This window comes from Acinonyx jubatus, chromosome F2 (assembly GCF_027475565.1).
Source record: "Acinonyx jubatus isolate Ajub_Pintada_27869175 chromosome F2, VMU_Ajub_asm_v1.0, whole genome shotgun sequence".
In the NCBI taxonomy this organism is placed as follows: Eukaryota; Metazoa; Chordata; class Mammalia; order Carnivora; family Felidae; genus Acinonyx; species Acinonyx jubatus.
In genome coordinates, this window is record NC_069394.1 from 65820773 (window position 1) to 66064565 (window position 243793).

A 243793-nucleotide genomic window follows, 5' to 3' on the forward strand; every position below is an offset into this window, starting at 1 on the left:
TCCTATGTATTGGGCACCTTTGTGTCATTTCTTTTTAAGGCCTTTGCCTCTCCCTCTCTATTCTGGGGGCTCTGCACCCCCTCTCTATTTTGGGGTGCCTTTGTACCTCCCTATTCTCAGGGTGTCTTTGCACCCCCCTATTCTTGGGGTGCCAATCTGGTTTACCCAAACTCGGGTGTGAGCATTTTATTGACTTTGTATTTCTTTGTCCTTGTTAACCCATTGGTGTAAGCCCAGGGGATTCCTAAGCTTATCCCCCACATGACATTAATGTGTTCCTTAAGCATTTTGTAGAACTCAAACCTTGTCGCTTTAGTACCTTTTTATTAGGGTCAGATCTGTGACTGCTTTTTCATTTTGCCCCAAAGTTACCTATCTATGCAGGTTTCTGCTTCCTGAGTTAATTTTGATAATTTGCTTTCCTTAAAAATGACCCATTTCATCTAGGTTTTTACATTTATTTCCACAAAATTTTTTATAGTATTTTCTTATAAATCTAATATTGTTCTATATATCTCTATTTATAATTATTTTCTCTTTCTAATTTTTAATATTTTTATTTATGTCCTTTTTGGTCATCATACTGCTAAAGGTTTATTTCATTGTTGAAAGAACTAATTCTTGATTTAAAAAAAATTTTTTTTAAACATTTATTCATTTTTGAGAGACAGGGAGAGACAGAGTGCAAGGAGGAGTGTGGCAGAGAGAGAGGGAGACACAGAATCTGAAATAGGCTCCAGGCTCTGAGCTGTCAGCACAGAGCCTGATGTGGGGCTTGAACTCACGAACCATGAGATCATGACCTGAGCCGAAGTCAGACACTTAACTAATTGAGCCACCCAGGCAACTCTAGTTCTTGATTTTGTTGATCATTACCACTCTTTTGTATTTTCCATTCTATTAATTTACCTGCATTATACTATTTCTTAATCCTTTCTACTTCTATTGATATAATTTTTATGCAAAATTTTTTGTGTGTTTATTTATTTTTGAGAGAGAGAGAGAGAGAGAGAGAGACCATGAGCTGGAGAGGGACAGAGAGAGAGAGAGAGGGAGACACAGAATCCAAAGCAGGCTGATATGGGTCTTGAACTCTTGAACCCTGAGATCATGACCTGAGCCTAAGTCGGAGGCTTAACTGACTGAGCCACCCAGGAGCCCCTATTGATACATTTTTTAAAATGTTTAATTTATTTTGAGAGAGAGAAAGAGAGAGCAAGCAAGCACAAGTGGGGGAGGGACAGAGAGAGAGAGAGAGAGAGAGAGAGAGAGAGAGAGAATTCCAAGCAGGCTCCTCTCTGTCAGCACAGAGCCTGACACAAGACTCAAACTCACAAACCTTGAGATCATGAACTGAGCCAAAATCAAGAGTTGGTCAGTTAATCAACTGAGCCCCCCAGGTGCCCCCGGTATTTATTTTGTTCTATTTATAGTTTGTGAATTTGATGCTTAGTTGATTTTTTCCCCAATATATAGGAGTTTTAAAAGAATATATATTCCCCTTTGTGGTATATGAAGTGATATTTTATTAGATTTAGCTTGTTATTCCATGATTTCCAGGCTTATTTTTGTCTGTATGACTTGTCAACCTTTTAGAGATAGACTCCTCCCACTATGATTATAATTTTGCTATGTGTTTTTATTTTCTCAAGTATATATATGTAGATATTTTAATGAAGAGTTGGCAGAAATTGTGATAGGACCTTTTAGCCAGGTGCTATTAAAAACTCTGTTTGGCAAGTTATTTCTTAGTGACTCCACAAATATTGTTGTTTTACCTAGAAGTAGTTTCTACTAGATCATACCAATTCTTTAGATTTAAATAAATCCCAATAGTGTCTTTTTGCTTAATAACCTTGTCTCTACCTTGGCATTCCACCCTATCACTATGGATAATTTGTGATTTTTGTTTTTTGCCCTGCCTAGATTGTATGTCCTTAGAGCAGCTTTTAAATGCTTTTAAAAATTAGTTGGGTCTAAAGACCCAGAACACATATATATAAATTATAATTATAAATATAAACATAAACATATATATATATATAGTCTTTTAATTGTTCTCTTTGCTCTCTCTTATAACCAGTTCTTAAAGAGCTGATGAAAAGATGATTTCCTCCATCCTCTCTCCCTTGCTTCTTTCCTTCCTATTATTATTATTATTATTATTATTATTTTGGAAAAAAACCCAGTTTATAGAGGATAATAAAAGATACAGATGAACACCCAGATGAAGAGACACATAGGTGGGGTCTGGGAAGGTCCCAAGCACAAAAGCTTCTGTCCCCACAGAGTTTTGAGTGTTTCCCTCTTGGTATGTGGATGCGTTCACCATTCCAGAAGCTCTCCAAACCCCATTCTATTGCGATTTTATGGAAGCTTCTTTACATAACTACAATCAGTTATTAACTCCATTTGTAGCCTCTTTCCCTTCTCTGAAGCCTGTTTAATTGGGCTGAGAAATCTAAGTTTCTCATCTTGGCTTGGTCTTTCTGGTGGTCAGCCCCATCTAGGAGACATCCAGGAGCTCACCCAGAGTCACCTCATGAGAACAGAAGATGCTCCTAGTATTCTTATCACTTAGGAATTTACAAGAGTTTCAGGAGCCCTGTGTCAGGAACTGGGGTCAAAGACCAAATATAAGAACAAAAGATGCTCTTAGTGCTCTTACCACTTCTGAATTTTGAGGGTTTAAGAACTCTGCCAGGAATAGGGAAAAGACAAAATATATTTATTTCTTATTATAAATCATGCATCACAGGTGTATAATATCATGATAATTTTATTCAACTTATCATTGGCTTGGGTGCTTTATTTTCAGGCTTTGTTTTCATTTTGCTACTTGTTACATTCTATCATCTTCTACATAAGAATTCATAATGCAATCATATTAGCTCAAATAAAATATATGTTCTCATTATTGTTTATATAAGATGGGGAGCTGGAATGTGCCATTGCATTTATTATAAACATTTCCCCAATTAATATTAATGACTATTTTATTGAATTTACTGTGTGACAGACACCCATTTTATAGCAATTCTCACAAAGATTTCCTTGTGTTTCTCAAATTAAGGTAAACTTATATTCCTACGGGCATAAAAAGAATAATCACTATGAAAAAGAAATTTGGATAGGACTTAAACCTGAATTCTTCTCTTGCCTTCCCAAATCACGGTTTTTATCACATTCTCTCTTACTGGAGAATCAGCAATCAGGATAGAACTCAGTTTTTGTTTTGTTTTAAGTTTATTTATTTATTTTGAGAGACAGAGAGAGAGAGAGAGAGAGAGAATAAGTGGGGGAGGAGCAGAGAGAGAGCAGAAGAGAGAATCCCAAGCAAGCTCTGCATTGTCAGTGCAGAGCCTGATGCTGGCTCAAACTTACTAAGGATGAGATCATGACCTGAGCCAAAACCAACAGTTGGAAGCTTGACGGACTGAGCCACCCAGGTGCCCCTAGAACTCAGCTTTGAAAGGCCAAAAGCTTATATAATTTTGTTATTTCTTATTAAAAAAAAGAATACAAAACTAGAAATTCAAAATTAGATACAGAATTATGTATACCAAGAAATCATAGCAAAGTACAGATTTTAAAAGAGCTGATAAAAACAAATGTCACAAAATTAAATGCCTAACACATTGCTATGGAACTTTTCGCCTACATTTTTGGCTGTAAATTCTTTACCATTTCTTCCTATGACAACAATTTTGTAATGTTTTCTATAGCAAGAATGGAAAGACAATTCAGTCTTTTTATCATGGTTGTTAAAATGTGTTGTTATTATTATTATTATTACTGAAAAGTTTCTCTCAGCTTCACAACTTGTTGTCATTATCATGTAAATTTTTAGAACTGTTGACAACTATGAGAAACCTCTGTCAATTTTCTTTCTATGAACTGTCACAGAGGTGCTTGCTCTGTGTAGTATGCTCTGCACCATAGATCAGGGACTTTGTGTATTGTTTTAAGGAAGCTGGGTATACGTGAGCTAGGGGAGCTGTTCCGAGCACAGGGATTGATTCTGACCCTTGAATGCAGTGCCAGCATTCACTGGATGTTCTCAACTTTGGGTTATTAAACTGTTCAGATAAAGATTAGACTACAAAGGGCTTTGAAGCCAGTTTCTTTTTTATTTAAATAAGCTTTTTATTTTGGAATAGTTTGATTTACAGTTTTAAACCACTTTTCACTGTGTTATCTCATGTAATCCTCTTAAAATTGTGAGATGAGTATTTTGAGGTTTAAAGGGATATAAGGATCTTACCTAAAGTGACAACACGTGTCAGTTATGGGCTCCCTGCTAAAGAGACAACGTCTGTGTTAACAGCTTTTATACAACAAACATGATTAAGGGGCAGTAGCAATAGTTAAAAGATCATTATGTGACTAATAAAAGCAATATCTTTTTTTATTTAAAAAAAAAAGACCCTCTTTCTTTTGGTCAATCCATTTTAGTTGGGTCAAGTTCTCTTCATGAATTTCATGAGTTTCCTTGACAATTTATTTCTCTGTCCAGACTTTAAAGTGCTTAATAAAGTCCTCAGAGGATCACATACCCCACTTCTCTTAGAATGACTGTCTTTGGGCCCAGGAGAGCACTGAGAAGCTGATCTGACCTCTTGCAGATTGGCATTATTTAGTGACCACCCAGGAAAAGAAGGTACCTTTGCAGCTGACATTGTGCATCTATGTTTTAATGCAATAACTTTCTCTCAATAGACCTATAATTGGTGAAGGAAAATCAGTTCGAAAGGAGGAAAATATATTATTAGAACAAATCGACATGTACAGGGAATGGTAATTGTCTGTTCTCTGTCACCTAAAATGATATTAATACTAATGGAGTGAAGAGTGAGAGGGAAGAAAAGGATAGAAAAGTTGGCAGAGCTGTTTGTTCCAGCTTTTGAAAAATTTTAGATCATTAAAAAAAAACAAAACATACTCACTGTGCTAAGATGTCTTTGCCTTCAGCAGCATGACAGGAGAATGAGCAAAGGCTTTGGAGTAAGACAGAACTTGATTCAAATTCTGGTTCTGTTGCAACTGACTATATGATACTGGGTAAGGTATTACAACTATTAGAAACCTTAATGTTTTTAGTAGTAGAAGAGAGACAGTTGCAAGCTGGCAGGATTGGTGGGTGTTATCATGGTGAATGTATGCAAAATACCTAGTATACTATCTGGTATATTGCATTCATGTAACAGTATTAACTATATTATCATTCACACTAAGTTGGAGTCTTTTTTTCCTTTAAAAAAAAAATAAATGAAAGGGATCTACCAATTCCTTATTGTGATTGCAGTAGACAAGCAGAACAAAGCAATCATTGGTTTTTCTGGTGGAATAAGCTGTACATGGAGCTAAGAAGACAAGATATAATAAAAATTGTATTGAGGTGGTATTCACCTGTAACATAGTGTGATATTTAATTTTGTCTATCAACTTGGCCAGGCCATAGTAGCCAGGTATTTGACCAAACACCCATTGGACTGTGTCTGTGAAAGTATTTTTTAGATGAGATTAACATTCAAATAGACATTTAAGTAGACTTTGAGTAAAGCAGATTGCCTCTATAAGGTGGGTGGGCTTCATCCCGTCAGTTTGAGGAGAAAAAGACTGAGTTATTCCCAGAGGAAGAGGGATTTCTGCCTCCAGACTGTCTTTGGACTCAGGCTGTAGTATCAGCTCTGCTCTGGGTCTCTGGTCTGCCAGCATTCCCTGCAGATTTTGGACTTGCCAGCCTCCACAATTGTGTGAGCCACTTCCTTAAATCAATCTCCTGCCCTTCCCCCGTCATTCCCATTGGTTCTGTTTGCCTATAGAATGCTGACTTATACACATAGATTAAATATTGATTTGTGGTGACATTGCAATAAATTTGGTTGGGGCCCTGCCTCTCTGGCTTATTTTTCTTTTCCTTTTTACCCTTATTTTGATTTTCAGGTTTTTAGAGGATAGAAACCTATACACTTTTGTTTGGTATTTGTTCTCTGTTAGGCATCCATGTTGTGGATGATCAAGAAAAGTCAGAAAAAGCAAATGTTGGGTAATTTGTAACCATTTAGAAGGTATGTTCATACACATTATTTAATATTTACACCAATGCTGTGGGATAATTAAAATTATCCCTGTTTTAGATACAGAAGGATAACAATAAAAACAATATTGAGCATTTATTGAGTTCTTCTGCGCTAAGCATGTCCCAGGAATAATCTCATGTAAGAATCACAGTTTACTACTCCTAATTTACAGATGAGCACACTGGTTAGAACTTGAACTCTAATTTACTGATTCCAAAGGAGCCTATGCTTTTTTTCTCATATGGAGAGGTGTCTTTTTAGATCCCCTCCCCCAAAGTGGATAGGACACATCTCAGAGCCCTTTTGTGGCATGGGTCTCTGAACTACTATCATTTCTGGAACTCAGCTAAAACTCTGGTATTCAATTAGGACAGAGATGGAATGACTCTAGGCTGCAAATGCAGAGCCTTGCCACTCCTGAGTTAAAGATTCTCATTAATGGCTATTAATATTGAAAGGGATGAGGTATATCTTTGTATCAGTCATCAATTTTCCTCTGCCTTTACAGTGGAACTGTAGGACAATTCTGGGGACAATTCAAGGCAACTGAGGAAGTAAGAGGAAATAGAATTAGAGGACTTAGGGGCTATAGGGCTTTTAGCTTCTTATCCTTCTCCCTCCTTTGAGAGACAAGGACACTGAGGCAGAGGAGCTGAGTCACCTGCTCAGGTACATTAGACTGGTACATTTAAGGTGCACATGAAATCACCTGGAATCTTTGTAAAGTGTAGATTCTGGGGCCTGGGAGTCTGCATTTTCTAACAAGCTCCCAGGTGAAGCTGATACTTCTGGTCAAGGGGCTATGCTATTGTGAGTAGGAAGGAAGACTGGGCATTATGTTAGGATAGAAGTGGAAGGAGGGAATGAGGTCTTAATAGGTACCGTAATAGGTGATAATTGGATAGGCTGGTCTCTACAGTGTTAACTCAAAACACTAATACTCTTTCAAAAACACTAATTTATAAGTGATCACATGATTTCAAATGCTACCATGAGGTTAAGAACTTTAACAGGCTGGAGCAATAGACTGATTTTTAATATGTTTAAAGTTAAACAGAATGAATATGATTTTAAAAAAAGCCACAACTCTTACCAATACAGAATACGTGAAATACAATTTAATAATGTGATAAAGACCTAGGGATTTAAGTTCTTGTAAGTTTATTGAGTCAGTAGCATGATGTGGTTGCATTAACGGAAGTATATAGTGTGTGGGGAGTAGGAGGTGATGGTTTTCTTCCACAATGTACAAGTCATAAGATGCCTGGAAGATGTGTTTACTTTAGGGTGTGCCACATTAAGAGGGATATTAGAAGTGTGTCTGGGTGAGCATGTTTGGGGACATCTGGGGATTGTGCATTTGAGGAATTGCTGAAGAAAGTGGATGTTTAATCTGGATGTTAAAATGTCATAGAATAATGTAAGACCTTATGCAAATATTTGAAGAGACATCATGTGTGTAGTAATATTAGGATTATTCTGTGTTAACTAGAATCTGTAAAAGTGGACACTAGAGACTGATTCCAACATAATCTAAGGCATTTGGGAGAAGACTAAGGAATAGAACTGGGCTTGGAGTTGAATTCCAGCTGTATGGCAGTGAGCACATCAATGGCCACTCTATCTCAGACTCCCCATTTTTAAAATGGGAAAAAAATCTTCCTCCCTGGTCATTATAAGGAGTCAATGAAATCATTTGTGAAAAACATGGCCAAGTATGGCAAAGAGTACTGACTCAATCACTTTTTAAAACATCGTAGTGTTAGAGTAGTCTAGCCACAAAATGACTACCTCAGAAAGCAGTGAGTTCCTTGTCACTGGAGGTGTGCAAGCCAAGGATGATTAATCTCTTGGGAATTTGGGGTGAGAACCTTGCACAGAGGTTTGCTACCAGGCAGGAGGTTGATGTACAATGGATATGATTTATAGGGTTCCTTCCAGTTTTAAGAGTCTGCGCAGGCTGGCCCACCAGTCTCTTTCCTTAGCTATTAAAAATGCGGGTGGAAAAATGGCTTCATTCAATTGTAATACTACTCACTTTTCAGCCTAAGATAGGCAGAAATGGGCTTTATTTTGAGCAGTTCTTTCCCTTTCCCAAACCATTTTTTGAATTATAAAATAGTACTATTTCCATTTTATGGGAATATCAAGGGCATATGTGTCATATAGAATAGCTTCCTATATAGTATGATTTGAGGAGAGTAAAGAAGACTCAATTGCACCAAATTATTTTTTCCATTGGTCCTGTTATACATCTTAAAATTACTGTTGTCACATCTTTGTATAGAACTATCAAAATGTGAATGTTATTTAGAGTGACTAATGCCTCAAGCCATTATCAGTCATTAACATCTTGGCCAGACTTAGTTTGGTCATTAGTGCATTGTTTGGTGCTCATGAAAATGCACTGCTCAGATCTCCTGCTGTCGGGAGCATTGTTAACTGGCAGACCCAGCTGCTAGCTTGCTGGAACTTCTGCTATGTTTATACCATGTCATGTTTCCTGTGGGCCACTGGCAACGAATGACTGACCACAGCAAGGGTAGTAATGCAGGACTGTTCCTGAGAGATGTGGGTCTCGAGCAACTTTTACTGGAAGACTCCCTTCAGCCCAACTGAACCCTTCTAAGAACTGTGCTGTAGTCCTAGGCTCTTCCTACCCAGAGCCCTCCCATTCCCTTTCCTTCACAGGTGTCAGACCCGCATTGTGGTTTAAGGCCTTCCCTGCCTTCTCCTGCTCCCTCACCTTTATCCTTCATAGGCACTTCCCTTAACAAACCTCTTGCACATATAACCCTTGAAGGATTCAAACTAACACAAGTGGTGCCAAGAGTGGTCTGAGGAAGCAGGTGGTAAGATGGATTTGCGAAACAGGCTTCCTCATAGCTCAGCAGGCAAAGAGGGTACCATCCTGAGTGATATAGTGCATGGTAATCCTTGGCACAGGGTGGAGGCCCAGACGCTCAACTTTTAACCTGTGGTGACCTGAGAAAATGCTCTTTTAGTAAGGTGAACTGAAAATCGTGGGGAGAGAGGGAGATGTCTGCAAAAGTTGGTTACTACTTAATTGCACTGATGCCCTGGAGAGAATGAGATGGGGGCCTTTCTATGAGAAAGTGAGGGCCTTTGACAAGAAGTTAAAGGCTAACTGTGAGAGCCAGAAGCTGTCTTTGATAACTCACAAAGAGACCCAGCTGAGCAGTATCTTTAGACAGAATTGCAGCGCTCAGAGACATTCAGAAGTTCAGCTGAGGCAGATCTGTCATATTAAGATCAGGGCCCTGGTTGAGAAAACCTGGGATCTGGATGGATGTTTCTTCAGACTTCCCCAAATCGTCAGAGTTCCCCCTTATACATGGTAGCACTTGCCCTGCACTATGAGATGCTGTGGAGGCCTCACCTCCACAACACAAGAGGAGCTGTTCTCACTTCCTCACCTGGCTGCCTGGTGGATAACAGGTTAAATCCCAGCATAACCTGACTGAGGACATGCTGAGCCTGAGGAAGAAGGAAAGAGACTGAGCACAAAAGGAGCTTCAAGAATTAGCTAGAATGTACCTGCCATCAAGGAAATACCTCTTGAACTAGATTTGAGGACACTTGATCAAGGGGGCTGGAATGTTTGGCTAGATTAACAAGAATTCATTTTCTTGGGATGTGGGATTTAACACCTGGGAAGGACCAGGTGGTATAGACTGAATATTACCCCCTCCCCCAAATTCATATGTTGAAACTTGAATCCCCAATGTGATGATATTTGGAGAAGAGGGCTTTGGGAGGTAATTAAGGTTAGAAAAAGTCATGAAGGTGTGTTCCTTAGGATGAGATTAATGCCCTTATAAGAAGGAGAGACATGCACATACCCAGGAAGACCGTGCACAGGAAGGCCAGAACCTGGAAGAAGGCCTTCACCAAGAACTCGATGCTGGCCCCTGACCTTGGAATTCCAGCCTCCATTACTTTGAGAAACAAATGTTTTTTGTTTTAGCCACTCAGTCTATGGTATTCTGTTATAGCAGCCCAAGCTAAGACACCGGAGAGTGAGGCAAACTCATTGCTAAGGTGGCTCATAGCAATCTGGAAAAAGCTATGGCAAGTGAAAATGCATGTGTTTCTTTAGCAGACAGTAGAGGAAGTAATAAAAAGGCATAGACAGGTGGGCATGTTGGAGTGGATATATTATGTGATACAACCAGAGGATTATATTCCATGGGAGTTCCTGAGGACACAGCATTCATCAAGGCCATCAGGGAAGAGAGAGAGGCAGCAGCATCAGTAAGATGTTCACTGGTGGCCCTCCTCTACAAGCCTAGGTCATAGTAGAAGAGATAATCCCCAAACTAGCTTTGGTAACATCATGAAGACGCGGCCCCAAAGTAACGGAGGGTGGGTGGCAGTGCTTCCTGTAATGATTGGCCAAGCCAGGGGGGCAGCCAAGGGCTGGTTCCCCAGGGAGTATGGGATGGTTAATAGAACATGGCCATCCTCAAAGTGCAGCAGCTGGGTAGCCTACCAGGGTGCTAATTAATCTACAAACAGGGAAAGGCAAGAATTGAGGAACAGGAGGCTGAAGGCAGTATCCTAATAAAAAGTCAGAGTCCTTTGCTCAGTTTTCAGACCTAAGCTCATTACAGATCTAGAACCCTATTGACTGAAGTTTGAAATTGTCAGTGATGGTAAAAGATCCAGTATGGAGCTTATGGCAAGTCCCAGTGGGAGAATCACAATGCAGGTTCCTAAGAATCTAAGATTTGGCTGTAGACAATTGAAATGCCTTTTTTAAAAGGCTATATTGAGGTGTAATTTCTATTTGAAAATTATTTTGATAGGTTTTTTTTTGATAGGTTTGGACATATGCATATACCCATAAAACTGTCACCACAATTAAATTAATAAACATATCTTATCACCTCTAAAAGTTACCTCTTATTTTACCCCCCCCCCCTTTTTATGGTGCTAGGAACAGTTACTATGAGGTCTACCTTCTTAATTTTTTAAGTGTGCTATACAGTATTGTTAATATCTTTTGAGAAGCAGTTCCTGGTTTGTTACTGGGCCCTGGTAAAGATGGATTGCTTGGCCATATGGCACCAAATGATTATGCATCTGGAGCTACTCATTAGGAGCTGGGGTCTGTGCCCTCCCAAGTCATAAAGTAGATGGGCCCACTAGCATTTCTTTGAGAGATGCAAATCGTGCATCTGGAGTCAAGAGCAAGCAGCACTTGAGGGCCCAAGTGAGCTCCATAAGTAGGTCGCCCAGATCTCTGTGTAGCCCAGAACTATTGCCCTGGCACCTTTTTCCCTGCTTGAATCAGTGACCCTGTAGGGTGTCCTGTAGGAGGACCAGCTGAAGGAGGAGGAAAAGGGACTATCTTGGTTTAGAATGGGTCAACTTGGTATGTTGGTACAGCTGAAGTTGACAGTGGCTGCGTTACAGCTACATTCAAGGATGGCTCTAAAGGACATGAAGAGAAAAAGGTCTTCTTGATGGTGAAGCTGCAGGCAGTGTCCCTGGTCATCTGTTCTCTGTAGAAGAAGTGGCTCAAGTTGAGAATATATATAGGTTTCTGAGCAATGGCCAATGACCAAGACATTTGGCCAGGGATTTGAAGAAAAAGGATGGGATGGTTGGAGACAAGATCTGGACTAAGAGGCCTGTGAATGGAAGTATAGAAGTGGGCTGAAGTGGGAAGGCTTTTATATCACACATTAACACTCACCAGAAGACATCCGCCACAGAAGAGGCACTAAATAACCAAGGAGACGAAATGGTTTGGCCAGTTAAGATTAGCAGCCTTCTCATCAGTCACCAGACTGGCACAATGGGCATATGAATGTAAGGGCCAAGGTGGCAGGGATGAAAACTTAGTTTGGGCCTAATAGCATGGACTCCCACTTACCATGCATGAGAGTTATTGCTGCCTCCCAGTGTCCAACCTTTCAGCAACAGAGATCAACCTGAGCCCTCATACATGGGTCTAGAAACCAGAGGTAGAAGCAGGAATGGTTCCACTTTCCATCACTCCAAATGATCCACTAGGGGATTTTGTGCTTCCTGTTCTCAAGATTGAAAGTGTTGGTCCCCAGTGGGTATATGCTCTTGCCAGAGTGCACAACAAAATTTCCATTGAACTATAAGATTCCATTGAACTAAGATTGCCACCAAGGCTCTTTGGACTCATCTCCAAGGACCAGCAGCAAGCAAGGGTCATTGTCCTGGTAGGGGTAATTGCCACTGATTGGCAGGAGGGGGTAGGGCTGCTGTTACACACAGGGGCAGGTAGGACCACAGGCAGAGCCCAGGCAATCCACTTGGATATCTACTGATAACACTTCTGCCCCGTTTTGACTGTGAATGATCACATGCCAGCATCCTATCCTAAGGAGGATGTTGTTGCCAAGGCCTCAAACCCCTTGGGAATGAAGATTTGCATGAAACTTCCAGGCAAGCCACCAAGCCCTTTGAATGCATAGTGGGGGGAGATTGCGTAGGAGAACCAGACATGATCCCAAGACCAGCTGCAGAATGGGTACTGTTGTTCATACACCTACCTCTTTTGTCCACATTTCCCCTCAGGAAGAGAGGCCTCTGGGATGCATGGAGGAGCTGCTTCTACTTCCCATGTAGAGAAGTAGATCAGGCCATGAAGTGGGGTGACTGTGGTAGCCATGAAAATTCATAACTCAAATCTCCTCCCGTGGGAATGTGATGATCTGACAGCACCAGCTGCTGCTTCTCTAGATTCGCCCTCACATTCACACTGAGGCCAACTTCCCCAGGCTGCTCCCAGCCAGTGGCTGAACATGATGCAGCACTGGCACAGGTCCTCTCCTGAGGGATGCAGGACTCCTCCAGCTGGTGACTTTGACGCCAGACTCCCTATCAGAGCTGCAGTCCGAGGCTCTTCCTACCCAGTTCCCTCCCTCCCCCTCTTCCTCACGGGAGTCAGACCTGTCTCTCCATCGGAAGGCCCTCTTGTCTGCTCCTTTCCTTAAGAATGTTCCTCCAACACACTCTTACATGTTTAATCTTGTCACCATGTCTGCTTCTCAGAGGATCCAGACTAGCACATATACACTAGAAAATGATGGCTTTTGACTCAGACCTGGATTAGAATCTTATTTTGCTACCTATTAACAATATGACTGTCCTTCAGTCTTTCCTTATTTTCCTCACCAATAAAAGTATCTTATGCCTAAAATTCTAGTGAGTATTAAATGGCTTATCATTTGAGGAGTACTTGTGATGTGCCTCCTCTGTTGAGTACATGATTGATTCCTTTCTCATCTCTGATTTAGCAAGACAGTGGGGAAGTGGGATGTTGCGCTCCCAGCCTATCCAGCTTTTGAGTTCTCAGGAGCATGAAGATACTGGGTGCCTAGGGAGGGAGGAGGGGACACAGATTAGAGACTGAAATTGATCACTTTATTTTAAAGCCTGTCCCCAGTTCTATGTAAATTCTCATATAAAGTTTTTCAGAAGAACATTAAAAGCAACCATGAAGAAAAGTGACTCTTCCTGGCTGTGCAGTGCTCTCTATGCCTGACCCCCTCCCCACCCCCCCTGCTGGGAACACATGCCTTCCTCTTAGGACCCTTCAGAGCCTCATACAAAGGGCCACACATAGGATTTATGCTCTGATGAGAGCAAGTTCATGGAGCAGAACAATGTGACTGTTGTGTGACTGATGGCAGTGGAACTTTCTGAAAAGCCCTGAAAATTTAATTATCATCAACAATTTAGCCCATTTCAAATGAGGTTTTCGCAAGCCCACATACTTCAGAATTTGTTTGATAACATGAAATAAAGTTTTCTATGGCGTTTGTAATGTGTCAGGGACCCCACTTAAGCTGGGCCTCCCTGTGAGCACTGTCTGGGCTCACTTACAGAGGATACCCTCTGTGAATTTTGTCCCTGAGGTGTAGTTGGGAACAAGGGGGAGGGAAGGAATTGAAATAGGGAGAAGATGTCAGGACTTTAATTATTCTCTATTATAGGTGGCCTTTAAAGCTAAGTCAAAATGAGATTTTAAGCCCCTGCTCTCACTGGCCTGATGTGAGGATTAGATTGAATGTGAGAACACCTTTAAAGCACATAGAAAGTGTTTGACATCTAAGTGTTCAGTAAATACCCATTGATAATAACAGCACCATCATCTTTTTCGTGTTGCCCTTCCTCCTCCCCATAGTACACTCCCTTCTTCTTCTCACCTGCCTAATCTTACCTGTCCTCCCGCTGCCTCCTTGAAGTCTTCCTGCTATGGTCCAGATGACATTAATAAGTTTTTTGCTTAATGCCATTATAACTTCTATCTCTACCCTCATTGGGCACAGACAACATTTGCTTGTATTCTGCTCTAGGGATGTATCTTCTCTTGCTTGAGGAGAAAAGTAAGGCAGTGTAGGTAGTGATTAGACCATGGGATGAGGAGCCGGAATAACTGAGATTCCATGATTTATTACTTATATGAACAAGTGACTTAGCCTTTCTGAGCCCTGGCTTCCTTATTTTTAAAATGGAATCTATAACTTACCTTATGCATTTGTCATGAGGATTTGGAGATAAATATGCAAAACTCATGATACAGAGAAAGGAAATTATTTATTTATTTGTTTGTTTGTTTGCTTATTATTTTGCCCTTCTATCTGCCAGAGAATCTATCAGGAAGGACTCAGCATTCACTTCATAAATATTAGAAATAACATTGAACTCTTTTTGCCGTCACTTTTTTAGATAAAGGTTTTTGTGAAACTGGTGCTTCCCATACCTTCCTGAGCCTATGAATCCCTTGGAAAATCTGATTTGATAGATCTAGAAGAGGGTATTTTAACATGCATCTCAGGACATTCTGATGTTCACGCCACTTGGGAAAACTGCTATAAAGTAAACTCAGAGCATGCTTTAAACCCTCAATGATTATGTAAGGTTATCTGTTTCATTAAAAGAATGGAGTTATACCAGCCTCTTAATAATTGACTCACATTGCTGCCCAACTGATTTGGGCAAAGTGACCACCATGAAGAGGTGGGTATGTGTGGATAAGTAGCATTGCCATTGAGCTACCATTAGGTCAGAGCCATTAGCTGCTATGGTGGATGCTGTGTCTCTAAGTGGGATCTAAATGTATTTTCTTAATTGAATGAAATCCAAAATTTCATTTCATTTCAAAGCTGCATAATGTGTAATTAGAAACCTAGTTACATCTAATGCCCTGAATGGAGATCCCAGGGTTGTCTCACAACAGTTAAGAGGCTTGAGCAGATAATTACAAGCACTTCACTGTGATAATTGCCAACCTCAGAGAGCTCTAAGAAGAGAATGCCTGTGAAAGCAATGGCTTTGAAAAGGTGAAGCACTGTTCCAGTGTCAGGTATTGTTATCAATAAAGAGATTTTGTCTTTTATGAAGCTGGGATTGTTAGGAAAGAGGTTCTTTTACATGTCATTGGTTTCCTTACCATTCATCAGTCCACAGTGAAATGGTTTTAATGAGGCATGGATTGGGCTGAGACCAAGATGAAAGCAGAACCAGGGCCAACAGGGAAGAAAAAAAGAATATTCAGCCCAGGAGCATCTTCCTTTGTGCAAGGAGATTTCCTAGTGGAAGCACATGAGATTTAAATAGCAGACTTGAAAGTTAAGCCCTTTCTATTTCCAGGCATCAGAGGAAATATCTTTAGAGATACCCAACTTATCTTAATATTCAGATAGATTTAAAATGAATTTCATAGGGTATAACTCAAGCACCCTCAAGCAAGTAGTACTCAATCTGCTCAAACCTCAAAGCCCAGAAGTACAGAGGCTGGCTTGAATTCTTGGACTAAAAACTGAAAGACCAGCCCACAAAGCAAAGATATATACATATTTGAGTTACATGTACTACCTCATAGCATACAGTACTTGACATCACTCCTTATCAAAAATATCCCTTCGTTTCTAAGTCTTAAAGTGAATGGTGTTATCTTCAATAAAAACTATATTGAATTAACTGAAAAAATTGAAGTTCTCCTCCAACCCATTAAACAAATGCCGAAGACCAGAAAACCCCATATTTGATCCCTGTCTTACTTTATAGAAAGTATTTAGGAATATTGATGATATCAATGTCACATTCCTCAGCTGGTTGTACATATGAGATTTGGTTGTTACTGAGGGAGTCTTTTTTGATAAGAGAAGTCATATAGTGTGAGTGGAGGTAGCCTGGAAGTTGAGATATTACATCACAGGGACTCAAGTTGGGAGCAAATTCCGTGTGTCATATTTCTAGACTAGTATGTGAGATCAAGACCTTCAGGTAGTGAGTTCACCTAGCTGACTGCCCAGACCTCTGCATCTTTTGTGGCATTCATAAAATAAAAGAATTAGAATTTTTTGTGGTTTTTAGAAAAAGATTTGAAAGAAAGGTAGCCCAGTGTTGCTTATAGAAGTAAAGAGAAAGTTGTGGTCGAAGACAGTTATAGTTTAAGAAAACAGAAGTTTTGGGTAAATCAGGCAGTGGAATGTGAAATTTAACAGTGACCCTGTTCTATGAATATAAGTAATTCACCATATATTCTCCACAGAAAGAAGAAAAAAGTACTTTGTGAAACTATTTCAGCTGGTGTCTCAGCTAGTATAAAAATTGCTCATCAAGTGAGAGATAAAATTTTAGTGGAAATTGAAAAGACAATTTGTGGTATAATGATGTGCACGGAAAGCCTATGTCTGTACAGAAAACTGATTTGGGTGAAATCCAGAATTTACATAATTAAGATCTTGGGGATTTGTGAAAAACTAGATACTTGTCTTTCAAATGCATTAGGTATACAAAGAAATTTATATCTGTCTATCTATCCATCCATCCATCCAGTCATTCTTGTTTGTAAAGCTGAGTATTCTGTGTGCCAGTCATTGTGTTAGGAGGAAGGATACTGAGTTTAAGGGACAGTGACTCCTAAAGAGGTCTAAGGCATATTGTCATGGAATACCACTTATTATGGAAAAAGGACCAATCTTGATATAGGATTGGAGAGAAGGTAGCCCTTATGGTTTACTTATTATCCATTTTCTACTCACTCTACTTTTCTGCATTAAGCAATTTCACAGCTAGGCAAATCCACTCAACCTTATCTACCCTTGATTTTTTCCCCCCGAATGTTTTTCAAATAATCCTTGATTATTTGGCCCTACAAATTATACATCACAGGGAAGCTTGTCAACAGGTTATAACAAAGCATATACAGTAATAAAAGCAGGAGATCTCACTTTGGTTTTATGTGACTTCCTTTGGGTTTCTGGTGACTTGAGAGCAAGCATTAAGGGCCCTTTCTTCTTGCTGAATGTGCTTTCCACACAGATGGGAGGACCAGCATGGATGCTGAAGTTTAAAGTGGTTTCAGAAGGAGGATCCAGAATCTGGGACTAGCTTTCTATCTTTCAGGGTCTTGGTTGTCCCATCTTATTCCGCTCTTTTGCTCCCTTTCCCACACTAATAACAAACAATAAAAACACATTATGGCACAGTTATTATACGGCCTTTTTTAAATATTAGCTCATTTATTGACTTCAACTATATTAGAAGATAGATGTTCTTATTGTCCCCATTTTACAGATGAGGGAAATGGGCGCAGAGAGATTGTTTGAAATTGCATGGCTAGTAAACTGCAGAGCATGGATTCAAACCCACCAGGTTTGGTCCAGACTATAAATATACTGCCTCTCACACTAAAGTTAACCTGATGACAGAAATGTCTCTCATTCATCATATGTTCAGTCACTATTGTGTGTGACAGGAGACTCAAAGAGGCCTTCCTCCCATTGGACCTTCTACTGACCGTTCATGTCCATCTCATTTGATTAACTCATATGGAGAAAGGGCAAACATTAAGAGCTATAGAGCATATTTCAGTTGGCTGGGAGAATTTTGAGACCATTTCCAAATATGCTCTGGTTGTGATGCTATCTCCACATCCATTGGACATAATAAAGACAGTTGAGTTAATAAAAGGTTCGCAATAGCAGACACTGTGTTCTACTGGTTGCAGAGCTGGTTGAGTTGCTGTTTGATGAGCAAAAACAAGGAATATTGTTTGGCTTTTAGGGGTTTCAGTCTCTCCCATTCCTCACAGATGACTAGTAGGTGCTGCATATGATAGACAGTCTGAGGAAGTCCCAGACCAAACTCCTTCCCTAACTGAACATTCCCAAATGCCTTTCACTCTCTCCTTTTATTTTTTTTTAAAGTTTATTTATTTATTTTTGAGAGAGAGAGACAGAGCAAACGGGAGGGGAAGAGAGGGAGAGAGGGAGAGAGAGAGAATCCCAGGCAGGGTCTGTGCCTTTAGGGTGGAGCCCAATGTGGGGCTTGAACCCATGAACCATAACATCATGACCTGAGTTGAAACCAAGAGTTGGCTACTTAACTGACTGAGCCACCCAGGTACCCCTCACTCTCTCCTATTAAAGCAATAATAAAATTTATCAGGAATAAAAATCAAAGTATTCATCTTAGCTCACAAAATGGTTAAGCCAGATCCATGTAACTTTCACCTTTTCTCTTTCCTGTGAGACATTTTTGGAAACTATTTTAAGTTGTTGAAGGAACATTCCACTTGAAGAAAAGGTTAAAGTAGTCGTGACTGGGCTGAAGGGACAAAAAGCCAGGAGAATGAGCTAAAGTTCCAGGAGCTTCGTTGACCTATTTCTGCCAGTTTTGCAAAACAGTACAACACCCTCACCCTTCACGTGGTTGGATGACAGTCAGGGCCGTCCATCACAGACACAGACAGAATTGTTTCTCTGCTCATCTGCCCAGGTGACCACTCTGAGGGACCATTGTGGCCAGGCTGTTCTGAACATTGGACAGCAGGAAAATGCCTTCCTCCACCAAACATATTCTCTCTGCCTTTTACTCCTTTTCCTTTCCTTTGAGTCCTGGAAGGGTATATTTTAACTGAAGGGAAAATGAGTCCAGAAAGTGAACTCATCTAGATGTGATCATGGGTGTTTTTGTCCCAGCTGTGCTAGATTTGATCTCATGGGATGCCTTGGGCCACTGAGAGAATGTGGAGCAATTGCTTGGATTCATAGGACCCAATCACAGCTAAATTTCACATGTCACTGCTTGATTTACCGTAAACTTGTTTTCTAGGTTAGAACTTTAACTATCATTGACCTCAACTTTCTCTCTGCTTCTACCAGCAAGGAAACCCTATTGTCCCTTTTTCCTTGTTTTCTTTATTTTCTCTCATTTTCCTAATCAAGACACTTTCTTTTGAATAATTCAACTTTGGACTGAACTAAAAGATGTTTGTTTACATGTCTGAATCTTTAAGGCCATAAGACTGAGCCTTCCCAAAGTGACACAGTAACACAGAGTAGAATTCAAGAAATGTCCATTAAGTAAGCAAATAAACATTTTGGTCACTGGTGCACTGGACCAGTGCACCAGCAAATAAACATTTGGTGCACTGGAAACCAGCTGCAACATATCCATTCTTCCCAATGACTGTAGTAAACTCCTTGATTCTTGGTGCCATTTCCTTAAGTGTGAAGCCTATGCTTTACTACTATGAACTGTGTGATTCAGGGCAGGTTTCTTAACCTCTTAGTTTATATTTATAAAAGTGACCCCAAAATAGGACCTACTTCCTTGGGCTAAGGATTCCATGAGATAGTCTACATGAAATCCTTTACGGCATTGCCTGACTTATTGTACCAGTTATTCCAGGTTTGATGCCCATGCTTCCTGCAAAATACCCAATTGAGTTACTCTTTTCTGTGGATGGACACTCTGCTGCTGAGCACATTTTCAGAGCAGAGATGACTGGTCTGTCTTTTGTGTAGTATAGACTGAGGTCCCTGGTCTCAAGCTGCTGTGCCTGAAACTCCAATGGCTCCTGCTCCACTTACTATTAGGATGCGACAAAATACTGCAAACTTAGAAGCATAAAATAACTCCAGCTTCACACATTCTGTGGGGCAGGAATTCAGAAATGGTGCAGTGGGGATGGCTTGTTTGTTCTACAGCGTCTGGGTCCTCAGCTGAGAAGACTCGATTGGCGAGGGGCCGGCATCACTGAGGGCTTTGTCACATGGGTGTTTGGCACCTGGGCTGGTGTGTTAGTTTCCTAGGGATGCTGCAAGACAATACTACAAACTGGGTTGCTTAAAACAACAAAAATGTATTCTCTGACAGTTCTGGAGTCTAGCAGTCTAAAATCAAGGTGTTGTCAGGGCCATGTTCACTCCAAAAGCTCTAAGGGAGGATCCTTCCTTGTGTATCCCAGCTTCTGGCAGCCCCAGGTGTTCTTTGGCATGAGGCAGCATAATTTCACTCTTTACCTCCATCTTCACATGGCCATCTTTCCTGTGTGTCTATCTTCACATGGTGTTCTCCTCTCTCTGATAAGGACGTGTTAAGGGCCTTCACTACTCCAGATGCTCTCATCTTAACTAATTACATTTCCAATGGCTATATTTCCACATGAAGTCACATTCTGAGGTACTTAGAGTTAGACTTCAGCATATCTTTTGGGGCAGGGGGACACAATTCAATCCCATAACAGCTGGGATTCAAAGGCTCGGGCTGAGCTGGCATTATTGACCAAAACACCTACATGTGGCCTCTCCAGGTGGCTGAGGTACCTCACAGCATGTATCTAGATTCTGAGAGGGAACATCCTGAAAGTGATCATTCCAAGAGAATCAGATGGGAGCCACATGGCCATTTATGACCCAGCCATGAAGTCACACGTATCACTTCTGCTGTAGTCAGTTGGTCAAACCAGTAACAGTCTACCCAGATTCTACCTGTTTAGGGGAGGGGACATCAAAGAATTTGGGGACCATGTTTTAATTTTTTTTTAACATTTATTTATTTTTGAGACAGAGACAGAGCATGAATGGAGGAGGGTCAGAGAGAGAGGGAGACACAGAATCCGAAACAGGCTCCAGGCTCTGAGCTGTCAGCACAGAGCCCGATGCAGGGCTTGAACCCACAGACCTTGAGATCATGATCTGAGCTGAAGTTGGATGCTTAACCAACTGAGCCACCCAGGCGCCCCTGGGGACCATGTTTTAATCACCCACTTTCTGCCCCTACCACACACACAACCTGGGAATAGTTTTTCTGAATTTTCTCATTTAGTTTCCATATTAAAATACAGAACACAGGATCTTCTCTAAGACAATAGAAAGGTTATTCTCTTGCACATTCCTATAAAATATTTTTCATTGTCATTTTGAAGATAGGATACTAGACTGAACTGGTTTATCTTTATATTTTAATTTAAAAATCAAAGAATTTTAAGGAAGAAAATTTAGACTTGAAACAAAGTATTTTTGAAAAAAAAATTTTATATGAGCTGAAAATAGACGACGTAACTGGGGTGATTACGAGCCGTTGCCAGGAGGAGGGAAGGGTCTGTCAAGTGAGAATGCTGTGATCCTACAGCAGTAGGAATTAAGGCTGCAGCTTAGTGGTTGTTGCTTGATTTTAGAGAATAAACTGCCAAAATATTGTGGAGAGCTGATGTGAATGTCTAATCACCTTATTTTTTTCTAATAGATTTCTAAATACACCCAGCATTACTCTCTTACCGAGCTTTTTTAAATGTGGTCTGGAAGAATAGATAAATACATGATCATCTACTGCAGGGCCACACATTATAAGAAAATATGGCTCACTATGTATGTTTATCAAAAACAGGTATCAAGATGTTCATAGCAGCACTATTTGATAGGCCTCAACCGGAAGTACCAAAGTACCCATCACAGCAGAGTGGATACGGTATGGTATGTTTATAGTGGGATACCATAGTCCACAGCGATGAGAATAATCTACAGCTATACCCAACAGTAGGGATTAATCTCACTAATAATGGTGAGAGAAATAACACAGATACAAAAGAGAATATGGTGTATGATTTCAGTTTTCTAAAGTACAAACCCAGCAAAAACTCATTTATCCTGTTGTAAGGCTGGATAATAGTTGCTCTTCAGGGGAAGAGTAGCTGAAAGTGGTGAGGGAAAGAGCTTCTGGTGGTTTTTGGTTTCTTGATCTGGGTGCTGTTTGCAGGGTTGTGTTCAGTTTGTAAAGCTATGCACTTCTAATATGTGCACTTTTCTGGATGTATATTTTGCCAGAATAAAAAAAAAAGTACTTACACTCAGATAACTACCAAGCTATGACAGAGGAATGAACATTATTAAAGAACACAGAACAATGCATGTTGAGACTTTCAGTGCTCATGTCCAAATGACTGACTTTCTTGGCTTTTCTGGTGATACATTTTAATTCTGCAAGATATTTTCATTTTAATTACAGTGAAATGGGTAATGTCACCTAAATCTCCAAAAAGTTAATTTCTGGCCCTTGCTTAAAGGGAGAATCAAGGAATATAGAGGCCTTTGGAAACAGAAAATTACTCACTTGTCCCTTTGAAAGTATCCAGGACTGCAGAACAGAATCATTGGCTCCATCAGCTGAAGAGGAGAGGGACTAAGGAAGATAACGAAAATGCCCACAGAAAATATGGGCTTTGCTAGATTTCCAGTATACTTCCATTGCCTTCAGATCCAGGGCTCTCTCTTACCAGGATCTTGCAGAATGCCAGTTTTCACTCCACCATCCCTCCCTCACTTCCATTACCCATGTCCTACTTCCCAGGATATTCACATGGAGTTCCATGAAAACTTTTTCTTCTTTGAGTATCCTCCTTGTTTTATTTCCTCCACTGGGACTAACGGCCACCTGTCTTAGAGGTCTTGTTGTTTTGTGACAAACCACCCTCAGCAGGTTTCCTTGAGGCTCATTTGCTCAAGGGCCATAGAGTCTTTTGGGGGTGCAGACCAAGCTTCCAGACTCCCTTGCTCTGCAATAAACTAGTCACACTTTAGGGTGCAGATGGTACACAACGTGTTTCCTATGCTTGGCAGGAAGAGAATGGGGTTTATTGGTTATTTTGTCAAGCTGGCAGTTCCTGTAGAGAAGACTGTGTCACTTGTGCTGATTCAAAAGAGTACCTTGATGTAGGGAAGCAGTCATGGGCCAAGGCATGAGCTGAGCAATTCCTTGAACGCAGCCATAGAGAATGTTTTCCCTGGCACCACATACACATCACTAGTTTGAACAGCACTCTGCTTTCCCTGTCTTGGTGAGGTGAACAGCACATTTAATTTCAACTCCTGTGGCCTTCTGCAAACTATCCCAGCTCTACTTGATTCCTCAGCTGTGTTTGCTCCTCTGTTCTTGGAGAACAGCATTTTCACTTGGTATAAACTGTGAGGCACCGTCTGAACAAGCAGATTGGTTACTAATAAGGAAACTGGCACTGACAGCTTTTTAGGCTCTGATGAGAGAAAAGAGATATCTTTACCTCAGAATGGTTTAACTCTCAATGTAGCATACCCACTAGTTGAAATTTAGAGAAAGAGAGAGAAATTTAATTGTCAGGCTGTGGTGCATAGTGTCAAAGTTACTTAGATTATGAGAAATAGGACTTTTCAGTAGCTTTAAGGCCACAGCTCATCTTTTTTTCTGGTGTGGGCAGCTCAGACAGGGTCCAGAGGCCCCACCCTATAACTCATAGTTCTGTCAGGCACTCAACAGAAAAAAACAAGAAGTATTTGACTGTAGTGTTAGCTATGGAATGTTCACTGCTAGTCATACAATTCTTTATCTCAGTTCATACCTGTCAGATTAATAGATATATCAGAAATATTTAGAATTAGAAGGGTCCAGAGAGATAATCTGCTCCCATATTCTATTAAAATTTTTTTATTAAAAAAAAAAACAAACCTAAGTTCAGAGAGTTTAAGTAGCTTGAAATATTCTATAAGTGACAGAGCTGGGACTAGAGTTCAGTCTTTTGCAGCTCCTGGCCTACTAAGGACCCTATTCACTGTACCATTGTGATGAACCAGTTTTTATAGAAGTTTTGAAAGTCAGAATGATTTCTTGCTTGAGAGGTACATGTCTCTAGGATAGGACCATTTGAGGGTAACCAGGAAAGCTATTAAGATGAGTTACCCCATGCCCTCCTTTCTTCATGAATCCAAAATGTCAAGGCATTTGCAGCATCCATTTGGGGCTGGGACTGAATACCAAGGATTTCTAGGAAGACTGATCTAATCTGAAATGACTCCACAGGAGTTGGCTGTACCCTTTATATCTTCCTGGTATATAGGGCCCTACTGGACATTCTGTAGAAACATCTGCGGGCGGGGGGGGGGGGGCTGCTCTTATTTAAGCCCAGGCATTCAGTTCTTTGTGGGGTCCCCAATGCCATCTCAAGTCTGAGCCATGATTCTCAAATACCCAAGAGAGTAAAAATGTCCACCTTTCTCTCTGAAGTCTTTCTGATGTTGGAAGACCTAGGACAAAGGCAAACTTTTCAAAGGCTTTTCTGCTGGGGTTTAACTTTATGTTTAGCAAACTTTGGACATCAGAGGATGGTAGTATTTACCCAGATAAATTTTCTTTCCCACGGCATTGTTTATCCTTGGAAGACATCCCTGGTGAGTTCAAGAGAAGATTCTGCTATCTTCTGCACTCAGATAAAACCTAATGCTGAGATTTGCTGGGCATGGTTTACAGCCAATAATGGCAGAGGTAAAGCAAGTCACAGGTAGTACTGTACCACACACATTGCAGATCTCAGCACAGCTATATAGGCTGACAATTAATTCCAAGTTTCTGGCCTATCTCCATGACTAGTACAGCTGTTGGAATTAGAGGGACCATCCCTGGGAATCTTGGGGATGCTTTCAAAAGATAAAACATTTCAGGCACCCAACCTCTTCTGTTTGCTTGAACATATCCTCCAATGTACCTCCTATTCCCTAATTTATTCAACAAGCATTTATTCAACCCTTGCTAGAGTCTCTTGGAACAAACTGGTAAATGAGCTTTTATTAAGCTCCTACTCTGTGCCGAGCACTTACACATACATTGTCTCAGTTGTGCTCAAAATACTGTTGTGCACTAGGTTCTCTTTCTTACAGATCATGAAACTGTGGTTCAGAGAAATTAGATGAATTGTTCAAAATACAGAAATGCAGAGCTGTGGTCTTCAGGATCTTCTGGTTTGGGGTTCTGGGTAGTTTCTACTACATCTACCTCTTCTAATATTGTACCATTGAAATTGTTGACAGGAAAACTGTGGTTATTTTTAACAAAAATCACGCACCAAATCCAGTATCTTTGGCTTGGTTAACATGCTAATTTAACTATACTCAATATGTAAGCAATAGTGATTTGGGTGATAAATGGATCCATCTACCTAGAAATTATTAGCATGTCTTCTTGACAACAGATTTGCCTTCACTCTTTGACCCAAACTAATTTTAAAATTATTTTTGTTTCCTGGGCTCATATTAATTTAGAAGAAAAGTAATCTGAATAGCCAGCAGAAGTCAGCCCGAGACCACTGGTGTGGTCTAACCCTAAAGACCCAAATGGAGGCAACAGCAAACAAGTACAACAGTATTAATGATTAAAAACTACAAGTGAATATTGTTGAAAGTACTGGTATAAACATTGGGGTAGATATGTTTTCACTCTTATATGGATCCTGAGAAACTTAACAGAAGACCATGGGGGAGGGGAATGGGAAAAAAAAGTTACAGAGAGGGAAGGAGGCAAACCATAAGAGACTCTTAAAAACTGAGAATAAACTGAGGATTGATGGGGGTGGGGGAGGGGAAAGCAGGTGATGGGCATTGAGGAGGGCACCTGTTGGGATGAGCACTGGGCGTTGTATGGAAACCAATTTGAAAATAAATTTCATATTAAAAAAAAACTACAAGTGAAAAAAAGCAGAAAGCACACACCAGACATCCTGCAAAACAATTAAGTTCTTTAAGGGTCTTACAGTCCTAAATCTGGAACCATCACAGCTAAGAGGATAAGCTTTGGATTCTGAGAAAGCTGATTCAAAACTAGGCTCTGCCAGTCATGTACAAGCTACAAGAAGTCAGGAAGAGAGTTTAACCTTCACTGAACCTCAATTTCTTCTCTGCAAAATGTTGGGGATGGTGGGAGAAGTGGACTCTGATAATACTTCCCTCATAGGATTGTGGGGCATCATAAATGCCCCATAGCACAGGGTGGGGCACATGAAAAGTGTATCCTAAGTAGCAGATATTGTTAGTATTATTAAATAGGATATATAAGGATATGCAAAATAATAACTAGCATTATGCATTTTTACTCAATAAATTAAATTTATATCAGGCAAGCTAAGGAGTTTCCTAGATTAAACATCTGATGAAAGCTCAGACTCAGAAAAGATTGACCTTTACATTCATTTCAACCCTGAGAGTCTTGATTTTACAAGCCCTTGTAGGGATTGAGTGCTAATTCTAAACAAGGTCCTGGTGTCATGTTATTTTCAAGTAAATAAAATGTTAATGAATACGTAAATAAAAAATGCTGAGAAAAAAAATCACAGATTGAACACATGCATTTATCTCCACTCCTGTGCAAAATCTCACAGTAAAGGAATTTAATATGCATGAACCTGTAAGAACAAGAGAAAGGAGAGATGGTGAGAGGGAAAAACTCAATTTTGAAAGCGAGAAAACAAACAGAAAGGCAGTAACATGCTTAGTAGACTAGGGACAATTGAAAGCTGCATGTCTGCAGGGGAAAGAAGCCAACAAGAAGGAATGAGACCAAGCCAATTCTGAGGTAGAACCTTGGAAAGGCTTAGAGTAGGAAACATATGGAATCGTTGAAGGCAAGGATGTTGAGCAGGGCTGAAAGCAGGAGGCTTTGTTGAGTTTGTAAAAGGAATACTTAGGACCCCAGATCTCTCCCTTGCTACTCAGCCAGGTGGCTACCCTCGCCCCACCCCTCTTCCAGCATTTCCACCATCACTTCTGGCCATCTCGTAAGAATTTTTCTGATGGTGTCACAGCCTTCTTTAGTTCACTCTACTTCAAAGCATGGATATAGAAGCTTCTTTTTATTCACCAGTACTTAGTAAAAGACAACAATATGAGGTAATGATGTTCAACAAACCTTACTACTGAAAAAAGGAGAACCTAAATCAGATACCATATATCACTATTCTCAGATTCCATTGTCATGTCCCTATGAAGACAGTCTTCTACTGGTTCTTTCTCTCCTCTGTAGGCCTCAGCCTCCTGCCACTGAAACAAGGGCCCATTCTTGTCCATGCTTAGAAGTCTCCTTTATCTTATCCTCTCCAGACATACAAAGTATGGGAAAGCTTGTTGACAATGTAACAGGCAGTATATTAGTTGACAGCATATTGATGTATCTTGCCCAGTCTGAAGATAGAATTTATCATTGGTTAGACTAATGAGCCCTCTCCATGTGAAGCCTTTACAGTTGGACCCTCCTTCATTCAGGGTTCTGCAAGGCCAATGAGTAGGTACTTCAATCTATGCATAACTAAAAAAGACACCAAAATGAACTCCCAAGAATAAATGGGGGAGGACTTACCCTCATAGATATATTCCAAATTCGATCCATAAAGCAGATGCTTCTGACAACACTCTAGAACCAGTTTTTTGTTTTTGTTTTTGTTTTTGTTTTTGTTTTCAAATTCAGATATATCAAGATTGGGACAGAATCTCTGAGCAATAAGAGATTGTTGGGATCTATCTCTAATATATCATTTGGTTTCCCACTTCCTTTCTGATTTCCCTCGACAGTATTTGTTGCTCCCTTACTGGTGTTTTCATTCTTGTATGTTTATGCAAACAATAATAAAATTATAGCTCTTATCATAGCATATTATTGTTCTTTGTTAGTGGGACGCCTACGCTGATAAGTTGTGAGCTATTTGAGGAGTATTTTATTCATCTTTATATCCCTGGCACATAGTAGGCACTCGGTAATGCTTGTGCTGAATTGAATTGGCTGTGCGAAAAGAACAAAATGCTTCTCCTCAGTCAGCATTTGTTTTCCAGGATCCATTCCAACATACTTCCAACTCAAAAATGTGATTTAAGAGATAGGCAGAGAGGGAATTGAGCTGAATGTTTTGCAAAAACACCTTGTCTTTAAAGGTGGGGGAAAAAAATCAGCTACTTTCCCAAGATAGCTATTCTGTCCTGCATCTTGAAGCAATGAAATGATGAGTGTTGTGATCAGAGAGGACCCTCAGAAAATAAATAAAACCCAACCCTAGTAATGCAACCATTAGCTAGGAGGGAAATGATGAAAGATATCATTATCATCCTGATATTTTTAGAAGTTCTTTGGTGACAGGTCAGATTTTGAGAATCAGAAAATGATAAAAATAATCTTGTTATTCCACAAAGGAGGCTCTATATATATCAGGACGATTTTGAGCACTGCTTGAGAAATGTGGAGAAAATATTTTTAAGTGTTAGTGAAATGATAGGCTTTGGGGGCAGACCCAGCCTTGTTTTATAAAAGATTTCTCTTGTAGGGGGAGGAGGTGTTGAGAGGTTCTGAGATGTTGGTGTCATAAAAAATCAGCAGTTGATGCAGGTTTTTATTTCTGAAATTTTCGAGAGAAGGGTCCATGTGGTAGAATTTCATGCAGTATATAGAAAATTGAAAATTGCTTTTGAAGTTATTAGAGGTGCCTGGGGAGTCCTCTGGTCCCCACCAGATGACCATGCTATCCAGATCCTAAGCCTCTTTGTTTTTCTTTATTTTCAAACTACAGGATTCTATAGGATTCCTTTTGCAGCCTCCTTTTGTAGCTATTGGTGAGTGGCCCTATAGCCATATATCTAAAGGGGCTTGGGGCTCCGGGATTAATAGAAATGGCCCTCTATTTATTTGGGATGCTTGCTTCTTTAAATACTCAGCCATCTGACTCTCTAATGGTTTAGGATTAGTCATAAGTTAAGTAGAACAGAGAAAGTGTTATAAATAGTTTATTGCATATCCATTCACGAAATTTAGGCTAAATTTGTATATCCTAGCCATTAAAAGAGAGCCTATATGTTTATTTAAAACATTGTGTGGCTCCTGTTTCATTTAGAATATGAAACATGATTCTATAAGATTTATATGTAAGTTGCTCTTTTCCTCATATTTATTTCACTACCTTTTTATGTCTTGTTTTTCTTAGGTCTGAATTTGAGCCTTTGAATGTATTCCTTTTATGTCTTTTTGTATTTTTAAAAACATGAATTAAAAATATAAGTCCCTATATCAAGGAAACTATCAACTTATTTCTTTGGAATGTGAAAATAATCACTATCAATACTCTGAGTTTATTTTACTAAATAGTGTAATTTTGGTAAATTGGGTCTTACTGTGGCCAGAGACCTGACTATGAAACTGAAATAATATTAAATGTAATATTAAGAAATACGTAGAGGCCAAGGAACAATATCTGTAAAATACCATTGACAATGGGACTTTTAAATGGCCCATGTCATTCATAGTGTGCTCCAGGATGGCTCTGGCACACTGTATCAGTGACATCAGGTGTTGGCTCTTTGAGGTGATTTGAGGAGTTCTGAGTTATTTGCCTCAAAATAGCCACTACATCAGTAGACCTGCCAGAGCCCACATGTTCCTCTATCTGTCAAGCACTTAGACTTAGGCACTGAAGGCCTCTTGTGAATGCAAACGTGTTACTGGGAGGGACAGTACATCAATGTATAGCATACAGTGTCATTAGTTATCAAGTTAACTGGCCTGTCTCCTAAATGTGGCCCAGAGACAAGAGGGAAGGAAGAGGAAATCTGGAGAGGCAGTGTTGTTCTGGCCCAAATGGTGGGTGCACTGTGGAGTTCCATCTCTGGAAAGCCAGTGTTGGGGGAGGGGAAAGGAGAACACTTAGAAAAGGAAGGAGAAGGAATCAGGTGGGGACCAGGGGACCACAATGACTTCACAAAATTGCTGCGAGGCTGCAGTTTGCAATTTGGCAGAGCCACTGGAATAAAAAATATTTTCAGGGGAAATTTATATAAGCTCTCTCCTGCAGGTCAGGGACTCTATTATTATAGTAACATGAAACACACCCTCTTCAGAAACTCCGTAGCCCTGTGGCACCAAGCAGGAGTCTGATGCAGATAATTTGAGTGGTCTAGTGCTCCCTGGGAAGACAGGTTTGGGGAAGTTCTCTCTGGCAGGCATGAGCTGCATCTCACCCAGAATCTTCCTGGAGTGCCCCCACTCCTGACCACTTGTCCTGGAAGCATCCTCCAGATTGCAGCATGACAAAGAAATGTAGGAGTATATCACCATGACTTGGGATTTGCAAAAATCAAAGTGGGTCAAACATAAGGAAAAGTGCTGCAGTTGGGGAGCCCAAGTGGTCATAGCTAGTGCCCTCTGGATGTTCAACACTACAATGGTGCCAATCACTTAGGTGGGCTTTTCCAGGTCGGTCTTTTGGTAAGTTCTTGAAGCTTTGGTGAAGTGTGCTGACAGATTGCCAATGTTCATGAGCCCAAGTAGAGAAGGAGGCTCTAGTTTACCAGACTTCTCCATTGGATTCCCAAAGGAGCTAACCTGTAATCACAGGGCAGTGCATTCATGTAAACATCTTGCTGAGCTACTGGCTCTTGGGCAGAAAATTATTCTTATTTTTCTCTTTCTGCCCAACAAGAGGCATAATATCATGGGAAAGAAAAGGACTTAGAGTGATGAGGAAACCATGCATTCAACTGCATTCTAGCAATTTAAAGCTCACGTCACTCAGGAAAATTTAGTCTCATTGAATCACATCTCTAAAACCCAGATGATTATAATAATTGCTTCATAGAACTACTGAGAAGATAAAATAAGGTCACGAGTGGAAATTTGACATATATCAAAATAATGTTTGTGAGATTCCCAATGGCATGGACTAGCTTCTCTTCAGAAGATAGATAGACTTTCTGAAGAGAAAAATTCCAGGGTTCCTTCTGAGAGGACTAAGATTTGGAAGCACTTCCCTTGGATTTTAGATGTTAAAGAATCTTAAAAATCATCTTGTCCAGCCATCATACTTTAGTTTATTTTATATTTAAAATTTATTATTTTTAATTTTATTTTTTATTTTTTAAGATTTACATCCAAATTAGTTAGCATATAGTGCAACAATGATTTCAGGAGTAGATTCCTTAATGCCCCTTACCCATTTAGCCCATCCCCCCTCCCACAACCCCTCCAGTAACCCTCAGTTTGTTCTCCATATTTATGAGTCTCTTCTGTTTTGTCCCCCTCCCTGTTTTTATATTATTTTTGTTTCCCTTCCCTTATGTTCATCTTTTTTGTCTCTTAAAGTCCTCATATGAGTGAAATCATATGATTTTTGTCTTTCTCTGACTAATTTCACTTAGCATAATACCCTCTAGTTCCATCCACGTAGTTGCAAATGGCAAGATTTCATTCTTTTTGATTGCCAAGTAATACTCCATTGTGTGTGTGTGTGTGTGTGTGTGTGTATATATATATATATATATATATATATATACACACCACTTTTTCTTTATCCATTCATCTACTGATGGACATTTGGGCTCTTTCAGTACTTTGGCTATTGTTGATAGTGCTGCTATAAACATGGGGGTGCACGTGTCCCCTTTGAAACAGCATACCTGTATCCCTTGGATAAATGCCTAGTACTGCAATTGCTGGGTCATAGGGTTGTTCTATTTTTAGTTTTTTGAGGAACCTCCATACTGTTTTCCAGAGGGGCTGCACCAGCTTGCATTCCCACTAACAATGCAAAAGAGATCCTCTTTCTCCGCATCCTCGCCAACATCTGTTGTTGCCTGAGTTGTTAATGTTAGCCATTCTGACAGGTGTAAGGTGGTATCTCATTGTGGTTTTGATTTGTATTTCCCTGAGGATAAGTGATGTTGAGCATTTTTTCATGTGTCGGTAGGCCATCTGGATGTCTTCCTTGGAGAAGTGTCTATTCATGTCTTTTGCCCATTTCTTCACTGGATTATTTGTTTTTTGGGTGTTGAGTTTGATAAATTCTTTATAGATTTTGGATACCAACCCTTTATCTGATATGTCATTTGCAAATATCTTTTCCCATTCTGTCGGTTGCCTTTTAGTTTTGCTGATTGTTTCCTTCGCTGTGCATAAAATTTATTTTTTATCAAAGAAATGCTTCATATAGTTTTAAAATAAAATATTTGTAGTGAAAAATAAGTTTCTTACCTCCACTCCATCTCGGATCCCACTCTGTAGAAGATAATATCTTGCTGCATTCAATTTTAGACATTATCTTGTATCTAGTGCTCTAATATATGAAAATTTAGTTCATTATACCTACCACATTCCTATCCAGCCCCCCAATATAGTCTTATCACTTTTGTTAGTTTCTTCATGGGGTAACTTTGTGACTGCAGAAAGTATACCATTTTATTTCTAAATTTATCATGGGGCTGTAATCTGTAATCCTTGACTTCACACTTTAAAAGATGAAGCCAGGGGCACCTGGGTGACTCAGTTGGTTGGGCAACTGACTCTTGATTTCAGTTCAGGTAATGATCTCATGGGTTCATGGGATTGAGCCCTGTGTCAGGCTCTGTGCTGGCAGCATGGAGTCTGCTTGGGATTCTCTCTCTCCCTCTCTCTCTGCTCTTCCCATGCTGTCTCTCTGTCTCTCAAAATAAATAAATAAACTTCAAAAAAGTAAACAAATAAAAATAAAAGATGAAGCCATTGGCACACCACCTTTTCCTTTACCCCTCTTCCCACTTCTCAGTTTCTGTCATTTGAAATTTTATGTCTGTGTTGCTAAAGTTGATGACATTTACATTCTGTTTTATGATCATAATTAAGTGTCTCATGTCTTGTTTATAAGATATTTATAAAAGGTTACAAGCAAGTGTGGTTAAGAAAATGTGGTTTACTGTAGAGCCCAGTAGAAGACAATGATTAGATTGCCTCTCACCAGCATTTTGTTCTTCCACAAGTTTCTAATTGACTTTTTTTTTTAATCAAAATTTTGCTTTTGTTATTTTCTCATTTCAAAATTTTAGAATTGAATTAGCTATTTTTCAAGTGTTCTTTTTTCCTCCCAGAAACACTCCATTCTCTTCAGATCTATACTAACTGATTTCCAAATTTGTGTTCATATTTGTTATTTTGAGATTTCTCTTTTCTTTTCTGGGTTAAATCTCCTATGTCCTGGATCCAAGACTTCAGGTTTTTTGTTTACATTTTTCAAATTTACTTGATGGTCTAATGCAGATCCTAAAAAGAATTTCATAAATATAGGGCTGTGCCTAGGTATATGAGGCCGCAGACAAATAATTTTTGAGGCCTCTTTCTGCATAAATAATTGTATTAAAAAGTATTATAAAATCCATAGGCACATGTCAAATGTAGTGTTTTATTGGATCTAATTTAGAATACTGGATAGAGCCTTATATATTTAATATTCAATCAGTATATGTGAAGATTCTTCTTTATTCTCCATGTTCTTTATTGTCAAGTGCATTATTTCTATCTCCTACCATGAGAAAAAAATAGCAATACTCTTATTACTCATGGTACTCAAAATACTATACATTGAAGCAATATAGATCTGTATTTCTGCAATTCTGTAATACCATTATTGAATGCTGGTTGTTGTTACTTATGATGCTGTGTCATCCATCAAGGCACTTGTGAATATTGGCTTCTAATGACTCCCTCAGAGGCTTTTGCTGCATTTCATTGATGATGACCACAAATGCATTTCTTATCCAGAGTATGCAGGAAAATGTGAACAATAATTGTGTTCTGGTTGTGTTGAATTTACCACTTGGAATTTTATAACATAAATATAGAACAATATATCTTTCAACTCTCTCTTCTCTTGAATTCTTTATGCAGCAACCACTATATTCCTAGAAAGTGATTATGTTAATGTTAAGTGCACCCTACCTTCCATTCATTGCCACAGGCAGAGAGGACTGGAGAAGGAATGACAAAAGAGGTCTTATTTGCACAAGGAATGTCTGTCTCTCAGCAGGCATGGCTTTAGCGACCTGGAAAAGCATGATGTCCTCACACCAATGGAAGCAGGAGAGGACATCAACCAGGGTCACCTAGAATAAAGGATACCTGCTGCCACCCTGGGTTGCCCTTGGGTGCTAATGATCAGACATAGCACCATAAAACAAAGCCAGACAAGAACTGACACATGGGTTCACACATGCAGCTTAAGTCAAGGGTCTGTTGGTGATGAACAAACGTTGTCCTATGTCCAGTGTTTGAAAGTCACTAAAAATCATCACATCACTGCCATTCTGACAACCCAATCTACATGATTCTATGAAAGGATTTTTGAACCTTGTAGCATGAGCATTCCACTTGTTAGGATGTCCTCCTGGAACCAGGGTAAATCAGGACCTCAGGAAACCTTTTGGCATATGGGGAGGGTAAGATGTTGGAAGAGCACCAGGAATGGGATGAAAGAGGACTAGGACCCATGTGGATCCTGGTCTGGGCTAGGGTGCCTCCCAGGAGGGTTCTGCTGAACCTGGCTGGTCCCAGGCACTGGAGGAGGCCTTAGGAAGTTTCAAAGAAGACACTTCTGGAGACCAGATCCCATGCAAAACCAGATCTGAGCTCGGTTCTCTCCATCTGGCACGATTAACTCCCAGACACCAGGAGGGGACTTAGAACTTCAAGGAACTGCATTCCTGTAGGGCAGGGATCTCAGGGTCGTATTGCTGACAAGTGTGAAATGTGGTATTTTTCAGTTTATGCATTTGTGGAAATGCCTCTTTTCACCCTAATCCTTGATTGTTGGGTTGAGTATGGAATTCAAGTTTGACAGTCATTTTAACTCAGAACTTTGAAGGCCTTTGGTCCATTCTCTTCGCAGATCTAGTGTAGCTGATAAGATGTCTGATGCTGGTCAGAGTTTTAATTTTTTATAAGTATATTTTAAATTTCTCTTTTTCCTACTGAAGCTTCTTAGTATCTTCTCTTTATTACTGAAATGCCTGGCACTGGGTGTTGCTGAGATGTCCAGGGCGGGCAACAGACTGCCTAGGAACCACTGAAGTATCACCTGCATGGAATGATTTATTGTGCCTTTTTACAAGAGCTATTTTTTAAAAAGGAAACTCAGTACAAAAGGCCAGGAGGGACCACACCATTAAGCATGATGCTGTGTATAGCACAACCACTACTTGTAACCAGGTGTGGGAGGGATGTTACTTCCAAGAGCTGGGCTTTCCAGCCTTAGAGAAATGAGCTGCCACTGTCGCACAGAGCAAGCAGGAGAGAGAAGAAAGAGAAACCAAACCACAGAACATCTGTCCAATTCTGCACAGTGTATTATAATAACCCTCAAAAATGTAGGCAATTCTTTTCAGATATAATTCAAATACCCACTTTGCTGCAAAAGATTTTGAGAAGACTTCTTTTGATGGACAGCTTCAACACTGGAATTTAGAATTAGTATTTCATCAATTAATAAATGTCAAATCTCAAAAAAAACTTCTATAATACTGAGTCTAGAGTGTATGTATGCACGTGTACATGCATTATGCGACTTAGGTAGCTTATTGCCTTGGGCACTTGATTGGCATCTGAATTTATACACTCATGTCCTTTGACTTTTGGAAAACCATTTTGATGTTTCCTTGATGATTACTTCCTCTTTGTTTTCTCTCTCTGTCACTCCATTGATTTGGCATGAGGCTTCTTAGACTGATTCTCTATATATCTTAGATTTTCTCTTAGTTTTTCACATCTCTTTGTTCTACTTCGTGGTGATTTTATTAGATTGTATCCATAATTTATTTGAATTTCAGAGTCATATTTTCATTTTACAATAGTTCCTCCTCATTAGCTATTTATATTTTGCTGATGCAATAATTTTTTTTACTCCTTTTTAAAAATATTTTTTCAATGTTTATTTTTGAGAGAGAGAGAGAGAGTGTGTGTGTGTGCATGCGTGCATGAGTGGGGAGGGGCAGGGAGAGAGGGAGACACAGAATCCGAAGCAGGCTCCAGTCTCTGAGCTCCGAGGTTGGAGCTGTCAGGACAGAGCCTGACACGGGGCTTGAACTCATGGACTGTGAGATCATGACCTGAGTTGAAGTTGGACGCTTAACTGACTGAGCCATTCGGGTGCCCCTATTTCTAAAAATATTAATTAGAAAAATTTTTAAAGTTTAAATTGTGTTTTTCCAAAGTATACCTGTTCCTTTCAGAATGACATATTTTGCTTGTTTATTTTGGCCTCTCTCTTATGTTATGGAATTTCCCGAAAAGTCCCGTGATATTTGGCTATTGCATCATATTTAAGAACCAGACAATAAACTGATCTTGAGGGGTGTGTGTGTGTGTGTGTGTGTGTAAGGGGAAGGGGAGTGGTCAATGCTTTCAGGTTGGCAGTTGCCTTTAATGTGATGTGCAGAAGTGGACAATAATCCTGGGGACCCATAATTCTCAGGTTTGAGGTCTTTTCTCTGTGGGCATTCCATTGCTTTGGAAAAGAATCCTCTTGTTACTTACATAATGGGTATATTAGTTTGCTAGGGCTGTCATAACAAAATACCATGGACCACGTGGCTTAAACAGCAGAAATGTATTTATTTACAGTTTTAGAGCCTGCAAGTCCAAGATAATGGTGTTGGCAGGTTTTGGTTTCTCCTGAAGCCTTACTCTTTGGCTAGCATAAGGTCATCTTCTCACTGTGTCCTCTCATAGCCTTTCTTCTGAGTGCGTGTATCTCTGGTGTTCCTTCCTCTTCTTATAAATACTGGCCTATTGGATTAGGACCCACCCTAATGGTCTCATTTTAAATTAATTACCTCTTTTTTAGGGCCCCATCTCCAAATACATTCACATTCTGAGGTACTGGGAGTTAGGACTTCAACATATGAATTTGGGGGAGGATACTTTTCAGTCCGTAACAGTGGGTAGATAGATATCTGTCAGTCTGCCAATAAGAAGAGGGTTTTAAAGTGTGAGATCAACTGTTGGGTCAAGAGCAAGATTTCTTAAATTTGGCACTTCTAACATTTTGGGTTACATAATTCTTTGTTGTAGGACCTGTCCTGTGCATGGAAGGATGGTTAGTAGCATCCCTGACTTCTACTCACTAGATGCCAGTCATGACAACCAAGTATCTTTAGACATTGACAAATGTCCCTGGGGAGTAGGGCAAAATTCCTACCCAGTTGAGAATCAATCTGTGGCTTTCTCTATTTTAGGAAGTCTAAGGGCAGAATATAGATGAGTATGGATGGTCAGTGCACTATATGTAAATTAAAGGCTCTCCTACCTCACCTTTATTATAAATTATAAATGATAAAACTGAGACTTTGAGAGAAGAAGTAATTTGCACACAGTTGCATCTAACAGTAGTAGAAAAGACAGGATTGGAATCCAGTTCAGTTGACTCCTAGTCTTGTGCCCTTTCCATGAACTCAACTTTTCTGCTTCAGCATGATTTGTTCTCTTCAGAGAGATTTCTCCTCTTTAAAGGAAAAAGTCCCCAACAGATTATCTGAATTCCTTGAATTAATAAACTCTAGTAACAGCAAAAGCTTTTGGGAGGAACCCTTTACCTCAAACTTTTGCATGTTTTAAAAAAGAAATTAAACTCTGATCTCAGTAAGAAACTGCTTTAAACTGGGAGGTTGAGAGTAGATGGCTACTGTGTTCTATCCTCTATTAAATGATTACAGATAAAATACCGACTTCATTCATTCATTCGTGTATTATTTATTTCTTCCAGCTCTCTGGCTGAGGACAAGCATTGCAGTGTGTGTGTGTGTGTGTGTGTGTGTGTGTGTGTGTCCGCACACACACTGAGTGCCTGCCTGTATTTGTGTATTGTGGGTGTGCGTGATGTCTGTGCATTTCTATGTGGCATGTGTATGTATGCATACACATTGGGTGCACTAAATTTGGGTTTGCTCAAAAAGGAATAAACAGAATTTTATCAGAATAGTCCAGAGTATAGCAGTATTACCCAATGCTTCCTCTAAGAACAGCACACACTCATTTGGTGTTGCTGATTTTTCATCCTTAGCATCCACAAAGCACTCTGAGATCTCTTCTAACACCTTGACAGATGGTGATTTGACCCCCAACCCCCCATCACCCAATTTGGGCTGACAGTATTGGCAGCCTGCTGCCTGGAGGACTTCTGCTGCCCATCAAAGTCAGCTCTGATGAGGCTTTGAAGACACACACGTGTCAGGTGTGAAAGAGCTTCACAAGTGGGCCCAGACCTTCTAATCTTACTCCCAGGAGGGGCCAAGAACTCTGCCCACTGGAGCCCATGACCTTGACCTTGACCTTGACCAGCTGAAGACACTGAATCCTGGGCTTGGGAGCAGAAAGAATGCTGTGGACTGTGAGTCAGGGATCCAAGAGAGAGAGAGATGATTGGAGACCAATCTGAAGGGGAAAGTGAAGTCTGGGATGAAGGAGGGCAGGGTTCAGTCACTCTTTTGTTACCATATGGGAAAATTTGTTTCATTTCTTCAAATATTATAAATTCTATGGTAGAAGAGACTCCTCCATATTCTTTTCCCATGTCCGCCATAGGGCCCAGCAGAAAGTGTCTGAATACTAGTTGAGTGATATGTGTATTCCATTCTCTGTTTCAGTAGTACTTACACATGGGGGTTTCATTCATTCATGTATTCAGCAAATACTTAGTGAGTGCCTACTTTGTGCCAAGGATTGTCTTAATTCTGGATTACAACAATGAGCAAAACAGACAAAAATCCTTGCCTTTTGGAGAGACAACAAATAAATCTGATAATTAAGATAGAATGTGAACACTAAAGAGGACAAATAGGGGGGGTTCCATGTATGTGGGAAGGATGGGTTAAAATTTTAGATAGAGTGGTCAAAGAAGGCCTCAGTGATGATCTGTGTGAAGACCTGAAAGACCTTGGGGAAGAGAGGAGAGGTGCTTTTTGTTTAGATCATTTTGTAGGACTCAGCACATCACTTACAAAGTGGGTGTTTTGTTTGTTTTTTTATGAAACATCTTCACCTCTCACAGGAATCAGTGTTCTCTTGCTTCTGCCTTCAGCCAATCCTTGCACCTACGCACTGGGTTCTATCTTTCCTATCTCCTAGAAATGCTTTTACTCATCAGTATGGAACTCACCTTCCTATGGGCTCAGGTTGAAACTTGCTTTAGGGTCTTCCTTCTTAGTACACAAACAAACAAACAAACAATGAAATTCCCTTCCTGAACATTGTATTTACCTCTGCCTACCACTTTATTCTCTTCTCTCTTTTATGGCAAAACTTATTGAGAAAATGGTCCTGATTTACTGTCTTGACTTTGGCTTCTCAACCCATTGTTAGATGGCTTTCCTCCAAACCATTAAAATTCTACTTGTGAGGGTCACTATGCAGATTAAAAAGCCAGTTTCTCAGCCTCAGACCACCTTTCTAGACTCCATTTTGGGATCCTGGGACCAGGAGTCTGCAAACTCCATTTGTCCTTTGTCATCTGGTTTCCACTGGGTGTTGCTGAGAGGGGACACTAGAGGGAGACTGTCAGGCAGGAGGAGGTGGAAAGGGTTTGTTCTTCCCCATTTGCGTGCTGTTTTGGTCAGCATCTCCCCAGAAACAGCCCCACACCCCAGATGGAGTTGTTGGCTCCAGTCCCCTGCTTCTGCCAGCACCCTCATGCCCTTCTCCTCAGAGGTCGCCGCCTCTGCTCTGCTGGGCCCATCCTTCAAGTTTCTAAGGCATCAGCTCTAGCTGAGTAGGCTCCCTCCCCTGAGTCCAAGCTCCCCAAGGCCCTTAAATGAGCTCCAGAGGTATCAGAAGCAGCTGGGCAGCACTCCCTCCTTTGAGGCCAGAGCCCAGCTCCATGGGGCCTCTGCTCCAAGGGCCTGGATTCGAATGGCTCCCACCTCTGCCTTTGTTTCCCTGGCCCTAGAGGAGGTGATTGCTTCCTGCAGTTCAAATCTCTGTGCTTTCTCAGTCTTCCCTTTTGCATTTTCAGCTCTTTAACCCCTGGATTTGGCTGCCAAGGCAAATGGATCTCTCTCCATCTTTTATATCATGTAGCATTTTACCTTTCTGATGGCTCTCTCCTTCAAGAGCTCTCTTCCCTTCTGCCTCTTGAGACCATTCTTTCCTGGTTCTCCTTCTCACTCTTGAACTGCCCCTTCTCAGTCTCCTCCATGATCTCTGGCTACCCTTTAAATCTTGACTGTCCTGAGCTCCCTCCCTGGCTTCTCTTCTTACCCTGCTCCATTCCAAGCCCTGGCTTCAACCTCTTGTTAAGGATTCCAGTTCTCCAGGCTTGTTCAGACTTCTCTCTAGAGCTCACACTCCTATTTACAATTGCTGGTTAGATCTTTCTTCTGAATATTTCACAGGCTCTTTAGTCTCAGTATTTTTCAAATAAATCTTGTCATCTTCTTATCCCAAACTGCTCTCCTGCTATGTTCACCATCTGCCCCATTGCCTAAGACAAAATGATAAGATCTGTTTGGGTTTCTCCCTCTGCCCTACATCCTGCCTTTACTTGCACTTAACGTTTCTTTAGGCTTTGACTTCCCTCTCCAGCTCCTGCCATAGTTCAGATAATGAGAGCTAACACAGAGCACTTAATGTGTTCCAGAAGCCATACTAAGGACTTTGTATAGAACTCATTTAATCCTCACAGCAGTAATTCTATGGGGTAAGTCCATTTTTATCCCCATTTTACAGACGAAGAATCTGAGGTATAGAAAATTTATGTGACCGACCCAGTCACTCAGCTAGTAAGTTACAGAGCTTAGATTTGAGTTCAAGAAGGTGGGCTCTTAACCATGCTGCACAACAGCCTCTCAAGCACCTTGGATGAATCCCCAGCTTGCCTGAATCAGTTTCCTTCTGTGGAGCTCTTCCCAAACCTTCCTCCTCCCCACTGTCAGAGTAGACTCCCTTCTTTGTACTTACAGACCCTACTTACCATAATTGTTGTTAACACGTCTTCCTTGATGAGCAGTGACTACTTCAAGGGCAGTGGGGATTTTACTTGTTCATTTTTCTCTCCAGCATGTAGTATGGGGGCTAAGACATAGTAGAAGCTCAGTAAATATTTTGGGGACTAGAAAGAATTATTTTCAGTACTCTTTGGCCAGTTGAGTTCAGTGGTTAGAACCTGAATTGGGGTCTTCCTCTGGGCATGTTTGTCAGCTGAGGGACACACCCCCAGGGACAGTCACTTATGTCAGAGTGAATTTGGCAAGGTGATCTTGGTTGCCTGACAGTCCCTGCCTGACAGAATAATATAAGAAAACTTTCACAAAACAGTGTGATCTGCTGTTGGCTTTGAAAATTCTACCAAATGGTGGGGAAATAAGAAGCAAGACTCACGGCAAAGGCAGCATGCTAATCAGCTCCGTGTGTCTTATCTCATGTTGTAAGAAAAAAGAATCATGCAAATGTTGTATAATTGTTTGTCTTCATTATGTGAGCTTGTTCCTCACTTCATTATGCACAGAATTTGCAAGTTGCTTTCTGCCTTCCTCCCATTTCAAATAGCTGATTTGAAATTTCAGGAGAGGTACATATTAATTAGCAGGCCTCCATATAGCAAATATTAATTTAGAAACTGGTGTGAAGCATAAACATCAACATAACAGCCATTATAGAATGAGAAATGATATAAATGTTTTCAAGGTCCAGATAGATGGGAGGTTGTAATCTATTTTGAAGATCTGGATAAACACATTTTTTTTTTTTTTTTTTTAGTAGATTGTCCCCCTTGCTCCTGGGGATGACAGCAAAGGGTGGATGGAATGGGATGTTCAGCATGGTTTATATAGAAGAGGTGTGAGGATTAAAATTAAGGAGGAAAAAACAAGAGCAAACAGCAAATAACTATGGATAATACCTAGGTAAGTTTCCAAGGATGTTCCCATTGAGCCCAGATGTTTTAGCTACTGTTCTTTTGAGTGTAATGAACACAGGCAGTGATATTTCTCATAATCACACCTTGTGGTTAGTGCCAAAGAAAGAGACAAACCAGGAGCATGGGGTAAATATGGGGCCTGTTCCTTCAAAACCATGTGTCCTACCTCAACCCTCCCTAGAGCTCCTGGGAGGCCTGAATAAGAAAGGGGAGGAAAGAACAGAGAAACTCTTTGGGGATCCCAGCACCCCTTCATATATTAGCTGGAAGACACCAGCCAACTTACTTGCCCATTCTGAGCCTCTGGTTCTTCATCTACGGACTGTATATAATAACATCTACTTTTTAACAAGGTTCCAATGAAGATTAGAGATAAGGAAGGTAGAGACTTCTAGAAGAAGCATAAAAAGGAGACACTTTCCTTGACCAAAAGGGAAGGAGCTGCAGTGTCTCAAAGGTCCAGATGAGAAGTCTCAGTGGCTAGTTTCTGAGAACCTGCTCAGCTCCTTTCATAGTACCCATCCACCCACAGAAGATTTCTGATAAAATCCCAACAGATACAAACATGGGTTGACATTTCTATATTTCATTAAAATCTCAAAGCCCCAATTTTCAGCCACTGTTTATGTTTATTCTTATGTTTATTCATGACCCACTGAAGGTGCTCAGTGTTGAAGAGAACTGACATGGCTTCAGGGGCCCTGCCATTATTTTGGGGATGTGATTGAGACTAGGATAGACACAAGGGCCCTTCTTTGAGCCATCCCCTTCTTGGTGCTCCCAACCCCATCCAACCAGTCTCACCACCCTGGCCCTATATCAAGGAGGCCACCTGTGTATATGGGAATGGACATCTCAGTGGCACTCTGCTTCAAGATCAAGAGCCGCCCCCACGATTAGACACAGAAATAGGAGCAGGAGGAAAATGACAGGTCTTTTACAGAAATCTAAATGACGTAGCTTCAGGAGGTTTGGTGAAAAGCCTACTCTTTGCCATCTTCCCCCACAAAAAGCCCTACGGAAAGTTCAAGCACCCAGGAAGGTGGCTTTTAAGAAAGCCACTGAAGGAGCCAAATAAATATATTTATGCATTTTCTAAATTTAGACCAGTGGGGAGAGACATACTGTTTATAAGTGGTTGAAAGGTGTAAACATTGTGAAGGTAAGAGGAAGCTGAAGGGGTGCACAAGAAACTGTATCTCAGAATATTTAATGGAACAGGATGAACATGCAATTATTAAAGAAATGATATTTGGAAGAGGCCTGCTAGTCTAGGGCTGGCCTCCTGGGAAGACGTGAAGGCATCTGCACCTATGCTGTCCCCACTGCCTCCCTCTGGCTGAAGAAGGAGGTGGAGGGGTCATCTGGGAATTGAGGCAGGAAAACAGATGAGTAAAAGAAGATTTTTAAAAATTGTGATGAATGATTATTTTTTATTGCCTAACCTTAGAGCAGAAACTAAGAATGAACAATAGTAAGGTCATCCAAGAACATTTAGGGTGTGGAGAAAAAAATGGACTCTCAGCTACCTTGATGCAAGTGGCCATCCAGGTCAAATTTGGAGAACCTGGCAGGTCTGTAGCAGCCTGTGGGGCAATGGAGCTCCCACTGGGAAGTGAAGGACTCACTGATCTTAGTATAGAAAAGGGATGTTTATATTCTTGTATTTTATTTTTTATTAGGAATTTTATTGTTGTCTTTAACCCCTCCTTATAATGTAAAATTCCCCCTTGAGTACACCTAGTTTCAGTTAAATGGATAAATGATTAAGTTAAGAATAGAAGTTTCAACACAGAAATAATCCTTAAGTGAGCAGACATTTACCAAATAGAGTGACATCAGCCAAACAGATATTTCCCAGCTCAAAATTATGCTATTCCGAAGTAAAAGTGTATCTTTGAGAAGACAAGGAGGAACCTGAAATGCATAGTGAAAGAAGTCAGTTTGAAAAGGCTGCAGACTGTGTGATTGCAACTATATGTCATTCTGGAACAGGCAAAGCGTAAGGGCAGTAAAGCGATCAGGGGTTGGAGGTAGAGGGGGAGGGAGGAAGGCATGAATAGGTGGTACATAAGGGATGTTTAGGGCTGTGAAATGACTCTGTGTGACGCTGTCATGGTGGATACATGACATTATACATTTGTCAAAACTCACAGAATATACAACACAAAGAGTGAACCTTAACGTAAACTGTAGCTTTACATTAGTAATAATGTCATAGTAATGTAATTAGTAATAATGTAATTAGTAATAACGTATCAATATTATTGGCACATCAGTTGTAACAAATGTAGCATCCCAGTGCAAGATATTAGTAGTAATGGGGAAAACTTAGGTGGAGGGAGAGAGTACATGGGAGTTCCTTGTACTTCCTGCTCACTTCTTTCTGTAAACCTAAAACTGCTCTTAAAAAAAAATTGTTGATTAAAATTTTTTTTCTTTTTAAAAGAATTTTTTCAAGTTTATTTATTTTTGAGAGACAGGGAGAGACAGAGGGTGAGCAGGGGAGGGGCAGAAAGGGAGGGAGACACAGAATCTGAAGCAGGCTCCAGGCTTTGTCAGCACTCGAACCCACGAACTGAACCGTGAGATCATGATCTGAGCCAAAGTGGGACGCTTAACCGACTGAGCCACCCAGGCGCACCCACCCCCCCAAATTTTCTTTTTCTAAATCATCTGGGTGGCTGAAAAACCTCCGGTATTAGAAAAAGAAAATCTCAGTGATTACATTTATTTTATTTCATTAATAAACATAAGCCTAGTAAATACTGAGCTAATGCTAGGCTCTGAGGAGCTGAGATTAAATAGAATCACTGCCTTCAGCAGTAACAGTAACCACATCATTAGCCCACAACAGCAATAACTAATGTTTATTGACTGCTTCTTCTGTTTTAGGCCCTGAATTCACTCTCATTTAATTCCATAACCCTAAGAGGGGCAAATAAAGAAAGTTACGTTTTATATTGGCTTGACAAATAAGGAAATAAGTTTTGGAAATTTAAATAACTTGCCCAAGGTCACCCACCTAGGAAATAATAGAGTCAAAACTGTATTGAGGTAATCTGACAACTGCCGTATAGAACTCTAGGGTATATCCCCACAGGAACACGGAGCCAGGTGTTCTATTTGCAAGGCTGCTTTGAAGAGTTTTGTTGTTCTTAGGGAAATCTCCAAGTAAAGAGAACAGATTCCATTATAAACAGGAATCTGATATGGTTCTGCCTCAAAAAGCTGAGTAATTCTTTTTACAGAAGAAATCAGATTATATAATTGTATTTCTCCATTCAAATTTGAAAAATCCCTTTATTGCAATTACTGTTGTTGCTGCAAAGAGTACATTAGCACAAGACAGAACTTTACAGCTATTGAGACTTAAACTATAAGGAAAACAAATTGGAAAATGAGGTGAGGCTCAAGTATGTATCTATATTTAACTTTATATGAATAAGAGGAGCATTAAACTTCACTGCCGCTTGAGGCCATTAAAATCTTTTTCATTATCCTGGGAACACTATTGCTCAGATCACTTCTAAAATTCATGGAAAAGAGAACAGTGACTGTGGCAAATGAGACAGATCCTTTCTTTCCCACACACAGGTTTCATATAGCCATCCTTTCAAGAGTTTGTTGACTCACAGTTGTGAGACCACCTTGAATTAATGTCCTCTTAAGTTGGACATAGTCAATCTAACAACCAAGCAAACACCACATGTAAGTAGTGTACTAGGAGTTACGGGCTACAAGGTGGGAAGTAATCTCAAAAAGAACTAGAACACAGATGAACAAGCACATACACATAAGAAAAATAACTGTAGCTCTCATAATGAAAGCTAGCATCACATTTCCCACAAATGGATGATGGAAGCCTTGGAGATGAAAAGAGCTTGCAGCAAAGTTCAAAAAAGGTCTACACCCACAATGAGAAACAGCATCTTTGAAATCCACAGCTGCTAAAGGTTGGCTGCTTGTCATCTCTGTCCATCCTTATGGTCCTCACTGCCTACTACTTCTTGAGTGACTGAATTTTTTTTTTTTTTTTTTTGTGAAAAACCCAGTGTCACCCATTACAATAAGTTTTGTCTAGGACACTAATGCCTTTTCACACTCAAAGAAGTTCCTCCTTTGCAAGATAGGCCCACAGATTTTGACTGGGCTAAATTACTGTAGAGACCAAGTCCTTCTTCTCACCGGGAAGTGTACTTGACCATTTATGGGTGGTGAGAGAGAGCTCTACAGCTCTTTCCCAGGTGACCCTTCCCAGGGCAGGTAATCCTGAGAAGCATTGGAAATGGCATTTCCCCATACCCCGAAACCCTCTCTTCAAGGGTAAAAAAAAAAAGTTATCTTTAAAGTTTCTTCCAGGAGTGGTAGAAAATGACTCAGTAGCTGTAATCATGGACTTTAATATGGATGCCAAAGAAAGTGTAGCTGGACTCCACATAAAATGCCTTGAGTTATTGTATCTCCCAACTAGTGCCACAATAAACTTGCTTTGTGGTCAAATAAGTCTGGGAAACACTGAAGACTTGAGGATTTACACTGCAGAAAAATTTTTAAATACTAGAAAATCCTGCATTAAAAAATGTGTTTAACCTTTCTTTACATCCCCCTCCTCCGTCTTTCCCTATGGAACACCAGTAAATTCCTAGGAGAGTTCTTTGAGAAATCTTTCTTTAGAGTCAAGAGATGTTCATGAATATAAATACCTATGCAGGATGCTTGGTTGATGGATTTCTTTCTTATGACCAACCATTGTAAGATGATTAGTTCCTGCAAATTGCCCTTCGTGACAGAAAGTTCACACACATCTTCTCACTGCCCTCCATCCATTATCCGGAGCCTAAAACAGAAAATTCGATGTATTATGATGTAAATAGAAAGGTCAGTCCTGTCTATCAACACAAGGCCTTGTTAGAGAAGCAGAAACGTGCCCCTTTTCTGTTGCTCTGAGTCATCTCTCCAGGGTAACTAACTTCCTAACTTTTGGAAAAATAAAGGGATGTGTAACAAAATTCTTGCCATTTTCTGAGGAAAGGAGATGAAGCACACCATGATTCCTGGATGCTGAGAGAATTATTGACTGATGGGGAACTGAAAGGAAGCCCTGCCCCTATAAACCCCCAAACAGGAGTGTAGCTGCCCATGGGTAGTGTCCCAGGCTCCTGGAGCACTCACGGGAGACCCTGCCATTGTCTTGTACAGCTCCTGTCATCACTGGCATGTGATGTTCATGCTACAGAGACCCAGTGTTAATGACCTGAAGACCATAATTCATTTGTCTGCCTCCATGCCCCTCCAATCTACTCTCCAACACTGTGTTCAGAGAAGTCTTTCCAAAACACATGTGTGTTTACCTCCCCTCCCTCTGAGATTCCATCAAAGTGATAGTATAAACCCAAAATGATAGACTAGGATGAGGACTATATGCAGGTAAGAGGGCTTAACAAACTTCTGAAATAAGTGGAGCAGAGAGGATGAAGGGTCTGCAAAGGGGGTAGTTGAGGAAGGAGAACACAGAAGATGGGAGTGGTGTCTGAGGAAGAAGGTAAGGAAGCTATTGCAGAGGCACACAAAGGAAAGGCAGCTGAGGAAGGATCCCACCTACAGAACCAAGGAGGGGCTCAGGACTTAGAAATTCCAAGTATCACCAAAGGCAAGAAGGAGAAAAGGGGTCAAAATAGGGAGGATACTTGAAGGTCTATATTTGGAAGAGTCAAGCCCTCTAGCAACATTTCTCATCCCTTGTGGAGAATGTTGAACATTCAAACATCTACCTGTTAGGCAAAAAGAAAAGAAACATTTGCAAAGTATGTTATTATTGGCCAAATTGCATCCCCCCAACATTCCTATCTTAAAGTCCTAACCCCCAGTACCTCAGAATGTGACTGTATTTGGAGATAGGGCCTTTAAAGAGGTACTTAAGGTAAAATGAGGTTGTATGGGGTCCAGTATGACCCCAGTCCTTATAAGAAGATGAGATTAAGAGAGACGTGCACAGAGGAAAGACCATGCGAAGGCACAGGGAGAAGACTGCCATCTGCAAGACAAGGAAATGAGCCTCAGAAGAAATTGACCCTGCCGACACCTTAATCTTGGACTTATAGCCTCCAGAGACATGAGAAAATACATTTTTGTTTGTTTCAACCACCCAGTCTGTGACACTTCATGTTGGCAACTCTAACAGACTAATACATGTATTTTCCTTAACTGAAATTGAATAGCTCCAGATAAAAGTTCTCTGTAATTTGACACTGATGGGTGACTGTTTCACTATCTGATCACCCTAAGAGGTAGGCTCCTTGGTGACAAGATCCTTGTTCTTCACAGAGAGTTCCCAGTAAGCTTTGTATCACCTAATTATTTAAAAAAAAATTTTTTTTTTAAATTTAATGTCTATTTTTGAGAGAAAGAGAGAGACAGAGCATGAGTAGGGAAGGGGCAGAGAAAGAGGGAGACACAAAACCCGAAGCAGGCTCCAGGCTGTCAACACAGAGCCCATTGGGGGCTTGAACTCACAAGCTGTGAGATCACGATCTGAGCCAATATTGGTGCTCAACTGACTGAGCCATCCAGACACCCCTTAAAAATATTTTTTAATGTTTATTTATTATTTTTGAGAGAGAGAGACAGAGCATGAGCAGGGGAGGGGCAGAGAGAGAGGGAAACAGAATCCGAAGCAGATTTCAGGCTCTGAGTTGTCAGCACAGAGCCCAATGGGGGGGCTTGAACTCATAAGCTATGAGATCATGACCTGAGCCGAAGTTGGTCGCTCAACTGACTGAGCCATCCAGGCGCCCCTGTATCACCAAATTCTTAAATATGAGAGCGCCACCATTTATACATAGTTTACCTTAAGAGATTTAAGGATAGTCTCCAACATAAAATAGAGAAACCAAGAAAATACATTTTTAAAAATGACCGTGGATGGAACAGATAATTCAGCGAAAGAAGGTTAATGTTTCCTACTTAATACTCTTAAAGAAATTTGAGAAACAGTTAAATTATACAGCAAAAATAAGAGCTATGAACAAAGGATGGAGAAAGAATAAAAAGCCTGGAAGTTGAATATATGTTGTAAAATAAATTTAATTGAAGAGCCGTAGGATATTTAAGGCCCTCCCAGAAAGTAGAACACAAAAGAAAGAGCCCTAAAAGGAGAGACTATAATAAACATAGAGGGCCAGCAGAGGGGGAACATCTTATAATAGAAGTCCCAGAAAGAGGGGTGCCTGGGTGGCTCAGTCGGTTGAGCGTCTGACTTAGGCTCAGGTCATGATATTGCAGTTGGTGGGTTTGAGCCCTGGGTTGGACTCTGTGCTGGCAGCTCAGAGCCTGGAGCCTGCTTCAGATTCTGTCTCCATCTCTCTGCCTCTCCCCTGCTCGTGTTCTCTCTGCCTCTCCCCTGCTCGTGTTCTCTCTGCCTCTCCCCTGCTCGTGTTCTCTCTGTCTCTCTGTCTCTGTCTCTCTGTCTCTCTCTCAAAAAAAAAAAAAAAAAAAAAAATGAAGTCCCAGAAAGAAAGAGCAGAAAGTGGAGGAAATTATCATAGAAGTTAGTAATGCAAGAAATTTTCCTACACTTGAAGAGCAAGAATCTCCAAATTAAAATGGATAAGTAAAGAAAGACCCAATAGCATTGTGAAATTTCAGAACATCAACAACAAAGACAAAATACTAAAGTCTTCAAGTGAGAATGAGAGAGGGAAAAGGGTCCTATAAAGAAATGAGAATCAGAATGACATTGGATTTCTCATCAGCAACATTGGATGATAAAACACAGGGAACAGATTTGTCATGATTGAGAATCTAAAAGAAAAATGGGAACAAAATTAAGTCAGTAATTCTAGGAAATTCTAGTAATTCTAGGAAAAATCAGACTGAATATAAAAAAAAGATGATTTGGTATTATAAAACAAAGGCAAGGAAATGTAATCAAAGTCTATGACTTTTTTATTCAGTGAACAATTTTTACATAGTCAATAATTACAAACTGTATTGCTTTTTAACTTTTAGATCAATCTATAGTAAAAATACAGAAGACTTAATGATTATAAAAGTATTAAAATGGACAATCTAGAAGTGAGACAAGTATTAACATGGACAATCTACAGATGAGAAAGCCTGGTAGATCAAGGTGCAGAAAGCTATGTGAAAAGCTGAAGTGATACTAATATTCTCATTTACAGTCTGGAGGGTTAAGAGATGTTGTTTATATTTGAAGTATCAGGAAATGATTCTGTGGATGTACTTAAAGGTACAAGGGTCAGATGTAGATGAAAAATTAAAAAGCAGGTCATTAGGATGGTGATCTACAATGAGGAATGAATAGAAATTGTGGTACATCTCCTTGTAGTCAATAAAATGGGTATCATTTAGATACAGAAACATGTCTGAGATATTTTAAATGAAAAAAATAAATATAAAATTTTAGTTATAAAATGTTCATCTAGTTATTTCTTGATGATAGGCTTATAGGTCATTTTCTATACATTCATTCAACAAGTTTTCTATATAGTTCATCCATTTAGAAGGTTTATTGATTATCAGCTATATGTTTCAGCACTATGCTAGGGGCTGGGAGTAATGAATATGGAAGTTTATAATACTTAAGTCTCTGCCACACAGCTTATAGTCCAGCAAGAAAGATACATATTGTACAAGTAACGATTTGAAAATGTGAGCTTTATGGTGCACCTGGGTGCCTCAGTTGGTTAAGCGACTGAATTAAGCTGAGGTCATGATCTCATATTTCATGAGTTCGAGTCCCACGTCGGGGTCTGTGCTGACAGCTCAGAGCCTGGAGCCTGCTTCATATTCTGTGTCTCCCTCTCTCTCTCTGCCCCTCCCCCTCTTGTGCTCTCTCTCTCAAAAATAAATAAAAAAATAAAATAAAATGTGAGCTTTATGGATGGAAGACAATCATGATGTTAGGAGAGCATTGAGCACAAGTCCTAAACCTAATCTAGGAACATGGAAAAGATTGCTTCAACCAACTTCTTTTAAGTTTTAAATGAGAGAGATTTGTTTTGTTTTTGTTTTTGTTTTTGTTTTTTTAAAGCAGAGATTCAGGGGCGCCTGGGTGGCGCAGTCGGTTAAGCTCCGGCTTCAGCCAGGTCACGATCTCACGGTCCGTGAGTTGGAGCCCCGCGTCAGGCTCTGGGCTGATGGCTCGGAGCCTGGAGCCTGTTTCCGATTCTGTGTCTCCCTCTCTCTTTGCCCCTCCCCTGTTCATGCTCTGTCTCTCTCTGTCCCAAAAATAAATAAAAACGTTGAAAAAAAATTTTTTTTAAAAATAAATTAAAAGCAGAGATTCAAAGATAGGAACATATTGTTATCTCAGTTACATAAATGCATGTGCTCAGGAAAAATTCTCAAGGGAAACAGTAAAACATTAACTGAGATTATATTTAGATTCTGGAATCTGAGGAATTTTGTATTCTTCTTTATACTTTTATGATTTTTTCCAAGTTTTCTGCTAAGTGGATGAATGGCTTTGATAATAAAAGTTATTGTTACTGGTGAGGCAGTTACATATTTGTGCTTGGAGATCCGTTCCCTAGTACTGCCTATGGAAGCCGAAGGCAGTTACTTATCTATCTGAAGCACAATTACAGTTGCCAAAACATCTGTCTACCTTAGGCATTTCTTTTTTTTTTCCCAACGTTTATTTATTTTTGGGACAGAGAGAGACAGAGCACGAATGGGGGAGGGGCAGAGAGAGAGGGAGACACGGAATTGGAAACAGGCTCCAGGGTCCGAGCCATCAGCCCAGAGCCCGTCGCGGGGCTCGAACTCACGGACTGGGAGATCGTGACCTGGCTGAAGTCGGACGCTTAACCGACTGCACCACCCAGGCGCCCCACCTTAGGCATTTCTAAAGGCTGTCACTGGAGATGGTAGATTCGTTTCAACAAATATTCCAGTTAGCAAACTTAGAGACTTTGTTTGCATTTTGCTAATAGAAGCACATATTGGGATACTCCTCAAAAGTGCAAGGAGATGCAGATGACACGAATAAGCCAAGCAGTGACCTATTATTTCTGATACTTCTTTGTTTATTGGGCTACTGTGTCATGCCTCTAAAAATTTAACTATACCCTATAGTATGTTTTTATTGAAAAAATGTGGTTTAAAATGTAAAGTAATCCTTGTTTTTATGCCCATGTTCCTTGGGTTGTGTTTCTGGGTTCTAAAAGCATTTAGATTAGTTTTCCATGACTACTTTCAAGAAGTTATTCCTACATGTAAAATCAAATCTGTCAGTGGTAATTTTTATGGACTTGGACATTAAGTGTACTGCACATATACGTCCTTTGCCTTACATTATGTCTTCAGTCGCACGTGTATATCATTACTTTGAGAACCACATAACTATATTTTATCCAAAGATCTTTTTTCTCCAACATGAACTAAGGTGGAAAATCAAATTAATGTATCTTAAGTTGGCAATATATATAAAAACCTCATGTTATAACTACAAGATTCAGCTGAAAGGTAAATTGCAGTGTGTGCACCCAGAGATTTAAAATCAGGTTCCAGGGGCGCCTGGATGGCTCAGTCGTTAAGTGGCCAACTTCGGCTCGGGTCGTGATCTCGCGGTCCGTGAGTTTGAGCCCCGCGTCGGGCTCTGTGCTGATAGCTCGGAGCCTGGAGCCTGCTTCTGTTTCTGTGTCTCCCTCTCTCTCTGCCCCTCCCCCATTTGCGCGCTGTCTCTCTCTGCCTTTCAGGGATGAATAAATGTTAAAAAAAAAATTTTTTTTTTTAAATAAAAATATAAAATCATGTTCCAGGTTAGGGCGCCTGGGTGGCTCAGTCGGTTGAGTGACTAACTTTGGCTCAGATCATGATCTCACGGTTTGTGAGTTTGAGCCCCGAGTCGGGCTCTGTGCTGACAGCTCAGAGCCTGGAGCCTGCTTCAGATTCTGTGTCTCCCTCTCTCTCTGCTCCTCTCCCACTCATGCTCTGTCTCTCTGTCTCAGAAATAAACATTAAAAAATTTTTAATATAAAATCATGTTCCAGGGGCATCAGCACTTACAGAAAATCTCCTGTGTTCTCATTCCTTAGGAGATTTATTAATATAAGGAAAGGGTAGGAATGGTGTATAAATGCGTCACTTTATCTAACTTCATCTTCTTACTTCTGTTTGTTTATGTGTCTCTGCTAGAAAGGGGGGGCGGGTTTCCAAAGGGTATTGTTATATTATGGAAATAGTACAGTCTGCTAGTCCAAAGAACTGGGTTCTGATTCTGACTTTACCATTAACCAGTTAAGTCACTTAACTTCTCTGGTTCTCATTTAAACAAATGATCTCTCTTAAAAACTGAGAATAAACTGAGGGTTGATGGGGGGTGGGAGGGAGGGGAAAGCAGGTGTTGGGCATTGAGGAGGGCACCTGTTGGGATGAGCACTGGGTGTTGTATGGAAACCAATTTGACAATAAATTTCATATTAAAAAAATAAAAGATTTAAAAAGAAAAAAAATAAAACAAATGATCTCTTCAAGTCATTTCTAATGTAAATGTTCAGTGATTTGATGAGATCTAACTTTTGGATAAATTGTGGAGAGTAAAGGCTACTGTGCACAGTTCCTACTCCTCTGGGATCCAGGCCTTTTGTCGTCACCCCTATTCAGAGCCACTTTGTCCTCTACCAATTACCTACTTCAGGAAAATCTCACAGCAAGGATTCAACAGTGATGAGGGAGCTATAATAAAACAACATCCTCCATATGGCCCAAAGGAGAGAGGTCTTAAGGGGTATGGGTTTAGAGTCCAAAACATGTGTCTTCTCTGGAGGGAGCTCTCAGGCCTCCCTAGCTAAATTCATGCTCTTATCCTTTTCCTAGTTCTTCTTCTGAATCCATTTACCTGAACAATTTCTTCCAAATCTACTTTCAACTCCAGATTGATATCTAAGCTGATTCTGCCAATGGGGACAGTGAAGGGGTCATAAAGGAAAGTAAGCAAAAAAGTCAATATCCATTCAAAGGGGGGGAAAGCCCACAATAACAAAAACCAAGGTTCTGTATGCCCCCTACCAACATAAAACACTGCTTTCCTATAGAAGCTCACCCATTTTCTATAATTCTGATTTTCTTTTAACAATCTGCATCTTTCCTAGAAGACACATTTTTTTGTTCTCTTATGTACATTCCGTATAAAAGTACATTCCATAGCACAATGAGCAACTATGGGCTGAATTCTCTGGAAACTGCCATCATTTCTCTTTTTACCTTCCTTTTGTTTCTAAGAGCAGTTGTGAATTAGTATAGACCCAAAATAGGAGTTGAAATATGTATTGCATCATTTGTCATGTAGCTACAAAGGAAGCAGCAGAGCTAACCAGAAATGAGCCATGGGAGATTTCTGATAAACAACTCTGATGGTTATCTATAAGCTGAATTAAATCATAGACACCAGAGTTTGGAATTGCATTTTGAATGGCAAAATTAGAGGTAATTGCCTCCCACTTATATGATAGTGTCAATTTAATGTGGAATTTGAGTATGGTTTTACAGACTTATCATTCCATTTTGTGTTAGTGCAGAGAACATTTATTTACTTATCAGGCTTCCATGGAGCACGTTTAAATTTGGAAAAAGAAATGATTAAAAAAAAAAACAAAACACCTGGGTGTCCTGATATGGATACCATAATGGATGTTGATAGTATTTAGAAGTAAAATGAATGAGATTACCTTTTTACAGACTCAGTATTCATCAGTGAAAATATGCAAATAATGAATTCAGCCTTGTTATCAGGCAGTTTACGCCTCTCCCAATATAGAACAGGAAGTTAGAATGGATTCTTCTCTCATTGGGTTTTCATCAAGTAGACCAAATGAAGATTGTGTAACTCATGCACCTTTGGCTTGTCCTTTCTCTCTCTAATTTGGGAACAGAAAAATCAACAATTAATTTTGGATTCTAACAGAGACAAAGGAGGAGCAGTGAGTTTCTGGGGGAATTTAAAATCTTGCTGCATCCCCAACTGACCCTGGTTTGGGCCCCTTCATCATGGAAGCAGCTCCTGCCAATCATTTAAAAGACTGGAGTCTTGTGTCAAGAGACTTATTGGTCTTGCTTCTGCAAACTCACAATTCCTTTATTTACTCTTGGGAAGAAAACGCAGGTAGAAGCTTAAAAGCTGGATGTCCCTGCACTTCCATCTCCTTGTTCATCATCCTTAACCAGGCAGAAAGGTGATGGGACAGTTTGTCTCTAGCAAAAGGATATGTTTAGATGCTGAGGTGTTTCCAGAGACAACTGGTCAGAGAAGTCAGGGGGAGAGAAAAAAGCGGGATCCAGATCCCCTGTAACTGCTTGCTGCTTTCCCCACAGGACTCTGCATTGATAGACCTCCTGTCCCATACTCTTCCCTTCCCCTCTCATTCGATGTCTCTTTTCTGACCCTAAATTTCACCTTTCATAGTAAGAGGTCAGTATGTTTTCATACTTGGGAAATCTCATTCAAGAATTTTTGTCAATGGACAAGTCATAAGAAGCCCTTCCATTTTAGGGCTCGTTGACGTCACCAAGGAGGCGATAAATATCTGTTGATATAATTGGATGTGAGATTCAGTGTTGAGATAGCAAAACTCTGCCCCTCGTTCTCTGGCAGGGCCCTATGATTTATGCAGGAGCAGAGGCAGCACGCAATCGAGCTGTCAAGAGAGCGTCAGCTTATTAGGCAAATGCTGCGTGGTTTCTGAAGAGGGTCGACGCTATAAAATCCCACTCCAGGCTCTGGTGTGGAGAAACTCAGAGCCCAAATCGGTTGAGAGACTGGAGAGAAGGAGAAGAGAAGAAAAAGAGAGTGAAGACAGAAAGGAGAAGAGAAGAAAACCCTTGAAAAAGCCCCGGAGACTTTCCTCTGCAGAGAGGCGTCAGCGCCCCACTCACCTGCAGAAGCACCTCAGAAGGTAGGGAGCGCCTAGACGGAAATGTGCCTCCAACTTTGCATTGCCTGGGCTGCCACGGTGTGCGAGGCCGAGCCAGGTGTCCCGGTGGGGCCGAATGTTGAGTGTGTGCGTGTATTTGCTGACTGTGCCTCAAGATTCTGATAGTAACTGGGATGTGTCAAAAGCAAAGTTAGACGGTTGGTAATCGTTTTTCAAACTGCCAGTTACTCGTCACTGGCGGTGTAGACGAGCCCCCACCTCCCCCGCCATCGATCCCGACCCCTGAGAGAAGGACTTCAGGGCTAGGATAGAGAAAGAGGAGAAGGAGGAGGAGGAGGAGGAGGAGGAGGAGGAGGAGGCAGTTCTCATTTGGGAGGACAACGCTGAAACATCCGGAAGGCGGGCGGGTATTTACAGCGGGTGAGATATGAAATTTGTAGATCTTCTCGAGAGCTCGGGGAATCAGTTTTGGGGATCGTTAGAAAGGGGACTCAGAGACCCTTCGAGGGTCTCAGAAGGAGAAGGGTCACTCCAGCCTGGCGTGGGGCTGAGTTTTGGTGCTGAGCCTTGTAGGCGTCCCCTTTCCTGCCCCGCCCCGCCCCCCAACTCTAGAAGTCCCATTTCGGGCGCTTCAGCACCGCGGACAGTGCCTGCCCGAACGCCTAAGGCAGGTCCACGGGTGTAAGTGTAGGAAGACCCCCAAGCGCACCTTCCGTTTGAGCTCAACTCTGACCAACTCTTTCTTTCTCTCTTCCCTTCTCTCATTCCGCTCTCCGCCCACCTCTGTGCCGCAGCGAGCGCCCCTAACATGCGGCTGCCGCTTCTCTTGTCCGCGGGCGTCCTGCTGGTGGCTTTCCTGCCCTGCCCGCCATGCAGGGCCCTCCTCAGCCGGGGACCCATCCCGCGCGCCCGGCAGGCCCCTCAGCAGCCCCAGCCCCTGGATTTCTCCCAGCTGCCGCCGCAGCCCCAGCAGCCCCAACAGCCACAGGCTCGGCCCATCCTGCTCCGCATGGGAGAGGAATATTTCCTCCGCCTGGGTAACCTCAACAAGAGCCCCGCTGCTCCCCTCTTGCCCGCCTCTTCACCTGTCTCTGGCGGCAGCGGCAGCCACCTTTCACCGGACGAAGCGGCCGCCAACTTTTTCCGAGCGTTGCTGCAGCAGCTGCAGCTGCCCCGGCGCCCGCTCCCGCTCGACAGCCCCGCAGGTCCGGCTGAGCACGGAGCCGAGAACGCCCTCGGCAGCCGCCAGGAGACACTCGAGAGGCAGAGGCGATCAGAGGAACCTCCCATCTCGCTGGATCTCACCTTCCACCTCCTCCGAGAAGTCTTGGAAATGGCCAGGGCTGAGCAGTTAGCGCAGCAAGCTCACAGCAACAGGAAACTGATGGAGATTATTGGGAAATAAAACTGTGCGTTTGGCCGAAAGGATGCAGTATTTAGCACGCAAAAAATAAATAAATAAATAAATAAATAAATAAATAATAATAATAAAAAAATCAAATACAGTATTCTGTACCATAGCGTTGCTCTGATACCATTTGTTTATTTTTTTTATATAGCTTGAAGCCTAGACGATGTATAGCAAGAGAGCCTAATCTCCTTAATTAGCATGCACAAAGTGTATTCACACACAGTAACAGCAGCAAAATGTTATTTGTATTGTCTACTTTTAGTTTCCATTTCCAGGTGTCTTTAATGGTGTTTAGAAAGTATGGACCCAGAATGAAATGTTTTGAAGCAGGCAGAAGTCACTCAATTTATTTTGTTGTGGTCTGAGCCAAAGAGAGTGTCATTCTCTTGGATAGGTGAAACAAAATCTGTAAGCTCTTTGAATCAACCTTTCCTTGTAAACGTTTCAGTAATAAAAACATCTTACCAATCATTGGTCAATTTGGTTGTGTAAGAGAATGTCGAACATTTATATTTTTAATAAAAGCTGCAAAGGTAATCATGACTTTATTTTTCCTTTTCAGTATTCATAGGAGTAAAACTTCCAGCCCCTGGCTTCCTTCGACCTGACAGCAGCACAAGAAGTGCTGAAAACTCTTTGCATTAATTTCCTACTAAAAATACAAACATATGTCAAGTGGCTTACACAGATACTGCAGTCGCCTTGGACTCATCTGTGTACCTCAGGTTGCTCCTCTGAGGTTAAGTTAAATAATTTGGGAAGTTGCTTCCAGCTCTAAGACTTGGTAGTTCTATGAATGGTAGATCAATTCATAATAGAAATAACATTTAACCCTGATTAACTATAAGATGTTAAATAATTGGAAAGGGCAGGGAAGGAGGAAAGGAAAAGAGAAATGTTGAGGCAGGGCATTCCTCCAAACTCTAGGGCCAACATGCTGCCTTTTTTTTTTTTTTTTTTTTTTTGTATGAGAAAGTCTCACTTTATGAAGCTACTACATTAGCACCATAAAATATACTTCTTCTATGCTATTTGCCAGTGCCTACTTCTAATAGGAGAAACTCAATAGTTTCTACACTTAAATATAATGCTGTGAAATGGCACTTGGGAAACTTTTTATATAAAAAGTATTTTGACTTTAATAACTTCACAAGTGCGCTTCTCATTTATGTCTATACCAATCTTAGTTTAATTCTTAAGGATACAAATTATCTCTAGCATTTCTAAAATGGAACAGGTGCAGCCAATTAGTTTTATAATGCATTTATCTTTGGTAGTTGAGTTACAACTTACAGAAATTCAATTGAATGTTTAATACTTCAAAATTAATTTGGATGTCTGTAGATGCTTCTTCCTGTGGGACCCCTTAAATACACTTGACTGATGTATTAATAAGATAACATGAAACACTGAATAAGTCATTATAAGACTAAGTTGTTAAAAACAGCATTTATTTAAGAGTTCATACAGAATAAAGTTATACTTATGTTTTGAAAGAGGCATCATGGTGGGACAAATAAAGCATGATTTAAATATGCATGTATTTTATATGTGTATTGTATGTGTACATATATTTAAATACATGCAGTTATTCTATAGTTCACCAGGTTGGTGCCTCAGTAGATACATAAGGAAAGTAGACAATTGCTGATGGAAATTCTTTTTCAATTTAATTGCTTGATATCTGCACATCTAACTAAGATTAGAAAAATGTCACAAGAAATGTCCCAGGCCTTCAGCCTTCTGGACTATGGAAATATCACCAGAGTTAAAGAACATTTCTGGATATATGAGTGACATCTGTTACGGAAATGAGGAAACCTTTGGAAAATGTTTCATATCTTTGGTCAATGATTTACCTTTTGTCCATATATTGATAAATCAGTCACTTCTGAATTAACACTGAATTTCACTGACCAACTGCACGGTTAAAGAAGAAAGAATAAGAGCTACTATGATATAATAACAAAAGCCAATGCCTATTAGAGACAAGAGTGTAGTGTATACTTTTTCAACACTTGCCACTTGTTACAGACACACGCACACATATCACACCTACATACTCTTTATAATGTTTCCCACACAATAAAAGATTTTCATAAGATAAGTTTCTTTTTTCCAATGCTTTCAGCAACCATGTTTTTCAAACTTGTTTTCCCTCTGGAAAGTCATCTGGAATTAAAGGGGTTTTTGTTTTGTTTTGGTTGGGTTTTTTGCAGAAATCCTGTTCAGAGGTCCCTTTCATCACCTGCATTGTATTAATTTCATCTAGGTTCCCTGCTGCTGGTGTGCATCTCAGCCAGGCAGACAGAGGGCAACAGTTGGAATGAACATCACTCATTCAGGGAGTTCAACCAGGAAAAGGAGAAGACGTGGCGAGCTGGCTCAGAATCAGCTCCACTCCCACTCCCCGAAGCTGCAGCCTGTACCTGGAGGGGAGGGTCCTCAAATCCAGTCTGCAATAGAAGAAAATCTGAATCAGAGGAAGAAGAGCCTAGTCCTTTTGGGTTCGTCCAGTCACTTTTCTACTTAGGAGAAAGGATAATAATAATTATTATATAGGACATAATTATTATTAGGGATAGAAAGCAAGCTCAGGCCCTCTTGGCTATGGCCAAGAGTCCTGAAAGTAATTCACGCTCATGATCCAAAAAGGGGCAGCAATAATGCATGCAGTGGAGGGAAGTTCTTGGGAAAGAGTCCAGGCTATTCTTTTTTTTTTTTTTAAGTTCACTTATACATAATTTACTGAGGTAAAAGTGGCATTGAACTAATAGGAATTAGGATTTAGAAATGTCTGCAGCATACAACATGATGGCTATAGTTAATACTGCTGTATGACATATTTGAAAGTTGTTAAGAGAGTAGATCCTAAGAGTTCTCCTCACAAGGGAAAAAAAACCACAAAGGAAAAAAACATTTTTTTCCTTTTTGGCACCTCTATGAGATGATGGATGTTAACTAAACTTTTGGTGGTAATCATTTCATAATATATGTAAGTCAAATTATTTATACCTTAAATTTATACAGTGCTGTATATTACATATGTAAATAGTATAATTTTTGCAATGCTGCAGACTTAGTTTTGAGCAAATCATGAATGAAAGGACTTTTTTTCTCTAGGTAATAAAATCTAATAACATAAAATTTTATTTTTTATATAGCCATCTCTTTAAAAGGTACCTATCTTTTATAGATACCAGACAGATACAGCTGTGATTTTTGAAGTAATTGATCAATCTAACCGTGTAAGTGAAATTTATTTCTGTTGTTTTAAGCTTAAAAAATAACAATGAAATGGGGGACAATTATAAAGCAGTCTTGCTGAAATGCAATGTGATGTATAAACTCAAACTCCATACATTTAAAAGTACTCTGACAAACACAGTTCTTCCTAGAACTACTGAAGATGGGCTAATATGTTCTGATGACTTCACTGGTAAAATTATCCCACTGGGTTAGAATGCCACTGATTTCAAAGCAATGAGGTAGGCACATGCATTCAACTCTGAAGCCCTGAGTGATTTTATGAAGCTGCTACATGAATGGACACTAGCTGGCATGACAAAGCAGAACTTTCGTAAGTATAGTGTTTTGTTGCCAGTTAAAATAGTTTTGAGTGAAAAATGAGTATTTTTCCTACACCTTCCCAGATTTTACCCTAAATATAAGTTTGGGGGTAACGTTTCAAGTTTAATAAATTTGTCCCAGGTCCTTGAGATTATCCTTCCCACTGCCATGTTGTTCCTCAATAGAAAGTTTCAAAGGGCCGGGGTGCCTGGGTGGCTCAGTCAGTTAAGTGTCCAACTTTGGCTCAGGTCAGGATCTCAAGGTTCCTGAGTTCAAGCTCCACATGGGACTCTGTGCTATTAGTACAGAGCCTGCTTCAGATCCTCTGTCCTCCCCTCCCCCCACTCTCTGTCCCTTCCCTGCTCTCTCTCTCTCAAAAATAAATAAACATTTTTTTTAAAAAAAGAAAGTTTAAAAGGGCCATGAAATCATATTAGATACAGTAGAATAAAACTTATGCATGTAGTTTTCCATGAAGGAATAGTTGACACGTCAAATGAAATTGGACTATTGAACAAAGGCTGCTATTATGTTATTAGATTCTGTTGGTAATAGGCTAGATACCTCAGTGTCCTTCAAGTTAATGTGGAAAAAACAACATCCAGACAGAATTCTGTGCCTATTTATGTACCTCAAACTCTTCTCTTCCCTACCGTAGTCACCTTACTCTAATCCTAAAAACAAAAAGCCCATACCAAACTAAAACAAAACCAACAAACAACAACAACAACAACAAAAACCCAAACCAAATGATCTGGGCATATCAATTGTTCTGTAAAAGATCAGATGATTTCTAAGCATCCTTTAGGTGTGAATACTGAATTTTGCCTAAACAGACCATCAGTGTTCATGTTGTAGCCTCTTTTCCTTGAAAGCAATCCTGAATCTAGAGGAATCTTCCATGACAGCTGTTCTGAAATATCTAAAGGGCAAAACTAGTTGGGTAAGGTATTTTCTGTAGAGGGATATAATCTTTGCAAAACTTCTGGTAGCTAACAAACCATTTGGTACTGCTTTGGGATTCGTATGTATTTTTATACTTTTCTGTACTTGAGATTAAAATCTATCTTCCATTTAAACCGTTCTAGCTGTTACTACCTAACAACCTTCAAAACTTGGTATCATGTAGTTTGGTTTGTTGCTTTTACATCCCCATGTTTTCATGCAGTTAGTAGATTTTCCTCTAAACAATATGGACAGATGATACCTATCAGAGAAGAAAGGCCACTGTCAGAGTGGGTGCCAAAAGCAGAGATTTATCCTGAGTATTTTTCGATGATTATACCATCCCCTTGGTCTTGTTTATGTAAACTTGAGGACCCACCAACCATCTCAGCAAAGTTCTGTGCCAAGAAGTTTAGCCTGGTTTTGATTCCCAGACTAACCACTTCCTAGCTGTATGACTTGGACAAGTCAGTCAACCTCTCTAAGCCCTTAGTGTTTTCTTTTGTAAAACAGAGATGAGACCCTATCTCACAAGGCTGTCGTAAGTACTGAATAAATAAATACACCCAAAGCACTTTGTACATACCTCACTTATATTAAGGGCTTTAAAAATGTGTTTCCTTCCTTCCTTCCTTCCTTCCTTCCTTCCTTCCTTCCTTCCTTCCTTCCTTCCTTCCCCCCCCTTTCTTTCTTCCTTCCTCTCATCCTCCCTCCCTCCCTCCTTTCTTCCTTTTTTCTTACATTAGTAAAGAGCCTCCTCTACCATGCAGAATTGCCTGGGACTTCTTATGAGGAACTATATACAGCAGTAGTGACCCTCAGTAAGGAAAGACAATTATATTTACAATGCTCATCTTTTCAAAATTGGATATTATTTATAGGATTTAATTCCTGTGGCATATTGTAATCATGATTACCTATGACCCTGTTGTGTATCTCCAAGTGGCCTAACACTATATATGGCTCTTTCCTAAAGGAAGAATGAATTAAAGATTTAGAAACCTTCTTTCTGTAAGTACAGCCCATTAAATCATAAGCAGACATTTTTCCTATAGCCTTCCTCAAATGTAATTGTATATGTGTATTCCTTTAAATAGTTTTCCAAATGCTGGTTCTCCTCCATACAGGAAATGCTATTTCTTAGGAATATAGATGTTCTTTGAAGCCAAACAGAGGACAGAAAATAACAAGCACTGAACTTCCCTCTGCTTTTGAGCTTGTCCTGCACTTCAGTTTACTTTGAGATGTATAAAAAGATGAAGAAATGATTATTAGTCTTATATTATTTCTAAATATTACACATTTTCCTGAGGTGACCCAACTTACAAGCATCATTTAACACTGGGCCATATCACTATGGGGCTTCAGATAATTTGAGAAATGAGTTTTAGTCATAAAATAAAAGCAGGAAGTGGAATAGGGAGGCAGCATTTTCCCCTGTCTCAACCATGAAATGCAATTTAGTCAAGGTCCACAAAAGACTATAGAAGGGAGTGGCATACCTTTGCTCAGGGAAAGACTATTTTTCTTAGATGAACTTGATTAAGAATGCTGGATATTCATAAACCCAACCTACTCAGAAACAGAATCTTGAATTTTTTCCCTGTTACTACCAAATGTTTTGTGAGAGAAAAAAAATTAATGTCAGATTATAGTATGAGGGTTTTACTCCATAGATGAGTAGGGTCATAGATGAGAGGTTCTTCCACCAAGAACTGCATAATGTGCTGGCATCATCCTTGACAAGTTAGGTCATCTAGAATCATTTCTTGTTGGTGGGGATTAAGGAATATGCATTCTGTCAGAGGTTTGCAGACATCTGTCTTCGTGCACAGGACAGTTCCAGATTATGGACAGTGTTTACTTGGTCTGAACTGTGTGGCTGAGTGGTATTCTGACAAAAACTTCAATTAGTTGCAAACATTAAAAAATCAGGACCAAGGGTGCTTGGGTGGCTCAGCCGATTAAGCATCTGACTCTTGGTTTCAGCTCAGGTCATGATCTCACAGTTTGTGAGTTCAAGTCCCATATTGGGCCATGCACTGACAGCACAGAGCCTGCTTGGGATTCTCTCTCTTATCTCTCTCTGTCCCTCCCCTGCTTGTTCGTTCCCTCTCTCTCTCTCTCTCTCTCTCTCTCTCTCTCTCAAAATAAATAAATAAACATTTAAAAAATCAGGAGCAAGGATGTAGAGAAATAGAAGCTCTTGTGCACTGTTGGTGGGCATGTAAAATGATACAGCTGCTGTGGAAAACAGTGTGACAGTCCCTCAAAAAATTAAACATAGGATTACCATATGATCCAGCAATTCTTCCACTTTGGGGTGCACACCCAAAAGAGTTGAAAGCAGAGACACACAGATATTTGCACACTTATGTTCATAGAAGCAATATTCACAATGGCCAAGAGGTGGAAGGAAGCAACCCATGTGTTCATCAGTGGGTGAATGGATAAACAAAATGTGGCATTTGCATATAATAGAGTATTATTCAGCTTAGAAAGGAAGGAAATTCTGACACATGGTACAACATGGATGAACCTTGAGGACATTATGCTAAGTGAAATAAGCCAGTCACAAAACAACAAATACTTTGTGATTCCACTTACAGAATATAAGAAGTATCTAGAGTAGTCAAATTCATGAGAACAGAAAGCAGAACGGAGGTTGCCAGGGGCTGGGGGAAGGGGGGCAATGGGGAGTTGTTTTTTAATGGGTACAAGAGTTTAAGTTTTGCAAGATGAAAAAATTCTGGAGATTGGTTGCATAGCAATGTGAATATACTGAACACTTGAATTGTATGCTTACAAATGGTTAGGATGGTAATTTTTATGTTATGTGAGTTTTAAATTAAAAATTAAAAAAAAAATAGGAGACTTCACATTAAAATCTGGATTTGCAGGTTCTCTTGACGAAGAAGAAATGTAGCAATCCAGAACCTACATGGAGAGCTGAGCAGCCCTGTCCCTATAAATTGGGTATGCTCCCTCTATCTCCTGATTTCCATCATGCCCACCACTCCCATTTTCCCTCCTCTGCTGCAAGGCTGGTTTCGGTGGCCATTTTTCATTTACAGTTGCTATGCTCAGAATTAAGAGGAAAGCAAACTATAGCTTGTATTTATGCTTTTATTAACATTTTTCTTTTACCTGGCTTGCTTTTTCATTAATGTTACCTTTTTGGTCTCTATGGGCACACAAGCTTGTTGCTGTTAACCAAAGGGTAGGCTAGTTTTTAGTAGGAAAGTGTCAAAGAAAAGCGAGAAATGATCAATGGGGTCTTTGGCTTGATTTTTATGCTAAATGTAATGATTTGTTTTTTAAGCCAACATGCTTCTTTTGGCAAGATTCTTGACAGTTAAAGCATGAAACTGCCTTTAGTGCTCAGTTGAAGCCAGATGTGTCCTTGGGCACTTAGCATAGGGATATAACTGGGTGCAGTTTCGTGAACGTGCTCTTATTTTGGTGTGGGGGCAATACTAGCAGCCCCCTCTACTAAATGCATCCTGCACCACATGATTCACTGACTGAACAAAACTAAACAGATGCTTTCCTGATATTCACTCTGGCACAAGTCTGGGTAGCCACGTTTAGGAGGGAAAATATTTTTTTAGCTGACCTAAAGTAAAAGAGTGAGCTCTTTGACCAGTAACCAATGCCCTCAGGCCTCTTCTAAGCTTCCCAGGGGTTCCATGAGGCGCCAGCATCTGCCTTTCCCCAAATGATCACTCTCTACTCCACCCATGATCCTGATCCGTTATCATTTACTTGCCTGTGTTCCAGTTCCTCAGCTTATCCAGGTGATAGTAATTTATCTGATAAACTGAATTACAGCTAAGACATTAATGGATGATGATGGCTTAATGTACACCCCTGCCACACATAGCATGGAAATGTCCATGTCTTATCCTGAGGGATAACTGTGGTGGACATGGGAGCCACTATGCCAGGCCATTGAAATGATATTGGGGGCAGTGAGGACATTTGTGTCCAGGCCTCCACACTGGGCTCCATTTGCTCTCTGCCACTATGAATGCCAATCACAAATTCCACCTGACAGAAGGATCTGGTTATTACTACCTGTTAAATGCCAGTCTTTCTTGGCCAATTCAAGAAGACCCTTGCACATTTATAATTAAACTCATTTGCCTTAAAGGAATGTGGATAGAAGGGGTAAAACTAGACCTGAGGCTGCTGAATGGGCAACCACCCTGTCTCTACCCTGAACCTGCTAGGCTAGGTTAGAGGCTCAAAGCCAGATGCTAGAAACAGGTGTGAATAGGATTGCTGAGGTCATGCTTAGAGTGCTTATTCAGAAAGACTAAACTCAAGCACTGGCCTGCCCCCTACAAAGCATTCCTGAACCACAGGCCCTTGGATAGCTTAAACATTATGGATTCCAGCCTGGAAAAGAGAATGCAACCAAAAGCCTGAGCCAGGCAGCAGTGTCTGAAGAATAAGTGAGGCATGGTCTGTAATTCCCAGCTGAGGGTCTAAGCCCTGGAAGTTCTGCTGGGCAGGTTTTCCATTGTGGGCATTTCTTTCACAGGAATACAGACATTCTGCTTCGTGATGGAGCAACTGGGATACATGAGGAAGCACAGAGCTGTGTAAATATAGCACACTCTCCATGAGTGCTAGAGGAAGAAGAAAAGAGGTTAGAAAGAAAACACCCACTGAAAAGCGTTTTTTTGTTGCTGTTGGGAGTCTGCCACTGTATACACTAAGTAAAGAAATGGGGGGAGGGAATTGATTTGGGGGCTTCATTGTCACTAACTGCTTCCTTTTTGCTGAGGTAAGGCCAGAAACCAGAGTAATTTCCTCAGGCCTATGAAACAAGAAGAAATTAACCTCACTCGCTTTTTCATAACCCAGAGTCAGATTCATGGTGTATACTGTGTGGTGTGTTTTGAAACATGGTTTAGGCATCGATGAGGTCAATGGATGGGGTGGGGAGCAGGAAGAAGCTAAAACATTGGTATCACAGCCTGGCACAAACTTAAAGCCAGCATTCTTCTCAGATATGGACCTGCCGGTTATGTGTTCAATATAGAGTGTATGTTCTCGCCCTTTCTGACAGAACTGAATTACAGAGAGCTGCTAGTTAGATCATTAATTCCTGCCTTGTGTTAGATAAATAGGCCAAACAGGCTGTCTTCAAGAGCAATGGGAGGTTGATAGTATTATTATGCCCAATTTATGGATGAGAAATCTCAGGCTCAGGAAGGTTGAGGAACTTGCTCAAAGTAACTCTAACGAGAGAGCTGAGGGTTATTAATATAAATGACTACAAATCCAAAGAACAAAGCTAGAGCTGTTGAGCATGTGAGACTCAAGGGAGGGGCCAGCTCCTCCCTTGGAAGTCAGACTGAGAGCCAGCAGTAGCACGGGTGCAACTAAGGGACTGGAGTGCTGTCACTGCAAGGGTCAGCCACAGTCCTGCAAGCAGTGGAGGCCTAGACACGTCCTCTCTCCGCCCCGTGAGGCTGTGCCGATGCGCCAAGAGTGGTCAGTCAAAGCAGGGGAGCCCTTCGTCGCACTATTTTTGCCTCAGTCATCAATCACCCCGGGGAAAGTGGGGATTCACTCACGTTTCCTAGATGCGGGCTTGGCGAACAGTACACTGCACATGCGCACTCCGTGCCATGGTGGAGGGCAGCGGATCACTGGGCCCTAAGCTCCAGCTGTTCTGTGACCTTGAGCAAGTCACTCCTCCTCTGTGGTCCTCCACTGTAAAATGTGCAAGTTTAACAAATCCTACTTTACAAGACTGTCCTGAGGTATTACTGAGAGGACCTCTGTGAAAGACTAAATGATAGAGTCATGTACACACATTGGTTACAGTCTTGCCGCACGGCATTGGTTTTTCAGATGCATTAACGATGGTGGATGAATTCCCTGCTTTGTGGGTTGCACTGGGGGAAAAGGCATTTTTCATGGAATCCACTGAGGTATGTAAATAAAGACAGAAAAAATCCACAGGATGTACAACGCTAACAAGGGTCTTAAGGTTAAATCCGAATAATAAACAGTTTTCAAACACAGGAAGCAAAATTCAACTAGCTGTGTCATAACAACTCCCCCAGAGAGCTCTCCCTGGTGCCTGCGTTACTGTTTTCATGGAATTGTGGAGCTGCAGGTACAGGTTGCCAGGGGGGACGAATTCATTACACCCCTCACAAACAATTTATATTACATTTCCCTCTTTAAAATGGATACATCCATTTTAGCTTCCTATTAAAGTAACCTTTACTAAGGATGCTATTTGATCCCGAGAAATACAGCCTACAGTTTTAGTGTAGGGTTTGTTTGGGGTTTTTTTGCCCTTCTAGAAAAGCCCCCAAATTGACAGTGATTAGAATGTCACTTTCCCAACAGGAAAAAAAAAAAGCCAGAGAAAAAATTGCGGTTGTAGGATACAAATGAAAAAGCATTAATAATGTTTATGTAATGGTCTCTCCTATAGCTTGCTCTCTCCTATAGTTTTTTATGTAAAATGACTGCATTTTATTATCATAACTTCTTATAATTGCCAGGTTTATTAAGTCCTGGATAGTGTTATGCAGTAAATGTAGGCCAGTCCTGAGCACTGATTAATTTTCTATTTTTACCAAGCTTAAATTCCAGCACAGTCAGGGCGCTAGTATATCAGCGATTTGTAAGCTCGAATCTCCTAATTTGTAAAACACAAGCAGTCACTCTCAGCAGGGATTTCTGTTTGAAAATAATTTGACACCTTGAATCCCTCAATTAAATTGAGAGAACATAGTTAAATTTTCATTCATTTCAGTTTGTTTTGGAAAATTAAATACATCATTTCAAAGAATACAGGACCTATAGTCACACTCATGGGAAATCATGTTCTTAGTCTCCTGCTTTATTTTTAAAAATGTTCTATAATACTTTGTGAGATTAATCTCACTCAGAAAAGCAGCTTTTCAGCCCTCTAGCCTCCAACATCTCTCCTCTCAGTCTCAAGTGGCAAGTAGAGCTTGCCCCTGAAATCAGGATGAATGGTTTGATCTCAGAGGTCATTTGTGTGAAAATGATTTTATCTTTTGGCCTGTGATACCTATGGAGACCCAGGGCTCCACCTGGCTGCTTTTCTTTGGAACTCTAGCCTAGTGTTCATCCTGGTTTAGGAAAATATGAATATTTTCAAGGAGACTGAATTTTGGGATGATGAGAAATTTGATAAGGTCTCAAATCGGGGGACACATGTATTGGTTTCTGAGAACCTAGGAAATAAACCCTTCAAAAAGGGAAAAGACTCTTTGCTAGCCGCTGCCTGTCTTTTTAACCATTTAAACCATAGATTTTTTTTCTTCACTCTTCTCTCTCTCTTTCTTCCTTCCTTCTCTCCTTTCCTATTTTTCTCCTTTCTCTCCATTTCTTTTCCTTTCCTTTCCTTTCCTTTCCTTTCCTTTCCTTTCCTTTCCTTTCCTTTCCTTTCCTTTCCTTTCCTTTTTTTCTCTCCTCTCCTTTCTCTTTCCTTTCTTCCTTCCTTTCCCCTCCCCCATTCTCTCTCTCTCTCATGAAATGTTTTTTTTTATTTTCCTCTGGGAGCACCTTTGTAACCTCATAGGACAACATTTATAGTGCCTGGGTTGGGAACTAAGATAGTATGGGCTGGTGTTCCTTGGTGACACTTTCCCACTGGCCTTGTCTTCCACACATCCCTTTTGCTATTTTAGAGTAAAGAGCTCAAATGTGTAGGGGGCCAATGTGGTTCTGATGTCCTGTGTCTGAGCTCATGATACTCTAGATAGGAAGAATCTGGAAACACTTGTACCATGTACACCTGCTTGTTAACACTTGGCTTGGGAATCTTGGACTTCTTAGCAAGAAGACAGCTTGGTGCTGGAAGTCCTTGGCCATGACAGGGTGGCCTCTGCAGTTCTGTAAAATCTGGTTTAGGTAAGATAAGGAGTGAATTAGGGCATAAGTGTGTCATGAAAATATACAGAGACATTAGCTTATAGAGCAATTTATATCAGAACTAAAAATAGGGAACCACAGACCAGTGACGACTAGTCATTGAATCATTAAGCTCAGATTAGTCACTTAAAATCATTAGGTACCTCAGCTATCTCAGCTCTTGCTATGCTTGGCCCCGGGGAATGGCTAGGTGAGGAAGGGGAGACAGGATTATTGGTTTTGGGCTATGAGGCCTTTCCCATTGCCAGACACTTGGAACATCTTAAAGATTATCAGCACCTTTCTCCTCCAGGCTCTCCCCACCTGCCTTCTAACTTTGCTAAGCTACTTTAAATGATAGTACATGTGTATAAGGACCTTCTTTATACCCATTAAAGCAGGTACACACACACACACACACACACACACACACACACACGAGATAGAAAAGGATTTTGTTTAACACTTATCTTGGGATATATTCTTTAAGAAAATGTAACAATGCTAAATGTGAATGCACCTAAACAAAACTTCAAAATGCATGAGGCAAAAGTGATAGAATTGCAAAGGTAAATAGACAAACCCACAGTTATAATCAGAGACCTCAAACTTCCTCTCTCAGTAATTGATGAAACAAGTCAACAGAAAATCAATAAGGATATCAGAGACTTGATCAACTGACCTAATTGACCTTTACAGAACATTTATCTAAACAAATACTATGTTTTCAAAAGTGCACTTGGAACATTCACCAAGATAGATCATATTCTGGGCCATAAAACCTTAAGCTTCTTAAATTTAACTCTTAAATTTAAAAGGACTGAGATCATATAAAGAGTATTGTCTCTATACAACAGTATCAAACCAGAAATCAAACAGAAGGATGTCTGGAAAAATCTCCAAATATCTAGAAAATAAACACTACTCATCTAAATAACTCATGGGTCAAAGAACAAATCCCAAGGTAAATTAGAAAACATTTTGAATTAAATGAAAATACAACATATCAATCTTGTGAGATGCAGCTAAAACAGTGATTAGAAGAAAATTTATAGCATTAAATGCTTGTATTAGAAAATAAGAAAGATTTCAAATCAATAACTTAAGTTTTCACCCTAAGAAACTAGGAAGAGAAAATCAAATCGAAAGTAAGTATAAGGATGAAAATAATAAAGAGCAGAAATGAATGAAATAGAAAATAGATTTTAAAAAAAGTAGGGAAAACCAATAAAGCCAAATAAAACCAATAAAGCAGAGAACTTAAATTACCTGATTTAATTTTGTTTGTTTATTTATTTTTGAGAGAGAGAGAGTATGCAAGGAGGGGAGGAGCAGAGAGAGGGAGACACAGAATTGAAGCAGTCTCCAGGCTCTGAGCTGTCAGCATAGAGCTCAAACTCACAAACTGCGAGATCATGACCTGAGCTGAAGTTGGACACTTAACAGACTGAGCCACCCAGGCACCCCTTACATTACCCGATTTAGAGACTTCTATAAAGCTATAATAATCAAGACAGTGTGGTATTGGTAGAGAGACAAAGATACAGATTAATGGTTCAAAACAGATGGTCTACAAGTAGACCTGAGCATATATGGTCATTTGAATTTCTATGAATCATCAAGGTAGTTCACTGGGGAGAAAAGATAGCCTTTTTAATAAATAGTGCTGGAATAAACAAATATCTATATAGAAAATAAGCAAACAAGATCCAAAACCTTGATCCTTATCTCACAATACAAAAATTAACTTAAAATGATCTTAGACCTAAGAGCTGAAACTATAAAAATTCTAGAAGAAAATGTGAGAGAAAATCCTTGTGGTTTTTGAGTTAAACAAACATTTCTTAAAACACAAAGCATAAAGGGGAAAATGAAAAATTGAACTTTATCAAAACTAAAAATGCTTGTTCTTCAAAATACACTTAAGAACATGAAAAGGCAAGCCATAGACTGGGAGAAAATATTTGCAAAACATGTCTGATAAGGGAGTTTTATGCAAAATAACATAAAGAACTTCTACAACTCTCTAATAAGATAAGCAACCCAAAGAAAGTGGGCAAATACTTCATCAAAGAAAATATTAAACTGACTTGGAAGCACATGAAAAGATGCTAAGCATCATTAGTCATTGGGAAAATGGCAAATTAAAACTATGTACCATATATATCCATTAGAATGGCTACCAAGTAAAAGATTGACACAGTACCAACTGGGATGCAGGGAGGGGATTAACTGCAAAGGCATATGAGGGCACTTTGGGGAGAGATGGAAATATTCTACATGTTAATGTGGTAGTGGCTATCTAAGGCTACATATTTGTCAAAAGCGATTGTACTGTGTAACACTTAAAATCAGTAAATTTTTAAACCACATATCTTCCATCTCTTCATACATGTAGTGTTCTGTTACTTCCTGTATATCCTAATAATTTGCTACACTGGGCAGTGAGGGCTGTAAGTGCCTTTAGATGGACTTCAGAGTTGAACCATCATAGATTTTATGGAGTTTACAGCATCGAAGGGGATAAGTGCAGCTGTGGAAACACTCAGCCAAAGGGGTGCCTAGGAAGAGATTTAGAAAACAGTTTGGAAAATGGACATTTATATAAGAGCTTCAAGGCAAGACATATTTTGAGAAATGCACTGGGCTATTTCACTGAGAACTTGTTATTATTGTCACTCAGCATGGTTTGTGTCAGGCCTGACTCCATAACCCTCCCAATGAAAACATCCTGAAACAATTTATAAAGTTCTCAGTACTAAATTTCTCACTCTCTAATGTGTAAATAGATGAATCTTTTTCATTGAGTAGTTGCTTCCTTTTCTCAGTGGGAAGATGAAAGTAAATAAAAGTAAATGCCCAGAGTCAGTGCAGAGAAGCGGCAGGATGGGAACCTAAGTCCTTTTTACTAACTTTAACTTCATTGATCTTTCCAGTGCCCGAGACTTAGCAGAATTTCTACCCAACTTGTTTGTCTGTTTTCAGGCTTGAGAAACGGAATGTGAAAAGTAGATATTCTATTCTTAAAAAAAAAAAATAGTTATAATATAGTAAAACTTTTAGGTTCTCTTATAATTGTAACTTCAGAGTCTGGTGAAATATATGAGTTGTGGTTCTCTATAGAGACAGAAATCATAGAATTTTAATGTGAAAGTCCCTATCTCCAAAGCAAGTGACTCTCACTGGGATGTGGTGGGGGGGCAATGGGAGGTCCTGTGACCTTGATTGAGGCCGCTGCCAGGTTAATCCACCAAATAGGAAGATATTTTTCTGGAAAGTCTTGTGCCCTGAATAGCTCCCATTAAACAGCTTGGACAAATTCTTCCACACAAGGCTGCTAACCCTCATTAGGAAGGGAGGAAGGGGAACAGGGGTTATCTTTCACTGTTGCTGCTCCCACTTCTAGAAAAATCACACTGCCACATGTATTCCCGATAAAATACTTAATTGTCCGCGGGTATTGATGATGGTAGTGGTCCCTGTGTTAACACCTGGGTGTAATTTGCATGAAAGTTGTGTAGGAAGAGGAAGGGCAATGGAGGGAAGCAGGTTGGACCCAGAAATGGCCACAACAAGGCATGCCTGGGAGATGAGGCTCACAGAGACTGCTTTCCAAGGACAGCTGACCTGCTTTCTTCCCACCTTATTATTGCCCTGCTGTCTAAGATTGACTAGGGTGGGATGTCACTTTTGCAAAATAAATTTAAAAATTAACACATGAAGTAGATCAAATGTTATTTCCCCCAAACTCTCTTTGCATTGAGGGAGCGTACAGCCTAGAAAGGTGGAGACTTAGAGGGCAATTTTGTAGTTCATGCACAGGGGCTTTGCACAATGTGACCTGTGACCTCTTTCACAGGGGTTCCTGGGAGAAATCTGATGTTAACAGGGCTCAAAGTGCATCCTGCAGAAGAATCTCTCTTCTGTGAGATTCAGTTTTTCCACAAGGCTGAACCCAAACCTTGTTGAGAAAAAAAAAAAATTTTTTTTCAAGAATGAAGGCAGGGAAGACAACAGTGCTCCTCTGATCCAACAAAAAGCAAAATCCCAGTTCGCCACTGGTGGAGACTGCTGATGTCTAGTTTTTGCCATGACCAGTTTCGAACACATAATCTGCCTATATGATTAGGTGAAGAGAGAAGGTAAACAGGTTAAAGTAGTGGGTGCCTGGGTGGTTTGGTGAGTTGAGCATCCGACTTCAGCTCAGGTCATGATCTCGCGGTTCGTGGGTTTGCGCCCTGCATCGGGCTCTGTGCTGACAGCTCAGAGCTCAGAGCCTGCTTCAGGTTCTGTGTCTCCCTCTCTCTTTGCCCCTTCCCCTCTAATGCTCTGTCTCTCTGTCTCTCAAAAATAAATAAACATTAAAATAAACAGGATAAAGTAGAGATTATATGGTATCAGAAATCACAGGCAGCAAAAGCAAGGGCAGGTTTCACTATGTGGATGGCTATGAAGAAAGCATGTGGGGACAAAACATTTGCCTTCTTAAAAGTTTGAAGGTGACTGAAGTGAGTTCACAAATCAGCAAGTGGGCCTGAGATGCTTCTGAGATTCTAAGGCAACATTATTCCCTGACATAATAAAGTTGAGACCATCAGTGAAATCAAGAACTTTTGTATCGCATCCTAAGTGTCCAGGGAACGACTAATGATAAAGTGTGAAATTCCAATAAGCCAACTTTGCATTGAACAAATACTAGTCTAGTGAGTTGGATTCTGAGGTGTTGAAAGTAAATCAGGCCGGCAAAAAATTCACAGAGGCCAGCAATATCTGATACTATGGTGAGATCTCTATCAACCTGTCCATATTCTTTGCAGTACTGAATGTCAATCACCCTACTCCACTGCTCTCCCATCTGCCTCACCCTTATCTTGCAGGCATGTGAATGTGAAGGTGCACAACATGGGCTCAGCGGATGGCAGACGAGAAGCATGACTCTCCCCCTGCAGCCTCTGAGACGCATTACAAAATGTATGGCAACAAAGCCCCAAACCTGAATTCTCAGAATGTAAACTGAACTCTTCAGACAATTATTCAGATCCACAATTATTCAGGATATTCCAATAAAATATGGAGTTTTCTCTCTCTCCATTTGCCCCACTGAGTCCATGGCCAATACTTCTACCCACTGCTCTTCACTGCAAATAATGAGCAGACTATAAAGACACTAGGAACATTCTAGGGTACAAGGTGTCTGGCTATTAGACATTGGGGGCAGATCCTACTCACACATAGTTGCAGACATGACAGGGACCCATGGAGATCCTACTGTCATTGCTGAACAGACAGCTAATGAGGCAGAAAGGAGCTATGATGGGAGCTTCCAGAAGAGTCGATGTCAACGCAGGAAAAAGTCAATGAGCCAGAAATAGCTGAGGGTTTTCAGTACCAGTCACCCTGAATTGCTTTTGAGCTACAGGCACAGGGAGCTGGGCATCAGGTCCAGCAGGGTCATTTACTCAAAAGCATGTGAGGTTTGAATCTTTAAATATTGTTAAGCTGATAATATTCAAAAGGCTATTAAAAGAGTAAGATGTTCATCCCTAAGCAAATCTTATAACAGTAATTAAGAAAATGCTTGACTTTGAGAATGGTGTCTCAAAAATAAAGGGTGTTGGCTTCATGACTCTTCTTTGGTTCTCATTCCTTGTGTCTGGTAGATGAACATTGCTCCTTCTGCTTTTTATTCATTCAGATCTGACCTGGCTGAAATCCCCTTGATGTTGCTGCACCCAGGATATCTTTCAGAGATCTCTCTCAGGAAAGACTGTAGAGGTTTCAAAGAGACTGAGAAGTCACCTGGCCCACATTCCCACCAGTGCCAAGAATTTCCTATGTATCTTTGACAGGAGTCATCCGGCTGCCTCCTGGGTGCCTCTGATGTAAGCAAATGAAATGAGGTTTCTTAATCTGTGGAAACCCTGAATATTCCTGAACAAGTCCTTTGCTGGTCCTCCCTCTACTTTAAAAGCCGTGAATCCTCATGGCATTATTGACAACTTTTGAAACTGGCCTGTCCTAATGGCCATTTTGGAGGGTCCACTTATACTGGATTACTGAATAATTGCCCACTGAGTCTCTATTCTGATTCAGGATTTGCCCCTCCATGCAGGTTTAGATAATGGAGCAATTACCCCTCCGGAAGTCACCTTGAGATGATTACATTGTAGAGAGTTTGAAGCCATTACTATTATCTAGAACTTGGTTCAAATTTTTAGATGGCTGAACCTCAAAGTTGGGGAGAAATTTATCTCTGAGCCTATAGAGTAGGGACATTATGGAAGAAACTATATGAGATGTTAGTTAAGGGAAAAGAAAATATTTCCTACCCATTAAAGTAAAAACCAAGCACTGAATCTGACGCCAGATGTAGTGAAGTATAAGAAAAGCCAAAAGTGCTAGGCAGATTGCTAACTCCTGTGAGAAAACAAGAAGAAAGCTTCACTGATATTATCACAAATAATATTTTTCAACATCATTTAGATGGATTTTGCATTTTGGTTTGGAGCCCTATTATATGCTCCTATTATGGGGTATTTCACACGGTTTTCAGAAAACAGCTCTTCCTGACTCAACTTCCACTAAATAGATAAGAAAGTTAATTAACTTTCTAGAAATAAAATTCCCATAAATTTTCTAGAAAACATTATACTCCATTTTTTAACCTAAAAACTACCTCAAGATGTTTCCTCATACCAATTATTTTTTGTCATTTTTCATTTGTGAAAATAAATATATGACACAAAAGCATGTTACTTTTAGTTTTCCAAACATAATTTCCTTTTATTATCTCATGAAATTAAGGTTTACTTGAGCAGATAGTCAAGACAATGAGTACTTTTCTGATTTTTGAAAATTGCTGTTTGTTGTTCATAATCACCTGATGACCCAGGAGCATGGAAACAGAGTTTTTCTTTCACATCCCTTGTCTGAGCAACACTCACATCCACACATCATTTAAGAATGTTCATGGGTACAGAGCAACCATGAGCATCCTTCCTTGGAAGGAAATTGTAGAATATTTCTTCTGTGGAATCTTTGAGCCATGCAAACATTAGGAGTTTCTTAACTCCTTATAAGAAAAAGACATGGCCTTCAAAGTATATTATATTAAAAAAAAAAGTATTAAGTGACCCTTAAAACCCCAAAAGTAGGAAAACCTGTGCTTTTCTGCTCCCAGCAGCACATGTTTAGGAAGCACTGGTTTAATCAAGCAAGACTATCTTTGTCTAGCCATAGCCAACACACTCCCAGAATCCATGAATTAACCAGAGGTTATTTTCCAGAGCAGACTTAGAACTCTGTTCAAAGGTGCTCCTTCAGGGTTGCTGGGAATGACACAAAAGCAGGTGATTAGTGTTTAGAAGCCCAAGGAGGACACAAAAGGCTGAGCAAGGGCAAGTGGCCTTTGCGAAGGGGAATCAGTCACTGCAGACAAAGCAGCTTTAAACTGCATGCTTAAGGGCCAGGCTTGCGTGGACCACCTCCCTGGGGAACCAGGTGTGAGGTCACCACATATGGGTAGAGTGAAGTCAATTTTTTTTTCTGTTTTGTTTTACAAGGCTTAAAAAACAAGCCAAAATTGGGGAATGAGTTGTTTCTGTGTTTTTCCCAAGGCCATGGTTTCTTTCTGCCCCTTTGGAAGCCCTTCTTTCTTGCTGTGATTCCAGCAGGACGCTAGATGGCAGGGGGAAGCATTCAGACACAAGAGCATCAACACTAACCTGAGAAGTAGCTGCTGGTGAACTAGTTTCCTTACCACTCACTGCTGCCCTCTCACTGGCTGCAGCTTCTGCCACTTCTGCCTTCTGCACATTCGAATCCTCAGAACCAGGAGGCCCTATGTGTCCCAGACTTTCGCTCCCTGGGGTGGAAGGTGGGTTGGTGGTGGCTTTCCGGGTTTGGCCTTTATACCAACTAGGGTAAAACAAGGGATCCGCAGTGTCCGTTGCTGCAGGGACTGGAGTTTCAGACTCTGTGGTCTGCTGAGAGCCAGTGGGCACAACCTCCCCCTTAATCAGGACAGATAAATTCAAAAGTAAAAAAAAAGAAGAAGAAGAAGAAATGCAGTTGATTTTAGTTCCCTTTGGGTTTGAAAACTGTGAGCTCTCTGTGCAGTGTCTGATTTAGCGCATGTTTTAGTTCATCCCACCCTCTGCAAGTGCTAAGGGAAGGAAAGATGATAGCACTCCTCTCTCTGGGCACCTGCATGTGCCTTCTCTTTTCTGGGCTTGTCCTTCCCTAGATGGCAGCCTGGGCAGAAAGACAGTGGACGACTAAAATGAAGGTTGCTTATAAAAGATCAGATATAGGAGAAAGGTCAAATTATTGGCCACGATTAATTTTTTGACATTCTTGGTGGGCTCCCCAAACCTCTTTCCTAAAATCCCAGATTGGTCTTATTGATCAAATCCAAGTCTTGTTAAGTTACCACACCTCTTTCAAATTCAGTGCAATTTGATTTCAAGATTCTAGGAACCATTAACAGTATTTCAGCCTGGTTTCCTATGGAGACAGAGCATAGAATATAATTCTGTAATTCAGAGTTTCCTCTCTGAGGTTTTGTTTCTATAGATAATCTCAATCCATTTTGAAAGCAGGTGCAAAACCAGGATTCCTTTTTGATGAATCTACATTGTCCACAAACTCCATAGGTTGAGACCTCTCTGCTGAAGGTGCCATGAAGTCAGCACAAAGACTTGAAAACTGGACAGTGACATCTTAGAAGCTAAGAGTCAGCCAATCAGATACAGAATTTGGGATGAGTTATCTCCTAAGAAAATTTTAAAACAATTCTATTAACACATAATCTCATCAAATGACAGATACATAGAAAACTAGATGGCATTTGTTTGCCCACTTAATGAAAGATATGGTTATATTTCAGGGTAGGTGATAGGGACATAAACTAACATGGCTTCTCTGTTTACTTCCTTTTTTATCTACAGAAAATTCAAAGTTCTGAAGGGACATTCATTTTTATTTCTCACCTTAGATTATTTATTACTCTGTACTCCATCTCTGTATCCAGAGCAGACCCAATCTGCGTGACATGGCTGTGAACTAACATGTTATACACATACCCCTCCCCCATGCACACACAATTTCCAAAGATTGCCTCAGATTCTAGTGGGAAAATTGTGTTAAACTAGGTCTTGCCAACCAGTTATAATAACACCAAACCTGTTGAATCATCTAGAGGACTTTTCTCCCTGACACTGCCTGTGCTGAATTCTTTGGTCTTCCAGATACAAATGTCTGGCCTTGTATGACCTTTCTCTTAAGGCAGAATAAATTGTTTAGCCTATTCAGCAAGGACACACCTGTGAATCCTGTAGGAAGGCATTTGTGAACAATTACCTGTGTCCCTGGGGCATCTGTGGCAGGTGGGAGGGCCGGAGGTGGCTCCGGGGAGGAAACTGGAAGCGCCCCTGGGGCAGCCTGGAGCTCTGAGGCCAGCTGAGAGGGCTCCGAGGCTTTCTCTGGACTTTCATCCTCTCCTGATGACTCTGTTCGAACATTTTCTACCTCTTCCACTTCTACTTGCTCTCTGTCTTCTCCTCCTTCTCCTCCTTCTCCTCCTCCTTCTTCTTCTCCTTCTTCTTCTTCTTCTTCTTCTTCTTCTTCATCTTCATCTTCTGGTAAGGTAACGTGTTTTTAAAATCATTATAACTACCACTGCAGCTATGATATCAATTAATGGCCAGTACTTCCAGCCCAGATTAAGGTCAGGGCTAGGGAAATCTTCTCCATCAGATACTGGACTGTGGCCCAAGTATGTCATGCTGGGGCTTGTGCTTCTAGTTAAATGTGGGTAGGAGAAATGTGATGATGGGCCCAATCATCACCATCCTCCTTGTTTCCCTCTCCAGTACAAAGTGCGTCTTCAGTACCACTGTGCAGAGCCTGGTCACATTTATATCATGCTCTGTCACATCTGCAAGCTCCTGGAGGACTGGGATTGTCACTAACGTATCTCTGCCAAATTAAATGGAAATGCAACTCTCTTCCCTATCTCAGAACACATACATTACCCTTGTCTTCTTTTACTTTCTTACCTCCTCTGTTCAGTGAACGCTGACTTTTGCCACAGTTTATGCCATGAGTCTTTTCCTAACACATTGATCTTAATATTCCCTCAGGCAATATTAAGGAGAGACAATATTAAGTAATTATTTTAGGAAGATTCATCTTGAAGATTTGCTTCTGAAGTTACATCTGTACACACTAATACAGCTTCATGGCATTATTAGAGGTCTAGCCAAGGAGTCTTGTGACCTAGATGGGCTAGGATGAATCAAGACAATCAAAGTTTTGATCAGCTCCAAGGTAATTGTCCTCTTTTTAATTAGTTCATGAGGACAAATTTCCAGGAGGGTCTCTGGACCACATGGTAGGGGTGCATTTATAACTCATGAAATATAGCTGGTCACATAGAGCCAGTTTTATTTCCAGATTTTTTTTATTCTATGACTCATTACTATTCTTGCCCTCTGATGTTTGATTAAGTGGATGTGCTACAATATCTATCCAAATGTCATCTACATTTTATTTTTATCTCATCCTTAACCTTGCACTTCATGACACTTCACATCATTGTAGTCAATACCTTGTGTAGGGTTGATGTTGAGACATCATCATCACTATCAATTATTAAGTATTTGACTACCCAGAGTCAAATGCCCAGTAATGGCATTATAATAGGCACTGTGATGTGCAAAGCCAAATAAACACTGTCAACCAACTCTATGAATCTGTAATGAAATGGAGTTTCACATTGGATTATGATCCTTGTATAATTGTCGACATCCATTCTGGAGGTGATTCTGAATCCCCCTTCTCTCCTGCTGAATCCATCTGCAGCTTTCACACACCTGCAACTTTGGCCAAATGGTCACAAGAATAACAAACCTCTGTAAAAATCAATTTCGCGTATTATTTTTTCTTCTCTATTGAGGTTGACTGTGAAGTGGTTCATGTTCTCATAACCATGTTCTATTTTCTCCATCTGAAATGCCTTCGATGCCTCAGAAATTCTGCAACAAAGACAAGTTGCCACTTTTTGTCACCGTTTAACATTTGATAGCCTTGGGTAAAAATGAAAAGTATGCATTTTTCCATAAAATGAAAATTACTTACTTTTGTAACAGGGTTTTGGCATTCTGTGAAAGCAAACAAAAGACAGACCTACTTAAATTCTTTTCATCAAAGACTTTATTCTTTCCTCCGCTGACTCTGAAAATCTCAGAGCTTAGTTTCTAAATGCCATGAATAACTGCTGTTTTATACCGGAACCCTCTTATATTTAAGCGATATCATGGTCCCTTAAATATATGCTTATGAAATTGTTTAAACAGATGGAGACATGAACACATAATGAGCTTATAGTTTAGTTGGTAAAATAAATCAAAATGCTGTGTGCATAAAATAACAAAAATATGATGACAACTACTTCTCCAGCACCCACCTTCTTGGTTAGTTCCATCAGGTACTGAAAGAATACTTACCTGCAGAAACACTGCCATTTCTGGCTCATCCATGAACTGGATTCCTGATTCAACCAACTTTGACACATTTTCCAAGTGATCAGAATACTTTTTGATCAGAGCACGGACACGTTCCAGTTTCTCCTCTTGGGTTCGGGTAATGACTTGGGTCATTTCATTCTTCCTTTCCTCCAGGATGCCATACAGGTAATCAAACTTCTCACAAAGTTCCTGTTTCTGTTTTTTACAGCATTCCTGTTAGTTGAAGTTAGCTCATGTTAGAAAGTGTTTAAAAGAGTGCCTATTTGGAGAAATCACCTTGGGGTGCCTTGGTGGCTCAGTCGATTAAGCAACTGCCTCTTGATTTTGGCTCAGGTCATGATCTCATGGTTCATGAGTTCGAGCCCTTTTGTTGGGCTCTGTGCTGATAGCACAGAGCCTGCTTGGGATGCTCTCTCTCCCTTTTGCTCTGCCCACCCTTCTCTCTCTCAAAAATAAATAAATATTTTTTAAAAATCACCTGGATACTTTGGGAGATAAATTTACTTATATAGTATATTTTTTCTTTTCCTTGAAGTTGTCCTTTGGGTATAGATTCCCATTGTGCTGATGTTTTGAAAATCTCACTTTGATACTCAGACAATCTAAAATCAACCAAATTGACTAAATGGACCAATGAATTTTCAATATGTTCTATGTAAATGGGAATTTCGTAGAAATTAAAACAGTTTTTTAAAAAAATACATATATATTGGTTATATATATATATAACCATATATATATATAAGGTTATATATATATAAAATATAAGGCTTATATTTTGCTTTAGAGTGAGTGTGTGTATATGTGTGTGTATAAGGAAAAACTATGGTACTTCCTGATTTGTACCCTTCAGTCTCTCTCTGCTCCACTTATATTGCTGCTGTTCTAGTTTCAATCTTCCCTTGGAGATTCGGAAGCTTCCCACCAGCCTCTGCATCTGGAATTCCCTCCTTCAAGCAAACTCATACACTACAAACAAATTCATTTTCCTGGAGTACATTTATCTGGGGAATAGTGTTTTTCTCTGACTAATCGTTGTCCAGAGAATAATATTTAAACTTCATAACTGGCTTTCCAGCTTCTCTATGACCTGGTTCCAACTTTCCTTCATAACATTGCACTGTTCTTCATCACATACCCTGTGTCCAGCAAAAACGAACCACTCATTTTCTTTGCTCATCATCATCCCTCTGTATAGAATGTTCTTTCCCAATTCATAGTTGCAAACTCTAAGTAATCTTAAAGACATGGTTGAAATACCACTTCTTCCATAAAACTGTCTTTGATCTCAATGACTGAATGCCGTCTTTTAATTCTTCTGAAATCCCATAATAGTTACCACTTATGCCATACACCTGTATTCACCTGGTCCTCTATTTATCCAATACTGTCTAAGACAGAGAAATATGGGATCTGGTCTTTGATTCCTGGAGAGAAAGGCTGTATGGGAATTCAAACTTGTGCATTTGCATTGTGTGCTGGAAGCACCTCCAATACCATCTAGCTCCCTTCTCTCTGAGTCCATGTTTAAAACATCATTAACTTTCCAGATGGCCTGGTCATTGTCCTTTTGCTTTTTCAAGTTCCAGTAAGCTTGTTATGTATACATGCCAGTATCATTGGACCTGACCATCTCTGTGTCCAGGAACTTTATAGCTAACAGCAAGTTTTGAGACCTGATGATCCAACATAGCTTTCCTGTCTGGTGGGGGCTTCTTGGGAATGCAGCCAATTGATTTGACATCTCTGAACTTTGTGTAACCCTTATTACATGTTCTTTCATTTTAGTAAACATTGGTCTCTTAGATGTCAAGTATCACTTTCTTCTTTCACATGAGTTTCTTAAATATCTAAAGTATAGTCTCTTTAAGGATAGAATCTGAGTCTCTCTGAAACACATACCACTTTGGACAATAGATGTTCAGTATATATTGTTGAACAGGTTTTTTAAAACTGTGTTTTTAAAAATGTGTTTCATTTCTCCACAATTTTTCTACTATTCTCAGAGTAAGGGAAAAAATGGATAACCTAAAGCAAATTGTTGATTATGAAGATATTCCACAAACTAACAAGAAATAACACGCCTCACTCCACTGCCTCCTTTGGAACACAATTCTCATCACATTTTCTGACCAATAATAAAGCATGATGGAGATCCAATGATTCTAACCACTTTAATAGTAATTACTGGTTAATGCTATCATCCCGCATCCATTCATTCATTTAGCAATCGGTTCTTAAGCATGTCATTTGTGTCAAGCACTATGCAAGGTTCTGGGGACCCAACAATGAACTAAAGCATAATTCCTATTCTTAAGGAGCTCAGGTTCACTGAATGAGAAAGACTATGGGCCAATAATACAATAATAACCTAGTAGGCTGAATAATTTAAATATCTTAGAGCTTTATACCAGGTTTTATAGAAGTATGTGGATGGGGGCCATTCAAAGGGAGCTGGGGTGGGTGGGTGGCTCAGGAAAAGCTTCCTAGTGGAAGTAATGCCTGACTAAAGGAAGAGCAGGAACAGAGGAGGTTGGAGGAGGGGATGAAAATCCATGGAGTGCCTTGGCAGTTGTCAAAGTAATAGTACTAGGGTCCATACAGCATGTCCAGACATGGAAATTGCTGGGCTTGCCAAATTTGCATCTTTTTCCAGCCCTTTAGCATGAGATCTGGACTATTACGAGGCCTCAGAACTGAAGCCAATTAGTAGCTTCCCAATCAAACTTTCTTTCACTGGACTGCTTTCTGTTCTAAGCTTACAGGCAAACTTGAGCCCACTGCATTCCTGAAATATGTCTCTTTGACATTCAGAAGCTCTACTGTTTACTGCAAACATATGATGGTTTCTAGCTTATGAATTGTGCACTTGAAACATATATACTGAGTATTAAGATGTGATACTGGTACAATGTCTTTGTTTCTCAAACGTTTTCTTCTAAGCCAAATTATTTATGAGACTGATGTCATGTGTCATGGCTAGTGTTTGATTTAGTGGTTTAAGTGAAATAGCCACTTTATTTATACATTATTTTCAACTCCAAGTATTATTTTATTTACATTCTGGTTTTCTATTGATTTGTACTATATTGAATCTATCATTTTAATAGCATCTATTATTTACTTATTTACAGTATAGGAAATTCTATCCTATGCATGGCATATGCTTGATTATCATTATTATTATTATTATTATTATATGACTACATACTGTATAAAGCACTTATAATATTAAATGACATATTATAGGTGCTATATCAGTGCTTATTAAATTTAGATCCAATTTTCCTTGATTTGAGGGAGGGGTCATCTTGGCAGAGAAGTAGGGGGATCCATACTTCCCAGGTCTCTCAAACAAAGAAGTGCTGAAGCCAATTTTCCTTGATTTGAGTTATTTAATTGTGGAACTTTGAAGCTGCATGGAATATCAGAAGTAACCTGCTCCAAACCAATCATTTCACTCATGTGGAAACTGAAACCCAGCAGAGTTACATCACTTTCTCAAGGCATTCTGCCATTTATTGTTAGTTCCTGGCCTATAGCCAAAGACTTTGAACTCCTGGGTCATTGTTACTCCTACCACACCTTCTGTGAAATACTTGAAAGTGACTTGAAAAAAATTTTATGTGAAGTACTGTGAACCGAATATATGTCTTTTAACAAATCTACTCTGTAGTAAGTAGGTTTTTAAAGATGAGAAAACTCCAATTGTTTCAGAATTATATTCATTAGTTCATTCTTTCAGCAAAATTCACTAATTACTATGTACCAGGCATTAGAAGATCTGAAAACCTGCCGTAGTTTTCCAGTGTTCATAAGAAGGGTAGAAAAATTATTATATTTTCTAATCTCTAATTTAAAAAAAACCTTAACTTCTTTTTTTTCTTCATTAATGTGCCTTTAGTATAATTCTGTGTAAAATATGCTAAGAGTCAGACAAATCGGTTTCTGAAATAGAGAAAGGATGCTTCTTTCTTGGAATTATGAAACTAGTACTTACAGACTTTTAGAAATGAACTTGAGATGTTCAGGTTAACCTAATGTCGGATTAAAATGAGAAATAATTCCCTGAAATTAAAATTCTTCTATTTTTTTTATTCTCTCTGAGGTAGAAGCAATACATGAAGACTAAGGTGGGCACCCTTCCATCTTTCTGGACTACAAGACCTTCAAAATGCTGTGAAGGTCAGTTAACAACAAACGCCTCAGCTTATCAACTCCCTCCTCCGAGGTAATTAGGGAACAAGTATATGCTATGAAAGAAAAATATGCTCTTAGAGGCCAGCTCACTAGTGAGTGATTACTCTGAATTTCAGTACCTACTGTGCCTTTGTAAATGTGGACCTGAAATGCTTTCAACAGTGACTTTCCAGTAACCTGAAAAATGGAATGGGAAAAACGTGGACTTCTGCATTATCAAAATGTCTGCAGGTAGCACACTTTAAAGGATGACTGTTACCTGCAAAAGCGTGATAGCAACCATCTTTATCTCTTCTCCACAAAAACTTCCTCACCTCAAAGATTTCTTTTTGCTTTTAATGTTCTATTTTACTTATTTCAGTAAAAAGGCTGGGTTAAAAAAAAGTCTTCAGTAAAAATTCTTGGCTCTGTACCTTCTCCCTCCCCCAACGTCTCTGGATAGTAATTGAATCAAGATACATACTTTTTAAACTTTCAAGTTTATGTTTTCAAATATTCTCCATTTTCTTCCTTTTGATATCTGTGGTTCCTATGTCCTGTGTGTGTGTGTGTACACATGCACATGTGCATGCATGCATACCTGGGTGAGTGTGTTTAGCAACTGAAGTAACTTCCATCATGAATGCCCTAGGCATTGGCCTCCAAGCATATTCTGATGCATAGCCTCCAGCTGCAACATGACCTACCTCCTGGGTCTGCCAGGACAGTTATATGTATTGGCTTCTTAGAAGAACAAAATAAAAGTTGTCCGTGATCCTTGAATGAAAATAAAATCCATCCCATCTCTAAGGTGAACCCAGTATGGATGCAATATACCAAAAAGGGGTGATTTTATAAAGGGAAAACTATGCTGCCCATATTAAAAAGGCAAAATGATGACAGGTAGAATATCTGTTTCTAACCAATGTCATAATATTTGGCTAAAAAGAAAAAAATCAAGTAATCATTTGGTCATTTCCTTCGAAGTGAGTAGGTAATCTTTAATATTCATCTAAAGCCCATTGTTTAGCTGTTGCTTTCATAGAAATGTTAAAACTGACAAGTTCTAATTTTTAGCCTGCTTTATATTTTAATGGTAATAAGATATAAGATATGCAGTTGCAAAAAGGAGCTTTCCATGGAAAAAAATCAACAATAGACAATCTTATACTAAAGAGTAGATAGTTAGACAAGCAAAGTACCGTCATCCTGTTGTTTTTAATGCCTAGATTTTCAGTGGCTCACCTTCTCCCCAGGCACTTATTACTCTCTGAGATGATCTTGTTATTTATTTGTTTTATTGTCTAACTCCTGTACTAGAATAAAACCTTCCTGAGAGCAGGAAACTTTTCTGTTTAGTTCATCACTATTTTCCAGTATTATGTGTGCAGAATACGGTGTATAATGCACACCTGAGAAATATGATCTGAATGACTGAGTGAATGAATGAAATATGATTTGTATTTAGGGATATTCAGTCCTCAAAAGTTTCTATGTTCCCAGAAAATAGATATTTAAGTAGATACTCCACGACTCTGCTTCGTTTAGTGCTCAAAAGAAAACTGTGCAACCTTAGGGAAGCCATTTAATCTCAGGATGATTTTCTTATCTGTACAATAAGGGTTGGGATTGGATGATTGCCAAGGTCCCTTTTGACTACAGTTCCAAGACTCTATGACTTCAGATAAATGTGGGGATATTTCAGTGTCTTAAGGCTCTAAAATGCCTCTTCCTATTCCTGGCAAGTTTCAGAGTGGTTATCTACAGTATTAAGACATAAATTATATGTCCGGACCCTGCAATGTCAGTCCCAGCTTGGGAATGTGCCAGGGCTATGACAGGAAAACCTAAGACAATTGTAACCATTGCTCTTACCATGTAAGGAACATGCCTCTGTGACCAAAATAGAGCTGAAGATAAGCTCTTAGCCCACCATTTGTCACTGAGCAACTGTGGCTCTACCCAGCCCATTCACATACGCACTGCATACCTCCAGCACTCATCCACACACTCTCGTTTGGGGCTGCAGCTCTGGGTCTGGAAGTGCTCAGTCAGCTACATTTGAAATACAGTACTTTAGAATTCCCTTCATTAAGCCAAATAGGGTTTCCTTTCCCCACCACCCCCAAAAGAAGGGGGGGAAGCAGATTAATATTACTGAAGAGAGAACTGTATTAAAGTAGAAAGATTCTCCTGAGGAAATCAGTCAACATTTACTGGTAAAGCCCCAATTTCTAGCACTTGGGAGAAGTTCCACGAGTGCAGACTAGGATGAAAAAGTGGGTCTCCACCGGGCTATACAAGAAAAGAGGCAGACAAATGAGGATAACATGTTCCTTCCAGGCACATGAACTGGAGTTCAGCTCCTCTCCCATCAGCGGGGTCCCCTTGTGCAGTGCTCAGCAGAGCAACTCTACCCAGCAGCCATGGGTCTCCAGACTCCCAAACTCATGCTGTTTCTACCATATCACGTTGCCACCCACTTCATGTTAGAAGAACAATTATGTTCTAATCAATGGATCTCTAAAACTTACTCCTGGGGTTCTTCTCCAGATCATTTAAAAGCTCCTTGAGCAAACTCTCTAAAGCAGAGAGCCCAGTGAGCCATACTGACTTGGGTCCTCTGGTTCAGTGAAAGCCACAAGCCCATGGCAAGCTGAGAAGTTATTTAATTTGCTCCCATACGTAGTAGAGAGTCAACTCGTCTCCCAGAAGAGCCTCAGCCTCCCTTGGTTGCCAGTATTTTGCCTCTTAGATAAATAATAGGGCTAATATCTCCTGCCATTCATGTTCAGTTTTTCCATCTGAAGGGGGTTGCTTAGCTCTGCATCATAATTACTCAGGACCCTGAAGGTCTTACTCTGATACTGCTTAAAAGATGCTCCAGATGCTCCAGTGGTTCAAATTATTATTAGCATTGTTACAATAAGTGTGGTCTTTCCAAGCTGACTATGAGAATAATATGAGGTAACACTTATCAAGCCCCTGGCATGTGCCTCTTACCCCAATTTAGTCATCTCAATAACACTGTGAAGAATGTAGTATTAACCCCAGTGTACCAGTGAGGAAGTTGAGGGACAAAGGGCTTAAGTAACTTCCCAAGGTCATATAATTAAATGACAGCTAAAAGTCTAACTCTGAAACCTGTTCTTTTAAGCATATGTTCTATTGCCTTTGAAATGTTGCCTTAAAAATTCTGGAATGCTTATTAAAGTGATTCTTACAATATTTATACGTCATATTTGTAACTTCATGGACAGTGTCCTAAAAGCTATTTGGGTAAAATTATTGTTTTGGAAATACAATAGGTTTGTTGTCATTGAAGAATCATTGGCGGATCTTATTAAAGTCCTCATTTTTCAGATAATGGAAATGCTCAAGATCAAATAGTTATTATTCAACTTGTAGCTGTTTCCTTTAGACATGCATCCATACAAAACAGGATTATTTCTAGGCCTGCTTGTCTGTCAGCTTCAGGAGGACCGGAATTAATAGCCTACTCTCTTGGGTATCTAGTGACATAGGATAAATGCCCTTTGTAAAGACTATAAGACGGAGACAGAGGTTATGATTTTTAGCAATGAAGAAGGAAAGCCAAGCACAGTATTCTGGAAACAGAGAGCTCCCAAGGCAGTGCACTTGTCCACTCCAACCAGCAGCCCTCTTTCTGAGTCCTAGCCTATCCCAGAACATTTCCTGGGCTGGAAAGGCAAGTATAGCTCCAGACCATGCTGGGCTTATATAGAACAGCCTAGAAGGCCCTCCAACCTGCAGTCGAGAGCTCTGGGAACATCTCAGCCTGTGCAACATTCAGCTAGGAGTACTAAAAAGGCTGAAGGCTCCTTCACCCACTGTCAGATCCACAGCAAAGAGAAAAAAAATGCCACTCCTCCTTTTGACACAGTTCAGATTGCCCTTTCATGACTACAGCCCTTTTCAAAGCCACTCTCATAATCATTGTAAACTCATATCAATTGCATACATTATTTAAAAAAATTTTTTAATGTTTATTTATTTGTTTTGAGAGAGAGAGTGAGAGAGAGAGCAGGGGAGGGGCAGAGAGTGAGAATCCCAAGCAGGCTCTGCAAAGTCAGCACTGAGCTGGATGCAGGGCTCCTTCCCACAAACTGGGAGATCATGACCTGAGACGAAATCAAGAGTTGGACACTTAACTGACTGAACCACCCAGGTGCCCCTTTTAATTTTAATTTTTAAAATGTTACTTATTTTGAGAGAGAGTGAGCAAGCACACATGCATGAACTGGGGAGCAGCAGAGAGAGAGGGAGAAAGGGAAAGCATACGTTATTTTTAAATGATAACAAGGAGTCCCCAGTGTGATTTAGCCTAAGCTCGGCAGCTCTCCAGGGCTGATCCTGGGCCAGGTGCCTGACCAGACCAGCCCTGCAAGACATTACATGATCAAGGACAAAATTAGACACGTACAAGGGATGGGCACTCCTACCAAAGGGCAGGTGTCTGGGCCCCATGTGGGAAGAGGCAAGGTAATTGGGGAAGGATAGTGCCCACCCAGGGACTACTCCATTTCCCATCCCTGAGGGGTTCTTCACCAATCAGAAGAGCGACTTCTTTAAACAACAGCTCCCCACCCCCTGGCCAGGAGCCACCAATGGCTTCCCAGAAAATGTTTCCAGGCAGGTGGTGAGCAAAGTCAGGAAGGAAAACAACTACCCCAGCGAGAATGGGAGACACAGGAGCTCTGCTCTGTGACCCTGAACTCTGGTACAGAATTCACCTGCTCTGCAAGGTAGGATCATTTCACTCTAAGCCAAGAACCTCATGTGCTTCACTACATGCAGCTTTGCAGGCTAGTGCTCACAAAGTGAGCCTCTGGTGTTTTGCCCAGGCTCTGTGGGAGAGCACTTTAGTGATTACAGGTGCACCATGTGGCCATTTGTGGCAGTGTCTCTGTCCTCTGTCCTCTTCAAATGGAGGATATTTGCATCAAATAGGGATCATAAAATCAGAGATCTCCATGAGGCTCTGAGCCAATACCTACATCTGCAGATGAGCCACCTAAACTGATCGGAAAGAACTGTGCTTTTCTGAGCAACATTCATTCTATATTTATTTTACTGATTATTAAAAAAATGTCCAGGTCTCTTTACAAAAATGCGAAATATAGGAATATATAAGGAAGACAGTAGTCCCACTGTTCATTACTCCTAACCTTTTGGTTTCTGGAGTTTTTCCCCATATAAATATATATAGGGGTTATTTATGAATATATACATTCTATACTGTTTTATTTCCTTAAAGTAAAATCTCAGAAGTGAAATAAATAGGTAAAAGGGATGGACACTTTTAAGACTCCTGCAATTTACAGCTTCATCTGAAAGCCCTACAGGGAACAATTACATTTGTCTAGTAGCCTGTGAAAGTACTTATAAAAGTGTGTCATGTTTGATGAATACTTTTATCAGTAATAATAGGAGTAATAATCCTAAACCTCACTGCCTGGAAGTTCCTCCTGATATCTGCACTAAATCCCTTCTCCTGACTTAATTTCAAACCTGTTCCGGCTTGTCTTGTTCTCAGTGAAAGAAAAAACAGCTGCTCCCTATTGTGCCCCTGACCGGCCTCCAGAAGAAAACCAGTTGTCAAATCTCTCCCTGCCCTCTCAGTGCCCACCCCCCCCACCCCCCCACCCCCGCCCCATGCTGGCTACAGGGAGCCCGGTTTGTTTGCATTTCTTTGCTCAAGGCCAAATGTGACCCCCAGAGCTTTTCTCCTGTATGTGTTCTGCAGCCTTGATGTCCCAGACAGAGATCTCTGATGAAGGCTTGACCAGAGATGAGTATAGAGATTACCTCACTTACCCACAAGCAACCCACTCCTATTTATACACCCAAGACTCAACATGGCACCACACTGGAGTGCTGATTCATGGTTTACTGATTAAGTTGTATTTGGCCTTTACTGTAAATAAGTAAAAAGATAAGAGTTTATATTGTCCATTTTGTAATCTCTTTGGGCTCTTCACCAAAAGAAAACCTCCCTTCTGTAAATGGATCCCAGATTTATCATGATCTTTACAGGAATATATGTATGGAGAAGAAAGGACATTGATTTTAATGGTGTAGAAATCTAAAATGAGATGGTTATGGCCAATGTCTTGAAGTGATCATCCAGGAACCAGCCTTTGGCTTCTGATAGAATTTGCCTTTCTAATGATAAAATAATGAAAACAGGGTATTTATCAGGCACTCACCATATACTAGGCACTGTGCTAAGCATTTTGCTTATGCTTAATTTTTCACAGTAACCCTATAAGGTGGGTACTATGCCCCATTTTTACAGAGGAGAAAAATGAAGGATTGAATGTACATGAGAAGGGATCTTTAAAACATAATACATAATTTAAAAAAAGCAGAACGAGAAATATAGCACAATACCATTTATAAAAGTAAAAGACGTGCATATAAAATAATCAAGATTTTATAAGAGTATAAGTGAACGGAACACCAAACATGTTAGAGTGGTTATGTACAGAGAAGAGAACAGGAGTGGAATATGGAGATAAAAAGAAATAAGTTGATAATAAGAGGGGCCTTGCCTACAGCAATACAGACAATATGCTACAGACTGAACAGTACAGTGCCTCAACACTGCATCTGAGGTCCAACTACAAGAACCAACAACCCCAAAACTTAAAGCAGGGAGTAATAAATGGCTCCAGGTTACAGATCCAGAGACCTGCACTCAACCCAGCTGTCTTGCACCTGTCCTCTGTGCAGCCTGGCTTAACTAGTCTGTGAATCTTCAGTTCTTGAAAAGGTATCTGCCACATAGCTAAATCTCTTTAGGTTTCAGCTTTTTGCCTTCAGCAATTACACAGTTTATACTTGATCTTGAGGAAGGGTGGATTTACAGTATTTCTTATATGCCAAGCTTCAGTGTGAGCTAAACAGCCAGTCATTTATGCATTTGTTCACCAAGTTTGTATCAAGTGTTTATTATGTTCCAGGCACTGGGCCAGGCAGAGGGCAGATATGAATGAGCCAGAGCTCTAGTCTCAATGAAATCCATGACTAAATCATTCTGTAACCACAGACACATCTTCCTCCTTCTGCTATCCCCTTTGTGGCCCCGCTGTCAGAGTGTAGATATGCAGCACAAACCTGCACATGATTTTCCAAAGCACTAACTAGTACTCCTTAAGACATTTGGATTTCCACAAAGAAATAGTACTATAATGGTGGATAACACTTATTTTCATTACTGGGAATTGATTTTTCTTCTAACTAATCTTTTAAAATGGATTGACCAACAAAAAACAGCAAATGTAACAACCACCCCAGTAGATGTGGTAAAATCTGCCTTGTTGACTCACATGGTAACTTCTCTTCCTGAGCCAGGAGGAGAATGTTTTAGAGACATATGAGGAAGGCGGTCATTCTATAAGGAAAGATTGTGTGGCACTGAGGCAGCCACAACCCCCCAGGAGTTCAGGCTTGGTGTGTATTCAGCTGGAGTTGTTTGACTTACCTCAATAGTTTTACAGGTGTCCTCCAGCTGGCTGATTACTCCCTGGACTCGATCATTGCTTCCCACAAGGACAGCAATGCCATCACTGAGCTCAGACTAATGAAGAGAAAGGAGGGATGCAAAGTTTTAGGAGTTTTCTAGTCAGCCCTGATTGTAGATAAATTGTAGTATTATCCTCATGGATTCCTAATCCAGCATCCACTGAACCCCATAGGAGTAACAGGCTTATAAGGCCTGTGAACCTCCTGGTCTTGTAATAAAATTCTGTCTAGATGTGTATATAAATGTATTTGGGAAGAAGTTTCATAGTTTTCACCAAATTCTTAATGGAGACTGAGATCTGACCTTGGTAATAACATCATAAACACTGAATTATAGATTATAGAGAATAGCATATTCAAGCTAAGTAATTATAAATATTGTTTATAAATTCAGTGGAGTCCAATATGTGACTTCAGAGACCCGAAATGAATTATTTTCCTAGCGTAGCTCAGGATCCATTTTACTAGGGAAATGAGAATAGTAAATATTCATTTATTCACTGACTTAAGTAATACGCACCTTCTATGTGCTAGGTGTGCAAATACATATGTACTAGACTAAGTTATTACAAACTTGAAACTCTAGCATTTGACTGGTTCTAGGGGAGGGTTTTCAACTTGAAATTCCTCTCCGCTTTCCAAGACTGGCTATCAGGGAGCACTGAATGGGGACTTTGGAGACCTACCTGCTTGATCCAACTCTGCCTTTAACTTGGTTATGATGTTGGCCAAACATGTAATCAATGTGGACCCTAAATTTCTTGGATATAAAGTGAGAAGGTTGGACCAGAACAGTGGTTGTAAAACATTGTAAAGCTTCAGAACCCTTTCTTCAGAAAAAGGAAGCTAATGTGGAATCCCAGTAGATAAGAGTGAAGCTGCTCTGTCCAAACAGGAGTGGGGTAGAAGTCCTGCCAGTCTGTCCTGTCCATCCCACGCGAGTTCCTAGGGCTCTGAGGGAAATCGTGTGAAACAAGTACCATTCGGTTCTAACATGCCATAACTTGAGGGGGATGGGTGGGTGTGGAAGGATAAGGGGAAATAAACCACAAATGGATTGAAAAATAAATAAATGTTACAGATGTCTTGCTAAATTCTGCTTTTTTGGCAGTTAGCACTCACTGGTCATGACTGGTATTGCCCAGAAGTTTGGCTTTCACATTTGATTCCAACTCTGACCCTCACAGTAAAATATCTACCAAATGTGGGATGTGTGATTCTTCATAGAAAGGAGCTAGATATGGAACTCCTCAAATTCTAGGTGTGGGGAGTGGCTGCATCTATTTGAGCACACAACTGCACGTTTATTTGCATCAAATGGGCAAGTTGCTACTTGCCAGTGGATGAAACTGGGTTGGCAGGTTAGTGATAAGCTGGGGACATGCTGTGGTTGGTCAGGGTGAGGAGGCTGACGCCCTGGCGGGGGGTGGGGACATGTGTCAAACTGAGAGGAGTCCTTTTAGCAAGCGGCCTAGGTTGAAACCCTAGGAAGCCAGTTTAACCTGGACTTGAAGGCTAATACAGTAGGAGTTGGGGGAGCAAAGGCCTGGGAAGGGTGCAGGAAACAGTAGCTTTTTTTAGTGAATGAAGAAAAATTCCTGTGACTGGCGTGAAAAGTTAATCCTTTTCTTATCTATAGTCTAAACTTCAAACAGCTCTGACCACATTGCTTGTCTTCAGCAACCTCCCGGATGCTCTGACCAGGTCCCAACACATTGCTTGTCTTCAGCAACCTCCCGGATGCACAAATAACAAGCGACCCTTGCCCTCTGCGCACCTTCCTGAGCCTCAGCACCCCTTCCCTCGCTAGCAGTCCCCTTACTCTCTTGGGGATCTAGTGTGTGGCCATGTTTGCACCAGCACTACACCACTCCATGCTCTGAGCCGCCAGGCCTCAGGGCTACGTGGCTTGGGCAGTCCCCTTCAGCAAAGAGAGCCAATCACACAGAAATTCGGAAGGGGCTGGAGAAGAGGAAGAGAGGCTCTGTTACCTTCTGCCTCTGGAACACGTGAGTTAGGGGAGCCACCTGGCAATCCTTGTGTGCCCCAAAGACCTTGCACAGAGAGCAGGTGGGCACTTCACAGTTCAGACAGTAGATGTTGATGCGTTCCTCTTCGTGCTCCTCACACATGGGCTGGTCAGACTTCTTTTCTGGTCTGGGAGGAGGTGGGCAGATAAATGTGTCAGCTCCCATTGCAGCAAAGCAGGGTTGGTGGGGGGTGGGGGTGGGGTGGGATTAGTATTGCTATTCCAGAAAACTTCCAAGGTCCTGTTCTTGTCCTCGGAAACCTCCAAATTCAGTTGCCCTTTGGGCTTAGCAGTGGTGTGCTGATAGGTATCTAACGACCAGCCTGGAGTAGGGAATAGGACATGGACACTCTGATCTGTAGTGTTTGACAATTTCTGTGGTGAGGGTTCCCATCATGGCTGATTTAAACTTATTGACAGTTTAAAACACAGCTAGTAAAATTCCTGAAAATTGTGAGGAGTGTGCTCCAGCACTGTCTGCACACACTTACAAGTCTCTTGAGATACTTTCCAATTACGGGTAAAGAAGGAGTATTTGCTGATAAGCTAAATCTCAAGTTTATGCTGGCTTTGCAGAAACACTAAGTCCCAACTCTACAACCTCCAGCAAACACTTCTCCCACCAAAAGGAAGATAGAGGTGGGCTGGAGGAGTCCAAATCTCTGATTATTAGTCTAGGCACTGATGGAAATAGCTCTGTGTAAGAAGGAACATGTCCGTGTGTGCTTCATTAATTTGTTTGGGTCTCTTCCTGCCATTAAGAAAATTAAATGTAAATAATTTCCCGATTGAGGACTTGGCAGGGACTGAGTGGGTATTGTGTGCTCAGTGACTGTGAACAGTACTTTAAGCAATAAGAAAAATGCAAAATGCTGTTCTGGGACATGGTGGTAACCTTGGAAGTAAGGACCTCACAGATAATCCCCAGGTTTTAGTTTTCCCAGTAGTTCAGCACCAGCCAAAACTTTTCGGAACTGCAACAGGTAATAATGGAGCATTGGGTTTGTATGTGTTAGTGAGACGATGACCAAGCGATGAGGAATTGAAAGCATGAAAGGGGAGTGACAAGTCATTACTATTTAAGAATAACTTGCTGTGGAATCACCTGGAACGGCCCAAGTTCACAGCGTGTGGTGGGGCCCTGTATATTCTCCTAATGATCAGTGTGATTTATGTGTGATGATCAAGATCAAAATTATGTCAAATTGTAGTGCTCTAGGCCCCCTCTGGAGAACATGGTGAGAGATGTGGGTGTAGCCTGCCTCGCAAAAACCTGGAATTCTTATACATCCTATCTAAAGACCAAGGTTGTTAATAGTTTTCAGAGGTACCTGAAAAATGTAAATACAAATCCAAAACCTTTCTTCATATTCCCAAACACATATTTATAAGCATCGTTATTTAAAAGATTGGGACTGAATTTTTCTGTTGTTACCAAGATCCACTTTTTCAAAAACCGCAGGTATTTATGGGCTGTGAAATTGATTATTATGGGCCATGAAATCAATTTAGAGGTCATGGCCAGCATTGTTAAACTCAAACTAAAATAGACAGTAAATACATGGGCTACACCTGGTAAGAATAAGTAATGATACCTGAAACTTTTGTTTCTGGTGTACATAGACACATGTGTATGTTTTACATGCTATGTATGTACATGTATCTAAGTGCACTGGAAACAAAAAGTATATATTTCATGTCTATATATCTATATCCATCCATGTATGTAATGGTCATTGGATCACAATGTAAAATGTACTTCTAGTGTGAGACATGAATAAAATGGTTTGTAAACCATTGATACTGATGTGTGGTACCACATACCTGCAGCCCCAGAACTCAGAGAAAGGCAGAAAATATACTGATTTATATCTATAAATCACTAGGTAGGAGTCAAGTCAAGGAGACTGGGCTGTGGGGGTAAGACCTGGATCTGGTGAGGAAATTGTATGGGCTTCCAGCTTTGAGATTTTTGTGAAAAGAATTTTCACCTGGTCTCGTAACAATATGGTTTCCATGAAATCTGTGGCTTCCTAACTTGAAATTCTGCCATATCCTTGGAAGTCAATTGAGAAAAGTAAACTCTGCAACCAAGAAATGTATCTTCCTTCCCAGGTCTATCTGTTTCCTCCACAAATATGTGAGTTCCATGAGGGAAGGTTTGTCTTGTTTTTTTTTGCTGGATCCCTGGTGCCTAGAACAATGCCTTGCATAGAGTGGTACTCAGTAAATATTTGTTGAATGAATGAGAAATGAAAGAGACTTTGCCAGATGAATGGACAGTATTCCTTGTACTCTAATTCATCTGGGGAAAGCATGTGAAATATGGGGGAAAACCAGGGTCACTTGGCACTCATGAGTGGCAAAGAAACCAGATAACATTCTGAAGACTCCATTTATAACTGACAAAGCCCTTTAAGGTTCTCTAGAGACTAGAAGTGGTTTGCTCTTCGCTTGTTCAAAGGCTTCTCCACCTCCTATACCTTCTGTCCCATATATCTCCACCTCATAATAATAAATGTCAAGCATGTATCTGGAGTATATGTACTGGAAAATGGCACAGGTGATGCCTCTGTGGCTCACTTCCCTGAAGCATTTCCTGAGGGCAGCTTACATCCGTGCGCTGTTCTGATGTCAACAGCTGGACCAGAGCTCAGGTCTGTGAGTACATATATGTATGTATACAATATATATATGTGTGTATGTATACAGTACGCGCGAACACTTTGAAAATGTGGCAACAGCCATAAGGCTGTATGCTTAGTTTTTGGTTGTGATTATTTTTCCATAATGCAATACAGACTGAGAACTATGTCCCATATTCCTTATTAGGTTTTTCTTGTTTAGGTGGTTACACAGGCCCAGAGTCGTCCCCACTTAAAAGCGGGTGTATAATAGAGACCTTTAGACAACTTAAAACATATGATAGACTTGGGTCAAACAGGCATGTAGAATAAAGATGTAAATGCACTTTCATGAGGTGAGGGTAGCTGAGCTCACAGTTGTGGCTCAGGACTCAGCTTCAGATGCTGGCAGTGGCCCCTAGCCACTCAGTGCTGCCTAGTCTCCAGGAGTCTGTAGCCTGCTGTCTCTGGTCTCAGGTTCCTGGAACCATCCTGGTGAATCCTGAAGGGTTGGCATCTGGTCTTGGTGAGGCATTACAGGTGGTACTTATCTCAAAGCTTAATTCCAGCTGAGCTTCTCCGTGTGGTGGTTGTGTGACCTCAGGCAAGTTACTTAACCTCTTTGAGGCTCAGCTTTTATTCATATCTGAAAATTGGCCTGAGGGTCTTCTAATTAAATACAGCAGAATGAACATGTGCCTTTTTTATTTGTGTTTCCTGTGGAAATCCCACTAAAATGAGAGTGGGGAAATTTTAAAAATCGCATTCTAATATAAGTCAAGAAGGACAAAAAATGAGCAACATGACAGCAGATAAGGGATGTCAACCACATGTGGGAAATTGAGAACTTCTGGATGAAAGGAAGTGACTCTTCTTTCTGCTAAGCGCCTGTGGGGGAGAAGGCTGAGAGGAGCAAGCTGACTTGAGCTGAGGGACCCCAGAAAGGCTCTGCAACTGTGGCAGCCAGGTATTTCGAAGGCAGAAGTGTGGGGGGAGGCTAAAAAGCGGGGCACTTTTTTGCATATTTCGGAAGATTGCTTGAGGATGTGGTCCATATAAAACAGTAGAACAAACCAACAAAGAGAAAGACGTAGGCTCTAGGAAATAAGGATTCAACCCAGGGAAGAGGAAAAGTAGGTGAAGCCCAACAACGTGAGGGCACTGTCCTGACTTTCTGCAGTGAAAAGTCCATAGAGAATGTCTAAATTGAAAAATCAGAAATAGGAGTACACAGATCTGTAGTATACAGATGTCACCTAAAACAATTAAAAGCTAAACAATTAAAACAATTAAAAGTGGTTGGCTCTGGGGAGTGAGACTTGGGGGTGGAGAGTGGGGTGGGAGCGTGGGCCTCATTAGAGGTATCCTAGTACTATTTGAATGTTTAAATTATGTATATGAGTTAGTTTGAGTAGAATATTCAAAGTTTTTAATAAGGTAATGATAATAATCACAATCTCACAGGATTGTTGTGCAGATTAAAGAATTACATGTGATTCATGTGTAAAGCACCCTGAACAGTGGTTGGCGCATATTAGTTTTACTTATTATAAAGTTAATTATGATTTTTGTGATTACTGTTAATGAAATAAATTCCTTCTCGTGTCCACCTCTCCAAACTGTGGCTAGTTCAGCACCAGGCAGTTATTCTAGATAAGGCCAGGTTTTGTTGAGATCTACAATGTCTGGTCTTTCTGTGGGAGGTCAGAGTTGACCAGCCCCTCTCCTTTCTGCCCCCACACCAATGACTGTGAGCCAGAGATGGGTGCCTCTCACTCTGAATATCCAAGGTTATTCTAAGGTTGCCTAATGTTCTCTGAGGCACAGGGTTCTGGGCTGGCAAGGCTGACAGCCTCCAGGGAACACCTGGGTGTATGCCCAAACATGTACCTGGGCCCTCTGTGCAACTTGTGATTTTACTACCAAGTAAAAATGTCCCAAGGCGAGTCTCAAGTTCAAGAAATAACAGTGTAAGAAGAGCTTGATAATCAGAAAAACACCACTGGTCCACCCAGCTATAAGCTTCATTGTTGGAAATTTGGTTCATTACCTTTATACCATTTGTGCACCTGGGCACTTTTTTGGCAGATGCACATGTAGACTTTATAGTTAAAGTAAGGACATGTCTTTTGGTTTTGCTAATGCTACAAGTTTTAACATCTTTCTTCTCTGGATTTCATAACATTGTTATTATTTCCCATGTTTCAAGCTCTCACTGTAGCAAGTAGCAAAAGGAAATTATTGCAATAAATAGAACATGTAAGAAGCTTTTTGGTGTTGCTTAATTAGCTGGCACTTATGAAGCAACTATTCTATGCAAGACACTGTACTAGGCACTAAATCAGCTCTTATATCAACACCCTTAATAATTGGTTGGTTATTAGTTGACTTTTTTTTAAAGAGACAGTGTGTGTATTTGCATTTTAAAGTAATGTAAAACAATGAAATCAGATCTGTGAAGCAACAGCAGCAACAACAGTATTTTCCTTCTTCTGCAGACACTTTGGAAGCAAAGGAAATAGCTGACTCTGTATCTCTGTAATATGTCATCGGTAATTACTCTTCTTGCCCCACTTCCATCTAGATCCTGGCACTATCTAATTTAGTTTGAATCTTAAGCAGAAACTAATAGCCATAATGATTATAATAATTATATGTTAGATTTATGGAACAGCTTTCCTTCTAAGAGTGCTAGGCTCTTAAAGCCCTGCAGATGTTCCATAAATACATGTCTCCTAATAAGAATCACAATGAGTTCATTTCCAGATGGTCTCAATATTGCTATCAAGCTTTGTGGACTGGACTGACCTGTGTACAATTGAAAAAGGGCTCTTCACACCATGACTTCTAGGAATGAACTACTACGGTGTTGTCTCTAGGAAAGGAACTCTATGGCCAATGTGATTAGATGAGGAAGAAGCCTTTTTTTTTTTTTTTTAATGAATGGATGCATATACTGAGTATCAATCCAACAGGTGAATGCTGAGAGTATGCAGCAAATACAATCTAGAGAGTAGAGAAACATAACCCAAATGCCATCTTCTTCCCCCCACCCACCCATGTCACTAAACTTTAAGTTGCTGAAGGGCAGGACTATGCATTGCTTTGTAACTTCCCAGAGTCCATACAATGATTAACTATGTTAGAGAAATTTGTTTTTTATTATGATCATCTAGACAATTTTAAGGTGAGACTGTTGTCTAAACTAGGAACCGGACTATTTTGGAAAATGCCATTTCTGTTAGTTCTCCTTAAAGTTTTGTACTGTGAATTTTCTGCTATGTAGAATTGGGAGCTACGAAGAACCTGTGAGGTGCAGAAATGTCTAAAATATGTGTAATACAGGGCTGAGAGGGGTAGGCCGCATTATGCCTCTCTCAGTATTACTGAACAGATTAGTGTTAATGAATTACTTCATTCTTAAATTGATGCAAAGTCTTGGGCACCAGCTCCCTTCTCTTTCCATGAGTGATTCTCACACCGGTAAGGACTCACTTGGAAAAACATTTTCCTATAAGACAGTGTCTGTGATTGGCAAACGAGCATTGGATAGATTGATCTGTTAGAACAAACAAACAAATACACAAAACCACGCTTCAGATGGGTGTGACACATGAAGGGACAGTACCTGGTGGACTCCTGCTTATAGATGTCAATGATATTTTCCACCAGCAGGTTCCTCTGAAGGCCATATATCCCATGTCTGTCCAGAACCACTTCGTGTCTACAGGATGGGCAGCGAAACCGGCCCCCTGATGCCACAGTGGTGCCTCCTCTTGTGGGCAAATACGGGTTAGAGGCCTGTTCTTGCCAAGCAAGAAAAGAGGAATTAAGTAATGCCACAGGTAGCTTTTCTGAGACTTCTTTTCACTCTCTGTTACTACAAACAAGATCAACTTCTACTTTAAGCTGGCCATAAGATAATCCCTTAGGGCTTTAGCACAAGTGGTCCTAAAATACAGGCCCAGCACTTTATCCACAGTCAACTGCCATGTACCATTTTCAGCCTGAGGCACTTTTCCATCCAACATTTTTATTACCAAAAGCTCTAGCCAGAAACCCTAACATTAATGTCTTAGGAAGCAACTCATTTACAATTTTGAAGCAGATTCAATGTTTTGAAGGTTTTTTTTTTTTAAACAAATAGGATTCTTAGTATTTAAGTTAAAACTAGATTTGGGAGTAAGGAGGAGTAAGGAGGAGGCAGACAGCAAAGCACAAAGCAAATCATTTAAAAAAATGGTTTTCTTAAAAACGAATGTAGCCTTATAAAGTTTTCTGAAAGAATTCACCTACAAGTTAAGGACTTGATTCCAAGAAGAGAGAATCTTTTTTACCCCCTAAATTCCAAACAAACCTACCTGGAAAATATCACTGGCACATTTCCTACACAGGTTATGCTGACAGGGGAGAATGACCACGGGTTTCGTGAACATCTCTAAGCAGATAGGACAGATGAGTTGCTTCTCCAAGTTATCCATGGTCTGCTGCTCTTTGGAAAAAGACTTATAATTCAAAGATGCGCTCATCTCCTGGCCGTCCCCGTGTGCACTGCCAGGGAAAGGGTGCTCCGAATGGTTTCTGCAAGTGTTTCCTGGAAATAATTCCAAGGATTGGGTGATCAAGTGTCCTTTACGGTTTTTTCGATGGAAGACATTGTTTCAGGCCCAGGTTCAGAGGGGGTGCCTGAGCTGTTTTTAGCAGCAGGGGGGGTCACGTGACAGTGGGCTGACTTGTCCATATAAGCCAGTGACAGGAGGATGGATTCTGACAGGTGACAGAGAACAGGAGCCAACATTCCTGCCCCAGGGAGTGAAGAGAGTGAGTGGGAAGGATTACAAACCCCATTTAGACAGAGTTGTGAGGAGAGGGATGTTGAAGCTGACAGTTGTCAACAACAAATGCAAATATGCATGCCTAGTCACTGAGCCATGCCCTCTGTGAGCACTCAATAAGAACGTGGTGACGGGTTTCTCCAGGACTGGGGAGAATGCAGCCCAAGAGTCTAACTGTATAACGAATGCATTTCTGTCTGGAGAATTGAGGAAGCAGGTCACCAAAAGTAGTGTGATCATACCATCTTACATGAAAACAAACAAAACATGTCTCAAAAATCATTTTCCTGACTTCACAAGGGCAATCAACTAAAACGATTTGCTTCACTTTAAATTTTTCATCTTTGCAAGAATGGCGGTCTGGGAAAAATTCAAATTTAAAAACTGATTTCAATCCTTTTCACCATAAAAGTATCTACGAAAAAAAAATCCAAACACCAGTTGATGATCCCATGTTTTTATGTTGTGAATAAAATTCTAGTAAATTCTTTTTTCTTCCACACTGCTCTTCCTCCTCCCTAACTCCCTCCTTCATCCTGTATCCCTACAGTCACCTTCCCCCTCACACACACCAAAAACACAAAGAAAATTTGGCAATCTTTTAAAATATAAATTTAGTTTGCAACAATAATCAGTAATGAGGTAGTAATGGCATGTAGGATAACAGACCCATTGTTTCATTTTTCCATAAAGCAGGGAACAGTGCTGTTGCCAACCGAAGTGAAAATGGAGTCCTGCTTCCATACCCGGGGTTCATCTGGTCTGAAATACCTATTACACCTCTTTGCATTTGCCCCCTCCTCTTCCAAGTTGATTTTTTAAAATGATAGTTTCCCTAGTCATTTCTGATATTCTTGGTCTGCTCTTGAGTCACAAATAACAATTTTGATATTTGCCAGAATTTTGTGAAACTGTTTCATCAATATAGAGTTATTTAAAAATTAAAAAATCAGATCAAAAATGAAATAGTATCTGTTTATATGTGATTTACTTGCAGGTTTATTTCTCCTTGATTTAAAAATATTCAAACATTGAGCACATCTTGTCAACATATCCCCAATGTGCACTTAATTACCAGTAAACAGTAGGCCAGTGTGACTGGTTATGTATGGTCTTATTGCTGTGTGCACTGAAAGCTTATTGAGAATCTAATAAACTCTATTAGTTAGTAATAAGTTACATGTGTTCGTAAACATTTCAAGGATCTTAGGAGAATTTTGTTATTCCTTTCAATATCTATTGAGTAAAGAAGGGAATTGGGTGACATTTTTTTATTGAGTTAATTCAGTTCACCTAGCCCAGGCAGTTAACAGTATTTATCATCACATGGGCTATGGAGGTTATTTTCTAGGAAAGATAAAGTTTCTACTGTAAAAGACTCATCAATCTAAGAAAAAAAACAAACAAACTAATAATGTACAATGAGCCAAGCCCATCCTTATTAGAGGAATTCATTCTTTCAAAAAATATTCATTGAGTGTCTATTGTGTATCCCCATTGTGTTCAGCTCTGTGGATTGAAAGACAAACAAGACACAGGTTACTGTCCTCAAGGAGCTCAGTCTAACAGCAGAAATAAGACCTGCATGTACAGAACCACAGTACAAAACAAAATGTGATAAAGAGCCACAAAATTTCAGAGTTGGATTCATCAGGAGGGCTTCATGGGGGGATGGTATCTGAATGATCCACTAAGAACTTGGACAAATGGATGTGTAGTTATGTGGGGCATAGTTGGGGCTTTCTAAGAAAAGGCACAGAAGCAAAGACAGTGAGGCACAGGAGTGTGGGGAATGCTCAGAGCGTATGGTGCTTTGGGCTGGAGTGCAGAGCATGCTGCTGGCACATGAGCAGGTCACAAATACTGGGCTAAAGAGTTTTTAACACTTAATAAATTAGACAACAGGAAGTTGTTGAAAGTTTCTCACAGAAACATTTCTGTGAGAGCTGTGCATTGGTTAGATTAGTATCACAGTGGTGGCTAGAATACTGAAGGTGACCTAGATAAAGACCAGATGGGAGATTGTTGCCAATGCCTAGGTGAGAGGTCATGATGCCCTGGCACTGGGCGATAGCTGTGGGGAAGAAAAAGAGGAAAGGGACTCTGAGGCTATGAAATTAGAATCCACAGAGGTGACTCAGATGGTCTGAGTATGAGCAACCACCAGTGATGCAGTGAGAGGTGCACAGTGAGTCAGGAGACAGGCCTTCTATCCAGTTTCCATGTCTACCTTGCTTTGTCATCTTGGGAAACTGACCTCACCTAGCTGGATTTCTGTTTAATCTGTAAGTGAGTGGTGTTCATAACCTAGGCTTAACAGTATTTTTAGGGGAAAAGAAAGAAAAACCCTTGAAATATTAATTTTGACATTGAGAATCCCCAATTCAATTATGTGATGCTAAGTTGATCCTCTCTCCTCTGTTTTTCTGTTTCCTACTTTCTGCCTTGGACTTTTTCGTAGAACTGCCTCTAGGAGACTACCCAGGAAACTAGCAAGAATCTCATAGGAATAAGAGTCAAATCAAGTCGACTATAGCCCAAATTATCGCCTTTCCCTCTTTATCTTCTTTTTTCCATTCTTTGTTCCTCCCCAATCTCAGAGACCAGGAGTCCATGAGGTGGGCATGTGAATTAAGAGTGGGACGTAGGAGCAGCATTCTGTTCTAAAGAAGAACCAGAAAATTTTAGTCTGCTCCCAAATCATTCACAAATTTCCCTGAATGATTCTGAAAATTCTGAAGCTGAATGAGATTTGAAGCTAACTTCAAGGCTCTGGGATTTCCACAGACGTGAAAGCCGGCTTAGTTTCCCGAAGTTGTCTTTACTGTGTAGGAGTGATGTACAACTTTCCCTGCGTCTTGTACCCCAACCCGCCACAATTAGGACAGGGGGTTAAAACCAGTTGGGGCAATTTTACATGGGGGATTGGTTTAGTTGGAAGCCCCAATCACTCCTCATTCCTGAGTCCCACCAAACTAGGGCAGGGGTATGTTTACACACATTGAGGAGATGAAGCAAAACCACCATTGCTGTCACCTCCTGGAGGACCAGCAGTTTCCCAATCCCCCCCGATAAGTCAGAGGAAGTAAGATGGGTCCCTAAGAACCTGACTATATGCCCAACGGCAGACTTGGCATTAAGGCATGATAACAAAAAGAGAAGACTTTTGACTTTTTTCAACCTCTAGCTACCAGGCTAAATGGACCCAGACTTCAGAGGACAGAGCATAGGAGTGAAATGTGGATTTCAGTGTGTTGCTCATCTCGGGAAGGAAGAAAAGGGAGTTTTAAAGCCTATTACTTTTAGTACTATGGTTGACCCTTGAACAATAACTTAGGTTTTTTTTTTATGGTACAGTACTATAAATATACTTTCTCTTCCTTACGATTTTCTTAATAACATTTTCTTTTCTCTAGCTTACTTTATTGTATATAATACATATAGCATACAAAATATATGTTAATTTACTTATCAGTAAGGCTTGTGGTCAACAGTAGGCTATTAGTAGTTAAATTTTGGGGGAGTAAAAATTGTATGTGGATTTTCAACTGCACGGGGGGTCAGCACCCCTAACCTCCACATTGTTCAAAGGTCAGCTGTATACTGCCACAACAAACATAATAAATCTGTACAGAGTACCAATCACTACTTATAATAGCTCTTTATAATAGGTATTATTTCCACTGAACCAACTGTAACTCAACAAAGTAGTTGCCTAGTCATATGGCTGCTAGCTGTGAAGCAGATTTAGAGACACATCTTTTGACTACAGAGACCATGACCTCACCGGCTAAGCTATACCACACTGCTCTATAGCACACTATCCATTAGAATTTTCTGCAGTGATGTTAATGTTCTTTATCTGTACTGTCTAACCTCTATCCAAAGGTGGCTATTGAGTACTTGAAATGCGTACAATGCAATTTAAGATCTGAGTTTTAAATTTTATTAATTTAAACTTGTGTTTAAACAACCATATGTGGCTAGTGGTTACCATATTGAACAACCAGCTCTAAAATATGTGATATGAAAAAATCTTGGGGAAAATTGGAGTGTATTTGAAGGATTCTCCCATAGGAACAAGGTCCCCTTCTTTTGATGAATTTTATACCTTCTGGTCAGAGTGATATGAAAGTCTTCTAAGCCTAGAATAGTTACAAGAGCAACATCAACTCTTCATCCCAACTTACAAGACAAGAGAAACCATCCTGGGAATAGGAGGCATTAGAAGAGTCCCAGGAAATCAGTGTCAGGAGTGCTAACTTTCCTGAGGATTCTAGAATTTTCTCAGCATTTCATTTACCCATGTTCTCTTTGTCTCTTTAGCCCAGGTAACTGAAAATCCAGGTACTTGAAAATCATCAAGGTTTAACTCAAGGAGCTAGTCATTCATCAAACAGAGCAGCAGACTTATGGTCAGATGGAAGGTGAGCTAAGAGGAAGTAAAAAATTGATTTGAAGCAAAGCAGTGAAGCAGAGACACTGTAGCCCTGCTGGAAGGAAGAGAAAACGAAAGGCACTAGAATGCTGACCTTGCTTCTGGCTCAATGTTTAAGGTAGAGAGGGAGGAGAATTCTTACTTCTTCTACCCACCAGAGGTGAGAAAGTTGGTGGCTGACTAAATCATTAAAACAGGGAAAGAACACTGGATGATGTGGATGTGGAAGCAGAGAATTAGGGACTGCTTAAGAAGGAGGTTTATTTAGCCTGGAACTCTAGGGCATGAGTGGACCAGGACCTTCAGGTCAACTCCAGCACCAGTCACACATCTCTTGAAAGTCAATTTAATTCCATCCCAAAACAAGACCCATTCTTAATATTGTGCAGACCAGGTCCTCTTAAAACCAAGACAATGAGGTTATTAATTGTTCCCTGCAATTTCCATCCATCCATCCATCTCTCCCTCTCACCATTCTTCCCTCTATTAGTGAGAGCACTAATATATGACCAGTGGAGATAAGGCAGCACTTCATTTGGGATTTAGATGAGCTGGTGTTCCAAGAGCCAGGCTCTGTTGATCAGTCCTGTTAGATAGAACTCATCTGACCACAGGAGGCGTATGTAGAGTATAATGTTATTTCTTTTGGTATTCTGGGGTTCAGGGTGTGATCTGGAAAAGCACCTTTGAACCATTATTTAACCATATAGCAACTTTACAAGTTACTTGAAAAAAATATAACCCAGAACTCTATTTCCAGTAAAAGGATTCTTGCAATCTTTTTACACCAAGGACTCAACTCATGACATCTACAAAATACTTAACATTTTTCCTCTGTCTACATTGTCAGTCTCTTCAATTTAGCTATCTGGCATTAGGTAGGTTGGATATCTGATTTAAAAATTTTTAATGAAAAGAAACATTTTACAAAATATAAAATCAAATGAGTTAACTTGAAAAGTACTTTACAGAAGCTAATAACATGGCATTTCTTTCATTAGTTTGCAAACTTCTGGCTGTAAGCTTTTCTTCTTGGTAATTACTCCTCCAAATCCATTGTTTATACATTTCAATTTATCATAAATATCTCTCAGGATATATTAGAAAATTAACATATTTTACTTTCAACATTTCTTGGCATAATTCAAATGCAGAAATAAATAGTGACAGCCCCAACAAATAAATCCTTTAGCTTAAAGCCTTCCCAATGGCCATGTCTGAACTTATATAGGCTCCAGGCCCTTCTTGACTCCACCTTCAGCACACACAACCCTCTCACCTTCCCTCCACCTCAGCCCCCTGATTGATTTTTCTGAATTCACTCTTGTTTTCTGCAATCTGTTTCTCATATGTCAGTCCTTATTTAAATTGCACTAATGGTCATATTACCCATAGGATAAAAATGTTCATCCTCATTGTGGTCTCTAAGGCCTGACATGATCTGCCCCTACCTACCTCTCTGACCTAATATCCAATAGAAATAAGATGGGGCATACATATATATATATATATATATATATATATATATATATGTATATATATGTGTATATATATGTATATATATGTGTATATATAGTGTATATATATACATATATATAATTATAAATTTCTAATAGCCACATTAAAAGACAGAAACAAATGATATTAATGTTATTAATATATTTTATTTAACCCCCCCCAAAATATAAACTATTATTTTAACATGTAATCAATATTTTAAAAAATGAGACATCTGTGAATAGAGATAGTTTTACTTCTCCTTTCCAATCTAGAGGCCTTTTACTTCATTTTTCTTGCCTTATTGTACTGGCTAGACACCTCAGAATGGATATCCTTGCTTTGTTCCTGATCTTGGGAGGAAAGCATTCATACTATTAAGTATAATGTTAAGTGTGTGTTTTTCATTGAGGCCCTTTATCAAGTTGAAGGAGTTCGGTTCCCTTCCACGTTTGCTGATAGTTTTATTTATTTTTTAACGTTTATTTATTTTTGAGACAGAGAGAGAGCATGAACGGGGGAGGGTCAGAGAAAGGGAGACACAGAATACAAAAAAGGCTCCAGGCTCTGAGCTGTCAGCACAGAGCCCAATGCAGGGCTCAAACTCACAGAGTGCAAGATCATGACCTGAGCTGAAGTCAGTCGCTTAACCAACTGAGCCACCCAGGTGCCCCATGCTGATGGTTTTAAAAATCAGGAATGGATGTTGAATTTTGTCAAATGCTTTTTCTGCATCAAACTAAGATGATCATGTGGTTATTCTTTCTTAGTCTGTTTATTATGATGAATTGTTGATTTCTGAATGTTCAATCAGTCTTGTATTCTTGAAATAAATCCCATGTGGTCAATGCTGTATTTTCCTTTTTTGTATTGTTGGATTTAATTGACTAAAATTTTTACGTTTATGTTCATGAAGGATATTGGTCTGTTGGTTTCTTTCTTTCTTTTTTTTTTTATAATGTCTTTGCCTGGTTTTGGATCAGGACAATGTTGGCTTCATAGCAAGTTGGACAGCATTTCCTCTTATTCAATTTTCTGAAAGTCTGTGTAGAATTGGTATTATTTCTTCCTTAATTGTTTGGTAGAATCCACCATGCAAGCCATCTGGGCCTAGTGCTTTTTTTATGAGAAAAATATATGGGTTAATACAAGTAAAGTAACTAGAACTGTGCTTGGCTTACAGGAAGTGCTGTTCTTTCAATTCATTCTTCAGTCTTTTCCACAAATTAATGCTTGTTTATATTGTTATTATTTATATTGCCCTGTATGCAATTTATTAACTTAGCATTTGATTAACATTTCCCATGTAAATAGTTCTTAATAAGTATAGTTTCAATGGCTACATATACTCCATTATATGGTCACAACATAATTTAACTATCATTTTGTATTTTTAGAATTGTCCTACTTTCCCTCCACAGTAGATCCAAGCATCTCTTTCCTGTACTCCCATATATATTTATATAAACACACATGCAAACCCTCAGAATATTCCCTTCCGGCCTTCCCTTTATGGTAGTGTTAACATACTCTGACAACAGTTCATGTTTACAGTGTGTTCACTATGTACTAGGCACTGTAATAAGGGTATCATTATTATCATCCCTATTTAACAAACGAGGAAACTGAAGTACCATGATGCCAAGCAACTTGCCCAATGTAACTACGTAGGGAATGTGAAAGCCAAGAAAGGCCATCAGGTTCCACAGCCCATGTGACTAACCACTATGCAATAGTGCCTCTCAGCTTATGCCTTTAGACTTAAAAAAATTTTTTTTAAACATTTATTTATTTTTGCGAGACAGAGACAGACAGATCATGACCCAGGGAGGGGCAGAAAGAGAAGGAGACACAGAATCCAAAGCAGGCTCCAGGCTCTGAGCTGTCAGCACAGAGCCCAACGTGGGGCTCCAACCCATGAATGGTGAGATCATGACCTGAGCCAAAGTCAGATGCTTAACCAACTGAGCCACCCAGGTGCCCCCCTTTAGACTTTTTAATAAGAATTCCATTCCATACCTAAGTTGCTGATCCTGAGATGTTTGAGTTCTTACCCAGCTCACCTGCCCTAACCATGTGCTCCCACCTGGATTTGGAGAGCATTCCTTCCACTTATTACCCATTCCTTGATCTTTTAGTCATTTATAATTTCACTGTCAGCTCCTCTAGTCAGCCAGTTAGAGTACTCATAATCTCAACTGGAAATTGAGACCTAACATCTGATAAAAGGATTCCTTTTCCTACTTTATAAATTTGTTTTTATGAAAATAATGATATATTTTAAATGAATCACTATACATTCAATTTAAAGACTTTATTGAAAAGAGTAAAGTGAGATAAAAATGGAGACTGCCCTAGAAAATGAAAGATATACCAATAAAATGCAGCAGGTTGTATACATTAGTACAAAAAAATACAGGTTGCCTAGAACCCTAAAATGAACATGAGATAAAAGAATTATCATTTACTAATTGTAATCCTCAAAAAAGATAGTATTTCTGCCTTTGTCTTTGTAAATTTATGTTTTGTGTTGAGAACCACAGTATAGTTTCAACAGCTTTTTAAAGGCTATATTCTAGTAAATTAGGATAGGGAGCATATATTTCCAGAAAAGCCTTTGTGTGTGTTCTGCTCAACTTCTGAATCTTTCAGTGAGTGTGTGTGTATTTATTTTGTTTTTGTTTTGTCTTTAACAAACTAGACTATGCTCAAAATCAGCCCTACGTAAAACTTTTTTCCATTTAATTCCTTTTCAGTGCTGGTCTCCAGTTCTCCACAGTTACTCCCCACGAGGAAAAGGGCATTAGAACCCCTCCTTCAGTAGCCAGCTTCTAGGTTTAAACCCTTCCGCTTCCTCACCTCTCTTCAGGTATCTTTATCCTACCTTAGTAGATCGGCCCAGAGTTGGTCACCCCACTGAAAGTTGATGTGGAGCGGAATACTTCTCGCTTCGGCTTAACGCTAAGTTTAAAGTAGCCAGCGTCCTTTTCCAAGTTCAATGTTTTTTGCGTTGTTTTTCTGTCAGTCCCCCCTTAAATCCGGGCAGTTTAGTATCAAATGGGTCCTTGGAAGTGCAGCGATCGAGTACAAATCACAAAGTGGGAACAGATGGGACTGCAATCTGTAACCATTTTTGGACAGAAAAAGAACCAATTTCGTGAACCTCCCAAAGTAAATGGGTCTAAAAATTTTAAGTTGTAAGAATAAACTCCGTCAGCACCCATTATCCCTCGTCTGGGGAGTTCTAGGAAACGGTAACCTCAAGTTCGCCTTGTCTCTCACTTGCCTGAGAGCTGATTTCAAGTTCTACTTGAGTTGAATGAGAATCGAAAGAAAAACTATTACACGGAATGAGGAGAAAAGGGTTGGAGGATGCGGGCATCGATCCCGCTACCTCTCGCATGCTAAGCGAGCGCTCTACCATTTGAGCTAATCCCCCACCGCTGGGCACGGCCGGTTATCTCTTCCCCTAGAGAGAGGTCAGAGCATTTAGAAATGGAAAAAATGTTTTTCTTAATCATGTTCTTGATCTTGCGTCACAGCTGAGGCCAAAGTAACAAAAATTAATAAACACTCTCCTTCGAGCCGGAATCGAACCAGCGACCTAAGGATGGCTAGGGACATCGGGGCCTACAGTCCTCCGCTCTACCAGCTGAGCTATCGAAGGGAGCGGGGAGACAGGTGCCGACTTTTCTTTATAATGTTTACTCATTTTCTAAGCTTCGTGTGCTTTCTACCGCGTTTCTTTCCCGACTCCCAGGTTTGCCCATCACAAGGTATCCTTCTGGTGACCCCCCCCCCCCCCCCATCTTCTCATGGCCGCTGGAAAGAGCGTTCGAGTTGCCCCCTCTCCCCGGAGCTCTGAGGAAAAGAGCAGGCGGCTGGCTGGCTCGGGACCTTTCTCTGTATGCTCAGGGGACTCGGGAAACGCCAAAGACGATTTAGAAAGGAGCAGAAGGCCGGGACCTGGCAGCCGCCCCGCAGAGCGCAGACTCACTTCGGCGCTTGTTACTAGGACAGCACGTCCCCGCTTGGGTAATTCACAAAATATTTCATACGGGGTATGCTGCCATAGGCCAAAACTGGAGCGAAAGTACCAGAATCTCCAAGTGTTCGTTGGAATATTATACTAGGAAAGGAGACCCGTGGAAAGGGCCGTAAATCGTAGAAAGTTGACAAAAAGCATACTTGTCTCCTTCGAGCCGGAATCGAACCAGCGACCTAAGGATGTCTCCTGTCAGGAAGTCAGCTACAGTCCTCCGCTCTACCAGCTGAGCTATCGAAGGGACGGGTAAGCTGTCCGTGCCCCTTGAGACTCAATGTTCAAGAACCCGAGCGAGCACAGCTGCGGGCTAGAGACTGAATAGAGCATGCGTACTCCGGAACGGGGAGGGGAAGGGAGTAAATGCCTGTGTATTGTTTCACGCGTGCGCAGAAACACAACCTGGCTCCCCTTCGTGGGATCCTGACAGACCCCGGAAAGGACCCCCAATGCGTGTGTCCTAGAGCTAGTGGTACCAAGACTCAGCAACTCCGACACCACCTTCCTTTACTTTTCCTTTACCACCCTATATTGGGAGTGACTGCCCGAGTGTGGCCTTACCACTCTAATCTGTATGTCCCCTCAGTTTCTCCTTGTGTGGAGGGCCAGTGGCGCAATGGATAACGCGTCTGACTACGGATCAGAAGATTGTAGGTTCGACTCCTGCCTGGCTCGGCATTTTTGTCACAATGATTTTTTTAAAAGCAAAGATTATTACTTCTTCAGGGTTCCTCAAGTCACAAATGCCGAGAGTATTTTACTACACTTCGAGTCCAGAAATCTGTTGTGCGTCGCTTCCAGTGCCGCCCCGTCGAACTCTCTCGAGCACTAAGGAGAGGCAGCCGCGGCCGCGCGGCTAACTGCCCGCGAGAGCGCTTCCGACACGGGCGGGGGGAGGCTCTGGGGAAGGCTGGGGAGATCAGCCGCTCAGGAATTCCAGGTAGGAAGCTGGGTTAGGGAAAGTGAAGCCCGCAGTCCCATTGAGGAAGCTGGTTGAAATGCCAGGGCTGCTTCTGCAGCAGCTTCATTCGTCGGGTCTTGTAAAATAGTTGAAGACTTTAGTCACCAAAGTCACGAGAAAAACTGCCCACGCACACGCCCTGACAGTGCTGACGAAAGAAAGTCAAGGTATTTTTGATTCGGTTCCTGTTTTACATTTCATCTTAATTAGTGTATCGAGCCCCTCCTAGGTTGTAAGCATAGCATAAAAACCATCGAATAGCTTGGATTCTGTTCTCAAGGGTCTTTTAACCGAGAGGGCATAATGTTGGTTTGAGTACATTGGGTTTTTATTTTGAAGTGATCTTATTTGTGGAGAGTAGTTTAGAATTCTCTTAAATTTCCTCAAGGAAAATAGCAATTTCCAAAAGTAAAAGCTTTAAAAAAAAATGTGAAATTCGGGAAGATATGTTAGGGAGGAGAAAATGTGGGGTTAGGAGAAAGGACTAGTTTTTAACTGGGAAAGCAGTCTCCTTAAGGTCACATAAACAGTTAAAGGAAGCTAAAAATTGGGGGGGGGGGGGGGACAAGTACAATTTGAACAAAATGATGGTGGGTTTTATTTTTGTTTCCTAGTGAACATTTTGCCATTTTTGCAGGTAACAAGCTAATATTTGTTTCAAGTTACATAGTATTCCTGAGAGTTTAAAAAAATTACCTCTGTGGGAAGTTGCGGCCATATGTTGCAGGCCTTCTCCCAAGTTTGTTGACAGAACTTTCAAAATGAGTCTCCAAGGAAAGAGCCTCCATCTTATTCTTACTTTCTTCTCATTTTACAAGGGTGACAAGTAAGGGGTTGATTATTTGCAAAGGTCACGGTCATGGACATCATTGCCCTGTGGGAGAAACTCTAGCTTCTTGGTGTATCCCCTTCTTGCACTCTTTCCCCAGCAGTCAGCCAGACCAGAGTAACACCCTCCAAGAGGGCCAAGATGGTGGATGATTTCTGGCTCTCTTACTTGTGACAGAAAACAACCATGCCTGGACAGCCTAGTGAAATGTAAAATCATTGAGGATAAAGATGAAAGCCTAGGCTTTCAGAGATGGGGACAGAAAGAAATAAAACAAAACAAACAAAAAACAGGCTAGCTACAAAAGAATGAAAATCAGATTTTGATCAGATTTCTTATCAGCAATACTGGGTGCTAGAACACAGTAGAGCAAGATTCTTGAAGTTCTCTGGGGAAATAATTTGAACCCAGAATTGTATAAACAATCAAAGTTGCAATCACATATGAGAATAAATAGTTCACACTTGCAAGGTGTCATAAAATTTAAATCCTATGATTCCTTTCTGAAACAAAAAAATAAACATTACTTGAAGATGTTATACTGATTGGGTTCTCTAGGAAGCAGGAGTTGACACAGAACTAGAGTATAAAATTATAGTGGGGAGTAACATCTGTGAATGGAAAAGGAGAGGACACGGTATTAGGTAGGGGTAGTTAGACAGCAATGTGGACCTGATAGGCTTGGTACCTGCAGAGCAAAGATTTCCCTTCAGAGGAGTCCTGAATTGGGTAGGAATGAATAGGTTTTCAGACCATCACTTTGCTCAGTCATAGGCCAAAGACTGAATACCTCCTCTGGAAAGCTGAGGTAGACCCTAAAGGAGGTAACACCTGGAGGCTCTCAGTTAACTATCCTCTCTGCAGCTGGGCAGTTCTTTCTTGAAAGGCAATCAATCTAGCAGCAAATCTCTGTGTCTGCCATAGATGTACTTCAGTAAAAAAAAAAAAAAAAAAAAAAAAAAATCCAAGAAGAGGAGTACATAGAATTTAAGTAAAAAGGGAACAAGCCAAGAAAGCAATCAGGACAAATTAGGAAAAAACAAAAGGTGTGTCAGAGGGCTCTAAGAAGAAAGGGGAGTCTTTCATAACAGTGTGATTAAGGACCAGGAAGACTTTACAGATATGATAACGGCTTGTCACTTTTCTCAAAAAGCAAGCCAAAGATAATTAGAAATTTCTGGAAAAAAATACAAAGAGCTTTATAAAGAATTCATGGTCCATGGCACAAAAACAGACATATAGACCAATGGAATAGAATAGAGACTCCAGAATTGGACCCACAAAAGTATGGCCAACTAATCTTTGACAAAGCAGGAAAGAATATCCAGTGAAAAAAAGATAGTCTCTTTAACAAATGGTGCTGGGAGAACTGGACAGCAACATGCAGAAGAATGAAACTAGACCACTTTCTTACACCATTCACAAAAATAAACTCAAAATGGATAAAGGACCTGAATGTGAGGCAGGAAACCATCAAAACCCTAGAGGAGAAAGCAGGAAAAAATCTCTCTGACTTCAGCTGCAGCAATTTCTTACTTGACACATCTCCAACAGCAAGGGAATTAAAAGCAAAAATGAACTATTGGGACCTCTTGAAGATAAAGAGAAAGGAAACAATCAACAAAACTTATAGGCAATCAAAGGATTGGGAAAAGATATTTGCAAATGACATATCTGACAAAGGGCTAGTATCCAAAACCTATAAAGAACTCACCAAACTCCACAACCAAAAATTAAATAATCCAGTGAAGAAATGGGCAGAAAACATGAATAGACACTTCTCTAAGGAAGACATCCAGATGGCCACATGAAAAGATGCTCAACATCACTCTTCATCAGGGAAATACAAATCAAAACCACACTGAGATACCACCTCACGCCAGTCAGAGTGGCTAAAATGAACAAATCAGGAGACTATAGATGCTGGTGAGCATGTGGAGAAACGGGAACCCTTTTGCACTGTTGGTGGGAAGGCAAACTGGTGCAGCCACTCTGGAAAGCAGTGTGGAGTTTCCTCAAAAAATTAAAAATAGATCTACCCTATGACCCAGCAATAGCACTGCTAGGAATTTACCCAAGGGATCCAGGAGTGCTAATGCATAGGGGCACTTGCACCCCAGTGTTTATAGCAGCACTTTCAACAATAGCCAAATTATGGAAAGAGCCTCAATGTCCATCAACTGATGAATGGATAAAGAAATTGTGGTTTATATATACAATGGAATACTACATGGCAATGAGAAAGAATGAAATATGGCCTTTTGTAGCAACGTGGATGGAACTGGAGAGTGTGATGCTAAGTGAAATAAGTCATACAGAGAAAGATACCATATGTTCTCACTCTGATGTGGATCCTGAGAAACTTAACAGAAGACCATGAGGGAAGGGAAGGGAGAAAAAAAAGTTACAGAGAGGCAGGGAGCCAAACCATAAGAGACTCTTAAAAACTGAGAATAAACTGAGGGTTGATGGGGGGTGGGAGGGAGGGGAAAGTGGGTGATGGGCATTGAGGAGGGCACCTGTTGGGATGAGTACTGGGTGTTGTATGGAAACCAATTTGACAATAAATTTCATAAAAAAAGAAGATATTTTTGGAAATTAAAATAATATCCTATAGCAGCTAGTACAATGACAGACACTTAAGTGTTTGATCTAAAGTTGGCACTAATATAATGTCCTTATTTCATGAGTTATTTTTGAAATTAGTACCTATGTTTATTAATATCTATATTCTTGACATGGTTTCTAGCATGCATCCAGCATTAAAAAATATTCATTACAGATCTGCAAAGTTTTGCCAAAATAAAATGCTTGAAGGGGAAAAAAAAAAAGAATTTATGGTGCAAATATAAAGCAAACCAAAATCTGGCACAATTTTGAGAGACTGATGGTGTATATTATGGACTAATTTTCTCCTACCCCTCTCCAAATTCTAATACTAACCCCCAGTGCCTCAGAATGTTACTGTATTTGGAGATGGGGACCTTTAAAAAGATAATTAGATTAAAATGAGGTCATTAGGGTGGGCCCTCATCCAATATGACTACTGTCCTTATTAGATTAGGACACAGGGAGAGAGAACACCAGACATGTGCATGCATGGAGAGACAACCACGTGAATACACAGCAAGAAAGTGGCCATCTGCAAACCAAGGAGACAGGCCTCAGAAGAAATCAAACCTGCTGAAATATGCATATGAAAGAACTTTCAAGTTCTTCCTTTCAGTTGAAACCGTTCTGCAGAGCAGGAAGCTCTACCAAGAAATGTTAAATAATTTCTTCAGGATAACTCTTCAGGTTGGGGGAACAGGGCTGAACTCAGGTTTACTTAAAGATTCCTCATCCATGGCTTTCTGTAAATGTGTACTGTTTCCAAGAAGGATTCCAAAAGATTGAATGAGAACATTTGCTTGTTATGAGAAACCAAAGAGATAGCATTTTCAAGGTTAGAAAGGGAACTATTCCGGATAACTCCAGGAGATACAGTTCATTTGTGTTATTTGCAGTAGTTAGGTTCTATATAGTCACCACAAACAGTGGTTTAGTGAATACTGAACCTTTGCTTTTGGGAAAAATACAAGGTTAAGTTCCTGTGAGCCTCTGTTCACAACATTATCTTAAGTGATCAATATGTGTTTTGTGTGTTACTGTTTATATACCTTATTTAATATATATTATTGTAAATGACCATGAAATAAATTTTAGCAAGTAGGAAAATTTGCAAATATGGAATCAGGATGATTAAGCCAAGCTAAATCCTGAATTATAAGCCAAATCACTATATCAGAAGATTTTAATGAGAGCAACCCTTGGCCCCCTACTTCTCTTAAGGAGGTTAAAAGGAACCATTTGCACTACAGGGAGATTGCAAGACTGACCCATCCAATTCCCAGGGCTCCATAAGACTGCAAGTTCATTTGCAGTCTTTCACACTCAGGAAAAGTAGAGCTATCATCTTGGTCATACAGTGTCTTTCCCGAAGGTAAGATTTGGAGGACTAGGGCTGGGAAAAGATGTTGCAGGGAGATTTTCTTCAGAGATTCATATTTATTCCTTTAATAAACATTTATTCAGTCTCTACTATGTTCCAGGCACTATTACAGTGCTGAGGATGCAGCAGTAAGCAAAACAGCCACAAATTTCTGCTCTCGGAGCATATATTTTGAAGGGACAGACAGACAACAGGTTGACAATAAATAATACCTATAGTAGGCTTAACAGTGGGGAGTGCCAAAGGAAAAAATAAAGACTGGTAGGTCCAGAGTGTGGAGGGTACTGTGCTTTTCACAATGGCAATTTGACATACACAGACTACCAGAAACAAAATAAATTGCTGTGGAACACACACGTTTATTTTAAATGATGGGAGATAAAATTCCAGGTCCTTTAGGAAAAATTAGTTTGCCATGTTGTATTTCCTATGAAGAAATAATAAAGGGTTATTAATTTAGTCATCTGACATAACAATGGTATATTTTTACTAATAGAAACTTCAAAAATTGTACCTTATTTTGTACAATGGAGAAATTGAGTATAATTTCTTTTATTATGAACAGATAATTAAAGTCATGGAAAACTATACATCCTATTGTATAAATGATATCGAAATGCCTTGTTTTTACATATAATAGCAAATGTTCTCATCCCAATCTTGTGGAATCAGAATAATGGAATAGAATGTGTTAACTTGGATTTATAGACCTATAGTATTCACTTTTAATAGGGGAGGAACAAATTTGAGTATACTGAGTATAAATGCTGTTTTGATATTAAATAAGTAGTTATATCTGACTTTACAGAATTCAAATGTCTTATGGTGCTATGGTGGTGTCATAATTAGGCAGACAGACCCTAGAGCTAGACTACCTGAGTCCAAATGCTTGTTCTCTTGTTATTAAAGTCACAGGTTAATTAACAGCTCCAGTTTTCCCATCTATGAAATGAGAAATAATAGTACCAACTTCAGAGTCTTGCTGTGAGGATTAAATGAATTAATCTATATTAAACACTTAGAATAGTGTCTGGCACATAGTAAGTACTAAATATATATATATATATATACACACACACACACAAACAATAAATACATATATGTACTAAATATATATAATATACTATATATATATATATATATATTTAGTACTTACTGTGTACTAAATACTATTTAAAAATATATTAAAAGTTTTCTTAGCACTGTCTATTATCCTGTAAAATTATGGCAGGAACTTTACCAAAATTTTTAGTCAGGATTGTTTAGTAATATCCACAGCTCTAGAATCACTTTTAAAATTAAAAAAAAAAAAATCCAACTTTTCACTCACTTGATTAATGCTGCAGCTATTCATTGGTCAGACAAGAGAAAGTGGCAGACAGCTACCAAGGCTACACAGGCTTCCCAGGTAAACAAATGCTACAGGGAGCTGGGAGTGGAGGGAGGGGGGAGGGGGGGAGGAGGAATAGGAGCAGGAGGAGGAGGAGGAGGAGGAGGAGGAGGAGGAGGAAGCAGCAACAGAGGAAGTGTTTGGGAATTTGCTCTTGCAGAATTTGAGGATTTTGAGTCTTTGAGAATTTGCTTTTGAAGAAGGCCCTGAGAATTAAGTGAGGATGATTACTACAAAGGGCAGTTAAAGAGAAAGATACATAATAGAGTGACAGAAATGAATATTCTTTTGAAAATGAGAGCTCTGGGACGGAGTTGGGCAGGACATGGAGAGGGTTAGTTCTCAGGAAGGACAAATGTAGTTGGAAATCTAAGATCACCATGGAGAGGCAATATAGCGCAGCTGTTAAAACCATGGATTTGAGGACAAGCCTGTTCTACGTCTTACTAACTGGATGATGTTGGCCAAGTTTATTTAAATTTTGTGTGGTTTAGTTTCTTAGTGTGGAAATGGGGGAGTGATAATGCTGATAGTACTTGTCCCTTAGATGGTGTATTAAGTGAATATATAAATATAAAATATATCAAGTTAATAAGAAGCTCTTAGGGCAGCTTCAGGTAGTAAGCACTATGACTATTGGTTATTATTGTTCATTCGACAGATTTATTTTTAATTCATGAAAGAATGAATCATCTTTTAAAAATACAAATGCTCCTGTGATCCTAAAAGCCATCACTTCCCACATCCTTTCAAATCCTTTAGTTTGAGGGATGGCATGTGCTGAGAAAAGACTTAAGAGAGAACAAAGAAAAGTAGAAAGAAGGGAAGTGAATCACTTTTATTCTTTTTACCCTCTTACTCAGAATAACCTGCATCTTTCAGGTTTCGGTAGCTAAAATTTTATTTTCTGAGTATACTATGTATTGTTTAAAAAACAAATTCCATGCTAAATACAATGAAGCAACTTTTGAAATGAAGACATTTTATATAAAACTGTTATGCTATAAGTTAATCAATAAGTAGACTTAATATTTTTCTGTTCCTGATGGCTATCATTTGTTACTTTTAAACCTAGGTTAGCTTTAAAATACTGCTTTCTGCAATTATAATAAATAATCCTGAAAAATGTCAGTTTAATAATTAACATGCCCAAATAGATCATTCTAAAAATATTTAAGAAAATGTTGGAATTTCATTCCCAAAGTGAAAATTTTCACTAAAAATTTTCTCCCCAATTATTCTTCACCAGAAAATAAAGTGCATTATAGATGACTCTGGACAATGTTTCGGGAGTAGAGATATTTGGGTACCAGGACAGATTACTCAGAAGGAAAAAACCTTCACGAGGTAAGATTCCCTCCTTCTGGGCCTGGGAACAAGGACCTGCCTGGGGTGGGGGGGCTCTCAGGAGCTGAAGAAGTTGATACAGTAATAGGATTTTTCCGCTATTACAAAGCTGAGTTGGCAGCCCCAGTAGCGAGCAGAAAGTGTTAACAGCTGTCCTATTACTGCTGATTGGATTCTGGGAATTTAGTTTTGCTTCTTGGGGACAGCCCGGGAACAGCATGAAAGTTCCAGAAAGCTGTATCCCACCCATTTAATACTGAGCATGTTTAGGCCTCTTTTTGGAGAAAGGCTTTTCTCAGAAATGACATGTGTTGTAAGAATTAACCAGTTAATCAAAAGATATTTGTTAGTTCCTACTTCATTTTTAGCACTGGGAAAAATACAAATGTAGACTCTGACTCTAAGATGTCATTCTGGAAATCACTGCTAATTTGAGCCATCTGCAATTTGGAAATGGCTTTGTTTTACAGAAACTGGTTATACATAACTTAATCTAAGTTTATACTTTGTACTCTAGAACAGCTCAAGAATAATATACAGATAAATGTTACTTAGGTGCTTAGGAGGGGCGGCTGGAAAAAGAGGGGTTTGGAGAAGTGGACTCGTGTTTCTCGGATAAAGGTTTTTCTTTGTTGGGGAAGGACTGGTGCTCTGGGGATGGATTTGCCTTCACATCAGTGAGGAGTAAGGGAGGGCAAGCTGCTAAAATTTTTTAAGATAGCTCTGTAATTGAGTCAGAGACCTTATTGGGTGCCAAGCTACCATTAATTTTTATATTAATCAAATTGTTCATATTAATATGCAAAAAAATTAATATACTAAGCCTTCCTAAAGGCTAAAGATTCTAGCAGCTTTTGCATTTCTAGCAGGTAGGAATTTCTCTGTTCTGTGATACAGGTTAAACATTTACTCATTTAACAAATATTTCCTTGCTGTGTACCATGTGTCAGGCATTATTTTGTTTCCTAAAGGAAAAAGATTCTAAAGGCTAAAGATTCTAGCAGCTTTTGCATTTCTAGCAGGTAGGAATTTCTCTGTTCTGTGATACAGGTTAAACATTTACTCATTTAACAAATATTTCCTTGCTGTGTACCATGTGTCAGGCATTATTTTAAGCACTGGGGATACAGCAGAACACAAAAATAGCCCAAAATCTTTGCCTTCACAGTGTGGGAGACAGACAATAAATCAAGACTAAAAAGTATGTTAGTGAAAGGTATGAAGGAAAAAAGTAGGGAATAGGAAGCATGAGGTGGGTTATAGTTCTAGGCATGGTAGTCTGGGAAAGCCTTTGAAGAAGTGACATTTGAAAAAAGATCTTAGGTAAGTTTCTTCATCATCTAAATACATTATATGTTCTAAATTTAATTCTGACTCAGAGCTGCAGTTTAACAAGGTAGCAAGAAATTTCACCTCAGCCAGGTTTTTAGAGTCTTCCCCACTTCCTAGGGATGTATGGGGTCCTCAGGTTTTCCGTCTTCCTCCTCCAAGTGAGTTTCTAGCCCTTCATCTTGCTCCAGCCTCATTGCTCCTGGGGTCTCTGTGTCCAACCCCGTAGGATTCCTTTGAGGGGCCAGGTGTGGGTAAAGGAATCTTTTGTTATGGCTAAGAAGCCATGACTTAAATTTGTCTGTCACCCAGCATCCAAGTGCTATCTCATCAGAGGGGCTCTCCCCTGTGGAGATATTGCCAGTAAACTGGGGAGACCCTGGGCCCTGGAGCCTTGACCCAGCCTGTCCCAAAGGTGTCGCTGAAGCTTCTTGGTCTCCTCACGAGAAAGAATTCAAGGACAGACACAACACAGGGATGAATGACACAAGTGGGAAAGTTTATTAAAGCTAGAGTATACTCTTCAGATGTGACAGTGGGTGACTTAGAGAAAGAGAAGAAGAGCTGTGCGCACTGGGGTTTGGGTTTCTATCTTTTATTGACAGTTACAAACTAGGGGTGGGATATTCATTACTAGGGGCAGGGATTTCTTGGAAGCTGGGTTTTGGCCTTTTCTTCCTTTTTTGGCCAGGGTTTTCGTGTCATGACACCCACCTTCTTGGGCCTGTCTGGTTTGATCTGGCTTCTTGTGGACTGCTGCCGGGACAGGCCTCTGACTTCCCTGATAGGTGGCCATGACTTCCTCTTTGCTGGCTTCTGGGTATCCTGCTAGAATCTAACTAACTGCTTACTCTAACAGAGGCACAAGTCTGGGCTACTCTGGGAGCTCCCCTCCAAACTTCCAAACCCATCTTTAGTCCAAAGGCCCTCATAACAGGGCTACTTCTCTCCCTCACATTTCTTTCTAACAGCCCTTATAATAGCCCAAGCACCCAAACAAAAGCCTGGGTGGTGGTTTTCTAGGTGTCTCTCTACCATTATATTTAACTTCCAAGGTCACAATAGCGAGGGAGTGACCTTTATAAGATGAATCTCAGAAGGACAGCCCTCATTCCTTTGAGTCTCACTAAGGACAAAACACAATTAATGTCTCAATAAATTACCTTGCCATACATTCAAATAATGAATGTGGTCACTATGAATTATTTTTCTGTCAATACACTCAGAGAATTGTTGGAAAAATACTTCTGTTCCTCTCTGACCTATCAGCATTATGAGTATCTGTGCTTGAATTTGAAAATATTCACCTTTCTGAATATTGTTACCCAGACTATTTGCTATCTCTCCTTCCTGCGCTGGTTGGGGGTAGATTTATAACAGTTTATGTAAAAGACCAGTAAACATGGACATGGCATTGGTAGTGGCCAGCAGAGAGATTAGGAGACTAAAACAAAGGAATAAATGTCAAATGGAAGAAAGGTGGGAGTGGGAGAAGGGAAGAGAACAGGGAAGGAGATGGAGTATTGAGAACCAGGGAAGAGAAGAGACCGAGGAGAAAATGAAGTTAGATACTCAGGATGAAGGAATAAAAAAAAAGAAAAAGAAAAAGAAAAAGAAATCTAGAATAAGGAGTAAGGACAATAAAGAAACAAGTGAGAGGCACTGATTCAGTGTTAAACTCATACAGTCAGAAGGTCAGAAGTTTGACGTGTGTCACGGGACAAAAATCAAGGTGGTGGCAGAGCTGCATTTCTTTTTTGGAGGCTCTAGAGAAGAATCCATTTCCTTAAAATTTCCAACTTTTAGAGGTTGCCTGCATACCTTGGTTTATGGCCCTTTTCTTCCTCTAACTTCAGAGCATATCTCTGACCATTCTTCAGTCATCACATCTCTCTCATAGCCAGGAAAAATTCTCCATTTTTAAGGAGCCATGTGATTAGATTGTGCCCACTTGGATAATCCAGGATAATCTCCCTATCTCAGAATCATTGGCAATGACATCTACAAAGTCCCTCTTATTGTAAAAGGTAATATATTCACTGGTTCTGGGAATTAGGATAAGTACATCTTGGAGGAGTCATCCTTGTGCCAACCACAGAGATTATGTAGCCCTAAGTGGAACCCTCTCTGTAGATCAGAAGATCAGGCAGTGCATTACAGGTGGGTGTATTTTAGGCCACATCAGATGTGTTTTAGCATACATACCATTTAAAATGTAGAAATAGAATGTCATTTATTCTCAAAGAATTAAAAAATATGTATTTTGGTAAACAAAAATGCATATATGTATTTTATTATGTTCTTATGTAAAAGAGGAAAAAATAAATAGATGGACTTTGAAACCTTATATGAAATCACCTACCCTGATAACCTGAAGCCCAGGACTAGGTGTTAAGCCACTGAAGTGCTGGTTCATTTGACCCTTTATGAAGATCACAGTGAGCATGTTTCCTCTTGGTGCTTCTCTGCTAAGATACTTATGAATTTAGAAGACCTGCAGGTGACTCTGGATGGTAGCTTCTGTTGATCTCTACAAGATGCCTAAATAGCCTCTCCTCAAATGAAGAGTTGATCCTTGTTTCTATGTAGCCAATGGACATTCTGTAGATTCATTTCCTCATTCATACACATTCATCATTGTAACTGGTAATTAGCCCTTTGTGGGGAACATTAACAAGAACCCCTTCATGAATTTAATCTGACCATCTGATTCTGATTCTGATTCATGTCCTGTTCTCATCTTTCTACTCTTGTACCAGCTCTCTGGATAAGCTGTGAGTAGAAGTAAAACATTCCATGTGAGAAAGAAAAATGAGGTCTGGGAGAGAAAGAAAGGAACTTTGTGATTTACAGTTGCTCTTCAAAAATAGGCCTGATCTTTTGCTTTAAAAGACTTCAGGAAGGAAATGTAGTAGCTGAAATTATCCACAGACAGGGCTATTTATCTTAGGTTCCCATCAAATGGAAAATAGCACTTGTTTGTTGAATACAGAGTTCCAAGTACTTGCTGATCACTGGAGCCATTAGTACTGGGTATCTTCCTGGGTTTTGTTGGGTAAGAGTTTATCTATGTAAGAAGTCACATTATACAAACATATACAAATTCACATAAAACCACCTCATATTTGCCAAATACTTGATTCTGTAAAGTTCTTTCACCTCAGCTATTTCATCTGGTCTCACAGTAACTTGGAAGGTGGTCAGAGCAGATAAGAAAATGGAGACACAGAGCAATCAGCCATATTCTCATCTCACTTGGTCACAGGGCTAGGTAGTGAGAGTTTAGATTAGAACCAGCTTTCCTAACTTTCAAACCAGAGCTTTTCCTACTTGATTATGTCAATTAAAAAAAAATCCAGTAACTCAAGAGTTAAAGTAGAGTTTTAATGACTTCATAACTGTCAGAGTTATAATACCAGTTTTCACTTACAATGTATATTTAGGCTCATTTGACTGTAATTTGGTGGTAGGGGAGAATAAGAAACAGAAAAAGAAAATGGCATTTCATGCAGTATTATATAAAAACATAATAAGATCTTGAAAGCTGCAATATTATATAAAGAACCAAGAAAAAACAAACACTTTCTGTACTATTTTAGAACATAGTTTTAGCACATGGTTTTGATCACATAATGAATATAAAGATCAAATAGTAAATGCAGACATGACCTTTGAGCTTAATTGTTCAACATGCACAGAGCTGAGCACTTTCTGATCAGTGTAATTAATCCCACCCAAAAAGGGGTAAATGATATGCCTTTAAGTCTAAAGTTAGGCTGTAGAATTCAGAATTCTACCTTTTACCCTATATGTTTCTTTTCCTCACTTTGTCTAATTTAGGTCAGTTGTAGAAAAATTATTTTTACTTAAAAAAAATGGTCAACACATTTTTAGGGCTGGTTTGGGAATTTTTCTGGATCCAGAAAAACCATAAACTTAACCAGGTTGATATTTTGTTTTTGTTTTTGTGCCAATCTAAAAGTACACACAAAACCTTTCTTCTTGGTTTTACTCAACAATTTCTAGTAAATGACAGTTTTTAATCTTTCAAAGATATACTTCAAAATTAAGTGATTTGTCTTTTTTACCTAATAATTTCTTCCTGCCTCTTGAAATATTTTTCTAGCCATATTGAATATTGACAGGGAAAAGTCTCCATACATACACAAGATTCCTCTTAAATTCTCATATATGTTTTGCTGATGATATTTGTGGCAGATAGGAATATTGCAGTTCAGTTAAATAGATGAAAAGTGGCTTCTGTTTGGAATACTACAGTAAGGAATTAGGTCTGGGTCACATAAAGGGCAGGCTCATGAAGCCTGTCCAGTACTACTGTCTTACCTCATGCAAGGAGCATAAAATAACTCTTCAGGCTTTTATTCATCAAAATGGAATGTGTTTCATTAGGAATTCTACTCAAAGAGTGAGACTGCTTACTGAGAAAATTATGTAGCAATCATCTTTCCCTAACCTAAAAAATAAAATACAAATGTGGAAAAGTTCACAGCATTTCATGCCTTCTACCCTGCCCTCCCATGACCACCTGGAGACATGGTTGAACCAAGAAGATGTATTGTGGACCCTCAGTGGTCTCAATATTAAGAGTCTGTGCAATAACTTCGAGGTTCTTCTCTGATTAGCTGTGTTTTCTCATTTGCATTTGTAGGCTGGAGAACAACTGGAAAGTCCACATCTAAAAATAAACAAAGCAAAGCAATAAACACCCTCTTATTATGTTACATTTCCTTTAATGGGGCAAGTGGTAGATATTTTTGTTGAAATGATGATTGGCAAACCAATTCAGTTCATAAGATATTGAGGATGCCTACCCTTTAAAGGACTTCAAAAGGGAGGAGACACTATCTTTACTCTTCATTTAAGTTCTGTCCGTTATAGAATTATAAAACAAAAGCACTGAACCCAGCTTTCAACTTGAAGCAATTGCTGAACCTGGTGAACTTGAGCCATCTTGTGGGGATGAGGACAGGTCTACCACACATGTCATATAGACTCTAGTGTATATCTGTATGCAAAATGCCCCCTAAAGTTGTTCAGTGCACAATTACATATATGGTCCTGGTTGGGAGAGAGGTCAGAACTTGGAGCTTGCTTAGATGAAAGTCTAATAGGAAGCTTCCCACATAATGCTGTACCCAAAATGGTTATCACACTCTAAGTTACCATACCCCTAAATCTATAAGGAAATTTGTTAGGCTTGCGTTTTTGGTGCTGAGGTGAAAAAGGAAAGAGCTCCCCTACAAATACTTAATGGCAAGCCAATGAGCATACATATTGGCAGACCAAATTTAAATATCTATGTGTTCCAGGAAACCTCAAGCTGATAATTTAGTTTAAAATGGTCCAGTATAAGATGTGCTCCCAAGCACCTAGCAGAAGAGAATGGCTCCATCTTCAACACAGGTCTCAAAGATTCATTAAAATATTGCTTAAATACATGAACTCAAGGTAAAAATGAATAGAGAGATCAGGGAGATATAGAGAAATAGAGAAAGACCCTCAAAAAAATAACTAAAAAATTACAAGAAACGTAACTCATAGTGAAAACAGGGAGAGAGAGAGAGAGAGAGAAAGAGAGAGAGAGAGAGAGAGAGAGAGAGAGAGAGAGAGAGATGGAAAGATTGAGAAGGAGGGAGTGAAAGATTACACACAGAAACAATGAACACTGAGTGAGAGCTAGTAGAAACAATAGGCCAAATCAGACCCACAAAGACTTCAAGTCCTGCACTTTTAAGACATAGAATAAAAAAGAGTTGCATGTGTTTTTTAAGTGACCAAGTAGATTTTGAAACTATTAAAAAAGAAGTTGAGATTAAAACATCTGAAATTTAAAAACCTGATGAGTGGGTTTATAGCTAAAGAGAGAATGAAGTGGAAGACAGATCTGAGGAGGTTAACCAGAATGTAATAGAGAAACAAAGAAATAAAATATGAAAGAGGTTAAAAGACATGAGGAATAGAGTGATAAAGTCTAACATATCTGATAAGACTTTCAAAAAAAAAATTAGAGGCAATATTTTGAAGATTTAATGGCTAAGAATTCTCTAGAAAGACACCAATCCCCAGATTCAAGAACAAGCCAGGATAAATTAAAGATAAAGTTATATCTAAGACATCTTAGTGACATTAAAGAAAACCAGTGGTTTCAACAGCACTCTTATCTCTGAATAGCAAATGTGTAGGCCAGAAAACTATGGAATTATACTTTTAATATGTTAAAAGAAGTATCTATCAACCTAAATTTGTTTACAAACTGTGCTATTGTTACTTTTTTAAAAACCATAATATAAAGGCATTTTCAGACAATAAAAATGGAAATTGTGCTACCAACAGACTCAATTTAAAAGATGTGATTCAGGCACAAAGAAAGTGTTACTAGATAGAAAATTTGTGCTGTAAAAAGGAATGATGATTAGTAAAGAAAATGGTAGGTATGTGAATAAAACTAAATGATTATTGATTATGTACAGCAATAATAATTTATGAGGCTTAAATTAAGATCAAACTAGAATACAGCAATGGTGTATAAATCAGAAAGGGAGTGATCAGAATTAAGGTATTACAGAGGTATTGTTCAGGAGGGGTAAAGATAAGAATTAACTTTAAACTTTGATAACTTAAGTATGCTTGATAAATGTTTAGAATAACCCTTAAAGAACAGAGCAAAGAATATAATTTCCCAACTGGGGGAGGAAAAGAAATGAAATACGAAAAAAAAAATCTTTCATTACAAAAGAAAGAAAAAAGAAAAGAGAAACAGAAAAAAAAGTCAATTTAAAGTGATAATTAAATATAACTAATTATAAGTAAGTAGCCCAAGTTACTCAGGTAGTAAGTAATAGAGCTGGTAATCAAACGTAGGCAGTATTTCTTAGAGTCTATTCTCTTAAAAACTGTGCTATACACAAAAAGGAAGTATATATACTTCCTGTGAGAGTAGGAAATAATTGAAATATATAGTTAATTATAATAAATACAAATGGACTTAATACTTTATTTAAAAGAAAAACTTTCTCAAACTGAATAAATCCCTCCTCCCCACCACATTTATAAAACACACATCAAAGGACATAAAGACAAAAAAGTTGATAGTGAAAAGATGTAAACATCTTACCGCACAAACACTAATAAAAAGAAAGCTGATGTGGGGCTTCTGAATGGCTCAACTGGTTAAGTGCCTGACTCTTGATTTTGGCTCAGGCCATGATCTCACAGTCATGAGATAGAGCCCTGAATTGGGCTCTGAGCTGGGCATGGAACCTGTTTGAGATTCTCTCTCTCCCTCTGCCCCTCCCTGGCTCAGGCGCACACTCTAAATAAGTAAGTAGGTAAGTAAATAAATAAATAAATAAATAAGAGAAAGCTAACATAACTTTAACAGACAAAAAGCATTGATAGAGCTAAAGAGTAACCAGATAATAACATAATATTCAATTCACCAAATTACTATAAAAATTCTAAACTTATATACACTAATAAAATAGCCTCAAAATATATGAAGCAAAACTGATAGACTTTATAGAAAAATAGAGAAATCCATCATCATGGTGGAAGATTTGAATGCTTCCTCCAGTAACTGACCAGTGAAACAAACAAACAAATCTTTAAAGATATAAAGAATTTGAAAAGTACAATGTTGTGGACTAAACTGTGTCACACATACCTCTTCCCCCTGCCCCAGCTCATAAGTTCTAACCCCCAGTACCTCAAATATGAATCAAATTTGGAGAGAGGGTTCTTAAAGAGGTAATTAAATTAAAATGAGATCTTCAGGGTGGGCATTCATTCGGTATAACTGGTGTCATTATAAGAAGATGTTATTAGGACCCAGATACACAGAGGGAAGACCATGTGAAGACATAAGGTGAAAATGGCCATTTACCTGCCAAGAAGAGAGGCCTCAGAGGGAGTCAATCTTAATGACACCTTAATCTTCTACTTCTAACCTCCGCACTTGTGAGAGAATAAATTTCTGTTGTCAAGCCACCCTGTCTGTGGTTCTTTGTTAACAGCAGCCCTAGCAAACTAGTACATACAATAAGTTGGGTTTATTTAACAGTCATATATGGAACGGTGAACCTAACAAATGCAGAATGTATTGTTTTGAAGCAATGTGGGACATTTATAAAAATTAAGTTCTAGGATACAGAGCAAGCCTGAAGACATTTTGAACTATTGTATCATGCTCTCCATAATTTCTGATCACAGTGCAGTTAAGTTATAGATGCAAACAATAATAAAAAACCTGAAAAACCCCACAGGTCTACAAATTAAAACTTAGGCCTAACTTAGAGATCAAAGAAAAAATTATAATGGAAATGAGAAAATATTTAGGACTCTGATTATAAGAACAATATAAGAATGTGTGTGTGTGACACTAAAGTGTTACTTATAGGAAAATTTATAGCCTTTAATGCTTAATATCACAAAAGAAGAAAGGATGAAAAGAAGTATAAAATTTAAGAAGTTAGAAAACTAACAATAAATTAAGAGAAATAATAAAGAATAGAAATTAAATAGAATCAAATATACAAGAGAATCAAAACCAAAAGTTATTTGAGAAGACCAATTAAATTTTCAAATATCTGGTAGCACTGCTAAAAAAATGGAAATAACCAATACAGGGAGTGAAAAATGGGACAGTAATGCAAATACATGAAAGGTAATAAGAAGAAATTTTGAAGAACTATTTTTTTTAATAAAGAAAATCTAGATGGCCTATAGACATTAAATACATTGAATCAGTAACTTAAAATTTGTACAATCACACATTAGCCCAGAAAGTCCTACAAAATCCTGTAGAAAGAAATAAATGTAATAATACACAAAATCTTTAAGAAAAGTTTAAAAAGAAGGAATCGTTTCTAATTTATTTCATGAGGCATAATCTTGATATAGAACCCTATAAGGAAATTTTGACAAAGGAAAATTATAGACCAACTTCACTCATTAATATAGATACAAACATCTAAAACAAAACATTAGCAAACCCATTTTATCAAAAAATAGTTAATTCATCATGACTGCATTGGGTTTATCTCAAGAATGCAAGATTGTTTTAACATTGGAAAATAACATATAGTTCTTCACATTAACAGATTAAGGGAGAAAAATCGTGATCATCTCAACTGATGAAGAAAAAAATATTTGATAAACTTTTACACTCGTGACAAAGTTCTAACAAAAAGGAACAGAGACAAAACCTACAGCAAGCCTCATAGTTAAGATGCAATCTTGAAAGCATCTTCTCTTCAACATTTTACCGGTAGTCTCAGCAAAAACAGAACGGCAAGACAGAGAAAAAAAATTATAAGAGATGGGAAGGAAGAATAAAAACTATCACTGTTCATACATGATACAAGCAATTATGTAGAAACCCTGAAGAATTTACAGATAAATAATTGGAAATAGAGAGCTTAGCTAGTTTCTTTAATTCAAAATCAATGTTTAAAAAAAGCACATTTCTGTATACCAAAACAATGTATAAAATTAATGTTATTTATTTGTAACTATATAAAAATGGATAAAGCATTCAGGAATAAATGTAGCCAAAAATACGTAAGATATCCTTAGCAAAAGCCAGTAAAGAAGGGATATACCATGTCACATGTTAGAAGACACATTTTTAAAAATGTCAATAGTATGTAACTGATCTACAGAGTCACTGCAATTCTAAACAAGATTTCAAAGGTTTTATTTAAATATCTTTTGTTTAAAAACTTGACAAAACTGATTCTAAAATTTATATGGAAAAGCAAAAGGCCAAGGATACATAAGACTTCCCTGAAAAACAGAGCGGGAAGACTTGCCTAAACAGTACCAGGAATTTTACAAATGGGCCTGGTGTTGCATACAGATAGACAAAATGAGCAGTGAACCAGAATAGAAAGACCAGAAAGTCCTCCATATATCTATTGAAACTTAGTGTATTCTGAAACCAAGACTAGAAATCACTGTGCTCTGACAATTTTTTTCTATATGTAAAACTTGAAACTGGAACCATACATCATATGACATATAAAAATCAGTCCAGATGATTAAACATGTAAATGTGAAGAGCAAAACTATAAACTTTGAAAGGACCACATAGAAGAACCCCTTTATATCCTTGGGATAGGGAAAGATTTCTTAAAATACAAAAATCACCAAAGATAAAGACAACAATTGACATTTTATTACATTAAAACTGAGAACTTTGGTGTATCAAAAGATACCATAGAGTGAAAAAACACCAAGACATAAACTGAGAGAATACATTTTAAACAAACATGATAAAGAGTTAATACCCAAATATAAAAATATCAGTTAGAAAAAAGTACATGATATAATGAAAACCTGCAAAAGATTTGAATAGGCATTTCATAGAAGGAAAAACTCAAATTAACAACATAAGAAAAGAGATAAAAATTAGAACCACAATGGCATACCATTTCCCACCCACCAGATTGGCACACAATTAGTCTGGTGATATCAAGTGTTGACAAGAATGTGGAACAACAGGAACTCTCATTAACTTTTAGTAGTAATGGAAATTAGTGCAATAGTTTTGCAGAACAACGTGGCATTATGTAATAAAGTATAGATGTACAAACACTTTGACTAAGGTATTTGCTGTTAGCACTTACGCACCAGAAGATATGTATAAGAACATTCATAGAAGCATTGTTTTTAATGGACAAAAAAGTGGAAACTACCCAAATATCTGTTAGCAGTAGAATGGGTAAATAAATTTATGGGATGTTCTCACAGAAGAATACTATACAACAGTGAAAATGAATGAAAGGCAGTCATAATGTGAATGGATCTTAGAAATAGCATGTTGAGGGGCGCATGGGTGGCTCAGTTAGTTGAGCAATCGACTTCAGCTCTGGTCATGATCTCATGGTTTGTGAGTTCGAGCCCCGCATTGGACTCTGTGCTGACAGCTCAGAGCCTGGAGCCTGCTTCTGATTCTGTGTCTCCCTCTCTCTCTGCCCCTCCCCCACTCATGCTCTGTCTGTCTCTGTCTCAGAAATAAACATTAAAAAAATTTTTAAAAAGAAAAAGAAATAGGATGTTGAGTTTTGAAAAAAAAAGCAAGTTGGAGGATAATTGTTGAATATAAGCCCATTCACTTAAAGTTCAGAAATATGCAAAACCAAGCAATATATGGATTAGGAATGCAAATTTCTTTATTTGTAATGCTAAAAAGAATATTAAGGAAATTATTACATTATAATAGCCAGGACATGGATGGAGACAACCTAAGTGTCCATCGATGTTTGAATGGATAAATAAAAAGTGTGTATGTGATAGAATATTATTCTGCCATAAAAAGAAAGAAATCCTGCCATTTGTAACAACATGGATAGAATGTGAGTACATTAAACTAAGTGAAGCAAGTCCGATAAAGACAAATACTGTATAATCGCACTTATATGTAGATTATAAAACTTATTGGAGATTGGATTTGTGGTTACCAGAGGTGAGGGTAGTTAAAAGGTACAAACTTGTAGCTATAAGATGAATAATTTCTGGGGATGTAATATACAGCATGATGACTGTAGTTAACACTGCTATATGGTATATTTGAAGGTTGCCAAGAGAGTAAATCATAAAAGCTCTCATCACAGGGAAAAACTTTTTTTCTTTTTTCTTTTTGTATCCAGATGAGATGATGGATGTTATCTAAACATATTGTGGTAATCATTTCATAAATATATATAAGTCAGGTCATTGTATACTTTAAACAATGCTGTACATCAAATATCTCAATAAAACTGAAGGAAAAAAATGATTACAAAGGATTTAAGATAGCAGAGGGAAAAGTCACTAGGAACTGAAAAGGTAGTGGCATATTCTTTTTATAAAAGGTATAAAGTCAGGTCATAATATTTGTATGTATTTAGTATTTAATAAAAACAATAACAGATTAAGGAATTAAGTGAATTACCCCCAACACCTCAACCAATAACCTATATTTAGGGCTTGAGATGGAATTGTCTGACTCCAAAGCCCTTGGTTGTAGCCATAATAGTATCTGCTCTCAAAGTCGTTGGCATAAAAGGCTAATAATCCACTTTCTCATTTTCCCTTACTTTGTGAGTTGGTTAGGCCTGTGGCATCTTCCACTCCCTGCCATGGGTGAATTTGCAGAGAACAAAGAAACTTCTCTTCTGTAGGAAGGGTATTTAATTTCTTTCTCTAATCAAATTTTGTTCTACCCTTCTCCTCTATGTTTGTTTGGGTTTTTTTTAAGTTTATTTATTTTTGAGAGAGAAAGAGGGAGAAAGCGAGAATCCCAGGCAGGCTCCATACTATTAGCAGAGAGCCTGATACAGGACTTGAACTCATGAACCATGAGAACATGACCTGAGCTGAAACCAAGAGTCAGATGCTTAACCGACTGAACCACCCAGGCACCCCTGTGTATTTGTTTAATTGAGGTAAGATTCACATAAAATTAGTCATTTTAAAGCAAACAATTTAGTATAATTCACCACTTCTATCTAGTTATAAGACATTTCCCCCAAAGGAAACCCAGTACCTATTAGGCAGTTGCTCCCTGTTTCTCCCTTCCCCAGGCCCTGGCAACCATCAGTTTTCTGCCTCAATGGACTTGTCTGTTCTGGTTATTTAATATAAATGTATCATGCAATATTTGTCCTTTGATGTCTGGTTTCTTCCACTTAGCATAATGTTTACAGGTTCATCTACATTGTAGCACGTGTCAGTATTTCATTCTTTTTATGGCTGAATAAAATTTCACCTCTCCTCTACTTTTTGTCCTTTCCTCCTCAGAACCTCCTGGGTTTCTCTTAACTCCTTTTCCCCTTTATCTAGTTAAATTTTACGGCTCTTGCTCTTCTCTAGCAAAATGTCTAAGATTCTAGCTGCTTTCTCTCTATCATACTTTGATGGGATGAGCCCTTATCTGAACAACTCCCATTTTGGGGTTATTTGCAACTGTGATCTCTGTACAACTACTGCTTTACTCAATTCCTTGATAAAACTGTTCAGTAGAACAGCCCAATATGATTTTAACTGCTTTGTCTGGCATGGAGAACATTATTTGCCATCTTATCTACAGGGTGTAGGGAGATACTGTGCCAAACGCTTTGTTGGTATCAAGATTCATCCCTTCTAGGGTTATCCATCTCCATAATCTCCTATACCTCAACTTCTCCTTCTTTATGTCTTCAGCTTTAAATGTCACTTCCTCAGGGAAGCTATCTTTACCTGCATCCTTTGGTTTGCTTTGCCAGGGATAACTGGTTCCCATTTATGCTCTTGTTTCTGTTCCTTGTTACATTGTCTCACAAGTCAGGCCTCCTAGTGTTTATTATCACAGCCCCTGTGCCTTTTCTTTGGTGTGCTTATACTTGTAAATTAGCTAGCTCTTTAGTGTCATTATTTCAATTTGTCTCCCATCTCCTCTGCTAAATTGTAAAATCCAAGATAGCCCAGTCCATGTATTTTCTTTTTCTAGCTCCTACCACAGTGTCTAACAAATATTAAGTGCTCAATAAATGTTTGCTGTGAGAAAACTATCTTAATAAACCTGTAAACAGGTTTTTACACTGTTTGTTCACTGAACCTTGGCAGCCAAAAATTGAAGAAACTTTGGATCCACTTTGAGTTTCTTTTGGGTCAGCATTCTGAGCTGACTCACTTGTCCTGGTCCCCTGGCCCGGAACCTTGATGATGCTTATTTGATGTATTTATATAAAGAAGAAGTAAAGGACTTTGGATTAGTTAGTTGCAAGAATTTTTTTTTCTATGAATTAGTTTTAGAAATGGGTCCCTTTTGGTTGGGGGGAAGAAGGTAGGAGGGAGATTGAGTGGGGATTGGTGAAAAGAGAGAAGGTGAATTTAATCTCTTCCTTGATGCCCTTTACCTGAGCAGCAAAGTGTGATGAATGCTACAGAGCAAATGTAATAAATGTCTCAATATCTTGGCTGAGAGCAGGAGTCTAATTACAAGCCATATGGCCTCTTCAGCACAGTGGCTGTGAATTTATTTGGGTTTTATCCAGGTGAGTAACAAGAACAGTTAAGCAATCAATAGATTTTTCTATCACTGAATATCACATGTTTAGAACCAAGGTCAACTCTATAAAATCTTCTCCTTAGATATCTTATTCCCTCTCCTTCCAAAAAATGGGGAAATCGTGATTGCATGAAAAAAATCTTTAGGGTTTAACTGGGAGTTTTCAGTCCATTGCCTTCAGTTTGGGGGAAAAAAACCAACACTGAATTTAGCTGTTGTAATCTTGGATTGTTTTACCAGGGTGTTTAGAGATAACTGGTTCTCACTTACGCTCTTGCTTCTGTATTTTGTTTCTCTCTCTCTCTCTCTCTCTCTCTCTCTCTCACACACGCACGCACGCACACACACACACACACACACACACACACACACACACGCAGAGTTCCAGGAAACAGGGTATCTGAAGATGGTCTACAGAGTTCTCTTAGCTAGCAGTAGTATTCTGATTTCATTGTGGTCTTCAGCTAACAGAGGAGTATACTGGGTCTAAATGAGATTGTTTTAAGTATACCACTCAAAAATTTAAGTATACCACTCAAAAATTCACAAAGTGGAACTTCGAATTTGTGAACATTTGAAAGGAAGGGAAATCACCTGGTATTTATTACCTTTACCTTTCAAGTTTCAAATTTTCCAAGATGAAAAAGAGGGGGCGATGGGCTCCCCCCAGATACTTTCTCTCTTCTGTTTGATCCTAATTGATTCATAAGAATAATAGAATTTCTCTGTGTTCCTAGGATCCCACTGGGAGTATATTTTTATTTTGAAAAGAGATGGATGTCTGTTTACAAATTCTATAGTTTCCTGTGAATATTGAAGAGTCCACTGGAATTTCCCCCTTTCTAAAGTGTAGAAGCTGGATTATACCTTCTCACATAGTTGAAAGAGACATAATAACTAAAGCTCTACTACCAAATCCCACCCTGTATCACTACTCTTAAATAGAAACTGGTACCATTTACAGCATCAAAACGTATCTTAGGCTTTAGCCAGTGTCAAGGAGTAGGTATGTTTGTAATATGTACATAATAAAAAATATCCAAGAAAAATTGTAGACTTTAAATATAAAACTAGAATATTAACTATCTCAAGTCAAGTGAAAAACATCTGTAATGTTTTTTAATAAGTCAGCTGGCTAAAAAAGAGTTTGATATTTTAAATTTGGATTTTCATAAATTAAGAAATATCTAGTGTTCTATAACGTGTCCTTAAAAGAGAAGTTTGAGGTGTTTATTCACTGAATTCAAATCACAAATGTATTTCTCTAGTTAGCTTCTTTCTTCTTTATTAGTCTAATTAGGCATAAGGAGGCAATAAAGTATTAAGGAGCTATAACTTTTAATCTGGAGAGAAGATAATCTCGTATTAGTTTTATTATAGTTTTTATCTTGGCATTTCTGAGAATTGCACTTAGAATAATATAAGATATGCTGGCCATACTTCTTTGAAAATTAATACTCGAATATGAAAAATACATTTTCATTTGTAATATTCATATACTGGTCAAATTTCTAAGTACAGTATAATCTGTAGCATAGCATTTACATTGATAATTAATATAAAACCCTTGCTCCACCTGCTTCTCCCCATCCCACTGTATCATCTCAATTAGCTTCAGTCTTCCCTGAAAGTAGGGTATTATGCTTCACAGGCATTTTGTTCTATTACTCGCCAATGAGTATCAAGCTTGAAATGCGGATTTATAGTCCACTCAGAGAAATGTTTTATCAGTACTGGCTGCATAATTAGCAAAACACAGTGCACAATGAAAAATGTGTTATACCTGATTCAAAAGCTAAGAATTTGAAGTGAGGCACCTGGGTGGCTCAGCTGGTTAAGTGTCCAACTTCAGCTCAGGTAGTGATCTCACAGTGCTATTTGTGCTAATAGCTCAGAGCCTAGAGCCTGCTTCAGATCCTGTCTCCCTCTCTCTTACCCCCCTCCCCCCATCCATGCTCTGTCTTTCTCTGTCTCAAAAATGAATAAACATTAAAAAAATTTTTTTAAAAGCTAACAATTTGAAGATGGTGACAGCAGAGTAATAAACCAAGTGTTGGAATTCTAGCCAGTGCAATAAAGCAAGAAAAATAAATAAAAAGCATGTGGATTGGAATGGAAAAAATAAGACTATTTCTATTTGCAGAGGACATAATTGACATCATAGAGAATCCCAAAGAATTCACACATATCAATACAAATTAATGAGTGAGCTTAACAGGAACACAGGATACAAAGTCAGTACACAAAAATAATTATAAATACTTGTGATGAACAAGTATTTAAGTATTTAATCTGGAAACCCAGATTAAAAGCCAGTGCCATTTACAATAGCTCTCCCCAAAATGAAATAGTTAGGTATCCATTTAACAAAACATATTCCATCTCTGTATTCTGAAAACTACAGAACACTCATAAAAGAAACCAAATGAGACCTAAATAAGTAGAGACACATCCCATGTTGTTGAATTAGAAGATTCAACATAGTAAAGATCTCAATTTTTCCCAAACTAATATACAAATTTCATGCAATTTTAATTTTAAAAATTGGTATTTTTCTGTAGATTTAGACAACCTGATACTAAAATTTATATAGAAAGGAAACCAAACTAGAATCACCAAAACAATTTTGAAAAACAATAAAGTTAGAGGAATCACACTAGCTGATTTTAAGACTTACTTTAAAGTTGCAGAAAGCAAGATGTGTGTGTTATTGGTGAAGGGATAGATATAGATCAATGGAACAGAATAGAGTCAATAAATAGACTCATAGAAATATAGTCACTTGATTTTTAACAAAGGGACAAAGATAATTCAATGGAGAAAGGATAATCTTTTCAACAAATAGTGTTAGAACAATTAAACTCCATGTGCCAAAAAAGCCCACCAAAGTTGACCTAAGTCTACACCGTAAACAAAAATGAACTTAAAATGGGTCACAGATCTAAATGTTAGACATAAAACTATGACACTTTCAGAAAACACTGGAGGGGTGCCTGGATGGCTCAGTCAGGTGAACGTCTGACTCTTGATTTTGGCTCAGGTCATGATCTCATGGGTTCGTGGGTTCAGGCTCCATATTAGGCTCTACGCTGACAGTGTGGAACCTGAGGAGCTTACTTGGGATTCTCTCTCTCTCCCTCTCTTTCTTCTCCTTTCCTGTGTGTGCATGCTCCCTCTCTCTCTCAAAATAAATAAACTTTAAAAGAGGGGAAGAGAACATTGAAGAAAATCTTTATGACATAAGGTTAGGCTCAAAGTTCTTAGACATGACATTAAAATCATAATCCACTTAAAAATCTGATAAATTTTTCATCAAAATTTTTGCTATGCAAAGAAGCAGCAAAAAATATGTAGCCAGGATAAGAGTTTTGCAAAACAAAACCCATAAATATTTACACAAAAAATTTTTTTAATGTTGTTATTCTTAGAGAGCTGGTGCCGGAAGGTTGGTATAAACTTGCTTTTGACTCTATAATCCTTCTGTGGTTGTTGAATTTTTAAGTATCTCTCACTTTCATACAAAGTCCCAAACCTCCTCACCATTGGCAGCTTTCAAATGAGGTTAGGCAGCAGTCTGATAAAAAATTGTGGAAAGGTAAGGGTTGACTACTCAGATTTCTTCCACCTCTAAAATCCTAGGATTTTATGATTAGATTCAATATAAGGTAATAATTCCCCAAGTGAGAAAATGTTTGCCATGTTTCATTTAATTTCAGAATCACTGAAAAAAAATCTTGAAGTGCTAATATCTCACCAGTGCCTTCTAATGGATTCAGATGTTGATGTATGCTGCCTATCATTTTTCATGAGTAGCTTGATATCTGCATGATTAGTAGCACCTTTCAAGAATATTTTCTTTAACAACTTTAAATGGCCCCCATTCTTTTGCAGAATAGAAGATACCACATTATGTTTATTGGATCATAGTCCAGAAAGCAGAGTCTTCTCATGGAATCTGCTTTTTCATCTTTACAAGTCTTAATGTTTATTTTATCTGTAAACATAAAGTCTCTGAATTAGTGAATAAAAATCTGAAATTAACTAGTGCAGCTAGCTACAAATAAGGCATAGATTTTCGTAATGAAATGTTAGATTGAAAAGCAGTGGTAAATTTACTGGATGGTTAATGAGTTTTAGCTTCATGGACCTCTATCTGTGCAAATCTTTCTAAGGGCCTTTTGGGGCCCTAGTAATGTGCTTATATTTTTGTAGATTTGCAAAAGTAAGATATTTTAATCATAATTAGCAAAAACACTGTCTCTTTTCACTTTGACTTTCCCTCCATCATACGTTTCTTCTTAATGAGTGGCAGCAGAGGGGCTATGGATGTTTTGAGGGATTCAGTTAAGAGGAAATAGAGTTAAATGATAAGTTTCATTTGGACTTAGAGGGATATGTTTTTGTGGTTTGCAGCAACTCTGTTTATAGTTAATTATTGCTAGCCATACTGGCATGGGAATGGCTCGAGGAATACTATAGCTCCCTATGCCAGTTCACTTGCTGAGGAGACATGAAGATCCATGCCACAGGTGATGTCACACTATATGAATGTGCCAGGGGGCTCTGATACTGGAAGTATTAGGTGATGTAGAGGCAACAAAGTTGGAAACGTGCAGACTTAAAAAGTGGTCTGTGAAAAATTCTTCCAAATCTTACAACTTATATATGAAATAGACTAGATTAGTCTTCCCAAATTTAAAGCAATCCCTAAAAATGTAGACATTATTATTAGTGAGTTGTAAAACCAAAAGAAATTTTTCTACTCTACCAATGAGAGAAAACAAATTTTGATCAAACATGCTAGAGGAAAAACAATTAGTTTTCTACTCTTCCTACAGAAAACGACATTCCAATATTATTATTAAATGAAGAGGCAAAGAATAATGAATGCATCCCAAAAACATAAGGAGAAAGTACTGTAGAGGTGTGTCAGGCAGTTAATTAAACTATTCGCTATTTTTCTAGATTTTCTGATACATGATATTTTCAGTTTTTAAACTTTTAAATTTGTTGTGATTTCATTTTCTCATTCCAAATAAATATTCACTTTCAGATCTAATTTTGTATTTGTAATTTCGTGCTTTTTTTTTCTTAAGAGGACTGCCCAAATAGTGTGTCAGGCCCTATAAAACCTGGATCAACTCTGCATAGAGCTTTTAAATATTTAGCCATAGAATAAAGCTTGTCCTTTTGCTTAAGGATTCTTCGTAACACAATCAGACTTAGTCTAGAATATGACCTCTGCAATGGAATTGGTAGCTCTGGGGAGTCAGAACTAAGAACAGTGAGAGGCACACAGATTTATCACTAGTCACCCTGCAGGAAGGAAACCTGGGTGGAATTTGGCACTGAGTGTAAATTTCTGTTCCAGAAAAGAAATCTTCTGCAAAGGAGGTCTGCTGAAATGACCTGGTAGAGCTTTTATCTAATTTAAAATAGAAAAGATTTTGAGGCTTTTCAGAGAAGTGTGCATCAGTAGATTTGGGATATCTGCGTTCAATTCACCTAGTTTTGGTTTCTGCACTATACAGGAAAAGTTAAGATAAGGTTGACACAGTGGATGATGATGACAATACTCTCCTATCTCACGTCCCTTCCTATCCTCTGTCAATGATAGAGTACTGTACTGGATTGATGGATGTTATGGGAGATCCTATAGACAACAGAGCCAGCTAATGAGATCTTAAAACAGTTTATCTCCCTTACAAAGGCAGATGGGATCATCATTCCTAAGCAAGTTATGTAAGGTCACTGGCCCTTCCATGGAGAAGAGTTTACATTTATACATTTCTGTTTAACCCATTTTTGAGTAGTGCTGCTTATTTGTTCTTTTTGGTATGTATGTCCTCAATAAAAGATTAATTGTCCTTTTATATCCCAAATGAGGCAAAAGACAATGGTAATTGTATTTCACCATGGGCCCACAGTTTGTCTCCAAGGGCAATAACAAAAAATTGTTACAGTAACCCACCTATTTGCCAGATTGGCCACCCAGTGTTCCCCATAGGAAGGGGTCACAGGTTGCAGGAAAATCCCTCAGTCTTCTCTTGATGCTGGTTGAGGCTAGCTCTGAATATATGGATTTGGAAGGAAGCTTCATTTCCAGGGAAGAAAGATCACCCTTCCCCAGCTCTACCCAAAACGCATTACCAAGTAATTAGAAAAGAAAAAAGTCCAGGGTTATTGATGTCCATTTTCTTCTATTTGAATAGAGATCTTTGTTAACAGGCTTGGTTCTCATATCTCTGGGTATTCCCACCCAAACCTCCCTGAACCTCCCTGAACACTCTTGTAACAACATCATGAATTGTACTGGCTTTGCTTTGTGATCAGCATATTTTGTGATTTATTTCTAATGGTGTCAGGTTCTGCTTTTCTCTGTGGCCAGGAAAGGTAACTGTTCCTTTATCCTCACCCAAAAGAGGTACCAGAAGCTGACAATCTGTGGGATTCCCCTCATTGGGTTGTTGGATCTCTGTCACTTCAGTGATAACCATCACCAGGGACCTTGTGCTTGGTCAGGCCTGTGAAGGGACACCCACTAGCTCTGCTGTCATCTTACTCCACCTTTTTCCATGTCGGTCTTGATCTGCTCCTCAAGATCCTCTGGGGACACATAAAAGTCCTCTTCTGGCACTGATGATTTGGGCCGGCAGCGTCCACAGCAGCAGTTGCAACAGCAGCATAGGCAGCAGCAAAAATAACAGCCAGTAAAGAGTCCAATGATGACAAACAGGGTCTAGGGGAAACAGAGACAAACCAAAATAGGGGTGAGGAATGGTGGCGTGTGGGAGAAACCAGAAATTAAGTGTGCATCCATGTATCTTCAGAGACCTGAAGATGTTGCAGTTCCCCCTGAGGACCACATATTCACCTGCATCCTTATTCCATGCAAGAACTAGCTTTTTAGTTGCCTTGGAAACAAATTCCTTATAAAGTTTTGCCTAACAAGTTCACAGGAAGTGACTTGTAGCCACAGTAATGAGGTGTGATACTTTCTTCTTTATTCATAAGCTATGGTGATCATTATTAACAGGAGAACAAACAAAACAACAAACAGACAACCTCTACAGGTCAAATGAGCTAACCAAGGGGATTGAGTCATTCTCACCAAAGACAAGCTATTGATAGCTCTCCCTCACACCTCCTCATTTCCCTTAGTCACTAAGTCTTGCCAGAGTCTCTTTAAGATCTCTTACACCCTCTCCCTTGTCTCTCTCCTGACTGGTAAGGACTTTAGAAAGATCTCCTTATCTCTGCCTTTAACACATCAGTAGCCTCCTAACTAGCCTCCCTGCCTCCACTCTTGCCTCCTATTCTACTCTGCACATTGTTGTTGGAACTTACTGAAATACATTTCTCTTGAACCTATGCGGCAGCTTTCCTGCCTCTCAGGAAAGACTGGAACTCCTTATTAATGGTCATCTGGCTTCAAACCTTTCCCTAATTAGCACAGCCCTATTCCTGCCATACCTTCCATAGCTTTGCTCTCCTTGTGGATTCATCTTCCCAGAGGGCTCCTTCCATTCTTCAGCCATCTAACAAATGCCAACTCTGAGTTTAAGATTCATCTCAAAGATCCTCTCTCTGACATCTTTCCTGATCCCCCCACTCTAGAACAATTACTCCCTCCTTTGTGCCCCAGTTGTACTCCACAGAAATTTCTCCCATGGTTCTGTTGATGTTGTTGACACCTTAGGACATTTATCTGTTTACAGGTCTGTGTCACATTAGACTGCGAGAGTTTTGAAGGCTGTAACTATATGTTAGTCATCTTTTAATCCCTCCTAACTAAGGATTTAGTACCTGGCATGTGGGAGACAATAAATACCTACTGAATTAATGAATGTATAAAGTAATTAATAGATAGATGAATAATTTGTTCCTTTTAGTGAACAGCAGAACCAGGATTTCCCCACAAGCATATGAAAGATTTGTTTACTAAGTCTGCCATAGCTCAAATGAAAAGAAACTCTACCAACCCTCAATTTAAGTTAAAATAAGCCAAATTTTTTAATTCAGCAATATAATGGTTGTAAAAAATATGTTATTTGAAATAGGAAGTGTTTTGAATAAGAATGCAGATTTTATCTAAAAAGAACAAAGAGGATAAAGATCACCTTGCGTGTATGCAGTTCTTCAGTAACTTAAGGTAGAAATCTTTAATGTTGATGAAACTCACCTGGCTCATTCCTGCTTCTTTCTGACTCTGGCCCTATTATGGGGTGGAGCCTACAGTGGTTTGGAGTGAGGGAGCTTTAGTCACACTCTCGCACCTATAATCTTTTTGCTGTGGATACTCTATATTTTCATAGACTTAAGAAAATTACTCTGCGAAAGAAGCTGCAACACTGTCCTCACCAGCTGCCTCCAAAACCTTCCTGTGCAGTATTCCTGAGCTATTGCCTCAACCAGCTCCTCCTTTCTCTACCTACTTTTGTCCTCTTATGTCTTTACCATGCAATTCCCATATTTACTCTTCGCTGAAAATTTTCTTTAATTCATATATTGTTTTGTTCTTTAATTAATCCAACTAGATTGGTTGCCTGCTACACAAATAGCCTTGACTTACATACTCAAGTACTTAGCACACTACTGAGCATAAGTAGGAGTCCACTATTTTTTTTTAATGGTAAGATTTATTTATTTTTTTAAATATGTATTTATTTTTCAGAGAAAGAGTGCAAGCAGGGGAGGGGCAGAGAGAGGATCCAAAGCGGGCTCTGCGCAAACAGCAAAAAGCCCAAACTCATGAACCATGAGATCATGATCTGAGCTGAAGTTAGCCACTTAACTGACTGAACCACCCAGGTGCCCCAGGAGTTCAATATTTTTGAAATACATATTTTCAGTGGTACAATAAATCATTCATTTAATGCATGATCATATGCGCCGAACCACTCTGATGGACATGGTGCAGTTAGGCTTTTGACATAAACAGAAGAAGGTACATTTTTTTGTGGCCTTACTTTTAAAGAGCCACATCAGAAATTATTTCATATATTTCTTATACTGCTGGACAGCGTCTGTTTTTCTATATGAATTTTTATCAACTTTGTCAACTTCCTCAGTAAGGAAACCTATTTGTTTTTATGCAGGCCAGCCCTAATATGCAACCAAGTATTAGTGTGTAAATTATCTAGAATGTCCGATATACCTTCCCAGGGAGAGAATGTCACACCTGGAGGTTAGGTTCCCAGGCAAGCCCCCTAAAGCCTACATTTTATGTGAACATTAAGTCAATCATAAGTGATATTGTCAGTATGTACACTCTCATTCCAAGGTCCAAATCCACTCAGCAGGAACTTGTCTCTCTCCCAGGTCTTCAACAATAGAGAAAGGAGATCTCAAGTGGGAATCCCAGTTATCTCTAGGAGAAGACATTTTTGGAGACTGTAGAAGACAAATGTGGCTTTAGGTTATAGACTCTCCATGCTTATGTGCAAAAGTATATTCTTTCTCTGCATATATAAAACTCCTCAATTTAGCAAGATTTATTTTAGTGGAAGAAAATAGCAATCAGAATCCTATTGACCATGCAACCCCTTTTTTTGGAGATCTGCAGTTTTTTAAATTAATTACCTCTCATATGAGTGTGAGTTCATATGATTTCACAAAATGTATGAATTGTCCAAAAATATCCTGATGGATCATATGAATGCTTTGTATGTAAATATGCTTTTGTCAAAAGATAAGGGGGTGCCTGGGTAGCTCAGTCAGTTAAGCGTCCAACTTCAGCTCAGGTCATGATCTCACAGTTTGTTAGCCCGAGCCCCGCGTCGGGCTCTGTGCTGACAGCTCAGAGTCTGAAGCCTGCTTCATATTCTGTGTCTCCTTCTCTCTCTGCCCCTACCCCACTTGTGCTCTGTCTCTCTCTGTCTATCAAAAATAAATAAATGTAAAAAAAAAAAGGTAAGGACATTAAAACTCATGAACAAATGCATAACCATCACCAGACATATACCAGGTATTCCTAGGAAACCACCCAAAATTTATTGTTAAAAGTGAATTCTGATTGTACTAAGTCTTTAAAAATGTTGCCTTCTTCCTGACCAGATATCCTTTTTTCCCCTTTTGCCTCTATGTCTCTCCAACACCCTGTTCAACACTACTTAATTCTCACTTTTTCCTCCTCATTTCCTTCTCCACTACTTAAAGTCAGGCTGCACGTGAGCCTATGACATAATTACCACACATTCTCCCAAGTACTGCGTTTGTTCATGTAGCCTATGCTATAGATAGTAAAGTACATGGCTAAATTTGTCCTATAATAACTTACTAAGCAGTTGTCACGCTAATAAATTATTTTTGTTTTTGAGCAGTGAGTCAGTTCTTAATTAGTCATGGGTCGAGGGGGGGGCAGTCAGAATTAACCTGAAACCTCAAATTCATTTATAATTAATGTCTAGAGGTATTTTAAGTCATGCTGTATTTTATGATTATTTAATGAGATAAAGCAAAAAATGATCCTCAAATAATAGCTTTTGATTAAAGTGATACCTCTTTTTATTTATAAGAGTTTAATAATGTAGTAAGCTTAGGTTTTCTCTGAGATGGAGCCTAAAAGAGTGAATAATATCATGGTTTTTCTAGGAAATTGTTTTTGAAGAAAAAATTGATTTACCTTTGCCCACCAGCTTGACAGCATGAAGTAGGTATTAACATTTTCATCTCCAAATTGCTCAGCCACATAGAGTCCCAGTGATCCATACTTGTCATATATGTTTCTCTTTGACATGTCGGTAAGTATTGTGTGGGCGTTGTTGATTTCTTTAAACTTTTCAGCAGCAGCTGGATCATCTGGATTCTTGTCTGGATGATGTTTCAAGGCCAGTTTTCTTTTAAAATAAAGAAAGTGAGGGAAAGTATTATTTGACAAGAATTGCAATGACATTTTAGGGGGGCATTATTCATTTGTTCATCATTTTTACATGCAATTACTGTGAAATGATAAGTTTCACAAAAGTGTTGATGTGACTAAGCAAGTTTCCATTAGATGTTGTCTCTTGTTTCTATGTGCAGGCACAGTAGTATTGTTTCTTTCCTCACATCCTCAAAGGAATTCTCAATAGCTGCGTAGTTGTTGAGTCTGAGCCATTTTGCTGTTGGCAGATATGTGAAGTCTATTTTCACCTGGCAGCTGATCAGTGGCCCACTTCAATATGCAGAGGCCTTTCAAGTGTTAGAGCAATAGAGTAAGTTTACACCAAAATTCCATTTAGAACTGGAACAAGTTTCTGGAATTAACAAAAGTTCACACCACATATTCTAAAAGTTAAATGAAAAATTGTCCAAAAAAATCTGATTCATACTCCCTTGAATAAAATTATGACCTTTTTCACAAATCTTCCACAAACCCTTTTTCACTCCCTTTTGTTTTTATGAACAGATACTGTGACTTTCCTTGTTGTCAAATGTATATTTGACTTCTTTTTTTTAAATTTATTTATTTTGAGAGAGAGTGAGCAAGCAGGGGAGGGGCAGAGGGAGAGGGAGACAGATCCAAAGCAGGTTCTGTGCTGTCAGCGCAGAGCCCAACATGGAGCTAGATTGCATGAGCCGTGAGGTCATGATCTGAACTGAAATGAAGAGTCAGATGCTCAACCAAGTGAGCCACCCAGGTGTCCCTATTTGACTTCTTTTAAAATAGGTCTTTCCACTTCAAATAATCTGTAGAAATTTAGTTGTGAGTAAAAGGGCCTGTGTTCTCTGTGGATCATGAATCAGTTCCTGATGAATATATGTATGTGTTGTGTTGCAGTGGGGTGTGTGTGTGTGTGTGAGAGAGAGAGAGAGAGAGAGAGAGAGAGAGAGAGAGAGAGAGAGAGAGATTTGAGGGTAATTTATTCTTGTTATACTCAAGTATTAAAAAACCTATAACACGAATGTGAGAACTGGACTATGACAGTCAGGGTCTGGCTGGTGGCCATTTCCTTCACTTCCCTTTGCAGACAGATTTAAATAATGATTAAAGCTGTGTTCAAAATTGAGTCTGTAGTAATTTTTCCACTAAAAAGTCAACAAATTTTATGACTCCGTACTGGAAATTTTATGTGACTTGTTCTCTCTGCTGTGTCCTTTATAGCTCTATGTACGAATATACCTTAAGCTTTTATTTTGGTTTAGATTAAACAGTTTCATTTTAATGCAATAATAAAAGGCCATAGTAGAACAGAAAAGTAAAGTCTACTTTATAAGTCAATCTATACAATAAGCTGGAAAAAAATCACATATATTTTAGGAATTAAAGTACTGCTGGTTAGGAAGTAGGTGATTAAGCAGCTCAGCATCAGTACCAAAATACTTAAAAGTGTAAATCATGGTGTAAAAGCGATTTCAACTCTGAACTCAGAATAAACAAAAAGAATAAAACAATGATAGTTCATTTTAAATTTGTTTAACTAAAACATTTTCATGCTTTTTGAGAGATGTTTGGGGTATCTATGTTTTTTTATGTGCAGAATTCATAATGAAATCTTGTGCTAATAGCATAAAATGCCTATTTTGTCATTTAAAAGATCTTTTATAATGTTTACTATGTGCTAGCACTATTGTAAGCATGTTATAAATATTAATTCATTAATATTTATCACAACTCTATGAAACAGGTATTATCATGATCCCATTTTACAGATGAGGAAATTTAGCCACCAGAAAGTTAAGTTATTTGCCCAATATCACACAGCTAATAATTACAGCCAGGCTTTGAACACAGGGAATTTGACCTCGAGCACATGCTCTTAACCACCACTAGGCTGGCTTTTTTATATTTTTAAATTTAAAAAGTAAGGCACACAGTGTTAGTAGACCATTATAAAAGGACTTTGGCTTTTGGTCTTTAAGGTGATGTGGGAAGCCATTGGGTTTTTTTGAGAAAAAGAATGGTATGATCTGACTTTAGTTTTAGAAGGATTACTGACTCTTGGAGAGGACAAAGACCAAAGCAGGGAGACTCTTTTAGGAAAAGTCCATGGTGGTTCTGATCAGTGTGGTAGTGGAGGATATAATGAGAAGTGGTTGGATTCTGGATATATTTTGAAAGCTAGCTGATGAATTGGATGTGGGATACAAAAGAAAGAAATGAGAGATGGCACCAGAGTTTTGGCCTGAGCAAATAGCAGTTTGTAGTTACTACTTAATGAGTTGGCAAGAATTTTTTTTTCTTTTTTTGGCAGTAGGGAATGGTTTGTTAGGATTTAGAGTTTGTATTTTAGACACATTTGAGATGCCTATTAGACTTCTAAGTGGAGATGGAGGTAAGAGAGATATATGAGCCTGGAGTTTAGGCAAGAATTACTGTAGGAGATGCATGTTTGGGAGTTCTCAGCAAGTAGATGGTATTTAGAGCTATGGAAGTGGAAAAGATTCACAAGTGAGTGGGTCCAAGAGAAGTCCAAAAACTGGGCTTTGAGAAGGAAGAACAAGCAAAGGAGATGAAGAAAGAAAGATCAATGAGGCAGAAGGAAAAATATGGAGAATATGGGGTCTTGGGATCTAAGTGAACAAAGTATTTCAAGGAGGAGAGTGGTCATTTGTGTCAAATACTATTAACAGGTCATATATGATGAGGACTAAGAACTGATCACTAGGTTTAGTGATATAGAAATTTTTGGTGACCTTGATACACACACACACACACACACACATGCACATACACATAGACAGTGGTATATATGTCTGTATAAGGAAAAATAAAGCAGAAAAATGAGAAGAAAGAGGAAAATGGAAGGTTATGACCACAATTAACAGTGCTTATAGCTGCACATTGGGATTATAGGTGATTCTTTATTTTGTTTTTGCTTGTTACAAAAAATATACATATCACTTGTGTAGTTTCCTTCCGTAAGCATTGTTAAGGTCCAGTTACAAATGTTGTTCTCTTTTAATAGCTGAAAGTTTAGAGTTTGTTCTCTTAAATGACCCACTGACAAATTAGAAGGGGTAAAAAAGGAAGAAAGAAAAAAGTCCTCTGACTTCAGTGATACAATGATCATCATCAAATAACATCAAGTGGATTCTTTAAACACATTAATTTTAATGGCATGATATCCCTGGAATTCTCACACCATGCCCTCGAATACAATTTACAGCATTTCCCCCTACTAGTTCCAGAAATCAAATTCAAGCCAATCAGATACAAGAGCTATTAATTCTGCCTTGAAAAAAGAAACCCCTGCAAAGTGCCTCTTTGCATACATTTGCTTCTTTTTAGGTTTCAGTTGTAGACTGATTATATACTGCCCGAGACTTAGCCAGAGAAGCCTAGCTTCCTGTCATATTTTAAGCTGTTCGGATCTTTGTCAGCTTACAAGGGCAGATGCACCCAGCCATTTATTACACTCCTCTAACAATAGCACTGGCAAATTCAGAGGGCTGGAGCATCTCCATTTGTAACAAATCCAATTCCTGGTCGTCAGCAGCATTTTGACTCCTCTTGGCAGATGCTCTTGGCTCTGAGGAATCCTTGGGAAATATGGCTAGCAGAGGCAGCTACCAAAATTACACAACTGCTCAGGAAGTAATTGGTTAATGACCCACACTTGGGAATTGCCTATAGACCAAGGAAGCATGTGTGGAATTTAGGGTGAAAGAAAGTGCTTGGAGTACGTTTAAATATAAAATTCACCCAATTCATTTTAAAGATCTTTCTTATAATTTCTCATTTTAAACTTAAAAAGTAATAGAATTCTAACCAGAATGTGTGCTTTTTATCCTAAATCTCTCTCTACTCTTAATCACCTAATTAATCTGGTATGGCTATAACTAATGTTAGAAATAGCATCAATGCCTCTCATTTCCACTTTGCAATCCATTGACAACCGTAAACTGAAATGCATAGTGAATTCAGTTGAGTGGTGGAGAAGATGAACGTGGGGTTTATAGTTGTAATTACTTATGGCCCCTATTTTGAGACAGTGGCATACTTCTAAGAATTATGATGTTTTGCCCAGTTCTTTTCCTCTTAACATCTAACACTCAGATCAGATCTACCTACTACTCTCTACCAGTCTCTATGTCATCTAAGACCTGATTCTGACCATGTTGCCTCAATTCTAGGCCAGATCTATCTCCATGGGGTTGAAATATCAGAGGAGACCTTGTTTGGGAAGGGTGGCATCTGAACTTCAGGGAATTAAGTTCCATCCTGGCATGGCTGTGTCTATAAGCTGCCTTTCCCCACTCAACACATTTTCAGCTGCTTTCTCCAATTACCTCCTGTTGTTTCCTATTTCAAAATTTCTCCACTGCAGTGTGACTTTCTGTTAAACTCTCTCAGCCACAAAGTTTATTTCCCCTCCAGTGTCCCAGAAGAAGCTACCTGTTGCCTAAGATGAAAGAGTAGAAGAAGAGTGAAGCATGATTTCTTCCCATCTCCTAGAACCTTTAAAATAAAGTTAGCATCTACTGCAAAGATAGCAAAACAAAACAAAACAAACAAACAAACAAACAAAAAACCCAAACAAAATCTGAGTTTGAAAAAGCTCAGGTAGCAAAACAAAGCAAAATCTGAGTTCAGAGATAGACTTTCTAGAAATATTCTAGATAATATTCTCTTAAATATTATTCTCAGATAATTATTTCTAGAAAAAATTGGCTATAATGGGAAGGAGACTGGTGGTAAATAGGAAAATTAACTGCTATAAACCAGAGTTTGAAGGTGAAAACAACCCCTAGATTAGTAACCCTAGATGTATGGCAAGTGTTTCATAATGGAACTTGATAGCTGTCATAATACTGGAAGTTTGATGGACCTCCTGTGCCCTCTTGGACTAAATCAACACCAAGTGAAAACATAAGAAACCAACATAGGAATCCCAGTGCACACATCTCCCTGACATTTGGTAGTGATGGACATTTTAATGTTTGACAGTTGGATGGATATAGATATATGTATATATGTGTATATATACATACATATATACACATACATACATATATATACATATATATGTATATATGTACATATATACATATGTATACACATATATACATCTCTTTGTAGTTTCATTTGTATTTTCCTAATTACTAATGAGGCTGATATATATATTCTTGCAATTATAATTTGGATATCCTCTATTTAAGTGCATAATCTTTTGCCAGTGTTTAGTTAGATGTTTAAATTAATTTGTAGTATTTAAAAAATATGTGTTCTATATATGAATCCTTTGTCACTTATATGTATTACATATATATTCTCCCATTCTGGGAACTTGTTGTTATTTTCTTTATGGACTCTTTTGATGAACAGAAATTCTTAATTTTAATTTAGTTGAATTGATCAATTTTAGTCTGAATTCAGAAAGATTCTCAAAGTTTTATAATTTTGCCATTTATGTCTTGCATATATTTTATTAGATTTATTCCTAGGAACTTATACTTTGTGTGTGTGGTTTTGACATTTAAAAATGTTTTCTAAATTCATTGCAGATATAAGAGATTTTTATATATTGATGTTCCTAAGCTTATTTATTAATGTTAATAAATTACAGATTATTTTGCATTTTCTACATACACAGTTATATAATATATAAAAAATTGTCTCTTTCCTTTCCAGTCCTTATATCATTTAACATTTTCTTCTTATTATTGTTTTGGCTAAGACCTTGGGTATGATGTCAGATAAAAGCAGTTGTATCAGGGGTGCCTGGGTGGCTCAGTTGGTTAAGCATCCAACTTCAGCTCAGCTCATGATCTCACAACTCATGAATTTGAGGGCTCTGTGCTGACAGCTCAGAGCCTGGAGCCAGCTTCAGAGTCTTTGTCTCCCTCTATCCCTGCTCCTTCCCTGCTTGCACTCTGTCTCTCTCTCTCTTCAAAATAAACAATACAAAAAATAAAAAAAAATAAAAATAAAAGTGATTATAGCAGCCATCCTTCTCTTTTACTAATTTAATAACAGTGAATGGATGTTAGATTTTATCAAATGCTTTTTCTTTATCTGTTGCGAAGACACATTTTTTTTTGTCTTTCAATCTGTTTATGTGATTGATTTTCTAATGTTAATTGAAGTTTGTGTTCTTGGATAAACTCAACTTGGCCATTTTGTATTATTTTTTATTTATTGCTAGACTCAGTTTTCTAAAATGTGCATCTAATTATAAATTTCCTTCTAAGTACTACTTAAACTGCATTTCCCAAGTTTTAATATGTGACATTCAGTTCTAGATATTTCCTTTTTTAAAATGTTTATTCTTTGAGAGAGAGAGAGAGAGAGAGAGAGAGAGAGAGAGAGAGAGAGAGAAACATGAGCAGGGTAGAGGCAGAGAGAGGGAGACACAGAATCCAAAGCAGGCTCAAAAGCTGAGAATCCGAAGCTGACAGCTCAGAGCCCAATGCAGGGCTTGAACCCATAAACCATGAGATCATGACCTGAACCAAAGTTGGACGCTTAATCGACTGAGCCACCCAGGTGCCCCTGGTTCTAGATATTTTCTAATTTTAATTGTGGTTTATTTTACCCATCAGTTAGTTTAAATTGTGCCTCCCGATTTTCAAACACATGGGAATTTTCTAGTTATCTTATTATTTTACTGTCTATCATGATCGTATTGCTGTGAGAAAACATTTTATTTAATTTAAGTCCTTCAAAATTTGAGGGTTGCTCTATGTCTCATTATTTGTTCAATTTTTATAAATGTTCCATGTGTACTTTAAAGAATATATATTCCATACCTGTTGAGTGCTTTGTTCTTGTAGAAGAGTATTAGATTTTATTTGCTATTTTTTTTTTTTGTTCAAATCTTCTATATTCTTAACCATTTTACTGATCTACCAAACAAGGTATGTTTCCCACTATGGCTGCAGGTTTGCATATTTCTCCTTATAGTTGTCACTTGTTGCTGTATGTATTTTAGGCCATGGTTTTTGAAGCATACAAATTAACAACCGTTATACATGACTAGTGAATTGAACTTTTATCATTTGAAATATGCCTCTTCACCTCTAGTAATACTTTTTGTCATTACTTTGATATGAATAAGCAACACCAGCTTTCTTTGGGTAGGCATCTACCTAGAATATATTTTTCTTTACTTTTATTTTCACATTTTCTGTATACTTATGTATTAGATGTGTGTTTTGTGAATCCCATATTATTTTTTTAATTTACAATGACAATCTTTCTCTTTTAATTGAAGCATTTAGCCTATGTTTATTTTTAATATAATTATTGATATAATTCAGGTTAAATCTACCACATCATTATTTTTTTTTTGCCCATATAAAAATATATTTTTCCTCCTTTTTGCCTTCTTTTGGATTAAGTCTTTATAGTTTTTCTACTTTTTTCCATGGTTGCTTTTGGAAATTATACATTTTTAAAATTCCTCTTAGAAAATCCTTATCAAAGCCCAATATCAAGCTACTTTAGTCTTCCTTCAAGAGAATATAAAAGTCTTAGGACATGAACACTATTACTTTCCTCCTAACATAAGTGTTGTTGGTAGCATGTATTTTAATTCTCTAAGTCTCTTAGTCCCTCAAGAATTGCTATTTAATACAATTATTATTTAATGATCTTTTTCACAATTAGTGTTTGTGTGCATTTACTCGCATATTTTCCAACTATGTTGCCATTGATTGGAACATCTTACATCTCTGACTATCCATCTGGAATTATTTTCCTCCTGCATATTAACACCCTTTAGTATATCTGTATAGATCTGCTGATAATTAATTCTTACGATTTTTGTTTAACTTAAAAATGTCTTTATTTAACTTTCATTTTTGAAGGGCATTTTCCTTGGATATAGAATTGTAAGTTATCAACTGTTTTCTTTTTCACACTGAAGATCTCAGTCCAGTGTCTTCTAGATTCCATTATTTCTGTTAAAAAATCTGTTACAAGTCTATTGTTGTTCTTTGAAGATAGTTTGTATTTTTTTTCCTGGTGGCCATCAAAGCTTTACATCATTTTTCAACAGTTTTCCTGTAATGTGCTTTGATACAGATTTCTTTCTATTTGTTCTGTTTGGCTTTTATTTGGCTGCTGGTATAAATGGATTGATATTGTTCATGAGCCTGGAAAATTCACAAACATTGTTTTCAAATAAGTTTCCTCTTATTCTCTTTCTACTCTTCTTTTCAGACTCCAGTTGCATTTATCTAATGGATCTTCTTCTATGTGTTTCATCTTCTTGCATTGTTTCCTGTCCTTTTGTAATTCTTTCTTGCTATTTTCTTCTGGTCTATCTTCCAATCAGCTCTCTAACTTGTTAAACGCTGCCTTTGAGTTCTTAAGTTTGGTTGCTGTATTTTTTAGTTGTGAAACTTATGTTTCATTTAAAAAATCTGAAATATCCCTTTTCATAATTTTCAGTTTTCTGTGAAAATCCTCAATCTTATATTTTATTTTTTGATCATAGTTATTTTAAAATCTGTATTGGATAATTTTAATACCTGAGGTTGTCTGTGGTTTTGTGTCTATTGTCTCATTTCTGCTGATTCCTGTTCATATTGTCTTGACTTCTGTGCTTGTCTCTGTGTGCCAAATACTGTATTTTTAAAACTGTAAAAAGAGTATTATATGTAGGAAAGTTGTGAAAGAGTAAATCCTAAGACTTTTTATGGTAAGCAGAAATTTTTTTCTCTTTTCTTCTTTTGTATCTATATGAGATGATGGATGTTAGTTGAGCCTATTGCAATAATCATTTCACAACGTATGTAAATCAGACCATCATGCTATATAGCTTAAACTTATATAAAGATGTATGCCAATTATTTCCCAATAAAACTAGGAAAATTTTTAAAGAAATAGTTGGACTGCCAAGAGAATATTGTCTTATACCAGAGAGCACTTTTATTTCCTATTTTCAGATGCCTGGAAGCACTTACTAAACTGAGGTCATCTTAATCCAATATTAGGGATTGAGATTTTTTCAGTCACCTAGGTGGCTCCAAGTTCAGTTATAATCCATACAAAACTGGTGTTTTCCTTTATCTACTTCTGGGTAACAAGCTACAGTGAAATTTAATAGCTTAAAGCAACAAAAATTTTATTAATTTGCCCACAATGTTGTAATTAGGCAGAACTTAGTGGATACAAGTCCTGTTTGCTTTGGCTAGGACTGCTCAATTGGAGCTGAAGGATTTGCTTTCAAGATGGCCTCACTGACTTGCTGGTAAGTTGGCACTAGCTATGGCTGAGAGCTCAGCTAGGGCTTGTTGGCTGGGAACTCTGTTCTTCATGGGGCTTCTCCACATGGCTAAATGAGGAGCCCCAAAGTATGATAATCTCAGGATATCCATACTTCTTAAAAAGTGGCTAACTTAAACCATATTGCAGAAGCAGAAGCTGCTAGGCCTTTTTAGGATTTAGGTCCACCATCACTTCTGCCACATTCTATTGGTTAAATTAGATCAGAGAGCCAGCCCAGATTCAAGAGGGTTATACAAGGACATGAATACCAGGAAATATGGTTTATAGAGGACCACAAAAGTAATAGAGAACCACAGATGATTTACTTCCATTTTGTCCTTTGTCCTGGGGTGCAGCACTTCAGAGTATAAATAGAATTGCAAGATTCTATTCTTGTTGGCTAGGGTCCCAAAATTTTCTCCTTTCTCTGTAGAGTCCTGCTCAGCCTTTCAGCTTCTCTTCTTCCTTATCATGACCTAGTCAGCAATAATTCTTTAATATCAAGTGCTTTTCAGATGTATATATTAAAAGATAATTTTTATCCAGTTTTTCTAGTTTCTCTCAGGGGAAAGGAAAATGACCCAAATTACCTAGTCAATGATAACCAGAAACTCTTGGTTATCTTTTATGTCTCCATTCTTCTCTTTCAAGTATAGTTGACCTTTTGAACAATGAAGGAGTTGGGGTGCCAACCTCCCACAGTCAAAAATCCATATATAACTTTTGACTCCCCCAAAACTTAACTACTAATAGCCTAATGTTGACCAGAAGCCGTACTGATAAAGTAAATAGTCAATTAACTTATATACTATATTCTTACAATAAAGTAAACTAGAGAAAGAAAATATTATTAAGAAAATCATAAGGAAGAGAAAATACATTTATAGTACCATACTGTATTTACCTTAAAAAAATCCACATGAAAGTGGACCAGTACAGTTCAAACCAATGTTGTTCAAGGGTCAACTATATATGTTAATTCTACCTAAGGCCTCTGTTCTATACCACTGTTATGTAAATGACCCATTGTTTCTTTACTGCAAGCTGAGACCCATTAGCTCAAAAGCCCACCAAAGCTAGACTCAAATTTTTACATGTTTAATTATTTTAAAAATAGCTGAAAGAAGCAGATTATCAGCCATTTGGAGCCTACCTACTTTATATATCTGCAAGACCTTGCTCCATATGTGCTTAAGAGCCTTGAGGTTCTAAGAATCCAACCTGCCATGGCCCTCTGGAGCTGTCTGGCTCAGAGACTTCCCACTATGCTCCTGAGTGACATCACCTAGACATGTAAGCCCCCTTGCCAATGCCCCCACCTTCCCTTCTCACTGAGTTCCCTTGCCTTGCTCCCCTTCTGTAAGTGGCTCCCTAGCTAAAAACCTCTGGATTGTTTCATGCTGTGAGCATCTTCCCCTCTCAAGCAATAAAGCCCTACCCAATAAAACTGATTGTGGGTTACTGCCTCTTATGGTCATATCTTTTCTCTTGGTCAACCTCTGAATCCCTTGAACACTTTACAACCACTTCATGCATTTGTACCCAGCACATTTTTTCTCCCCACAAGAAACTTGATACAATCTACTGATGAAAGAAGGCCAGAACAAGAATGTTATTGGGGCTTAAGGAAGAGGAGCCACTGGGTGAGGATTAGTACAGAGTCCTGCAAAAGGGACAGAATAGCAATTTCAGGGCACCATTTGGCTTCAAATTGCAAATAATGATGCCAGTGCTACCCCTGCCATGTAATTATTTCTGAAACACCTGCTGCCATAGTATATGATTCAAGTATTTTGATCACCAAGCCACCCAGGGCCCTCTGAAGGCCACATTACACAGTCCTATGATTTCCTCACATTTGCAGATGGAATATCAGAACAGCTCACCCCAGCAATTGTCAGGGTGTTCTCTAGTTCTGTGTGATCCTCAGTCACATTCGTGATTCAAGACAGATGGCATGAGATAACAATAGGAACCATAAATGATGATCTGTTTTAGAGAATTGACCTTTTCGCCCCATCACATAAAACCTGATGGAGAGTCAAGTGCTGACCTCTAGTGGCAGTCAATGCATTGATATCACTTCACAATAATCTCAAGTTTTTACTAGACTATGTAATAATTTGACTTTATGAGGCATTATGCTTGAGTATTTTTTTTAATTTGAGAGTTAAAAATATTTAAACTTTTGAAAAGTTTAAATGCTAATTGATAAATCTTTGTTTTAGATAGTTTTCTGGTCAGAACTCTTAGGCTAATTTTAAGAGCCAGCTCTTTACCTCCCTAATAAGGTAGAATAGACTAGAATATTTGTACAAACACAGATAAACTGTGCCCAATATTAGAAGTATTTATCTACACCATCATAAGAGTACTGCCTTAAGGAATGAGGACCTGATATTCTGAAACCAGTAGGCCACTATAAGCCTTCAAACCTTCAGCAAGCCACTAAGATCTCTGTGTGTTACATTTTTAAAATATTTTTTTCTTACCAGCCTAAAGCTTGTCCAGAATCTAAGAGCTGCATAGAACTTAAGATCTCTGTATTTGGCTCAGGTTTCCAACAAAAGTTTCTGGACCTCTAATCTTACTATGTTTCTTAGGGAAATGTTTGCATTTTTTTAAGCCAGCAATCTTTACAGAACTGTGATCAATCATCAAGGGAGAGACCTGGAATGTAGAAGAAACAGCTATACAAACTTTGTCTCCTACCAACAGCAGCTCCCACCACTTGTTCTAGTCAAAGCCCTTAGCAGGCACTTGCTCTCTGTAGACCCTCCTACTGCTGTCTGATGGCTCAAGTGCCAGACATAGTGAATTGTGTCAAAGCTACAAGCAGTTCCTGGTGATTTCCAGTGGTGGTCCAGGCTGGTAGTTCTTATAGGGTCCCCAGTCTCTTTATCTTCTAGGTTTCTCAGTGAAAATATATATAGTATAACTCCCAGATACATCTTTGTATTAAGTGCTCACTTTCTTGTTCTCCCCTAAACCCATTCCCAACCCCCCACCAAACCCATTTTTTAAACTTACCAGGACCTGTTCTTCCAGACTGACATCTCACTGACTTAATTTCCTTAACTATACAGTCTGACCCTTGCAGTCATGCACTTGAGTGCTACTCAAACCAAATTATTCAGTTGTTTAAATGTTTTGATTTCCTGTCATATCCTCAAAGAAGTTATTCTAGTCTTCAACTGCTTCCACTCCCATTTCTGTAATGACCAGCATTGCTGGAGAAGATTGCACAACCATGCAAACTAGAGCCAATAAAGGCCTTCAACTTTCTACCTCAGCTGGTCTTCTATTCTGCTTGTCAATCCTTTTGCTTGGCCTCAAGTTCCTTCTTAAGTCTCCTGTGGCAGATATTCCAGCTTTTATGACTTATACTTGATTCCTCTTCCTCATTCCCTCACCCTACCCCTCAACAGGAAACCTCATTTCCTACTTCAAAAGAGGGGAAAGCTTCATTAGAAGGAAATAATTCTGCACAATTGCATCATCTTTCCTCTTCTTCTTATTTGGAGGGAAGAAGAACCTATTCTCTTTAAGATTAACCTTTCCAGTGTTTTCTAGGATCTACCTCTGCACCTTCCTGAATCCTGGTCCATCAGTCATCAATCCCTACCCTCAACTTCAGTACCTTCAGTAATTTCTCTTTGTTTTCAGCAAAAAAACATGCCCATCATTTTTTAAAAAGGAAACCTATTTTTATGTCCCTTCAAATTATTGGACTGTTAATTATCTCCTCCTTCCCTTCTTCATAATACTTCTTCAAAGCAAAGTTTACACAAAAAAGGTTGCATCCTCAATATCATTTACTCTTCAACCCGCTGTAATCTAATTTCTAGTTCTCAACTTGCTCTCCATCCCATGACATCCTAACCCTCATTCTATCAGACTTTTCTACAAGGTTTGTTGACCACACCTTCTTTTCCTTTGGTTTCCAGGATGTCTTCCTTGATTCTTCTCCTGTCCTGACTGGGGGGCTCCGCAAGGTAGTTCAGACATATGTGGGTCCCTTGGGGCCAAGTTTGGCAGAAGGAGTATGTCTTATCCAAAGTGACCAGTGCAGCAAAAGCAAGCAAATAGTCAAACACCAAGTAAGGATAAGGCAGACAAACAACTGGGAAGCCAGGAGCAGGAACTTGAGAGTAAAGTGGACATGTCAGAGACAGGATTTTATTCATTCTTCATAAGCCAAAGGAGGGCCACTTCTCATAAAAAGGACAAGGAACAGAGTAGACAATCTGAATGTGTTGCTACAGTCATGTATGTTTATAATTTCTCCTGTGCTCACCAGTTAAATCCATAGTTTTCAACATCTGATGCTCAGAATCATCTGTGAATGGGATGTTGTTTTTAAAAACTCATGTGTCATGGCTCTACTATTAGAGGTTCTAATTTTGTAGGTCTGGGACATCTGTATGCTTACAAAAGCTCCAAAGTTGATTTGACTGTGCATCAAAGTCTGGTTTTGAAGTTTTGCTGCTATTCTACTTGACACATGATTCTTTGTCTTTCTCCTTCCTTCCTTCCTTCTTCCTTCCTTCCTTCCCTCCTTCTTTCCTTCCTCCCTCTTTCTACCTTCCTTCCTTCTTCCCTCCCTTCCCTTCCTTCCCGTCCTTTCTTAAATTCTTTCCCTCCCTCTATCCCTCCCTCCCTTCCTTTCTTTTTTCTTCCTTCCTTCCTTAATTGTGGTAAAAAAACACACAACATAAAATTACTATTTTGATCATTTTTAAGTGTACAGATCAGTACCATTAGCTATATTACTGTTGTTGTGTAACAGATCTCTAGAACTTTTTTACTTTGCAAAGCTGAAACTCTGTATCTGTTGAACAACTTCCCATTTCCCCCTCCCTTTAACCCCTGGAAACCATAATTCTAACTTTGTTTCTATGAATTTGGCTATTTAAATAGAACTTTGTTTTTGTTGTTTTGTTTTGTTTTCTGTTTTTTTAAATATACTACTTAATTGTCAGCTTCAAAGCTATTTAACACTTTCTTGGCAACTTTTTTGGAATGTGATTATACTATTAATTATTTGATGCTTTTCCCCTCCATGGTAGTTAAATATATTGTGCAATATTTATGGCATAGCATTGCATACACATACCATCATGTTATGGCAATTTGATCTTTATTAAACATGTATAGCCTTCTTTTGTTTATTATTTTTATACAAGAGTTATTTATTTTATAACTGTAAGTTTGTACCTTTTGACCTTCACCCCTACCCCTCACCTCTGGCAAACACCAATCTATTCTCTGTATCTATGTATTTAGGGCTTGCTTTCTTTCTTTCTTTCTTTCTTTCTTTCTTTCTTTCTTTCTTTCTTTTCTTCTCTCTATTTCACGTATAAGTGAGACCATAAGTACTGGTCTTTCTCTGTCTCACTTATTTCACTTAGTGTAATGCCCTCAAACCTCATCCATATTGTTGTAAATGATAGGATTTCCTTCCTTTTTATAGCCCAACAATATTCCCTTGTATATATATGCTACATTTTATTTATACAATGGACACTTAAGTTGTTTCCGTGTCTTGGGTATTGAAAAAATGCTGCAGTGAATATAGAAGTACATATATCTTTTCCAGTTAGTTTTTTCATTTCCATCAGATAAATACCCAGAAGTGGCATTGCTGGATCATGTAGTAGTTTTGTTTTGTTTTTTGAGGACTCTCTATAATGTATTCCATAGTGACTGCACCAACTTACGTTCTCACCAACAATGCACAAGGGTTCCCTTTTCTCCACATCATCACCACACTCATCTTTTGTCTTTATGATACTAGCCATTATGATAGGCACAAAGTAATCTCATTGTGATTTAAACATTTTTTATTGAGGTGTGTTTGACACACAACATTACATAACAATATTATGTTAATTTCTAGTGTACAACTCAGTGATTTGACAACTCTGTATGTTACGCTATGCTCACTACAAGTGTAGCTACCACCTATCATGATACAATGCTGTTATAATACTATGGACTATTTCCCTGTGGTGTGCCTTTCATTCCCATCATTTATCCATTCCATAACTGGAGACTTGTACTTCCCTCTCCCCTTCACCTGTTTTGCCCATTATGCCTCCCCCGCCCCCCCCCCCCAACAATCATCAGTTCATTTTCTGTAGGGGTTTATTTCTGCTTCTTTTGTTTGTTTGTTCGTTGTTTGGTTTTGTTTTTTGGATTCCAAATATAAGTGAAATCACAGTATTTGTCTTTCTCTACCTTATTTCCTTAAGCATAATACCCTCTAGATCCATCCATGTTGTTGCAAATGATAAGATCTCATTCTTTTTTATGGCTGAGTAATATTCCATTATATATGTATATACATATATGTTATACACACATTATATATGCATCATATTATACATACATATATACCATAATATATACACATATATAGTACATCTTCTTTTTTTGAGTTTCTTTAATATGAAATTTATTGTCAAATTGGTTTCCATATAATACCCAGTGCTCATCCCAACAGGTGCCCTCCTCAATGCCTATCACCCACTTTCCCCTCCCTCCCATCCCCCCATCAACCCTCATTTTATTCTCAGTTTTTAAGAGTCTCTTATGGTTTGGCTCCCTCCCTCTCTAACTTTATTTTTTCCCCTTCCCCTCCCTCATGGTCTTCTGTTAAGTTTCTCAGGATCCACATAAGAGTGAAAACATATGGTATCTGTCTTTCTCTGTGGGACTTATTTCACTTAGCATCACACTCTCCAGTTCCATCCACGTTGCTACAAAAGGCCATATTTCATTTTTTCTCATTGCCACGTAGTATTCCATTGTGTATATAAACCACAATTTCTTTATCCATTCATCAGTTGATGGACATTGAGGCTCTCCATAATTTGGCTATTGTTGAAAGTGCTGCTATAAACATTGGGGTACGTGTGCCCCTATGCATCAGCACTCCTGTATCCCTTGGGTGAATTCCTAGCAGTGCTATTGCTGAGTCATAGGGTAGTTCTATTTTTAATTTTTTGAGGAAACTCCACACTGCTTTCCAGAGTGGCTGCACCAGTTTGCCTTCCCACCAACAGTGCAAGAGTGTTCCCGTTTCTCCACATCCTCTCCACATCTATAGTTTCCTGATTTGTTCATTTTAGCCACTCTGACTGGCATGAGGTGGTATCTCAGTGTGGTTTTGATTTGTATTTCCCTGATGAGGAGTGACATTGAACATCTTTTCATGTGCCTGTTGGCCATCTGAATGTCTTCTTTAGAGCAGTGTCTATTCATGTCTTCTGCCCATTTCTTCACTGGATTATTTGTTTTTTGGGTGTGGATTTGGTGAGTTCTTTATAGATTTTAGATACTAGCCCTTTGCCCGATATGTCATTTGCAAATATCTTTTCCCATTCTGTTGGTTGCCTTTTAGTTTTGTTGATTGTTTCCTTTGCAGTGCAGAAGCTTTTTATCTTCATGAGGTCCCAATACTTCATTTTTGCTTTTGTTTCCCTTGCCTTTGGAGATGTGTCAAGTAAGAAATTACTGCAGCTGAGGTCAGAGAGATTTTTTCCTGCTTTCTCTTCTAGGGTTTTGATGGTTTCCTGCCTTATATTCAGGTCCTTCATCCATTTTGAGTTTATTTTTGTGAATGGTGTAAGAAAGTGATCTAGTTTAATTCTTCTGCATGTTGCTGTCCAGTTCTCCCAGCACCATTTGTTAAAGAGACTGTCTTTTTCCCACTGGATATTCTTTCCTGCTTTGTCAAAGATTAGTTGGCCATACTTTTGTGGGTCCAATTCTGGAGTCTCTATTCTATTCCATTGGTCTATGTGTCTGTTCTTGTGCCAATACCATGCTGTCTTGATGATTACAGCTTTGTTCATCCATTTATCTATTAATGCATACTTGCATTGATTCCATATATTGCCTAATGTAAATAACTGTAGTAAACAGGGATGCATGTCTTTTCAAGTTATTGTTTTCATTTTCTTTGGATAAATACCAGTAGTGGAATTACCGAATCTTACTGTATTTTTATTTTTAATTTCTTGAGGAGCTTCCATGCTGTTTTCCACATTGGCTGTACCAATTTACATTCCCACCAACAGTGCACAAGGGCTGTCTTTCTCCATATCTTTGCCAACACTTGTTATTTCTTGTGTTTTGGATTCTAGCCTTTCTGACAGGTATAAGATGATATCTCATTGTGGTTTGGATTTGCATTTCCATGATGATTAGTGATGTTAAGTACCTTTTAATGTCTCTGTTGGCTATCTGTAGGTCTTCTTTGGGGAAAAAAAATGTCTATTTAGGTCCTCTGCCTAGTTTTTAATTGGATTATTTGTTTTCTCATGTTGTGTTGCATAAGTATTTATATATTTTGGATATTAGCCCCTTATCCAATATGTCATTTGTGAGTATCTTCTCCCATGCAGTAGGTTACCCTTTCATGTTGTTGATGGTTTCCCTCACTGTGCAAAACCTTTCTATTTTGCTGTCATACCAGTAGTTTATTTTTGCTTTTGTTTCCCTTGCCTGAGGAGACATATGTAGAAAAGTGTTGCTAGGGTCCATGTCAAAGAGATTGCTGCCTAATTTTCTTTTAGGAGTTTTATGCTTTCATGTCTCACATTTAGGTCTTTAATTCACTTTGAGTTTATTTTTGTGTATGATGTGAGAAAATGGTCCAGTTTCATTCTTTAGCATGTAGCTGTCTAATTTCCCAACATCATTTATTGAAGAGATTGTCTTTTCCACATTGTATGTTTTTGCCTCCCTTGTCATAGATTAATTGACCATATAAGCATGGGTTTATTTCTGGGCACTCTATTTTGTTCTATGTTGTATTGTTTTTGAGCCACGACCATACTGTTTTGATTACTACAGCTTTGTAGTATATCTTGAAATCTGGGATTATGATATCTCCAGCTCTGTTCTTCTTCCTCAAGATTGCTTTGGCTATTTGGGAGTCTATAGTTCATACAAATTTTAATATTATTTGTTCTAGTTCTTTAAAAATTCTGTTGGTATTTTGATAGGGATTGCACTCAATTTGTAGATTGCTTTGGGTAGTATGGACATTTTAATGATATTAATTCTTCTAATACATAATCATGTATATCTGTCCATTTTTTGGTGCCATCTTCAGTTGTTTCATCAAGATTTTATAGTTGTCAAAGGTCTTTCACCTCCTTGGTTAGGTTTATTCCTAGATTTGGGGAGGCTATTAGGTGCAATTTTAAATGGGATTGTTTTCTTAATTTCTCTTTCTGCTACTTTGTTATTAGTATATCACTGTAGTTTTGATTTGCATTTTCCCAATTATTAGTGATGAGCATCTTTTCCTATAACTGTTGACCATCTGTAGATCTTCTTGGAAAATTATCTAATCAGATCTTCTTCCCATTTTTAAATTAGATTGTTTGGGTGTTTGCTATTGAGTTTTACATTTTCTTTATAAACTTTGGATATTGATCCTTTAGTGGACATATGATTTGCAAATATTTTCTTTCATTAGGTAAGTTGACTTTTCATTTTGTTGATGGTTTCCTTTGCTATACAAAATCTTTTTAGTTTTATGTAGTCCCACTTGTTTATTTTTGCTCTAGTTGCTTTTGCTTTTGTTGACAAATCCAGAAAGCATCACCAAGATCCATGTCCAAGAGTTTACTGCCTAAGTTTTCTGCTAGGAGTTTTAGGATTTCAGGTCTTACATTCAGATCTTTAATTTATTTTGAGGTGATGTTTGTGTGTGGTGTAAGATGGTGGTCAAGTTTCATTCTTTTGCGTGTAGCTTTCCAGTTTTCCCAGCAGTATTTGTTGAAGAGACTTCTTTCCCCATGGTATATTCTTGCTTCTTTTGTTGTAAGTTAATTGGCCATATGTGCCTGGATTTATTCCTGAGCTCTCTATTCTATCCATGAATCTGTGTCTGTTTTTATGCCAATATTGCACTATTTTTATTATTATAGGCTTTGTAAACATAGCTTGAAATCACAAAGCATGATACTTTCAACTTTGTTCTTCTTTCTCAAGATTGCTTTGGCTATTATGCATCTCTTGTGCTTCCAAACAAATTTGAAGATTCTTTGTTCTATTTATGTGAAAAATGCTTTTGGAATTTTGATAGGTATTGCATTGAATCTGTAGATTGCCTTCAGTTGTATGGACATTTTAACAGTATTAAATCTTCCAACCTATGAGCATGGAATATCTTTTTCTTTTTTTCTTTACAAATTTTTATTTATATTCTAGTTAGTTAACATACAGTGCAATATTGGTTTCAGGAATAGAATTCAGTAATTCATCACTTACATTCAACACCCAGTGCTCATCACAAGTGTCCTCCTTAACACCCTTCACCCATCTAGCTTATCCCCTACCCACCTCCCTCCATGAACCCTCAGTTTGTTCTGTATCTTTAAGAGTCTCTTATGGTTTGTTTCTCTCTCTTTTCTTTTTTCCCCCTCCCATATATTCATATTTTATGTTTCTTAAATTCCACAAATGAGTGAAATCATATGGTATTTGTCTTTCTGTTTGACTTATTTCACTTAGCAAAATACACTCAAGCTCCATCACATCATTGCAAATGACAAGATTTCATACTTCTTGATGGCTGAGTAATATCCCATTGTATATATACACCACATCTTCTTTATCCATTCATCAGTTGATGGACATTGGCGCTCTCTCCATAGTCTGGAAGAAGAAGAAAATCTTGTCATTTGCAATGACTTTGATGTCCGTATTTTCAAATAACCAGTTTTGGGTTTTGTGGATATTCTCATTCTTCTATTCCCTATTTTATTTATTTTCACTCTAATATTCACTATTCTTTTTTCCCTCCTGCTTTTGGTCTAGTTTGTGATTCTTCTGGTTTCTTAAAATGGAAGTTTAAATTATTTGAGATCTTTCTTCCTTTTGAATGTAGGCATTTGCCATTCTAAATTCCCTTCTGAGAATTGCTTTCACTGCATCCCATATGTTTTGGTATCATATGTTTTTTCTTTCATCGATCCCATAGTATTTCCAATTTACCCTGTGATTTCTTCTTTGACCCATTAGTTATTGAGGAGTGTATTGTTTCATTTCTACATGTTTCTGAATTTTGCAAATTTCCTTCTGTTATTGATTTCAAATTTTATTCCATTGTGACAAGAGAACATACTTCGTTTGACTTAAATGTTTCTGAATTTATTGATACTTGTTTTGTGGCCTAACATTATTAAACTTGGAGAATATCCCACATGTACTTGTATTATTGGGTAGAGTGTTCTATAGATGTCTAGTAATTCTAGTTGATTTATAGTATTGTACAAGTCTTATGTTTCCTTGCTGATCTTCTGCCTAGTTGTTCTGTCCACTATTGAAAGTGAGGTGTTGAAGTCTCCAGTTACAATTGTTGAACTATCTGTCTCTCCCTTTAGTTCCATCAGGTTTTTCTGCATGCATTTTGGGGCTTTGTTGTTAGGCATATATGCATATATATATATATATATATATATATATATATTTCTTTGTTTCTAATGTTTATTTATTTTTGAGAGACAGAGCTTGAGTGGGGGAGGGGCAGAGAGAGAGAGACAGACACAGAATCTGAAGCAGGCTCCAGGCTCTGAGCTGTCAGCACAGAGTCTGACGTGGGGCTCGAGCCCACAAACCATGAGATCATGACCTGAGCCAAAGTTGGACGCTTAACTGACTGAGCCCCCAGGCAACCCTAGTTCTTGAGTTCTTTCTCCGGTCTTTCCTGAGTGTGTGCACACCTGTGAGCAGGTGAGGAGCTTCTAGATTCCCTGGGATATGTCAGAACTTTTCAAAGCCCTACTTCCCCAAAACATCTCATTCCTCAGCCTTTTCTCCCAAGTTTTTTTTAGTAAGTTTACTGTTGTGCCAACTGTTATCCATTACCTCAGGTATCAATAACTAAAAATTTTCCTATAAATATTTTCAACAAATATCCCCCCTGCCCTCTCATGTCAGCTTTAGCGCTGACACAATTTGATTTAGGTGAGAAAAGACAAGCCTTTTGAGTGGGTTTTTCAGAGAGCCCACACAGATTAACAAATGATAATTATTTGAAAATTAGGTCTTTTTGCAATCCTCTGGTACCACTACTAGTATTCTTACTGGGAGTGCTAGCAGTTATTTTCAAGTTTACCACTGAGCTGAGAAGCAGGGTATGGGACTAAGGCAACCTAAAATGCCCTGAAAATCACCATTCTTATCAATAGTTAATGTTAAAATATATATATAAGTACAGCTCAATTGCCATAGGCTTTTGGTTAATTTCCAGATTCTGAAAAGTTTGATTCTGACAGTTCTTTTCAGATTTTTAGTTGTTTTTATGGAAAAGCTGACTTTTAGAGTTCCTTATTCCACGACTTTCACTGTCATAATCATCTACTGATAGTTTTAATATCTATACCAATTTCAGTAAAATGTATTGAAGTTTATGGAAAACATATTCATTTGAAAGTATACTTGGATTATTTATGCTTCTGTTAGGAGAATACTGATAGACATTAAGAAGATTTAAGGAATATTTTGGTACCTAATAGATTAACAATTTTTAATGAAGTCTAACAGTGTTGTACCTTCATACCCCTACTTTTAAATTTATGTTCATGTAATTTCTTTCAATTACTATATGAGATTATTTGGCTCAATGCCCATTGCTAAAGCACACAAGAAGACAAACATTGCTTTTTCTCATTTATGATTTTATTCATGCATTTATTTATCAGTTATTTATTAAGCACTTAGTCCATCAGGCATAGCTAAAGGTGCAGAATATTGGAAGGTAACATATGCTGAATGATGACATGATTTTAGTTTATCAACAGATGACTTAAGAAGCAATTGGACTTAATAGTATTGCCAGGAAAAGGTGCATTGCCTTACCTTATGACCTATAAGGATTCCTTGGCAGATCTTACTCTTTTAACTATCAAATATACAGAACCTTGCTGTCAGTACCAAAAGCTACTCTGTCTAGTGAAAGGACAGATATCCTATTAGCTGGGATGTACAGTCATTCCCAGGCTGTGCCAATAGTGGACCCACTTACCCACATTGTTTGTAACTTAAACCTCTATGCTCATTCTGGATTCCTCTCCCTACTTCCATATTTAAATCCCAACTGGGGATAAGAATCCTGAATTTCATCCCTAGACTTTCTTCTCAGACATTAACCTTTACTCCATTTTCCAGAATGACTCATCACTCAGAATCTGGTCTTTGAATCTTTGGGATTCATGGGAGCTGTTCTAAAATCAAAGATGTAGTAATTGAAAGCAGTGGGTTCTAGAGTAAGACAACCCAGTGCCAGTATTAACTCCACTATGTACTGCTGTGTAACTTTGGACAGCTACTTAACTTACCCTTATAGGAGGTTGAGAAAACTGTAAAATGAATATGACAAAGTACCTACACTAGAGATGTGAGAATTAAATAGAAAAATGAATACAAATCACTGAACACAGTGCCTGGCACATAATAAGTATTCCATTTATATTGGTTATTTTTATTATTCTTGTTATCATTGCTTCATTGTGGCTCTTGGGCTTGCCTTTCTGGCTTTTTTTTTATTACCTTCAAGAAATTGGTGTAAATTGTAATAAAATCAAGGCAGTATAGAAGTGATGTCACCAAGATGTTGACATAGGTGGTTCCTGACTTCACTTCCCCTTGAAAGAACAACTACTAACATCTATTTTTAAAAAAGACAACACTGAGAGAATCCTAGAACATGGGGGTGAGGCTGAAGCACTCCCCTGCACCTCAGACCAAGACAAACTTCATTAGAAGGGAAGAGAAGTGGTTACACATTAACCACATTGCCCCCTCCCTAAGACAGCACAACCCCAAGTGGAGAGGTCTCCCTGAGCCTCAGGTTCCTCCAGTGGATGAAGAGAACCCAGGGGGAGACAACCAATCTCCCCCAGCCTTGTGGGTCACTTTATAGAAGCTCTCCTCTAGTCTTGAATCACAAGTATTTCAAGGGATTCTTTGGGGCCCAGGCACTGGGAATCTTACTGTAATGATGAAGGAGTAAGGGAATTACAACAACCAGCACATAGAACTTGGGAGACTGAGTTCATACCTGCAGTGCCCAAGTTGTAATCCTAACCAGCAGTTTTGCTCATCTGCAGAACTAAGTTGGGGGTGCACTCTGACCAGGGAACCTGGCAGGGTCCAGATTTGCCTGATTTGGATCCTCAAATGAGGAGTTTTGCCAGGCCTAGAGATTGGTTTGCTTTTACCCAGGCAGGGTGCTGAGTCACAGCCTCACTTTCTGTGGGGAGTGCCTTCATCCCCATCTGATCAGAAAGGCTGTTGACAACTCCTGAAAGCTGTGTAGCCCAGTGGCACTCGAGCCAAGAAGTAGACAGGCAGAGCTGATCACCTGCAGAGCAATGCCAGTACCAGGCATGGAGGTTTCCTGTGTTGTGCACAGGCAGGCATATTAATTGAAAGGAAAAGCTAAGGGTAGTACCTGGCCTCTCTCAACTACAGTCTGTTTGGGAAATTGAGAGGAGCCTGGATCATCCACCTGTCTCAGCAAGGGGGCTGAGATATATCCCCACCCCTTGTGGAGAAAGTTCTCCAGCCCCATCTGACCAGAGGGCCAGCAACAACTTGAAGCTGTGCAGCCTAGCACCGTTTGAGCAGAGAGAAGAGAAGACAGAGACAATAGTTTTCAGGGTAAATCCAGTAGCCCTGTTTGGCCGGGGAGCTTGGGGAGCTTAGGTTGACTTAAGACAACAAAGAAATGTACTGGTTTTAGAGCTACTCCCCCTACTGTGCCTGTTCAGGAAATCTAACTCATAGACCTGCTCATCACTAAATATAGCATTCAGCCTGTCCTACCAAGGAAGCTAACCAGAGCACACAGAAGTTGCCTAGTACATTCAATAGCCCTCTGTACAGTGGCACTTGAACAGGGAACATACCCTGAAACTTCTATCATCTGTGGAGCAAAACCAGTGGCCTTACATAACCAGGGAATTCAGTGCACACTCAGGCTTGATTTGGGCCCCCAAAAGAGCTGTATAAGCCCTGAGCCCTGGTCTGCTGCTCTGCCAGGTCAGGGAAGCTAATTCATAAACCCATCTACCACTGAATACAATGCCCAGTCCTGACCATTTAGTAAGCCTGACCAGAAAATTCAGACAACTGCAGAGCCTATTCTACACCCCTTGATTGGGTAGGAAACCAAGCCAATGGTCCCATTCAGCTGTTCTTAGCCAGTGGCACAGACCCTCTTGCTTGTCCTCAGAGCCCAGACAGTGGCTTTACCCCCAAATAGGCCACAATAGGAGGCCCCACTTGCTCAAAAACATCATCAGCAGATATACCCAAACTTAGTTGACTGGTGAAAAACTGTTTTTGCCAAAGCAAACCTGTAAAGTCTGGAATAGGAATCCCACTACTCAAAGGCACAGGTACCAAAGAAAGGAATCAAGGATCATGAAAAATCAGGTAAATATAACACCATCAAAGGAAACTAATAAAGTTCTAATAACTGATCCTAAAGAAATGGAGATCTATGAATGGTCAAAGAATTTGGAATAATCTCTTTAAGGAAGTTTAGTGAACTAAAAGAAAACCTAAACAAACAAAATTAGGAAAACAACACATGAACAAAATGAGAAATTTGACAAGGAAATAGCAACCATCAAAAAATCCAAACAGAAAGCTTAGAGTTGAAAATACAGTAACTGAACTGAAGAATTCAATAGAGAGTTCAAAAGTATACTCAACCATGTAGGAGAAAGAATCAGCAACCTGGAGGATAGGACATTGGAAGTTATCCAGTCAGAGGAGCAAAAAGAAAAAAAGAATGAATAAGTGAAGAAAGACTGCATTCACTTTCTCAGGGAAGACTTCCATACTCCTGAGTCCAAAATTAGCTTCTTTGTTATAAATTCTCATGGAGCAATGCTTTTTTCCCCCAAAATATTTTATCTCATTGGTAATTATATACTAATTTTTATCAACATTTGATTCATTTCTGTTTCCTGCATTATATCTCAAGTTACATGAGGTCAGTGACAATGATTTCCTTATAGATACTGGCACAGTACCTAGGTCAAGAATGAATGATGGAATGAAGCATTCACTTTCGTTTAAATGATTAATATGAACTCTATACTCAAGTCAGTCTATTTTACTCACCACAGTCTCCCTTATTTTGCTTGTCATTCTATATATATCTTTTAACCTTACTAAGTCTAACTCTTTATAAGGTAAGATTTTTAAGTGGTACAAATTACATGTAATCAGGTAGTTACAGATATATAGATAGATATTTATATTCATTTTCTCATAGTATAATATAAATAAGTATCCAATACAAATAGGCATTGAATGAATGAATGGAAAGAAAAGTCATTGATCATAATGATTGTAGTGCCTAGGAACATATGAAGGTGCATGAAGAACTGGGAGGACGAAGTAGATTTTCCATGGGAGAAGGAGGATATGCCCCTGACCTGAAAGATAACTGACATAGCCTCATATACTCTTCTTTTTAGTGGAAGGTTTTAGAATTCAGGAAACAAATTAGTACTGATAGAGATTAATTTCAGTTTATCTTGTGAGCTTGAATCATCACTTTGCCTTGTAAATATTTACAATTCTTCTATTAGCTATGCATTCCCCTGACATTTACACTTTATTCATAAGCAGCCTCTGTTTTGACCTATAATTGCTAATAAAGATGGATAAGAGCACCACAGATTGAGGTTGCCATAGATCACTATGGAAATGACACACTTTCCTGCTTCTTGTGAACATAACATTTGCCTCATGTTGGTCTACTCTGAGAACTCACCTCTTCAGAGATGGAGGATGATTTCCAGAATGTTCCATGTGAAATTGAATGCAAGAGAAAAATCAAGTCCCTGCTGCCCTGTGAACCAGGATATTTGGTACCTCATCAACAAGGATAAATTCAGCACTTTCATGAAGCACAGAAACCCAGGTGCTAATGTATAAAACTAGCTCACTCTGATTTTGTGGTATTCTGAGGGGCTAAGGAAGGGCTAGATCTTTGTCTGATTTCTCATCTAGTAGGCCAGCACATTGCTAGGCTCTTGTCCCCAAAACACTAGAAGAACCAGGTGGCTTCCTTTTTGGGCATATTAATCTATTCTTAAAATAATTTTGAGAAATTGTCCTTTCAACATTTTTAACTTGTTACTTAATCTTGTAACTTAATCTTGTTACAAAAATGCACACATCAGTGTAAATAAAAACTAACATTTAAGCTGCATATGAGATTTTGAATACTCAAGACTCACATTCTCTATATTACATACCTGGCTCTATTTTCTCAGAGTTTTCCCTTTTTTATCCCCTAACTACATTTTACCTGAAGGTCTTATAGCCATAACAAAAATGCACCGTGTCCCAATCTGAAACTATGGTCTTTCTTTGGTGAGCTGTCCCTCTCTTTACTGGGTCAGTGAATGACTCCCCGTTCATCTAGGTGACAAAACCCTTGAGAAATGGTCCTGAAGAAGCTGAGAATATAATTAAAGAGACACAGACATATACCACAGGCAAAATCATCTTGTTGACCAAAGCATTTTTGAATTTGGTAAATATTAGCTAGAACTAATAAAAGTGCAGTGGAAGACAAGGCATAATGCCTGACCTCAGGGAATTCATGGAATGTGAGAGGGAGAAAAGAAGAGTGAATTTCACAACCTGTGAGGGTTTTATGCTCTGAACAACATCGGACCTACAAAGGGCCTCAGGGAAGGCCCTCAGGCCTCTCTCCCAAATTTACCTAAATGGCTCCTTGTAATCATTTTGGGTATGATGTTTAGGTTTCTCTCTCTCTCTCTCTCTCTCTCTCTCAATTCGATTCTAATTTTTTGCTTATGTGTTCCTTAAAGTAATTTTGAGAAATTGTCCCTTCAACATTTTTAACTTGGTATCTAAATTTTTTGTAAGATAAAACAGATGCAAAGGTGTAATTTTCAGCATATTACAGACATTAACATGTTAAAATAAAATAGTTGTTAACACTCTTTTAAATGTATTCACTAGAATTTAAATGTCACAGAATCTAAACACACAGTTACCCATATGCACATACACACATGCACACACTCTCACACATGCACTTGGAAGCGTGCACACGCGTACACACACACACACACACACACACACACACACACACATATTCCTTGGAGAGTCTCCTTGTATTCATACCCTAGCTAACTTTGAAGAATGCCATTCTATAGGCCTTTTTCTCTGATGCCTTATGTATTTTTTTGTGACGCCCAGTAACTGTGTCCCAAATCTTGGCTAAACACTTTACATGTATCACCTCATTCAAACCTAACAACCCTCTGAGGTCAGTACTGTTATCTGCATTTTACTTATGAATAAAATGAGGTTAAGAGAAAGGGTTTGAATCCAGGTCTTTCTGACTTCATACCCTACATTCTTAACTGCTACTTTATACTTAAAATGCACTGCAACAGAGGGATTTTAGTGTTAAAATCAATACTCCCTGCTTCGCTTTTCTCCATAGTACTGGCCAATATCTACTAAGCTGTATAGTTTATTTAGCTATTTTTAGGCCTCCCTACTCCCCCAGCCCAGAATATAGGCTTCAAGAATGTAGGGATTTCATCTTTTTTCACTGCACTTTTCTCAGTGCCTAAAACAGTGCTCAATAAATATTTGTTGAATAATGAACTAGACTCGTTGTTATGAAGTCATTAAGAATCTAAGAGAGTCTAGACATACTACATGCTACATGCTCTGATCAGCCTTCCTGGCTTCATTATAATTGGGTAACAGTATGTGTAGATCAACAATCTACTGGATTTGGAGTGAAGGATTTTTATGTGTCAGTACCAAAAAAAGAAGGATCTAATTACACACCTGAAGTGCTTGCTGAGCAGCAGTAGAATGGTGAACTATATTTACCTCATTCAAGTTACCAAAGAGAACACAATCAGGTAGCTTTGTTTTAGGGCTATGATAGGGATGCATCTTGAGCCACCACAGTCTACTATTCAGGGCTGGGAGTCTGGGTACATAAGGGCATCCTTGGAAATCTGGTGGCTAGAACCTCAATGAAATCTCCCAGAGCTGAAGAGCCTTATTATAGTGTTTTGAAGTGTATTACTTTGTATAGTTTTCTTAGTGGTTGAATATATATATATATATATATATATATGTATATACAACTCATCACATTCTACTGATAGCAATGTTTTCCAATTTGAGTGAAGTGCAGAAACTTTTCATTTAGGTTTCCATATCCTCCCCACTTTTAAATATCATTGTCTTGAGTATCAGATAGTGTTATAATTTTTGTGCCAATTGTCATATATAATTTAGAAAATTTCTGGAGATAGTATATTGTATTTACCTATATTTCTGCCTTTCCATTGCTCTTTCTTACTTCCTAATGATGCAAGATTTCTTCCTTTATTATTTCTTTTGTAATATGTCCTTTAGCCATTCTTGAAGAATAAATCTGGCTAAGTGACAAATTCTTTTAGTTTTCCTTCATGTGAGAATGTCTTTATTTCCCCTTAATTCCTGAGGTATAGTTTCATCAAATACAGAATTTGCAGTTTACAGTAATTTTCTTTCAGCACTTGAAAAACAGTGTATCACTTCTTCCGGCCTCTGTTATTTCAGATGAGAAATCTGTTGTCTTTTGAATTGGCATCCCCCTATAGGTAATGTGTTGTTTCTTTCTGGCTGCTTTCAAGATATTTTCTTTGTCTTTAGTTTTCAGAAGTGTAATTACGATGTGTCTGGACATGGATTTCTTTGAATTCATCCTATTTCTAATTCACTTAGCTGCTTGATCTGTGGATTTATATGTTTTGTTGCATTTGGGAAATTTTCAGTCATTATTTCTTTGAATATTCTTTCAGTCCCATTATCTTTCTCTTCTTCTAGGACACCAATGTTACAAATGTTGGATCTTTTGTTATGATCTCACAGGTTCCTGAGGCCCTGCTTGTTTGTTTTTGGTTTATTTTCTCTCTGTTGTTCAGATTGGGTAAATTCTATGGATCTGTCCTCAACTTCACTGATTCTACCCTCTGTAAGCTGCACTCTGCTATTGAACTCATCAGTTGTTTTTATTATTTCTATTATTTTTCAGTGCTATAATTTTCATTGGTTCTTTTTTATAATTCCTACCTCTTTTCTGAAATTTTCCCTTTTCACTTGTTTCAAGAGCATTTGTAATTGCTTGTTGAATTTTTCTTATGATGGCTACTTGTCAGATAATTCTAATCTCTGGTTCATCTCAGTGTGGGAATCAGAGGATTATCTTTTCTCATTCATGTTGAGATTTTCTTGTTTGTTCTATTTTTTTGTATGATAAATGATTTTAATTGTATCTGGACATTTTGGCTATTAAATGAGGAGACTCTGGGTCCTACTTAAATTTTTTATTTTAACAGACCGTTACTCTGTTTAGATTTAACATATTGGTTATAGCCTACTTTTTATGGGCTGTGGTTCCAATGATAGTCTAATTTTCAGAGACTTGATAGTACTATGTTGGTCTTCTTGGTTTCTCTCCTGCCTCTGGGACCCCCACTGGTACTTGTTGGTACTAGTTGAGAAAGTGAAGGAGTTTTCCGAGATGAGTGGCCTGGTGCCTTTAGGTGGGGGAAGGGAATCTCCAGCCTGCAGAGACAAGAAGCACTTTTGGGACTGGGTGCTTGTTGTGGCAGGAACCTGCTTGCTAATGTCCCCTGTCAAGTGGAGTCTCTGGGTTGGGAGAGGGGAGTCTCTGCCTGGTGGGAAAGTTCTTTGGTGGGTTATTGTTAGGGAAACATTTAGTTGGTTCCCCTTGCTATTTCCTCTAGGCTAGAATTATTGGCAGGACTCTTACTCAGTTTGGAGGAAGCATAAAGCTATTTGGCCGCCTTCTCTTGCTAGATTTGGTGTCAGGAAAGGCTGGGTCTGGGTTACTTTCTCTTGAATGCCATGCCACTGTGTTGTTCCCTTGGTCCTCTGGTCCCTAACTAATTCATCTTCCTCCTTCTACCTTTTAGTTGTCTCTTATGTTATTTCCAAAGCTTTTAGTCATGCTTGGCAAGAAGAAGCAGAGACAAACAAGTCTACATCATTTTGCTCAGATCAGAAGGTCTCTATGTAAGCTTATATAGGCCTAAAATCTCTCTAGACAGGTACACAAAAATTGCCTTCCCTGAGGAGGGAATCTGGGGAATATGAGGCAGGAGAGAAACTCTTTTTTGTATATGTGCTTGCATATTTTCATTTTAATCAGATGAATATATTATCTACTCAAAAATAAAATGTAAAAGAAGAAGGAAATCTTCTAATTCAGATTTGCTTTCAGGGGCACAACCAAGAATTGCAACAGTGGTCAAGCAGTGTATGGATTCAATAATTTGTAATTTTATTAACTTTCACTGACTTTTTAAAAAATTTTTTTAATGTTTATTTATTTTTGAGACAGAGAGAGACAGAGATGAACGGGGGAGGGGCAGAGAGAGAGGGAGACACAGAATTGGAAGCAGGCTCCAGGCTCTGAGCCATCAGCCCAGAGCCCGATGCGGGGCTCAAACTCACGGACCATGAGATCGTGACCTGAGCTGAAGTTGGACCCTTAACCAACTGAGCCACCCAGGTGCCCCAACTTTCACTGACTTTTAATTTCACTGTATTGTGACTGCTTTGATCCCGATTTCTAAATGTAAGAATAATGTTCTCAGTGGATTTTCAGCTTACTCATACATTTTGAATAACTTGCAGAATACAAATGTGTAATTTAGATAGAAGTAGATGCTTTTGGCAGCATACTATCACCTTAATCAGCTGAAAAAAATGATATTTGTATGACATTAAAACAAAATTAATAGCAAGATGCTGATTACATGAAAAGACTTTAGGTTGTAATTATTAAACTTGCAAACAACTCAGGATAATTAGTGCCTTAATTAGGATATGACCTGAAATTTTAGCTTACAAAATTAATTGAGGCAATTAAAAGTCACATTTGTAAAGTAAAGTGGGTTTTAAAGTTTACAAGGTAGTTAGATATCACTTTTTTTCTCATTTTGGGAAGCATCTTTAGAGGTAGTAAGCTTGCCGTGCAATTGCTTTGATTCCAAGCCCCCACCTCCAGCATAGTGTCTCAGCCTGAAGCCTTAAGGGTCAAGTTTAGTAACTCTCAGCTATGGGTTTCCACCCACAGGAGGCTGAGCAGCTCCTAGGCACACTCCTAAATAACTCTGGGGAGCAGTGAAACAGTGAAGACTTACTGTCCCCAGCACCTTAAGTGAAATGTAAACTAGAAGATTGATATTGACTTTGATTAAACTCCTTGACCATTTTCATGTAACTATTTGGATACAAATGGCAATTTCACCTCTGTCATTTATTCCCCAGCACATGCTTCTTGAAGGCATTTCAGGTACCACAGTTTAGCACATGGTGAAGGTTCCAATCCAAAGCCAAAGAATTTCCCATCAGTAGGTAAAAACAGTGAAATCAATAAATATTGGTGGGCTAGTGATTTGCGAAAAAATAAATCTAGACTCCTACCTTCACTACTTACATCAAAATAAACTCCAAATGGATCAAAGATTTAATATAAAAATAAGTTATAAATGTACTGGAATAAGACATGGGTTAGTATTTTTATTGTAATTGAGAGTGGCTTTTTAAACATGACAAATAAAACAAAATCCATAAAGGAAATTTGCCTACTTAAAAATTCTAAACTGCAATATGTCAAATAAAGTACAATAAGTTTTAAAAACCTAATTCAAAGTCAAATCAAGAGAAACTTTCTTTTCTATTTTCATTTATTTTTTTCTCTCTAAAGGCAGATCTTTATTCCTCAATAAGAAAATAATGAAATACTTGGAAATAGGCATCATGTTTTGTGTACAGGGATATTAAGTATGGGGAAAATTAAAAGAACTTAAACTTCAAAAAATATCTCATAAAATAATTACAGAATAGCCATAGGCTGTGGTCATTAAAAAAAATCAATATTTAATAATACCAAGATATTTTCATGATAGAACCTTGGAAAAGATAGAGGGTATCAATGAATCCAATCTGATTTTTTCTAGACAAAAAAAAAAAAAAACGAGAAAAAAACAAAATATCAATAATTACTGCTAGAGATAGAATTATGGGTAAATGTTATTGTCTTCATTTTGAGTAATTTCCAAATTTTGTGCTGTAAGTAAACTATTTTGTAATCAACACTTTTTTTTATTCATTCCTTGGAGCTTTAAAGAAAAACATATTTGAGTTTTTCCCAAAAATAGCTAACTTGGAACAAGATCAGGTATGAAAAATCAAAATTGAAGACTTGAAAAGTATACTGTATAATACAGGAATAGTGACAAGCCTCCCTCCCTGCTCCCCCCACTCCAGCTTTTTTAAAATTCCTCTACCAGATTCCATGATGGTCTATCATTTGGGTTAAGTTAAAACTCCTGGTCATTCTCCGTGACCTCTCTCTCTCTCTGACACTGCAGGCCTAGAACACAGGCTTCTGTTTCCTAAGGCCCCAAATCATGAGAGCATTGTTTTTAAAAGTCAGTGTCACACTTGTCTATTCCTAACTGCCTATTTTGTAGAACAGGGAACATCAGGTTCAAAACATTGATGACTTGGTTTTGGCAAGAAGCTTATGTCTTTAATTGGGAGCACATGCCTATCACAAAATAACTATCACTAGTAGTATAAGAAATGTCATCATTGAACTTCCTCTGTACCTGTAAGTTTTCTTTATTTCTTCATTTGATGCTCCCTTTTGCAGACCAAGAACTTCATATAGAGCTTCTCCAGATGTAGACATAGTCCGCTGTCTTTGGTTAGGTATGTTACATGCCATTTTCTCAGGCTGCAAAACAAAGAGGGGAAATAGCCATGAAGGTTATGCATACTGGATCCCACTCTCTAAAGAAAAGATAGTTTATTTTTAACCTTTTGTAAAATGACAATCTGAAATACATTTTTGTGCCAGCCACAAAAGAAGAGGAGAAAAGGGTTAGGAGAGCCAAAAGTGGAGCTTCAAGTCAGGGTGTTAAAGGCTATAGGCAGCCATGCAAATGGAATATGGCTTTGTCCACATGGTTAGAAATGTAATCTAAATACCCAGCTAGTTCAGAATTGTTGAAAATGAATCCTCACAGGTCAGGCATATGTAGATTTTTTTGTTTGCCATAATTTGCATAGCTCCTTTTATGTATGTTTTCCTGATTTAGCTAGACAATGGAAATAATCTTCCATTTTACAATAAAAGACAACTTTTATAAATATCAGGGGGAAAAATCATCTGAGTGCCAGGTTAGAACTTCTCTGCAGCTAAGGATGCCAAAGACCCCACAGTGCTCATGGGTTTTGCACTTGAGATAGATCCTTTCCCTATGGTTTATAAAGAAGGGGCTGGGCTATCTGACCCAAGGAGCCATCTACCTGCCATGCTTTGGCTCTAGGGAAGGTGAAGAGAAGCAAGCATACCTGGAGGCATACCTGTATCCACCACTTAATCTCTCTAAACCTTCATTTATAAAAGGATAATAAAGCCCACATCACAGGATAGAAAAAGATAACTACTTTTATTAAAAGCAGCTCAGTATGTAATTCTGAGAGTGCACTGTAGTCGATTTGGCCTGGCCATGACCAGCTGCATGACCTTCCCTATCTGTAAACTGGAGATAGAAATGTGCCTAAAATCATGGAGTTGCTGTAATAATTCAGTGTATTCATATATTAAGAAACAAAGACATAAACCATTGTTCATAGCACCATTGTTCATAATAGCCAAAAGGTAGAGACAATCCAAATGTCCATCAACAGGTGAATGAAAATATGGTACATACACACAATGGAATATTATTCAGCCATAAAAAGAAATGGAATTTTGACACATGCCACAGCACAGATGAACCTTGAAAACATTATACTAAGTGAAATAAATCAGTTACAAAAGGACAAATATTGTATAATTCCTCATATATGAGATATCTTGAATAAGTAAATTTATAGAGACACAAAGTAGAATAAAGGTTATTAGGGGCTGGGGGACATGGGGAATTAGTATTTAATGGGCATAGAGTTTCTGTTTGGGATGATGAAGAAGTTCTGGAAATAGTAGTGATGATTAGAAAACACTGTGATTGTACTTGATGTCACTAAATAGTACCCTTAAAAACAGTTCAAAGAGTAAATGTTAAATTTTGCCACAAAAACAAAATAAGGAAAATAAAAGCTACTTAGATTGTAAGCTCCTCTGACTAGAAGTTCCTTGAAAATCATTGTCCATTTCTTGGCGTTGGGCCTTGTACAGCAAGTGCTGTAAGAGTGAATGTCCCTATCCCACTTGCGCTCTCTCTCAAAAAAATAAACTTAAAAAAAAAAAAAAGAAAGAAAAGGAAGACCGAGGCAAAAATCTTGCCTAGAGGCACCAAGGACAAATGCTTGCTTTGTGGCACAGCTCATTGTTCCTTCCTCAATTAGCAACCTGTGAAAAGAGTGTCCCTAGAGGCCAGAAGGAGCCGCGTCCCAAATTCCTGGTTCACCCAAGGACCTTCACCAAGAGGAAAAGGAATCCTTACTTTGCGAGCTACAAAACAAAATCTAACTGATGCTCATACTGACTAGCAGCCATTCAGTAAATTATAGCACTTATTTTCATTGCTGTGCTAGTTTACCTTTCTTGTCTACCCATTACAACTTCCTAGGGAGTAAGCAATTCAAGACTTGGGGTATGCCATTCATCTCTGTATTCCAGGCTGACAGGTCAGCCCTATCCTGCAACCACAGACCAGCTGATTATTCACAATTGAAGGAAGAATTGCCTGAGTAACTGACACCCTCCCTACTTCCTTCTCTGTCTCCTCTGTCCTACTGCCACCACACAGAGATATGCTCAGGATACTGATGCTCTGCACCATTCATACACCTGTGGTTGCCAGGAATCAAGGCAACCAGTAGGCTTCTACAAGTCATACTAAATGCCACAAATGAGTGGGTTTGGAAGGCAGGGATTTCTGTGTGGCTTTGTGGACAAGGAGTAGGGCCACAGTCATCCTACTTGTCTCTCTGAGATTTTAAGATGTCACTGGTTAGCAAGATCCCCAGAGTCACAAACTAAGAATATATCAACTAATGATTGAAATTTTAGGACTGTAAGATATGGAGTTAGAGATCATCTAAGCCAACTTAACAAATGCTTTTTGGGAAATTTGGGCCATAGATCATTGTAGCAGACTTTACTTATTAGTGTACTAGTTGTCCTTTCTCTGAGGAATGCTTAGGTCCCCGTTGCAACATATGCCTTTCCTGACACTTGCCTCAGTCTTACCTGATCTCAGTTGAGTAGACCAAGAGTGGGTACCAAGGCAGACCAATCAGAGTCCTCCCCTAGCATTTTTTTATATATAGGACAATCTCACAGATGGTAAAATCAGTAAAATGTAAAATTTAGGTATTGTTGGCTGGCCTGAAATGAGAGAAATTGAAACTGATTTGAAGAAGAGGAGCAGTGGCTAGAAGATGGGGAGACAGAGCCAGTAGAGTTCAATCCCGTGGTTCTAGTTGTTTCAGGGTGCACTTGCAACTCTTCCACTCCCACAGCTTGTCAATCAACTCTTCCTCAGATGGAACCAATAAAATTCCTCCCCATACCCAAATTTACACACATGTTTTTTCTTTTGAGCATATTTTAACTAGGTTTTGGTCACTGTTAACCAAAATTCCTAAGTGTCATGTACTCTCTCAATTAAACACCACCAGGGCTTCCCCAAACACTTCCAAAGGAGGCTAATCTTAAATTATTGCACCTACTCATCCTTTAAAGTGAATGTGGCTTCCTGATACTTGGGAATTAATACTTTGGGGGAAATAATAATCTACTAAGATATTCTAACAGATTCATTTATATATATTGTGTAAACATTACTAGTACAGATAAAAGGAGCAGTGATAAATCTATCCTAAGACCCTTTCATAAAGAAAGTTTGTGGAGAGCTATTCAGGAACACTAAGAAGAAATAAAAATAAGACAAATAGTTATTTTTGTTTTATCTATTTATCTTTGTATTCAGCATTCCAAAGAAATAGTTTCAGTTTGAGGGAAAAAATGTATTCACTCTTCACCCATCTCTCAGATGCCATGGCTCCCATAAATCAACAGATGGTCCTAAAATCAATTTTAACAAAACATGCACAATTTCCACAGTTGTGAGTATCATGCTGCATGACCAGCTTTGATTCCTTCCTACTTGGGTCTTGCTGTCACTAATCCAGGAAAAGGATTTACAGGTTACGGAAGATAATCTTTTAAACAGGTTATGGTAATACTCACAGCAGAAGTTCAATTGTTTAGTCAAAGCCTGCAACGCAGGCCAAGTCTTTAGGGAGATTTCAGACTAACATGAGATACAAAACTGTAAGCCAATAATGAAACTACTGTTTAGAGGTTGAACAAGTACTGAGGATAGATGAAAGAATTTTCTGGAAGACAGGGATTCTGTTTTCTGCCAACAGAGGCCCAACATTGTCCCTGGGATATATTAGGTGTGTGATAAATGTCTGTTGGGTAACTAAATCAAAAATGAGTGGTTAACTTGAATGAGAATGTTAGGGAGAACTTCACAGAAAAGATGAAATCTGAGCTGATAATAATACTACCACTTATTTCTGTAGAACTTAGCATATATTTCTATTATAGCTCTCGCATGTAAGCCTAACCTTGGATCTGCATAGACGTGGTAGCCATTGCCTTTCTTGACCATTATTTGCATAAATCAACAGAAAAGAAGACTTCTGGGTTTGGGGGCTGAAAGAGGAGGCAGGACATTCTGACATTGTGACTGGGACTTTTTTTTTCTAAGACTACTCCCTTCAAACTTATCCCAGGTATAGAAAAGAGAGATGGGGTCAGTTGGGGGCTATCCTTAATCCTTTCCAGAGAATAATCATGGAAACAGCCTAGGATCTATCCTTCTATACACATTCCTCTTCCTAATGGAAAAAAGGAAGGCAGATTCTATCTCTCAAATAATTTCATACATAGAAACTCACCAGGAAAACTTGCTATTACTTTGGTTTATGTATTTTTTTCAAATCATGTTTTTTTCTTTTTTAGAAATCCAATAACACTGTAATCTATTCCTACTAAATAAAATCCAGTAGCTGACTTGCTTTATGGTATGGATTGAACAATATTCAGAGTGGGTTGTTGTAAAAAGTTTGGAAATTATTATGTTTCACCTTCTTTGCCCTATTCCCAAAAGATTGCCTTTCAAACAGATGAAGTCTGTTGATTAAAGTACTAAAAAAAAAAGCACTTTTACATCAGTACTGTAACACAAGAAAAAGATAGTTGGTCAATAGTTGGTCACTGTGGTGAGTTGTTAGCGGACTCTACAGACTATAACATAAAGGGACCAAAAAACTGCAAACTTGCCTTCTGTACATCAAATAGCAACAACATGGCTCCTTTCCTGTCTCTATGCTGATATAGAAACCAGACTTCATACATTATTGATGTAGATGACATCCAGTTTCAAATGCAACAGTGTAATTCAGTGAAAAACTTAGTTGTATAAAAATGTATAAATATAGATATATGCCCTGAGAACATACTAACTACAGAGTGATAGTCAAAACATCTAAAAACTCTCCTTAAATAACCTTAAACTAAATAATGGAGCCATACCTTTTTTAAATTCCTTATGTAAAATATAATATTTATGAATTCTTTTTTTGTAGCCTTTTGAATTCTAATACTCCAATGTAAAATTCAGGTCTTTATTATTTATTCATAGTCCCTCATCTATTAGCCATCCAATGTAGAAAAAAATGTTGTCATGCAAAATTATTAAGTAATTTAATTTTGATCATCTAGTACATGATATTTAATCTTCTGAACTTAAATTACTTTTTGGTACATTACAATTCCATTAATATCATAATTTCTTAAAGCACTGACCACTATTCAGTCACATATAGCTCATCTGTCTTTTGATAACAGATATAATTGAAAGAAGGTTCAGCACTCCGATGATGATGGGTATACAATTCAATATAAATACTTATTTCAAAGATTCTAATTCCAGGAGTTTTACAAATGCTGTTTTAAAATTTTCATGTTGACATAAAATATTCTTTTCAAAGCAAAAGATGCTTCACCTATATCTATTATGTCAATTCTGAAAATTGGAAAAAATCAAGCTATACCTTTCTTGAAAGCATTCCTTCAAGACTGAGAAAGTGATGGTGGGCAAGGAAAATTAGATCATTAAATGCAGCAAAAACACTTTCAATGGCTGTCATTGGTGAAACCAACATGCTTTGCCATTTTCTTATTATTTTTGTGATTCCTCCATTGAAATCTATTTAGTGAAGTAAAATTTCCTTATTCAAATAACATTGTATCTTAAAGCTAAACACATATCCAAAATGCTAACTAAGCCTATGTTTAAAAGTAATAATTCTCCCTAGCATAATTACTCAATATAGAAAAATAATTATCTCTTAATCACATTGATACTTATATAAACAGCGACTTGAAGATGGGACCACTTGGAAATGTTAGAAATAACCCACAGTACCTGTTCCTATAACTCCGATTCTGTGTTCTCAAAACAGGAACAACTTGCTGTTTTTAACTGGTCTGGAAATAGATGTGCAAAGAAATAAAGGAAGGCAACAATGAAAGGAGCTATTCCATACCTGTTCCACTGTTTCAAAGCAAAAGGCTACTCCTTTCCATTGTTCTCATCCAGGGTTAAGCGGGTCAGTGGAGTTAGATTACTTTTCATTTGTTACTTCATCAGCCAATTGGTTATCCCTCTGGAAAACATAACAAAGAGAAAATAAAACATGCATGATAGTAAAGGCTGCCATTACAAGGCACCAACTGATACTAAAATATATGCTACATTTACTGTTGATCATTAGTCAACTGGTACTTGGCTCAACCAAATGCTGCTATGGAACTGCCTCCAGGTTTCCCTCAGAACTTCCAATTAAGAGAATATGCAGAAATAAATAGTGTTGATGAGGATATAGAGAGAAGGGAACCTTTGTGCATTGTTGGTGAGGATTTAAATTGGTTACAGCCACTATGTTTGAGGAAACATTACATAATGTTTGAGGAAAACATTACAGTTTCCTCAAAAAATTAAAAACAGAAATACCATACCATTCAGTAATTCTACTTCTATATTTACTCAGAAAAAATTAAAACACTAATTCAAAAAGATGCACCTCATGTTTACTGTAGCATTATTTACAGTAGCCAAAATATGGAAGCAACCTAAGTATTCATCAATAGATGAATGGATAAAGAGCACACACACACACACACACACACACACACACACAGAGGAATATTACTCAGCCATAAAAAGTGATGAAATCTTGTCATTCATGACAACATAGATGGACCTAAAGGGTATTGTGCTAAGTGAAATAAGTCAGACAAAGACAAATACCATATTATTTCACTTATATGTGGAATCTAAAAAAATAAAACAAAATTAAAACGGGAACAGACTTATAAATACAAAGAACAAACTGATGGTTGCCAAAGGGGAGGGGATAAGGAGATGGGTGAAAGAGGTGAAGGGGATTAAGAGGTACAAACTTCCAATTGTAAAATAAATAAGGTCACAGTATGAAAAGTATAGATAGGGAATATAGTCAATAATATTGTAATAATGTCATATGGTGACAGAAGATAACAACACTTGTATTATGACGATTTCATAAAGTATATAATTGTCAATTCTACATCTGAAACTAACATAACATTGTATGTCAACTACAATAATTTAAGAAATACTGGAAAGAACATGTAACATCAATAAGGAAGAGACTTTAATTGCTCACTACATCAATCCAACTGTTTTCATATTTGAACATTTTAGTTGAATCTTGGTCAAGAGGCACTGAGCCATAGTGGTAAATGTGGTAGTTTTAAGAATGAAGGAATTAGGGTGTCTGAGTGGCTCAGTTAGTTAAGTGTCCAACTCTTGGACTCTTGATTTTGACTTAGGTCATGATCTCATGGTTTGTGAGATTCTCTCTCTCCCTCTCTCTGTGCCCTACTCCCATGTGCATGGGAGCATTCTCTCTCTCTCTTTCTCTCTCTCTCTCTCTGTCTCTCTCTCTGTCTCTCTGTCTCTCTCTCTTTTTTTTTTTTAATTTTTTTCAACGTTTATTTATTTTTGGGACAGAGAGAGACAGAGCATGAACGGGGGAGGGGCAGAGAGAGAGGGAGACACAGAATCGGAAGCAGGCTCCAGGCTCTGAGCCATCAGCCCAGAGCCCGACGCGGGGCTCGAACTCACGGACCGCGAGATCGTGACCTGGCTGAAGTCGGACGCTTAACCGACTGCGCCACCCAGGTGCCCCTCTGTCTTTCTCTTAAAATGAATAAATAATAAACTTTTAAAAAAAGAATGAAGGAATCTCTTGTTAAAACAATGCTCTAGGGGCACCTGGGTAGCTCAGTTGGTTAGGCATCTGTCTTCAGCTCAGGTCATGATCCCATGGTTCCTGAGTTCAAGCCCCACATCAGGCTCTGTGCTGACAGCTCAGTCTGGAACCTGCTTTGGATTCTGTGTCTCCCTCTCTCTCTGCCCCTCCCCTGCTCTCTCTCTCTCTCTCTCAAAATAAATAAACATTAAAAAATATTTAATTAAAAATGCTCTAACTTTCATATGCAACAAAAGGTCAACCCACGAGGACAATTCTTACGATTTTGACTAAGATCCTATGACTGAAAAAGTCTTAAATGAGACAGGTATTACTCTGAATTTGGGACAATGGGGTCTGGTTCCTGAGGCTGAAGGCAGAGTTTAAGCGTGTTGCTTGGCACAACAGGTAGGAAGCCTAGGGTTATTTTGTGAGAACATTTCAGAGAACAGTCTTGTCTCTAGATAGTATTGATTTTTTAGATACAAAGGAATAAAAGGCTATTTCCCATAGATCCTGACTTCCAGCCAGAGTTTAGGAAGCAGCCTGTCATCACTCAGAGAAGTGGGTGGGGAAAGGGAAGCTAAAGACATTTAAAACTAAAATCACATCAGCTTAAGGACAGCATCCTTTGATGAAATGAAAATAATGGCTATAATAATATTATGAGATTATGGGTGACTGTTTTTAAAAAGTACATTTTATGTTTCAAATTCAGTTTAATATTTTTGGTAAAATTCATTATTTTTGTATAATTAACCACTTCTTAAATCTTCTTAATCATTACTTTTTAATTTTTTAACATATTGCCTAAGCCATGAGTTCTAAAAGTAAGTATTGCAAAACTCCTGTGTGAAGTAGAACTGTAGCTGTGCTTCATAGAGAAAACACAGTTTCTATTTCATCTAGTCATTTAGCAATTAGTCACCTATTAGATCCAGGCACTGGGCTAAATACTAGAAATACACTGGTAAACAAAATCAAATGTAAGCTCGGGGTTTGTGGGTCACAAAGTTACAGCCTACCAAGAAAGGCAGATATTAATCAAATGATCATCCAAATAAGTATATACAAGAAACTTTGGAGAGATGTTACAAGACCATGTAAATCAGTGTAACAGAGGTCAAAGAAACCTTCCCTGAACAAAAATAACCAAACAGAGATCTGAAAAGAACTAGATGAGGGGGTTGCTGGTAGAAACAAAATATATTCTGGGCAGTTGGAAGAGTATTCTCCATTGAACATATTGTCTCTTGGTGCTTAAATTGGAGAAATAAAGAAACATGCTGACATGCGCTCTCATACATAGGATATCAACACATACCTATACATATATGGTTTCTGATATATCATCTAAAAATATAGCCAAAGGTTAATGGGATCATATACCACTTAACCAGGGAAGGCTTTCTAGAAGTGGTGAATTTCAAATAATGTTTGTAAAAGGAAATAACTCATGGCAAGCACACAAATAATTCCTTGATGCAAAATACACTAAGTGTATTGTAAAAGTATTGCCAATTGAATCATTCAAGGTTGAAGAGGAGAGCTTAGAAGATATTCCACAACTGGACAAAAGTGGTCTCTCTGGAAGGTAGAAAATTGGAAAGAAAACCATGTATGTGGTGAAGAGGGAGTAGTTTACATGCCAGTTTTCCCTGTGTATTCTATTTATGAGGTCTTCACCATTCCCTGAGGTGCTCCTAGAGACCTTTTACCTACCTCTCTCTGTTACTAACATGGGGTTAGTGTTATTATAAGAAATGACTAGTACATCAACAGAGAATCTGCAGCAGGTACCAGATGACTTTGGATATTCAACCAAAATAATCTATCAATCATAAAAATTAGAGGGGAACCTGGCTGGCTCATTCAGAAGAACATGCAACTCTTGATCTCAGGGTTGTGAGTTCAACTCCCATGCTGGATGTAGAGAATACTTAAATAAATAAAATTTTAAAAAATTTAATATAAAAATTAGAGTACACAGTATTTCATTTAAACTTCACATCTCTACAGGTGCAACTATCACTCATTTTTGAACATGTGATGTGCAAGGGCACATAGCCCCAACAAATCCTAATCGAAAGAGCCCAATACAATGAACAAAAGGAGAATTATCAATATTATGGTTACTATTTTTATTACCTCTCTACATTGTATTGTTATTACAGTGTATGGAATTCAGGCTATCATTCTGTAAATTTCATTTTTTTAATGTTTATTTGTTTTTGAGAGAGAGACAGAGACAGAGCTTGAGCAGGGGAGGGGCAGAGAGGGAGACAGACACAGAATCCAAAGTAGGCTCCAGGCTCTGAGCTGTCAGAACAGAGCCCGACTCCGGGCTCGAACTCATGGACTACAAGGTCATGACCTGAGCCAGTCAGACACTCAACTGACTGAGCCACCCAGGCACCCCTCATTCTGTAAATTTCAAAGGGAAGAGTCTTTGGGGCAAGCTTCATTCTGTTAAGTGAATTTAGAAGGGAAAAAGACAGTTGATTGCTTGATCATGTAAAATGAAGAGGCTGTTTGCTACCACACCAGTGGTATCTCAAACATAATTATGGAATAATCCTGGAATTTCTTTTGTAAAATCAAGTGTTTATATATGTTTTAGAGGAACAAATTAATTCCTGTCATGTTTCATAATTTTCCAAAATTTAAAAATGTCCCTTTTATACAGAAGTTACAAAGGGCATGGCATTTTAATGTGCCTAAATCTATAATCTACATAGAAAGCATTAGAATATAGAATCATAGGAGACTATGGAGGAAGAACTAGATGGAAGTTCTTTCTAGAATAGCTTAGAAAGACTTTAAGAATTCTGGTGCATAGGCCCCACCAGATTATTCCAAAGCAAAATCTCTGAGTTATCTTGAAGTAAAATCTCAGAGTTGGGCTACACTCGGGCATTTTCAGGGCTCTAGGTGTTTCTAAATAGCTGCTCAGGTTGAGAGCCACTGTTCATCACTTCCCTTATACACCAGATCTTATGGGCAGAGACTCCTCAGTTAAGTAACATGGAAAACAACCAAGCAGCTCTCTGGAGGAATTTTCCATTCCCTGGATATCCTAAGAAAACATTTACTAAAGATAATGGTATCTGTGTTATTAAACACAAAATAGAACTTGACTTTGCCTAATTTAACTTAGGAAGAACTATCCAAAGACAATAAAGACAATATTCCTATTTCTTAGACTTTGGGAAAGTCACTATAAGCCTGTGTCTTCTCTGTAAAACAGTAATGAAATATGAACCTTTGTACTTCTCAGACCTTTTATCAAAGTCTACAGTGTGCCAACATTATGCCAGGAACTTTTATAAATACAGAACTAATGATTGTTTTCTAGGGTTAGGGTTTGAGCAACTGTTAAGAAGTTACTCTCTTGCCCCCTAAAATTGGAACACAGTACACTGGTAGTGCTTTAAGAATTTGAATGTGCAATCCTGGTAGATTTCATCTGAAATCTATAATTCATTAGTAGGTAGAATCAGTTGTACAACAAAGGGAAATTGCTCCCTTGTTACACAGTGCAGAGTACTATATTGGAGGTTGTGAGGGATTCAGAGGTGGTAGTGGTGGTGGTGATGATGATGATGATGATGATGATGATGATAATTAACTTGTTAACTAGATTATCTCATTAAAATCCTACAAAAGTATTAGGTGGTACTTTCATATCCTTATTTTACAGAGGAGGAATATGAAATTATTTTAGAGGAGAGGTTAAATGAATTGCCCAATGTCACCAACCAGTAAGCAGTAGACCCAGGCTTTGAAACCAGCTCGCTGTTTCGTGGTCTAAGCTCTAACTCATTTCAGTATTTTGCTTCAGAAGCTTATAGTCTAATTGCAGGAGACTACTGCCTGCAATACTCCCTTGCTGATCAATCTGTGACTGAACTAGATGGTGTATGTGTCAAAGCTCAAGAAAAAAAATTGTTGGAATAATGACTTTAAACAAGGAACTACCATAAGCACATTCATTAATGAGGTTTACTGTGTATGTAGTTCAGCATCAAGTACAGTATCTATTTGGTTAAGTAAAGCCCTGAATCTGAGACCTGTGTTACTGAAAAAATATATATATCAACAAAGTCTTGTCCCCTGAATAGGAAACACAATATGTATTTCACAGGTGTGAAATTTAAACACCTTGTTGGGGTGCCTAGGTGCCTCAGTCGGCTAAGCATCTAACTCTTAATTTGGGCTCAAGTCATGGTCCCATGGTTCATGAGTTCAAGCTCTGCATTGGGCTTTGTGCTGACAGTGCCGAGCCTGCTTAGGATTCTCTCTCCCCTTCTCTTTCTCTGCCACTCCCTCTCTCTCTCAAAAATAAATAAACATTTAAAAAAAGGACAAACAAACCTACTTACAGTAAACAATTGCTGTAATAACCAAGGAGGCTTCAGGTCCAACAGAAGTATTTTTTTTAACAAAATGTCTGTAAGCAGACTCTTGATCCTTGTTTTTACCAATAATTATTCCCTGTTCACATTAGCCCAAGATGTCTGTTAAGTTAATTAGCTAAAAAAGATAGAAGACAAAAACTTTTGCTTGAAGCAAAAGTCGTTTTCAATAGAGTTTTCAATAAGTGATCATTCTACAAATTGTCATCTGAATGTGGCTAAACAGCCTATGAAAACAATAGAGTACACTGAAACCAAAATAGTTGTCATTCCTATTTGTTTAGCATTTAGATGGTAATTTAATAGTATTGACCTTAAGATAAATCTTTTTCTTAACTCTAATGAAGCCCCCTTTCAAGTGAAGCCTCACCCCACCCAGGTAACAAATATTTGAAAGGGAAGGAATTGCCAAGGACTCCCTCTAGAGACTTTGTAACTGCACTTATATCACACTTGGTAATTTCCTAAGTGTTTTCACATGTCATTACATTATTTGATACTCAATGTTCATTTTAAGAAAGAGATAACTGGCTAAGTGTGGTCATGTGACTTCCCCCAAGAATGAATACCTACAATGATGAGTGGTAAGAAGCAGGAACCGGAGTAAAATCTAAGTGCTCTGCTTCCAAATTCTGTGGTTTTATATCCTCATTAAGTAAAAAGGCTGTATTGAGCAATATAATTGTAAATGACAAAGATAATCTTTTTTTATCTGGTCACAGGCCTGAGGAAGTAGAGCAGTCCTCTCTGCCTCTGGGTCCACTGCACCAGGCAGATTATGGCCTTGCACCAATTTCTAGTGTCCAAAGTGGATCTTCTCACTGGTACATTTCAACTTATTCATCAAAATAATAACAATTACCTTGTGCCTTCTATTTTAGATACACATTCTTCCCTCATTTTGTCAAAGTATTCTTTTTCAGCTGGCCTACTAAATTCCAATCAACCCATTAGCACAACTTTTGGTCTACAGGACCTTGTATCTTGTAAGGTAAATGGTGCCTTGCTGTTGACAACATACCAGACAACACATCATTGCTAAGAGCAGTCTTAATCTCTGCTAAGTGCCATTGGAGGTGCTCAGAGATGAATAGCTAATGCTTAGCCAACCTCTCCAAGGTGGCAAAAGTAGACAGATCCCATTTTGAATGAATCATGTAATTGGGTGCAGATTTTTCTGCAACTGCACACACATGTGAATGGATTCCAGATATGCAAGGTTAGATGAGAATTGATGCTGGTGGTCTTCTCCCTCCTGCCACCTAGGTGAGCACCTGTCCAACTTGGGCTCTCCTTACAGGCCTCATAGCTCCAAAGCCAAGCCCTCACCTACATGTTGACCTAGTCACCCTTTCCCAGGGCCCTCACCACCACTTCCATAAGCAAGCCTCCTAGCCTCCCCAACTCCTCTACACCTGCTCCTTCCAGACTCTTCAATGCACTGTAGAGTTTTCTGTGTTGCTCCAGAAACATGAACATTCTGCTGGATGTCCTCACTATCAGAGGTTGGTTAGAGCTGGTCTAAGACCAAAGACACAATGACTGGTCAGTGGCTACCATCACTAGAGCTCTGCTACCATCTAGGTAATAACTGTTAGGACCTCTGCATTTCCTTCACCCTCCTCACAGCATCTCCTTCTCTCAGTCTTCTCCATTCTCTTAGGGCCAGGCCTCACCTCCAGATACTAAGTAGAACAATCCCATGGAACCAATTTAAAAAGGATAGCTCTGGAAGTGACATGCTGGGTCCCTATACAAGGTTGGTCTTACCTGAGACACAGTCTAAACCCTTCCACAAAACTAACCAGAACTAGACAGTCTCTAGGTAGAGTGAGAGTGTGACAAGTGCTTGCCCATAAGGGAAGCAGCAACCCTGCCCAACCCTGCAACAACCCTTCAGAGGGTCTCCCTGCCCCAGGTCCCAGGGCTTGAACATTCTGTAAGCGACTCAAAGGCCTTATCTGTAACTTTCTCAGAGGCCTAAGCAAAACAGTCAAATGAACAAATATTCAATTCAGCCTTTGTTCTCATATTAAAAAAAGAAAATCCTTGGCTCCCAGGATTTCAGTCCTGAAGCAAGGCAGACTGGCTATTCAGTGTAGATGTATCGCCCTCTGCTGTTCAAAAGGAAATGGACTGTAAACAGGAGTTTCAACTTCAAAATATTCCTCACCCCAAATCACCCTCAATTTTCAGTATCCCTGATGCCTCTCTTTCAGCCACCTGAGATTTCAAGAATTGTGAGAAAAATTCTTGGGTAGGGCCAAGAATGGAAGCACCAGGGTAGGGCCGTGTCTAGAGGGGCGCCGCCCTTTTACTGCATTCTTCTGAGGCTGAAGTTTTGCAATAGTGTCAAGTAGTTAGTCAGTTGGGGGATTTACATTATAACCTGACAAAAATTTGTGTTGAAGCTTCTGTTTGGAAGCAGAAACTTTGGGGCAGTTGTTGAACTTCTGAGGTCTCAGACCCATCCACTCGTTGGCTGGGTCAGGACAGAAGATGTAAGAGATCCAGGCAGCAAATTCACAGTGAATATGTGCCAGCCAGCTGCTAGTGGGCGGAGGCAAAGGCCAAGAGACATTCCCCCTCCCTCAGGCACATCCCAGAAGTCCCCAGATGTCAGGTCTTAGTCAAGTTTTCCTTGACCAGCAGGGTGAGGTGTTTTTATTTAAAGGCAGACACACATTCCAGCCAGAAATGGTTCCCCTGGCATCACATTTAGCAACTTTGACCCATGAGGCATCTGAATTTACAACCTCTGGTTACCACCTAGAAGAGGAGGAGACAACACGTCTATACTTAAAAGCATAATCCACAATACAAGGCAGCTAACAAGAAGGACCAGAGGATGGTACAGAAAATACATGCTGGAGGACGTAGGAGGGGAGGATCCTCTCCCTGGAACCAGAGCACAGGGAACAGGGACCTTCCCTTTGTAGTTCACATTGGGGAACTTCCACTTATTTTGTGTCCAAACTTGATAGCATAACAGATATCAGTTTCCTAGCACTGCTGTAAAAAGGTAGTATAAACGGGGTGACTTAGGACCACAGAAATGTACTCTCTCACAGTTCTGGAGGCTAGAAGTCTGACTGAAATCAAGGTCTTGGCATTTTTGCTTCCTTTTGGTAGCTCTGAGGGAAAATGTGTTTCACAACTTCCTCTTAGCTTCTGGAATTGCAGGCAATTCTCAGGGTACCTCAGTCTCTGCTCCCATAGCCATGGCCTTCTCCCCTGCATTTGTGTCTTAATGCGGTGTTCTGTGTGTCTGTATCTGGGTCTCCTCTTCTTATTAAGACACTAGTCAAATTGGATTAAGGGCCCACCCTACTCCAGTAGACTGTACCTTAACTTACATTTTAATTGCATCTACAAAGACTACTTCCCAATAAGATCACAATCACAGGTACCAAGGGTTCGGACATATCTCTGTTAGTAATACAATTAAACCACAATGACAGGGCTATAAAGTTGGACAGATTTGGATTTTGTATTTAGGCTGAAGTGCTGGGAAATGTTAGTGTTCATCTGATAGAGAGTTCTCAGAGCATTGGCTGAAACAAGCCCATTTACTCTCAGCTCCTGTCATATAATTCACAAACTCTGGAAACAACACTAGTGATACGATGGAACCAGATTTTTTCAGGGAAGAAAAAGCCCTAGTTCATAGTATTTGCAGATTTTCATGGTGTAACTATTCCCTCCCAGGCCTATTTCAAGCTACCAACATGACACCTTGCTTGCAGAATTCCAGAGAATTTAACAATATGTGGCTCCCATCCGCTGGTACTAACTAACTGGCTCCAGCATGCCACTGGTCCTATTATTTTTAAAAATGTTAATGGTTAAAAGGAGTTTCCCATTAAAATTTATTTTAAATATTTGCATATTGAGGTCAAGATTCCCCTACAACTTTTGATTATATATGTGTAAAATGATTGGTTTATATATAATTCATACCAAATTTTAAGTCAAACATGCCTCTGGGTCATTCTGTTTTCTGGTTCTCATTTACCCTGAAATAGCTTCAACATTCTCCTCCAATCCCTTCCAGACACTCTATCCCTTACATTTGATCTGTCTACCATCCATAGTTTCCCTGTCCTCCCCATATCTATTCCTATATCTGACACCTCGCTCGTATTCTCTCAGGACTCTGGCAATCAGCTCTCTCTAACCCAAGTCCTGTCACTGACCTGGGGCCCTTCAGTTCCCATGTGGTTTTCCAAGCCAGCACCCTTTCCCTCATGGCTCGCTGCCCTACTAGGATAGCTGGATGTCCTCCAGCTCTCAAACCTCGAACTCCAGCCTCACACCCTAAACCCATCATTGCTTACCTCACCAGCTAGCTCATCTGTACACACAGCATTTACATCTCACTAACACCTCCTAATTCCCCAAATCTATCAGCCATGTCCCTTTCTTTAACCCTTTACCTGTTCAACTTAGACTCTGGCATCACCATTGTAACTATTCCTTTGTCAATACCCCTAATTCCTTCTACTGCCCCAACCAATATTTAATTGAACATCCACTGGTGAGGTGAATGTTGCCATCACAGATCCATGATCTCCAAACCCAGTTGCAACCCTGCCCTGCATGCTTCTCTGTGTCCCAGAAGACCCTAGTCTTTTTACCATGCTCCAACATTCTCCACCAATCTCCTGCTTCACTTTCAGCAAAAGACATTATGTCTGCATCACAGGAAAATATAATATAGAGAGCACACTATTATTAACAAAGTATTTTCACATAGGTTCATTTAACGTACACAACAACAGGGACAGGTAGGCAGGGAAAATGTTATTATTCCCATTTTACAAATCAAGAAACAAAGGTTCAAAAAAGTAACATATGTCAACATCAAATAGTTACTAACAGAGCCTGGGTAGGATCACAGGTCTCCCAGTTCCAAGAATCCCAGGTCAAGCAGTGAAGTAGGTGATTTGCCCAAGGGCACCAATGAGGTCTTGGCAGCCAGGATGAACATCCATGTCTGTGGGTACCTTCCAAAGTCTTTACCCATCTCTAGAGTGTGCTGCCTTCTCAACAATTGCTTTTTTGCTCTCAAAGCACCTGGAATTCATGTATTCTTTGTTTAAAAATAAAAAGTAGGATGATCTTGAAAACAATTTTATTTTTCTTTTGTGAGTTGTTACCACCAATGATTGTTTCCTTGTGTTAGTGTTTATCTGATAGGGAGTTCTCAGAACCTTGGCTGAAACAAGCCCATTTACTCTCAGCTCCTATCGTATAATTCACAAACTCAAAACAACACTGGTGATGAGATGGAACCAGACCAGGGCTCTGATCTGGAAATGTCATCCCATGAAGCCCAAATGCTTGCCTATTGGCCTACAAAGGTGTCATGGAGAATTCACTGGGTGAATCCATGCAGACTTACCAGCTGATTTTCTATAAACACACGATACAAGCCAAAGCCACTTCCATTGGGAATGGGGGCCATAGTGAATCACTTGTTGCAATTCCAGACAGATAAGAGTCTCAGATCTTTCCTGGGCCTTCCAGTGAAGCATGAAAACCAAAGGGAATTTGCTTCTGTTGATAAAAAAGGACTACTCTATCCCAGTTGTTCTACCAATATCTTGCTTTGTTCGTGCTGTACCTACATCATTGTACACGGTTGTACATAGAGGCAGCCATGCAAAAGAGTTACTGACCTCCCTTGTCATCTGGTACAGCCTGCATATCTGCCTCTCACCTTGGAGATATGCTGCTCTTCAGCCTGCCTCCAATGGATTGGACTGAACCCCACCCATCAGAACTGATATCTGTGGGGTACACCAGAAACACTGGACTGGGAGATGGATGACTTGGCGTCTAACTGTGAACCTGGATAAGACACATGTCTTCTTGATCTTGATTCCTCCTCTCTCAGACAAGAGGTTTGCTGTGGCCAAAGCTAACTTAGTAACACTGTGAAAACTGCTTATGCTGTCACCACAAAGAGAACTTCCAGGGAAGAACCCAGAAAGTGATGAAGGAAGAGAGGACAGAGGAGTCTCCTTTAAATAAGATTGATTTAGGGACTTACAATAAGTTTGCCACTGGACAGTGTTTCCTGAAAGTGCCAGAGGAGATGGAAAGTGAGGAGCAGCAACATGTTAGTTAGGCTACAAAGAGCAAACCAAATGAAGGGAAAGCCCAGGCCTGTTCCATGGGTGAATCAGCAGACAGCACACACCTGTAGAATTATTGATTCATGCATGTTGTAAGCTGTTTTTATGGACATAACTGGGGATGAGTGTAAGAGAATGTTTCTGGCCCATGGGGACCTTGAAGGCAATGTAGGGTGCTCTTGGTGGCTCTGAGGACAGTGGTTTAAGAAGGATGTTTCACAGTCCCTGCCCTTGGAAGCCCACGGTGACCATGTCATCCCTACCCTTCCATGGGAGAGTGGGGTGGTGGGAAGAGCACAGGGTCATTGCAAACATTAAATGAAATTATCCTGCTCAAAGCACAAGCACATAACTTTCAATAAAGGGTAGCAACTGTTAATGTTCTGTGGCTTACTTCAAGGCAAAGGAAAGTAAAGCTCTCCTAGTAGCTCCAGGTTGCACTCAAGTTCAATGTATTCAGACATGTGAAGACAAAAATGAGCCTTCCCCTCCCCACTGCTGCCCCTGAGCTTGGACCAATAACTAATACCTTCAGACCTGTCCAACTACAAAGGGGGCATCTCAGTACCTGTGGGGAATGATGCAACAGCACTGGGAGGCAGCTACCACACAGGCTAAGAGCACCAGATTTCATTCTTTCTCATTGCCAAGTAGTATCCCATTGTATATATAAACCACATCTTTCTTATCCATTCATCAGTTGATGAACATTTAGGGTCTTTCCATAATTTGGCTATTGTTGAAAGTGCTGCTGTAAACATTGGGGTACATGTGCCCCTATGAATCAGCACTCAGGTATCCCTTGGGTAAATTCCTAGCAGTGCTATCGCTGGGTCGTAAGGTAGATCTATTTTTAATTTTTTGAGGAAACTCCACACTGTTTTCCAGAGCGGCTGCACCAGTTTGCCTTCCCACCAACAGTGCAAGAGGGTTCCCGTTTCTCCACATCCTCTCCAGCATTTATAGTCTCCTGATTTGTTCATTTTAGCCATTCTGACCAGTGTGAGGTGGTATCTCAGTGTGGTTTTGATTTCTATTTCCCTGATGATGAGTGATGTTGAGCATCTTTTCATGTGCCTATTGGCCATCTGGATGTCTTCTTTAGAGAAGTGTCTATTCATGTCTTCTGCCCATTTCTTCACTGGATTATTTGTTTTTTGGGTGTGGAGTTTGGTGAGTTCTGTATAGATTTTGGATACTACCTTTATCTGATATGTGGTTTGCAAATATCTTCTCCCATTCTGTTGGTTACCTTTTAGTTTTGCTGATTGTTTCCTTTGCTGTGCAGAAGCTTTTTATTTTGATGAGGTCCAAATAGTTCATTTTTGCCTTTGTTTCCCTTGCCTCTGGAGACGTGTTGAGTAAGAAATTGCTGTGGCCAAGATCAAAGAGGTTTTTGCCTGCTTTCTCTTCTGGGATTTTGATGGCTTCCTGTCTTACATTTAGGTCTTTCATCCACTTTGAGTTTATTTTTGTGTATGGTGTAAGAAAGTGGTCCATGTTCATTCTTCTGCATGTTGCTGTCCAGTTTTCCCAGCACCTTTTGCTGAAGAGACTGTCTTTATTCCATTGGATATTCTTTCCTGCTTTGTCAAAGATTAGTTGCCCATATGTTTGTGGGTCCATTTCTGGGTTCTCTATTCTGTTCTATTGATCTGAGTGTCTGTTTTTGTGCCAGTACCATGCTGTCTTGATGATTACAGATTTGTAATACATCTTAAAGTCCAGGGTTGTGATGGCTCCCACTTTGGTTTTCTTTTTCAAGATTGCTTTGACTATTCGGGGTCTTTTCTGGTTCCATACAAATTTTAGGATTGTTTGTTCTAGCTCTGTGAAGAATGCTGGTGCTATTTTGATAGGGATTGTATTGAATATGTAGATTTCTTTGGGTAGTATTGACATTTTAACAATATTTGTTCTCCCAATCCATGAACATGGAATATTTTTCCATTTTTTTTTGTGTCTTCTTCAATTTCTTTCATAAGCTTTTCTATAGTTTTCAGTGTATAGATTTTTCACCTCTTTGGTTAGGTTTATTCCTAGGTATTTTATGGGTTTTGGTGCAATTGTAAATGGGATAGAATAGATTCCTTGATTTCTCTTTCTGCTTCAGTATTGGTGTATAGAAATGCAACCAATTTCTGTGCATTGATTTTACTTTCTTTTTATTTATTTATTTTTTAAATTTACATCCAAGTTAGTTAGCATATAGTGCAACAATAATCAGGAGTGGATTGCTTAAACTGTGCACTGATTTTATAGTTTGTGAGTTTGCTGAATTCATGGGTTGGTCTAAGAGTTTTTTGGTGGAACCTTTAGGTTTTTCCATATAGAATATCTTGTCATCTGTGAAGAGTGAAAATTTGACTTCCTCCTGTGAAGCCATGTTTGACTTCAATGTTCATAAGTAGGGAAACTTGTGAATTAACTGTAGGAGTATTTTCAATGTAGGCATAAAAAGAATGAAGCACACATCTCCATGAGGTGATGTAAAAAAGGGTATAAAAATGCAGTTTCACATTTTTATAAAAAAGCAAGGCATAGAAGTATGTGTATAGTAATCTTATTTTAAAAAGTGGATCCATATGTGTGCATATATACATAGAGAGCATGTGCATAATACATACTTGTACATGTTTGTTTATGCGTAGAAAATTTCTGGAGAGCATGTAAAATTTGTCTCAAGTTCCATGGAGGGAAAGGACTGGGGACTGGGATACAAGGGAGAATTATTTCATGGCATAAAGTTTATACTGTTTAAATTTTTACTTCATGCACATATAACTTTTCAATTAAAATGTATTTATTTTTATTTAACTGCACTTGGGGCAGGATCACCAGTGCTGAGAGGGGTTCACTTGCTTTGAGCAGCTGTGCCATCAGCATTTAACACCCACCTCAATGACTTTGCTTCCTGTCCATCTGCAACCAGTCTACCCCTTCTAGCCTTCTTCCATACCATCTCCAGTGTTCTCTTTCAAAAATGTAGATTTACCTAAGCTAAGAAATCCTTGTTGCTTCCTGTTTCCTATAAGATAAAGTCTGATCTGCTTAGTGGGGCATTAGTGGGAAGTGTTATTGCACCTAGTACAGTATCATTCTTGGGCCTTCCAGAAGTCCACTGCCTTCCTCTCTTTTCTACTGTCACTACCCTAGACCAAGCTTATCATCTCCTTGGTTTACCCTACCAGGATCCTAACTGACAGTCTTTTCTCCAGTTTTTCTCCATTCCCATCTGTTCTCCATAAATTACTTTCTTTTAAAGTGCAAATAATATCTATTGCTCCCCTGCTTATAACCAACCCTTTAAAACTACCTACCCACCAGGGGCACCTGGCTGGCTCAGTAAGGAGAGCATGCAACTCTTAATGTTGGGGTTGTGAGTAGCCCCATCTTGGATGTAGAGATTACTAAATAAATTTTAAAAATAGATAGATAAACTTTATAAAGAAGAAAGAAAGCTGCCCACTGATCTTAAGTTAAAACCCCAGCTCCGTAGCAGGTCCAGTGCCATCTCTCCCCAGTTCTTTCCTCTCTGCTTAGATTTGATTTCTACCAACTACTGGACACTGCTTAGTTCCTTGAAGATGCCATTCTCTCTTTACTCTGAGTCTTTGCACATGCTATTTCGGGTCTTAAGAAACTCTTCTCTCTTCTTCTTGGTCTTCCAACCCCACCTGGCTCACTCCTTCAGCCAAAAGGGTCGTAAAAATAAGAATGCCATGAGAGGGGCACCTGGGTGACTTGGTCAATTAAGCATCTGACTTCAGCTCAGGCCATGATCTTCCGGTTCTTGAGTTCCAGCCCTGCATCGGGTTCTGTGCTGACAGCTCAGAACCTGGAGCCTACTTCAGATTCTGTCTTCCTCTCTCTCTCTCTCTCTCTCTGCCCCTTCCACTCACACTCTCTCTCTTAAAAATAAATAAACATTTTAAAAAAAGAATTCCATGAGAAAATCATAAATGAAGGAAGAAAGAAAAAGTCACCAATCTGAGGAGGAATCCTGTAGGAATTCAGCTGTCAGAAGAGAACTGTATGAGTAAGACCATCGAGGAAAGAAAGGGCTGGGCAGTCTGGAGAATGGAAAGTAGAGGAGTCCATCTGGTTAATAAACTGGGGAAGACTGAGTGAATGGTTGGTGGAGAATGGCTAGAAAAAGTGAAAGACCTTGAAAGCCAAGATAAGGAGTTTGGTCTTCATTTTTTAAACAGTGGGAAAACTTGAACCATTTTTAACCTAGCAAGTGACAACCTCCAGTATTTATTTTAGAAAGTTGTAAACAACAGAGATCAGAGCAATGAAGTTGGGGAGATGGGTAATCTTAGGGAAAGAGAATGAGAGCCTGGCCCAGGGCAACAGCAGGCGGAACTGGTAGAAGAAATGGACTTGAAAGAGATGTGGAGATAACCTCCTGGGCTTCATAACCAAGTGAATGGGAGGAGAGTCAAAGGAATCAGAAAGGACTCACCATCTCGTCAGAATCACTGGGAATATGGTAAGGTTATTGGCCGAGATGGGAATCACAAAAAAGGGAGAAGATTTGGAGGAATACAATGAATTAGGTCTGGAACATGCCAACTTTTGGGTGGAAGATCAGGAAGCCCATGTCCATAATTAAAATCAGACACAGTTCAGGGTACAGTATGCTGGGCCTTTCACAGAAACCACATGTTAAGGTTGGTTTAATCTTTTCTTGTGTGGCATGTTTCCATGACTCCTATTTTCCATATCCCAACAAAGCCATGTGAATTGTTTGTTCGCCTTGCATGCAAAAATGGAATTGTAGAAGTACAGGGAGAGTGGAGATAAGGTCTGTGAATAGGAGAAGACCTGTTGTTCCAGGACCAAAATCTAGAAAATGGTTTTTCTCTTTAAGCCTACTACTTAAACAGCACGCTACTATTTCTCTTCAAGTCCCAACTCTGCTATGATGAGCAACCTGGGGCAACTTCACCTCTACTCTTCCCTTAGCCCCTGGACACTTTGAAGTCCACAATACAAATATTTTTCATAGTTATGCAGTTTTTAAACTCCTTTTTGCTTTTGAACTCTTCAAAGGTGTATATCTTGTCTCCCTTACTAAATTCTTAATTCTTAAAGAGCCAAATTTATGCCAGACATTTAACTTTTTTATTGTCACAGAGCATGGTACATATTGAGTTTTCAAAAACCACAAAGTGGATTGAAACTGATACTGAATTCATTTGGGGAAGAAAGGAGGACCACCTTGAAAGGATGGAGTACAGCAAGAGGTGATATGTTGGTTAGAGGTGTGAGGTGGTATCAGTTCCTAACATAGAAAAGAACCTATTCTAACATAAAAGAAATCCTTCCTCCATTTTCTAAGAAAAATGACTTTGCATTCTAAATATGTTCTAAAGAAAGGAAAATACTGGTAATTGTCAAGTAAATTACCTTCTCAACTCGCTAAAAATCTGTTTTTCAGGGACTACCTTTTGTTTATAAGCAATATGGATAAAATACAGAACTTGTCCTTTATAATTAATTATATTTGGTTGTTCTAAACAGTATAAGACTGAAGAGTAAGTCTTTCACTTTCTTTTAGTTCTTCCTTTTAGAGGTCTACTTGTGTGACCATTATGATTGGGCAACTTTTTTTAACATTTTATTTTATTTTATTTTATTTTATTTTATTTTATTTTATTTTATTTTATTTTTGAGAGAGAGAAGTATGAGTAAGGGAGAGGGGCAGAAGGAGAGAGAGAGAGAGAGAGAGAGAGAGAGAGAGAGAGAGAGAGAGAGAGAATGAATCTTAAGCAGGCTCCATCCTCAGCACGGAGCCCGACATGGGCCTCAATCCCACAATCCTGGGATCATGACCTGAGCTGAAATCAAGAGTCGGACACTCAACCGACTGAGCCACCCAAATGCCCTGATAAATGGGCAACTTAAAAGACGCTTATTCCTGACTCAGCTCATGACAGAATTCCCTGGGCAGAAGAGGTAGGACAACCTCAAGTATTGCCAATGGGCAGATTGTGTATTTGCCATGATGGAGGAAGATGTATGTGGGGGAGGTGGGGAGAAAAGTTTTGTGTTGCTAACTGACAAGTACCAATAGGGTAGGGCTCTGATCACAAAGATCTCTCCAGCTGTCCTGCCAACAGCTCCCACCAATCTGTCATCAATATCACTGTTTAATATAGAACCCCCATTAGGATCACCCATCAGCATTTATAGAGCCGCTGGAAGAATGAACCTACTACTCATAGCTTTCAGCAGGGAGTGTAATTAGGAGTAGGAAAGGAAGTGGTTCAAAAGTGGATCTGAGACTACTCTTGGGAGCAGCATGAAACATGACTCTGAAGGTTGGCAAAGAGAACAGGGAAAAGACACTCGAGTGATTGCTTCATTGTCTTGCCAAAGGCTCCATTCCCACTCCTTTTAGAGCATACCTTTCCCCTTCTGAGATTCCCCCAGGCACCAGGTGAACAGGTAGGAAAGCTCCTTCTAAGCCCTGGTGGCAGCAACGTCTGTTGGCTCTGTGTCACATTCCTTTCCAGACTTCACAAGCCTCAGGTTACAAAGGTCTCATTGCACAATTCTTAGGAGAGTGGGCATGGAGGCTGGGCTGGGATAAAGGAGAGTCCTGTATGTGTCAGAGATCCAGGTGTGGCCAGATGCCAAGGCACCCCAGGTGGTGGCAGCGAGAGAAAGAATCAAATGCCTTGATCTCTGGCAAGGTAGATTTCTTTGCTTTTTTTTCCTCCCAAAGCTGTTAAATAAAACTGATCAGGATGCATTTTCTTGGGTAATTTGATGGAAAACATTTCAAAAGTTCATTTGGCATACCTGTGTTTCAGTTTACTGTAGAGATGAAAATGCAAAACCCACAATGAAGAATCTGAAATTAAAGCTCTTTTTATAAAACCCTCCATTTCTTACAATCAGCTTTCTCATGAAGTTTTATGCTGTAGTATATGCAAAGTTACTCAATATATTACACAACCTTTGAAATTAATGTGGAAGCTGAAAGACATTACTACAACCCGTTTAAACCCTATGTCATGATGGAATGTTCTTTTCTATTAGTGATCATTTAATAATTCTCTTTTATGAAAGATAATCTGCATGGATAGCTAGAAACATATGGAAGTTCCTTACAAGATATACACTTTTCAGTTGGTTAAAAAACAGTCTAGCAGCCTAGAAAATATTCATCAGATCTTTGGCACTGATGACTATGAAAATGAGATCTATATTTATATTTAGCAATTTCATTTCCTTTCAGATTTTGGGACTTTAGACAGATATTAATATATTTGCAATGAATTGAATAGGAAAAAGCTGTGAATATCTGTATCCAGGGAATGCCTGGGCTCAGACTTACAGGTTAATTAGAGATGCAAGACATACACAGCTCTACATAAAACAAACCCTGGAAAAATCTAAGGCAGCTCATAATTACAAATAAAATATTAATTCATGGGAAGAGTCAGGAGAGGCTCATAAAGGAGGTATATTAGGTAGTAAGGATAGGTTACCACACATGATGTAATAGCCACACCTGCCAGATGAAGTGTTCACTCATACATACATCTATGGAGTATACATATATATGATATATATACAGACTATACACACTCATACACATAAACAAAGTGATCTAGCTAAACTGGAAAAGGCAAGGCCACAGAAAGTCTGCATATTTATTAAAAAGCAGAAAGGTTGTTAATGTTATAAATGCCTTTTTTCTTTTCTTTTTCTTTTTTTTTTTTTTTCAGTGAACTACTTCTAATCAGGCCTCAAGGCAGAATAACCTGTCAGTTTCCCTGGATTTATTTTAATTGTTATCTCAGCCTTTTGGATGGGGTCTTGGTTGCCTTTTCTTGACCTTGACCAAAGCTTGTTCTATTTGGAGCTATAAAGGGTAGGAGAGTTTTGGTGACTGGTGCCACCTATATAGAGTACTTGAATTTACTAATAACCACTCCAAGGGTATAAAATGAGATTTCCTTTCTTAGGATATTCTAAAATAGGTCAGATATGAATAGTTAATTCTTTCAGCATGAATTAGGGGCAGGGAATATTGAAGACACCTGGCTGAAAGTAAGAGGACTTAAACTATGTTCCCCAAGCTAACACTAACTAGCTTAATGACCTAAGTCAAGACACAACCTCTCTGTGCTGGTTCCCTCTTGTAGAAATGAGGACATTGGAATGTATGATCTCTTAGTTCCCCTCCAACTCTAAAATTCCATAGTATGTGACTAACACAATGCTCAGAGAACATTATAGTCAAGGAATATAAATGTAGACAAGTTAGGACACTATGTTTTTTGGATATTATTTTAAGTTAAACCTAAACTTGGTTTTCAATAACTATTAATGAAGTCTAAAAGTTGGACCATTGAGGATTTAATTTTCAAGGACCTAAGAAGTTGGATCATAATGTAACTGTAGGGGCACCTGGGTGGCTCCGTTGGTTGAGCATCTGACTTTGGCTTAGGTCATGATCTCATGGTTTGTGGGTTCAAGCTCTGCATCAGGCTCTGCACTGACAGCTCAGAGCGAGCCTGCTTCAGATTGTGTGTCTCCATCTCTCTCAGTCTCTCCCCCACTCACCCCTGTGTCTCTCTCTCAAAAAATAAACATTAAAAAAACATTTTTTAATAAATAAATACTGTAATTGTAAAAATCATGATGGTTTCTCTAGAGGGAGGTTGAATATATAGTAGAGTTAATGTACAAGTACATTTTGTTTTCATCTGGACCTCCGGATTTATTGACATGCTTTAGGTTATTACTACTTTTATAGTGTATAGAGTATTGGTCTTACTGCTGAGATATATTTATTCCTGATGTTGGAGGTCATAATGTGTTAAAATTGTGTCCTGTGGTTAGAGATTGGATCTCCCGTCCCCTGGTCTATTGCTATTGGAGTCCCCTGTGGGTAACTAATCTACCTGTCAGAACACTGGACTGCTGCTTCCACTGAGGGAATGTGGCAATAAACTTAGCTCTTGCGGGCAAATCTCAGCGTGCTTGCCTGAACAGTCTTGTACTCAGCTCTGGGGTCGCAGTGTGTTGAGACACGGAGGGAGGCCAATGGAGATGAGTCAGGACCTGGCGCTCACCCCATGCTCCGCCCTACTGGTAAACAGAACAGCTATTTGCCGTCACTTGAGCCTCTCTGGGCCCCAAGACTCCAGGAAGAAACAAATACTTTAGAAGCCAAAACCCCAAGGCAAGGTAAAGAAAACAGAAATGTCTGCATCCCCAGCGATGATTTCACTGGCATGAGTTCTTTAGAGGGGGAGGAGCTATAGATGGTTCCAGCTGAACTGTTTTACCTACTTCTCAACCATAAGGCCCTTCTCTTTCACTGTTTATAGGAGATGATGGCCTTTTGCCTTTTAAGCCTTGAAATTTCAAGGCTTTAAATTTAATCTTGGTTGCTAACCCATAATAAACTTATTTCTCCTCTTTTTATTACTTTTATTTCTATCTTTGTATTATCTTCTATGAAAATACTTCTTTCAGTTCTTTCAGTTAACTTATTTTTTGTTAAGTCTATTCTTCCCTTTCAATGTTGGGAAGAAGCTATTAAAAGAATAAACACCACCAGGCAATAAATGTAAACTACTCTACAAAGTAATTTTACACTGACTTCCTCGAGGTAACTGTTGCTTTTGCATTTTTGCCATGGTTGGGGATAGACCGGTGAGGGGTTAAAAGTCTTGGAAATATCTTCATCTGGCTTCATGACATTAAATAAGTCTGGCTATTAAGAGGACATAACACAACTCGCTTTCTGGTGGGACTGCCTTTGGCCTTTTTCTGATCATTGGGAACCTTTACCATAAAGTATGTGGTGCGTAGTCTCTATGCTTATCTTATTCCTAAGCCTGGAGATATACTCATCTCCTGGTCCTCTCTTTCTATTTTTTTAGATAACAGCAATTTCTATTCTAAGCTTAGCAATTGTTACATACCTGAACTGGAGGCATGGCTAGCTATTTCCTTCTAGCTCTGTCCGGTAGTGTCCTGCCTCTAATATATCAATAGCTGAACCTCCTGTTACTTTCTTCTCAGTGGCCAAGTTGGAGCCTGGACTGAATATTGTGATGTCACAGAGTAGAATCCTTGCTCCTCCCAAACTCCCAGCTGAGACCCTCTGGCTTCAGTATTTTCTGTCTTGCCCATGCTGGAAGGTTGGGAAGGTTAATCCCGTTATTTGTTAACTGACCTATAGAGCTATAGAATCTTACTGTGAACAGACACCTTAAAGACCTTGTGACTAGATTCTAATCTAACTCACTTATTTTACAGATGCAGACATTCAGATTCTAGGTAGTTCATGGCAGAGCTAAATCTAGAACCCAGCTGCCTTCAGGGTCAGCCCCCTACCCTTCTGAACACACTGCACTCACAATGGGCTCTGCTCTCTGGGTTTTATCAACATCATTGTTCTCTGGTAGGCAGCTCATTGGTTGATTTTTACCTGAATCTACCCATGACAAGAGACCATTCAAATAACGTGCATCATGGGAAGAGAACAGAGTCTCAGGGAAGATCATTAGTTTTTCAAAAAATCTATAGGTACCAGAAATAGCTAACTTTTGTTCTGGCCCAAACTCTGAAATTCTGAGCCACCTGACCAATTCTAGATTAACAAGTAATGTGACTTTTGAGTAACTGATGCTTTCAATGAGATTTAATGATAAGAAAGAATGCTCAACCCAGGATTAGTGTTGGCTGCAATGCCATACAAGGTTCTAGTGCTTGCTGAGGAGAGAATGGGAAGGAATAATCAGTAACGAAATAGGCTTTCATTGGAATTTAATTCTCTTTCATACCCTCCACTTTTTCTATATACTGTCCCCATATGACATTAAAAAATTGTCTGCATTGCACGAGATGACCTGTATCTGTGAAGCCTGAGAATTGTACTTGCAAAATCTCTCAAGTGGGGAGCATATATTGTACTTTTATAACACCAGCTACTAACATTTTATATCATGTTTTAGCATTTACAAGCCATTTCCACATATTTCATTTAATCTTCACAGCTCAGTGAGGTAAACACTGTATTATTTTTAGTATGACTTTATGAGTGAGAAAATTATAGCTCAGAGAGAGGTTGTGACTTGCACAAGATCACAAAGCTAATTAAGTGGAAACAGTAACATCAACTACAAATCAGATCTTCCAACCAACCATTTTCCCTACCACAGGACTTCCCCAGGGTGGGAGGAATTGTCATGTGGTCCTGGAACACACTTGAAGGTAATTGCATTAAGCAACCTTTTGATTAACAAGAAATTATTCCTCTGGGTCATAAATGTTGCTTTGCTAACCTCCTACATGTCTCAATAAAAACTTAGAGAAATGGTTAGTGAACACTAATTTCAAACTTTAAAATAATATAATCATTGCCCTTCCACCTGACAATTCCACATCTGAGAATTCTCCTAAGGGAATCATCATGGATATGAATAATATTTAGCTATAAGAGGTTCTTTGAAGCATTGTTTATAATAGAAAACAAATTAAAAGCTCAATATTAGAAAAGTGGTAAAATGGATTATGCTTAACTCATGAAAATAATGTTGTTGGTGAAGTTTTCCAGAACTTTAATCATTCATGTGCTATCTTTAGAATATTGCCATCTGCGCTAATACCTACTTAATATCTTCTTTATTTTTTAATTTATTTTTCTTTTCAAATTTTTATTTAAACTCTAGTTAGTTAACATACAGTACATATTGGTTTCAGAGGTAACATTCAGTGATTCATCACTTACATACAACACCCAGTGCTCATCATAACAAGTCCCCTCCTTAATACCCATTACCAATCTAGCCCATCCCCCACTCACCTTCCTCCATTAACCCTCAGTTTGTTCTCTATGGTTAAGAGTCTCTTGTGTTTTCTTTCCCTCTCTTCTCTTTCCCCCCTTTCCCATGTGTTCATTGTTTTGTTTCTTAAATTCCACATATAAGTGAAAGCATATAGTATTTGTCTTTCTCTGCCTGACTTACTTTGCTTCGCATAATACATTATAGCTCAATCCACGTTATTGCAAATGGCAAGATTTCATTCTTTTTGATGGCTGTGTGATATTCCATTTCATATATATACCACTTCTTCTTTATCCATTCTTTAGTTGATTGACATTTGGGCTCTCTCCATAGTTGTGCTCTATTGTTGATAATGCTGCTATACACATCGGAGTGCACATGCCCCTTTGGATCTGTGTTTTGTATCCATTGGGCAAACACCTATAGTGCAATTGCTGGATCATAGGGTAGTTCTATTTTTAACTTTTTGAGGAAACTCCATACTGTTCTCTAAAATGGCTGTACCAATATGCATCCCCACAACTAGTGCAAGAGGGTTCCCCTTTCTCTGCATCCTCACCAACACCTGTTGTTTCTTGTGTTATTAATTTTAGCCATTCTGACAGTTGTGAAGTGGTATCTCATCGTGGTCTAGATTTGTATTTTCCTGATTATGAGTGATGTTGAGCATCTTTTCATGTGTCTGTTAGTACTCTGGATGTCTTCTTTGGAAAAGTGTCTTCTCATTTCTTAACTGGATTGTTATTTGGGTGTTTGGTTTGATAAGTTCTTCATAGATTTTGGATACTAACCCTTTATCAGGTATGTCATTTGCAAATATCCTCTCCCATTCCATAGGCTGCCTTTCAGTTTTGTTGATTGTTTCCTTCACTGTGCAGAAGGTTTTTATCTTGATGAAGTCCCAGTAGTTCATTTTTTGCTTTTGTTTCCCTTGCCTCTGGCAATACGTTTAGTAAGAAGTTACTCCCACGGGCTGAAGTCAAAGAGGTTACTGCTGTTTTCTCGTCTAGCATTTTGATGGTTTACTGTATCATATTTAGGTCTTTCATCCATTTTAAATTTATCTTTGTGTATGGTGTAAGAAAGTGTTCCAGTTTTCTTCTTCTGCTTGTTGCTGTCCAGTTTTCCCAATACCATTTGTTAAAGAGACTGTCTTTTTTCCATTGGATATTCTTTCCTGCTTTGTTGAAGATTAATTGAACATATAGTTGGGGTCCATTTCTGAATTTTCTATTCTGTTGATCTATGTGTCTGTTTTTGTATTAGTACCATACTGTCTTGACTACAGCTTTGTAATGTAGTTTGAAATCCAGAACCATGTTGCCTCCAGTTTTTTTTTTTTCTTTATCAGGATTAACTTTTGCTATTTGGGGTCTTTTGTGGTTCCATACAAACTTTAGGTTTATTTGTTCTGGCTCTGTGAAAAGTGCTGTCGGTATTTTGATAGGGATTACATTAAATGTGTAGATTGCTTTGGGAAGTATAGACATTTTAACAATGTTTCTTCTTCCAATCCATGATCATGGAATGCTTTTCTATTTCTATGTGTCCCCTTCAACTTCTTTCATAAGTGTTCTACTTAATATATTCTTTCAGTTAACTCTCATATTTTACTGAAATAAGAGAATTTAAAGGTAATTTTTTTTATCACTACATAGGTAGAAATGTAGTACAATTACCTTAAATGTCAGATAACCATAAAAACAAATATAACAAAGTCAGGCTCTGAGTCAGTCCCACCCACCACTACCCTCTCAGCAGTCATGATTCTGCCACAACAGAAAGGTGCATATGGCCCACAAATAGGATACCCCTGGAACACCTGGTTCTGATGGCCAGGGTGATTGTCCTTCTTGTCCCCCACAGGACATCTCCTACATAAGGACACTCCTTTAAGTCTGGGAGTTACAGCTGGACTACCTAATATAGAAGAACAAACACAGATTTGGGCAAAATGAGGAGTATGAGGAAAAACTTGCAAATTAAAGAATAAAACAAAACCTCAGAAAAAGAACAGAACAAAGCAAAGATAAACAATCTATCCAATACAGTTCAAAGTAATTGCCATGTTTACTTTATGAGCTCAAGAGAAGATTATATGAAAACAGTGTGAACTTCAATAAAGAGACAGAGTATAAGAAAGTATGAATCAGAGCTATAGGATACAATAACAGAAATTAACAATATACCAGAGGGAATAAACAGCAGATTAAGTGATACAGAACAGTGGATCAATAGTCTTGAAGATTTAGTGGAAATCACCCAAACTGAAAAGACAAGAGAAAAAAGAATTTTTTAAAAGTGAAGATAGTTTAAGGGACCTCTAGGAAAACATCAAGCATACTAACATTTGTCTTTTAGGGGTCCCAGAGACAGAAGACAGAGAGAAGGGGGCAGAAGACTTATTTGAATAATTAATAGTTAAAAACTTCCCTAACTTGGAAAAGAAAACAGATATCCAGGCCAGGAATAATAGAAAGTCCCAAACAAGATGAACACCAAGATACATTATAATTTAAATGTCAAAAATTAAAGGCAAAGAGAGAATCTTAAAAGCAGCAAGAAAAGAGCAATTAGCTGTATATAAGGGAACCTGCTATAAGAGTATCAGCTGATTTTTCAGCAGAAACTTTACAGGCCAGAAAGCAGTGACATGATATATTCAAAGTGCTGAAAGGAAAAAAAAACACAACCAGGAATACCAGGCAAGTTTATTATTAAAAATTGAAGGGGAGATAAAGAGTTTCCCAGATAAGCAAAAGCTGAAGGAGTTAATCACCACTAAACAGGCTTTATTGTAAGAAATATTAAAGAACTTCTTTAAGTGGAAAATAAAAGGCCAAACTAGAATTAAGAAAATATATGAAAGAGAGTTCTGGGAATATGGCAGCATGGGAGGACTCTGGGCTCACCTCGTCCTGCTGATTGCTTAGATTCCACCCACATCTTCCTCAATAACCCAGAAAACAGCCGGAAGACTAGCAGAACAGACTCTCCAGAGCCAAGCATAGACAAGAGGCCCACGGGAAGAGGGTAGGAAGAGTGGAGAGGCAGTGCATGCTACACAGACTGGCGGGAGGGAGCAGGGGCAGTGGAGGGGCAGCCCACCAGGCAAGGCAGAGCCCCTGAAGTATGGCTTGCAAAAGCGGAGGGGCTGGACTCCGTGAATTCTGACAGCCAGCGGGACTTAACATCTGAAATGTTAAAACTCAACAGCTCTGCTCTCAGAGAGCAGGCAAGGCAAGAGGATGCCGGGAGGGAGAGTGGTTGAGCCCCCATAGGACAGAGCTCAGCGGGGGAACAAAGGTGCTGGCAAGTGCCATTTCCCTCTCTCATCCTCCAGCTGAAATTCCAAAGGGAACCAGTTCCCATCACTGAACTTGCTTGCACCGCACAAATGCCCAATGCTATGCTTCTGTGGATCCATCCCTCCAACAGACCTGCCTCTCTCCCAGTGCTGCAGGGCCCCTTCCACAGGGGACCACCCATGGCAAAGCTGGCTAAGCCTGCCCCTCCCGCCCCTGTGCAACTTGCGGATCCACCCTGTCTAATATGCCCTTGGCCAGATACCATCGAAGCAGCATCACAAGCCTGGCAGTGTGCAAGCAGCCTGGACAGGGGCCACACCACTCCACAGTGAGTCCTGCCCCTGGGAGAGGGGAAGATAAGGTACACACCAGTCTGACTGTGGCTCCAGTGGTGGACTGGGAGCAGACACTGAGTCTGACTGCGGCCCTGCCCACCAACACAAGTTACTCTGGACAGCACAGGGGAAGTGCACTGCAGTTTGGAGCTACTGCAGGGACTACCCAAAGTGATGAAATGGAAGAATTCTCCTCAAAAGAAACTCCAGGAAGTAGCTACACCTAATGAATTGATCAAAAACGATTTAAGCAATTTAACGGAACAAGAATTTAGAATAATAGTCATAAAATTAATCGCTGGGCTTGAAAAAAGCATAGAGGACAGAAGAGAATCTATTGCTACAGAGATAAAGGGACTAAAAGATAGTCATGAGGAATTAAAAACTGCTATAAATGAGATGCAAAATAAAATGGAGGCAGCCATAGCACGGATTGAAAAGGCAGAGGAGAGAATAGGTGAATTAGAAGATAAAATTATGGAAAAAGAGGAAGGTGAGAAAAAGAGAGATAACAAATCCAGGAGTGTGAGGGGAGATTAGAGAACTAAGTGATGCAATCAAATGGAACAATATCTGTATCATAGGAATTCCAGAAGAAGAAGAGAGAAAGAAAGGGGCTGAAGGTGTACTTGAACAAATCATAGCTGAGAACTTCCCTGATCTGGGGAAGGAAGCAGGCACTGAAATCCAAGAGGCACAGAGAACTCCCTTCAGATGTAACTTGAATCGATCTTCTGCACAACATATCATAGTGAAACTGGCAAAATACAAGGATAAAGAGAGAATTCTGAAAGAAGCTAGGGATAAACAGGCCCTAACATACAAAGGTAGACACATAAGGGTAGTCACAGACCTATCTACTGAAACTTGGCAGGCCAGAAAGGAATGGCAGGAAATCTTCAAGGTGATGAACAGAAAAAATATGCAGCCGAGAATCCTTTATCCAGCAAGTCTGTCATTCAGAATAGAAGGAGAGATAAAGGTTTTCCCAAACAAACAAAAACTGAAGGAATTCATCACCACTAAACCAGCCCTATAAGAGATCCTAAAGGGGACTCTGTGAGTGAAATGTTGCAAGGACCACAAAGTACCAGAGACATCACTATAAGCATGAAACCTACAGAAATCACAATGACTCTAAACCCATATCTTTTAATAATAACACTGAATGTAAAGGGACTAAATGCTCCAACCAAAAGACATAGGGTATCAGAATGGATAAAGAAACAAGACCCATCTATTTGCTGTCTACAAGAGACTCATTTTAGACCTGAGGACACCTTCAGATTGAAAGTGAGGGGATGGAGAACTATCTATCATGCTACTGGAAGTCAAAAGAAAGCTGGAGTCGTCATACTTATATCAGACAAACTAGACTTTAAATTAAAGGCTGTAACAAGAGATGAAGAAGGGCATTATATAATAATCACAGGGTCTATCCATCAGGAAGAGCTAACAATTATAAATGTCTATGCACCCAATACGGGAGACCCCAAATATATAAAACAATTACTCACAAACATAAGCAACCTTATTGAGAAGAATGTGGTAATTGCAGGGGACTTTAGTACCCCACTTACAGCAATGGATAGATCATCTAGACAGGGAATCAATAAGGAAACAAGGGCCCTGAATGATACATTGGATCAGATGGACTTGACAGATATATTTAGAACTCTGCATCCCAAAGCAACAGAATATACTTTCTTCTCGAGTGCACATGGAACATTCTCCAAGATAGATCACATACTGGGTCACAAAACAGCTCTTCATAAGTATAAAAGAATTGAGATCATACCATGCACACTTTTAGACCCCAATGCTATGAAACTTGAATTAGCCACAGGAAAAAGTCTGGAAAACCTCCAAAAGCATGGAGGTTAAAGAACATCCTACTAAAGAATGAATGGGTCAACCAGGCAATTAGAGAAGAAATTTAAAAATATATGGAAACAAATGAAAATGAAAATACAATCCAAATGCTTTGGGATGCAACAAAGGCAGTCCTGAGAGGAAAATACATTGCAATCCAGGCCTATCTCAAGAAACAAGAAAAATCCCAAATACAAAATCTAACAGCACACCTAGAGGAACTAGAAGCAGAACAGCAAAGACACCCCAAACCCAGCAGAAGAAGAGAAATAATAAATATCAGAGCAGAAATAAACAATATAGAATCTAAAAAAACTGTAGAGCAGATCAACGAAACCAAGAGTTTTTTTTTTGAAAAAATAAACAAAACTGATACACCTCTAGCCAGGCTTCTCAAAAAGAAAAGAGAGACGACCCAAATAGATAAAATCGTGAATGAAAATGGAATGATTACAACCAATCCCTCAGAAATACAAGCAATTATCAGGGAATACTATGAAAAATTATATGCCAACAGACTGGACAGCCTGGAAGAAATGGACAAATTCCTAAATACACACTTCTAAAACTCAAATGGGAACAAATAGAACATGTGAACAGACCCATAACCAGCAAAGAAATTGAATCAGTTATCAAAAATCTCCCAACAAATAAGAGTCTAGGACCAGATGGCTTCCCTGGGGAATTCTACCAGACATATAAAGCAGAGATAATACCTATCCTTCTCAAGCTGTTCCAAAAAATAGAAAGGGAAGGGAAACTTCCAGACCCATTCTATGAAACCAGCATTACTTTGATTCCCAAACCAGACAGAGACCCAGAAAAAAAAGAGAACCACAAGCCAATATCCCTTATGAATATGGATGCAAAAATTCTCAACAAGCTACTATCAAATAGAATTCAACAGCATATAAATAAAAAGAATTATTCACCATGATCAAGTGGGATTCATTCCTGGGCTGCAGGACTGGTTCAACATTCGCAAATCAATCAATGTGATACATCACATTAATAAAAGAAAAGATAAGAACCATATGATCCTGCCAATCGATGCAGAAAAAGCATTTGACAAAATTCAGCATCCTTTCTTAATAAAAACCCCTTGAGAAAGTCGGGATAGAAGGAACATACCTAAACATCATAAAAGCCATTTATGAAAAGCCCACAGCTAATATCATCCTCAATGGGGAAAAACTGAGAGCTTTCCCCCCAAGATCCGGAACACGACAGGGATGTCCATTCTCACCACTGTTGTTTAACATAGTGTTGGAAGTTCTAACATCAGCAATCAGACAACAAAATGAAATCAAAGGCATCAAAATTGGAAAAGATGAAGTCAAGCTTTCACTTTTTGCAGATGACATGATACTACACATGGAAAACCCGACAGACTCCACCAAAAGTCTGCTAGAACTGATACATGAATTCAGCAAAGTCACAGGATACAAAATTAATGTACAGAAATCAGTTGCATTCTTATACACTAATAATGAAGCAACAGAAAGACAAATAAAGAAACTGATCCCATTCACAATTGCACCAAGAATCATAAAATACCTAGGAAAAAACCTAACCAAAGATGTAAAAGACCTGTATGCTGAAAACTATAGAATACTTATGAAGGAAATTGAAGAAGATACAAAGAAATGGAAAAACATTCCATGCTCATGGATTGGAAGAACAAATATTGTTAAAATGTCAATACTACCCAAAGCAATCTACACATTCAATGCAATCCCAATCAAAATTGCACCAACATTCTTCTTGAAGCTAGAACAAGTAATCCTAAAATTTGTATGGAACCACAAAAGACCCCGAATAGCCAAAGTAATATTGAAGAAGACCAAAGCAGGAGGCATCACAATCCCAGACTTTAGCCTCTACTACAAAGCTGTAATCATCAAGACAGTATGTATTGGCACAAAAACAGACACATAGACCAATGGAATAGAATAGAGACTCCAGAATTGGACCCACAAAAGTATGGCCAACTAATCTTTGACAAAGCAGGAAAGAATATCCAATGGAAAAAAGACAGTCTCTTTAACAAATGGTGCTGGGAGAACTGGACAGCAACATGCAGAAGAATGAAACTAGACCACTTTCTTACACCATTCACAAAAATAAACTCAAAGTGGATGAAGGACCTGAATGTGAGACAGGAAACCATCAAAACCCTAGAGGAGAAAGCAGGAAAAAACCTCTCTGACCTCAGCCACAGCAATTTCTTACTTGACATATCTCCAAAGGCAAGGGAAACAAAAGCAAAAATGAAGTATTGGGACCTCATGAAGATAAAAAGCTTCTGCACTGCAAAGGAAACAGTCAACAAAACTAAAAGGCAACCGACGGAATGGGAAAAGATATTTGCAAATGACATATTGGCCAAAGTGCTAGTGTCCAAAATCTATAAAGAACTCACCAAACTCCACACCCGAAAAACAAATAATCCAGGGAAGAAATGGGCAGAAAACATGAATAGGCACTTCTCTAAAGAAGACATCCAGATGGCCAATAGGCACATGAAAAGATGCTCAACGTCACTCTTCATCAGGGAAATACAAATCAAAACCATACTGAGATATCACCTCATGCCAGTCAGAGTGGCTAAAATGAACAAATCAGGAGACTATAGATGCTGGAGAGGATGTGGAGAAACGGGAACCCTCTTGCACTTTTGGCAGGAATGCAAACTGGTGCAGCCACTCTGGAAAACAGTGTGGAGGTTCCTCAAAAAATTAAAAATAGATCTTCCCTATGACCCAGCAATAACACTGCTAAGAATTTATCCAAGGGTACAGGAGTGCTGATGGATAGGGGCACTTGTACGCCAATGTTTATAGCACCACTTTCAACAATAGTCAAATTATGGAAAGAGCCTAAATGTCCATCAACTGATGAATGGATAAAGAAGTTGTGGTTTATATATACAATGGAATACTACATGGCAATGAGAAAGAATGAAATCTGGACATTTGTAGCAACATGGATGGAACTGGAGAGGGTTATCCTAAGTGAAGTAAGTCATACAAAGAAAGACAGATACCATATGTTTTCACTCTTATGTGGATCCTGAGAAACTTAACAGAAGACCATGGGCTAGGGGAAGGAGAAAAAAAAATTCCAGAGAGGGGAGGAGGCAAACCATAAGAGACTCAAAAAACTGAGAATAAACTGAGGGTTGATGGTGGGGGGGGGGGAGGGAAAGTGGGTGATGGGCATTGAGGAGGGCATCTTTTGGGGTGAGCACTGGGTGTTGTATGGAAACCAATTTGACAATACATTTCAAAAAAATAAAAAGAAAAAAATAAAATATATGAAAAAAACCTCACTGGTAAGGCAAACATACAGTAAATGTAGTGGATCAACTACTTATAAAGCTAGTATGAAGGTTAAAAAACAAAAGTAGTAAAAGTAGCTTAACTGCAATAGTGATAACACCAAATAAAAATGTCTAATATGACATCAAAAACATAAAACATGGTGGAAAGAGCACAAAAAAGTAGTGCTTTAATAATGTGTTCCAGCTAAAGTGACCACCAACTTAGAGTACTATATACATAAGTAGTTACATATAAACTTCATGATAAGCATAAGCCAAAAACCTGTAATGGATACAAAAAAAAAAAAAAAGAGAGAGAGAAATCTAAACATAACACTTAAGAAAAATCACCAAATCACAAGGGAAAAGACCAGACTGGAAGAAAGGAACAGAAAAGAGTTATAGCTCTTGTGCTCAGGCCCATGGTGCAGGCAGGATGGGCAAGTGTCATGGTCTTTGTACTGCCAAGAAGTTCCCGTAGTCACTGACAAGATCAGAAGTGGCATGATAAACAATACAAGAAAATCCATTTGGGCACAGCCCTGAAGTCCAACCCTTTTGGGGGTACTTTCTACGCAAAGAGAACTGTGCTGGAAATAGTAGGGATTGAAGCCAAACATCCATATTCTGCCATCAGGAATTATGTCAGGTCCAGCTGAAGAAAAAACAAAAACAAAAAAGATTGCACTGTAATCCACACATTTTTCATAAAGTTGATTATCACTGTGTTTCCTTCTTTAGCCTTGTTATAAGCAAGATTATCTGTAAAATTACAGGCTCAATATTCTATATTTTTCAGTTACTCATAAAAAATGTAATCACTAAAAATGTTTAAAATGTGTTCATGCAACACCAAAAAATAATCTTACACATCAACTGTGGCACGTATTATATATCATGCTTTAGGAAATACAGGGTTTCCAATTCTAAAGGTAGAGAAGAATGCCCACAGATATTAGTGAGGAAAAAGGATAAGCTGTAAAAAATAGTTACCAATTTTCATAAATACACATCTTGAGTAAAATTCGAAAGAGCTACACCAAAATATCAACAGTAGTTACCTCAGAATGGGAGATTATGTGTGATTCAATTCTTTTGCTTGTCTACCTTTTCTAAATGTTTTAGAAAGGACGTTTATTCTTAAATTAAGAAAAATAGGCTATCCAAAATATATATACTTGGAGATAAAATTGGAGAGAGCTATGGTCGCATATATTCATATATACATCTCTGTCATGTTTGTCTTCTTTAACAAGCATTACTTTTCTTATTAAAAAGTCTAATAAAATGAAAAATAAAACACAAAAATGTTGAAAGGAATATACTTGTAAATATAATGAATGAGTTGAACCAGGAATATTATAGTAATAAATTTTTATATCATAACTAGCTAAACAGTGTAGTACGAAACCAGTATAAGCATACGTCTTTCTTTTTATTTATTTGGTATCCAAAAATTTACACTACCATATTTCTCCTGCCACACAAAGTGGGAAGACCTGTAGAGCAAGCAAAGATTCATTAGAAGAAGCATAAAGTGAACCAACATTTTTCCTCCTTTCATTAGTATTTTTAGTAGTGTCCATGGATTAAATAAGTAATTTCCAAAACTTAGTTTAAAAGTCACCTTCTTAGAACAAAGTATTCTCATGGCAGGACATGTAAGGATTGAGCTCCCTTTTCCTAAAGTGATCTCCTTCTAGTTATCTCAGGGAAAAAAAATAGATCCTCACTTGTGTTTATCTTGTCTGAGCATATAATTAGTATTCTACATTCTGCAGATGTATGGACTACATCACTTCTTTTGTGTAAGCTTCTGTTAATGAAACACATACTGCACCTGTGGAAGAGGTGGGCAAAACCTCACAGATGGAGCCCACAAAGGTTTCAAGTCCCTCAGGCAGTGGGAGGAGGGAAGCCTGTAATGAGGGAATCCCACTGGAAGCAGGCATTCTTCAGACTAAATAAGTTATAGATGATTGGAAGTCAGAGTTCAAATGTTGTTGCTCAGTTGTGGAGGAGAATTTTATGGGGAAAAAAAATACTCATTTTGTCGACACTTGAATTTCGCTTCAAGCCAGAATTTTCAAATCGTGGGCCACCTAAATCAGAACTATCTACTATATTTTTAAAAATTAATGCATATTCCCACATAACTCCCTGGATTTACTGCCACTTGATCTTAGGGGCTGGATTAGGGACCCATGTTTAAGCAAACCTTCCAGGGGATTCTACTGCACAGAAATGTTTGAGAACAATTGCTTGTAGGCCAGAGGTTCCCAAACTTTAGAGCAGAATGTCAGAGTTTTAACAAATCCTTCAGATTTGTTAAAACACAGATTGTTTGCTCCACCCTCAAGTTTCTAGTTCTGGAGGCCTAGGAGAGGCCCAAGACTTTATATTTTTAAGAAGTTCCCAGATGATGACTAGGATTGTGACTACACTTTGAGAACCCCTGTGCTCAGCCCAGGAAACTAGGGAGATTCTAAAGGCATTTCCAGAGACCTAGGAAATGCAATTTGAGACTTTGAGTCATTTTATTAAAGACTCAGAAAAGAATTTGTGTGTCAAAGAATTTTGTCCTTACTTTGGTTTTTATTTTAATCAGGTTTTTCCCCCACAAATAATGTTTATTTTTTCACATAAAATGCTTTCAGTCTATGTCCATCCATTCAGGATTCTCCAAGGCTAAATAGCATCATTTTCCCTTCATTTGTACCTTTTATATTTGAGAATGTTGATAAATGAATGCAATTGATGTTTGATTTTTTAGATGCCTGCATTAATTTGATTTCAGTGACCCACTGAACACCAGTGTTAGCCTAACAACAGTTACCAGAGCTAAAGCTATAAAATAGGGAAGGGATTTGAACAGCCTATGTGCAAGATTTTAATTAAGCCTTACTGGACTCTTCTTTAAAGGATGTTATGAGGGGCGGCTGGGTGGCTCAGTCGGTTAAGCGTCCAACTTCAGCTCAGGTCATGATCTCGCACTTTGTGGATTCCAGCCCGGGTCGGGCTCCGTGCTGACAGCTCAGAGCCTGGAGCCTGCTTTGGATTCTGTGTCTCCCTCTCTCTGCCCCTTCCCCACTCATGCTCTGTCTCTCAAAGATGAATAAATGTTAAAAAAAAAAAATTAAAGGATGTTATGAGAATTCAACATAATTCCAGAAAAGTAAATCTAAATCTATGTCTTTTTCGAAGCCAAACTACTTATGCTAAATAGAAATATAAGCATGCTTGGAAAATAAGAAAGATACATATTTCTAATGTTTGTTGCCATGAGGCCCACCTCATGTACTCACAAAATCATAATATTTTTTTGAAACAAAGATCGTGCTGTACACCTCAACATAATTCATTTTATTTTATTTATTTATTTTTTAAATTTACATACAAGTTAGTTAGCATATAGTGCAACAATGATTTCAGGGGTAGATTCCTTAATGCCCTTTACCTATTTACCCCATCCCCCCTCCCACAACCCCTCCAGTAACCCTCTGTTCTCCATATTTAAGAGTCTCTTATGTTTTATCCCCCTCCATGTTTTTATATTAATTTTGTTTCCCTTCCCTTGTGTTCATCTGTTCTGTTCGACATAATTCATTTTTAAGCAGTGCTAATGACATTAGTAAAATAAAATGTCAGCCAAACTGCAATAAAATATTTCCAGCCCAATGAAAGTACTTTGAGTTGAACGCTTTAAAATTTTTGACTTTGAAAGGTTAAAATAATAAATGATCACAGATCCAAAACATACAATGCTAAAGTTATCACCAGATACATTTTTTTCTGTATTGTAATTAAAGCCTCAGGAACTTCTCAGTTCAGATCCTGTAAGGTGATCCCTATAGGATTCCTTTGCTGTGTGACTCCTCTCTGAAGAACAGGAAGTTACATAGAGGACCGATAACAAACATGTTAGGAAATTTAAGAAAATATTTATATTTCCAGCAGAGTTATTAAGATTATCATTTTTTAAGTTAAATCCTGAATTCAAATTCTTTCCCAGTTTCCTCATCTAGAAAGTGAAAATAAAGATTGCTGCTTTGCAGGAGAGCTGCAAAGAAAAAATGAGATGGTGAGTTTAACATGGTTGAAGCATGGAAGTTCTCAGTGATAAGTCAGTGTGATTTTGGCTATTATTAGCTTTATTATTATTATAGAGAGAGAAACTACACACTGGATTTAAAGGAAAAATAGATCATATGTGCTTGGGAGACTCAACAAAGTCTTTATTAAGTAGGTGGCCTTTGTGAGGAGCCTTGAAGTTTGCATGATATGTATTTTAAGGCAAGATGGAAGAGTTGCATTTTTTTACAACCTTGGCACATGAACCCTGACTCTGCCAGTGTAACTACTTTAAGAGACATAGGCAGAGATGAAACTTTGTACATGTTAAAAGTTATAGTACTAATTTATGATTGCACCTAGTCAATTAATTCAATAAATTCCTGTTTCTATCTTTGATTTGAAATAGGCAATGCTTATTGAGGTGCTCTAATATAATATTCAAAAAAGCAAGTTAAGGATATTTTGAATAAGTGTTATTGTGAAATAATTTCAAAAGAGCATGCTTGTTATTAATGGCAGGCAATGTATTATGTACTTTTTGGCTTGTCATCTTGTCTATAGAGTACATGTTGTAAAGGAAGAAAAGTGGGTAATTATATTTCACATGAACATCAAATTGAGTGTTCCTTCCTTGTAGTTTTGTAAAGTAGAATTGTGGCAAGATTGTCCCTAGTTAATGCCAGGAAAAATGGAAAATAAATGTCTTTTTAAAAATGTCTCTTATATAAACAAGTAAAACCTGTTAAAGTGGTTTGCAGTCATTGAACATAGGTCAGTTCCCATTAAAACAAACTCCATGGGTAAGTGAATTATTTTGTTGTGTTGGTATTTTGTTGTATCAAATATTGCTTAGCATGAAACTAAATATGTAAAGGTTGTATCACAGCAAAATAAATATCAATATTATTATTAATTAAGTCATTGTTGGCAAATAATTTTGCAGTAAAGGAGTTTTAATTCTACCTGTGTTTATCTTAGCAGGTACAAACTTATGGCTCAAAAAATGAACAAGTTCTTTTTAAATGTTTCTTTGATATGTAAGCAGTTAATTTTTGCCTCACATGTCTATTTTAATAATTGTTTTCAAGATATTATCAGAAAAACACAGTTGAGATTGTGTCATTAAGATTTGTATACTCTACATTAAAATGATCTAAGAGGTTCTAGTATTCATTAGCATTCTATATCTCAAACTCATTTCCAAGGGGTTTCTTCATTATAAGAGCTTATTTGGGACTACAGTTATTATCTAGATTTTAATGGTATCATTAATTATTAAAATTTGACATACAAAATTCTGGATTCTAGTCATTTGAGACACTTTTTTTTTTAATTTTTTTTTTAACGTTTACTTATTTTTGAGACAGAGAGAGACAGAGCATGAACGGGGGAGGGTCAGAGAGAGGGAGACACAGAATCTGAAACAGGCTCCAGGCTCTGAGCTGTCAGCACAGAGCCCGACGCGGGGCTCGAACTCACGGACCGCGAGATCATGACCTGAGCCAAAGTCGGCCGCTTAACCGACTGAGCCACCCAGGCACCCCTATTTGAGATACTTCTAATATCTCCTGTGAACATATTCTACCCTGGAATATCTACCCTGATTTTGGAGATAAAACGGATTATTATCTGGAAATGCCCTACAACTTTCTCTTGCACCTACTCCCTTACCTTTATTATGCTCAAGTCCCATCTAGAGCCATTCCTCAGTTCTTGGGAACCTTTGCTATATGTATTAATCAGCTTTTATTGTGTACCAAAATTTCTCAGTGGTTTCCAATAACAAAACATTTTTATCCTACTTACAGGTTGGCTGGGCAGCTACAGCAGCTTTGTTCTGAGCTGTGGGTCAGGTTCAAGTATATTCCATGAGTCTCCATTCTAGGACTCAGGTTAAAGGAACAGTGGCTTCTGGGTAAACTCTTCTTAAAATAGAGGGTGGGAACACAGAAGGCAGAGGGGTCAAGTCAAATGGTGCAAGCACGTCCAGAGTTTCTGCTCACATTCACTGGCCAAAACAGCTCATTTGGCCAACATCAATGTAGAGGATAGAATACTCTTTATATAAGTGAGAAAGAGGAGACAGAAGTGAATATTTGCTGAATAGTATCCCCATTCAACATACCATACTGGGACAGGGACAGGAGAGGAAAAACAAATAGCCATTGGAGAAGGGGGAAGCAGTCACTGGTCTGTAGCGATTCTGAAATCTCACTCTGCAAATGTTGCCAAGTTCCTAACCTGGAGGTAAGAAGTGTTCTTTGATTAGGCTCCAATTCTGTTCCTTGGGAATAGCTTTTCTTTTCATTGTTCTCATGACTCTTGGCTCCATCTTCTGAGAGGTGATTTTCCATTATCCTTCTTGGGCACATCTGAAGGAAAATAGGTACTCCCTGGCCACTGAGCAGTTTCCTCATCCTGCTACCTGCCTGCAGAATGTTGGGGACCCTAAGGTCTTTAATTTTTAATGGTTCATTTTTCTTTCTTTTTTTAATTATTAAAGTATATTGACATCTGATGTGTTTTATTTATTTATTTATTTATTTAAATTCAAGTTAGTTAACATACAATGTAGTATTTGGTTTCAGGAGTAGAACCCAGTGATTCATCTATGACACCCAGACAATGCTCATCCCAAAAAGAGCCCTCCTTAATGCCCATCACCCATTTAGCCCATCCCCCCACCCAGCTCCACTCCAGCAACCCTCAGTTTGTTCTCTGTATTTAAGAGTCTCTTACGGTTTGCCTCCCTCTGTGTTTTTATCTTATTTTTAATTTTCTTTGGGTAAATACCCAGTAGTGGAATTATTAGATTATATAGTACATCAATTTCTAATTTTTTAAGGAACTCCATACTCTTCCACAGTGACTGCACCAATTTACATTCCCAGCAACTCTGCACAAGAGTTCTTTTTTTCTCCAAATCTTCACCAACACTTATTTCTTTTCTTTTTGATATTAGTCATTCTTGCTGGTGTAAGGTAATATCTTCTTGTAGTTTTTATTTGCATTTCCCTTATGGTTAGTGATATTGAGCATCTTTTCATATGTCTGTTGGCCATCTGTAGTCTTCTTTGGAAAAATTTCTATGCAGGTCCTCTGCCCATTTTTTAATCCGAATGTTTGGTTTTTTGGCACAGAATTGTATAAGTTCCTTATGTATTTTGGACATTAATTTCTCATCAGATATATTGTTTGTAAATACCTTCTACCATTCAGTAGGTTGCCTTTTCATTTTGTTGATGGTTTCCTCCACTGTGCAAAAGCTGCTTATTTTGGTGTAGTCACAGTAGGTTTTCTTTTGTTTTTGTTGTCCTTGCCTGGGAGATATACCCAGAAAAATGTTGCTAAGGCTGATGTCCAAGAGATTACTGCCTATGTTTTCTTTTAGGATTTTTATGGGGGGACTTGGGTGACTCAGTCAGTTAAGTGTCTGACTTTGGTCATGATTGCACAGCTCATGAGTTCAAGCCCCATGTCGGACTCTGTGCTGACAGCTCAGAGCCTGTAGCCTGCTTATGATTCTGTGTCTCCCTCTCTCTCTGCCCCTCCCCCTCTCACGCTCTGTCTCTTTCTCTTTCAAAAATAAATAAACATTAAAACATTTTATTTAAAAAAAGGATTTTTATGGTTTCAGGTCTCACAGTTAGGTCTTTAATCCATTTGAATTTGTTTTTGCATATTATGTAAGAAAGTGGTCCAGTTTCATTCTTTTGCAAGACTTGGATAGTATTTAGCTATCTAGTTTAACCACCGCCATTTACTGAAGAGACTGTCCTTTTCCCATTGTATATTCTTGCCTCCTTTGTCATAGATTCACCATATAAGCATGGGTTTATTCCTAGGCTCTCTGTTCTGTTCTGTTCATTGATCTTTGTGTTTGTTTTTGTGCCAATACCATACTGTTTTGATTACTATGGCTTTGTAGTATAGTTTGCAATTTGGAGGTGTGATACCATTCTTTCTCAAGATTGCTTAAGCCATTTGGGGGTCCATATGAATTTTAGTAAACTTTTTTCCAGTTTTCTGAAAAATACTATTGGTATTTTGATAGGTGTTGCATTAAATTTGTAGGTTGCTTTGGGTACTATGGATATTTTAACAATATTAATTCTTTCAATCCATGAGCCTGGTATATCTTCCCATTTGTTTGTGTCATCTTCAATTCTTTCATCAATATCCTATAGTTTTTAGAATACAGGTTTTTAACCTCCTGGGTTAAATTTATTCCCAGGTATTTTCTGTTTTTGATGCAATTATAAATGGGATTGTTTCTTCAATTTCTTTTTCTGCCACTTTGCTATTAGTGTATAAAACCACAATAGATTTCTGTATATTAATTTCGTATCCTGCAAATTTCTGAATTCATTTGTTAGTTCTAATAGGTTTTTGGTGGAGTTCTAAGGGTTTTCTTTGTATAGTATCATGACATCTGTAAATAGTGAGTTTTACCTCCTCCTTACCATTTTAAAGGTCCTTTATTTCTTTTTCTTGTCTGCCTGCTGCTGCTAAGACTTTTAGTACTATGGTGAATAAAAGTGGCAAGAATCAACTTTCTTGTTTTGTTCTTGATTTTAGAGGAAAAGCTTTTAGTCTTTCTGTTTTTCATATAAAATTTTAATTGAAAATAGTTTTAGATTTACACAAAAGTTGCAGAGTTCCATGTACCCAACACCTAGCTTTTACTGTTATTAAATCTTACATTAGTCTGGTATAGTTGTTACAATTAATGAACCAATTTTGAAACATTATTATCCTGAGGTCTTTTTCATGGCTAATAGAGTCATAGTCTCTCTCTCTCTCTCTCTCTCTCTCTCTCTCTCTCTTTAATTTTTTTTAATGTTTAATTTTTTTGAGAGAGAGATTGAGACTGAGAGCATGGGGGAGAGTTAGAGAGAGAGGGAGACACAGAATCTGAAGCAGGCTCCAGGCTCTGAGCTGTCAGCACAGACCCCAACGGGGGGCTCAAACTCTTGAACCATGAGATCATGACCTGAGCCAAAGTCCGAAGCTTAACCCCCTGAGCCACCCAGGCATCCCTAAGTCACAGTCTCTTTTAATCAGGGCAACGGTGTTTTGGGAGTTAAATTCCTCCCCAGAAACTATTTTTAATTTTTTGTGTGTGATTTAGTTAACTCCATGAGACAACCATAGCCACAGTAATTTTCAAGTCATGCCTCTATTTCTCTCTAGGCGTAATTACAGAGGGTTTGAGCTTATTAGGTTAGTGGAACTTAGTCCTCATCTCTTTTCTATGAGCCATTTTGTCCAGATGAAAGAATTTACTGGGTGCTCTCTTAATACATTTAAACGTTTAACAAAACATATGACAGTGATATTTTTTAGATCTTTGTCTTGAGACTTGGTCTTAACTAGCATCAATCAGAGTTTGTGGTTTTTAGCATTTTTCATGTTTTCATTTTTCTATTTGAAGATGAGAAACAGTTCTATTTTTAAAATTTACAAGTCCTGGAATTTCTGGAGTCACTCTTTACTCTTTTATCCCTGCTTACAAGCAGGCCAGTTCTTTCTTGAAAGGCTTTAATCGAAGGCAGTAACCAATTCATGCTAATAACAGTCTGTCTTAAAATTTTGTCACCCCAAACCACCCATTCATGAGGTATGTTTTCTGTCTTCAAATTATTGCAGGTTTTACCAAATTTTTGCTTCTACATAATCTTGCTGCTACTACAATATCATCATGTTTCCAGTCTTCAACACTTTCTTGCTGCCTGCTTTTCAGTCCCAAGGCAAGGACAATATTTTAAGTTCTTATTACAACAGCATCATACTTTTAGGGAATAATTTGTATATTAGTCAGCTTTTGCTGTAATAATGCTGTGTAATAAGCAACCCCCAGATTTCTATGACTTATAAAACAAAGATATTTTGCTCATGAGTCTGAGGTTGCCTGCAATGGCTCTGCTCCAGCCTGCAGGTGGTTCAAGTATGCTTTTCTATACTCACTCTGGGACCCAGGCTTAAGGAGAGGCCTCTATCTGTGGCAAAGGGCAGGAATGCAAAAGGCCACACCAAATCACAGGAGCACATTTTAAATCCCCTATGCACATTTTACTGGCCAAAGCAAGTCAAATGTGACCAGACCTAATGTCAATGGAGGGAGGAGAGGAAATAGCAAATACTTATATGACAATAATACCATCTACCTCACCAGGCAAAGGTCTGGCCTCTGTTATTCATCATTCAGGTGGTCACTAAAATGTATGAGGAGCAGGAAGGTGAGGGATGAAATATGGTTAGGGGAAAAATTTTTTTTAATGTACACCCACTTAAAATTCAAGCCCCCTTTTCCCTCCCCATTAAATAGTTCCTTTCCCTGAAAGACCAGCTAGGGCTGGGCTGCATCAGTACTTAATATCCCTAATATCTGACTCCAATTCCATGGCTGGATGCTCCTCAGTGCTCTCCAAGGGCAGCTGTTTTACTTTTCACCAGTTGTCCAGCTCCTAATGACCCAGAGATTGCTCTTTCCAACCCTACTACCTCTGCAGCAGATGAGACAGCTAATCCTTTTGTCTTTTAAAGGAATTTACAATATCCTGATAAGTCTCCAAGTTCTTTACTGGCTTTGAGCAGAGAGAAGAACTGAAAGCAGAGTTGTTCAGGCATGGTCCTAACCATCCCATCCCTTTCTTCAATGCCAAAGTCCTAGTACAACAGATGTACCCTTACACCTGCTCCTCCTGGAGTATTGGACAGCAGGCCTTAGCCACACTTGTAATCCTTCCATTTTTCTCATTGCCTTCCTCTTTTCATTCCCACTGACTCCAACTCATTTGGGCCATCAAAATCTCTAGCCTGGTTTCCTGCAACAGCCTTTGAGCCTGGCTCTACTCCAGCCTGCCCACCTCCAAACCACTCTCCACTCAAAGTGATTCAGAGTGGTCTTTCTGGGATGAAAATTTGATCTTGTGGCCCTCTTGTCTTAAATCATTCAGTGTTTTTACATTTTGTCTCTAGTAAATAAAAAGGGGCTTTTCCATGTATGCCCCCTCTTGTCCCAAAATATTCAGCCTTGGTAAAAATAAATCAAGCTTCTCCCACCCACTCAGACTCTCACACCTTCAGGGTTTTGAATAAAAGTGAAATAATCCTGGTAATTCTGCTGGATGGGCCTACTGGGCAGCAGAATAGGCCTGAAAGCTGAAGTTCCCACAAGGTTGCCCCATCCCAACCCAGTTCCTCCATGCGCCACCCCTGACTTCCCCAAAGAGGGAAGTAACTGCAGACAGAAATTTATTCAAACAACTGGACACATGATATCAGCTCCACAAATTATGAAACTTAATTCCTACATCTACTTGATCTTGTCTGTGTGGTATCAGGAAGTAAGTAAAGAGCTGTGGAGAAGTTCATGGAGCCGGAAAAAAAATTAACATTTCAGGAAATTTGAAATAATTCTCTTCTTTAGGGTTCCATAAATGAAAAGATAACAATTCCTACCTCAGGTAAGAGTATATGACCTCATGAGGTACCTTCTTAAGATTCTCTGGCAGCATTACTGGGAGGTAGAAGCCATTCTTCAGTATCAGTTCTGTTTCTTGTATATGAAGAGGTGAAGAGACACTAGCATAGTCACAAAGTTGATATAACTGTCAGGATGAATTAAACATAAACATAAACAAATCTCTCTTCCCTGAACAAAATTGCTTTTCTCTTTTGAAACTATTTTAATCAAGGATTTTTTGTTTTCAAGTAACAAACACATACCAAACTAAGTCAAGCACAGCAGTGTGGTTATTGTAAGGATTCTAGGGTGTCTTATAAGACTCAAGGTCAAGATAGTGGGTCTTGTAAGTAACTGAAATGAGGAATTGACTAATACAGTAAAATTGAAGCCAGATCTGAGCAGTATGTGTTGGTGTTGATGTTTTCATAAAATTATTAATGCCACTAGTTCAGGAGACCAAATGCTGAACTTATCAAATGCCAGCTGTATCCAGCCTCTCTTTCTCTCTATAAATGGCCCTCCCACCACTTTCTGTGCAGAGAACCAGCATATGATTTTTCCTTACACACAGCAGCCACTGGGAGAACCAGATAAGGACATATAATCCAAAGGAAGCTTATCCATTGCTGGCTAGAAACTCATGAGGTTGACTCAGTGCAAAGGTTTCACCCTAATAGTATGAATGGCAGTTAACCAAGTCAATTAGTTTAGGATCATTTGGATTGGGAAATATTGAAGAAGTAGCCAGTGAGTTATAAATGTAAATGAAACGAATTTGCAGAGAGACACAGATGCCATAGCTAAGAGACCATGTTGAATCAGAGACCTGGAGAGACCTGGCCTCTAGAAGTGTCTTTCCCAGTTCTAGTTTATAGATGCCTATATTACTTTGCTGGGGCTGTCATATCAAAGTATCAAAGACTAAGTGACTTAAACAATAAAAATTTATTTTCTCACAATTCTGTAGGCTAGAAGTCTGATATCAAGATATTAGCAGGGTTGGTTTCTACTTCAATCAAAGATGGCTGTCTTCTCCCTGTGTCTTCACAATGTCTTCCCTCTGTGCATGTCTGTGTCCTAATCTCCTCTTTTCATAAGGATACTAATCAGCTTGGTTTAGGGCCCCTGATAATGACCTTACTTGAATTTAATGACCTCTTTAAAGAACTTGTATCCAAATGAGAATCATATTCTGAGGTATTGGGGGTTAGGACTTCAACATAAATATTTGAGCAGCTCAATTCAGTCGATAACAGTGTCCTCTCCCTTTTATTTAAGTGTTTTGTGTCTATGCAATCAAAACAACATGACAAAGTATATTAAGACTTTCTGTTATCAGAGGCAGAAAATACAATTCAAACAGCCTTTGGGAAAAAGAGAATTTATTTGGCTCAAGTAACTGACAAATCAGGAGTATCACTATCTTTAGGCATGTCTGGATTAAGAACTATAATAATGTCATTTTATCTGTCATGGTCCTGGCAGGAAATAGACATCTCTATCCAGCTGGGTTTTAAAAAGAGAGCTAATTACAAAGATGGAAGCAGAACTTAGGAAAGTTATAAGGGATATTGATATATCAGAGTAAGTAATAGTGGGACATTGTTACCATCTCCAGGCCTGAAGGAGCAAACCAAGTGTGGAACCTGAAGGCAGAGAGTTGTATGGAGAGGATTTCCTAACAGGACTTGTAGCCTCCAATAGAGGGACAGCCATCCTGAGGAAACCCCACAGAAAGGGACTGGGAAATAACCTAATGTCCCTGATCTCTTCATAGCACTCCCACCTGGAGTCAGTGGGGAAGAGAGATTGATAGAATTAATTTAGTCATTCAGTAGTGAAGAGGAGAGAGAAGATCTGGGGGCAAGTGGAAAAAGGCAACACCACCATTAAGACTTGGTCTTGCTCTCTACCTTCTGTGTTGATGTCTTTCTAACAGGATCTCAGCTCATCACCCTTACAGCTTTCAATCTGTAGAAGGAGAGCTTCTCTTGCCCAAGTTTTTCTAATAAAACCCAAGAATTTAATCTCACTGGCCTGGCTTTTATAACCAAACTCACCTCTATTTCTATCTGTACTTATGCCATCTCTAAATCAATCACTGTGGCCAAAGGACAACTAAGCAGGTCTTTATTACCTAAATATCCTTGGAGCTAGCAGAGTGGGGTCAATCCCATAGAAACACATAGTGTTAAATGGGAGAGAGTGACGCCCCAAAGGCAAGTTCAAGTGTTGTTAACAGAAGAAGGGAGAATACATAGAAGCTGACAGACAAAAACAGTGTACATACACTACATTACCCAGAATATTCATAGTTCAGTCCTTGGTAAATATGTAATGATTGATTGCATTTATTGGATACAGTATGTTTTGAGAACTATTCATTGTACATAGTTGTAACTGAATCAATGTTTACAAAAATTTTTGGAATATAAATGTTAATAATCGATGGACAGAATTATTTCGCAATTGACTAGGAAATGTTTCTGAATATGGAGGATATTTTTCTACTCCAATCTTTATAGTGATCCTTATGGATATTAACTTATGATTATTAACTTCTTGTTTTTAGAAATCTATATTTATATCTCAAACACTGCCTCTTTCAGTGTTCTGAATTATTTTGTAAACCCTGTTTGTTTGCTTTCATTAGACCACAGTCTTGAGAATTTCTGGCTTGTTTACACACATCACCAAGTATATTTTTAGACTCATTTAGCAAAAGATCATCATGAGAGATGCAATAAACTGAAGTAAGATTAGTGAACAATTTAAATTTAACTGTTAAAGGTTTCTTTGTTCCTGCCCATTAAAGATGACTATCAATATTGCTAAGAGATGTTTATTAAACCGATAAAAATGAATATTGTCTTTTAAAAGTCAAGCTGCCTTTATCTGATCTCAAAGGTGTGCTTATAAAATTAATCATTCTGGTGTTTGCTTGTTATTCAAGCATAACTTTTCTTCTACCCACAGCCACTGGTTTTTTTGTTTAGCTCCATCAAGTTTTTGGCAGTAGTTCTGTCAATGTTTCTTTGGATAAGAAGCTCTGCCAGTAGGGCTTTACCAACATTTTGCAAAGAGTGGGAGTGGGGAGTTAGACTGGGCTGACATTGAAAATCAAAGAATTTCCAAAGTGTAAGAATCCCTGGGACGCCTGGGAAGTTTAGTCGGTTGAGCGACTGACTCTTGATATCAATTCAGGTCAGGATCTCATGGTTCATGAGTTTGAGTCCTGAGTCGGGCTCTGCACTGACAGTGTGGAGCCTGTTTGGGATTCTCTCTCTCTTCTTCTCTCTCTCTCTCTGCCCCTCCCCTGCTTATGCATACTCACTCTCTCATTCTCTCTCTAAATAAACATTTTTTTTAAAAAAATCCCTGTTTTAAGGGTATAATTCCATTGAAAATTTCAAATAGGGAAACTTCCCCTGTCTGTTTCCTGTATTCTGGAGAGCAAGGATTTCACTGTTTTATCCATGAATATTTATACAGTGGACAAGAGAAGCATGATCCCCACCTTAATGGAGCTTAATCTCCAAAGAGGGGGTACCCTAATGCATGCATGATGGGGTTTATCATGGTGTTTGCAGGTATCCATGTGTAAATGAGAGCAAGGGAGTATACCTGCTGTCCATTTATCTTTGCATAGAACATGCCATGGAGAATAGGAGAGAAAGCCTGAAGTTATGAAGGAGCCACTTTTAAAATCATCTGTGTCCACAAAGGCAAGCAGCAATGTAAAGAGATGCCCAAATCTCATGCATTCAATTGTGGAATAAATAACACACAGTAAGAGTGGAAGATTTAACTTCTTTCTCATCTCTTACATAGACATCTCATCTATCTGAATTCCTGCCTCTTCTATTAAGCCTTTCTGATCATTCCAACTCAGAATGATCTTATTTTCCCCTTTTTCTCAACTCCAGTAGTGCTTTGACTTAAATATATAGTCCCTCATAATAGTATCTGATTTTTATATGTCTCCCTATGTTCCTTGAGGGAAGGAGCCAGATTTAATGCTCTTTTATGTTCCCCATGGCTTGTAGTCTGGGGTAAAGCAAGAGCTATATAACCACTGGCTAAAAGACCAGGAATGCGTTGCTCAGGTTAATATTAAACTTAGTTTGTATTCTCGGGCCATAAACCGCACAGTAATTAGAGAGTTATTTGTGTAGAAGCAGCCTTGAATGTAACTGTAATGGAATAGATCCTGTCTGATAGTTGGATGAAATAGACCAGCCTAATAAAAAACTAATAAATTAGGTCAAAACTGACCCAGAGACCATCAACGCTGGAAGAGTTTGTACAAAAAATCATTTGTTGTACAGCTCCTCATTTTACAGAAAGGAAACCAAGGCCCTTCGATGTTGTGGCTTGCTTGAGGTCACCCTGAATTAGGGATTGAACCCAGACCAGTAACTACAGTTCTTGACCAAGTTGTTGGGTAAAATGTCAGGTTGTATGTAAGTCAATGAGATGAATACTCAACCTGTATTTGCCAAGTCATCATGATAGTAACTGCCATTTTTCAAACCACTTTTTAGTGTTTCTGGCAACCATGTCAGGCACTTCCCATAGAGAATACATTACTTTATTTAATCTTCACAACCCACCAGAGGGAGATGCTGCATCAGTCAAGATTCCTTTTGAGAACAGAATCAGTAGGAGGCACAAATTTAAGATATTTGGTGCAATTGGTTTATGTGATCATGGTGGCTGACAAGGAAAGTCCAAAATCTGTAGAGAAGAGTAGTCTGGGATTGAAGTTGCTGTCCACAGGTAGAATTTCTTCTTCAAGGAAGCCTCAGCACTACTTTTAAGTTCTTTCAACTGATTGAAGCAGGCCTGTGAAGATTATCCAGAATAATGTCCCTTACTTAAAGTCAACTGACTATGGACTTTAATGACATCTGCAAAACACCTTCATAGCAACACCTAGAATAGTGATTGAATAATTGAAGACTTGTAACCTAGACAAGTTTACACAAAAAACTGATTATCACAGGTACAATTATTCTTAACTAGTTCCCCAAGTGACAGAGGTGGTTAGTGGCAGAGCCAAGTCCTCAGGCTTTTTCTGCCTATCTCTACAACCCATGCAGCCATACAGTGTGCAGTCTCTGAAAGCAAACCTGAACAAGTTCTCATACCACTCTGAGCCCCAGATTGTTTCCTCTGTGAAATAAGGAAAATCACATCCCTGGAACAGAGTTGATATGTGAATTAAATGAGAAAAAGTGAGGTGTTAGCACATAGTAAAGATCCAACAAATGTTAGTTTCCTTTCCTTCCACTTTGTACTACATCACACACATAAACACACACACACACACACACACACACACACACACACACACACACACACAAGCTGTGTTCCCATTCATTCCACAATCAATGCCTCAAGATGGGCTCTGGCTCAGGTGCAGGTTTCTTTCTGAAATATTACACAAACACTGCAATTTCAAGGAGCATAGCTATGACCTCCATGAATCCTTGGGCATTCTTTCTGATTCACTCCATCTCTCTTGCCTGCTTTGACTCCTCTCTGCTGGGAAGATTAGTTTGCTTTCTTAACTGGATGAAAAAAGGACAAATTGGTTGATTCTGGCTCTTGCTCTTTTATGTTTGCTTCCACCTTGTCTGAATTCAGATCTCTCTTCTGAGAAAAAATATTTCTGCCTTTATGCAAAAATTGTAAGAAATAATCTCATGTGTGTGGACACTTTGTAAGCAATTTCCCCAAAGTCACTGTTCTACTACTTCCTGGTATGTTAGAAGTTGTCTGCAAGGGCAAAAGGATTATATCTGTTGGAATTCTTTTGTCCCCCGTGACTTGGGTAGGGCAAAAAGGGAATTGATTACCCCTGCTGTATCCTCAAGATAACTAACCAAGTGGCACTAACCTGATATTTTGCAGTTTATTTGCCCAAAGTTAAAACCAACAATTTTAGAAGACCTTCATGGCCTTGACTAAATGCCATAACTAGACTTCATTTGACTAAACTTCACTAGATGAAAACATTTCTTCCTGCTAGAAATCACAACTGCATGATTTTCTGTACTACTAACCTATATTCTTTTGCGAGGAAGCAGGCATTGAATGCCTCACCTGCCTCAAACTGCTATCCTTGAATACATCTAATGATAGCATCTCTGCACCTCATGCAGCTGCAACTGTGAAAATATCCTATGAGTCTCAAATATACTAGGTGTCTCCAACATGTGGTCTTATAAACATGAACCTTTGTGCCATTTATCTTGTCCCCCTCTCCCATTCTATACTGTCACTATTCCAAACCTCTCCCTATGTCCCTCTACCCAACTCCTCCCTCCTTATACCTCACTGTCAGTGGATGACCTTACCAACTTATTGCAGAGAACTTGAGGGCTAGCAGACAGAAACTCCTTCAACTTCCTGATTGATGACCTCCTGCTTTCCTACTAAAACTTTCCTTCCCTCTACTCTCAGAAGAAAGCATAATCCTACTTCTCTTATTCCAGGTGAATCCTTCAATCTAAACCTGCCCCCCCCCCCCAACCCCTTCTCTATAATTTCCTTTCTGGACTTGTAGACTCTTTTTCATAAGATCCTACCCAATAGCATTTAAAGAGATTCAAGTCTTGCCTATCAGAAAGGAAAGAAGGGAGGGAGGGAGAGACAAAAAAGAGAAGGAGGGAGGGGAGAGGGAGAAAGGGAAGGCACAAACTCCTCTAGCTGTTATGTTGTCTCCTATCCTCAGACAATCTTCTTAGGATAGTTGTCCTCATGTCCCCAGTTTTTCATTTTTCACTGTGAATACACTGCAATTTGCCTTTTGCCTCTACCATTTCATTGAATATGCTTTTGCTAAGGTTATCAGTGACCTCCCAATTGCCAAATCCAATGATTACTTTCCATTCCATATCAAATTTGATGGTTATGAGACATTTGACACTGTATCCTTGAAAAAATGCATCCTAATTTCCAGGACACCACACACTCCCAGTTTTCTTTTACCTCTTGACAGATTCTCATCAGAATCCTTTACTGACTTTCTCCTTCAACCTGCTCCCTAAGCTTCTGTCCTGGCTCTTGTTTTCTTCTCACTTTATACCTTCTTCCAATGATGTTCAGGCCTTACCAGAAACTTTAATAGTTTCTTTCACCTTGTACCAGAGATGACTACAACATATCCAAGTTGCTGCAGCAGTTGCAGCAGCCCAGGGAATTTCTCTAGGAAATACCTTTCACCCATGGCTTAGAACCTTCTTCACTTTTTGGTTTCCATCCCATTTCCTGGAACAAGGATCCTTGCCCTCTGCTGAGCTTCTTTGCATGCATGACTTATTTAGATGATCAGCCTGGCTTTTGAGTCTACTGTAACAAGAACAAAATTATTAATGCATAAGTCCTTCCAACCTTTCTCCTCTTCCTGGCCTCTAAAACGATACTGACTTTGCAGGTTTCATTTGTTCTCCTTCCCCACCATCCAGAGAAGCTCTTCCTTATCAGACTTATATTTGGGGATTTTGTGATGTAGAATAAGAGAAAGTGTGAAGGACATAGGAATAGGAAATGTGGGGGCTGGAAGTAGGGGAAGGTTTTTCAGGACATGGAGGAGGGTTGAAGGAGCAGTATGTGATGAGAGGGAAGCAAATGAGAAAGAGACAGGGATTTTAATAAGTACTGCTGTGGTCTTTTGTATTCATTCAAAATGTCTTTTAAAATGCAAGCAAATAAGATAACTTATATAATTTTGACAGTACTTTTTTGGTTTATGGCAGGTTTTCCTTGATGGTAATTCTGCTATGAGGACGGACCAGAGGGTTTCCCAAGCATACCACTCTTCCCCACAAAGACTCTGAACCAAATTGTGGATTTCTCTTGGACACCACCCCACACCCCACACCCCACACTTTGTCATTTGCCTTGAGGTCAGCCTATGTGAAGGAAAGATCCGAGTGCTCATCTGGTCTTACATCTGAGGCTCTGGGTTCTGAACCTGAATCTCCAGGTCGGTTCTTTCTCCTGAGCTCCAGACCAGTACATTGAACTGCTTACAAGACATTTTATCTAGACGTTTCACAGAACCCTCACAGTCAACCTGTCCCAAAGTTGCCTCTTTATCTTCGTCATCCCTTCTTCTTTACATCCCTTCTCTGTGTCCCTCAGTAAAGGACATCAACGTCCACTGAGTCTTTTGCTACAGAAGCCTTGGTGTCATCCTTCTCCTTGCTAAACCTTCTTATTCAGATGGTCACCAGTCCTCTTCTACTTCTTAAATATATTGACAAGCTGAGCCACTTGATGTTTCCCGAACTTGTGAAGTTTCTAAATTTTTCACATCATGTCACTGGCTACTCATTGTTTTTGCACTTGCAGTCTTTCCATTCCCTATCTCTGCTCATCTGTTAAACATTCACTGATGCTTAAACTTCATCTCTTCTTTGAAGCCTTCCTTGATTGTCCTAAGGGGACACAATCACCTTGTACTATCTTGAACTTAACAGTATTAAGGCAGTTGTCACAATGTATTATAATTATTTTATACTATCTCTGCTCCTAGACAATGAAATCCATGAGGAAAAACATTGTGTCTTCTTGTTGAATCTCTAGCACCCAGCATGGTATCTGGTTTCTAGGAATTGCTCAAAAATCAAACATTTATTACTTATTTGAATGAGTGAACAGTAAATTTGTAAGGTAGTTAGGAATCCAAATTAAACAGAAGGTAGACTTCATGAAGTTAAATAATTTGCTCAGTGTTACATAGCTACTAAGTGAGAGAGCAGAGTTTGAACCTGGTCTGTTACTACAAAGTCCGTGTCGGTTTTTACAACAATTATACTAGCTCATAGCTGGTCGCTCTTCTCACACTTCAGAAGTTTATACATACATACACTTTCTTTGAAGTTTATACATACATATACTTTCTTCACTGATAGTGATAATGTCTCTTTATGGTGACATTTTAGGGCATTCAACCATTCTGTTTTCATTACATATTTTTATGCTCATCTTTGAAGTCCCCCCTCCCCCAATCAAGCTTTTAATGCCTTTTCTTCTACATTCATTTTACAAACCCTAGGTGGTGATATTGGTGGAAAGTAGGTCAGAGTTGGAATCCCCTAGCTCCATCCATTGTCATTTTTGGAAGTCCAGTCATCAATACCAAGGGCAACCTGAAGCAAAGGTAACTAGAAGAGTTTATTCTGAAAAATTAAGGGACATAGTAGAACCAATTTTGGGAGAGAGGGTGGATTTAGTGTTCAATAAAACCTCACTATTACTCAGCAAGGATATTTCTGTGGATTTCTCAAAAGCAGCCACCACCAATGCCCAGTGAATATTTTTCTTGTATTCATTTCTGAATCTGTATTCTACTCATCTTCTGTAATTGCTACCTATGGCAATGTAGCATGTGATGTCTGGACATATTATCTCAGAAAGAAAGCAGAAACAGTTGGCAGTCCACACTGTGTTTTAAGAAAAAAAATAAAATAGGGGCACGTGGGTGGCTCAGTAGGTTAAGCATCTGACTTCAGCTCAGGTCATGATCTCATGACCTCTGGGTTCAAGCCCCATGTCAGGCTCTGTACTGACAGCGCAGAGCCTGGAGCCTGCTTCGGCTGTGTCTCCCAATCTCTCTGCTCTTCCCGCACTCATGCTCTGTCTCTCTCTCAAAAATAAATCTTAAAAAATAAAATAAAACAGTTGGTTTTCCCCAAATGGAGGGTGAAGAGTATGTGAATCAAATCAATGGTCATTTTGGTTTTGTTGTTGTTGTTGTTTACTCATCTAAAGTATCTCTTTTATTTCATCTGATAAGAATGTTGGGTAATATATGGTCAGTTTTAGTCATTTAAATTATGCCACTTTCCTAAGTAGTTCAAGGCACCCAAATTCTCTATAAGCAGAGCACAAGGAGAAATGTAGCAATAACCATGGATCAGAGTTGTTACTGAATTTTAAAATATGCATGACCCCTTTCCTCCAAGGAACTAAGGCTCCTCACTAAACTTTTGTTGCCAAATAGGTATTAATCTTTTTAATACCCAAGGAAACAGGTGAAAGTGTAAACTTTGTCAACACTATTTCATCAAACTATTTGGGGAGAGCAGTTAGCTCACTTGAAGATAGAGTATGTAGGGGAATGTAATGAAGATTCTTATTAATTTGTTCCACAACGTTTACTAAGCACTTTGTAAGCATCAGGAACTATACTATATACACATAGTATGTACTGTGTACTAGGAACACAAAGAGTAAACAAATAAATCTGGTCTGTACTATCAAGGCACTTTCAGAAGAATGGAGAGTCATGACAGCTGTATACTGACTGACTGATGAGGGCCATCATGGCTCCAAGCACTGAGACCATGGGAACATATTGAGAGACATCTTGTTGTAGGATGGGGATGAAGAAAGACTGCCCAGAGGTGTATTTGGGCTGGGTCTTGACAAATAAGAGATAGGCTAAGAAGCAAAATAAAGGCAGAGAGGTCAGCTCTTTAATAAGCAAAGGAGAGAAGACAAGACTCCTTCAGGGAATTGTAAAAATTTCAGTTTGGGAGCTGGGAGCAGTAGTCCTGTGAAGGGATGGGGAGCAGATCAGGTAGGACAAAGATATGAGCAAGGAAAGCACAGAGAGGAGTTCCATAAAACTACTTTCAAAGATCTCTGTCCAGCTTTGGTTGAGCCAAATGTATGGGACACAGCCTTTTTCTAGGTAGGCCCACTTCTCAGAAATTGTCCTGAGAGAGTCATGCTCCAAAGTTCACAGAGCCTGTTCTTCTGAGCTCAGGGACTCTAGGAGGCAGGGAAATTAGCCCCCTTTCACTATCCACCCCAGGAAGTACATACCCAGAACCTTCTTAATCCCACATAGGAATGGGCTTCCTAAGAATCCAAACACTTCAGGTCTTTATTCTTAGACTATCAAGACCAGCCACCATCATCAGTTCAACAGCAATGGTTCCCCAAGGTATGGAATAACAGCCTGCATTGCATTGCTGTGTGATTGTACACCCAACTGGGCAAGGGACCACACACACAGTCTCTTCCATCCTGTTGCTTCTGATAATTGCTTAGTAAATCTACAAATACATGTTGACTCTTCTGAAACTATTGTCTGATGATAATTGATTGTTGCTCAATAAATATTTACAAGTAATAATTATAATTGGGCTTTGTGGTCAGGGAAAAATAAAGGAAAAGAAAATGGAGCAGAGAGAAAAAGTGAGGGTGCAGAAAGAATGTGGAAGAAATAATCATTAATATGATTAATCTCCAGTTTAGCACATATGTATATTATCTCATTTAATATTTACAATGACCTATGATATACATTAATATTGTATTGGCTTAACAGGTGAGGAGAGTGAGGCTCAGGAAGTTGAGTAACTTTCCTAAGGCCAAGGAAGTGGTTTTCTGATTCAGACCAGGCTTCTTATTTGTTAAATCTAGCTTCTGGAAGAGAGGGAGAGGCCTCACATCTTCCCTGTAGAAATTTTACTACCAGTGTATACTTGAAAAAGAGTGGCTCCTGCCTTGTTTCAATAACTAAGGAATAAAATTTTAATCTTGCTTTGGAGGCTTAAAAGAAGTCTATGGACCTAACCACCGTTCAGCCACCCACACAATTTTCTCGGGACATTCAGGATCACCATTATTACTTCCCCTTCTTGCTCCCTCTGCACTTCAATTGTCCTGATTTTTGTTTATAATCCTTTTATATCTATTTTGATCATTAACTTCCAGGAGTGACTTTTCTGGGTGCTCTGACTTAGCAGGGAAGCCAGAGATTAGGATCTGGCATCTATTATATGGTATCATGACAAATGCATCCTTTCCCATGGTTTGGGCTTGGGACTTACCATTAGATGTGGCAAAAAATTTTTCAATAAAATTATCCATGAATGAGTAGTAGGTGGCTTTAAAAGCGTTAGTTCATAAATGCACTTTGGCTATCAGATTGTCAAAAGCCCCACTAGAAAATCCATTTAAAAATTAAACATTAAACATGAGTGTTTTTTAAAGTGGTCTGCTTTTGCTATTCCTAACATGTGTCTATACTATTTATACTTATATGATTTATTATATGTAATCTAGGAGGGAGATGTTCTTATTTAGCCTACAGATAAAAGATTGTTGAGTAAGCAGTAACATATTTTAGAATAGGTTCATGAGGCTCAAAAGGGTAAATAAAAATGAGGAAAATGTACTCCATATCACAATGTTTATAAATATAAGCATAGTTGGCACACATGGGTAGCTCAATTGGTTGAGTGTTGGACTCTTGATTTCAGCTCAGGTCATGATCTCTGGGTCATGGGATTGAGCCTTACATTGGGCTCCATGCTGAGAGTGGAGCCTGCTTGGGATTCTCTCTCTGTCCCTCTCTGCCTCTCCCCTGCTCATGTACACACACTCTCTCTCTAAAATAATATATATATATATATATATATATATATATATATATATATATAAAATATATATATATATTATATATATATTATGTATATATAATAGATAGATTATATAGATAGATACATAGATATAAGCATAGTCTGTAGTTAAATATAATAGAATTAAATACAGTAGGCTATTTTCTTCATAATTCCTTATCTGTTCCAACAATAATGGTTACCCATTGAACTGAAGTACTGATTAAGAATGTAGTTTGGGGGTGCCTGGTGGCTCAGTTGGTTGAGCATCTGACTCTTGATTTCTGCTCAGGTCATGATTTTACGGTTCATGAATTCAAGCCCCATTGTCTGGCTCTGAGCTGACAGCATGGAGCCTGCTTAGGATTCTCTCTGCCTCTCTCTCTCTCTCCCTCTCCCTCTCTCTCTCTCTTTCTCTCTCAAAATAAAGAAACAAACATTTTTTTAAAGAATGTAATTTTAAGCATCAGATTAAAAAGTGCATATTTAAGTTTCCACCTTGAATTGCTCATTCAATGAAATAGTTACTGAGCACCTGCCTTATACCAGGCACCATTCCAGTGAGTGAGGATACAGTAGTGAAGAAAACAAAGGTGTTCCCTCATGAAGCTCATAAATTCTAGCAGGAGCAGACAAAAATGGACCCATAAACATATGATGTGTCAGGTGAGAGAAAATGAAGCAAAGCAAAAGATCTAGAGAGTGGTGGGGTGGTGTTATTCTAGATGGGGACTCAGGGAAAGGCCTCCCTGTTGTGGTGACATATGATCAGAGACATGGAGGAAGTGAACATACAA

At 38.9% G+C, this 243793-nt stretch overlaps 3 protein-coding genes, 2 long non-coding RNA genes and 4 other non-coding genes across 15 annotated transcripts; 4 read left to right on the forward strand and 5 right to left on the reverse strand.

The window, feature by feature from the left end:
- The first annotated feature begins 53221 nt into the window (after nt 1-53221).
- Nucleotides 53222-57225, forward strand: CRH (corticotropin releasing hormone). The gene is made up of 2 exons (XM_027042767.2): nt 53222-55781; nt 56555-57225. Exon 2 carries the CDS (start codon nt 56569-56571, stop codon nt 57163-57165), a length of 597 nt encoding a protein of 198 aa, XP_026898568.1. The 5' UTR covers nt 53222-55781; nt 56555-56568; the 3' UTR covers nt 57166-57225.
- Nucleotides 57226-57242: 17 nt separating this feature from the next.
- Nucleotides 57243-89586, forward strand: LOC128312916 (uncharacterized). The gene is made up of 3 exons (XR_008292871.1): nt 57243-59678; nt 75296-75482; nt 85241-89586. It is a non-coding gene; the product is annotated as an uncharacterized LOC128312916 (long non-coding RNA).
- On the reverse strand, nt 58602-102205 carry TRIM55 (tripartite motif containing 55). 5 transcript variants are annotated; one of them, XM_015077716.3, is made up of 11 exons: nt 101870-102205; nt 101137-101309; nt 94847-95012; nt 92815-92910; nt 81108-81341; nt 80740-80762; nt 80512-80636; nt 78961-79238; nt 77325-77612; nt 75930-76017; nt 58602-59627 (listed from the first exon to the last, which is right to left on the reverse strand). In XM_015077716.3, the coding sequence occupies exons 1-11, from the start codon at nt 102035-102037 to the stop codon at nt 59617-59619; spliced, it is 1650 nt and encodes a 549-aa protein (XP_014933202.1). In that variant the 5' UTR covers nt 102038-102205; the 3' UTR covers nt 58602-59616. The 5 variants fall into 5 exon arrangements, with proteins under 5 accessions (XP_014933202.1, XP_053064682.1, XP_026898561.1 ...); XM_053208707.1 differs by lacking the exon at nt 75930-76017 and having other exon boundaries at nt 78961-79229; nt 101870-102204; XM_027042760.2 differs by lacking the exon at nt 75930-76017 and having other exon boundaries at nt 77360-77612; nt 101870-102204.
- A 9439-nt stretch (nt 102206-111644) lies between these two features.
- On the reverse strand, nt 111645-111717 carry TRNAA-AGC (transfer RNA alanine (anticodon AGC)). The gene has a single exon. It is a non-coding gene; the product is annotated as a tRNA-Ala (tRNA).
- Nucleotides 111718-111854: 137 nt separating this feature from the next.
- TRNAY-GUA (transfer RNA tyrosine (anticodon GUA)) lies at nt 111855-111945 on the reverse strand. Its single transcript is given in 2 exon segments — nt 111855-111890; nt 111909-111945. It is a non-coding gene; the product is annotated as a tRNA-Tyr (tRNA).
- Nucleotides 111946-112471: 526 nt separating this feature from the next.
- Nucleotides 112472-112564, reverse strand: TRNAY-GUA (transfer RNA tyrosine (anticodon GUA)). The gene is made up of 2 exons: nt 112528-112564; nt 112472-112507 (listed from the first exon to the last, which is right to left on the reverse strand). It is a non-coding gene; the product is annotated as a tRNA-Tyr (tRNA).
- LOC128312840 (uncharacterized) lies at nt 112506-242963 on the forward strand. Its single transcript, XR_008292657.1, has 3 exons — nt 112506-113448; nt 120741-120838; nt 239639-242963. It is a non-coding gene; the product is annotated as an uncharacterized LOC128312840 (long non-coding RNA).
- On the forward strand, nt 112923-112995 carry TRNAR-ACG (transfer RNA arginine (anticodon ACG)). The gene has a single exon. It is a non-coding gene; the product is annotated as a tRNA-Arg (tRNA).
- On the reverse strand, nt 126726-208548 carry DNAJC5B (DnaJ heat shock protein family (Hsp40) member C5 beta). Of its 3 annotated transcripts, XM_053208294.1 has the most exons (8): nt 208321-208533; nt 204781-205192; nt 186061-186180; nt 180093-180220; nt 166939-167031; nt 146842-147055; nt 142785-142956; nt 126726-126863 (listed from the first exon to the last, which is right to left on the reverse strand). In XM_053208294.1, exons 4-8 carry the CDS (start codon nt 180209-180211, stop codon nt 126769-126771), a joined length of 693 nt encoding a protein of 230 aa, XP_053064269.1. In that variant the 5' UTR covers nt 180212-180220; nt 186061-186180; nt 204781-205192; nt 208321-208533; the 3' UTR covers nt 126726-126768. The 3 variants fall into 3 exon arrangements, with proteins under 3 accessions (XP_053064269.1, XP_053064267.1, XP_026898556.1); XM_053208292.1 differs by lacking the exon at nt 204781-205192 and having other exon boundaries at nt 208321-208548; XM_027042755.2 differs by lacking the exons at nt 166939-167031; nt 204781-205192 and having other exon boundaries at nt 208321-208489.
- Nucleotides 242964-243793: the final 830 nt, after the last annotated feature.

Bases quoted from the DNA above. Each gene is read 5' to 3' on its own strand.
- CRH (XM_027042767.2), top strand. From the start codon at position 56,569: ATGCGGCTGCCGCTTCTCTTGTCCGCGGGCGTCCTGCTGGTGGCTTTC.
- TRIM55 (XM_015077715.3), bottom strand. From the start codon at position 102,037: ATGAGCGCATCTTTGAATTATAAGTCTTTTTCCAAAGAGCAGCAGACC. The intron at 80,763-81,107 runs GTAAGTATTCTT...TTGCTTTCACAG, and splicing joins AAATGGCAGTGTTTCTGCAG to AATGCCAAAACCCTGTTACA. The intron at 80,637-80,739 runs GTAAGTAATTTT...TCTTTGTTGCAG, and splicing joins GCCAAAACCCTGTTACAAAA to AATTTCTGAGGCATCGAAGG.
- DNAJC5B (XM_053208292.1), bottom strand. From the start codon at position 180,211: ATGGCATGTAACATACCTAACCAAAGACAGCGGACTATGTCTACATCT. The intron at 167,032-180,092 runs GTACAGAGGAAG...TTCTTCTTCCAG, and splicing joins GAAATAAAGAAAACTTACAG to ACTATGGAGAGAGCGCCAAT. The intron at 147,056-166,938 runs GTATGAAATCTT...TTATTTTAAAAG, and splicing joins TATTACTCAGCCATCAAGAA to AAAACTGGCCTTGAAACATC.